Consider the following 288358-nt stretch of genomic DNA (forward strand, 5'->3'; position numbering starts at 1 on the left):
AGGATGATAGGTACGTCTTCTTCTTCTCCCATGTTAAGAATCATGAAGTCAGCAGGGACATAGTAATCTTGTATTTTTATCATGATGTCTTTTGCTATTCCCTTCGAAAATCAAATTGACTGGTCCGCCATCTGCAGTTGCATATATATAGGGAACAAAGGTTCATCACCAAACAAATAGTCATATGTTACCTTAGACATTATGTTGACACCCAATCCGATGTCGCATAAGGTGTTGTGGAAGATTCTTTGTCCTATTGTGCACTCGATCATCAGTACGCTAGGGTCTTCCTTCTTGGTAAGGAATGGTGAAGCGAGGAGGTGGTTGTACCCTGGTCAGAGTGTGTTGATCATCTTGATTGATTCTTCTCTTGGCTGCCTGGCCTTATTCTTCCTTCTTTGGTTATTTCTCTTCTTGGTCACTGTTGTCTCTTCGGGCAGGTATGCCTTTTGTGGGTGACTAGGAGAGTGATGTATATAATTCTAGAAAGTAAACTTCTCCTTTCTATCCTTTATTGTGAAACAGATGTTGGCACTGTCCACATAGATGATAATTTTGCAGTGCTTAGGAAAGGTCAGCCCAAGATAATGGGTGCCATTACATCTCCACCTATTTCAAAAAACACAAAGTCTACAGGTACATCTGACTGTCCAACTCATACACAGATGTCTTCATGAATTCCCTTGGGTAGCAGAGAGACTGATCTGCAAGCTACAAATGCATGTTTGTGTATAACAGAGTATCTCCATTGATTTTATCATAAATTACCTTTGGCATAATGTTCACACTTGCTCCAAAGTCACAAACAACTTCTTGGAATATGTGAGGTCCAATGGCTATGGGGATGACAAGTCTTCCTGGATCATCTATCTTGACAGGCATGGAATAATCCTCCCATCCTCTGCTAGAAGGTTCTATGTAGTATCCTGCAGCATTATGAATATCGACAAGATTTGTAGTTTTGAGATCTTTTGGTTGCCCTAGAATGTTACCTTTGTCGATCGAAGGAACAGCAGCCGCTAGCTGTGCTATTTGTGATTCTATCATTTTATTCAAGCTATGCTGGTTTTTAATAGCTGAGGAGAAACTATCCATTCTATTATTTATATTTTCTAAGATTTTGTCATTGGAAGCTAGTTTCCTAGATAAGCCCTCCATAAATTTAGCTTGCCCAGAAACTAAATCTCTCAAAGATGGTTGGTTATTAAAATTATTGTAATTATTACCTTGATAGTTACCTTGGTAATTATCTTGGTAGTTTGGCCTCTGTTGCCTATTCCAGCCTTGATTCTATTGAGGACAATAGTTGTTGTTGTTGATGAAGTTCACATCCTCTTGGGTTTTGGGATAGTTGTTCCCTAAATGTCCAGTGTTTCCACATTCTTCACAAGTCATGTGGGAATCATGAATGTGCATGACTTCTTACTTCTCGTTGGCTCAGTCTTCAAGTTTCTTCATGAGTAGATCCATCTTGGCAGACAGTATGTCTACCTCCTTGAGTTGATGCATACCTCCACCTCTCTTGTAGGTTTGAAGACGTTCTTCATTCCAACCTTGGTGGAGGCCATCTTCTTCATGAGAGCTGTTGCACCTGGGATTGTGAGTGATAAGAAAGCACCTCTAGCGGCAGCATCCATATTCTCATGGGTGTTGTTAGTCAACCCATGGTAGAAAGTCTACATGAGTAGCCAATTCTCCATCCCATGATAAGGACATTCTAAAATGTAATCTTGGAAGCGTTCCCATGCCTTTGGGGCAGATTCATCATGTTGTTGTTGGAAGCTTGAGATTCTACCACGCAGAGCATTGGTCTTGCCTGTGGGAAAGAACTTTGCTAGGAAGGCAGTGGAGCAGTTTCCCATGTAGTATTTTTATCTTTGTTGGTGTAGAACCAATGCTTCGCCTTCCCCAAAAGTGAAAATGGGAAGAGGTGAAGTAATATGGCGTCTCTAGTAACTCCTTTGATGGTGAAAGTGCTGCAAATCTCTAGGAAGTGTTGGAGATGAGCACTTGCATCTTCATGTGCCTTTCCGCAAAACTGGCTAGCTTGCACCATGTTGATGAGAGTTGGCTTGAGCTCAAAAGTATTGTCTCTAATGTTAATCACCGGTCCAGTATGGATGTTGGTCGTAGTTGGAGCAGAGAATTCATGGAGAGTCTTGTTAGCCATGGCTTTGAAAACTAGTGTTAAGCTACACCTTATCTGGCTGTCTTCCGATTCTAAAGCTAAAACTTTCTTGAGTTTAGCCTTAGTCCTCCTGAGTAGTGCTTCTGGATTTTCAATGTAGTTTGTCAGAAGGTCAAAACCAGTCATATATTACCCTGTATAAGATATAAAAGTAGATAGAACAAGGGTAAGCCTATTTGAGCAGAGGTATATGGTTTTCTCGATCACATCAATAAGTAAAAGTTTATCAATATTCCTTTTGATTGCCTCGCTACCTTCCTTGGCAACGATGCCAAAAATGCTTGTTGGTATTTATTAACATGTCACTTGTTTAAGTAGCCACCTAATGTTTGTTGACATTTCTTAACATCACTTTTGCTAAGTTGTCATCCCTAGCTATGATGCCAGAAATGCTTGTTGGCACTATCTAGCGTCACTTCTAGAATGACACTAAGAAGTATTTTAAGTATTTTATTATGACTAGAAAGAATGCAAATATGTATATGAAGGGATCTGCAAGCGCACAGATAATTTACCATTGTAACATTTCACCTAGGAGTATTGTAGGTATCGTCATTTATATTTTAACCACAGGGAAGGCCTGGCGGTTTGAATATATTGATAACTTATACATATGATGGACAGATAAGCCATAACCAAGCTTCCACTCATAATAGGGGTAAGTCACAAGGTATATGATAAATATATGATAAATGATCATTAGTAATTAATAATTGAACACTGTACTACTTTCTATGGCATTAGCATTACTAAGTAGATACAATAGATAAATAATTCCTAAGTCATTCTAAATTACAAGTCAAAGCATACTATGATTAGTGCAATTACACTTAATAATCATGGCTAAGATCACCTCCATATCTACACATAAGGGATATTACTAAGGAAGATCAAGAACAGAACATGACTTCCTTCATAACTAGATCCTACCTGACCTATATTTAGGGAGTGGACTACAAAGGACTCAATGAGAGTGTCACACTCGCGATCTACCACATGGCCTAGAAAATAAGGTGCATCCATAGGTAAACAACATATAAGCACCACGCTTACACAATGTCGACCACTCACCCCATGTACTTTAGAGCGAGCGCTATACGAACTTATGCTTGAACATAAAAGACAATCTAGCTATGCTAAGCATATAATAAAAGTAGACGATGAACATGATAACTAGGAACATGAATAATATGAAGAACAATGTTGAATCAATTGTAGCAAACATATGAATAATGAAAGATACAAGAGAGGATACAAGGGTTATACCAAGCCACGCTCTTAACAAGATTAGAAATCCAAGCGAAGCTTGCCTCCCTCCAGATCTAACCTAGCTAGCTATGCCCTTGAATATTGTGGAGCTCTGAGGTTCTTCTCTTCTGATTAGGGTTTCTAGAGGAGATAATGATCAGGGTTATCAATGATGCCTGGGGGTGGCAGGGGCTGGAATATATAAGGGGAACCATCAATCCTAAGCCCTCGGATCAAACTGACTTAAAGCAACAGCATAGATGCAATCCTTAAGGCAGTGGAGAACCAACGTAGCGAAGGGATGCTGACTAGTGGGCCCATATGGCCAACCGGCTTGTAGGTGGGCAAGGCCACCCCACCTGGCAGACACCTCCTCTCTACTTCGGTGGTTTGCCTTCTGGTGCCTTCTAGAGTCTTTTGGAGTTGTTTTTGTCACGGATAATTCGATTAATTCTAACATTTAGGTCCACTTTGATAGTCTTCTAGATAAACCCTGCTAGAAACACAGATTCACCAAAACTTGTGGAATTTGTTAGTTTAAACCCCTAAACCTATGTTGGTGATCATATTCATGCATTTATTCAAGTTATATTGATGGTTTATGATGGGTGTTAACTACCGTCAACAAACTCCAATCCATCTTCACTGTCATGGCATGAGTTGCTCACACAAGTGTACCTGTGGACTAATCACCTGTGTATCTCATATTTAAATGCATTAGTCCACCTATGTTGTCACTCAATTACCAAAACCAAACTAGGACGTTTCATCTCCCCTGTATCCTAGCCTTATCACTCAATCACAGAACAAGCAAGCAGATACAACTAAGCAGAGATATTCAACCATGCATCACCGATATCACAAATTCCCCAACATGGTTCATAACTAGCATATTAAGGTTCAATAAAGTTTATGGCCAATCCACCATGGCCAAAGTAGCAAACTATTACCTCAATGGGCGACCACATAGGCAACCGAGTATCAAGTGTATCTTAACCAAGTATCACGCCCGATGTGGCTAGGCAGCAACCAAAAGACCAACGCAAAGTATCTGACACAGCCATCGCAAGACGATCATCACTTCTATGGAGGCGGCAGTGGGAATGGCGGCTGCTGATGTGCGTTGTACGGTGGTGGGGGCATCTGCTAGAATGCCGAAGGGTAGAAGGCTAACTGAGGCAAGTTTGAAGGCACTCCTACAGTAAGAATGCAACCATGAGTTCAGGTTTGCTAAGTTGGAATGGACAAGGTTATAAGTAGAAATTTAATGGGAATCAAGTATATACCAGACGGGGTAGTGCTTGATGCAGCATGACCCTGGGGGTGCTGCACATGAGGAGGCATTGGAGCGGTACCTGCAAGTGAATATAGGTGTAAATTGATCGGTTATTAGGATAAAGTGCAGCAACTAAGAATATAGAAAACTTGGAATTTAAAATAAGGTTAGAAATACCTGGAGTCACTAGCTGGTAGAGGCGGTAGAAGTGAGTAGTGAAGTCATTATGGGATTGCTTAAACTGCGTCAAGTTCTGGATATGAGCCACTAAGTCATTGCAGACTCCCTACACCTCTTCCTTGGTGGCAAGCAACTCCATCCTCGCAGCCAAGTTTTGCATCAAGGTCTACACCAGGTTAATGAAGCACTACTACAATAAGTCCTACTGGTGCTCAAACCTCCTATCAAATTCTCTTTCCTATGGTGCCACCATCATCTGGAGTTGAAAAGCCCTCAAAGTATGGATCAAAGTAACCAACCGGAGGCGTCCATATACCTTGGCCGATAGCACCAGCACCCCTCCTACGGGCAACAACGCCTCCCTGAGCTAAAGACTGGCCTCTCTTTATAGCTTGAGAAGAAGATGAGCCACTCGTGAAGAAAGCTTTGTCATAATTGTGTGGGCGAAAGGACCTATGCACCACCTCCTTATTGCCCTGGAAAGATGCCTTTGACCTTATCAGCGCCATGATGTAGGGCTGATATGCTAAGGCATTCTTCACCAAATGCTTGCATAACACAATCTCCTCAATTATGAAGTCAACCCAATTCACTCTCACGCCATCCAAGATGGACCTAATGGCCACATAGTACTTCATGTGGATCTCATTAGCGTTGCCACCCTTGGGCAGCACTGTACAGCGTAGCAAGCTATTCAGCATGCTCGGCTCCATCTTCAGTCCCTTGCTATGAAGGTACTCAAAGTCGCCCGAATAAAACCAAGTAGCTTCTTTCTCCACCCTGGGAAGCGCATTCATCTACTCCCCGGCCTTCATGAAGTTGTTGTTGAGATAGCAAACCGTAGCAAACTCCTTGAAAGAGGCCTTGTACTTCCCCTTTCTAGTCATCCACTTGATCATCTCCTTCGCCATGTTCACCTCCAAAGTGGGGTAGAACTATTAGACCATAGCTTCATTCTAGTTGTGTTGCATAGTCATCATCTTCCTAAGTCATGTATCCTCAATCTAAGTCAGCAGAATGTGAAGACGCTCAAACCTCATCATAAAATCCCAATCAACCCACTTCTGATTCTGGCACATCTTGGCAAGCTAAAACATACCCTAGAAAAGGTCATATTGGTTCTAGTTATGAAAGAAGGAATTTGGAGAAGACCTCCTCTGACTAAACTGCTTGATGCCACAAATCTTGTGAAACTTCCTAAAATTATCCCTCCTCTAATCCACCCTTCTATCTGGTGGGCCGGACACATCAATAGGAAACACCCTTGTCTGTGGATTGTACTCCATGTCATCATCATTTGACTCCACATCCCCCTCACCCACCTCCTCATCCCCATCCTCTCCATCACCTTCTTCATCATCATCTCCCTCCTCATCATCCTCTTCCTCCCCACCATCATCAGATTGTTGCTCCTGTTCACCCTCCTCCTCTTCCTCATCATCATCCTCCTCCTCATCACTATCATCTTCTGAAGCTGGCGATGAAGGATCTCACCTCACATTGCTAGCCCACATGGACCTTGGCTTGTATGGGGGCTTCCTCTTGCTCCTACTCTCCTCCTCCATCTTGTAGTCATGGTCTGCCAGATCATCACCATCGGTGACCCGACGACCGCTGCGACTAGAATCCCTCCTTGGCTTCTTCTTTTCCTGGCCACCACCCCGAAGACACAACATAGCACGCCAGCAACCAAAGAACAAGCAATGATCAGTGAATTAGTTGACATAATTGAAAGAAAAATGAAGTACTAGAGTGAATGCAATTATGGACATAAGAATGATATGACAATATGGTCTATAGCATGTACAGTGGTTATGAGAAGCACATGAGAAACATCTACAAGGTTGGATGACATTTGGAATGAGTTAGAACTAAATCAGTACTGAATAGGCACTGACGGAGCATCCGCCAGAGTTTGTGGACCATTCGACGAATTATAGACACACATAATTAATTCAACCTGAGCGTAGTCAATCAATACTGGAATGTCCCGTCAGTACATCAGAACCTTCCGTTAGTCAACTGAATCTACACAGAGAACAATTCCAAGCTACATACTATACAGCGGACCATCCATGAAATTTCATGGACTGGCTACCAAATCAACAAACAACAGTCAAATACTGGAAACTTTACCAAGTCATTTGAGAGCTTGCGGAACATTCCGCCACAATGACAGACCATCCGTCAGATGTTCGACAGTGAAGAACAGTGAACAGTAACCGCCCTAGTTCCAATCTTCAAAATCTCGTGATTCAACCAATGCTAGTGCATTAAAACTTATACAAAGGTACACCTAAGTGTACTAGACAAGATTCCTAAGATGGATTTGAAGAAACCCTAGTCATTGAATAGATCAAGCAAACCCTAGCTTTTAACCATGGAGAATAACCCAAAAGGAAAAGGAAAAGAAAAAGATGCTTACTCGGCGCCCCACATCTTGTAGAAGCACGTGGATGGGCACGTGACCACATGAATCGATGGAGAAACATCCAAGGGCCGACGTCATGGTGTGGTCATTGGCATGGGCGCAAGTACGTGGGGGACTGGCAGGTGGAAGAAAAGAAAAGGACTTGTCTAGGCGTTGTTGGGCCTTCCATAGCTCGACATTTACTAGATAGTCTGCCACGAGCGGTAGAGCACCTGCCAAGTTGGTGGGCCTAGCGGTTACAGAGAATAGAATCCAATGTTGTACCAGATAGTCCGCCAATATAGTTGGATCATCCGTCAAAATTTAGAAAAGTCAGCAACTATCTCAGTCAGAACTAGTTCGAGCAAAAGGGAAGTGGAAAGGTTTTGGAAAAGATCCTGAGTATGCCACAGATGACTACTTCGCAAGCTCAAGGATGAGCTTGATTTCAAGTAGGGGAGGTTTTGTAATGACCCAAGTTCATTGCAATGTAGGCTATCATTTTTGGACACCATCGAAGCAACTTAACAAGCTCAAGCAAGAGATCCTAGCACCAGATCGAAAGAATGGAAACCCTTTTTGGTCAAAAACCTATGTCATTCTCTGGTCAACCAAAGTTTGAATAAGCAAATGTCGTCGGTGGCTATCTTATAAGAATCTGGCCATGAACTCTTTATCTCCTCTAAAGCAAGGCAAGACAAGTGTGAACTTAGAGAACACCCCTGAGGTTGAACACTCTAAACTTTGGATCATTTGTGCAAGGACAGAGAACACTAGACAGTCCAAAGGACTTATCGGACCATCCGATAAGATGGTAGAGACAGCAGGTTGAGTGGAAAGTGAGCTATTGTCCATTATGGGACATGGACCACATGTCAGCACAAAATGTATACTTATGACAACAGCCGGGCCTTAGGTCCACTCACTCCCCTCTCATTCCCTTCACTCACTCTCTCTCTAGAATGGAGAACAAGAAAGAGGAAAAGATGAACTAGAGTGAGAAAGTAAAGAAGAAGAAGATGAAGAAGAAAACCAAGTTTGCAAAGGGCAGCAAGATCAGCTCTAGATCAAGGCCTTGAGCTCCATCAATCTTTCATCCCATGGTTAGCTCAAGAACTCTCTTTTCTCATTGTTTTGAGATCAATCCTCAAACCCTAATCCAAGTTTATCCCTTTGCATGGATGGATCATGAAGGTTAGTTGGAGCCTATCATCTCAAGGGCAAGAATCAAGTATGTTGCAACTCAATCATCTCAAGAGTTATCCCAAAGATATTCTCTTATTTGGATTTCTTGGATATAATGTATAGGATGATGGAGTCTCTTTCTAGCTTGGAAACAAGGATGTCAAGAGTTGGATCTATAATCTTGGTGACAAGGAACTCACCACAATCCCATGCTAAGTTGCCATGCCCAATCTTAAGTTCCAAATCTTTTTGGGTTCTTGTTTAGTAAGCCTAAAGGATCACTAGTTGCACTTGCAAGATCAAGTCAAAACCCTAAGTATCCTAAGCCTAGCAAGCTACCCAGGTCATATAGGAATATCTTGCACATGCACAGAAGCCTAAACCCAGCATCTAAGCTTGAATCCCTAAGCCTTCCCCCAAGAACTCAAGAGCATAGGTTCTGTCTCCCATATAGCGGAGAGTCCTCCAAATAGTGTCGAAGCGTCCACCAACCCTTAAACCCAGTCACCAGAACCTTATAATCCTTTCGGTATGGTTCAACAGAATGTCTGCGGCTTGCATCAGAGTGTCCATTGAATTATATCACTACTACACTCACACCTTTCACAGCCACATCGTAACCCCCATCATAGCTGCATTTTGGCCTCGGTAGTAAGCTATTGGCAGTGATGGTCATAGCCCTCACTGTCGCTATTTGAGACCATCTGTGGTGTACACTCACACTGCCATATTGGCTTATGATCTATCCATGATAAGGTCCTTACTTCCATCGCCTTGGACCATGAACTGGCTGTGTGGGTATACACTAACACCGCCGCATGGCTTATAATCTGTCCATGATCAGATCCTTATTCTGTCGCATTGGAGTGCGACCCACCTGTGTCGAGGCGAACATCACCGTTGCTTCAGCATATGAACCATCTAGTCATAGGGCATGGTCACCGTCGCGTTGTAGTATGATCCACCCGTGTTGATCCTTTAGTCGGTGTCAGGTTACTAAATGATTTGGTGGTGATACATTATTGACCCCTGCCGCATCAAACGAATAGCAGCGGTGATGGCATTCAGTTTTCACAATGTATTTACTAATTCCGCTGGACCTTAATAACTTACTGAACACACACCATACAGATTTAATCATTACACATCATTCATCATGTCCACAATGAAGAGTACTTGTTATAATAACAATGCTCGACACTAACATAACAATTGTGTCAACTGATGAATTAACACAAGTGGTACATAGATAGCATAATAAAGGTTCTGCTCCCTATAGACTTACGTAACTAAAATGAGGTAGATGTGCTCCACTCCTTCATATTGGCACTCCTTGATCAGCTTGGTAGCTAATGCAACATGTAACCCCTCTTCTTCCTCCCATAGTCATTGTAGGAAAACTGTTCAAAAGCACTAACACTCCAAAACCTGCACAATGCAAAGCTTTACTGCTCTAAACAAAATTGGACTATATATAGAGACTCAAAACAACTCCCTACCCGAACGAAGACATGTCCTAACAACAAAATACAGCATATGCACCTTCACTGCTCTGCTAATGACTCCATGAACAAGGGAACATAAGGCAGATAGTTCATTCAAATAAACACTCTAGGTACTTCTAGGATAGCGGACGACCTGGGCAGGGAGGACATGAACTTTTCTATGGCTCATGTCATATGCCATCAGTGTTCTATCCTCCCCAATAAGGAAAAACAAATTCCATTCTAGGTGAACAGCAATCACTATGTAGTCTGCATTGGCAGCCTCCGAACTGAGTCGAATATTGTTCAGACCAACTAACAACAGCGTGTTCACCGTATGCTTCAATGTCCATTTACTAGTACCATAGTCTTCAAGGATCCAGATTGAAAGGTCTGACCTATTGAAAATATTAGCAATACATAGACACAGTTGACCTTGATCTCCATGGATGGACATTGTAGGACCTGGTGGCCTAAGAATTTTCCTCCATGTCTTTCCCTCCATATCAACAGCAACTATCTAGGACACCTCCAGCATGTGCATAAAACCATTAAGAAACACAGTTCCTAAAAATTTGCATACTAGAATATCCTCTCCCCATTTAGATTTGGATGAGTAGATGCTGACAACTACCACCCTAGACGACCTTAACAAGAGTTCTACCACATGGAAGTGCGAGGAGATTGTGGGATCGAACCCCAAGCGAGTTGAACCATAACAAAGGTTGCTATGTGGCAGTACCACTAATTTGCTAGTCACCGGATTGCAGACAACATAGCAAAGCCCAACTCACCAGCAGAGGAAGAGGCCTCTGTAGCAATCTAAGATGACTAAATCCTCAATGGGGAAGGACGAGAAGGAAAAGGAGGGGTATTCACCGGTGAAGCTGGCGAATTGATGTTTGCCTTTCCAGTTGCCATACATGAATCTAGCGACAAACTGGGGCAGCTCCTTATGGTACTTTGATTCAGAGATGAGGCAGTACTAGGAGCGACACACACACTTGCAGCTGCACAAGGTGCGAGCAGTGAGGTGGTAGAGGATAAGGACTAAGACTTCATCTGTCAGGATGTCTACTTTGTTCCTCTTGTTGGTGGCCTCCTCCATCTTGACTAGGATGTGGTGGAGCGGAGCCAGCAATGGAAGCAGTGGCGCTATTGCTTGAATCAGAGTAGGAGCACCTAGGGGGATGTGCTTGTGAGCTCCTTAATGATCAGATGGAAGCTTGATTCATACTCAGATGAGATAAGAGGGGAATAAAAAGCCAAGAAAGTAACATGGATAAGGGAAGTGTGAGAAAGCATTACCCTTGCCTTTGGATCTTGTGGTAGTGAGCTCGAGCGGCCATGGCAGTGATGAGTACCAGCCTGGTCACCAGTGGATCTGTACGGGCATGCCGATGAGGCGTACTAGCGTGGAGCACTACCATGTCGGCGATGAGTGCCGGCTTGCACGCCGATGAGTAGGTGAGGAATAGAAGCACTTGATGAGGAGACGATCTGGTTGGCTGGGTGGGTTGTGGTCTTTGTAAGCTAACTACAAAGTAGGACTTATGGGAACAGATAGTTCTGCCAAAATTTCTAAAAACGCACGGGGGTCTCGCGCTGGCCTGCAAATTTTGATGATATTGGCGGTGAAGGCTACTGACGGTGGTGATTAGGTATTAAACTAGATGGTACGTAGCACCTAACAATGGGTGTGTCATATGGAAATGGAATATTGGAAAGGAATAAAATATTATGAACATTAGTTTTGCAGGTTACAACAAGAAGATGTTAGCTCCTAAAGGCGAATAGCAGAGGTGATACAATTTTTTCAACGACGCTTATATCCGACGGTGACAGAATAAAGGTACATATCTCTATAATAACAATGGACACAATAACAAAGCCATAGCATCTCAGTGAGGAAACTGCATTCAAAATCAACAAAAGACACTCTTTTTTGATTAACTCTATTACACTTTTCATTCACCAGGCATACAATAACAAGGATCTATCAGCAACTATAGTATGATGACAAAAACTTTAGCTCTAGTCTTCAGCAATATTTTAGTAGTACTTTTTAGCGAATGAACAGTGTTTTTCTCTCACAACAAATTAGCATAAGCCAAATTTCAGCAATGAGCGTAGGTTTATCCCTGCACTTAGCGATGGACATCTCATGAAGCATAGAACCCGAACGAAGCCGTAACTAAACCTTCACCGTGCCTCCGAATCTTCACCACGAGTAGGGACAACACCTAGAAGAAGCCTATGGAAGAACCACCTCACGAAACTCCCTCTAACATCCTAGAGGATGAGGAGCCCCATGAGGAGCCTTGCACATGCCATCTTCTTCATCATCGGGGAGGAACGCATGGCACGGCGTCGAGAGATCCCAGGTCGAGATCTATGGGCTCAAAAGGTTTCTTAGCAACAGCAAGGCACCCTCTGCCCTCTAGGATTTCCTATAGATATTCTGACCTAGAAGTCTCCCACACACCGACCATCAATGAGCCTAGCCGCCGTGTCACCGGTGACCCAGACCACCGATGATGGTATTGTTCTTCCCCATTTGTTCTTGGAACTTCCTCTAACACCCAAGATGAATGGACACTAGCAGGCCGCTATAGAACTTGATCTTAAAAGCCTTCTCCCAGCAACAGCAGAGCCACCGAAGTATGCCATGAACCATGGTGGACGAAAGGAGTTGCCGCTCTCTCACTCAGTCTAATGCTAAGGGATTTGGAGGGAGGGTAGGAAAGGGGAGGGGCGAGAGACTCAGTGCACCTAGACCCAGCTTAAATTGGCCAACCATGAAGATTCAGCTAGACTCAATGCAGTTAAGATGCGTGATCTAGGGAGCACACATCAGGGAAGACGAGGTATATGATGGTTCCCGGCGTAACAAGTGGTGGGGACAGTGTTAGAAGTTGGGACATTCAACACTCACCTTAAAGATGCACCTAGACTCAGTGCAGTTAAGATGTGTGATCTAGGGAGCATGCATCAGGGAAGACGAGGTATATGATGGTTCCCAGCGTAACAAGTGCTAGGGACGGTGTTGGAAGTTGGGACAACATTCAACACTCATGCATGCTTCCCTGAGTTTTGGGCTTCCTGTGCATCTTACTACCTCCATCCCAAAAAAAGACTTATTATGAAAATATATTATGTCATTAATCTATTGATATTTGTTTTGGATTATAAATGTTAGTATTTTCTGTGTAATTTAGGTCAAAGTTCAAATCCCTTGACTTCTTGGGAAACAAGAATTGCATTCTTTTTCGGACAAAGGGAGTAACAAATTTTGGTGTGAACACATGCCCCCCAATCTCACACGTAACTCGATGAACCCACTATAGAGCTCCCCTAGGGCTATAAATTTGGACACAAGGCACAATAGAAGGAATACTACTTGTGTTTAGTTGTTGTGCTATGACACGTACCTTTTCTTCTTAGTTTTCTTCTCCTAGTCTTCTTCTAAACAATGGCTCACAGCAAGTGTTCAAGGAAGGAAACTCTAGAAGCCACAGATCCACCTCCACGCCTTCATGTCCCTCTTCGTCGCCAAGGGTGAAAGGGAATGATTTCTTAACTCTATGGCTGCCTTGCATTAATCCTTGCTGGGTACATTGGACAACTCCGATGAAGGTTGGACAACAATCGATTGTGCATGCTATCGAAGCACATCTTGCTGGGTCCATGGTATCTTCATCTTCATCTTCATCCTCCGAGTCAGGTTAGGATATCCAAAATCTTATCCGTGAAAGGAGGGAGGCTAGAAACTTGTATTCTAAAGCCACACTTGAGATAGGTCGGCTCAAGCAACGTCTTGATGCCATAAAAACAGCCCTCTCTGCATCTGAAGAAGAGATCGATGTTGCTCAGATGAGGGTTGATGAAGCTCATGCTAGGGCAGCAGGTAAAATTTCTTTGAAGAGTCTTTGCTTTTATATTCATGACTTTATCTGGTAACCCTTCATTTTCATTAGATCTTGAGGAACAACTGGCTGCTTCTCGTCACGAGATTGAGGAGGCTCATCACTGGGAGATCGACCTAGAGAATTGCCACGAGACCCTCCAACATGCAACATTTGGCGTAGTTAAAGCAGTCAATGCCAGGGGTGTTTCTCTTGAAGATCACCTGTAGGGTATCCTAGTTCATGCCAGAGAAGTGGCAACTCATGGGGTCCGCTATGGTGCCGGTGCCGCTCTGGCTGCAGTGCAACTGTGTTTAGGGCATGAGCTACGTCACCTAGAACCTAGTTTTTCGAACACTGATTAGGTGGAAGATTAAGAGCACCTGATTGGAGACTTCACTGATGCCGCCAAGGCTATCGCAGTTATCATCCATAAAGAAGATGTAAACAATCTTTTCCAGGACCATAGACTATATCTAGGGTCTTATAAGTAAAAGAATATACTGTTTGAATGTCACTTTTGATCCTATGTCTTTTATTGTTATTTTTTGTTCTAAAGGCGATACTCTAGGTGTTAGCTATTTTGAGCCGATGAGACTCAGCTATCAAGCATCACACAAATACTTGAGTAGTACTTCTTTACGTATTTTCCATTAAGATCTACGCGATAATAGATTCATATCATATGGCGGTTTGCACATACAAAGCAATAGATCTGCATCTCGATCCTCCGAGGTACAAAGATCTCATGGAATCTAAAGAACGCTGCAGCACATCGCAAAACTTCACCCTTAGTGCGGTGCTCTACCTTCCATCTTGCAACCCTCATGGTCAAGGGATGTGATCTGCTTCTTGACTGTGAGAGTTGCAAGATGGAATATAAGCACCCAATCTTGAAGAACGAGTACCTCACAAACTTGAAGCACCCCAGTCGAGTATGGAGCCCTTGAACAGGCGAGAACCAGATGATTGTAGATCTTCTGTTAACACAAGATCTGCAAGAAGATCTACAATCATCAAGGTCAAGCTCATGTTCAATGGTAGTACCTCGCAAAGGATGGAGAAGGAGCACCTCACAAAACTTGCACCAGCATCTCAGTGAGATGCTTTATATTCCATAATCTTGCTACCTCTGAGGATCGAGGGATGCAAATCTACATCTCGATCCTAAAAGGCAACAAGATTATGGAATCTAAAGCACCTAATCTTGAAGGCCTTCTTAGGATTAGGTGCTTTAGATTCCATATTCTTATTGAAGACAAAGCACTTCTTGGTGATAAGGAAAGATACAGTAGCTCACGAGTGTGTGAATTCAAGAGTGTGTGGATTGAGCCCAAGAGGTGCATCTAGACCCTGGTTAAATAGGCCAACCTTGAAGATGGAGAAGTGTAAGTAATGGTGATACAACTGTGTTGTGGGTAGTTGGGAAATAACTCATGCTGACTTTACCGCCGAAAGACCAAACAGTCATGGAGGGCCGGTGGCCATAACACGTATCCTAGTCGGCTCGGCTTTTTATACGACTGAGAAAATACCACTGTCACATTTATTGTTAACCCGTCGGTGGTAGAAGTTTTAACTGGCGGTTTTCTTTCTCAGGAGGCCTCACTATCGGTCCAACTAGTGGTGGAAGCATAACACAATCGCTTCTATCGCTACAGATGTGAAAGTGGCGACAGTGGTAAATCAATCTGTAGTAGTGTATAAATCAGCATCCAGGAACCCGAGAACACCCAGTTCCTACTAGAGCGTCCATGGAATCTCACGGAGCGTCTGATGATTTATTAGCACAAACCTCCAACAAACACTAGAGTACCCAACTCCTACCGGAGTGTTCATCAGTTTGCCCAGAGCGTCTATCAAACCCAATCAGAACCAAGTCACGTTGGAACCCAACCCAATGGAGAGTTCGACACTTATAGCAGAGTATCCATCAATCAACATCCAAAGTGAAGCTTGTTTAGGCAATCTATCCTAGAAACCTACAACCTAAGCCTGAGCTTAGATTCTATAAGTGCATGGTAGAGCCTCAGATGGATGTCTCTTCTTGAGTTTCTAATCATGTTCTCAATCCTTATCTCCTTATCGATCGCGTAGCTATCTTCAACCCTTGGACCTTTCTTTTAGGATCGTTGTCGTGTGAGGAACCTTGCGTCAGTCATTGTCGCTTTCCCTGATCTTTGGAATGGCAAAACTAGGTAGGCACCCTACTACTATGAACCCTATTTTGGATACTTATGGTGTCTCATTATGAGTTATGCATTTTCATGTAGATTTGGTTAATTAACTTAATGATTCTTCACTAAGTTAGAACTACTCATTAATTGATTAGGGCTTTCTTTTAATCAATGGGTTTGGTAATGTTTAATTGCTTACTTTCTTAGCAACGGTAGAAGTCGAGTATGAGAAGGGAACTCATGCTTGCGCGTGTAGGATGCTACACCGGGCTAATTAACTACTAAAATCAATAAGGGTTACAACTTGTGTATCTTCCCTAATCCTGATTAAGGACTCTACCTAATCTTCATACATGAACATGATGATCAATTTGATATATCTTGCTCAAGCGAGGGGTAGGTCACTGAGTGTGGATCTCAAGTGACATAGCTCGCAGAGCAGTTAAGGACATGACATTGGGATACATGAGTTCGAGTAACCGCTGTACAGACCACATGTCGCATATGGGGGTGGCAAGCCTAGTAACTATTTGTGACTGATCTATCCGTGAGACTAGCAAGAAGGTGGCGCTGGTAAGTGGGTGGAAGCACTAGCACTAACCAGGCACCAGTCGAACCTTTCATGAGATATTCGGGCTGACTTAGGGAAAGGTTGGAAATCATGAGGCAACCCTTACTCGATCACGGGTATGGTGGTTAGTCCCATATTTCCATGTGGATACCAGTTGTACACCTCTGCAGAGTTTTGAAAGCCTAAAGTCCCTCGGGATAGATCCCTTAGGTTGTTCCTACTCAATATACCATGGTAGCTTAATGATGGAACTTGATGATGATATGTTCTAATGATGTTGATCACTCTTTTGGACATCATACCTTTTAATCCTAATATCTCTAATAATGAAGTCATAGCTTGTCATTAAGAAACGCCATATCTTTTTCTGCAAATGTAAAAATTCCTGATTATATCCTTGCACCCACCAAATATTCATACGTTGGAATTAAGTCCTACGAGTATGAAAGGTATTCACGGCGCTGTCGTTAAGTTGTTTTGCAGGTAAAGCTAATGTGGTTGATTTGAGCTATGCTCTATTCTCCGCTGCATAGTAGACCATGGAGCGGGCAACTCCAAGCACTCTACAAGTTAACTCCAAAGTTCGCGTATGAGTGATTCTAAGACACCAACCTAGACGGGTTAATCGTTGTTTTGATGTCCTATAATTTACAATGGTTCTTGTAATGGTTTCTTAATTAAACACTTCATTGTATTATCCATTGGGTCAAATGTCAGTTTATTATTTGGATTGATGTATGTTACTCAACCGCTAAGATCCTGAAGAGGAGGAGCAGATGCTACCCTCCTATTGCGAGGGGACCGCGCCCATTCGACGTGGCTCAGGCTGGTCAAGAGGATGACGCCTACGCCGCCGCTGCACGCGCGTGGGGGAGGCCACCCCTCGCGATAGTTATGGCACCATCCATACTCTCTACCTATGCCTATGTGGAATTCATCCCCTGGTATGCATATTTATCCCTCAGCTCCTTATTTTGATCCTTGGTATGGATCTTTATGTTATGGAGGGTTATCAAATTATTTTGCTTACCAATGATTAAGTGCTGAAATATTTATTTTGGTTATGCATACTTTTGTGGATGAATTCATTTGGCCGATATTTTGATATCGCCCTTAGTGTAAAAATATAGCACATGAATGCTTGCAACCATCATGCTATTAGAAAGGCCCCCATGGAATTTACTTTGTTGGCTTTCAAGCCCGGGGGGCATGATATATGCATTCAGCTTGCAAATAAGGCCAAGGTGTTGGCATAATCATTATTTCTCACAATGGTGTTGTTTGAGACATAAAGCCGATTAAAATTATGTTTGCACCAACATTTGAGCTGAATTTGAAGTTTTCTTATTCGGCATGGCCATATTGCAATCCATGAGGTATGACATGTTGAAGCCTTGGTGATTCCTTGCTAGTGGCACAACAAGTAGTTGGTGAATTTCAATGTCTAGAAGGATCACTTAATGCTCATCTTGATATGTGCCTTGATATAATTGCTTCTTTTACTGAATTTCAAATTTGACATATTCCAAGGCATGAGAATTTTAAGGTCAACATGTTAGTTCAATAAGCATCTGGCTTTGACATTGGTGGGCGTAATTTTCACATCAAAGAAAGTCCAATGCAAGAAAACTTTGTTGTTTTGTGTGTAGGAGCAGCAGAGTCGGCTGAGCGGACTACCCAGTCGGCTGAGCCGACTCCCCAAGTCCGCCAAGCTGACTCTCCTTTGGCTCACTAGGTTGGCTCGCCGAGAAACTCCCAAATCATCCTGTTTTGGTTCCAATTGAGTTATGGCCGATTTGGATGATTGAAAAACTCGCAAGTTGCTGTATTTACATGATCCAAATACCGAAGTTGATAAAATGTTCAACAGAGTGTAGAGTTTGTTTTGCACCATGAGCTATACCAAAAATTGTCGAAGACTTGTTGCTGAGGTGTTTAGGGTCTGATCAAGCAATGATTGTTATGGGAGAAGTCTATGGACTTTGATTAAACTCATCAAGAAGAGAATTGGGATAATCCAAAGAGGTGGCCTAAAGTTTTGTCTGAAGCTCTATGGGCACATTGCATATTTAAGAATGGTGCTAGGTGCAGAAAACCATGCCACCAAGTGCATGAGGAGCAACAAGTTTGGCAAGAGGTCACCAAGTTGAGAAGGTCCTTATATAGTGATCAAAGTGATATTTGGCAATTCATATCTGCTAGAGACATTGCAACGTGATAGTCTCCCAAGAGCAATTAACGGGAGGTGCTTGAAAAGGTACTTTCCAAGTGTTTGGCAAGAATCCTAAAGTGCTCTCTAAAAATGGGCGATACATGTATCGCCCTTAGAACAAATATGGCCGATGTATACATCGCCCTTAGACACTAGATAGCCGATGAGTTGGGTATCGCTGCTATTCAGTGCTTTAATTATGCATATATGAGAAGATGATGGAAAAAGCTATGGATATTACTCTGGATAAGTTCAAGACAGCAAATAGAAAACATTGCTAAATTTCCTATAGAGAACAGCAACAATGGGATAGTTTTGGCTTTGAAGGTGCTTTTTAGTATGCAAGCTTTACTAAAAAGCAGGGGGCATATGTTGACACCCAAAATTGTCTAGAGTGCAAAATTGATATCACCATCATGTTTCTGTCATCAAGAAGACCTAAAAACATACTTCGATCATCGCATTTGGTGCTTAGGTGAAGAAAACAACTTTTTGGGTGCTGAACCAGATAGAGTCGGCTTAGCCGACTCCCTAAGTTGGCTAAGCCGACTTGACTAACTATCCAATTGACACAAATCAATCTACAAACTCCCTTTTACCTGCTTCTCAAAATAATATGCTATTCATCTCTTGATCCCATGACCAAGGATGACGCCCTAGGCTTGTTGACTGACCTAGGGCAACCCGCCGACATCCTTGCCCTGATGGGGTCCCTCCCGGGCGAGAGGTTCGACGGTTTCTTTGCTAGTTTGCCTAAAAACTAGCCGGTTCTTTGTCACTATTGACGGTAGTTAACACCCATTATAAACTGTCAATATAACTTGAATAAATGCATGAAAATGATCACCAACATAGGTTTAGGGGTTTAAACTAACAAATTCCACAAGTTTTGGTGAATCTATGTTTTCAGCAGGGTTTATCCAGAAAACCGTTAAGGTGGTCCTAAACGTCAGAATTAATCATAATTATCCATGACAAAAACAACTCTAGAAGACTCTAGAAGGCACCAGAAGGCATCCCACCAAAGCAGACCATAGTTGGATGACAGGTGGGGCCGACCACACTTGCAGGCCCGCCCACCACCTGGGCCCACATGGCAGCCCCCCTTCGCTACGTCGGTTTTCCACCACCTTAAGGAATGCATCTACTCTGTTGCTTTAAGTCGGTTTGATCCGAGGGCTCAGCATTGATGGTTCCCCCTATATATATCAGCCCCTAACACCCCCCTAGCAGAACCCTGATCATTATCTCCTCCAGAAATCCTGATCAGAAGAGAAGAACCTCAAGAGCTCCATAAATATTCTTGGGCATAGCTAGCTAGGTTAGATCTAGAGGGAGGCAAGCTTCGCTTGGATTCCTGATCTTGTCAAGAGCGTGGCTTGGTATAGCCCCTTGTATCCTCTTTTGTATCTTTCATATTCTATATGTTTTGTTCTTGATCTTCCTTAGTAATATCCTTCATGTGTAGATATGGAGTTGATCTTAGCCATGATTATTAAGTGTAATTGCACTAATCATAGTATGCTTTGACTTGTAATTAAGAATGACTTAGGAATTATTTCTCCATTGTATCTAATTAGTCATGCTAATGCCATACAAAGGAGTACTTTGAGTGTTCAACTATTAATTATCAATGATCATTTACCATATATTTATACTACCCTGTGACTTACCCCTATTATGAGTAGAAGGTTGGTTATGGTTTATCTCTCCATCATACGCATAAGTTATCAATATATTTCCTTGCACGTCCTTCCCTAGGGTAAAAATATAAATAATGATACCTAGAATACTCTCGGGTGAAGTGCTACAATGGTATATTATTTGTGCGCTTGCAGACCCCTTCATTCACATATAATCTTTCTAGTCACAACAAAATACCTAAGTACTTCTTAGTATCATTCTAGTAGTGATGCTAGGAAGTACCAACATGCATTTCTGGCATCATTGCTAGGGTTGCCAACCTGGTAAAAATGATGTTAAGAAATGCGAACAAACAATAAGTGGCTACTTGAACAAGTGACATGTTAATAAATACCAACAGTCACGCAAGCATGTTGGTTATCCTTTGGTGGTTTGGTTTGCTTGTAAACCTCTCCGTTCTTCACCACGAAAGTGTGACATCCTCGCTATGTTCTTCGGTCCATGGCAAATAGCACCCATGAGAATATGGATGCTGCTGCTAGAGGTGCATTTTTATCACTCACAATCGCACAAGCAACAGCTCTCGTGGAGAAGATGGCCTCCAACCAAGGTTGGAATGAAGAACGTCTTCAAACCCGCAAGAGAGGTGGAGGTATGCATCAACTCAAGGAGGTAGACATGCTGTCTGCCAAGATGGATCTGCTGATGAAAAGGCTCAAAGACTGAGCCAATGAAAAAAAGAAGTCATGCACATTCATGATTCCCGCATGACATGTGAAGAATGTGGAAACACCGGGCATTCAGGGAACAACTGTCCTGAAACCCATGAGGATGTAAACTTCATCAACAACAACTATCATCCAAAAGAAGAAAACAGAATCTAAAAACACGCTTTGGACCGCGGGTTAAGTCTTAGATAATTATAAGGGTGTTTTTGAAAAACCCACAGCGAAGGGGTATCAGCCATCCACGGCCGCTGGATTAGATCTGGACGGCCGTGGTTGACTCGAGCGGGAGTAGATGGCTGGCAGCGAGGTAGGTGATGGTGGCGCCATGGCCGGACATAAGAAGCTCGCCGGCGACATTAGTTAAGAGGCTACGCTGCATGGTTTGACGAATAGAAAAGTCTAGGAGAGAGAGAAGGTGACGGCGGTCTTACCTAGGGGTAACTCGGTGGCGGAGGGGAAGCAAGATGGGCATGGGACTCGACGGGCGATGGCTCTCACAACAGTGCTAGGGCGAGGTGGCTGCGAGCTTGCGTGGGGTGGAATCTTTGCTGCAAGATGGGATAGGGAGGCAGCGGGCGCGACTCCGGTATTTAAGAGGCGTGGAATCTTGGGAGGCACGCCACCCACGGCGTAGCAAGAGAGGACACGATGGTGGCGGTGTGGTGTTCGACTGGGACACAAGACGGAGGAGGAAGGAGGAGCACCTAACGACTAGGCCCAGCGCGTCAGCGGATGGAGGAAACAGACATGGCGTGGCGCAGACTTGGGCCAGGCGCACGCTGATGGGCCTTGCAGAGTGGTTGCGGAAGGGAGTGAGGTGGCTGGCGCAGGAACGGCTGCGAATGAGGCAGGCCGACAAGCTGGGCTATGGCCCAAGCGGGGAGGAGAGGAGAAGAAGGTCGTCGCTAGAAGCAGGCCGAAGGAATGGGTCGGTGGGAGAAAATGGGCCACGGTAGAAGCAGGCCAACCAGGCCAAAAGGAAGGGGAGAAAGGAGAATTTGTTTTCCAATTTTTCCAAAACAATTACAAAATCAATTTGGAATGCAAATTCAATTCAACTTAGAATCTGATTTCAAATTAAGCAATACGAAAAGATATGTAGCAGCATGAATGCACACACATGATTATGAACCTACATTTGATTTTAATTTAATAAAATTTATTATTCTTCCCTAACTCAAATTCCCACAAAATGCATAATTACTCATTTTCTCCTATTTCAAAAATATGCAAATTTTAGGGTGTTACAATCGCACAAGCAACAGCTCTTGTGGAGAAGATGGCCTCCAACCAAGGTTGGAATGAAGAACGTCTTCAAACCCGCAAGAGAGGTGGAGGTATGCATCAACTCAAGGAGGTAGACATGCTGTCTGCCAAGATGGATCTGCTGATGAAAAGGCTCGAAGACTGAGCCAATGAAAAAAAGAAGTCATGCACATTCATGATTCCCGCATGACGTGTGAAGAATGTGGAAACACTGGGCATTTAGGGAACAACTATCCTAAAACCCACGAGGATGTAAACTTCATCAACAACAACAACTATCGTCCTCAACAGAATCAAGCATGGAATCAGCAACAGAGATCGAACTACCAAGGTAACTATCAAGGTAATAATTACAATAATTTCAATAACCAGCCATCTTTGAGAGATTTAGTCTCTGGTCAAGCTAAAATTATGGAGGGATTATCTAGACAACTAGTTTCCAATGACAAAATCTTAGAAAATATAAATAATAGAATGGATAGCTTCTCCTCATCAATTAAAAACCAGCATAGCTTTAATAAAATGATAAAATCACAAATAGCTCACTTGGCGGCTGTTGTTCCTTCGACCGACAAAGGTAAGATTCTGAGGCAGCCGGAAGATCCCAAAACTATAAATCTTGTCGATATTCACAATGTAGGATTCTATATAGAACCATCAACAGGAGCTTGGAAAGATGAGTCTCTACCCATCAAGAAAGGTGATCCAGGAAGATCTGTCATCCCCAAAGCCATTGGACCTCACATATTCCAAGAAGCTATCTGTGATTTTGGAGCAAGTGTGAACATCATGCCAATGGTAATTTATGATAAAATTAATGAAGATAATCTGTTGTTCACAAATATGCATTTGCAGCTTGCAGATCAGTTACTCTGCTATCCCAAGGGAATTCTTGAAGACATCTATGTATGTGTTGGACAGTTGTATGTACCCGTAGACTTTATGGTTTTGGAAATAGGTGGAGATGTAAGGGCACCCATTATCTTAGGTCGACCTTACCTAAGCACCGCAAAAGCCATCCTCTACACGGATAGTGCCAAGATTTGTTTCACAATAAAGGATAGAAAGGAGAAGTTCACTTTCAAGAATCATATACACCACTCTCCTAGTCATCCATAGATGGCATATCTGCCCGAAGAGACAACAGTGACCAAGAAGAGAAACAACCGAAGAAGGAAGAACAGGGCCAGGCAGCCAAGAGAAGAATTAGTCAAGATGATCAATACACTCTAATCAGAGTATGACCACCTCCTCGCTTCACCATTCCTTACCAAGAAAGAAGATCCAGGCGTACCGACGATCGAGTGTACAATTGGACAAAGAATCTTCCACAACACCTTCTGCGATATTGGATCGGGTGTCAATATAATGTCCAAGGTAACATATGACTATTTGTTTGGTGATGAACATTTGTTTTCTACATATATGCAATTGTAGATGGCAGACCAAACAATCCAATTTCCGGAGGGAATAGCAAAAGACATCATAGTAAAAATACAAGACTATTATGTCCCTGCCGACTTCATGATTCTTGACATGGGAGAAGAAGTAGAAGATGTACCTATCATCCTTGGAAGACCGTTCCTCAACACTACCAATGCTATCATCTACATCGGATCAGGACAAATCCACTTCCAATTCCCAGGACAAAAGGTACGATGCTATTTCAATAGTTATACAACTTATGAACAACCGAAGAAGATCCACTCTAAGAGGAGACGTCGATCATCCCAACATCGGAGGAATCAACTCCCCAAGAATGAGGAAGGAGAAGCTATGTAGGATCAATCTACTTCGCCAAAATCAAGTCCACAAACCAAGCAGGTCTGGAAGGAAAAGGTGACATCATCATTGGAGTCACCGTCACAAGAGGTGCAACCATCAAGGTCTCCATCTCCGGGACCAACATATGCACCCGAAGAATGAACAAAACAGAAGTTCTGTTTGAAGGACTCAAAACACCGAACCCTCGTTGGGAGGTAAAATTAGTAGTTATCCATATTTACTCTTTCGCATTGCATAAATTATTTTTACTTTAGCATATTTACTCTTTCTGCACTTAGCATTACATTTAGAAAAGAAAATAAAAATCTCATTACTGCATTATAAAATCCTAAGCTCCATGTGAATACTTTTATGTTGTGTAAAAACCCGCAAGAATATTCATCGTGTGGCATAAAAAAATTAAAAATACCATTCATACATATAGTTATATTCCATTATATTATAAAATTCAAAAATATTAGAAAGACATCCTGCTAAAATCCTGCCAATTCAAAAATATTTCTAACACCAAGAACGAATAACCCCTGGACGGCTGAATGCTAACCCTTTTATTCTAATCCGTTCTACAAGTTTTGTTATTCTTGTTGACATTTTGCAGGATGATGCACAAGATCAAGAGCAAAGTTCACCTGCTCGTCTTCATCTCGCCCCACCAGGAGTGCATCCTGCAAGAAGAACCAAGTTCCTGATGGATGAGAAGGACATCTACTAGTAAAACCGCTCTGAGAAACACAACTTCAATATTCGACCACGACAACAACCAGCTTTGGGGAAGGGCATCCCCGTGTATTTATATAAGTATTTCTTTCCCTTTAGTTTCTAAAGTTTGCTATATAGTTTGCTTTATAAAAAAGATGCATAACTAAAAAATAAAATAAAATTTTATCTTTATGTTAGATATATATATATATATATTAGTAATGTGTGATCTAAAAATGAAAACAAAATAAAAAGTGTGTCTACTTTTCTGTTTTTAAGAGCTAAATAAATAAAAAGACTCTGAGGATAATCTCTTGAATGGAAATGATAAATAGTTGCTCTGCTATAATTACTTTCAAGTACCTAGTTTTCAGCCTTGAATTCTCCCGAGTTTTGGATAAGATTGTTTTAATATAAGAATTTACTTTGAACTAGAAACTCATAGGTAGCATATGCTTGATCTAAGTCTAGGTAATTGACGGATATGATATGAGAAGGTCTGAGCTGTTGTTTATCTTGTTCCAAGTGATACTAAAATTTTGGAGATTTATCTTTTGAAAAACATAAAAATGCTACATGATAAGTTCCTGTATGACAAAGCTTGAATTCCTACCAGAGTCATACATATTATTTAGATTAGAAAAACTTCCACTTATATGCTGCTCGTTTTGCATTGAGTTTGGTCATGCTTTGTTGACCCTTATGAGAGGTTTGTCATGCTCTTAAAATCAAGATCACGTACACACCACCCACATATGCACTACTCCTACACTAGGGGTAGGCGCAAAAACATGACATACCATTTAGATCCACCCAAAAATGTTTTACTCCTACACTGGGAGTGAACACCAAAAAAAATATGCTTGATAGGTTTTTCATCCACCAAATAAATGCTCCAAAGTTTTTGTTGCTATCTCTTAAAAGTTTGTTGCAGAAAAGAAACATAGGCCATGCAAAAGTTATTCATGTTAAAAAAAGAAAAAAAAAAGTTGAAAAAATGGACAAGTGTCCGAGATATCTAAAACAATGGGTACTTAGATGCCCGCCTAAAAAAAGAGAAGAAAAGGATAAATAAGATAGCCCATGTTTTGTTGCAAAGATATTTTTAAATTTCAAAAGAGAGATATGTTTTCATGGAGCACAGTAGAATTAGGATATATATATATATATATATATATATATATATATATATATATATCCACCATATATTCCACACACATGCACATCTTGATTTGATTATATGACTCAACTCTCTGTGAATCCGAGGTTTGACTTTACAATATATGTATTGCAAGTATGCTCTTTCATGTTATTTTCACTCCTATGAGCTCCACATAAACCTTAGTTGTAGAAAGAGAAAGGCATAACATCACTATTGCCTTGGTGAGGATCCACAAATACCATATATATTGAGAGACTTGAGAGTGTCATACAATGAAAACTCTAAGTTTTATTTTGAAAACCTATAAAAACTCAAAAATAATGGTTGTGTAAAGAACTTAAGACATAGTGCTTGACTTGATCTTTTTGTCTTTCAATTGCTTAAGACCCAAGAGAAGGCTAAGAAGCCCCATGATTGAAGGTAATATGGGTAAGTTTGAAAGTTAGAATAGGTTGTTCTAATCCGGAGGAGAATTCTTGTTTGAACGCATGTGTACTTTTGAGGAGTGAAAACATTGTAGCAATTACTGATCCATTGCTGAGTTTAGCATTGCTCAGGGACGAGCAAAGGTTAAGCTTGGGAGAGTTTGTTGACGGTAGTTAACACCCATCATAAACCATCAATATAACTTGAATAAATGCATGAAAATCATCACCAACATAGGGTTAGGGGTTTAGACTAACAAATTCCACAATTTTTGGTCAATCTGTATTTTCAGCAGGGTTTATCTAGAAATCCGTCAAGGTGGACCTAAATGTCAGAATTAATCATAATTATTCGCGACGAAAACAACTCCAGAAGGCACCAGAAGGCATCCCACCGAAGTAGATCGCAGTTGGATGATATGTGGGGCCAGCCCCACCTATAGGCCGACCGACCACCTGGGCCCTCATGATAGCCCCCCTTCGCTACGTCGGTTTTCCACCGCCTTATGGAATGCATCTACGCCGTTGCTTTAAGTCGGTTTAATCCGAGGGCTCAGGATTGATGGTTCCCCCTATATATATCAGCCCCTACCACCCCCTAGCAGAACCCTGATCATTATCTCCTCTAGAAACCCTGATCAGAAGAGAAGAACCTCAAGAGCTCCACAAATATTCTAGGGCATAGCTAGCTAGGTTAGATCTAGAGGGAGGCAAGCTTCGCTTGGATTCCTGACCTTGTCAAGAGTGTGGCTTGGTATAGCCCCTTGTATCCTCTTTTGTATCTTTCATATTCTATATGTTTGCTACAATTGTTATGCCATTATTCTCAATATTATTCATATTCCTAGTTATCATGTTCATCGTCTACTTTGATTATATGCTTAGTATAGCTAGATTGTCATTATGTTCAAGCATAAGTTCGTATAGCGCTCGCTCTAAAGTACATGGGGTGAGTGGTCGACATTGTGTAAGCATGGTGCTTATACGTTGTTTATCTGCGGATACACCCTATATTCTGGTCCATGTGGTAGATCGCGAGTGTGACACTCTCGTTGTGTCCTTTGTAGTCCACTCCCTAAATATAGGTCAAGTAGGATCTAGTTGCGAAGAAAGTCATGCTCTGTTCTTGATTTTCCTTAGTAATATCCCTTATGTGTAGATATGAGTTGATCTTAGCCATGATTATTAAGTGTAATTACACTAATAATAGTATGCTTTGACTTGTAATTAAGAATGACTTAGGAATTATTTCTCTATTGTATCTACTTAGTCATGCTAATGCCACAGAAAGGAGTACTCTGAGTGTTCAACTATTAATTATCAATGATCATTTACCATATATTTATCCTACCCTATGACTTACCCCTATTGTGAGTAGAAGCTTGGTTATGGTTTATCTCTCCATCATACGTATAAGTTATCAATATATTTCCTTGCCCGTTCTTCCCTGAGGTAAAAATATAAATGACGATACTTGGAGTACTCCCGGGTGAAGTGCTACAATGGTATATTATATGTGCCCTTATAGACCCCTTCATTCATATATAATCTTTCTAGTCATAATAAAATACCTAAGTACTTCTTACTATCATTCTAATAGTGATACTAGGAAGTACCAACAAGCATTTCTAGTATCATTGCTAGGGATGACAACCTGGTAAAAATAATGTTAAGAAATGCCAACAAACATTAAGTGGCTACTTGAACAAGTGACATGTTAATAAATACCAACAGTTACGCAAGCATGTTGGTTATCCTTTGGTGGTTTGGTTTGCTTGTAAACCTCTCCGTTCTTCACCACGAAAGTGTGACATCCTCGCTGTGTTCTTCGGTCCATGGCAGCCCGGGCGTCCAAGGCCCTACTGGTGTGTGATTCAGACCACCTCTGACATCAACGGCTCCTCTAGAACACCCACAACACCCCATATCTTTCGGCCCATTGCCTTCAAGTGCACGCACATCGTTTTCTTCCTATAATCATAATTGTTTCCATCAAAGTGTGGGGGGCTTGCTGACGTGATTTGTGGCCATCTTTCACACCGTAGGTTGTTATACCTTGGAAATCGACAGTGACTTGGCTCCGGTGCCACATGAAAGTAGGATCCAGATTTCTACAGGAGGGTGAATAGCCTATAAAAAATTATCAACAAAGGCACAAATACTAGAGCAAGGTGGTTAGTAAAATAACAAGTCCTAATAGCCACTACTTGCACTAGCTCTAATTCACCTAAAAATCCCCTACACAATTCTAGTAGCAAGAGATTTCTACACTAAGGCACATCACCAAACAAGAGCTACTAGCTATAGGCAAACTACGCTAGAGATCTATACAACTAAGCAACTACTACTAGTTACTACTACTCCAGTGAGCTACCTCTGCAAGCAACTACGACATAAGCAAGAAGTGAATGTAAATCAACAAGTGTGGAGCACAATACCAAACCGGGCAAGAGATGAACACAATGATTTATCCCTAAGGTTAGGTTGCTTGTTGACAACATATGTCCTCGTTGTGGCAAGTCTTAATTAATGTGATGATTCAGCACTAACTAGACACTCAAGATATACCCATAACTTGGGTGCCGCAAGAATCAAATACAAGAAGCATTCTAACTAGTCACGAGAATTCCACTAGAGTTGCTCTTCAAGATCTCCCACGGGGACGAGCACAAGAGCCCCTTATAATCAACCCTGATCGGAGGTGGCAAACAATCACCACAAGCCCCTCAACGATCCACCAATCCACCAGGCCATATATGTGGCGACATCCACTAAGAGTAACAAGAATAAAACTAAGGCTCAATCGATGAACTAGTGCCACTAGATGCAATGATGGGTTCAGTTGCTGAAGATGAACCTTTGGAAAGATCGATGACACCGAGTCTTTCTCAAAAGTGCTTTCGGGTTCTTGATGAAGTTTGTCGGCAAAGTGAAACCAGTTATACACTACCCTATTTTCACACAACAGAGAAAATAGACAAGGGTAAGCCTGCCAGAGTAGTCATGAAGAATTATCTATATAATCTCAAGTAGCAATGTATCAAAACTTTATAACCAGTGCCTTCCTCGGCAATGGCGCCAATGCTTGTTGGTATTCTTAATGTTTGCATATAAAATCCATAAGTGCAAGGATATCATTGTAACATTTTCTTGGTTGTATTCCAGGTATCGTTATTTGTTTTTCTGCAGGGCAGGTGTTGATATAAGGTAATGATAATTGACATCCTTAGGATTATAACATAACTAAACACCAAAGTCTAATCATGGGTAAATAATATGATCATTGTAGTGTGACACACACAAAGAATCTACTCACTACAAAGTATAACACTAGGCCTAGTGGCGAACATGCAACAACAAACTAAACTACTATGTCACATCTATGTAAAGGTTCTATATATAGCATATATATATGTACTTAGCAACTAGTATTAGAACTTAGATTGAACACCTCAGATATGTCAGGTATTGCCTACAACATAGTGGTAGCTAGGAAGCCCAATGTCTTACCAATAGCCTACGCCATACCCCGAACATGGGGAATTACAAAGGACGGACCGGGCTGTCACCACCTGCCACCTAACCTACAACCCATGGAGTAAGAAGCGCATCTGACGATGTCTACTAGCCCAAACACCATGTTTAAACTAGCAAACACTACTCTTATTACACTAGCAAACACTACTTTTATCCTCCCGGCAAGAACAAGAGTAAACCAAAGGCACGCTAGACCAATATCCAAGTATGAATCATTCGTTCTACTATCACATTGCAAAGTAGTAACATGTAAAGTATGTAACCAACATAATATCATGATCATACTAGTATGCAAACTCATAGCTAACATAATCATAACATTATACGAATGATGAACATAACAGAGCAAAGATGAATATGCCATTGATTTAGACCAAAGTCCTACAAGAATATGAACTAGAAGAGAGCCCTAGTACAACTCACCAAGACAACTCAGGAGTTATGAACTAGCTTGAAATGGCCTAACTCCACTAAGAACCTAGAGCTAGAATGGTTACAAGTGTATGTCTAGGCGGATATGCTATGGTTTTATAGGCACCAAGGACCATAGGAGGCGGTACAACAAATTGGGCGCCTTTATGAGCTAGCCAAACCGCCTTCTCCCAAGGGTTCGGCTTGGATCCATCGCCTGTGGATGGACGGCATGGATAGCTTGATGAAGGTGTTTGCATGGCCCAGGTGGAAGCTTGTCCCGAGGGGAGCCCAAGGTGGATCGACCGATCCCTTGGATGGCCCAGGTTTGGACGAACCTAGCCTGGCTCCTCATGGGCCCATCTTTGGTGGGCTAGTTGACAAGTAGATGTTGATTTTGTCCCTTGTTGTGTCAACTTAGTTTGGGCCTAATATGCATGAGTTCAGCCTTTTTTTCCTTTGTGTGTTTTGGCGATTTGTCGTGTTGATCAGAGACGAGCTTCTTCACCACTTGCACATATATCCTATGCGTTTTAGGTTAAAGTGTACTGGCAACCAAAGTGGAAATATAATATTTGAACCTAAATATGCATGCTAGTGATGTTTGTTCTCCATTATTTCCAAGATAATAGACGGTAAAATTTGGTACTTATTGACAATCATCAGGGACCAAAGAAATCAGGTACATAAAAACGAGATGAGAACGTACCCTCATGAGTAACATGACAAGATGTACCATCAGCTGTGTAGATAGTAGTACTGTCAACGATTTGGTTGCAGTCAATCAATTGAGTCATTTTTTATGCTACATGGAAAGAAGCCCATGAATCCAAAACCCAAGACTGAGGAGCAATGTTATGAGAGGCAGTGGCTATTGAGACAGATGCAGTGGTATCAGTGGACACTACTGATTCAGACACACCAATGAAAACACAGAGCACCGGAACAGCAGCAGAATAGCACCGCGGTAACAGTACCACGACATAACTGAGTGTCACACTAGTAGAGTAGCGGAACAGCACCACCACAGTAGCAGAATAGTGTCACCAAACTTCAGCACACCACATCAGCAGGACGAAGGCCACATGAGGCACAACAAACAAAGTGCAGATGGCAATCTGGTACTCCAATTAGATGACCTGAACAGGCCGATGGACGTACGGAACCTGGCACAGGTGAGTCACGATGTGCCGATGCAGCTGACGGCTTCACTGGTGGACGTCATATGAGCCACAGCAGTCACGAAGATAAGACGGGGCGGCAAGAGGCCGTACCGGTCGAAAGTCAAAACACAGGAAGGATCCCCAAAATAAAATGGATTAGATTAATCTAACCATAACCCCGATCCTTGGCTTTGATACTATGTTACTAACCTTCAATTCCAAAACAGACCAATTTCTGTCCAAGCCAAACAGCAAACGAGACAGATAAACTTGCCCTGCTCTTAACAAGGCCTACGGTCCTATCATCTGGAAAAAATGGGTACCATGAATCTCTTGGCATCTCGTAGTTTTGCTACACAGATGCTCCCTGCAAGATGCCATTTACAGTAACAGCTCGTACCAATGCCTTCCTTCGCAGAACATCAGCTGCGCAGAGCAAAATAAAAAGACTCATGTGAGCAGGTTAATTCTCAGATCCATCAGGAAGGTCGTCAAGGATGAACGGCCCAAGCTTCCCTGATCTGAAGAGAGTCAGCAGCTTCTTAGAGGTAGGGCCCTGCGTTTCATCGAACGGCTTATGAGGTATCCTGAACACCTTGCGGAGCGCCACAAGCTGCATGTCTATGAGGGTTTCCAGCTCACTTTCTTCCTCGGTGTTGCCGGTGAAGTTCAGGAATGTACGGCATAGTGTCCTCTGCACCTCCATCACTAAATCCTAGAACAAAAGGGCTGGGTTTGTTAGTATCGTTGGAAAAATGGGAAGTACAGTTAGGTAAAGAAACAGAGTGCTAACAGTACAACTTGTTTGGTTCAATAATTGAACTCCCACAGATCAGAACACCGTAAATGGCAAGCAGACTTTTTTTTACTAAACAGAATACCGGGTCAAGAAATGTACAGTGTGAATTCTTTCAACAATGCCTAAAAAGTAAATAGTCATAAACATGATCTGACCAGTGGACATGATCATGTCATGTGGGGCAAGCAGTACAAGCGCTGGGCCCGCGCTAGGGACACGGCCAGAAGTGCACCGAGCGCGATCACCGCGGCCAGAGCGGGACCGCGAGCATTCAGTTTGGCAAGTGCCTAGAATTTAGAAGATTTCCATCTCCAGTTTGTTAGTGGCCAAGGGCCTATTTACCTCTTGTATGACACTCGATTGAGATTAATCAATGATTACTTCTTAATCCGGTCTTCTTCTTCCTAATCTCCCTCCTTCACCATAGGGCGTCGAGGGGATAAATCCCACGCCATTACCGACTAAGACTACGAACTCCGTAGCCGAGTTCCTGCCTCCCTGAACCCCGACGCCCTTGACAGGTCACATGGAGCCTTGGCAGTTTAACTACCACAAGATGTGTCCTGTTGGACTCACAACACCAACTACACATGGCATGATCTGCCAGGTTGGATGCTGTCCATGGCCCATGTGACCAAACGCACCCCAAAAGTAGTATGACCAAACAAAGTTAAAATCATAATCCCACCCCCAATGTTTTGGTAACACACACCAACCGTGCACATGATACCAAGAGGTTCAATGTGACAAAAGAACCAAAAGACTACCATGCCCACATAAGTAGTTCAGCCTAATGCGCTGAGGCACAAGGGCGTGCTGCCCCTGGCAGACAAATTGAAGGACTAGGCATGAGTGGAAATGTCCCCACAGCAACGATGGCTCATGCATTATACTTTCAGATAAGAGGTAGAACCTGAACATATACGGCATCAGAGTTATTCAACCGTATCCTCCGTAATGAATTGTCTTTTTTATTGCTGCTGCATATCTCTTCACACAACTCTTCTTTTCTGTGCAACAACCGCTCCCAGTGTAGAGGTGTCTTTCTAATGTTAAGAAGAGATAATAAATATTTTGCTATACGTTCTTCACCGACTACCGAGTCTTTAACAGCTCCTGCATATGATTGAAAAGGATGCTATATTGATTTAGCAGTGGAAGAATGTAACAATAAAATTTTCTTTCAGAAAAAAGAATGTAACGAAGGGTAGGCCTGGTGCAGTGGTGAGAGCTGTCTCACTGAGTCACCAGGTCACAGGTTCAAAGCAGCCTCTCCGCAGATTTTGCGGGGGGAAGGCTTGCCTCACCAGGACACGGGTTCAAACCAGTTGACGGCGCCGCCGCCGGCGTTGAACGCCATCTCCCCAACGCGCTTCGCCGCGCGTGTCAACCCCTGCATCCTGTACCCCGGCCGGCGGCCGCTACCTCTATGCCAGTGGCACCTGCTCTGCTGGGGTTCGCTCGGCAAGAGAGGGGACCACTCCGCTGGCGGCCCGCCTGTGCTTGTGCTTGTGCTTAAAAGCGCAAAAACCTAGGTAAATTTGTCCAGGGGACATCGTTAAAATATGCCTCAGCCTAGAGACATAAAAAATCACGGGTAATATGCTACTGGCCACTCAACTCATTATTTTATTTGATTTTAATGGATAGTCACGTGAAATAACGGATATGTCCTTGCCTCTTTATCCCTTCAGTTCAGAATGGATCGGAACTTCAGGAGCCCATGCGTCGGTGTGTGCGGCTGCCCTCAACTGGCTCGCACGGAAAAGCAGCAGAAAGCGACCACACCATCTCCCCCATCGCCGGTGGCGCCCTGCGACGGTCGCGGTGGCAGCGCCCGTAGACGGCTGCACGACAACGGCGAGGCTCGCTTACCGCAACAGCAGCAGCGCCCGCTTTCTGTAGCAGCGGCGACGCCCAGTCCCAGAGGTAGCGACGGTGATGGAGTCCCCACGATTCTTGAGCAACATTTTCCTCGAGGAGCATGCTGATATCTCATGGGTTCCCGACGGGTAACTAATTTATGCTATTATCCCTACGCTAGGGTTCATTCAGATTATCTTCTATTACCCTAGCCTCAATTGAAATCATATGGCGTGTTCATTCAGAATATGTTTCTGTTCATATTTATATATGTAGGATGGATCCCAATTTGTCCTACAGGTTTGCCGCATGTGTAGGTGCTTTTGTTAAATTGACTGAAGATGGCAAGCGCGAGTATTGTGATGCTTCTAACATTGCTAAGATTTTAGACAAGGATACCACAAATTGGAATGATTTACTACTTGAAATTGGTACATAAATTCAGCTATACTCTAAACATAAGTTATGTGTCACCTATTGGGATAATACAAAGATGGTGCCAGAGATAATGAAATGTTAGATGAAGTTGAAGGTATTATAAGGGATCTAGTTCATTGGAGGCATACTGTTGATCTTCAAGAGAGGAAGTGCACATGTAGACGTTGGCAAGTTACTAGTCTGTCATGTACACATGCCTTGTGTGTTATCACCTCAATTCGAGGTTGTAATATTGACGGCTATGTTCACGAATACTACTCTGTCTTAAAGTTTAAGAAGGCATACCATAGGAACTACCATCATGTGTTGACCCATTGTAAGCCTTTTGAGCTTCTTTATGGATTTTTAATTTTCACCTAACTTACACATATCTTATATATTTAAACAACTTATAGTGCTACACCCACAAGACCCATCACTTGTTCTCATACACTAAGCCCTATTACAAGAAGGTATAATTGTAATTTGCACATTTGAGATATTTGTCCCCTTGTCAAATCTGTAAGACAAGCCGTGCTTCACAAATGGGAAGCTAGCCAATTATATATACTCGCTTGAGATATATATTTTTTCCCGCCACGGTAAAAACCGAATTTCATTACTGACGTAACGAAATTACACAGTTTAACAGTACTGCAAGAAACGTAAACAAAAGCTAACTTGACCTACCAGCAGAACTCCTCGCAAAAACACCTGCCCAATCGCGCCAAACGAACCAAAAGAGGGTCATTACAGGCCCAAGGAATAATACGCACTCACCTGGTGATCCTATCTATGGCAAGTATCGATCAAGCTGATTGGTTGGTGCTCATATATAAAAAGAACGAAGAAAACGATACAAAAGTTAACAAGGAAATAATATGAATATGGGTATTATTAATTAGGAAGCTGTAGGGTCATTAGCTGCATCGCCGTTGGCCTATAAAAGGAGAGCCGCTACACACACCAGGGAGCGAGGGTCCGCAGGCACACAGACTGTATCTCACACCAACACACGCTATATAGATCACACACTCCGACCAGACACGCACAGGCCAGTACATAATACAGAGCGAGAAGGCAAAGCTCCAGCTTCGTCGCCGGCCGGCCGGCCGGCCACGTACACACGGGAGACGGCATGAGATCAGCTAGTAGCTGCTGGATGGTGGAGATCATGGCCGGCACATACAGGTAATCGCACAAACTGATCTCTCTCTCTCTCTCTCTCTATTTCCTCAATTACTTGCACGCCGAGAAGATCTCGTTATCAGCCAGACTGTCACCGGATCGGATCGAGATGCCGCCGAGAAGATCCATAGCTGCGAGCCTGTGAAGATGCCGCCGAGAAGGTCGATCGCTACGAGCCTATGAAGATGCTGCCGAGAAGGTCGATAGCTACGAGCGAATCGGATCGGATCGATGCTGCCGACAAGATCGATAGCTACGAGTCCGTGATGATCGGATCCATCGCTTCTGCCGAGACCACCGTCGTCGCACTTGTGCATTGCCTATCGACATGGGTCACTGCACCATCCTTGTTATCTTCGGCGAGCTCAGTCCTCTAAACCTCAAATCAACCCCGCGCATGTCTAACGAAGAAGCCAGCGAAGCCGGCGCTGACGTACCACGCCGGCATGCTGCTGCTGCTGCTAGCTCATTAAAGCCGCCACAACGACGTCTGATGGCTAGCTGTACGTTGAGTTCTTCGCGCCATCGGGAGGTCCTTCCTAGGGAGCTGCTGCGTTTGAAGCCCATCAGTTACATCGACAAATAATAAAAGCGCCATCTAGCTGGTGCACGAATGTGTCTTCCATTCCAAAGCAATTTTTTTGGTGCATACACATGCAGAGGATGTGCTATCTCAGCCGTCCTCCACACTGCGCTTCGAGATACGTGTAATGCAAGACAGTAGTAGGTGCGCAGCACGAATCTCAAAGCAGTTTTGAACGGTGAAGATAGCACATGCGATGAAGCCGAGAGCACTGACTGTCATCTCGTTGACTGTCTGAGCCAGAGATTGGGTTATCTTAATTGTCGAGCAACTTTAATATTTATTCGTTAATATCAAGTCGACGCTTTCGTTTTTTTCTTCATGCATATTACCAACCAATGACGTTCACACGTACTCCCTCTGTCCTGTAATATAATGCATTCTAATATTCAAAATTTGTTCTTAAATATAATGCATTCTAGAGGATAAAAATCAATTTTATATTGAATACTTTTCATTTATCAACCAATCACAATTAATCACGTTGATGATAGCATCTGATTAGAAAATAAAATGAGGGTACATGTGTCTTTTATGTTCTCTTTTAATTTGTCTTAAAATTTCTATAATGCCCTATAATATAGGACAGGGGGAGTAGGCCATGGATCACGCCAACGCCTACACCTACATTATCATCCATCTACCACCACCATGCATGGAGAAGGCAAAAGCGAAGATGACGGCCACACGCAGCTTAATTTTGTTGATCAAAGAATTAATGAAATGCATGTTTTCCCTACCTATTTGCCTTTGTTCGTGTACTTAGTACACTGGCACCCCCGCAATTTGTATATTTTATTTTATCCCGCGTGTTTTGCTTTTTTGTCACAAATAGTTGGCCAATTTGTTTTTATTTTCTTCCATTTTTCCATGTTTTTTTATAGTTATCTAATTATGTTTTCCAAAGTAAATAATGAGAATTGAAATTTATATTCCGTAGTCTATGGCTCCATGGAAATATACACTGATGATAAATTTCACGTACATCGTGCTTTTTTGAACTAGAAGCATACCCCACGCGTTACTGCGAGTTTTTTCTAAAAATAAATCTGTTATATACATAGCATTACTATATGGTATTATGTATATTATATATATATATATATATATATATATATATATATATATATATATATTTGACTTGCATGTTATTTTATTATATCAAATATGGTAAAAAATCAGTAAGTTAATAGAAGAAAAACCAATAGAATATATATGTGATTACGTTATAGAGGATAGATGATGAAACAAATAGTGTATGTAGATGACTTGTATGTTAATAGATTAAAGGTTAAAAGTATTGCACATGATAGAGATGACGTGGATATTTTTTTATAATTAATAAGGGATGACATAGACTTAATGGGGAATGATATGGATATCTTGCATGAAGAGATAGAACATCCAGTGGGGTCACTTACACTACAAGAAATCCTTCTTTCTATGACAAAAATCCTCATGACGGGGCAAATTTTTGTCATATAATGTATCATAATACGACGCAAAAGTTTGTAGCGTCATAAAATCAGGAGAGCCACAACTATTTATGATGATACTCTTTGTTTTGTCACATAAAGGTACCAAGTGTCGTCGCAAAATGTAAGTCGCCAGGAGGCGGTTGATGGTGGCATTTTTATGACGATATGTGCTGTTTTTATGTGACGGCTATGGAGCATCACTATTTGTTATTTCAAACATGACAGCCCAACGCGGGAGAGGGATAAGGCGTGGGCAACGTTGGGCTCAGAGCTAGGCCTTGGTCCAGGGAGACAGGCCGTGCCCCAAAAGAGTAGGGCTGAGAGATGTTTTTTCTTTTCCTTTCTTTTTTTCTTTTTAATTTGTAAATCCATTTTGAGTTCAAATTCAAGAGCTTTAAATTGTTCAAACAAATTCGTATGAAGAAATGACCAACACCAAAGTTTTAGATCTCAATGAGTTGTACAACTTTGTTGTTGCTCACTTTTTAATTTGAAATCATTTTACTATGTCAAAATTCTATTCGAATTTATCAAATTTTGAAACTCAAATTTAAAATTACCCAAACGAATTTGGATGAAGAAATGACCAATATCAAAATTGTAGGTCTCAATGAGATCTACAACTTTATTGTTTATAACTTTTTCATTTGAAATCATTTACTCTCCCAAAATTCTGTTCGAAGTTCTTATATACCGAAGTTCTCATAAATCATATGAACAAGCGTAATTTTTCTTTTTAATCTCTGGTTAAAACTTGTAACTAGTCTTTCTCCCTCGTACTAACTTCAAATTTAATGATCTTTTTTCTAAAATTTTCTAAAATCATGCTCTATCAATTTATTGTGTTCTTACAGCTATTATTTTTATCATTTTTTCATGTGACTTTGTTCTATCAATTCAAATTTTGAATTTCAAAAAATAGCAACTTCAAACAACATTTTGAAGTGGTAAATCATTTCAGCTGGAAAGATGATGAACATAAAAGTTGTAGAACTCATCGAGATCTACAACTTTTATTTTGGTTATTTCTTCATCTGACAAAGTGATAGTAACATTGTTCACAAATTTCACATATCTCTATGAAATTTGTGAACAATGGTACTATCACTTTGTCGGATGAACAAATGACCAAAATAAAAGTTGTAGATCTTGATCAGTTCTACAACTTTGTTGTTGATGACTTTTTCATTTGAAATTACTTCGTACCCCAAAATTTTGTTCGAAGTTCTAATATTTTAAAATTCAAAATTTAAACTGTCCAAACAAAGTTATATGGAAAAATAACCAAAACAAAAGTGGTAGATCTTGATGCGTTATACAACTTTGTTATAGATATTTTTTCCATTTGAAAACATTTATTACCCCCAAATTATGTTCAAAGTTCTTGCCTTTTGAAATTTAAAATTTAAATTCTTTAAACAAAGTCGGATGGGGAAATGACCAAAATAGAAGTCATAGATCTCGATGATTTCTATAACTTTGCTAGTGATGACTTTTTCATTTAAATTCATTTAGTATCTAAAAATACTATCCCAAAAATTATTTATTATCAAAAGAAAAGAAAAAAAATACAACTTGGGCCAATACCTCCCACAGGCCCAGCTACGGCCTCAGTTGCCATCAGCCGTCCATCTCTCGATCCGACGATTGAGATCCATGGGTTTTCTCTCAAACCCTGGCTCTCTCTCTCCCAGTCCCTTCTCTCGTGACGTCACCCGCCTCCCCTGCTCCCGCCTGCTCTCTCCTCTGGCAGGGCCGCTACCGGCGTCGCCCCTTCCAGCCTCGTCGTCCATGCCTCAGCCTCCCATGTACGCTGTCGGCCCCCAAGCACCGCGCCACCCGACCCATGCTGCCGCCGCTGCCGGGCCATCCATGTCATGATGACTGGGGCCGGCGCCACCCCTCCTCTTCCTACTGAGCGGGACGCCGAGCATCACCAGAGGTCCATCACTCCCTTCGTCCTGTGTGAACATACCCAATCCCTTGTCTATTTCTATTCGGATCTGAGCTGCAATGGCCTGGATCTTGATGGCTTCGCCTGGTCAATGGGGACGCCAGATCCGTTAGGCGCCATGGTAGAGAGGCCAGATCCATGGTGTACCAGTTCAGCGACAGTGGCAGGGATGGCGCAGGAGGTCGGTGCCGCAGTAGGCGTCGTGTTTGTCCAGTGCACAGCTTGAGTCGTGTGCTTTTTGTTTGGATTTTCTCTAGTAGCTATTTCTGGTGGGCTTCTCTTTCAGCAGTGCAATTATCTTTCAACTTGCAGGTTTATTTTTGGAGCTCCATGAGGACGTGTGTTCAAAGTTAAACTGCAGCAGCTTGTTCAACTTTCAGGTTCAGAGAACTACTGTTATTTTTTCTTTGTTTGCCTAGTTTGGTCCCTGCGGCAGTTCATGTAGCTGTTATGTTCATCTACACAGTTCAGAGTACTATGTGACATGGTGAGGCAGTCCTCCAGCGCTCTAGTCAGTAGGGGATGGTCTGCATCAACCTCAAAGCCAAGCAGTGTCCCTCCAGCTCCAAGCACCACATCCCTTTGCCTGCCTGCGATTCTTGCTTAGGAGGTAACTTTCAGTAGTCTGCGTAATCGTTTTGTCTGTTGCCAAATGCATATTTTTTTTCTGACAAGATGCCAAATGCAGTTGAAGCCCCCCATGGCAGGAACGGTAGTATGGCACTATATGTTTGATTAAATGCGTCTGACACATGATGTTTCTATTTGCCAAAATATGAAATGTTTGGTCTCTAAAAAATTATGTTTTAGATCGTTATTACGTTGCTTGTCTTTAAAGGTTGATACATGTTTGACATGAGTATCTGAGTTTTTTGTTATCTAACGAGCCATGCATATTATGGTGAAACTTCATCACAGTATACAAATGTTTGCGAAGCAGCTATGATGTATTGATCTTGCTCCTCATCCTGTTTGCCCTATCTGATGCAAGTGTGAATGGATATCTGACAGACATCCCAGCAACTCTCCTAGGAGGCCACATAGGCACATGCAAGCTCTCCCTGATTAGATGAATGCTGCAAGCGACGTCTGCCAAGCAAGTTGCTTGTCGTTCTTAATTATTGCCATCTCTTGATAGATTGGTCTTGTTTTGTTAACTATTGCTAAACCTGAGTTTGGTGGTATAGTGTCGTTGATAGTGTTAGCCTTGCATTTCAGCAACCTGCAAGACCTTTTGTGGAGTAGTCGGTCCATACAATTATTTTGTAGCAGCTGAAGAGACCATTACTGCTAAAGACAGGAAGGATTGTAGTAGATGACAACTGCTACAAGGTTGTCAAGCTTATCTTGGTATTTTTTACTGCTCTAAATCAGTATACGTGACCCATATAACTTATAACCTAATTGTACTGAAGCGAAATGGACACTATGTAATTTTCTATCCAATAATACGGTTTATATTTTGTTGCTTTTGTTTTCAACTACATTTTCCAGTGGCACTATAAATGCTGTCAGCCTTGGAACTATGGGAAACTTTCTTAAAAACAATGCATTGTCTTTGTGCTGACCGAGATGCAAATATGTCATGTTCTTTATAAAAAAGAAATCAGAGGAGAATATGTTTGATTGAGTGGGCTGTGGTGTAGTGGTATGAACTTTAAAAATTGCATTTCATTATCTTATTATTACTAAGCTGGCATGATTATCATCCAGCAACCTGCTAACAGCACAAGCAGCCACATTTTTAGTGTCGATGGAGTACCTCAAAACAAATTAATTGTGACAACTCAAGGTCGACCTATTTTTAGTGAATGTAGTGTTGAACACGGAACCGTCATGCATTTTTAGTGAACTAGATAGTGCAAGCCATGATATATCTCTCATTAATCTGTTGCTTTACTCTGCCCTAGAATCAGTACTGATAACTCAATTTGCTACCTAAAAATGGTCCTAATTTTCTTGTCAGTAAACTTACAAAGTTCTCGTGCAGTAAACTTTCTTGTCAGTTTACTACTTACAATAAGTCCTCATGCTTGTCATATCTCTTTGATCATTGAGCAGGATGACTAATAAGTTATCAGGAAAGTTTCTTTGAGGGCATCATTAAAATCAAGCCTATGAAGAAAAGAAGGTAGACTATGAATCATATCCCCTTCCCTGTTGCAACTTTATGGTTACAATACAAGCTTTTTTATGAAACATGTCCTTACTTACTGTATTGAACCTAGACTTGCTTATTTTTATTTCTCTGAACTCCAAGTTATCTAAGTGCTTATGTGCATTGGCTGCTATTAACTATTCTCTAACTGAACCTGTACATGATAATTGATAAGTAATAGATGATTGGGTTTGTTGCTCTATAATACTTAGCCATTTTAAATTTGGACAATGAAATTGTTTTCCACCAGTTCATAAGTAATAGATGATTCAGTTTGTTGCTCTATAATACTTAGTGATTTTAAATTTGGTTGAGTAACAACTATGTCCACATCTAATAGGATTCACATTTTCCTTCATCTAAAGCAGGAACAGTTGGAAGCACAGATTCTTGCTCATCAGGCCTCACTTGAAGCAAACCAAGCAAGCATCTGTTTGTATGTTTGAACTTGTGTGATGAAACTTGGAACTAGTGTGATGTTTGAACTTGCAAGCAATTGTGTCTTCTGCTTATGCTCTGGAATGTGTGGATGATGGCTTGGCTGATATGTATGAGCTGTGATGAGAATGTTGGAAACATCTATGACATTTGTCATTGAATTAATACATATGGCAATGCCACATTCGTCACAATGTAAATGTCACAAAATATGTCCTATCATCACAATAAGTTGTCTAAATCAGGGTTCCTAGGATACAATTTGTGACGGTTGGCGTATTAGGTGACAAGTTGACCAACCAATATGTGACAGTTACAGTCGTCATTAAATGACAGTAATATATGACAACAAAACAAAACCGTCACAGAAGGTCATCACATTTTGTGATGTTTTTTCACATTATCATCACAAAGGTACAATTTGTGATGCATGACGCTGCTTTTTCGTCATAAGATTCTTTTTATGACAAATCCTATATTTACCATGACATTTTTAGTTTGTCATATAAACCTAGATTTTTTGTAGTGTTAGTAGAAAATGATGTGGACACTTGAATTAATAAGGGATGACATGGACTTAGTGGGGAATGATGTGGACACCTTACATTAAGAGATAGAACATTTAGTAGGGTCACTTAGTGGGAAATGATGTGGACACCTTGCATAAAGAGAAAAATCATTTAGTGGGGTTTAGCTTTACAAGAGTATATGGAGGTTACTTAGTGGAGAAAATAATGTGGACACCTTGTATGAAGAGAAAAATCATCTAGTGGGGTTTAACTTTATAAGAGTATATAGATTGTATGATCTTATATAGTTTTGTTGTGGCCACTTAAATCTTGAAGTCATCGTTATGTTGTTTGGTGTTCCTTAATCGATTCTAACCATTATCAACGTGGACCCAATCGAATTCTCCTATTTCTGATTCTCCGACATTTCCCTTACTATTTTCCCGACCAAGGTTCCTGATTCCATTTTCGTTTTGTGAAAAAGTGGCTAGAGACTTTTCCTGACCTTTTTGACTGTTTTCATCCCTAATCGAACTAAATGCCACTTCAGGGAACATTGGCCATATGAAGAACATGCAACATCCTTGTTATGTTGGGACGAGTATGTCCCTGTTGAGTCTAGTAAACTTGTTATGTCTAAATATGGAAACTTTGTTGGTGAAGGCCGTCAATGCATGCAAACGCCCTCCACCACCGCCTCCTATATATAAACGTTACTAATGGTTCTTCAATGCTTAATGCACATTATAACTCTAAAACCCTAATGGATCATAATCCATGCGAACATGTTCGTTGATCCAATATGGTTGGTCTCTAGGGCATATATCCATAATAGAGAAGTTGAACATGCCTCTCATGCGGCCTTTGCAAATCTACATTATCAACATACCCCATGCTTTTTCCAAAAAAAAAACATACCCCATGCTTTCCATAAGTGAGCTAAGGAGCGTCATTTCGTCAAAATAATAACGACAACTAGTTATGATTTCCGTGATAATGGAAATGGGGTTATCACAGTTCAAAAAAATTGACCTAGAAAAAGCTCTGAACTACTAGTACATATACTGTTTTAGAGCTTCTTCTTCAGATCGATAATCATGGAACCAGTTCTGCAATCAACATATGTCGCCGGAAACAAAACTAACTATGGTGGGCAATGTCATCCAAATAACACTGAAGTAATTTGGAGCAGAATATAGCTGCTATGGACCAATTTTGCTCACCTGTACATGCACAGATTGCACCAACAAACAATATAAACTATCAGCTATTTGTAAAGATAACTCATCCCACCCTCTGTCCCAAATTATAGGTCATTTTGGATTTTCTAGGTACATAAATTTTGTTATGTACCAAAACATATGATATGTCTAAATACATAGTAAAATTTGTGTATGTAAAAAAAAGTCAAAATGACCTATAAATTGGAACGGGAGTAGAAGAAAGAGCACCTGTAAACAAAATAAACCTCGTAGGAATAATAAGCACCTGTCTCTAGGCATGTCCAGATCTAGCTGAATCTAACTATAAGTCTACAAAAAGAATTTTATACTGAACAACAACAAAACTGGGTAACAACAATACCATCAGCGCCAATACAAAGTTGCAGCTAGTACTGCAATTGCTTCAATTATCGTGAAATTGGACAAATATCTGTAAGGTACCGATAGTGTGGTGACCTTGAAATGAACATGGGAGTGTCATGCGGTCATATCAACATACACAACAGCCAAGCAAGAAAAAAAAGGAACATGATACAATAATAATGTGCCATTTTTAATTAGGATTAAAGTATACATGTAACTATTCGAGCAAATACTCCTCGCATGCAGAACAACGTGTAATGTTTTTTTGACATTGAACACCCTCTCCATAACCATAATGTATCTTAGAGAACTAATTTCCATTCCATCATGATATTTCTACCAATCATAGAAAAAAAATAAAACTACAATACTAATTTGAAAGGATTTCCCCCCCTAGGAATATATAGTTCCCCTTCCAAAATCAAAGGTTAATAAGATTATAACTAACTAAACATAGATTGGGATATCACATATAACTAAATAAAGTTTAATAAGATTAACTAAACATACATAGCATATATCCGGAGCGGCACCTTTAATTTTGTGACTAACACACAGTAACAGGGAATGGACAACTGCATTTCGCATTGCTGCTGAAACTCCATCTATGTCATGTTGGATAGCATGTCCTTAATCTTGTTCAGTTGGAATGGGCAGCAACAAGTCTAGACATCAATTCCTTTATAATGTCCGGGCAGCTGTTGACTAGATGGTCAAATCTGAGGGTCATGCAAAGGAAGAGGGGAAATGAGGGTGCCTGAGGGAGACACGCTCCGACCAGCGGGCAACTGGGCCGCTGGCGGCCACAACCGTAGACCGGAGGAGAAAGGTCCCATCCCATTGGCTCCCACGACGCTGCCAGCAGGGGTGGGTACGGGAGAAGATGCAGGTCCGGAGCTCCTCGACTGGGGATCCATTCAAGACGAGGATGGCGCCTTTGGCCAGCTGTCAACGTGCAAGGTCCAAGTTCCAGATCCGGCGGGCTCAGAAGATATACAGATGGGCGCGTGGCAAATCTCGGTTGCTAAGGAGCTGCACGGTGATACAGAGGGGCTGAGAGGAGATGCAGGGGGTGCAGGCGCAGTTACTGCCGCCGTCCGGCTCGACTTGGACGGCACCGGTGGCACTGCTACGGCTGACCACCTAGTCCCAATGGGTACTCTTCAAGCAACCCATCGGCCTCCCTGGAGGTGCCGGAATCATCCATGCGGCAAGGCTACCTCATTAGCAAGCAGGCTATGGCTGCCGGTGGAACGGGAGGGGGTGGAGAGCGCGCTGAATCTAGCAATCTTCATGGCCCTGCCCCAAACTCTACTGGCGCAGGGTGCGATGCTGCGGGCCACATCATCAATGGCCCTCAGCCGGCTAGCGCCTCAAAATCAATGTGTGCCTCGAACTAGGGGGCACAGCTGGCACGCACGGAGGGAGCCTGGTTGGACACCGTAGGCAACGCGACGCACTACGGCGGTGCCGGACACATTAACCCCTCTACTACTGTGCCGGTGACGGAGGCGGGCATGGATGGCCACGGCAAGTGCGAGGTAATCGAGAAACTTTCACAAGTTTGTGTTGTTGCGTCTGAGCTTCACCGTCTTGAGGCGCCGAATGATCCAATTTGGGGTGCGCCGAGAGGGAAGCGGAATTACTGCGACGTTGTGCGCTCGTGCCCACCCCCTACTCGTGTTAATGCCCAGTAGAGCCGATTGCATAGCAGAGTGAAGACCCAAAGGAGGCCATTGCTCGTGACGAGGAAGTCCGGCCCACCAGCTGGCTATAAAACCTCCTTCGCTGGCAGGTGCTTCCGATACCTTAGGCAAGACCATAAACTTGTAGATTGTCGAGACCCTCTCCGCTGTCTGGCTTGTCGCCGCAGTGGCCACCTTGCCCGTCACTGCCCTAAAAAGCGGGCAGGTTTCCATCGCCCCCCGATCCAATCCAGACTAAAGTTCCCTAGATCCTCCATCCATTCCCGCCTATTCTTCCCTAAGCAAGCAGCGCCTAGCATCCAGAGTCGTCTGGTCTTCCCTCCGTTGATGTAGGGGGAAGGTGAGTGGGAGGCAGTGCAGGGGAGCGAGCAGGAAGCTATCAAGGAGCCGGCGATCCCGGTGGAGGAGGAGCTAATGGCCTGGTACCCGAGGAAGCCAGAGAACCGCCCTACTTTGGGTAGTGCGGCAGTGATTACTTCGCTGGACATGATGACGGAAGCCACCAGGCTCCGCACCAAGGTTGTGCTCTTGGTGGCGCAGGCCAGGCCACCACATGTCGACATCACCATTGCTGACGTGAGCAGAGTTGTGGCTGGCTGCGTTTGCATGCCGCCGAACGAGATGCGCACAACGCGCCACCGCCCGGAGGACTTCATGATCGTTTTCGAGAAGCCTCACCAGAGGACCCTAGCACTCTGGGTTGGTGTTGTGTGGGTGAAGGGCGCTCTCTTCAATGTCATCCCATGGCGTGAGCATGCTCATGGCGAGGAGGTCACCTGGTGGTACCACGTCAGGAAGGCCACCGAGAGCCTGCCCAGGCACGCCTGGAACCTCACAGCACTCGGGGAGATGCTAGGCGAGGTCTGGCTCTTTGACAAGATTGATTGTGCCATGTTCCGCCAGCAGGACTCGGACATGCTCTACTATTGGGCCTAGATGTGGTTCCTAGACCTACTGCCACATGCCAAGATAGTGACTTTCTTCGAGCATGGTGTGGGCCAGGCGCCGTTGGTGGCCGGGGGAGGGGCGCTGCCCAGGGAGGTGGCTCCACCTCCGCATGGCATGAGCCACAACCTGCTCATCCACCTCGACTTGGTGGAGGACTGGAGCCCCCCTAGGACCCGCACCCCCAGCTCGGGGCAGAGTGGGGCTCCATCCTCTGTCTCTTCCAAGTCGGATGAGTACCCCAAGATCTACAACTTTGATGACTAGACTCCTGGCGTGTTGGATAGCCTCCGCGCGAGTCCAAGGGCTGATGCTTGCCACCCCCTCCTAGGGGCGCACCTGCTAGAGGACACGACGACAACAACATAGATGGTGATGGTCAGCGGCGTCACTCTCAGGGCTTCCTTGATCGGGGCAAGTAGGCACTCAACCTGCTGCACCGCACTAGAGACTCCACCAGCAACGGGGGTGGGAGCAGATAGCGCACCAGCTCCCCACCACCAGCTAGGCAATGGAATGCTAATGTGTGCGATGAGGCATCGGAAGGTGGCGGTCATGGCAGGCCACGCATGCGTGATCCGCTGTGGTGCGAGGATGCCGACTGGGAGCACCATAGATCACGCTCCCCTATGGCCAAGGCACAGCATGGGGAGGTGGCCATGGTGGCTGATGCAGAGATGGACTTTGTCAAGGGGGACCTTGGCTCTACCCTGCTCTCGGGGACACTTCCCAGGGCGATTAGAGCGCCCCCACCACCACCAAGGCACCCAGACCCAATGCTGGACTTCTATAAGGAGATGTGCCCTAGTGACATTTGGTCTGCCCTCATCCGCCCCTTGGTGACTATGACCTAATGATCGGGGAGGCGCTGGCGGCGTGTGAGGCTATGATGACCAGGTCGCTATCTTTCTCCCTGTCTAGAAGCCCATCGATGGAGGAGTAATGATCTCCGGTGTATGTGCCCAACAATGGAGCCAACTGGGACAAGCTTGCAACGCTGAATGAGGAGGCGGCTGCCCTGGGATATGGTAATGTGATCCACTTCGAACCTAGGGTGCAGCAAGAGATTGAGGGCCAGGTGATCACCACTGGCATCACAGAGCAGGTTGCGGAGCTCATACTAGAGGAGCATAGGAATGCCATTGTTGAGAGCATATTTGTCCCCTGTGAGCAGCCTATCCTAGAGACATCGGCTCCACCAAAGCAGAAGAGCAAGGCTGCTGACCGGACAAAGGTGCTAAAGACTACAGTGGGGGGCCTAAGGAGGAGTACCAGGCAGCTGGCAAAAAGCTGCTCGGTGCCGATACACAAGCGTGCAACTCACAGACTGATAAAGGCCTTTGAGATAGTCGGGCCGAATGAGCCGATTGGGGATGAGGCGCTGGCATCCTTTGCCAAGCACTTTGCCGAACCGCTATCCCTAGAATAGATTGCAGCAGTGTGGAATCTTACCTCGCTGGACAGTGGGCCGGTGATTGCAGCCGTAGCATAGTTGGCGACGATTGAGGGAGCTAAGGCCATGGAGGATGGTGGAGCCTAAAGGGGTAAGCACTAGAGCCTATGCAAGACAAGACTGTGTTATGTTAATTAGTAGAGTGTTATGTGTAAGGGGCACTATAGAGCCATGTCAGCAGGGATGATGTCTTGCTTTTTATCGGGTCAATCTATTAAGGGAGCAGCCCTGTGTTGGTGTCCTGATTGGGAGAGAGCTATGGTCTGTTTGTAGTGTCTTGAGGCTAGGTCATAGTCAGAACCTGAGGTTGGGTCATGGTCAGAACTGGAATGTGGCTGGTGCCCTTGAAATGTTAGAGGAATGGGGCCAAGGAAGTATGTGTGTGTCGTTGTCTGTCACTTGTGTTTGCCTTCAAGAATTAATCCCAGTAGCCTCCTTATTTGTTTATGGATAACAGTGACCTTACTATATTGACGTGGAATGTAAGAGGCCTAAATGATGCTGCTCACCGAGAGCTTGTTAGAGAGACTGTTAATTGCTCACAGACGATGATAGTGTGTTTACAAGAAACCAAACTCAGTAGTTTCAACAACACCCTTGCCATGGAGACCTTGGGGCAGTATCTGGACTCCTACCTTGAGATGGGGGCCCAGGGGACTAGAGGTGGCATACTCTTGGCATGGAACAAGGATATGATCTCAGTGACAAATGCAGTGAATAAAGTTTTCACCATCTCAGCTATGATCAAAGTTGCCTTGTCTGATCCCAGTTTCTAATGACTATGTGTTATGGCCCAGCTATTGATGGCAGGAAAGAGGATTTCCTTGCTGAACTACATGATATCAAGCTAGCTGCTAGGGTGCCATGGATCATCCTAGGAGATTTTAACCTCATCTATCAAGCCAGTGACAAAAACAATTTGAACCTCAACAGAAGACTGATGGGAAAGTTTCGAAGAGCATTAGATGAATGCGAACTCATGGAGATTGCACTCCAGAATAGGAAGTACACATGGTCAAATGAAAGGGAGAACCCTACCTTGGTGCATTTAGACAGGGTGTTTTGCAACCCTAGGTGGGAGGCGGCCTTCCCAAATTTCGCCTCAAATGCTCTAGCAATGGGAGCCTCAGACCACTGTCCATTATTTCTCGCCCGTCAGGATCGAGTGGTCAGGAAAGTGGTGTTCAAATTTGAAAACCATTGGCTGAAGCTGGATGGGTTCTAAGATGTGGTCATGACTGCCTGGAGCAAACCACGAGTAGGCTCAGCACAAACTGTACCGAGCAAGAAGCTAGCAGAGACAGCACGAGCGCTATGAAGCTAGAGCAAACTGCTTTTCAGTAATGCACGCCTTTAGCTGTACATTGCAAATGAGGTCATCTTCAGGTTGGATGTTGCCCAAGAAAGCAGACGGCTATCAATTGAAGCGAGTTCTCTACGACAGGACCTCAAAATTAGGATTTTGGGCCTAGCGGCGCTTGAGAGGAGTAGGAGAAGATAGGCTTCTAGAATAAACTTTATCAAGGCAGGAGACACATGTATAAGATTTTTCCACCTGAAGATGGTAGCTAGGAAGAAAAGACAGTACATATCATCACTCAAAAAATAGGACGACTCCTTGGTGGGGGCTCACGATGACAAACAACGGGTCCTGTAGGACTATTTCCAAGATCTAATTGGAAAGAAGGTACGTAGGCTATAGACCTTCCAATGGCCACAACTATAGCTAAATGCCCTAGGGCAGTTGCCTAGCCTTGAACTTGGCAAGCCCTTCATAGAAAATGAGAGTCAGCAAGCAATAAAAGATCTACCCAGTGAAAAGGTGCCTGGACCGGACGGTTTTACCAGTGATTTTTACAAGCACTTCTAGGAAATCATCAAGCCAGATGTCCTTAGCACTTTCCATGCTTTCTACATACATCACAACAGGGCTCTGGAACATCTAAATTGAGCACAGGTGGTGCTGATTCCCAAGACAAAAATTGCAACAAAGCCAAAGGATTTCAGACCGATAAGTCTGATCCACTCCTTTGCAAAGTTACTGACAAAGGTGCTGGCGAACAGATTGGCAATATATATAGATAAGCTAATCTCCATCTCTCAGAGTGCATTCATTAGAAGGAGATGCATCCAGGAAAACTTCTTGTATGTCAGGGGGCTCGCATGTCACTACCACCGCACAAAAACACTAGCTTGCCTCATCAAACTCGACGTAACCAAAGTGTTCGACTCAGTATCTTGGGAATCACTAATTGAGCTGCTTGCTAGAAGAGGATTTCTGACAAGATGGCTTGACTGGCTAGTAGTGATCCTCAAAACATCGTCCTCAGCAATACTACTCAATGGTTGTCTAGGTGATAGCATCATGCATTGGAGAGGCCTCAGACAAGGTGATCCATTATCACCCTACCTATTCATACTGGCAATTGATGTCCTTAATAACATCTTCAACATCACCACGTAGCAGGGCTTCCTATCAAAACTAAAAGGTATACATGTAAGCCTCCGAATATCAATGTATGCTGATGACGCTGTAATCTTCAGCAACCCAAGATGACAAGACATTACCTACATCATGGAGATTATGAATGCTTTTGGTGCAGCCACAGGATTGTAGATAAATATGCAGAAGAGCACTGTGGCCCTAATCAGATGTATGGGCCTAGATATGGACGAGATACTACAAGATTTCCTAGGGCCAAGAGTAAACTTTCCTATGCAATACTTAGGACTATCTCTCACACTTGGAAGGTTAAGAATGGTGCACCTACAGTACATCCAAGATAAGGCTAAAGGGAGGGTGGCTAGCTAGCAAGGGCATCTGCTGAATGTTGTTGGCCGCAGGGAGTTGGTGCGCTCTATGCTTAGCTCCCTCCTAGTATACCTACTGATGGTGGTGAAGGCACCCAAAAACTTCTTGAAAGAACTTGACAAACTATGTAGAAGATTCTTGTCTGCTTGCGATAAGGAGCTTACTGGAGGGAAATGCAAGGTTGCATGGACCAAAGTATGCACGCCAATAGTCAATGGTGTCCTAGGCATCATCGAACTTGAAAAGTTTAGTCGTGCACTGCGGCTTCAGTGGCTCTGGTTTTCATGGGACGACACAGACAGACCCTGGAAAGGAATGGAGCTACCAGTTGACAATAATGACATTGCACTCTTCAATGCTGCTATAAGTGTGGTCTTAGGAAATGGGAACAAGGCTAGGTTGTGGTCCTCTCGCTGGCTAGATGGTCAAGCACCTGCAACCTTATACCTGGCCTTGTTCAAACATAGCAAGAGGAAGAACAGAACAGTTAGTGATGCCCTGGCTAATGATAAGTGGATCAGAGATGTCAATTATAGCATGACAGAGAGGGTGGTTGAGGAATTTATATCACTATGGACTTGCTTATAGGGAATCACTATCTAGCTAACACATGAGGATAAGATCACTTGGATCCACACAACTGATGGCCAATACATGGCAAGATCGGCATATAAAATACAATTCCTTGGAATGGCCTCATCCTTGATAGCTGAAATCACATGGAAAACAAAAGCGCCGCCAAAATGCCACTTCTTCACTTGGTTTATGCTGTAGAACCACATTTGGACAGCTGCAAGGCTAATGCTTAGGTAATGGCCAAATGACTACTTCTATCAACTCTATGTAAGGAACCTAGAAATGGTCTCACATCTTTTTCAGGAATGCGGCTAATCGAGGAATGTCTAGGACAAGGTGGGCTCTTGGATTTTGGTGGCTGCTCTAAGGCCAACACACTGGATGACAACTGAAGATCTAGGGTAATGGTACGCTGACATGGGCAATAGTGGGACAAGAGATGCAAGAGACGGGGTGCGCTCGATGATCATGTTGACAACCTAGGAACTATGGAGGGAGAGGAACAATTAGTTTTTTCATAGATCCTTGAGAACGCCGGAGCAGGTTTTCAGAGCAATATAGGAGGAAGCAAGGTTGTGGATACGGGCCAGAAATAGAGAGCTAGAAGCAGTGTTGCCTCTACTGAAGCAGCCTCTTGTAGATGTTGTAAATCCTACGTAAGATAGAACTCTAAAACGTAGGGGTGGCATGGCACTCACTAGGATGTGAAAGCCTGGCAAAACGGACGATCCTTGTGCCAAACCTTGTAAATATTGTGCTCTTCCCTTATCAATGAAAGCCGGTAATGGATCTTTTGAAAAAAATAGATGGTCAAATCCATCAGTTGCCATGACAGCATTTAGCGACCCAGGAGACTTCTTGAGGAACTGAAAGCATTCTTCCTTGAGCCCCTATCACCGGTGCTGCTCAGCAAGGGCCAGTGTGATGGCTACAGTGCTGACGTTGATGTGCCTGCATAGAATGTCCTCGTAGATGAGCTTGAGCCTCTCCATGCCATACTTGTCGGTGGCAACGAGCAGGTGCTAAGCCATGATGAGGGTCTCTTCCTGGTGCTTGGGCTTGGTGGGCAGCGTGTTAGTGTAGATGAAATGTAACAAACACTACTACAAAAATGATTTTTAGTAACATGTTTTTTTTTTGTAGGGGCGGCTCCACTACCAACCACCCCTATAGTGGGTGAGCTGGGTCCCATGATTCTAGCTACCCCTACACATCTAATAGTAGGGGCGGCTGGTGATATGAGCTGCCCCTACAAATAGGTAGATTTGTAGGGGCGGCTCACTCACCAGCCGCCCCTACAAATGTTCGCTGTATAAATGGCTGCAACCCTCTTCTTCCTCCTCGGGTCACTCACTCCAACCCATGAAAAAAAGGTAGGGAGGCATTGGGCACCTCCCAAAAATTGCTCTACTAAGGGGGAGGGTTTTGGTCTCAAATCCTTTAGTGGAGAGGTTGTAGAAGGTAAGAAAATGCTATTCCACACTTTTTTTTGAAGTTTTAATGATTGGTTAGTGAGTAATTAGAGTTTTGCTTTTCTTTCTCTCTTCTATGGTGCTTGAGCTACTTACGAAGCAAATTAGACCCAAGTTTTGAATGTACTAGGGTAAATTAGGTAGGGGAACAAGATCATACCCTTATTTGGTCCATATTTCTTAATTTTAGTGAACAATTAGTTAGTTTTATGGATGTTTCATGTGCATGTAGATCTAGATCTAGGGTTTGGTTTTTTTATTAATTTCATTTTTGTAAATTTATGTTTGATAAAATTGGAGTAGGGTTTGCATGAAAGATATTGGGTAAAATATAATTGTTGCTAATTATTATCTTTGAAATTGTTTATTGTAATCAACAAATATGTATTTTAATTATTTATGGATAAATGAGCCATTAATTAATTTTCCTCTACCATGGTGTGTTTGTATGCTTCATGTAATTATATTTGATTTATATTCATATATATCTAAAGTATATACAATTATTCTCAAGTAATTATTAATTTGATTCATTTATATATATATATATATGAATAAGTAGTCCTTTAATGTTTGTTTTGTTGTTGTTGTAAAAGATGGAGTACAGGAATTCTTGGATGTATGGTTTGTTAAGGTTCAAGGCAGGTTTCCATGAAGAGGTAGATAAATTTATTAAAGCCATAGAGAAGCATGCAACGACATTGATAGAGAATAAGGATACAATTATTTATCCCTATAAAGATTGCAAGAACCGTATAGCATGGACAGATATGACTATCATCATATCACATTTGATTATGCAAGGATTTGTTGAGGACTACACAATGTGGATTCATCATAGTGAAATGGTTATTGTTAACGACGAAGATGAGGAGGAATACGACAACGAAACCCTAGAATCCCAATCCCAATATTTAGCAGAGCTTGATGCACGAATGGATCCCGAGTTTGGCATGAACAAGGTGGCGATGTTGGTGATTGAGATGGTAACGACGAAGGTGGTGCCAATAATGATGGTGGAGCACGTGTCAGGGATGAAGATGATTTGGAGGACATGATTCGAGCCCTTGGACTAGAGATTTTACTAAAGAGCCTGAAAGGTCTAGAAAATTTGGAAAGGGTGACAAAAGCATCGAAGGAGACTGTGTATGGTGTTGAAAAGGGCTGTCTGACACATTGGACATTGCTACATTTTGTGCTTGAGCTACTCATCTTGAAGGCTAAGTATGGCTGGTCAGACTGGAGTTTCAATGATCTATTGCATCTCCTGTCATGGGTGCTGCCACAACTAAACTCAGTTCCCGCCAACACTTACCAAGTGAAGGAGGTCATAAGTCCATTGACAATGGGTGTTGAAAAAAAATCCATGCATGCCCCAACCACTGTACCCTTTTTCATGGCAAAACGTTTAAGTCACCAGATAAATGTCCTTGGTGTGGGGCCTTTATGGTGGGGACGAAGCCTCCATGGGGAAAAAGAGGAATAAGAAGGGTACAAAAAAGGTGGTACAAGAATCTCAGCCCCTAGAGGACACTCCATTAGGCAACGACGAAAGCAGAGAAGAATTCCTGCCTTGGTAATGTGGTACCTGCTAGTGACCGATCGCTTGAGACGTGTCTTCCTAAACCCTAAAGAAGCCACACTCATGACATGGTGGGATGATGAGCGCAAGGTGGATGATGATAAGATTGCACACCCGGCTGATTGTAGTCAGTGGCAAAGGATCGATGAGAAGCACAAAGAATTCAGCGATGACCCAAGGAATATACGGTTTAGCTTAAGCACAGATGGAATGAATCCCTTCAATGAGAGGATGAGCGACCACAACACTTGGCTAGTGATCTTGACCATGTACAACATCCCAACGTGGTTATGTCAGAAGAGAAAGTACCTTTTCCTCACTATTCTTATTTCTAGACCTAAACAACTAGGCATTGATATAGACGTGTTCCTCGAGCCTTTGATGTAAGAAATGGAGAGGCTATGGAGGCATGGGGAGCCGATGTATGATGCATTCCGAAAGGAGGACTTCATATGTAGAGCAATAATATTTGTTACTACCAATGATTATCCCGTGTTGTTTGCTTTGTCTGGACAGATCAAAGGGAAGACGGGATGCTTGGTTTGCTTGGATGGTACTACATGGGTGTTCCTGGATGCATCCAAGAAGATAGTTTACCTAAGGAACTAGCACTTCTTAAAGACAAGTCACAAGTTCCACAACAAATTGTTCTTTAGATTTTATGACAACACCCCAAAGATTCAACCCCCTCCGGAGAGACGTCATAACAAAGAACATGTGTATAGAATGGTGAAAAACATACGTGTCGTCTGTGGAAAGAAGAATCCAGATGGGACGAATAGAGATAGAAGCACACCTCCTGTCGAAGGTGTTCCTTTCAAGAAACAATTGATCTTCTTTCAGTATCTGCCTTACTGGCCAGACTTGGAGGTCCCCCATGCCATTGATGCTATGCACATGCAGAAGAATGTCTTTGAGAGTCTCATTGCTACCTTGATGGACACAAGCAAGTCAAAGGATGGTCTAAAATCACGAAAAGACATTGTCGGGTTCATAAACCCGGGGTCTCTCATGGACCTGCTTCCCAGCAAAAGCTCGGCCCAGTAGGCGACGTTGCGAACGATGCACAACTCCTGGGCCAGCCCAAAAACCTAACGACATGCCAGAAGGATGATCTAATCTCTGATCAGAAGGCCTGACCAAGAAGGAATGGTGGCCGCTTCTAACTCTGGCCCTCCTCTCCGACTGGAAGGCATCACTTTCAACTCTGGCCCACCTCTCCGACCGGAAGGCCTAGCCAACAACGCTTCTGACTCTGACCCATGTCTCCAACTGGGGATACATCGAACCTCTGCTTATAGCTCTTCTCTGACTGGCACAGTCGGAGCCGACTAGGACCAATCGACTGGGGATGCCCGCTCGGTGCAAACCAGGAAACAGGCAGAGCAAGTAAAATAGGACACTCAAGTCAAAACTGTAATACGAATCGCCATACCTTGTACACCTATGATACCGATAGGACATATTAGAAGGGTGCCCTACAACCTTCTAGGCATATCAGAACCCAAGCAGCGTTGTGGGCGCCGACATTTGCCCTACAGTGTTATAGGCGCCATCAACTCCCATACCATGACAAACATGGTAGGGCTCCCCCACATGCCTTTGGGCATCAACAGTGTTGTAGACACCATCATCTGCCCTACATGGAGAACATGGTAAAAACCTCCCACATGCGTCTAACTTCAATAGTGTTATGGACGCCTACCATCATCTTGTACCCAATGGCGTGGGCAACAAGACTTAGTAGCATACGTACTCTCTCTCTCTCTCTCTCACTTGTAAAGGCCATCCCCTTCATCTATAAAAGGGGATGCACTCTCTCCCAACAAGGAGATCGATCAGTTCACAACTAAAACACACTCTAATGATCTGAACGACCAAGGATTCCAATGAACAACAGATGCTTGAACACTTAGCACATAGCAGAGCTCCTATCGCTCTCAGCCCTTCAGACCAGAGTCCGACTGAACCTCTTACACCCCATTCTTACTCCCTTCTGTTTGTAACCCCACAGCAAACTTCGAGCACCTAGGCTCAGGAATAAAGTCACCGACCGACTCAAACTGGACATAGGGCACATTGCCTAAATTAGTATAAACCTTATGTCATTGAGTGTTAGGCCACATCTGATCACAACGTACGGCAAAACTATAAATATTTACGTGTTGGTCACTTTCTGCACCGATAGTTGGCGCTGTCCGTGCGGAAGACGCCATACGTTCACACTTTTGGTCATCAGATGGCCCATTTTTCTGCCTCCTTTGCCATGGCGGGCTCAAGCGATATGACTCACTTTAGATCGCTAGAGTTTCCCGTGCTCCCACCTATTGGGATGTGGGCTCCTCCTATCTTCGAGCCATCCTAGGCCTTCCTCTTTGGAAGCCTAGACTTCGTTGCCGACTGGCTCGGTGTGCTGCACCTCCACGAGGAGGCACTTGTTCTAGCGCCCGTCAGACGAGGCGTGTCCTCCTTCGGGTCTAGGACACCCGATGACTTCAACGGCGAGGCACCTGCACTTCGTTCCGAGCATACGCTCTGCTCAAACCCCACTGTGAGTATTGTACGCTTTGTTATTTACTCGTTGTTTACTGTCTTTCGCCGATTCTCTGAAGGGACCCCGTTGTCCCTACCGCGACTGCCATGCAACCGGTTCCCCTATGGCCTCGCATCCCCTACGGACGTGTACACTCGGGGGCACCGAAGGATGCTAGCGCTGCCCCTTCTCACATCTGAATTTGTGGAGATGGCAAGCTATGCTCCTACCTCTTTTCATGACCTCCTAGATAATGATGTTGAGAGTGATGACTCCAGCATCAGCGATGTCATGGCACCTAGCCACCCTCTATCCTAGGAGTGCACTATGGTGGATGCCTCAGGACAGCTACCTATGGTAGGGGAGTCTCTTCAGACCCACACTCCTTTGGACCCTCACACGGATGCCCTCGCATGTGCCCAGGCGCATGGTGAGGAGCTACGACAAAGGCGGTAGAACCAGCCACCTCCTATGCCAGCATGCTCGGCGCACCACGATTGTAACACCCTAGGTGTTAGCCTTGCATAAATTGACTTGCCTAGCATGAGCATGAGCATCAAGCATTCATATTTAAGCTTTTACATTTGAAACATGTGATTGAAACATATGAAACATGCTTGTTATTTTATGTTTCTTTGTATGTATGCATATGATCATGAGTGAATACATGTAAATGGTTTATGTGAGTCACTAAAACATATTAGCTACACTTAGGTTAACAAATGGAATGTTGTTCATGAAGATCACTTTTCATGATCAAGTACTTAAGTGATGCTGTGTGTTGACCTGAAAAGCTTTATGACCAACTAATGTATGAAATGATTGTGTGACCTTGCAAATAGCTTAAACATGTTTAGAGTATCATTATGAACAACTTTGGTATTCATGGCTAGGGCTAAATGGGTCACTAGGTCATAGTTCAGGTACAAGTCATCTTTTGAATGTAGCATGTTTGACCAAGTTTGAACTATGTGCTAGAGACCTTGCATGGAGGTGGTCACTGAAGCAAAGTTGTAGTATTTGGCTAGAGGAATAACTTTTATTTTTGGGTCATGAGATAATAAGGTGCATAGCTTAGTCTTTTTGAGCTCCCAAAAATCAACAAAACACTATTTTGCAACACTTAGAATTTTCTAAGTCTTTTTCTGGTTTTTAGTTGCACTGGCTCGACTTGGAGATGATATTACTGTGTATTGGTTGGGAATTAGAGATTGATTCTTTAATAGAAGTTGAATATGGTATATAGGTCTACGACTTTGATTTAGATTGTTTTCGATTTTGCTTCACGGTTTAGAAGAACAAACATCACCAAATCGCGCTGTCAGGCTGCTCGCTCGTGCTGATGAACGAACTGAATCAGCGTTCAGTGGCCGACCGGCATCAAGCTTGGGCCACCATGTGGAGCCATTGGCGAAGCCATGCGTCGCCGGCGCCCTGCCCAGCGCAGCCACTTCGGGCCAGAGCATGCCCATATCAGCCCCATCGCTCGCCCGTTACGCCCGCGCTCGCATTTCAGTTTTCTAGCCTCCTCCTTCGCCTTAGCTAATACAAACCAACAGACCATAGGAGTAGGGTATTATGTCATACTGATGGCCTAAACCTATCTAACTCATGTGTCTATGTTGCCTTCTTATTCTTGATCTCACGCTCCTCTACCGATCAATCTGCCTTCGTGGGATACCCCTCGAAGGACTGCTGATGATATTCTATCGATAGTTGGCGCACTAGGTAGGGGCTAGCATGCTGTTTCCTCATCGAACAAGATGGATTTTTCCACAAGCTCTTCGTCCCTCCCACAGCCTAGCCAAATCTTCACAGTCAGATCCATCTCGTGGGTCATCAACGCTGACGGAGTCCTCCTCGAGCCAGTGCAGATCCGCTCTATGCTGACCACCCTCGCACCTGCAACTGTAGATCCAATCTTGGATCCACTTCTAAGGTTGCCTTCATCAATGACTCGCCGTTCGCTTCCTCATTACAAGAGGAGGCACATCAATAATGATGATCTGATCGAATCCATCGATCGGGTCAGCATGAAGCTCGCCGATTGCCTCTCTATCGCCGAATTAGCTCTGGACACTTTCATTCAGCGCCGACTACTCTCTGATCTAGATCTATCAGAAGCTGCTCAGCAAACTCCGGGGGTTACGGCCCTACCCTTTGGGCTTGCCAACACCGCCGCCACGTACCAAGACGCCTTGAGGGCCAAATTCGCCGACCAGGTGGGGGATATCCATCCTCTCACCAACTAGATTGCCGACCAGCTCCTGCCGACGGTCAACATGCTACACGCCAGCCGATGCCCTGGAGCATCCCTCCAAACCATCTTGGAGGAAAGTCTAGACTCTGAATCTCCAGGCTCCACGGAGACCCTCGCTGAAACCTTCACCAAGCAACCTCCTCTCCTACCTTTTCGGGGTGGTGCCATCTTCAATGTCAGTATCGACAGCCCCCCTCAAAATGGCAAAACCGATGAGGAACACGCCGCTCGTGAAAATAGGAACGTCAACCGCGTGCAGTGCCATGAAAATAAGCGTGCCCTCACGATGGCTAAGGCCACTCGCAACAACCAATTCGACTCGGAAGGGAGGCCACTTCATCGCAACCTTGACGAAGATTTTCTCCGTGTCGACGGTCACGACATCTACAAAACTCCAAGCGCTAACCTAGATGTAGCTGCCAATGAGCTCGCCCAGCTCCCGCAAACTCTGGAGGTCGCCAAGGTCGCTGCCATGCTAAAGTGGCGCACTGTCAGGTCAACAATTTCCGCCAGGACCAAAGACCTTCGTGCTTGACAAGCACAATTCATCGATCAGTTGTGCCAAGATCTAATCGCTGCCCTAGCCAAAGCCATTTCACTGACCAATCACTGCCCCTCCATGGTGGAGTTGGGGGCCACCGTGCTGAGCACCATAGCCATCACAACTAGGAGGTCAAATAGGACGCTCGAGTGCACCTCAGCAATCTCCAGGATGCACGACGGTGTATTGAGCAGCGTCGCTTTGGTTGCCATGAAGATGAAGTACGCCGCCACTAGGAGTATGAGCGAGAGTATGGTAACCTGGACTCAGCTCTGGAGCTGATCACCACCGGCAACATCACAGATGATGGAGCCGGTAATCCTGAAGGACCTCTGGTGTTCACCAGGGCACTCTGAACACTCCAGTGGCCACATGGTTTTAAAATCACTGGGGTTGAGCCCTATGAAGGAAGGATGAACCCAACCCAGTGGCTGTAGGCTTACGCCACGGCCGTTCGTGCCGCCGGAGGCGACACCAACATCATGGCAAATTACCTCCCTGTCATGCTCATGCCAGCCGCCATGATTTGGTTCAGAAGCCTCGCCCCGGACTCCATCGCATCTTGGGAAGAGCTGAAGAAAGTTTTCACCGACAACAACATGGCTACATGTACACATCCGGGCACCATGCATGATCTCAACCACACCACCCAAAAGTCATCCGAGCTCCTCCGTAGCTATATCAGACGCTTCTCCAAGATGAGGAATTCTATTCCCAACATCACGGAAGCTGAGGTCATCACCGCCTTCGTCTGAGGACTTCATCACCACGAGCTCCTTTCCAAGTTCAACCGAAAGCCACCTACGGGCATTGGCGAGATGATCATGACTGCCAACCAGTATACTGACGCTGAGGAAGCCGAGGTGTGTTTTAATGAAGATACGGGCACTAATCGCCCGCCTTGCTGCTACGACGACCACACCGACGACCGACGGCGCAACGACTACCACTACGATGACCGCAGTTTCCACCAAGACAGCGGATGTGATCGGCCAGAAGGGTTCAAGCCTGGTCAAAATCGCCGCCGCCGACCAGACCACTTCATTGCCAACATCAATGAGCCGCGAGCCAAGCGTAACTATGACGAGCAGTACAAGAAGATCCTTGACGGCCCGTGCCCCCTACACAAGAACACCAAACACAAGATGAAAGACTGCCTTAGTTTGGCCTAGGAGTTCTAGGACAAGAAGCTGGATGACGACGCCAATAGGAACGGAGGCCACCGACCACCTAGGGGCAATAACAATGCCTTCCAGGATCATGATAAGGTGGTCGCCACCATCTTCGAAGGCCTTGCCTCCAATGAGAGCAGAAGAGAATGGAAGCTCGCCATCGCTTCAGAGGAAACCACAGCCAACCCCAGCTACTGCCCATGGTCCAAGGTCCCCATCACCTTCAGTAGGGCCAACCAGTGGGCAGACATACCCTACACAGGGCGTTTTCCCCTCATCCTTGACGTGACTATCCAGAAGGTACTCTTCAGAAAAGTCCTCATCGACGGTGGGAGTGCTTTGAACCTACTATTTGCCGAGGTGCTAAGAGAGTTGGGTCTCGGGACAACAGATCTCATGCCCTCAGATTCCTCCTTCTGGGGTGTGGTACCTAGAAGGGCATCCAGACCACTTGGAGAGATTACCCTACTAGTACAGTTCAGCACGGCAAGCAACTACCGTGTCGAGCATATCAACTTCTACGTCGCCGACTTTGACACCGCCTACCACGCCATACTTGGTCGGCCAGCTCTGGCCAAGTCCATGGCCGTACCACACTATGCGTATATGGTGTTAAAGATGCCTTCACCTATAGGAGTCCTATCTCTGTGCGCCAACCTCTCCGTCGCCTACGCTTGCGAGACAGAGAGTCTCACCCTCGCTGAAGCCACCGACCTCTCCATCCAAATGGCTAGCATAGTCACCGAAGCCAAGATGGTGCCCACCGATGACATGGAGATCCTAGAGCTGGAGCTTCCTCGTGCTTCTACCAAGTCCAAGGAAGTCAAGGAGGTCGGCCTCGGCCTCAATGACCCATCCAAGACTATGAGGATCGGGGCTCACCTTGACCCCAAATAGGAAAGCGTGCTAATCTCCTTCCTATGTGCCAATGTCGACGTGTTTGCTTGGAAACCTGCATACATGCCAGGGGTACCAAGGGAGAAGATCGAGCACTCCTTGAATGTCTCGCCGACCACCAAACCGATCAAGCAGAAACTCCACCGATTCACGCCAGACAAGAAGGAGGCTATTAGGGTAGAAATAAAATGGCTCTTAGCTGCCGGATTTATAAAAGAAGTGTATCATCCAGATTGGTTAGCTAATCCTGTTCTCGTTCGAAAAAAGAATAAAGAATGGAGAATGTGTGTTGATTATACTGATCTTAACAAACACTGCCCTAAAGACCCCTTCGGCCTGCCTCAGATAGATGAGGTTGTAGACTCCACCGCTGGCTATGAACTGCTCTCCTTTCTTGACTGTTACTCCGGCTATCATCAGATCTCCCTTAAGGAAGAAGACCAGGTCAAGACGTCGTTCATCAAACCTTTCGGTGCATACTGCTACACCACTATGTCCTTCGGACTCAAAAACACTGGGGCGACCTATCAAAGGGCTATCCAGATGTGCCTTGACCAATAGATCGGCCGCAACATCGAAGCCTACATTGACGATGTGGTCATCAAGACCAAAACCGCGGAAAATCTTATCGCCAACCTTGAAGAAACTTTCTCCAACTTGAACAAATACCGATGGAAGCTGAACCCTTCAAAGTGCATCTTTGGAGTTCCATCCGGTATACTACTGGGCTACATTGTTAGTGCTTGAGGCATCGAACCAAACCCTAACAAGGTCTCCGCCATCACCAACATGAAGCGGCCAAAATGCGTCAAGGATATATAGAAGCTTACAGGCTGCATGGCTACGTTAAGTCGCTTCATCTCGTGCCTCGGTGAAAAAGAGCTACCTTTGTTCAAGCTCCTTAAAGCCTCCGAGCATTTTTCCTGGTCGGAGGAGGCAGACACAGCTTTTGAGTAGCTCAAGTTGTTCTTAACAAAACCTCCAATCATGACAGCACCACGGCTAGATGAAACTCTACTGATTTACATCGCCGCCACTTCTTGCGTCATCAGCACGGCTATTGTATTCGAACGCGAAGAGTCTGGGCATGCCTACAAGGTGCAATGTCCGGTATACTTCATCAGCGAGGTGCTTAATGAGCCCAAAACTCATTATCCTCAGGTACAGAAGCTGTTATACGCAATTCTAATTCCATCGCGAAAGCTCCGACACTACTTCGAGTATTACAAGATCGCCGTGGTTACTGAGTTCCCTCTAGGGGACATTCTCCGCAACAAAGAGGCCAACGGCCGCATCATTAAGTGGGCTGTTGAGCTCGGCACTTACTCCATTGAATTTAGAAGCAGACCTACCATTAAGTCATAGGCGCTTGCTGATTTCATTGCTGAGTGGACCGAGATCCAAGAACCCATTGCCGCCACTTGCCCTGAGCACTGGGTGATGTATTTTGACGGCGCCCTTAACATCAGCGGTGCCGGCGTGGACATTCTGTTCATTACGCTGACCAAAGATAAGCTCCGCTATGTCCTCCGGATACACTTTCCGGCCTCCAACAACGTTGTGGAATACGAAGCATGTCTCCATGGTCTATGAATAGCTGTCGAGCTCGGCGTCAAACAACTTATGGTGTACGGGGACTCCGCATTGGTTATCAACCAGCTCAACAAAGACTGGTCCTGTTCCAGTGAGAAGATGGACGCATACTGCGCCAAAATCAGGAAGCTTGAAGGGAAGTTCTACGATATCGAGTACCACCACATGGTACGAGATCAAAATCAACCAGCCGACCAACTCTCAGAAATAGGTTCGTCTCGCGTCGCGGTTCCACCGGGGGTCTTCATGCAAGATCTCCTGGAGCCATCCATTAAAGAAGAAAAGGAAGTTGAGGAGGTTCCTCTTGCCAAGCAGTTGGTACTTACAGTGCCATCGCCGGTCACCGATTAGAGGGAGCAGTTCATCAAGTACCTCACCAGCGCCAAAGTACCCGCCGACAAGATCGAAATCGAACGTCTAATTCACCGAAGTAAGCATTAAGTGCTGGTAGACGGTAACCTGATGAGGAAGAGTGCCAAGGAAGGGATACTATAGAAATGCATCATCCAAGACGACGGTGTGAAGCTACTTTCTGAAATTCACTTTGGTTCCTATGGCAATCACATGGCTTCGAGAACCCTGGTCGACAAAGCTTTCTGAGCAGGTTTTTACTGGCCCACAACCATCTCCGATGCAGAAGACCTCGTTCGATGATGTGGGGGGTGTTAGTTTTTTGCCAAGCAAATACATGTACCGGCACAAGAACTATAGACCATCCCAGCTTCCTAGCCATTCGCATGCTGGGGACTAGATATGATTGGGCCTTTCAAGCCAGCGCCAGGAGGTTTCTGGTATGTCTACGTCGCCATTGATAAGTTCTCCAAGTGGATTGAGTACAAACCGCTCGTTTCAGCTACTACAAAGAAAGCAGTCGACCTCTTTGAAGATATCATACACAGGTTTGGTCTCCCGAACAGCATTATCACTGACCTTGGAACCATGTTTACCAGCCATCATTTTTGGGACTTCTGTGAAGACCGGTGCATCTCTGTTAAACATGTTTTTGTTGCTCATCCTAGAGCTAATGGCTAGGTTGAGCGGGCTAATGGAATGATCCTTGACGCCCTCAAAAAAGAGGCTATATCAGAAAGAAGAAAAGCATCCGGGCAGATGGCTTAAAGAGATACCAGCTGTGGTCTGGGGACTATGCACTCAAGCTAGTCACAGTACCGACGTGTCTCCATATTTTTTGGTCTATGGCTCAGAGGCCATACTACTAGCAGATGTTGCCTTCCGAGCACCTAGGGTGGAAAATTATGTTGAAGAGCAAGCCACTGTTGTTTGGATAGAGGACATTGACCGGGCCGAGGAAGAACGCCTGATCACCTGCGTTCACATAGCCAAGTATCTAGAAGATCTGCGAAGGTACTATAACCGCAACATAAAAGGTCATTCATTCACCATCGGCGACCTCGTTCTCCATAGAAAACAAAAGACCGAAGGGTTGCACAAGCTTTCTTCCCCTTGGGAAGGGCCCTATCTCGTCAAAGAGGTCACCCGACCAGGATCTTATCGCTTATGTGACTTAGATGGGATTGATGTTCCAAACTCATGGCACATCGAGCACCTTATACGTTTCTACCCTTGAAATGCTCTAGATATGTACTCTCCATTTTATGATGAATAAAGTTTTGGTCTCCATAATTTGTCTCCATTTTTTCCCCTTTAACTTTCGATCTCCGCGTACAGTCGCTAAGCATTATGATACTCCAAAATGATCTCCAAAATCGCCGAACGGTTTTCTCCAAAATCACCAAACGATCTCTCCAAATCGCCGACCACGATTTTGCCGAATAAAGTTCTCCAAATCTCCAAAATCTCTGAACGATTCTCTCCAAAAAACGCTGAACGTTTTCTCCAAAACGCCGACACATTTTTGCCAAAAAAGCGCCGAATAATTTTTCTCCAAACACGTCTCCTCCAAATCGCCAACGTGTCTCACCACATGTTTTTCTCCAAACCACCGAATAATTTGCTATAAACCTTTAAAGATTTTTCGCCAATCAGCGAGCAGCCTACTTTCTTTTCTGTTCTCTTCGGAGAAGACCCAGCCTCTGATCTCTCCCTACACGTGCCATGGGCTCCGCGCTCTGTGTTAAGGGTGGTCGGCTGTGGTTCCTTGGTCACGCCTATTTTTCCTTCACGTGCACGGGCTCTGCGCTCGATGTTATAGGTTATGGGCTATCCGAGGTCAGAGTAGAATTTATTGCTCGGTCGCCATTTATGCCATCTACAGTCATTTCGATAACTGCCGAGCAGCATACGTTTTGCTATTTTCTCTATGGAGAAGACCTAGTCTCTGATCTCTCCCTACATGTGCTACGGGCTCCGCGCTTTGCATTATGGGTGGTCAGCTGCGGTTCCTTGGTCACGCCTATTCCCCCTACATGTGCTCGGGCTCCGCGCTCGACGTCATGGACTATGGGCTAGCTAAGGCCATGGGAGTTAGTAGCAAACTAACTGCTCGGACTCTACTTATACTCCATATAAATATCTTATGGTCATAACTAGGAAGATTTTTTCGCCGAAATATAATCTAACTGCATACACATGCACTTTATAACATTTGTCGTATATATAAGTGTTCTTGCGCTTTCATGCGTTCTAATTGCATTGCGCAGAAATTACAGATGATATTAGCCAAGCAGATCATTGGGCTACGTCACTGCCATCCGTTTCACCAAATAGATCTATGTCGCTAGCCAATTTCTTCGCTGCGTCCTCCACCTCATCCTCCAGCTTCTGGGTCTCTGCATCGCTCAGTCCTTCGGTGAAACTACCCCCTATCGACTAAACGTCGATGGTTGGGTAGTGGGACCGAACAACCGCAAGGACATGAGTAGCAACGGTCATAATGGCATCGCGGTTGAAGATCCTAAAATTCTCCCACACTGCCTTGCACCTCTAGATGATGGTATCTAACCCTTGCCTCCTACCATGAAGTCGAGGTGCCGATTCTGGGTCGACGCAGTCAAGCACTAGTTTTATTGCGGTAACTACAGCATTGAAGTTGTCTTTTTGGACCTGGGCTTCCTGCACCAGCACATCGAATTGTGCCTTGGCTTTACAGCGATAACCTGCAAACGTTACAATGTTCCATCATACCAGAAAAATACTTCAGCAGTAATTCCGACCAGGAGGTATTCACCTTTCAGCTCTTTGGCCAGTTTGTTTGCTCGCTCCGACTCTTTTGCTTTCTCTTGTTGGATTTGCTCAACGGTTTTGCGAAGCTGGCCGAGCTTCGCATCTCGCTCTACAAGCAAAATAGTTGTCACCTAAAAGATGGTTGTTCAAACAAATACAAAGTCCATTCGCCGATAATCATACCTGTGTTCTGATCGGCTAGGCTTTTGAGCTGCTGGTTTTTCTTTTCCAACTGGTTGGAGGCATTTTTTAGTTGTTCCAATGCAACGGCCAGCTGCTCGAACTTCTTCTGCAGCTATTTGGATGCTGTTGTCAACTGATCGGATTTCCTCTGCAGTTGCTCGGTTGTAGCTGCCAACTACTCGGATAGAACCCCCTTCTGATGTTCTAGGTCCCACGAATTGGACTCTGCAAGGTCTCGCTCACATCGAGCCCTCTAGATGTTCTTCTCATATAGGTTCATTGCCTCCTGGAGTTTCTTGTTTTCTTCGACAAGGGGCTCCATCCTCTTTATCAGTTGATGCCGCTGCTCGGCTGTACGTGTTATACCCTGTGGATGTATAATGCCAGTGATGAACTTCGATCTCCAACACCATTTATTAATATTATAGTTGCAGTACTAACCTCAATTTGAGTCATTACTCCAGCTACCACGGATCTCAGCCTCTTCATCTCCTTGGTGGTGTCTTCATCCTTAATAACTAACACTTCTTCCCTGCGTTTTCAGATAATCTGGACGGATTGGGGTTGAGGTTTGGCTCGCTCGATTTCCTAAACCTCGTCCTCTTCCACCGTCGCTCGAGGCACCACTAGGGGGCTCTGTGGTCAGACAGCGGCTCTGACCATTCCTGGCGTTGCTACGGGCGGTACAATTTGCTCCTCGGCCATCGTCGGAGTTGCTTCCCTAGCCTCCGGTGCATCAATAGCAGCTGCAGCTTCCGCTCCCAAAGTATCGGCGGTTTCAGTCGTAGCCTCAGTCGCTGTCGCCGACACGCCTGTTGTTTGTGCCAATGGTTCACCATCGCTGGGACCATCGGTAGCGGCAGCTGACCTCTCTTCTGGTTGCCAAGCACTTGGGGACTCCAGGACGGGAGCAGTCGGTGTTGTTTCTACCGCGGGTGCGGTCCTTGGCGTTGCTCTGCATAATGTCAGCTTGTCAGTATTCAAAAGAGGTCAAGGAACAACATTACTACTACAAGAAAAATATACTCACGGTTTGGTCTTCCGGTTCAACTTCTTGAACCAGCGATATCTGCCTGATCCTCCTGGTGCAGCTGCGTGGTCCACCTCAGTGCTCTGCTGGGGAGGTTCCCGCTCTTCTATAGAAGACCACCGATCCATTTGGTGTTCTAGAGCCCTCTCCACATGCTGTTCCAAGGTTACTCCCATTTGTTGCTCAGGGACTCCAGTCGTCTGCACCACCGGGACTTCCATCATCGGTTGTGCATGAATTTCTTTCGCTCTCTGATTGGGGACTTCAGCATGGAGTGGTGGCTCCTTCATGCTTGGCGAACACGCTGTCAGGTCTTCATCATCGTCAGACCACTCCAACACTGTAGTCCTTCACGGTCGAGTGGCCTGGTCATCACCAAGCGAGATGCTACCTAGTTTGTAGGAAGTGGTGCCCGCCATCTTTCTCCTCTTTCGAGCCGGCTCGTCTACCACTGGCCTTTTCCCACGAATTTTCTCCGATACTGGGGACGCACTATCCGACGAGGCGCTCAACCCCTCCTCTTTAGGCTATGGTGGTCGTCGGCTGTCTACTCCCGTCGGCCATTCACTCCTCGGTACACCCGAGAAGTATACGGCTCTATCCTGCGAGTGGATCTTTTTACAGGTGAATGAGTCTAGATGTTTGGAAATGATGACAGATTAAAAGCATTAGGAACATAATACTGAGATGTTTACCTAGGGTGGCTGGTTTCTGCAGTTAAAGGGTTTTGAATACCGTGGCATGTTGAATGAGACATGTGAAGTGAACAGCTCTACAGCTCGCTCTTTGATAACCTCCTTCAATAGCATATCTGATTTCTCCCGGGTACCATCAGTTTTCCCTTTGAATTCAAAGGCAGGATGGGCTCTCTCCTTGTAGGGTTGAACACGACGCGATATAAAACTCACTGCTACCAATCCGTCATTGATATTCACACCCTAGATTAAGTCAAGAAGCTCTTTCACTTGGTCCATATTAGTGTTTCTTGGCATCTCTGACTAGCTCTTCTGGTTCTCCAGGATGTGATCAGGGTCATAGCGGATGGCTGGGTTAGTCTGCCTTATGTAGAACCACCTTGCGTTCTAGTTTTTCAATGATGTGTTTAGTGGCATAGTAAGATATTCACCTGCCATTCCATCACACAGTTGAAGGTATACTCTGCCGACCATCTTGGAACCACCTTCGCCTCTCTTCTTCAGCTAGAATAGATAATGGAAAAGGTTGAAGTGGGGAAGGATACCAAGGAATGCCTCATAGAAGTGGATAAAGATAGAGATGTGAAGAATGGTATTTGGGTGGATATTGCACAAACTGATACCAAGGAATGGATGAACAGGGAATCCCAACCCACGCTAAAAGTAATCTTCAAATACCACAACTTCGTCGATATGAGGTGTTGGAAAGGGCTCACCGAGGGCCAGGCACCATTCAGTGGTCGTGCGGTCAGGAAGAACGCCTGCCTCAACTAGTCTATTTAGCTTCGCCTCTCTAGTGCGCGATGGCACCCACTCTTCATCCCTCTAGGCCTCGGTGCCCACTTTCTTTGGGCTTGTCTTCTTCGATTTCACGGCTACCTTCTTTGGCGCCATCCTTCAAATTCCGATTAGGGTTTGGTGGTGGAGGTAGATGTGCCCGTGAATCTAGAAATGCGGGAGTATTGGAGAAAGACGAAGTGGCAATGTTGGGAGTGGGGATTGCGGCGGCGTAGTTATAAAGCACTTTCCCCACCTTTTTTGCATCCAAGGGTTTTTGGGAAACCGTTCCCGTGATCTGCTCTGCTCTGAATTCTCCAACGTGGTTTAATGGGCTGTGAACTGGGCTTTCACGCAACCGTAGCCCATGTCGCTCATTTATCACCACCTTTGTTGCTACTCGCTGAATAATCGCCGATTTCTCCGACATTTATTAAGGCTCAGTAACTGTTATTGTATAGCCGTCACTTCGATTTTTTTCACCATAGTTTGATTGCTCTGGTATCTCCACTTGCAGCTCAGGGACTAGCTGCTTGCTCGGCTAGTCTTTCATTATTCCTCTGGTTCTGACCCTGGCACCACATGACAACGTCATCTACTGTCAGGCTCGGGGACTAAGTGGGCACACTTCACCTTGCGGTGAGTGTGTGCTTTTCCTCATCTCGAGGCTTCGCCCGAGGACTGGCTGCCTGCTCGGCTGGTTTTCTACTTTCTGACCCTGGCACCACATGACTACATCATCTACTATCAGGCTCGGGGACTAAGTGGGCACACTTCACCTTGCAGTGAATATGCTTGATTTTTCTAGAAGACTCTGTGACTCTGAAAGCCGAAGAAGATTATCTCCTTTCGTCGTGGTCGGACTCTAAGTGGGCACACTTGGTCCACTAAGAGGAAATTTTCAATTCTAGACTTGAGCTCCTTACACCCTTATGGTAAGCCGTGCTTGGGGCATGCTGCTCGGCGATGGTCCACGCTGCTCAGCTATGATGCACGCTGCTCGACAACTGCTCACAGCTGCTCGATGACTCATCATGATGGTCAGACCGTGATTTGGACTGATCGGCTTTGGCTCGCACCTGCTCGGACAAGCTCAAGATGGCGTTGCACAATAGGTACAAGGCGCTCAGGGACTAGATGTGGGGGGTATGACCCTGGATACCCATGGCAGACCACATGGGCTACGCCCCTAGGGGTGGCCCAGCCCACAAGAAGAAGCCTTGCGAGGCACGACTTTGCTTGGCGCCTTCCGCAAGACATCAGAAAGATATCCTGAAGATACTATGAGACCTGTTAGGATATGTATGATCCCAAGATTCCTGTAATCAGTTATTACTTTCCGGTTATCTCTCAGATCTAACCGACTTGTAACCCTGCCTCCTGGACTATATAGGGCAGGCAAGGACCCCCTCTAAAATCACGGCATATCATACGATAGCTAATACAAACCAACAGACCATAGGAGTAGGGTATTACGTCATACTAACGGCCTGAACCAGTCTAACTTGTGTGTCTCTGTTGCCTTCTTGTTATTGATCTCGCGCTCCTCTACCGATCAATCTACCTTTGTGAGATACCCCTCGGAGGATTGTCGACGATATTCTGTCGACACCTGCTTTGTTTCACTGACATGTGGGGCCGACTGACAGCGGGTCCCACCTGTCAGCGACAGAAGTGAAGAAAGCTAGTCCATTTATTCCTATTTTTGTATGTTGAAATTTTATAAGTTGAGCTATAGAGATCCAAAATCTATGAACCAAATTTTGTAGTGTTCCTTGAGAAGTGTAGTATTTATGAAAAATATGATATTAGCAATGGTAGTAAAGTTTCTGGAAGATTTAAAATGAAACTTGAAATATGTTTTTAAATGTATGTAAACTTGTTTAATTTATATCTAGAGTTCCTGTGCTCCAAAAATTATGAAATTTATGTGGTGAGTTGTTCTTGACAAGTATAAGCTCTGATAAAAATTTGAGGGTCAGTGCATGTATGGATTTGTAGTTATAGATTTTCCTTTTATAATTAGATGATCCTTGTATGAATTTTTATAAATTATTTATGAATCCAATATCCATTAAATTTGTTAGAGGTTGTCCTAGTACCATATGGATGCTAAGAAAAATATAAAATCTGTTGCTTCACAATTTCACTAGGGTTTTCAATTTATGCTATTTTAAGCCTTTATGCCTTGTCATTTTTGTGTAGGGTGTTTTACTTGGTAAAATGGAATGAAACTTTTATAGTAGCCTATTGGTAGCACTTGTAAGCCACTGTAAATGTTTGAGAATTTATGATGCACCTTTGGTATATGTTTATTATTTACCCTAATTATTTAATTAAATTAAGAAAGGCAATTAAATAATTAGATTATGATTGAGCATAATGTTTTCTGTGGTTCTTATGTTGCATAGTAACTGTTGATATCAGTGGGAAGGCTTAGAAGCCATTGATTGTATACAAATGACTAATTATCGCTTTGTCATTCAAATACAAGACTGCATGTATAGTTTTGATCGCGTGGATGATTTCATATAGATAATGGTCTCTACTGTAAAACTTTTTAATAAGAAAGTTGTAGATAACTTGCTAATCTACCTAGTGTTAAATTTTCACAGTCATAGGACTTAGGGTTTTAGAATTCAAGCTGTTGCAAGTTTGCTGTCCGAAAGGTTTACTTTCTGGACAGATTTGATTGAATGAATTGTTTGCCCAATTTAACTCCTGAATCACAGTGAGTGTATTAAAGGAAAGTTGTAGATAATTTTATAGGATTTCCAGAAAGTCCAAGATCACCACATTTGGACAAGTAGAACTTCAGTTATGAGTAAAACGAGTAGTTGCTATTTTGTGATATAGTAAATGCATTGTTGAAGTAGTTGGTTAAATAAGCACGAAGAGATATGCACATACTCAGTAAATGTGATGCACTTATATTTCTTTAACACCATGTTGTTAAGAATGCTTGCAAGAATCCATTCATCATGTATCATCATACTATACTTGCCAACATGAATACATTCGCATTATCTCATGTCACACTCACGCATCTAGGATCGACGGAGGAGATAACATTGCTGGAGTTCGACGAAGGAGAGGAAGGGGACCAGCAGGAGATTCCTCAAGCCACAGTTCCTGAAGGCGAGGAGCAGACCCCTGAAGAGCTTCTGGAGTGCCCTGATCACCGCCCCACTTCCTTTCTGAAAGGCAAGCCCTGGAGCATTATAAGTCTCCTAGTATTTTACAAAATATTACTTAAGTCCTTATGATTGATGCATTAGGTTATAAGAGTTGATTTGAAACCACTGATGCATAAAAATTCCTTGTCTAGAAAAGTACCTTTAACCCTATATAGGTCTAGGATTGAATATATGCTTAGCCATGCTTAGACTAGTAGAAGTCGGGTGATTTCCTGTCACCTATGAGTTATAGGTGGATACCGAAGCATGGTTGGCTATATTTGCTATCGTGGAAAAGAACCATAGGGTAATGTAAATCGAGGCTGGACGGAGTCTATGGTAGGTTGACTCATGTGATTCTGTCTGTGCCGATTAAGGACCATACCGTTGTTGGACCTTTTGACAAGATTGAATGCATGCCTATCACTTAGCTAGCCTAATGACTCGTTTCGACCACGAAGCCGAGTAGCTCAACTTAGGCCAGGCCCCGCTCTATCAAAGTGCGCACTCTGGATGGTAGTAAGGATGTGCGGGGAGCCAAACTGAGCCCAAGGGCAGGCTAGGCCTGAATGTCCTGGCATTTGGTTGTCCCTGATTGTGCAGCGTTGGGCAAACCCATGAAATGTGTACTTGAGTTGTACCAAAGGTGACCTAAGGCTACCATAGCTAGTAGACCCGGGTTTGTGTTAGGAATAAATTCCCAGCTAGTTGAAATCGATTCGAATCACCGTCTCTCCCAGATAGTGAGAAACTTGGCTAGCTCCAACCTTGTAGTAACTGTACTAGGGAACATGATGGTTCAGATAAACATAGAATTACAATACCTACTATGGTTACTATTGTATGCTCTTAAAATGATATACCACATGTTTGGCATAGGATAGTTGCTAATTTAGAGATGGATAGTCATAATTAACTTGATAACAGAATTATAATTGTATCACTGAGTTAATCGCTTTTTATGCAAAATGTTATTAAGCTATATCCACTTATACAACCTTGCATGATCCTTGGAGTCATTTTTATTTCTAGTTTATGATGGGTAAGTCTAGCTGAGTACCTTCTCGTACTCAGGGTTTATTTCCCATTATTGCAGATGGCACTGTGTATCATGGTTATTACAAGAGTTGCTTCTATCCCGCTGTGGATGAGGATTAAGCCTTGGGCAGGATTCTTTATTAACCCCTCTACATGCTTTTGTGGACTATGATCGTATGTTGGCACTATATCAAACTATGTTGGCAATTGCTACTTTCAAACTTAATTTGCTTCCGCTTTTGTTTATCAAACATGGTTTGTAATAACTTATTTCATACTCTGATGATGGAAATGTATATGTGAACTTTATGTAATATGTGACATGTATGTTGAATCCTGTACGATCTTGGTTGTTGTAAATCATTTATCGAGACATGTCATGCTACTCTACGGACTACCGGGTTTATATGGGTTCAAATATGACAGTGCGACCGCTTGCGGGCTACCATTGTACTTGTACTCTTATAAATTAGTCAGTTCTGTGACAATAATGCGCCCCGTGCACATAGCCTGGTGAGCAGCGCCTAGGGTCGCACCTGCTAGGTCTAGCATGAGATCATCCACAGGGGGAACAATCCCCCATAGTTTGCTCGGGCAAGCCAGAACATCGTTGTGGCGGTGATGCATCTGCGTGGCCTCCCCGAGCCAGACAACCCCTAGGAACAGGCAATCCACCGGAACCTCTGGGCACTGGTGGTGACCGCTGCCGTTCAATAGGCAGAGAGCTCCGTGTTGCAACACTAACTCATGCCCTCTCTCCCTACTAGGGGGGCGGGGACGCACCAGATGCATCGCTCCATCTGCTCGCCACTACAGCCACTAGGCGTGAAACAGGAGGGCGCAACTGCGCCATAGCCTGACCTGGCACCCGCTCCACACTGACCGCCTATGCGCGAATGCCTTGGGCCAAACCAAGACGCTCGTAGTGTCATCAGCACCCGACATCGGGCCTGGCATGATGATGACGTCCATCGGGCGTTAGTGAGATTAGATGACACGGGCTTCGATCGGACCATCAAGGAGACTAGGGAGATGCACCCTAGGCATGGTCTCCAACTGAATGACCGGAGTCCCAGCCTGGATGGCCTAGGACTATGGGCCTTTGGCCGATGCATCCAGAGAGCGTTGTTCCCATTACGCTTTCGACCACCGACCATCATCGCCAAATATACCAGGGAGACAAATCCTGGTATATGGCTCAAAGACTTCAGCTCGCCTACCAAGCCAGGGGAGAGGATGATGATCACTTCATCATTTAGTACCTCCCCATCTGCATGGGGGAACATGTTCGAGTGTGGCTTGAATTCCTCCCACACGACAGCATCCGCGACTGGGCGGACCTCAAGAGGGTCTTCGTCGGGAACTTCCAGGGGACGTATGTTCACCCTAGGAACTCCTAGGACCTCAAGAGCTACTAGTAGGAGCCCAACAAGTCCCTATAGGATTACATCCGTAGGTTCTCAAAGTGGTACCTCTACAAGGACTATGAGCTCCTCAAGCGCTTCTTGCAATAGGTTAGTAGGCTGAAAGGAGGAAAGGGCAAGTAGGCAGTAGACAAGAAAGGAGGCACGATGGGCAAGGATGGGGATAGCTTCCCTGACCCCAAGGAATGCATCATGATCTTCGAGGGATCTGATGTCGTCTACTCCAAGCGCCAGCACAAAGTGCGCTACTAAGAGGCATGTGTCGCCGAAACGATGGTCCCCTCCTTCCTTCATTGGTCAGAATCTCTAATCACTTTTGATCGGAGGGACCATCCATCCCACATCACTAGACTAGGGTGCTACCTACTCGTTGTCGACCCCATCATCCTGCTGATGGATGGAGGCAGTGGCCTCAACATCCTCTATGTCAAGACCCTTGATGCCATGCGCATCCCCTGGTCAGAGCTCTGACCGGTGAGCTCTCCCTTCCACGGCGGGATCCCGAGAGCTCAAACATACCCGCTCGGGTAGATTGACCTGCCCGTCATGTTTGGTGACCAAGCCAACTTCCGCTCAAAGGTGCTTACCTTCGAGGTGGTGGACTTCCTAGAGTCTTACCACGCCATCTTGGGGCGGCCATGCTATGCCAAGTTCATGGTGGTCCCCAACTACACCTACCTAAAGCTCAAGGTGCCAGGACCAAATGACATCATCACTATGGGTAGCACCTTCTCGCACGCCTTCATGTGTGACCACGAGCATTATGAGCTTGCCACTACCATCATCAACTCATCTGAGCTCCTGTGGCTCAGGGAGTTGTCGACCCCAATAGTCCAAGACTACAACAAACCAACCGCCTCAACAGCCTTTCGCCCACTCGAGGAAACTAAGGTGGTGGGGATTGACCCCACTAACCCAACCAAGATGGTGTGGATCAGGACCTAGCTCCTAGCCAAATAGGAATGTGAGCTCGCCAACTTTCTATGCGCCAATCATGATGTCTTCGCATGGAAATCTTCTGACATGCTAGGCATACCATGGGAGGTCATCGAGCACGCACTACACCTCGTCCCAGGCTTGAAGCCCGCCAAGCAATGTCTATGTCGCTTTGACGATGAGAGGCATAGGGCCATAGGTGAGGAGGTCACCAAACTGCTGGTAGCCGGATTCATCAGAGAGGTATTCCACTCCGAGTGGCTTGCTAATCTTGTTCTTGTTAAAAAGAAAACTAGGAAATGGAGAATATGTGTTGATTATACTAGCCTCAACAAAGCATGCCCAAAGGATCACTTTCCTTTGCTGCGCATAGACTAGATAGTCGACTCTAGCTTGGGATGCAAGATCCTCTCCTTTCTGGATGCCTATTTAGGCTATCACCAGATTGCGATGAAAGAGTCTAATCAACTCGCAACCTCATTCATCACCTCGTATGGTTCGTATTGTTACGTAACCATGCCTTTTGGTCTGAAGAACACTGGTGCCATCTACCAAAGGTGCATGCAGCAATGCTTTGCTGACTAAATCAACCTGCTCGACCAACTTGATCAAACCGAGTAGCTGAAACTAACAATCACCATCTATGTTGATGACATAGTGGTCAAAATGGCTCAAGCTTGCGACCTGATCGCAAACTTGGCTGCAACGTTCACGAACCTTCGAAGGTTCAACATCAAATTGAATCCCGAGAAATGTGTTTTCGGGGTCCCAAAGGGGAAGCTGCTTGGATACATCGTGTCCAAATGAGGTATTGAGGCCAACCCTGAAAAGATCATGGCCATCTCCAACATGGGACCTATACGCAACGTCAAGGGCATATAGAGGCTCACCGGTTGTTTGGCCACCCTAAGACAGTTCATCTCTCGGCTCAGCGAGCAAGGAATACCTCTCTATAAGCTCCTCAAAAGGACAGACACCTTCGTCTAGACTAAGGAAGTGCAACAGGCTTTGGAGAGCCTCAAAACATCACTGACATTGGCCCCAATCCTTGTCGCTCCTAAATGGGGAGAACCCCTCCTCCTCTACATCATGGGGGGCAACCACGTGGTGAGCGCCGCCCTAGTTGTCAAAAGGGAGGAGCTAGGACACCACCTTAAGGTCCAGTGACCCATATACTTCATCGGGGAGGTACTCACCGACCCCAAGGTTCGGTACCCCTAGGTGCAAAAACTCCTATATGCCTTGCTAATGGTGACCTAGAAGCTCCTGCACTACTTCACCAACCATGAAGTCATGGTCGTCACTTCATACCCGCTTGGAGACATCGTCCACAACTGCGACACCATGGGACAGATCTCCAAGTGGGCACTCGAACTCATGGGCCACGACATCAGGTATATCCCTCGCACTGCTATTAAGTCTTAGGCTCTCATGGATTTTGTCGTCGAATGGACGGAGGTCTAGCTACCGACTCTAGATGTCACCCACGAGTACTGGACGATGTACTTCGATGGGTCCATCATGGCACCTGGCTTGGGGGCTAGAGTGGTTCTGATCTCTTAGATAGGAGTAGGCTCCGCTATGCCATCTGCCTCCACTTTTCAGCCTCAAACAATGCCGCAGAGTACAAGGCCCTGATCAACGGACTACGCATCACCATCGAGCTTGGAGCTACATGACTCTATGTTCGTGGCGACTCAGAGCTGGTCATCTACCAGGTCATGAAGGAGTCCTCTTGCAAAAGCCCCCTCATGGCAGCATATTGCCAAGAGGTGCGCAAGCTCAAGGACAAATTCTAGGGGATCGAGCTGCATCACATCCTCTGAAAGGACAACGATGCTGCCGATTTTCTCGCAAAATTGTCCGCCAGGCGAGATCCATCTCCGAGCAGGGTCTTCATGAATGACCTCCATGAGCCATCCACCCACATCCTAGAAGGTCCAATCTAAACACACCCTAATGCTAACCCAGTGCTCGGGCGCTCTGACCCCGATGCCAAGCCGGCGCTCGAAGGTTCCGACCCTAGTGCCTCTATGACGATGTCACCCATCGACGTCTCCGTATTGGCACTCGATCAAATAGACTAGCGAGCACTACTACTCTCCTAACTCCTCGAGGAAGTTCTCCCACCCAAAAGGACTAAAGCACGGTGGATTGCTTGATGCGCCAAGACGTTTGTCATGCTCGGGGATGAGCTTTACAAATGAAGTCCATCGGTGGTACTCATGAAGTGCATCCCTACCAATCAAGGGAAATAGGTCCTCCTTAAGGTCCATGTCAGGATGTGCGGACATCATGCGGCCCAAGGTCGCTGGTCAAAAAAGCCTTTTGCCAAGGTTTTTACTAGCTCACTACACTACCAGATGCAGAGGAGGTCGTCCATAGGTGCATGGGATGCCAATTCTACGCTCAGCAAACTCATTTGCCGGCGTAGGAGCTCCAAACCATTCCCATCACCTGGCCATTCATGGTATGGGGCCTCGACATGGTAGGACCCCTCAAAAAGGGCCCGAGTGGCTTCACTCACATGCTCATAGCGGTCGATAAGTTCACCAAGTGGATAGAGGCCAATCCCATCACCAACATCCGCTTAGAAGAGGCGGTCAAGTCTTCCTCGACATCGTCTACCGGTTTGGTGTTCCAAACTGTATCATCACTGACCACGGAACTAATTTCACCGAGAAGAAGTTCTTGGACTTCAGTGATGGATATGGTATCAAGATTGACTAGGCCTTTGTTGGACATCATGTACTAATGGCCAGGTCGAGCGTGCCAATGGCATGGTCCTCCAAGGACTTAGGCCACGCATCTTCGACCGACTCAACAAGTACACCAGGTGATGGGTTGTATAGGTCCCAGCAATACTCTAGAGCCTAAGAACGACCCCAAACCAATCCATAGGGTTCACACCCTTCTTCCTGGCCTATGGAGCTAAAGCAGTGCTGCCCGCCGACATCGACCACGGTGCCCCAAGAGTGAAGGCCTTCGACTACGACTAAGCCACGGAGGCTCAACAAGACACAGCCGACCTACTCGAGGAGGCCTATGGGACGACCATCATCTGCTCCACTTGCTACCTACAGACTCTCCGTAGGTACCATGAGTGGAAAATCAGAGGAAGGATCCTTGAGGTTGAAGACCTCGTGCTTCGAAGGACCCAATCGACCAAGGAGAAGCACGAACTCTCTCTGCCATGGGAAGGACCCTATACAGTGACCAAAGTGATCTGACCAGGCACCTACTAACTGAAGGATGACAATGACAACATTCTCTCCAACACTTGGAACATCGAACAATTACGTCGTTTCTTCCCTTAAAAATTTGGTCTTACCATTTTTTCATTCATTGTTCGCTCCTACAGAGCACCCCGGCTCGAACACTTTTGGCTTGGCTCGCTCAAGGGCTCCATGGAGGTGCGATACCACCTCTCTTTTTGTTTACTATCATATGGTAAATACATTTTTTACCTAAATGAAAGGGTAGTCCATTCCTTTAAATTATCTTACGTAACTTTGCCTCAACATTCTGATCGATCGCACCCCGCCTCTACCTATGGTTACGAGCAGCTAAGCCTCGCGGGCCACGCCCAGGTTCTTAAGGGTGCAACCTATGGGATGAACATGTAGGTGTGAAAAAGAAAGAATAAAAACAAAGCTATGCTAAGGTAAAAATAAGGAACAGACGGGATAAGCTTCCCCGAATGAAGTAATTCATCACAACATGAAAATTGATGTATTCATCAAAACAACTGTTCACACGGGGCTCCCCCACGAACTTAAACTATTACATCTGTTGGCTACTTCTACTATGGCCACCCGACGACATTGGCTGATGATATGACCAACGAAGATAAATGGTTGCTCGCCCTCTAACAGGGCAACGCTTAGCTCGGACAGAGCTTTCAACCCGACCTCCACTCCATCCGTAGGTTGGGTAACATCTTCTTGATGCACGCCTTTAGTCACGCTCATAAGGGCCCCACCCAGTTCTGCTCCGTCAACTTCAGCGAAGCGCAACAGGTACCTCAAAGGTGTAGCCCCCATAGATGCTCAGCATAAAAACATGGAGCTCCAGACTTTCCCATACAAACAGGGCAGCCCCTGGATAAGGGATGTTGCCTGCCATAGTATGGCCACCATGGCTAGAGGATGTCTCTCACATCTCATCAAACTTTATGAACTGGCCAACCTGAGCAGCTGTAGGGGCGAAACCCCCACTAGCACGGTCCTAGGCGGCTTCCCCTCCGACAAGGCTCGCCCTGGGAAGATCCACTGAAAAGAGTCCATGTATGGCTCCATCCCAAAGAAGACCTCGCAGACTATGATGAAGCCAGTGACACGCAGCACCCTAGTCAGATTGAGGTGCTGTAGCTCTAGGCCCCACTCATCAAGGAGCCCACGTAGGATCTAGTGCGCCACTTCCTTCGGTGAAAGCAGCCCCTTCTCGGTGAAGGCGGCCAGCACCACCTCAGGCGGCCTCCAACTCGAAATTGTGCTCTGGATTCACAAATAGATCTATGAGTTCTCCCCCTCGCTTACCCCCTCTCTCACTTAGGAACCACCACGGCACACAAGCACTCTTGGTGAGAAGGAAGAAGGAGGAGAGACAGTAGTTGGAGAATAGGTAAAGGATTGCGGCGAGAAGCCCTCTCCCTCCCCCTATTTAAAGAGGAGGCACAACAGTAGGGGAAACGCAAGGGATTGGGGTGAAAACGTGGATGGGATATGATGGGACGCGCCCTGACCAATGGGACACACCCTACCTGATGAGACGGCACCTGGTTAGATGGGACATTGCCTAGGTATGGCCCACCAGTACTATGGCAGAACCATCTAATCTAATGCCTCCCAGGAGTGCTTGTCTTTCATTAGACACTAAGCACTTAAGGAAGAACACCAAATTATGCAGTTCCGTCGAGCACACCCTAGGGGAGAACCCAAAAATCCACATTTTTCCATCAGGATCACAAATGAGAGAATAAAGCTTACATCATTCTTAACCATTTCTTACATAACTTTTAATACAACATTAGAGTATAATATTTATTATTATAATAATAGAATATAATCATATTATTAGAGTTATGAACAATTTAATTTAACAGCAAAATATAATCATGTGATCAGAATTACAGTGAAAATAATTATCTATTCATGACATGATGAAACATTGATATATAAATGATGACAACAAATTATAGACTTTCATTTATAAAAACATTTAGTGGGAGTTATAAATAAAAACTATGATCACAGTTTAAAGGAAATCCTCTCTGAGCCCACCAGGAGGAATCCACACATAAAGGTCAGCTCTAGAATCCACCTGTCACCTACAATGGGGGGAAATAAAACCCTGAGTACTCAATTATACTCAGCAAGACTTACCCGATAGGAGGAAAGAAAAGACTCCAAGGATATGTAAGGCTATCTGGCTTGTGGGTTTATTGCATCTGCGGGAGCATTACTAAAAGTGCGTCCTTATATTCGATTTTTATTAGCAGTGCATTAGTTCATTAACTAACCATTCTATGTAAGCACCTGTGCTACTTTCAAGTAGGTGGTAAGCAATTAGATTTCCTTTTGCCATCTTTCATCTTCTAGTTCTTAGTATGGTGCTAGATTTAAGACAAGTCATACCAACATGGCGGCGATTCGTGAATCAATGTCCCCAGCTGGGTACCCCAAAAACACAAGCCTAGCTTGTACCCCAGGCACAAGCTAGACCAACCCACTACCCTCCTGTCATGGGGTGTAGGTCCCTGTCCAAACTAGGACTCCAAGCCCCCGCCCCTGAGTCTCGGACTCAGTGCGGTGCAAGGACCTCCTAACCCAAAAACCACCATGACAGTTAGTCTAGAAAGAGCCAGAACCCATGACAAGAGAGTAACAAGTCTTCCCTACACCCAAACCCAAGTATGTGCTCAGGATAATAAATCTATGACTTGCCTAGCGTCCAATGCAATGGCCGATCCTTAACCAACACAGATAGGGAAAATAGTGTAACCAAGCCATGCCCCGTTGGCCACAGGACACAACCTCTTTCGCCCACCAACACCCAAACCATATCCCTACCCGGTCACCATTTTTTCTTTCCACCATTTATATTTTCCAAGTGATAATAATATAGTAATATATTTCCTATCTCTCGCGAGTGACAGGCAATCACTCTATTTCTACTGGAGTCCTGTAGCATAGCAAACTACATGATCCTATCATACTAGTAAGACTCATGGGATAAGGATATATATGCAAGTGGGTTTCATTCAACTCCTTAAAACTTAATGCACAAATATAATTTAAAGTGCAGAAAAGTAGGGGTTTTGCCCCGGGGCTTGCTTGGGAAAGATATATATTAAAAAGTTAGTATTTGCATCTTTAGATCATCCACCATCAACTGAATGGAAAGCCCATTGCATCATCTCCTAGGGAGAATACCATTATACCATCTTCAGATTCCCACTCATCCTTCACTTGATCCGTTGATCCATCATCGTACCTATACGATATGCATTGATGCAAATGCATAGATGTAAATAATCAATGACAGCAGAAATGCTTAGAAATCCGATCCCTCCTCACAAGCTAACGAGATAGCTCTAACGCTGATCTACATATCAACATCATTAAGAAAGGTGTCATTTCCCCCACAAGTGTTTTAGTTACACAATTCCACAGAGTTACTTTATCCTGTTCTATCGATTTAATCTTTATTCGAATTAGGGCATCATTATCTATCTAGCAAACTAATTATTCCAGAGCTACAAAAATTATAGTGTGCAGCTAATAATATTAGTAATTTACTGCCAATATTTTAGAGTCTACACTATCATCATTTTACCACAAAAATTCCTACAAGTTTATATTTTTACAATATTAAGTATCTCAAATTAATTATATAGCTTCCAAGAACATTATCAAACTATGTGAACAAAATATACTAGCATATAGATCATGATTTTAGGAACCTAAGAAAATTGGTTTCATAATTTTTGGATTCCTCTACTATTTTATATTGATTTTACCAGTTATCTAGAAACCTATATTAGAAAAGCATTTAGAAAATAGAAAGGGCCGGCGCGCGGGAGTCAAGCCCGTGAGAGCAGACCGGCCAGAGGCCTAGGTGGGGCGCGCGGTGAGCGACCTAGGCGGGCGGCACAAGCTGGCCCAGCACACGGACGACGGTGACCGGCCGGCCCAACACGCGGACACAAGCAGCCCAGCAATCCGGCTATGGTATTTAAGCGATGAGGCCCCTATACTTTCCTTAAATCAACCCATAGTACCTTAGTCACTATTCATGTGAGTCATTGATTTCGCATCGAGAACCCTAGAAAGATTCTATTCTCACCATCTCACCCTTTTCTCCTTCCTCAAAACAGAGCACGGGTAGGGAAGGTCCTTCGCCGGCTGTGGGGGTATTAACCCCTATACCCTTACGGTTAAGCTTGGGCTGGCCCGGATCAATGGGTTCAGTCCACCTGAAAGACGACGTGCGGCCCAGTTAACCTGATCGGAGACCCGCACAAGGAATCAAGACGGATTTGGCGACCAAGCAGGATCTTGGTCGGTTAGAATAGGAATCCTTATCCGGCCACATATGGCAATTGTAACTGACTAGGATTAGTTTCTAGATCTATAACCCTGCCCCCTAGACTATATAAGGTGGGCAGGGGACCCCTCTAAAAAACATCTCTCATTGACATACAGCAATACAAATCAGACGTAGGACGTAGGTATTACGCCTTCTTGGCGGCCGAACCTGGATAAAACCTCGTGTCTGTCTTGCGTCACCATCTTGTTTGGGGCTTGCGCATCTGTCTGCCGATAATCTACTACCTTGGGCATACCCCTAGGTAGACTGCCGACCATATTTCGTCGATAGTGGCGCGCCAGGTAGGGGGTGTGCGTACTGCTCTCCAAGCAAACAAGATGGTCATCATCTCCGGCTCCATGGCTACGCCCAACGGCCTCACGTTCACCGTCAGCCAGATCACCTGGACCACCAGCTCCGACGACTCCATCGCCATGACCACGGAGGAGGCGTGGACTCAGCCTGCGCCGATGACTACTTCACCTGCATCGGCTACGGCTCTGACCACGGTGAACACAGCTCCGACCACGGTGAACACGGCTCCGACCACGGTGAACACGGCTCCAACTACGATGGACCTGGCTCCGACCACGAGACATCTGGCTCCGACCACGCCTACAGCCACACCGACAACCCGTCATCCGCTTCCCCGCTACAGAGGAAAGCAGATCGACAACACCGACCTGCTCGACTCCGTTGATCGGGTCGACATCCAACTCGCTGAAACCCTAGCTCTGGTAAGTACGATTCAAATCCAACCTAACGAGCAGGTAACAGCTCCCCGCAATAGATCTATCCGACCAGCTCGGACCAGTCGTCCTGCGCGACTTGGAACAGATCTTGTGGTCGTATCGACTCCTGAGGGGCGTTTCGCTCATCGCTGGCCAGCCGTCGCGATGGGTCTCCGACTCTGCGAGTACGAAGCCCCGATGGAGAACCACCAGGTCCAGCCCTACGGCCTGCAAAACACTGCCTCCAGTTACGCGTACAACCTGCGACGCCGCTCGGATCTGTGTCCTATACACCGATCTCGCCCGAAGCCATGCAACATCGTCAACATGGTCCGGATTGAAGATTATCAGGAAGGATCCGTCCACACAATCCGAGAGGGTGACTCTAGCTCCTCATCCGGCATCGCATCCAATGCATCTGTCCACACCGAGCTTTAGCGTCACGAAGATGAAGGCGTCGAATACGATCTGGATCTACCAGACCACGCCCCGGGTTTTCCCCAATTTCTGTCTTTCCCGCCAAGATGAGGGGATTTGATCCATGTTGTCAGCAACGATGAGCCACCAGCAGTTGGCGAAACAGAACAAGAAAAGACCGCACGCGAAGCACGCAATATTGACCGGTTTAATTGCCGGCAAATCGAAGCTGAAGCAGACCAGGAGGCACGACGCATAAGGGTCCAACCACGTGACCTCAATAATGCTTTCGACAGGGTGGGGGACAAACAAGTCTTCAAGACCCCAAGCGCCAATGTAGCCGTCGCCATGGCGACAATGCAGCGGCTGCCCAACACTCCCGAGACTCAAGCAATCCGTGATGACATACAAGCTTATCTGATGGCTGCTATGGCTCAGACCGCAGAGATGAATCAAGCCCAGGCTCCATCCGTTTCTATCGAATCAAGCCACAGCCGCCAATACTCAAGTCGCTCGCAGCCACTCAACCAACGTGGCTCGCGCAATAACGACCCATTAGACAACCGTCAAGGCAGAAATAGTGGCCATGATGGTGGTCGGGACGACAACCGCTGCCGGGAGGATAACCGCCACGATGTTCGAGGCGACAACCGCTGAGATAACCGTGACAACCGCCGTGATAACCACGGTCGCAGGGCTAATCTAGATGGCAATCGAGATCGCCACGATGGCAATAACGATCTTCGCCATTACCTCGGCGGGCATGATCTGCGTGCTCGCATCAACCAGAGAGCCGACGATCGTGCATCCCATGAAAGCTATCGCCGTATGGAGTATGACACCGCCCACGGTCTGCCGGGTCTGAAGCAGTTCACTCCACACCTGCGCCAAGTCATATGGCCCAAGAATTTCAAGCTCGAGAAGCTTCAGAAGTACGACGGCAAGGAAAACCCCGAATTATGGGTCATGCTCTACGAAACTGCGTGTCGCTCAGCCATGGCTAACGAGCACGTCATGTCTAACTACTTCCCAGTCGCTGTTGGTCATGCAGGTCACCAATGGCTGGTTAGCTTGCCAGTGAATTGTTTTGACTCTTGGCAGGAGCTCAGGCAGGACTTCATCGACAATTTCATCGCTACTTGTGAACAACCCGGCAACAAGTACGATCTGCAACGGATCCGAGATTGAAAGGATGAACCACTACGCGAGTACGTTCGGCGTTTCTCGGAGATGCGCATCAAGGTGCCATCAATCTCCGACAATGAAGCAATCGAGGCTTTCGTCACTGGCCTCCGCTTCCACGACGCCCTAAGAGACAAGCTCCTCCAGAAGAGACCCGAATCGGTCACAGCGCTTTTGGCCACCGCTAAGAAATATGCGGACGCTGACGACGCTAAAAAGATAATCGTTGAAGAAGCAGCAAGGGTTCCACGCTCCGACCACCCCTCACACCGCGACGATTACCGTGGCAATCGTGGTCGGAACGACAATTTTGACCGCCGCAACCAGCGCAACGACTCCCGCGACCACCGTGATCAACGTAATCAGCGGCGCAATCGCCGTGACGATTACAGGAGCAAGCGCGCTCGGGAAGACGACGGCGAGGTCAATACTGTGAAAAAGGGCAGCGGACGTCGCAACTACGAGGATGACTACGCCAAAGCATTGAAGGGGCCCTACCAGCTCCATCCTAAGTCGAACCACACCATGGAGAATTGCTGCGTCCTCAAGACTATATACACGCGTCAACAGGCTCCGGGTACATCCGACAAGCCTAATGACATGGGGGAACAGCGCAACGAGGACAACGACGACGATGATGTAGATCCTCATCATAAATACGTCAAGCCGACTGATCGCATGCACACCATCATTGGCGGCAAGGTGTCCATTGAGACCAAACGAGAACGCAAACTGCTTGCCCGCGCTTGCTTGAACGTGGCAAACACCAACAACCTTCTCACCGATCCGCGGCTTCCTCCGTGGTCTCACCGTGAAATCTACTTCAGCAGGAAGGACCAATGGGCCGCCATACCCGAGCCAGGGCGTTTTCCCCTGGTCCTCGATCCTTGTATCAACAAGGTTCAATTCGACAGGGTACTGATCGACGGCGGTAGCTCCATTGATATACTGTTCAAAAACAGCCTGCCTGCTCTGAAAATAGCCTAGGCGGACCTGAAGCCGTACGAGGCACAGTTCTGGGGCGTTCTCCCCGGACAGAGCTCCACACCTCTCGGGCAGATCACGCTACCTGTGCAGTTTGGGACTCCGAACCACTTCCGCACCGACTACGTCAACTTCATGGTCGCTGATTTCGATGGCACCTACCATGCTATTCTTGGTCGACCGTCGCTCACCAAGTTCATGGCCATACCTCATTACAGGTATCTGGTGCTCAAGATGCCTACTGAGAAAGGAGTTTTAACCCTTAGGGGCAACGTATACGCAGCTTATACCTGCGAGGACGACAGCTTCAAAATAGCAGAGGCCCACGACCTCTCTATTCGCATGGCCGAGACCATGCTCGACGCTAAGAAGACCCCAGCCGACCACCTAGAGATCCTAGAGCTCGAGGCTCCGCGCAAGAACATCAGGTCCAAGGAGCACAAGACGATCCAGCTGGTCGAGGGCGATCCCAGCAAAACGACCCTTATTAGGGCCGACCTGGATCCCAAATAGGAAGACGCGCTCGTCAGGTTCTTGAGGGGCAACGTGGATGTGTTTGCATGGAAACCTTCCGACATGCCCGGTGTACCTCGGGACTTGATTGAGCACTCCTTAAATGTCAACAGCAAAGCCAAACCAATCAAGTAGAAGCTACGACGGTTCGCTCGCGACAAAAAGGAGGCGATTAGGGTAGAAGTTACACGGCTTTTGGCAGCCGGATTTATCAAAGAAGTGTATCATCCGGAATGGTTAGCCAACCCGGTTCTTGTACGCAAAAAGAATAATGAATGGAGAATGTGCGTTGATTACACTGATCTCAACAAACACTGCCCTAAGGACCCCTTCGGCTTACCTCGCATAGACGAGGTCGTAGATTCAACCGCCGGTTGCAAGTTTCTTTCCTTCCTCGATTGCTACTCTGGTTATCACCAGATCGCTCTCAAAAAGGACGACCAGATCAAGACATCTTTCATCACGCCTTTCGGCGCCTACTGCTACACGACTATGTCGTTCGGGCTCAAAAACGCCGGGGCTACCTACCAACGCGCTATACATGCCTGCCTCAATGACGAGATAAGAGATGGCCTCGTCGAGGCTTATGTCGACGATGTAGTTGTCAAAACCAAGGAAGCACATACCCTTGTTGACAATCTGGAACGCACCTTCACAGCCCTTAAAACGTTCCAATGGAAATTAAACCCAAAGAAGTGCATCTTTGGTGTTCCTTCTGGCATATTGCTCGGCAACGTAGTCAGTTATGACGGCATACGCCCTAACCCGGAGAAAGTCAAAGCTGTCTTAGACATGAAGCCCCCAAAAAAGGTGAAGGATGTCCAGAAGCTTACCGGTTGCATGGCTGCTCTGAGCCGTTTCATATCAAGATTAGGAGAAAAAGGACTACCGTTCTTCAAACTCCTCAAAGCGTCCGAGAAGTTTGAGTGGTCGGAGGAAGCGGACGCCGCCTTCACGCAGCTAAAACAATACCTCACATCACCTCCGGTACTCACTGCTCCCAGAGAAGACAAAACTCTTCTACTTTACATTGCGGCAACCGATCGGGTGGTTTCCACTACAATGGTGGTCGAGCGCGACAAGCCGGGCCACGCCTACAAGGTACAGCGGCCAATTTATTTCATTAGTGAGGTACTCAATGAATCCAAGACCAGGTACCCACAGATTCAGAAACTGCTCTACGCCATACTGATAACATCCCGAAAGTTGAGACATTACTTCGACGGATATCGTGTGGTGGTGATGACCGAGTATCCTTTGGCGGACATCATTCGCAATAAGGATGCGAACGGGCGCATCGTCAAATGGGCAATGGAGCTATGCCCCCTTTCCTTGGAATTTGCAAGCTGTACTACAATCAAGTCTCAGGCACTCGTCGATTTCATCGTCGAGTGGACAGACTTAAGCACGCCTGCCTCTTCGGGATCTGACGAATATTGGACGATGTACTTCGACGGTTCTCTCAACATTGATGGTGCGGGAGCAGGAGTTCTTTTCGTGTCACCATCCAAGGAGCAGCTCCGGTACATCCTCAGGATTTATTTCCCAGCATCTAATAATGTCGCCGAGTATGAAGCATGCCTGCATGGTCTACGCATTGCGGTTGAGCTTGGAGTTAAACGTCTCTATGTCTACGGAGATTCGGCTCTGGTCATCAACCAACTCAACAAGGACTAGGACATGACCAGTGAAAAGATGGACGCATATTGCAAATCGATAAGAAAGCTGGAAGGCAGGTTCTATGGCATCGAGTACATACACGTGGTCTGAGACAAGAACCAGGCAGTGGATGCGTTGTCAAAGTTAGGATCATCCCGAGCCAAAATCCCACATGGCGTATTCGTCCAAGACTTGCTCACGCCTTCCATTGAAGACGAAGATTCAACAACCGACAAAGTTTCAGACCAGCAATTAGTGGCTACGGTTCCGGCGCCGAGCACAACCGAGCCGCTTCCGACCACTCATGAGCCGGACTGGAGAACGCCTTTCATCAAGTACTTAATAGATGGTAGCGGTTATATCGATCGAACAGAAAATGAGCGCCTGATGTGTCGTAGTAAGCAGTATCTGCTCGTCGATGGCAAGTTATGGCGCAAAAACGCTAAGGAGGAAATCTTGATGAAGTGTATAACCCAGGAGGAAGGCGAGCATCTCCTAGACCAAATCCACTCTGGCTCCTGTGGCAACCATGCGGCCTTAAGAACACTGGTCAGTAAGGCTTTCTGAGCAGGGTTCTATTGGCCGTCAGCAGTGGCCGACGCAGAGAAGCTAGTCCGCCACTGTGAGGGTTGTCAGTTCTTCTCCAAGAGAATCCATGTACCAGCACATGAGATCCAGACGATCCTAGCCTCTTGGCCCTTCGCTTGCTGGGGACTGGACATGATCGGGCCTTTCAAACCAGCTCCTAGGAAATTTACATTCGTCTTCGTGCTAATTGATAAGTTTTCTAAGTGGATAGAATACATGCCTCTGGTACAGGCATCCTCGGAGAAAGCTATCACATTCCTCGACCAGGTCATCCACTGTTTCGGCGTGCCCAATAGCATCATTACTGATCTGGGTACTCAGTTCACCGGGAACGCTTTTTGGGACTTCTGCGATGAAAGGAGCATAGTTGTAAAATACGTCTCGGTGGCGCATCCTAGAGCTAATGGACAAGTCGAGCGGGCAAATGGCATGATCTTGGATGCATGAAGAAGAGGATGTACAGAGAAAATGATAAAGCTCCTGGAAGATGGCTCAAGGAGTTACCAGCCATTGTCTGGGGCCTTCGAACTCAGCCCAGTTGTAACACCGGCGTCTCACCATACTTTTTGGTTTACGGCGCTGAGGTAGTCCTCCCACCGGATATAACGTTCAGATCAGCATGGGTAGAGAACTTTGACGAAGGCAAGGTCAACGAAGTACGGGAGCTAGAAGTCAACAGCGCAGAAGAGAAAAGGCTTGATTCTTGCGTACGCACGGCCAAATACCTTGCTGTTTTGCGCAGGTACTACAACAAGAACGTTAAAGAGCATTTCTTCGTGGTCTCGGAGTTCCGACTGGCTGCGTGCCAGTTTCTCGTTGTCCTCCTTCAGGCGACCACATTCTGCAAGCACACGGCTTTTCTCCCCCTGGAGGCGGGTCACTTCAGCTTCTAAACCTGCATTACAGCTATTACTTCCAAGAACAAAATAACACAAGTCCCGCACTTGCTATGATACGGTGAAAACTTACCTGTTTTCTCCCGCTCTTTGTTTTTGAGCTGGCCGACCAGTTTTTGGTTCTGTGCTTCTTGTTCTGTCCTCTCCTGGTCGGCGGCTTCAAGTTGGTGCCATAGGCGTTCCACTTCAGCCGTCAGCTCCTTATTGGTCGTCGTGATTCCTTCTATCTGGTCGAAGCACCTTTTTCGGTATCTTGCAGTTTTCATCAAGTCCTGCATACAGACAAGCTACGTCAGACAGTTCGACCACACAACAGGGTCAAGGACTCAAGCCAAATATACCTGGACTTCCGTCACCAGGCGCTTGGCCGCCCGTTCGACTCTTAAGGTCTCTTCGACCTCTGGGATTTCCTCGTGCATGACCCATTCGTCGTTCCGATAGCACGATACATATACATGTTGTCGCCTATCTTGGGGACGGCCCAGGATTTCTTCCACTTCATCCTCTTCAGCCTCCGGTTTGGGAGGCGGCATCGGTCTAGAGTTCGTAGACTCCACGACCACCAGGGCTTTCCCATGAGCCGTCACGTCGGCAACCATGTTCTGGGCAACTTCTGGCTGCTGCCCCTTGGCTAGATCCAGCTCCCTTGGCGCTGTGGTATCCGCCTCAGCAGGGTTCGTGCTTGGAGCACTTGCATTCTGCTCGGTTGTCTTCTTGACCAGCTGCTCGGGGACTGGCGTCTGGTCGTCTGCCTACTGAGGCCTAGGCAGAGTCCCTGCCATGGGCTCCTCCATGGCTGGTTGCTGAGCAGTTTGTCCCACCGTTGTTGGTGAGGACATTCCACACCCAGCTAACTGGTCGAGGCTTTCGGTGGACGCCGATCTAATGCATTCAGAGACAAATTCAGAAGATAATAGCATCCAATGCAAAATGCAAAGATTACATCAAAAATATAGATACTAACAGTTTTGACTTGCAGAAGGATGTGGCGAAGGAACATCTCCTCGACCGCCTCTGCTCCGCTTGCTCGGTAGTTTCCACCGGGACTTGTTCAACTTCCGGTATGGGCGTCGGAGTATGATGCAGCATGTTCCCTTCGTTTATCCTCTGTGTTGCAGTGGTCGGTGCTGTGACCACTACTGGCGTAGAGGAGCCACCCTGCTCCGTCGGTCCCACCTGCCTTCTCCTTTTTTGGGGGACAAGCCGGGAGATGTCCGCATCCTCTGCTTCGTCGTCTGACAGGGGGAAGATGGCTTGACATCGTTTGCTGGCAGCCGGACGCTTGCTAGCGGCTCTGGTCGAGGCATCCTCTACGGTCTCGAGTACCGCCCAGTGAACGTCGTCGGTCCTGGCGCTGGTCTGGGCGGCTAGGCCGGTAGCTTGCGGCCATTCTACACCAGGGGGAGGCGACACGAACACTCCTGCCCGGTCACAGCCATTACACTGAGACACAAAATGAAGGAAAAGACAGTTATTTTCTTGATACAACATGACTCTATAGTTAAAAGGAGCCGTCATTTACCTTTGGGGAGGTCGAGCCAGCTTGAAGGCGTGCTCGATGGCGTTCAGTGCAACATAATTGGGATCGGCCAGATTGAACAGCTCTCCAATCCTGGCCTTGATCTCTGTCTTGTCGAGTGGCTCTTTCCTGGTCCTTGTCGGATCTGCGCCCCCTTGGTACTTGAAGCTAGGATGAATCCTTTTCTGGCATGGCTGAATTCGTCGGCTAATGAAGTTGCCGACCACGCTCGGGCCATCAAGCCTTGCCCATGGGATCATCCCGAGCAGTTCGGCGATCTGTTCCAAGTTCTCAGGCTTCTCCGACCAGCTATTTTTCTTCTCTGGAATTAGCCCCACGTCGCACAAAGTGATGGTGTTCGGCTCTTCACGGATGTAGAACCATTTCTTGTACCACTCATCTAATGAGGTGTTCTAGGGACAGTGCAGGTATTGGGCCTTCATGCCATCACGCAGGTTCAGGTAGACGCCTCCGGCGATCTTTGAGCCGCCGCTCCCTTTTTTCCGAAGACAGAACAGGTGGCAAAAGAGGTCAAAATGGGGCTAGAAGCCACCATACGCCTCGCAGAGATGGATGAAGGTAGAGACGAGAAGAATTGAGTTGGGATGCAGATTGCAAATCCCAATCTCGTAGTACAAGCAGAGACCCTGAAGGAAAGGGTGCACTGGAATCCCAAAACCCCATTTGAAGAAATCTTCGAAAACCATGATCTCACCTGGTTGTGGATCGGGGAAGCTTTCTCCTTCCGATGCGCGCCATCCAGCGAGGGCTTTGTTGTGGAGCACCCCCATGGCGACGAGGTCTTCGATGGTTGCTCGTTGCTACGAGACCTCCACCATTCCTTTGCCATGATTCCGCCTTTCTTCTGGGCGTCTCTCCTCGCCATTACTCTGTCCTTTCTAGGAGGGTGGATGCGGTGGCAAGGGGATTTTGGCGATGTTTCTCGGAGGAATAGGGTTTGGCAAGAGGAAGACAAAGGTGGTGGCGGCGAATGACGATGGGGAACGGTGACAGTAACTTGCTAGATCTATATTATAAATAACAAAGAGTACCATCGTTTCGTCCGCCCGAGTTTCTTGGGAGATGTGCGCACGCGCGGTGGACGGATGTTCACACCACCTCGAGATCTGTGCCAATAAATGCACTCCTTCGTTAACAGTGTACGTGCCTCTTCGTTGATGGTGTAAGAGGGCCCACACTGACACACCTCAATACAGGTGTCAACCGACTGTTTGCCAAAAAAAAGGAAGACAGAATGATGAACTATACTTATTTGCTTTTTTGACCAGGCGTGTCAGATTGGACTTGGTAGAGAATAGAGAAAAATAAGTATACCAAATCATAGTACAAGCAGCGCAAGTGATCGGGGACTGCCCAGACCACTACTATGCTCGGACACTGCCCAGACCACTACTGTGCTCGGGGACTGCCCAGACCACTACTGTGCTCGGGCACTGCCCAGACCACTACTGTGCTCGGGGACTGCCCAGACCACTTTTGTGTTCGGGGACTGCTCCGACCACGGCCGTGCCCGGGGACTGCACCGACCATTGCCATATTAAGGAACTGCTGTGACCACCGCTGTGCTCGGTTGAGAGACATTTATTTGGATCTTGCTACAAGGTTCATGCTTCGCCTTCCAGCAAGCTCGGGACTACAGAGACCCTGCCACCACGTGCCTGTGTCACCTACCACCAGGCTCGGGGACTAAGTGGGCACACTTCACCTTGCGGTGAATGTGTTTGTTTAAATTGACCCCTGTATTTTGAATGATTATAAGGATGCTCGGGGACTACCCCGACCACTGCTTGAATAATGGTTCTCCTTGGCTACATGTGATTTGTACTCACATACAGTTAAGAGACATTTCTTTAGACCTTGCTACAAGGCTCGTACTTCACCTTCCAGCAAGCTCGGGGACTGCGTCGGTACGATGCACCTGCCGGTGCATCATGTTTTGCCTGTACGGCAATTTGGTTTTCAGCTAAACTATGAATTCTTTTTAGACCCTGGCACCACGTGCCTACATCACCTACTACCAGGCTCGGGGACTAAGTGGGCACACTTCACCTTGCGGTGAATGTTTTTGTTCTTCGACCCCTATGCTTCTGATGATCAAGGACGCCATGCTTCAAGACAACTTACATTTCTTTTCAGAAATACAAGTGGGCACACTTCTCAGGGCAGAAGTCTTTTTCTTTTTTAAGAGCACCATACATTCTTCGGACAACCTACTTCTCCGGTGATGATGGTGGTCGGAGGCATCAAGGATTCAAGCCTCGCTTGTCGGAGAAGGTTAAAATGGCGTGTCGCAACATAATACATTATGCTCGGGGACTAGCTATGGGGGTATTAACCCCTATACCCTTACGGCTAAGCTTGGGCTGGCCCGGATCAATGGGTTCAGTCCACCTGAAAGACGACGTGCGGCCCAGTTAACCTGATCGGAGACCCGCACAAGGAATCAAGACGGATTTGGCGACTAAGCAGGATCTTGGTCGGTTAGAATAGGAATCCTTATCCGACCACATATGGCAATTGTAACTGACTAGGATTAGTTTCTAGATCTGTAACCCTGCCCCCTAGACTATATAAGGCGGGCAGGGGACCCCTCTAAAAACATCTCTCATTGACATACAGCAATACAAATCAGACGCAGGACGTAGGTATTACGCCTTCTTGGCGGCCGAACCTAGATAAAACCTCATGTCTGTCTTGCGTCACCGTCTTGTTTGGGGCTTGCGCATCTGTCTGCCGATAATCTACTACCTTGGGCATACCCCTAGGTAGACTGCCGACCATATTTCATCGACACCGGCCGGTGCTGTCACGGTGGGTGCGTGGGGAGGTGCGTGGCCATGACCAAGCTCGCCTGGCCATGGCACAGATGAACTGGCTAGCGAGGTAGGGCCCTCGGCACCGACGGACAAGGCGCGCACCTGACCGGGGCGGGGCCGTGAATGCAAAGACGGCAGAACGACGCGGGGCATTGGCGGCTCTGGCGCAGATGGCATGAGAGGGGTAGCTAGGTGCTGCGGGCACATAGGGAGGAGGACGCGGGCCAGGACAATGGTATCCATGGCTAGGCGATGGCCACGGTGACATCGGTGACGTCCAGCAGGGATTGCACCGGCAGGAGAGCATGGCGGGACTCCGACCATGGTAGGCCCGGTGAAGAGACGCACAGAGGTGAGGGGGAAATAGCAGTTGGTGGAGATACTAGCCCATCACGAGGTGGATGTGAGCAGTGGAACATTGGTGGTAGCTGCTTGTAGGGGAAGGCAAGGACGGGCACGTTGTGGGCTTGCGCGCGCTTGCTGTACGCCGTGGCGGCGACAGGGGTGTCAGCGCACGGGCACAGGGGGGAGCGGTGCTAAAAGTTGCAGTACAGCATGAGACCGAGGGCGTGTGTGCGTACGATGGCCAGGCGCTGTGGGTGCTCGCCATGGTGGGTGCTGGCATAGCACGATGACAGTGGGGATGCTACGGTGCATGGCAGTGTGGTGGCTGAGCACAGAGGTGGAGTGGCGCCGGTGCTATGCGGAGGAATGGGAACAACCATGGAGTGCGAGGAGGTGCACGCACATGAGGGAAACTAGGCGACGGCATTGGCGGTCTCGGCCCTAGGCTTGTGCTCGCATGAGGTAGGGAGCAGGGAGTAGGGAGCACCGAGAGGGAGAGACTGAGAGAGGGGTGAACAAGGTGAGCAGCGGCTTGGCATCCTCAAGAAGCAGAGGATAGGAGGTGGCAGCAGTAGCTTGGAGTGGACTGGCCTGCATGGCATGGTCATGTCGACATAATGGCACTGCACTGGGCGGGAGTAGGACCATGTGCGGCAGCATGAAAAATGGAAGCAAATGATGAGACAAGCAGGGAGGGAGGGAAAGCAAGGAGCGACTCGGCAATCTTCCCAAGAAAGGCCATGAGAAAGCAAGTGCACATGGCCACTACGCTCGTCCAGTATAGCAGCAGTATCCAATAGAGAAAGGACAAGCAGATGCAGGCAAGCAAATAAAAGAAAGAGCAAACGACTGACTCGACAACACGGTGGGACATAAATAAATTGGGTGACTGACTCCAAGGACGCACCATGTCACCTAGTGAGAGAGAGGCAATGGCACAGGCAAACAGACATGCTGAGGTGCAAAGCCACGATGGAAGACGGGGCGGTGCATAATTGCAAAGCATGGCGAGTACGTTGCACGCTGTGCCAGGAAAAGTAATTGAAGCTGCTGCGCTATCTCACGTCGTTACGTGCTTTCACATCAATCACGATAAATTTATGAGGTGGCCAGACGGGCAGCTGTCGTGGGTATGTTACCAACTTATCATAGGGATTAAAATGAGTCTATACATAAAAACATGTCACTAGACCAAGGCTTTTAAACTGAGCGTGCTTATCAAAATAAACACATGAGTATATATATATATATATATATATATATATATATATATATATATATATATATATATATATATATATCGGTTAATTTAGACAATTAGCAACATCTAGGCACAAGGAGATTTTCAACAAATCTCGAATTTAAATTAGATTAAAAAGCTATACATATATATCGTTCTAGTTATTAATGGATTTTATTTTATATATAAAAGTTGCTTTTCATGCTTAATCTAATAGAGCAAACTGTTCGCTATCTATCGGCTAGAATTGTTGTCAGACATTCCTAAATAGTTTTACACACTGAATAATTTAATTTGGACATTGATTCGAGTCCACGAAACTGAGTCACACTAGATTCACTTATCGCCTCAAATATGTTTTACATCAAAAATCCAAGAAACTTGTTTTCAAAAAAATTTCTTAGGCCTAAATCTTGGTGCTAAACGGGCTCGTAACACCAGGGGTGTTACAACCAACCCCCCTTAAAAAGAATCTCATCCCAAGATTTGAAGCAAGATCTAGATGAGGGGAAACATGATTACATTTCGTAGGTCAGGGATTACACGAAAGATTACATGACTTCGAATACTAAACCATACAGGGGTTTAGAGATACATGGTGAGGAGCAACCTCATACAACCGAGACTTAATCTAGAAATCGAGATAGATGAGGACAATGGAGAAACAACAAGATAATAATTATCCAAAACATGGCGTATGACCAATAGATCCAAAAATATTCGACTGAGAAGTCAAACATCGTGAACCCTAAAACCGAACTATCTAAAGGAAACTTGAACTTTTTCGAAAACCAGATCCTTTCTTCTTCTCGGATTACACCATCACCTTAGACTGATGGACCTAGTTCCACAATGTCGACTAGATCTCGTAGTTTGATGTTGGGTTCGAAGGGACAGGGATGAGGAAGAAGAGCAAGGATCAAGGGTATCTTATAGTGGTGAATGGAGGTGGGGTGCAACATACTAGAAGTGGAGATGGTGTGGATGGAGTACATAGATGGTTCATGCAGTGGGGATAGAGCCAGCCATGGTGCGCTCCCTATGTGAGCGGGCAGAGGATTAGGGGAGGAAGGGAGAGAGGGTCCGCTCAATGAGGTAGGCGTGCAGGCGGTTGTGTCCCTAAGAGAAGAAAGAAGGGAGGGGAAAAGGGGGGGTCTAGTATGGGGGATGAGGCATGAGAGTCGAGAGCCGACCGGATGCCAGAGAAAAGGTAAAGTGCACAGTACACAAGGATGGCGAGTGCGGCACGATGCCGCAGCCACATGAAAATAGGGCTAATGGGCCTGACGCAGACGACGTCCACATGGCACGCAACAAAATAACCTAGCATGCATAGCATGGTCAAACTAACACAGGGCTTGGGACATGATGTCCACTCAGGCTTTTCCAATCACTCCCAACTACCCGAGGCTAACTTTCCTTACTACTCTTCTTTTTCTTTCCCTTCCTTGTCCACCATGTGTACCGTGAGAGCATGACATACACGCTTCCTCCAAAACCATGTCCTCTTTGCTTACTCTGGAAGAACACTATTTCATCAACCCATTGTGGATTTCCCATTTGAACACCTGAATATTTCTAAGGAGAATATTTTGTAGCAAAAGCAGTACGGCGGGGTAACTTGGTCAACAACCTTGATACCAGCACGTGCCGAGCAGCATCACCATGTGGTAGTTGTTCCACAAGGAGCCCTCGATTTTGTCGTGGCACCATAAGCTTTTAACTAGGCAACTATTACTAACTTACACACCGTGAAGGCAGTGGGGTCACAGACCACTGAATAACAGGAGTATTACAAGGGAAGATTCAAACAACAAGGGTTCCCTTTACAACAAGGGACAAGGAATTCAAATCCAATGGCGGATTTGATTTAAAGAGATTCAAGTGTTCTGCTGGGACATCCACAATTAGTCGATACAGTGTCCTATGTTCTCCAATCCCAACTGGTTTGCCGGTATCTGAATGGCAACTTCTCTTGTAACCCGCTTAATACTGCCCTTGAAAACTTTAAGCATGTCTAACAAAACTTAAGATAGATGAACGCAATAAACATAGCGAAATAAACAAAATGTATATTCTGAACGGTCTTATATGAGTACAACATACAAGCATTAAATCTCCCATTCTCAACAACTACGGACGAAAACAACGGCAAGAGTACAATACCAGAGGACAGCGACGAAAGGCACTACTACTATGGGTATAGCATCCCAAGATAACTAATCTACTTAGGACCACGCATCTTCATTCCCGAGCTTAGCGGATTCTTCTACCGTCCTGGCTACGGATCTGCCTCCTCTCTAAGCAGTGGCTGAGTGAGAGGAATCAAGGGTTCTACTTCTGACGCTTCAAAGGGTGGGGGTGCTGGCGGCGCTGCAACACTGGTTCTCCTTCTTTCCGGTGGGTGGATAGGGATCCCCTCCTAGATTGAGGAATCCTACCATTCAGCAACCAGCATCCTTCGCTTGGCCCTGGTGACAAAATAGGCCTCACCCAGCTGATGAACATGCCAGTCTTTGGCCTCCTTCAGCGCTTCTGACATGGCAGTCTATTGGCTCTCAGTAGCTGCCATACTGGCATGCGTTTCTATGAGCTGCACCTAGAGCATCCTAGAGAAGATCTCGGCTTCCTTGGCTCAATGGAGGCATGTCCTCAACTCCAAGGCTTGCCAGTCATTGTCGCAGAACCGACCAATTTATAAGAGTACAAGTACAATGGTAGCTCGCAAGCGGTTGCACTGTCATACTTGAACCCATATAAACCCGGTAGTCCATCGAGTACCACGATGAGTCTCGATAAACGATTTACAACAACCAAGATCGTACAAGATTCAACATACATGTCACATATTACATAAAGTTCATAGATACATTTCCATCATCAGAGTATGAAACAAGTAATTACAAACCAAGTTTGATAAACAAAAGTGGAAGCAAATTAAGTTTGAAAGTAGCAATTGCTAACATAGTTTGATATAGTGCAACATACGATCATAGTCCACAAAAGCATGTAGAGGGGTTAATAAAGAAGCCTGCCCAAGGCTTACTCCTCATCCACAACGTGATAGAAGCAACTCTTGCAATAACCATGATACACAGTGGCATCTGCAACAATGGGAAATAAACCTTGAGTACGAGAAGGTACTTAGCTAGACTTACCCGTCACAAACCAGAAATAAAAATGACTCCAAGGATCATGCAAGGATATATAAGTGGATATAGCTTAATAACATTTTGCATAAAAAGCGATTAACTTAGTGATACAGTTATAATTCTGTTATCAAGTTAATTATGACTATCCATCTCTAAATTAGCAACTATCCTATGCCAAACATGTGGTATATCATTTTAAGAGCATACAATAGTAAACATAGTAGGTATTGTAATTATGTGTTTATCCGAACGATCATTTCCCTAGTATAGTTACTACGAGGTTGGAGCTAGCCAAGTTTCTCACTATCCGAGAGAGATAGTGATTCGAATCAATTTCAACCAGCTAGGAATTTATTCCTAACACAAACCCAAGTCTACCAGCCACGGTAGCCTTAGGTCACCTTTGGTACAACTCAAGTACACATTTCGCGGGTTCGCCCAGCACCGCATAATCAGGGACAACCAAATGGCAGGACGTTCAGGCCCAGCCTACCCTTGGGCTTAGTCTGGCTCCCTGCACATCCTTACTACCATCTAGAGTGCACACTTTGATAGAGCAGGGCCCAGCCTAAGTTGAGCTACTTGGCTTCGCAGTAAGAACGAGTTATCTGGCTAGCTAAGTGATAGGTATGCGTTCAATCTTGTCAAAAGGTCCAACAATGGTACAGTCCTTAAGCGGCATAGATGGAATCACATGAGTCAACCTACCATAGACTCTGTCTAACCTCGATTTACATTACCCCATGGTTCTTTTCCATGATAGCAAATATAGCCAACAGTGCTTCGATATCCATCTATAACTCGCAGGTGATAGGAAATCACCCGACTTCTACCGGTCTAAGCATGGCTAAGCATATATTCGATCCTAGACCTATATAGGGTTAAAGGTACTTTTCTAGACAAGGATTTTTTTTATGCATCAGTGGTTTCAAATCAACTCTTATAACCTAATGCATCAATCATAAGGACTTAAGTAATATTTTGTAAAATACTGGGAGACATAGAATTCTCTAGGGCTTGCCTTTCAGAAAGGAAGTGGGCCGGTGATCAGGGCACTCTGGAAGCTCTTCTAGGGTCTGCTCCTCGCCTTCAGGAACTGTGGCTTGAGGAATCTCCTGCTGGTCCCCTTCCTCTCCTACGTCGAACTCCAGCAACGTTATCTCCTCCGTCGATCCTAGATGCATGAGTGTGACATGAGATAATGCGAATGTATTCATGTTGGCAAGTATAGTATGATGATACATAATGAATGGATTCTTGCGAGCATTCTTAACAACATGGTGTTAAAGAAATATAAGTGCATCACATTTACTGAGTATGTGCATATCTCTTCTTGCTTATTTAACCAACTACTTCAACAATACATTTACTATATCACAAAACAGCAGCTACTTGTTTTACTCATAACTGAAGTTCTACTTGTCCAAATGTGGTGATATTGGACGTTATGGAAAGGTTATAAAATGATCTACAACTTTTCTTTAATAGTCTCACTGTGATTCAGGAGTTAAATTGGGCAAACAATTCATTCAATCAAATCTGTCCAGAAAGTAAACCTTTCGGACAGCAAACTTGCAACAGCTCAAACTCGAAAACCCTAAGTCCTATGACTGTGAAAATTTAACACCAGGTAGATTAGCAAGTTATCTACAACTTTCTTATTAAAAAGTTTTATAGGAGAGACCATTATCTATATGAAATCATCCACGCGATCAAAACTATACATGCAGTCTTGTATTTGAATGATAAAGCGATAATTAGTCATTTATATACAATCAATGGCTTCTAAGCCTTACCACTGATATCAACAGTTACTATGCAACATGAGAACCATAGAAAACATTATGCTCGATCATAATCTAATTATTTAATTGCCTTTCTTAATTTAATTAAATAATTAGGGTAAATAATAAACATATACCAAACATGCATCATAAATTCTCAAACATTTACAGTGGCTTACAAGTGCTACCAATAGGCTACTGTAAAAGTTTCATTCCATTTTACCAAGTAAAACACCCTACACAAAAATGACAAGGCATAAAGGCTTAAAATAGCATAAATAGAAAACCCTAGTGAAAAGTGTCAAGCAATAGATTTTATATTTTTCTTAGCATCCATATGGTACTAGGACAACCTCCAACAAATTTCATGAGTACTAGATTTATAAATAATTTATAAAAATTCATACAAGGATCATCTAATTATAAAATGAAAATCTATAACTACAAATCCATACATGCACTAACCCTCAAATTTTTACCAGAGCTTATACTTGTCCAGAACAGCTCACCACATAAATTTCATAATTTTTAGAGTACAGGAACTCTAGATATAAATTAAACAAATTTACATACATTTAAAAACATATTTCAAATTTCATTTTAAATCTTCCAAAAACTTTACTTCCATTGCTAATATCATATTTTTCATAAATACTACACTTCTCAAGGAACACCACAAAATTTGTTTCACAGATTTTGGATCTCTATAGCTCAACTTATAAATTTTCAAAGTTTCATAAAAAACAAGAATAAATGGACTAGCTTTCTTCACTTATGTCGCTGACAGGCGGGACCCGCTGTCAGTCGGCCCCACACGTCAGTGAAACAAAGCAGGGCAGCGGCGCTAAAACGATGTTGTTCGGCCACGGCTCATCGCCGGCGAGCTTTTCGGTGAAGGCAAGTGGACCACCGTGATCTATAGAGCAAGGTGAGTCTAGTGACCTAAGTGGTGGCGGTGCAGGTGTGGCAGAGTAGGCTTGTCGCCGGCCATGGCGGCACGGCGGCGCAGCTCTACGATGTGCCGGCCATCACCAGCCACGGCAAAGCCAAGCGAAGCGCTCTACAGAACCACGACGACCATGCGACTATGTCTAGGCGACCTAGGCGGCTGGAGGTGCTCCGATGGAGCATGGCCACGGCAGCGGTCATGGCTGAGCTCCGGCAAAGGTGTACCCACGACGGCGCAAGGTGAAAAGCGGCTTACTAATGATGCGACTGTGGGAGCGGCAAGGTGGGAAAGGTGGAGAGGGGTGAGGCGGAGCTGTGAGCACAACCGATTGGAGACTAGGGCAGCGATGAGCGCAGGCGAGCTCGGCTGAGCAGCTATGATGGCAATGGCGATGGCGGCTATTGTGGTGGCTATGCTGAGGCGAAGGAGGAGGCTAGAAAACTAAAATGTGAGCGCGGGCGTAATGGGTGAGCGATGGGGCTGATATGGGCATGCTCTGGCCCGATGTGGCCGCGCTGGGTAGGGCATCGACGACGCACGGCTTTGCCAGCGGCTCCATGCGGTAGCCCAATCCTGATGCCGGTCAGCCACTGAACGCTGATTTAGTTCGTTCATCAGCGCAAGCAAGCAGCCTCACAGCGCGATTTGGTGACGCTCGTTCTTCTAAACCGTGAAGGAAAATCGAAAACAATCTAAATCAAAGGCGTAGACCTATATACCATCTTCAACTTCTATTAAAGAATCAACCTCTAATTCCCAACCAATACACAGTAATATCATCTCCAAGTCGAGCCAGTGCAACTGAAAACCAAAAAAAGACTTAGAAAATTCAAAGTGTTGCAAAACAGTGTTTTGTTGATTTTTGGGAGCTCAAAAAGACTAAGCTATGCACCTTATTATCTCATGACCCAAAAATAAAAGTTGTTCCTCTAGCCAAATACTACAACTTTGCTTTAGTGACCACCTCCATGCAAGGTCTCTAGCATATAGTTCAAACTTGGTCAAACATGCTACATTCAAAAGATGACTTGTACCTGAACTATGACCTAGTGACCCATTTAGCCCTAGCCATGAATACCAAAGTTGTTCATAATGATACTCTAAACATGTTTAAGCTATTTGCAAGGTCACACAATCATTTCATACATTAGTTGTTCATAAAGCTTTTCAGGTCAACACACATCATCACTTAAGTACTTGATCATGAAAAGTGATCTTCATGGACAATGTTCCATTTGTTAACCTAAGTGTAGCTAATATGTTTTAGTGACTCACATCAACCATTTACATGTATTCACTCATGATCATATGCATACATACAAAGAAACATAAAATAACAAGCATGTTTCATATGTTTCAATCACATGTTTCAAATGTAAAAGCTTAAATATGAATGCTTGATTCTCATGCTCATGCTAGGCAAGTCAATTTATGCAAGGCTAACACCTAGGGTGTTATAGCCCCTCCCCTTATAAAAATCTCATCTCAAGATTTGCAAGTCCTACCATTCTTGGAAAAAGACAGGATAAACCTCTCATAAATAATCCTCTCGTTCCCACATGGCATCTTGTTCACTGTGATTGTTCCACACCACCTTATAGAACTTAATGATCTTACTCCGGGTTACTCTTTCCATCTCTTCTAACACTCAGATTGGCTTTTCTTCATAGGTCAAATCCAATTAAAGCTGTATGTTGGTGGGTGCAATAGCTTCTTCAGGTATATGAAGACATTTCTTTAACTGGGAAACATGGAAGACATCGAATATTGCACTCATCTCTGGTGGAAGTTGTAACTTATAAGCAACATTCTCTTTTCATTCTAGAATCTTGTATGATCCTACATATCTAGGCGCAAGCTTCTTTTTCATTCCAAATCTCTTCACCCCTTTCATGGGTGATACTTTCAAGTATACATAGTCACCCACTTTGAAAGTCAGCGGTCTTCTCCTTTTATCAGCATAACTCCTTTGTCTAGATTGAGCTGCCTTTATATGCTATTGGATAATATGCACTTGCTCTTCGGCTTCATTGACGAAGTCAATACCAAAGTATCTCCTCTCACCGGGCTCAATCCAATTCAACGGGGTTCTACATTTTCTGCCGTATAGGGCTTCAAACGGAGCCATCCTGATGCTTGCTTGATAACTATTGTTGTATGAGAATTCAGCTAAAGGTAACCATTTCTCCCATGAACCTTTGGAAGATATAACACAAGCTCTCAGCAAATCTTCTAAGATTTGGTTTACTCGCTCTGTCTATCCTAAAGTTTGCGGATGGTATGCCGAACTTCTGATTAGCTTAGTTCCCAAAGCCTGGTGCAAGTGTTCCCAGAAACGAGCTATGAACTATGGTCCTCGATCTAAGATTATGGTCCTGGGCACTCCATGTAGACTCACGATCTAAGAAACATATAGTTTGGTGTATTTCACTACACGATCCGTTGTGTTCACCGGTATAAAATGTGCTGACTTGGTGAGATGATCCATAATGACCCATATTGAATCATGACTTTGTTGTGTCATTGGAAGGCCTATGATAAAGTCCATACTGATTTCTTCCTATTTCCAACCTAGAATAGGCAATGGCCGAAGTAAGCCGACAGATTTCATATGAATAGCTTTTACTCTACTGCAGTTATCGCACCTAGCGACATAGGCTGCGATCTCCTTCTTCATCTTAGTCCACCAAAAACGGGTTTTCAAATCTTGATACATCTTACTACTACCTGGATGGATAGACAATTTGGATAAATGAGCTTCCGCTAGAATTTGATTTCTAAGCTCACAGTCTTTTGGTACCACAAGTCGGTCCTCAAACCATAGTACACCCTTTTCATCTAATCTAAAATGCTTGGTTTCTTATTCTTACATTTTTCTCTTGATGTGACTTATACCTACATCTGTCTGCTACAGCTCTATGATTTTGCTCTCAAGTGAACAATTGATAGTGATGTTGTGCAGTACAACAGGATGTAACAAATTGAAACCATCTTCCAACAATGCTTCCTCAGTGTGGCAATGAGATTTCCGACTGAGTGCATCGGCTACAACATTGGCTTTCCCTGGATGGTAATGTACTTCCAAATTGTAGTCCTTAATCAATTCTAGCCATCTTTGTTGCCTCATGTTCAGCTCTAGTTGGGTAAAGATATATTTGAGACTTTTGTGGTCAGTATATATATGACATATATTGCCCAACAAATAATGTCTCCAAATCTTTAATGCATGAACAATTGCTGCAAGTTCTAAATCATGCGTGGCGTAGTTGACTTCATGTTTTCTCAATTGTCGAGAAGCATATGCAATAACTCTTCCTTCTTGCATAAGCACACACCCCAAACCTATACCTGATGCATCCCTGATGCATCACAAAATACATCGAAAGGCTTCTCAATGTCAGGTTGTGCTAAGTCAGGAGCTGTAGTTAATAGAGTCCTAAGGGTGTGAAAAGTTGCTTCACACTCTAGTGTCCATTTGAACTTTTCATCTTTCTGAAGTAGCCTAGTCATGGGCTTAGCTATTTTGGAGAAATCTAGAATGAAACGATGATAATATCCTGCTAATCCTAGAAAACTCCGAACTTCATGAACCGAAGTCGAGGCCTTCCAATCCATGACCTCTTTTACTTTTGATGGGTCTACAGAGATTCCATCTCTCGATAAGATATGACCTAGGAAAGGTACTTTGCTCAACCAAAATTCACACTTGCTAAATTTTGCATATAGCTTATGCTCCTTCAATCTGGATAGAATAATCCTCAGATGCTCTTCATGATCTACCTCATTTTCTGAATAAATCAATATATCATCAATAAACACGACCATGAACTTGTTGAGTTCGGGCATGAATACCGAATTCATTAGGTACATGAAGTAGGTGGGAGCATTCATTAGTCCGAAAGACAACCAAATACTCATATAAGCCGTACCTAGTGGAGAAAGCAGTCTTAGGTATATCCTCTGGCCTAATCTTTATCTGATGATATCCTGATCTCAAGTCAATCTTGGAGAATACCTTTGCCTTTGCCAACTGATCGAACAAGATGTCGATGCGAGGCAATGGGTACTTGTTCTTGATGGTCACAGCATTGAGTGGTCTGTAATCTACACACATTCTCAGGGACTTATCCTTCTTCTTTACAAACAATGTTGGACATCCCCACAGAGATGAACTAGATTGAATGAGACCCTTGTCCAACAGATCCTGTAACTGAATCTTAAGTTCTGCTAACTCATTTGGTGGCATCCTATAAGGCCTTCTTGAGATAGGTGCCGTACCTGGCACTAACTCAATCTTAAATTCCACATCCCTATTAGGTGGTAAACCTGGTAACTCCCCTAGAAATACATCTAGAAACTCACAAACCACTGGGATATCACAAAGGGTAGTGGTTTGGATAGCACAAGCTAAGTGTTGGAGTTCAAAATTTTGGGAGAGTGGTATTAGAAAAGCATTCCCTCCCTTGGGTTCTCTCAACATAATAGTACAAGTGCTAGTGTCAATGAGAACACCATGATCGCTCATCCATTTCATGCCTAAGATTACACTTATGGATAACCCAGGTAATACTATCAAATCCATGGTATACTCCTTCTCTTGGATAGAGATGAGCACATTTCTGACTATCTTATTTGTAGAAATAGTAGCCCCCGCTGAACTTATATTATAACCACCCTTGCTTACTTCAATTATTTTCTAATCATGTCTAGATGCAAATGCTTGGCTCATAAATGAATGAGAAGCTCCAGAATCAAATAAAACAACAGCAGGATGCTTGTTGACAAGAAACATACCAGTCGTGACAACTTCTCCAGCGGGCACTTCCTTAATAGTGGTATAGTGCATGTATCCCGGACGTGCCCTTTTGTTCGCCTGCCTCTGATTGTTCTAATTCTGATTGCCATTCTTCTTTGGGTGGGGGCATTCCTTGGCCCAATGCCCCACTTGATTGTAGTTAAAATAGGGTTGATTACTCCTAGGGCCTGTGGAGCTTCCTTGACCGCCATTTCCTTTAGGTAAGGCAATAGTGAATGCCTTACGGAACATTTTCTGAGACCTACTGTTCTGAGCTTTTGGTGGTGGAGGTCTGAACTTAGGTGCAGGTGGATAGAACTGTGGCCTAGCTGTGATAGGAGCTCTGGACTATGAAGATCCAGAGGCACCTGCCTCAAATGCCCTTTTGTGACCCTTAGCTGTCGCATGCATGTTGTTATGGTTTTCCTGGGTCAGAGCATCACTAATAAACTCATTGTAAGTGGTGCACTTGGAATTGGCCATGTTCTTCATCAGCTTCGTGCCAAGACCCCTCTTGAAGCTCTCTATCTTCTTCTCCTTGGTATCAACAAAACCTAGAGCATACCTAGACAAGTTATTGAATGCATGCATATATTCTGTAAGGGTCTTTGTCCCTTGAGTGAGCCTCATAAATTTAGCTGCTTTCATGCGCATTAGGCCTGGGGGAATGTGATGTCCCCAAAAAGCTAACTTGAACTGCTCCCATGTTACTCACGCATTAGCAGGTAGAGAGGACAAGAAATGTGTCCACCAAATCCCTACTAATCCCTACAACTGGTGGGACACATACTCAGCCTTCAGGTGCTCAGTGACTCTTAGCAGACAAAACTTCTGCTCAATGGTGTTGAGCCACTCATTCGCCTGTAGTGGTTCCTCTACCACCTTGAAGATAGGAGGCTTTGTATCCAAAAATTCCTTGAAGGTACTGTGCTGATTTGGCTCGGGCCCTTATTGCTGCGGGTGGCCACAAGCGGTGTTCTGCGCGATGAGGCACAGAGCTTCCTCCATTGTCCTTTGGCTTCCCAAGAATTGGGCAAAGAACTCCTGAGCAGACGGCGGTGGCGGTGGGGGTAAGTCACCATCGTTGCCATCATGGCTGCTACTAGCTCCTGCACGGGTGCGAGTCATCTATGAAGTTGCAACAATAAGCGATTATTGGTTGATGTCAAAAGATTGCAGATGAATTTATAATCATGCCAAACTGAAATTACTGGAGACAATCTCAAATTCATACAATAAAAATAGAGGCATAATAATTCATTCTCGCAACATGACACCACCAATTCGATCACTTACCAGACTCATAGCACGTTAATATTCAAATCATGATCACTGATAAATCAACTGGAATTTGCATTAGCATTAACCAAACATGTGATAGTCATGCAAATAACAATATTACATGATAGTCCAATCACCAACGCCAAATTTGAACTACATGTCCATTACATAAACAGCAAAGATACGTTAAGCACTTCTACTAAGTATTAAGCGATCTAATCCTCATCATGATCACTATCGAGATCAGAGATAGGATCATCTCCTTCAGGCTCCACTTCTTCCTCTTCCTCATCCTCATCATCATCTTCCTCCATATTCGGACCATCTTCTTCCCCATCAAGGATTGGGTTCAGCTGGTTATTCAGATAGTGCACCTTATGCTGAAGGTTCATCACCTGAAGTTGAGCCTGTGCAAGCTGCTGATGTAAGCCCCTTTTAGCATGGTCCAGGGCGTTACTCATGTCACGGTGCCTATCCTGTTCTATCCTTACTACAGCGACATGGTTCTCTACTGCATCTCGCTGGCGTCTAGCTATGGACACCTCAGCACGGGCGGCCTCCAACTGCTCCCATAATCCTACAAGCAATGCTTGGTCATTAGCTCTTGCTTCTTGGGATGTTGCTCTCTGTTGATCCACTTGCTCCATTTGGGCATGGAGAGAGCCCAAAGCTGCATAGGCTTGGTCGGATTCCCATCGGGCTTTACTTGCGACTTTCTTTTGCTTGCGCACACATTTCTTGAGCTTATGCTATGCGGCTTTAGCTCTCATGAGCTTGTCCATGCAAGTGGTGTATGATTCCTGCCAGAAATCCCTAGTGTCCTGGCGTGTCAAAAACATCTTCATCACGCAAACATTACACTCATAGCAGGACTAGAGCTATTTGCCCATTCATCCCGATCTCTGATCAATACATTTTGGTTGCGTTGTTCCCATATTATTGTGGATGGGTCCAACCAAGGAAACATACTCGCTGCACTGCTGGTAAGTGCATCCCCATGCTGTTGGCAGATTTGACCCAAAACCACAAAGGCTACAACTTGGGCAGCCTCCTAAGGAGTTTTCCCTTCTGATTCTCCCTTCCACTCCTGCTAGAAGGGTGCTTGGGTGCGGGCTGGTATAGTTAGCCGCACCTCATACCATGGCTATCCCTCTAGGTACTCTTCATTCCAAAGATAAAGGGGCGGTTCATGGTACCCCGCAAAGTGCAAAACCCTCCATAGTAGGGTAGGCGTTCCGAAAACCATTAGGAAATTCTTACATCCAGCTGGTGCTGCCATCTATACCATCAACATGTAAAACTTTGGTGAGACAAGGCCATAATGGATAAGAGTTACATAACCGAGTAAGAAGTTTATAAGGGGAGGAACAATGTAATTATTTGAATGATAATTATCATGACGCATGCTCGTTCTGTATGTCCTCACAAACTTAGGAAGAATTATTTCTAACGACATATACGGTGGCATACATACGTTCTCTCATATATAGCGTAACTAGTTGAGCTACATGTTTCATTATTAGTGTACCTGCATAAGAGTTCCATTTCAGCCCATCCCATAACTAAATATGCAGAATGTAAATCTAAATACTTCCATATATGTATACCCATATATATACTTACGTATCAAATCTACCCAATAACAGTTTTTACCCACAATTAAATACGCACCACATACACATGCAAGCATGCATACATAGTCGTACCAAAGCTAACTCTCCCCGACCGCATGCTCACATCTTGCGGTCATGCCACTCATCATCTTACCTTGGCATAGAGGCATTTGATCCATACATTACCATTCAAGTGAATGGCATCCATACAATAGCACGTCGTATGGACGACGAAATTAAAACCCCCAAGTTCGTACTTAAATAGCCACCTAATAGTCCTTAACTTGGGCATAAGGAAAGTGATCACTGGCACACTTTAGATTTCAAATACCTAATTATATAGCTATTAGTTGCTAGAGAAGGGTTTTGGAAAACAAAAACTTTTGTTTTAAATACACATGTGGCAATTAACATTGAATCTTGCTCTGATGCCAGCTGTCGCAGAACCGACCAATTTATAAGAGTACAAGTACAATGGCAGCCCGCAAGCGGTCGCACTGTCATACTTGAACCCATATAAACCCGGTAGTCCGTCAAGTACCACGACGGGTCTCGATAAATGATTTACAACAACCAAGATCGTACAAGATTCAACATACATGTCACATATTACATAAAGTTCACAGAAACATTTCCATCATCAGAGTATGAAACAAGTTATTACAAACCAAGTTTGATAAACAAAAGCGGAAGCAAATTAAGTTTGAAAGTAGCAATTGCCAACATAGTTTGATACAGTGCCAACATACGATTACAATCCACAAAAGCATGTAGAGGGGTTAATAAGGAAGCCTGCCCAAGGCTTACTCCTCATCCACAGTGGGATAGAAGCAATTCTTGCAATAACCATGATACATAGTGCCATCTGCAATAATGGGAAATAAACCCTAAGTACGAGAAGGTACTCAGCTAGACTTACCTGTCATAAACCAGAAATAAAAATGACTCCAAGGATCATGCAAGGCTGTATAAGTGGATATAGCTTAATAACATTTTGCATAGAAATCAATTAACTCAGTGATACAATTATAATTCTGTTATCAAGTTAATTATGACTATCCATCTCTAAATTAGCAACTATCCTATGCCAAACATGTGGTATATCATTTTAAGAGCATACAATAGTAACCATAGCAGGTATTATAATTCTGTGTTTATCCAAACCATCATGTTCCCTAGTACAGTTACTATGAGGTTGGAGCTAGCCAAGTTTCTTACTATCTGGGAGAGACGGTGATTCAAATCGATTTCAACCAGCTGTGAATTTATTCCTAACACAAACTCGGGTCTACCAGCCATGGTAGCCTTAGGTCACCTTTGGTACAACTCAAGTACACTTTTCGCGGGTTCGCCCAGCGCCGCACAATCAGGGACAACCAAATGCCAAGACGTTCAGGCCCAGCCTACCCTTGGGCTCAGTCTGGCTCCCCGCACATCCTTACTACCATCTAGAGTGTGCATTTTGATAGAGTGGGGCCCGGCCTGAGTTGAGCTACTTGGCTTCGCGTTCGGAACGAGTCATTCGGCCGGCTAAGTGATAGGCATGCGTTCAATCTTGTCAAAAGGTCCAACAACGGTATGGTCCTTAATCAGTACAGACGGAATCACATGAGTCAACCTACCATAGACTCCGTCCGGCCTCGATTTACATTACCCCATGGTTCTTTTCTATGATAGCAAATATAGCCAACCGTGCTTCGGTATCCACCTATAACTCATAGGTGACAGGAAATCACCGGACTTCAACCGGTCTAAGCATGGCTAAGCATATATTCAATCCTGGACCTATACATGGTTAAAGGTACTTTTCTAGACAAGGAATTTTTTATGCATCAGTGGTTTCAAATCAACTCTTATAACCTAATGCATCAATCATAAGGACTTAAGTAATATTTTGTAAAATACTAGGAGACTTAGAATGCTCTGGGGCTTGCCTTTCAGAAAGGAAGTGGGCAGTGATCAGGGCACTTCGGAAGCTCTTCTAGGGTCTGCTCCTCACCTTCAGGAACTGCGGCTTGAGGAATCTCCTTCTGGTCCCCTTCCTCTCCTTTGTCGAACTCTAGCAACGTTATCTCCTCCGTCGATCCTAGATGCATGAGTGTGACATGAGATAATGCGAATGTATTCATGTTGGCAAGTATAGTATGATGATACATGATGAATGGATTCTTGCGAGCATTCTTAACAACATGGTGTTAAAGAAATATAAGTGCATCACATTTACTGAGTATGTGCATATCTCTTCTTGCTTATTTAACCAACTACTTCAACAATGCATTTACTATATCACAAAATAGCAGCTACTTGTTTTACTCATAACTGAAGTTCTACCTGTCCAAATGTGGTGATATTGGACTTTATGGAAAGATTATAAAATGATCTACAACTTTGCTTTAATACTCTCACTGTGATTTAGGAGCTAAATTGGGCAAACAATTCATTCAATCAAATCTGTCTAGAAAGTAAACCTTTCAGACAGCAAACTTGCAACAGCTCGACCTCGAAACCCCTAAGTCCTATGACTGTGAAAATTTAACACTAGGTAGATTAGCAAGTTATCTACAACTTTCTTATTAAAAAGTTTTACAGTAGAGACAATTATCTATATGAAATCATCCACGTGATCAAAACTATACATGCAATCTTGTATTTGAATGATAAAGCGATAATTAGTCATTTGTATACAATCAATGGCTTCTAAGCCTTACCACTGATATCAATAGTTACTATGCAACATAAGAACCATAGAAAACATTATGCTCGATCATAATCTAATTATTTAATTGCTTTTCTTAATTTAATTAAATAATTAGGGTAAATATTAAACATATACCATAGTTGCATCATAAATTCTCAAAAATTTATAGTGGCTTACAAGTGCTACCAATAGGCTACTGTAAAAGTTTCATTCCATTTTACCAAGTAAAACACCCTACACAAAAATGACAAGGCATAAAGGCTTAAAATTGCATAAATTGAAAACCCTAGTGAAAGTGTGAAGCAACAGATTTTATATTTTTCTTAGCATCCATATGGTACTAGGACAACCTCCAACAAATTTTATGAATATTGGATTCATAAATAATTTATAAAAATCCATACAAGGATCATCTAATTATAAAAAAAATCTATAACTACAAATCCATACATGCACTAACCCTCAAATTTTTACCAGAGCTTATACTTGTCCAGAACAGCTCACCACATAAATTTCATAATTTTTGGCGCACAGGAACTCTAGATATAAATTAAACAAGTTTACATACATTTAAAAAGATATTTCAAGTTTCATTTTAAATCTTCCAGAAACTTTACTACCATTGCTAATATCATATTTTTCATAAATACTACACTTCTCAAGGAACACTACAAAATTTGGTTCACAGATTTTGGATCTCTATAGCTCAACTTATAAATTTTTAAAGTTGCATACAAAAACAGGAATAAATGGACTAGTTTTCTTCGCTTCTATCGCTGACAGGCGGGACCCGCTGTCAGTCGGCCCCACACGATAGTGAAACAAAGCAGGGCAGCGGCGCTGAAACGATGCTGTTCGGCCATGGCTCATCGCCGGTGGGCTTTCTGGTGAAGGCAAGTGGACCACCGTGATCTACAAAGCAAAGCGAGTCTAGTGACCTAAGTGGTGGCGGTGTAGGTGTGGCGGAGTGGGCTCGTCGTCGGCCATGGCGGCACGCCGGAACTGCTCTACGGTGTGCCGGCCATCATCAGCCACGGCGAAGCTAGGCGAAGCGCTCTACAGAACCACGACGACCATGCGACTATGTCTAGGCGACCTAGGCGGCTGGAGGTGCTCCGACGGAGCATGGCCACGGCAACGGCCATGGCTGAGCTCCGGTGAAGGCATACCCATGACGGCGCAAGGTGAAAAGCGTCTTACCAAGGACGCGACTGTGGGCGCTGTAAGGTGGGAAAGGTGGAGAGGGGTGAGGCGGAGCTGTGAGCGCAATCGATTGGAGACTAGGGCGGCGGTGAGTGCAGGCGAGCTCGGCGGAGTAGCTACGATAGCAATGGCCATGGCAGCTGCTGTGGTGGCTGCGCTAAGGTGAAGGAGGAGGCCAGAAAACTAAAATGCGAGCATGGGCGTAATGGGTGAGCGATGGGGCTGATATGAGCGTGGTCTGGCCCGACGTGGCCACGCTGGCCAGGGCGCTGGCGATGCACGGCTTCGCCAGTGGCTCCACATGGTGGCCCAATCCCGATGCCGGTCGGCCACTGAACGCTGATTTAGTTCATTCATCAGCGCGAGCGAGCAGCCTGATAGCACAATTTGGTGACGCTTGTTCTTCTAAACCATGAAGCAAAATCGAAAACAATCTAAATCAAAGTCATAGACCTATATACCATCTTCAACTTCTATTAAAGAATCAATCTCTAATTCCCAACCAATACACAGTAATGTCATCTCCAAGTCGAGCCAGTGCAACTGAAAACTAGAAAAAGACTTAGAAAATTCTAAGTGTTGCAAAACAGTGTTGTTCCCAAAAATAATAGTTGTTCCTCTAGCCAAATACTACAACTTTGCTTTAGTGACCACCTCCATGCAAGGTTTCTAGAACATAGTTCAAACTTGGTCAAACATGCTACATTCAAAAGATGACTTGTACCTGAACTATGACCTAGTGACCCATTTAGCCCTAGCCATTGTAACACCCTAGGTGTTTGGCTTCCACTAATTGCATTTCATTTCATAAACATGTGCATCATCTATCTCATCATGCCATTGTTGCTGAAACATGCATATGCAACATTTTCAACTGTGTGTGTTTCATACTAGATTGTTGTAAATAGTAATGGTGTAACCTGTGAATGCAACATGAATTTCTCATACCTTGAAACATGGCAATATGGTAGTAATGTGACAAGTGTAAAATAACAACCAAGTCATGAAACATGTGAAACATGGAATTGAAACATATGAGTGAATTGCTTGTTTTATCTGCTTTATCACATGTGATCATTAGAAGTTAGTATAACAATTGTGTAAGGTGGTTGATCATGGTCTAATACACCTTAACTACACTTAGGGTAATTGTTTGGACATTGTTCATATAGATCAAAATGACAAAATTGCCCTCAAGTGGAAGTTTGACTGGAATTGACCCCTAGAGTGCCACAGTTTGACCGATTCAAAAGACCAACTTAGAAACTTTGCATGGCTGTGCACTCTTTACCAAAGTTGTAGCTAATTTATCAAGGAACAAAAGTTGTAAATGTGTGGAACAACCTCAAACATGGCCCACAAGTCTAAATTGAAGGCTGATTCAAACACTTGAAAATTTTCTAAGTGTTATAACTGGATTTAGTTTCGTGTACACAATTTTTTCACCTTGTATCTCCCTAACAAAGCCAAACCAGCTCGAGCTCCAATAGTAAGAGTTGTAGTTCACATATAGATGTTCAACTTTGTTAACTATGGCATAACATAGATCTTCATAGATTAGGAGCTAATCACCGTCAAACTTTCTCTGTCAGTCGGGTCAATGGATGACTGAATCATGTTTTAGACCAGCTACAGTGCTTGTACGCCATGCGTCGCCAGTCGCCTGCTCATGCTGCCATGCGCCACGGATGCCCTGGCACGGCCGGCCATGACTTGAGCTCGCCCAATGCGCCTGTCAACCAGCTCATCAGTCCCATTTCCATTTCCTCCGCTCGCCCGTAGCTCCATAGCAACAGAGCAACAGCCATCCGCCATTCCCAACTGAGCGTCGCTGTCATCGTGTACGCTCATCGCTGCAAAAACGCGCTGGCCGTCTCGCTCCTAGCCTCGCCGTGATCCCCTCTACCTCCTCCACCCCACCATCGATCCAATTAGGCCTTGGTAAGGGCGAATCGCTGTTTTCTTCCACCGCCGTCGTGGCTGACCTCACCAGCGTTGTTGCTCCATGTGGACAACCACCACCGTGACCCTCCCATCCTCTTCTCTCCCTCGCGCTAGGTCCTAGGAGCGCTGCTGAAGCCTATAGGGTCACCATATAGGGCTGCGACGCCGTCGTCTCACCGGAGCCGGCCATGCCGCGGTCGTGCGCCGCCATGCTCGTCGCCAACCCCGGTAGCCACGACAATAGCATCTATTGAGGACACCGCTAGATGCGCATGGGCAAGGCGAACGTCGTAGCATCGCTGACCTCGCTAGAGGAGCCACCGGCGACGAGCTACGCCGCCGTCTCCTTCTCCTCCCCTACATGTCTCTCTATCACGTGGGACCCGCACGTCAGTCGCTGACGCACGCAGGCGGGAGCCTGGTTGGGCCGCGCCATTGCTGGGCTGCGCTTGCGCACGCGTCATGGGCCACCGTTTCTTCGGGCCGGCCCAGCAGTAGAGTAGGATTCAAATTCATTTTTGGTTTTTATTCTTTTCACAGATTTGTATATAGATTCAAAAATAGGTATCTCTTAGATGATAGATCCAAATGATGTGGTTCCAATTTTGTTGAGTTCAAGATAATGTCTAGTTTCTATTAAAAATATAATCCACGCATTGTTCTGTTATGAAAATGGGAGTTTCTATTTATCTCTTTTAATCATGCAAGAAATAGGGGTAATTATATCTTTTTCTAGGTAGCTCCAAATGGCATGAAATTTTTATGGTGTACTGCTCATATCATGAATAGCTTGTAGTTAAATTTTCATAAATTTTGGACACTGTTTGTAGGAGATACAAAATTATCTTGTTTGCATGGGTGGATCTTGTGTGAATTTTCATAATTTTTCTATAGATCCAGTAAAGGTATAAATTGGTGAGTGCTGTTCTTATGCTAGAATGAGGCTAGTAAAAATGAGAAATCTGTTGCTTGACACTTTTCAATAGGGTTTCCTAATTATGCTAAAAATAGACATGCCACCTATTATTTTGGATACAGCAAGTTCTGCTTGCTCAATGGCTTTGAAATTTTTATGATAGTCTATGTGAAGCATGAGATAGCTACTGTAATTTTTATAGATTTTTATGAATAGATTTACTATATATTGCTTTAATCACCTAATTAACTAAATAAATTTGAAAAGGATATTAAATAATTTATTTAGAAGTTAGCACTATACTTTCTAGTGTTCCTCTAGTATGTGCAACAAGTTGGTAAACTTGGTTTGGTCAGATTAGGCTTTTGCATCATCATTAAATAATTAAGTTAGTAGCCCTGCCATTTCTGGACAGATTCTAGATTTACTGGAATTCGATTTGGTTAACGTAAGAATCATGCTATGATGTTTACAATTATTTTGTAGAGAATTTCATAAGCTTTCCAGAATGTCCGCACGCAAGTCATTTGGATTTGTAGAACTCTTGTTGTGATTGAATTAAGGGACTACTTGTGTGCATATGAAACTTTAAATGGTAATTTATGTATGCCTTTACTATTTCTAAGTTTGTGGTAATGTTCCTAGGTGTTAGGCCTTTAACTGAAGATGAGCATCTTTATCTTAGGTTATGCAAGTTAGGTAAGTTGATCTTGTTCTTTAAGTTAAGTTAGATACATGCTTAAAGTGATTTGAATAGAGCTATTTTACTCGGTAAACGGGTGTCCAGTGATGTTTTCGTTAAACATTTACTGTGATTCATTCATCATGAGAATAATGTCATTCCTTATGCATCCATGATATTTATCTCGTGCATTGGCATGCAATAGGTGTACCGGAGGGAGCAACACTGCTGAAATTCGAGGAACCGAGCGAGCAGAAGCAGCCGACACCAGAGGTTCAGGAGGTGCAGCCTTCAGGAGAAGTGACAGACGAGGTCATCGTTGAGTGCCCGAATCACCGTTCGTGCAACTTTGTGAATGGCAAGCCCCGGAGCATATTAAGCCTCCTAATTTCTGAAATGCAGTTACAGTATTATTGTTACATATATATATTGTTGCATTAAGTTTAGGTGTTGGATGCAAACACTTGCTGCATTGGTTATCCGATCCTTGTCTAGATATTGATACCCTGAATCCTATGTAGCTCAGGCTCGTGCAGTGCTTAGCCCTACTTAAATGCGGTAGAAGTCAGGTGATTTCCTGTCACCTATGAGATATAGGAAGATACATATGGCACGGTTGGCTATATTTGCTATCGTGGAAAAGAACCAGTCTTAATTTGAAATGGAGACCGGACGGAGGCTTGCCGGTTTGCAGTGACTCCGTCTGTGTCGATTAAGGACTGAATCTTGGAGCCTTTCCTATTCATGTTGAACGCATGCCTCTCTCTTAGTTGGCCGGGTCTAGAGACTGACCATGAAGCCGAGTAGCTCACCTCAGGCCAGGAGTCGATAAGTATAAAGCGCGCCTCGGAAGGGAGCCGTAGGCGTGAGTCCAAGGGCAGGTGATTTAAAAGTCCTGATCGTCCTGGCAGAAGGGTAATCCCAGAGAGTGCTGGCGCTGATCGAACCCACGAATTTGGTTCCTGAGTTGTCCCAAAGGTGACCCACGGCTACCCTTGCTAAGTATGCCAGGGTGAGAGTTAGGAATACCCCCTCAGCTGAGTTGTAATTCGATTCGAGTCGCCGTCTCTCCCGGTTAGTGAGAACTTGACGGGCTTATCTCCAAAGTAGATACACTAAATAACTTAATGGTTCAGAAATGATGATATGATGATGACAGCCTTATTATACCTGCTATGGTTAATATTGTTTGCTCCTAATAAGTGAGTGCTCTAGTACAGGTGCTAATCTAGTGGACAGGTAAATGATGATAAGCTTGATGCTAAGTTTAAATTGGTTACTATAATCATAAGCTCTTTTATGCAACTGTGTCAAGCTAGCCCACCTAAAAAGCCTTGCATGATCCTTGGTGTCTTTGATTTCTGGTTTTGATGGGTAAGTCTAGCTGAGTACCTTCTCGTACTCAGGGTTTATCTCCCACCTGTTGTAGATGACCAGTTCTACTTTAGTTGCTACAAGTACTGCCTTCTCCCAGCTGGGGATGAAGACTAGACCATTGGGCGTGGTCTCTACTAGTTCTCATACCTGATAATGCTTTTGTGGGACATGACTCAGACTTGGCAATGTATTTGAAAACTATGATGTTTTGTACTAAACTATGTTGCTTCCGCACATTCAAACTTGGTTTGTAATATGTTATTTGAAATCTGATGGATGTAATTCAAATGCTACTTGTGAAATGTTGTAACAAATGATGTGTTGTGTTGAATCACTATGATCTTGGTTTGTATGTTGAGAGTTGGTTGAAATCCTTCGTGATTTCTGGACTACAGGGATTATGGGAGCTTAAGTACAGGAATTTGATCGCTTCGGTGATTGTTTTTGTACTTACGTTCTTATGATTTGGTTGGTTCTGTTATAGCCATGAATACCAAAGTTGTTCATAATGATACTCTAAACATGTTTAAGCTATTTGCAAGGTCACACAATCATTTCATACATTAGTTGCTCATAAAGCTTTTTAGGTCAACACACATAGCATCACTTAAGTACTTGATCATGAAAAGTGATCTTCATGAACAATGTTCCATTTGTTAACCTAAGTGTAGCTAATATGTTTTAGTGACTCACATCAACCATTTACATGTATTCACTCATGATCATATGCACATGTTTCAAATGTAAAAGCTTAAACATGAATGCTTGATGCTCATGCTCATGCTAGGCAAGTCAATTTATGCAAGGCTAACACCTAGGGTGTTACAGTCATACTGCTCATCCAGAGCAAGCAGGTATGTGGTCAAGTGCACCATGGTAGGACTGTCTTCTTGTGCATCCCATCCTTGCAAGGCCTCCATGCCCGCCAATTCTTGTCCAATGGTGGAAAGAACCTCATGGGGGTATGGGCAATGGGCTCTTCATAGATCTAGCATAGATACCGGAAGGCTTTGCGGGCGACAACCTGGTAGGTGTCGACAAAGCGAAACCTGGTTGTGGTCACATTCCAGGCTTCAGTGATGTCAGGGAACTCTTCACTCTTCCCGATGTAAATGGTAACCTCACACCGCTCGGCGCCATGTTCCTCATACTCATGACCCTCATACTCGAGACAATCTTTGACTTTGAGCTTTTGTAGGGTGGCATACAGGATTCTGGGAAAACCCTCAACATTCAGGTAGTAACTACTAACCCAGGCTCCCGCCATTCCTAGCGATGGTTATGAGGAAGGACTAAGCAAAAAGCTTGCTCAAAGGAAAAGCTAGACTAGCTAAAGTGCGCTGAGTGGTGGTACCAAGGGCTAAGTCAGGCTCTGCTTATAAAGGCAGAGCATTTAGTGGTCTTGGCGTGGTCCACCAGGGTTCCTATGTGGGATCACTATGAATGAATCGACCAAAATTCCATGCGTTTGAGGCGAGCAATGTCCGAGGCCATTACTGACTAGTATGTCTGTAGGGCAAGGGTTTGATAAGAGTGCAGAAAAGGGATATGGGGAGACGTGGGTCACGACATGCGTGGACCACGGGCAAACACAGAGCATGAGGCCATAGTGCAGAAATAACTCTAGAATAGGGATGAGTCAGTCGTGCACAATACGACACACATGGCACCTATGGAGGGCGTATCTACAAATAATACGGGCGCAACAATGCACAAAGAGGCTATGCATGGATGCACGTCCTATATGTCCTTTCACTATTGCCAACATATAGGACAACTGTTCTTAGATTTTTGGCACATCGTTCTCTCCCTGTAGCTAGTCGATACTATCGGACTATGCTCAGGGTCAGTGTACCTATAGAAAAATTGATTAAGCCTACCTAAGTCAGCAGAGTGCCATCTATCCTAGATACATAACCATAGTAATAGGGCTCCTTATATAACTTCGCAGTTGAACACACTAACTTTTTGCAAAAATAGGTTGTCAAATTTTATTTTAGAAAAGGTTTATCAAGCTTTATTTCCTCATTTATGCTCTGATACCACTTGTGGTAGAACCACCTAATCTAATGCCTCCTAGGAGTGCTTGTCTTTCATTAGACACTAAGGACTTGAGGGACAACACCAAATTACATAGTTTCATCGAGCACACCCCAGAGGAGAACCCAAAAATCCATATTTTTCCATCAGGATCACAAATAAGAAAATAAAGCTATCGGTGTTTCGAACAAACACCAACTAGTAAATTTATAATTGTTGCACATTAGGCTCGGATGGTGTACTAAAGGACACAAGGTTTATACTGGTTCAGGTAGAACATCCCTACGTCCAGTCTGCTGCTGCTCGTGTTATTAGCACCGAAAAAGGTTCGTAGTAGGGGGTACAAACGGTCAAGGGAGGGATGGGTCCCAAGTCTCTAATGGAAAGGTCGAAAGGATGCCAAGAGCTCAGTTGATGCTTGACTATGTCTTGTGTGTCAAAATGATCGGTCCCTTTAGTGGGGTGCCCTGCCCTCCCTTTTATAGACCACGGGGGAGCAGGGGTTATAGATGGGAGAAAGAGGAAAAACCAAAGGGCGCTAAGCCATGACTCTGTGGGTGTAGATGGGGAAATGACTATACGCCTATCACTATAGATGATGTGAGTTCTTCCTTGGATTGTAGCGGTTGTCGTATGCCTATCTTAGTATCCATGCCTGAGGGCTGATGGCGGCACCTACAACACTGTGGGACAAAAGTCGGTGCCTACAACACTATTCAAGCACTGTTAGGTCGGAAAGGGCTTAAAGCGCTCGTCCCATTGTATCCTGATGGTACCTTCTTGTAGGTGTGCAAGGCATGGTCCTTAGTACTGTGGTTTGACTCGAATGTTCTATCATACCTGTGCTATCATCATGAAGGAGCAGAGTGCAATCGTTTGGGCAAGAAGTGTAGTAGCGTTCTTGTCTGACCAGAAGCATCAATGTTCGATGGTTATTAGTTCCACCTCATTAGGTACCCTGGTATTAGGTCCCCGACAATAGACCCTGAGCCCTAGGTGATTCGGATAGAATCGCTTGGGGTGATTTGACTTACCAGAGGGTGCGCACGAGCGCACCCGATGGCTGTAGCCCCCAAGCCCCCTGGTGATTCGGATAGAATCGATGGGGGGTAATTTTGGACCCTTCGTGGTTAAGGCTGTGAGATTTGGTTTTTATCAACTGGATAGTTTTAAGGGAACCCTGGTATCCCATTTGTGGGGATTTCATCCAGGATCAGCCTGGCTAGGACTCGATTGCAGATAGAGGCTCCCCTAATGCTTGTGTACCTGAGTTCTGGCCGTTTGTGGGCCCATCCCTCATTGGGATGGCTGCTGAAACTGCTAGGCCATTCCTCAAACTTGTAACACCCCAGGTGTTTGGCTTCCACATTTGCACTTGCATTTCATGAACATGAGCATCATTCATTCATTCATTCATTCATAAGCTTATATCACATGAAACATGATTTCAAAACATTGCAACATGTTGTATATTTCATGTGTGTTGTTTCTTTTATGAAATGAATAGTGTGCAACACTTAAGTGCAACATGTGCAACTCACTTTAGTGAAACATGGTTAGTTAGTACCATGCAACAAGATCATGAAACATGTGAAACATGACTATGAAACAATTGTAACATTTCATGTGTTTTTCATTGTTTTAGTACATACAATGCTTGATTCTTGTGTGACCAATGTGTGGTGTGGCTAAAAATTCTTTTAAATAACTTAGTGACACCTAGAATGTCATTTGGAACATTATTCATATTGATCATGTTGCCTAAATATGATTTCAAAAAGTGGTTTGACTTGTTTTAACTTCTGAACCCTTTTGTTTGACTGTTTAAAAGTGTAGCTTAGAGTGTTTGCATGTTTGAGCAACCTGAAGCAAAGTTGTAGAAAATTTTATAAGGAACAAACTTTGTTTAGAAGCCAAGTCATGAAAATGTGCGCAACATGTTCAAAAAGGACCCACAAGTCAGTATTGAAGGCTGATTCAACACTTGAAAATATTTCTAAGTCCTAAATGCAATTTCAGTTTGATCGAGCTGACTTTGGCTTCATATAACTCGTGATCCATTGAGAATTAGCTATTGATTTTGAAAGAAAAGTTGTAGCCCTATCATAGCTCTACAACTTTCATGTATAATGTTTGCACTGATTCTTCCTAGTTGAGGAGATCAAATGCTGTCAATCCTTGCTATCAAGCTGATCAGTTAACTGAATGGCGAGCTATAGTACCTGACCGAATTCAGAAAACGAGCGCCGCGTGGGTGACCCTCGTCGCCGGCAGCCTGACCGCGCTGCCACACGCCGTGGATGTCCTGGCGCTGCTGGCCACGACATGAACCCCCCACGCGCCTGCCCGACCAGCTCGCAGTCCGTTTTTCATTTCCTTCGCCTTCCACCGTGAGCAGCAACAGAGCAGCGCCGCTCTGCCATTGCCGAGCAAGCCGCACCATCGCCTAGCTTGCTCGCCGCCACAAAAACACGAACCACAGCTCATCAACAGCTCCGCCGTGTCCTCCTCTATCTCCACCTCTTAGCTGAGCCGATTGAGTCTTGATAAGGGCACATTGGCCATTCCTGCCACCACTGCCATGAGCGTGACCTCGCTAGAGCAGAGCTCGCCATGGCCAACCACCATCGAGACCTCCTTGTCCTCCTCTCTTTGCTTGGGTAGCATCATAGTGACCTCGTGGAGCTCATACCGAGCTTAGATGAGGCAGCCAAGGCTTACCGTCACCGGCACCTCGCGCTAGAGCTCTGCCATGCCGCCCTCACCAGCGATGAGCCACCTCCGATGGACCTTAGGTCTTGCCACTAGCACCAATCGACTCACCGCATCACGTAGAGCACGTAGGTGTCCTCGGGGTCGCCGGAGTCCTCGCTGTCGGAGAGCTAGACCACCGCCGTGCCGTCGCACGCCGTCTCTCCTATTCTATGTCATTGATGAGTGGGGTCGGCTGACACACGGGTCCCACGCGTCAGTGACTGCTGATTCAAAAGCCAGTTCATTTAATTCCTGTTTGGATGCTATTTTATGAATTTTGTAACTCCAAATGTGTAGATCCACATGGTGTGATTCAAATTTTGGTAGACTCACAGTGAAGTCTAGTATTTAAGAAAAATATGACATGAGCACATTATGTAGAAATTTTGGATGAATTAAATAGGAACTTGAAATGTGTTTTTAAATGCATGCAAATTTGTTTAAATTATATCTTGAGTTTCTATGATCCAAAAATTATGAAATTTTGTGGGTAGTCTATTCTTGCTTAGTAGAAGCTCTGGTAAAAATTTGAGAGTCATTGCATGCATGGTTTTTGAGTTATAGATTTTCCTTTTATCATTGAATGATATTTGTGTGAATTTTTGTAAATTATCTAGGAATCCTATGATGCTGAAACTTTGTGGGCAGTATCCTAGTACCTTAAGGATGCTAGGAAAAATATGAAATCTGTTGCTTGACACTTTTCACTAAGGTTTCCTAATTATGTCGTTTTAAGCCATTATGTCTTATCATTTTTATGTAGGCAGTTATCCTTGCTCAAATGGTGTGAAATTTTTATAGTGGTCTACTTAGAGCATGTAGTATCTACTATAATTTTTGTAGATTTAATGGTATAGTTTTCATATATGTTTACCATTTCCTCTAATTAATTAAATAAATTAAGAAATGTATTAAAAGAAATGTTTTGGTGATGAACACCCTACTTTCTGGTGTTCTTGTGATATGTGTAATAAGTGAGTAGAGTTAGTTTTGTCCAATTATGTGTTTACATCATAAGTTAATAATTATTTCGTTTGCATTTTGTCCCTCTGGACAGATCTGGGGACTTTAGAAAGTTCCCTATGATATTTTGGTTTGCTATGAATGTGATGAATATAAAAGTTATAGATAATTTATGTATCTAGCTCCTATCAAAATTTGATGGCATTTGACCTAGTAGTTTAGGAACTATAGCTATTTAAATTTAGGTTCTAGTTTTGCTTACTCTCTGTCTTGTGAGGATAGAGTTCTGTTGATTAAAGAATTCAACCTGGTAAAGGTTGGAATCATGCTTAGAGGTCTAAAAATGAATTTTAGACAATTTCATAAGCTTTCAAAATTGTCTTGTTGCATGTCATTTGGATTTCTAAATCTCCAGTTATGGCCAGTTTACTATACCGCTATATAGTCTCCATTTTGCTGAAGTACAAATGCTTGAGTGTATGCTTGTTGCAATGTTCTCGTTGATTGTTTAGGGGTTAGCCTAACTTGAGAATATGCTTAGGTGCAGGTGCTAGGTCATTAACTGAAGATGAGCAATTATACATTAGGTTGTATAAACTTGGTAAGTAAAGTGATTTGAATAGGGCTTAAGTTGGAATATGCAGACTACAGCGAACATGTGCATTCCCCGAGCATCCCTAACATTCGTTCATTTGCATCCATGATATTTATCTTGTGCATTCATGCAATAGGTGTGCCGGAGGGAGTGACGTTGCTGGAGTTCGAGGGAGCCAACTAGGAGGAGGAGCCTGAGGTACAGGAAGCCGACGAAGCAGGCGCCGCAGAGGAGTTGCCCGGGTGCCCTGACCACCAGCCTTCCTCTTTCCTAAAAGGCAAGCCCCGGAGCATATTAAGCCTCCCATGTTTTTACAAAATACATTGAGTATCTTTTATTCGTTGATGATGCTTTAAGTATAGGAATTGGTTGGAACCAATTGTTGTATTATATATCCCTCCTTGTCCAGATATCGCACTGGAATCCTATTTAAGTTTAGGAACGGGTTAAATGCTTAGCCATGCTTAGTGCGGTAGAAGTCAGGTGATTTCCTATCACCTGCGAGCTTTAGGATGAGGTGAATCACGGTTGGCTATATTTGCTATCGTGGAAAAGAACCATGTTAATAATGAATTAAGACCGGGCAGAGTCTTGTGTAGGTTCGGACATAGTGACTCCATCTGAGTTGTTTAAGGACCAATACGCTATACGTCCTCATGTCATGTTGAACGCAGCCTAACACTTAGCTGGCTGGATAAGTCATTCTGACCGCGAAGCCTAGTAGCTCGGTTTAGGCCGGGGACGCGAGCAGGGGTCCACAATCTGGATGGAAGTAAGGATGTGTAGGGAACCATTGGCGTAAGCCCAAGGGCGGGTTAAGTCACCGAGCACTCAAGGTAGAGTGGTTCTCTAATTTTACGGCACTGTTCGGACTCACGACTTCTGAATTGTACCAACGGTGACTTGTTTGCGACCCTGACGGGGGAAGTAGGGTTTGTGTTTAGGAATACCCCTCCAGCTGGATAGGAATCAATTCGAATCGCCGTCTCTCTCGGATAGTGAGAACTTGACTGAGCAGCGGCAACGTAGATTCAATTAATTTAACGATATGGTTAAATGGATGATGATGATAAGGTTGCCACAATGGATACCTGATATGGTTATTAATGTTTGCACCCTAATAAAATGATTGCTTAGTACAGGTGCTAATATAGATGACAGGTTAATGGCTAAAAGTCACTGCTAGTTCAGGTTAAGAGTTGATCATTATTACTTATGCTTTTCCACAAAAAGAAAGTGTCAGCCAGATCCACTAAATTAAGCTATGCATAATCCTTGGTGTCATTTGTTTTGGTTTTCAATGGGTAAGTCTAGCTGAGTACATTCTCGTACTTAGGGTTTATTCCCTCTTGTTGCAGATGACCTCCTATATCAGGGATTCTGTAAGTATTGTCTCCACCCGGTGGGTGATGAAGACTAGATCATGGACATAATCTCTGTTCTCTTATCTAAATACTTTTGCGGGTTGTGATCAGCGAACTAGTATTTGTATTTGAACTCAGGTGTGTAAGTTAAACTATTTGCTTCCGCGTACTTTACAAGACTTGTTTTGTAATAATGATGACTCTGTGATGATGTAATCTATTTGCAAACGTCTGCGAAATGTTGTAACATATGATATGTTATGTTGAATTACTATGATCTTGGTTGTATGCAAGTTGGTTTGAAATCCTTTGAGATTTCAGTTGACTACCGGGTTTATATGGGCTCAAGTTCGAGAATTTGATCATTTCGACGATTGTTTTTGTACTTGTGCTCTTATAAATTGGTCGGTTCTGTGACAGCTGGCATCAGAGCTAGATTCAACATTAAACATGTCTTACGGCTATTTAAAACAAAAGTTTTTGTTGTGAAAACGGTTTTCCAACTTATAGTTATATATAAGTGTTCAAAAATCAAAATTTGTATGGTGTACTAGTGATCACATCCCTTGTAGCCCACTTAAGGACTTCTAGGTGGCTTATATATAATTACCAACTTGGGGGAAATTGATTGTTTCTATTTCGTCGTCCATGCGGTGTGATATTGCATGGGTGCCATTCGTTTGAATGGTAATGTATGGATCAATTGCCTCTACACTAAGGTAAGTGTGAGTTCTGAGAGCATGACTGTCCAACCGTCGGTCTAGGGGAGAGCTAGTTGTGGTTACTAGAGTATTACATGTTGTATACATGTATATATGAAGGTACTTAATTGTGGGTACATTTGTCGGGTAGTTTGGATACCGAAGTATATATATCTGGGGATGTATATATGAAGAGTATCTTAGTTACTACTTGTGTAATTAGCATTATATCTTGTTGGGTTGGGCTGCAATGAAGTTTTCTATAGGTACTCTAACAACGCACCGTGTAGATTGACTAGTTACCGCTAATTGAGAGAATGTATGTATGCCACCGTATATTCCGCTAAAGCTTAAATTTTCTTAGGTTTGTGAGGACGTACGGAACGAGCGTGCATCATATTCACTCATGTCATTTATATTGCATTACTCCCTCCCTTATAATTGCTTATCCCAAGTATAAAGTGCAAACTCTCAGCAAAATAATCCTCTCACGAGAATTGTACCCCTTCTTGATATAGATGGCCACGCCCGTGTTTCCTACTGGTAGCAGCACCTTTTTGGACCAATTCGGTACTCCCACCCTGCTCTGGAGGGTGCTCAGTTCAGTTGGGTACCCAGAGGCACCCAGCTACATGTGGAGGTAGGCGGTACCATTGGGAGATGTACCATGGTACGTCGTGACCTTTATAGTGCCGCAAAACCCCACAAGACCATTGTGGCATGGGTGGAGCATTGAGACTAATGGTCAAAGCCCATGGGAAGCCGCTCAGGTTGCTACCCTTGATGTGCTGATGGATATAGCATAGAGCTTCAGGGATGAGTTAGTGGGTGGACCAGCTTCATCCATTCCTCAAGTGTCTCCTACTAAGGCTGAGTGGACTCAGGACGTTGGCCAGGCCTTAGTTCGAGGCCGTGGCGAATGTGTGTAGAGTGACAATGCTGGAATGAGTGCTATGATGGCAGTCTTGAAGCTTTGTCGAGTCAGGCAAAACACCCTTTCTAGTGCACTAGATGAAGCTGGCAAGGCAATGGCAGCCCAGCACAAGTTCAGGTTGCGTGCCCGCAAGTATCACCGTAGGGCGGATGCATGTGGGAGAGCTCAGCAAGAAGTTGAGGAGATTCGTAGTATTGCAAATTATCGTCTACAGCAGTGGGGTCAAACCGCACGCGAGAGAGACAAGCTTCATAACCAGCTGATGAACCTCACTATTGAGAGAGATGAGGTAGCACAAGAGTTGGATCGTGTGACCCATCACAGAGATGTAGCTTTAGAGTTAGCAGAAGAAAGACATTGGGGTTGGATCTTGGCTAACCACAACGCCTTTCAAAGGGAGCAAGCACTACAAGAACAGCTTGAAGAGCTCCAGGTTGAGCACCATCAACTGCACAACCGTCTATTTCCTATTCCTCTCCCCATACCAAGGTATCCAAATGTGGGTGGACCTTAAGTGATTGAGGCCGATGATGAAGAAAAGGACATGCAGATGGATGGCAATGCAGCTGAGCCTGCAGATGAAGAAGAAGAGGAAGACCCCAAAGAAGTCCAAGGTGTCTCCGATGTGGACATCGATCACTTCGACGAGTAGTTCGTTAGCAAGTCTCACTAGTTTAAGCTTTTGTAGTCATTGATGTTATGGACTTAAGTGCGATGACTGATGTTGGATGTACCTTTTTAATTCGAACTTGGCATGTAATGTACTTTAATTCGCTCCCTTCAGGATGCGTACCTTGATGGTTAAGTTTAAAACTTATCATGTTGGAATGCACTGCGTATGGTGCTAGTAATCTAATTGATGATGTGGTGATTGGAGAATGAATTATTGCCTCTATTTATTGTATGAAGTTTTCATTCTCGTTAGTAAATTCAGTTTGGCACAATTACATTGTTCCTCTCCAATATGCTAACATCATCAATAATTACTGATTGTGCATTGTTGCAGATGCCTCGTGCTTGTTCCACTGGTGCAGGTGATGATGATGATCTTCCACCACCACCACCACCGACACCCATAGAATTGATGGCAATTCTTGTGGAAGGACAGCGCACTATGGCTGAGGCTCTCTATACGATTGCGAATCATGATGGCCATGGTCCACGCCAAGGACCGGAACCAAATCAATACAGTGACTTCAAGGATATCCTTGACACGAAACCCCCGATCTTCAAGGAGGCTGAGGAGCCTCTACAAGCTAATGAGTGGTTGAATACTCTCGAGCAGAAGTTCTGTCTACTCCACTTGACTGAGGTGCTGAAGACTGAGTACGCATCTCACCAACTGCATGGGCCAGCTAGCATTTGGTGGAGTCATCATCGGTCCACTATGCCCGCTAATGCCCAAATCACTTGGGATCAGTTCAAGTCTGCTTTCAGGGGAAATTACATTCCTCCTGGTCTCATGGCGATCAAACATACAGAGTTCATGAAGCTGACCCAGGGGAACAAGAGCTTGAATGAAAACCTGCAGGCTTTCAACAACCTTGCAAGATATGCTACCGAGTTTGTGGACATCGATGCCAAAAAGATTGCTAGTTTCAAGCGGGGACTTAGCCCCAAATTGATGAAGACCATGGGAAATTGCAAGTGTGTTCTTTTTAATGAATTTGTGAGTGATGCCTTATCGCAAGAGAACAGCAATGTTGTGTATGCTACTTTGAAAAGTCATAAGCGGGCCTATGAGGCGGGTGCCTCACAATCCAAGGCTCCTGTTGTTCCAAGGGCTCCATTCCATCCTCCAGCGTCAGCCGCTAAGTTCTGCCCACCGCCGAAGAAGAATCCTGCCAAGACTGGGTTTCGCAAGGCATTTATAGTTGCTCTTCCCAAGGGCACTACCAGTCAGGGTAGTTCCAATGTGCCACCAAGCAACATGCCATGCTAGAATTGCAACAAGCCAGGCCACTGGTCGAGGAAGTGTCCTTACCCTAAGAAGAATAACTACCAAGGTGGTCATCAGGGGCAGGTGAACCACACTAATATTACTGAGATTCCTTCAGGAGAGGTAGTGACTGCTGGTAAGTTTCTGATTGATCAACACCCCACAGTTGTACTATTTGATTTAGGTGCTTCGCATTCCTTTATTAGTCTAGCATTTGCATCCAAGTTTTTGTAGAAAAGGTACACTGTTGAGGGTGAGGGTTATTGCATTAGGGCTACTAGTGGTATTATCCTAACCAAGCTAGTAGTTGGGGACATATAATTTGAGATAGAGGGGCGAAGTTATCAGGTTGATCTGGTAGTTTTACTAGGATTAGGTATCGATGTGATATTGGGAATGAACTGGATGAGCTGTCATGGAGTGCTTATTGATACATCGACTAGAGTAGTCATGTTCAGAGATCCAAGTAATTAGGAGGGTTTTCTAGTACAGTTACCCAGGGACATCAATCTTTCTTGCACAACTAATGTGGTGCAAGCAAAGTCTCTGGCAGATATCCCCATTGTGGGTGACTTTCTGGATGTTTTTCCTGATGATTTGCCTGGATTGCCCCCAGATCGAGAAGTGGAGTTCAAGATAGAGTTGCTTCCTGGTACAACGCCCATCTCTAGAAGGCTGTATAGGATGCCTACCAATGAACTAGCCAAACTTAAGACCCAGTTGAATGAACTTCTAAAGAAAGGCCTTATCCATCCTAGTTCATCTCCGTGGGGGTGCCCAGCTATCTTTGTAAAGAAGAAGGATCCATCCCTATGCATGTGTGTAGATTATAGACCTTTGAATGCAGTTACAATAAAAAATAAGTACCCTCTGCCACGCATAGATATCTTATTTGACCAGTTGTCTAAAGCAAAAGTCTTTTCCAAGATTGATTTGAGATCTGGGTATCATCAAATAAAAATTTGGCCTGAGGATGTCCCAAAAACTGCATTCTCTACAAGATATGGTCTGTATGAGTACCTGGTTATGTCTTTTGGATTGACCAATGCCCCCGCACATTTTATGTATCTGATGAATTCGGTGTTTATGCCCGAGTTGGACAAATTTGTGGTGGTATTTATAGATGATATCTTGGTCTATTCTGAGAATGAAGAAGATCATGTTGAACATTTGCGAGTTGTTCTCACTAGATTGCGGGAACACCAGCTGTATGCAAAGTTTAGCAAATGTGAATTCTAGCTTCGTGAGGTACCTTTTCTTGGACACGTGTTGTTCGATGGTGGAATTATGGTTGATCCCACCAAGGTGCAAGAAGTGTTGAACTGGAAGGCTCCAATCTCAGTGCACGAGGTTCGGAGTTTTCTGGGATTGGCTGGCTATTATCGTCGCTTCATCCCAGATTTCTCTAAAATAGCCAAGCCTATGACTCAGTTGCTGCAAAAAGACATGAAGTTTGTCTAGACTCTCGAGTGTGATGTGGCTTTCCATACCCTATGAACTCTTCTAACTTCAGCTCCGGTTTTGGCACAACTAGATATCGAGAAACCTTTTGATGTGTTCTGTGATGCATCAGGTATTGGGTTAGGAGGTGTTCTTATGCAAGAGGGTAGAGTCATAGCTTATACCTCTCACCAACTTCGGAAGCATGAAGTGAATTATCCAACGCATGACTTGGAACTCGTTGCTGTTGTTCATGCTTTGAAGGCCTAGAGACATTATTTACTCGGCAATGTGTGCAACATCTACACTGATCATAAAAGTCTCAAGTACATCTTCACTCAACCAGAGTTGAATATGCGCCAGAGAAGATGGCTTGAGTTGATCAAGGATTATAACCTCCAAGTGCACTATCACCCTGGCAAGGCAAACGTCGTAGCGGATGCCTTAAGTAGGAAATCTCATTGCCACTCATTGATTGAAAGTGATGTCCATTTGTCAAAACTCCTTCATCATGTAGTCCTTTACAACATCACTATCAGTTGTACTCTACAGAGTCGAATTATCGAGTTACAGAAGATAGATGCAGGTGTGTTCCACATCAAGTGCAAGATGAAAGAGCAAGAAACCAAACATTTTTTAGTAGATGAGGATGGCGTGTTATGGTTCAAGGATAGGTTGGTAGTTCTAAAGGATAGAGAACTTAGAGATCAAATCATATCCGAAGCCCATTCCTCTAAATTATCTATTCATCCTGGTAGTAGCAAAATGTATCACGATTTGAAGCCTCAATTTTGGTGGACCAAAATGAAGAAAGAGATAGCTGCTTATGTGGCTAGGTGTGACACTTGTTGTCGAGTCAAGGCTGTGCACATGAAAGCTGGATTACTTCAGCCACTCTCTATTCCAGGTTGGAAATGGGAGGAGATATATATGGATTTTATTGTTGGACTCCCTACTACTCAGAGGAATTTTAACTCCATTTGGGTGATTGTAGACTGTCTAACCAAGTCTGCACACTTTATTCCTGTCCGCATAGACTTTCGTCCAACTGACTATGTGGAGTTGTATTTTAATCAGATAGTCTGACTTCATGGGATCCCTCGTACTATTGTCTTTGATAGAGGACCACAGTTCACTGCTCGCTTTTGGGAGCACTTACATAGATATTAGGAACTAAGCTAGTAAGAAGTTCTGCCTATCATCTGCAAACCAATGGGCAAACTAAATGAGTGAATCAAATCTTAGAAGATATGTTGAGAGCTTGTGTCATATCGGCTAAGGGCTCATGGGAAAAATGGTTGCCCCAAGCTGAATTCTCGTACAATAATAGTTATCAAGAGAGCATCAAGATGGCACCGTTTGAAGCTTTGTATGGCCGAAAGTGTAGAACCCCATTGAATTGGGTAGAAGCTGGTGAAAGGAGATATTATGGAATTGATTTTGTTCAAGAAGCCAAAGAACAAGTCCATACTATCCAAACCCACATGGCCGTAGCTCAAGCTAGGCAGAAAAGTTATGCTGATCGACGTAGAAAACCTATTGAGTTCGAAGTTGGAGACTTTGTTTATCTGAAAGTCTCACCTATGAAGAGTGTCCAATGCTTTGGTGTGAAGCGAAAGCTTGCGCCAAGATATGTTGGTCCGTTTGAAATCATTGGACAAAGTGGTAAGGTGGCATACAAGATTCAATTACCTCCTGAGATGAGTGCCATCTTCAATGTCTTTCATGTATCCCAATTGAAGAAATGTCTTCGTATCCCTGAAGAGAGAGTTCCATTGGGGGATATCGAGTTAAAATTGGATTTGACCTTTGAAGAAAAGCCGGTCCGAGTGATTGACACTCATGAGCGAGTGACTCGTAGTCGGGTGGTCAAGTTTTACAAAGTCATGTCGAGTAATCAGGGTAGTGAACATGATGCAACATGGGAAACAGAAGATTATTTGAGGGATGGTTATAAGGAATTCTATCAACAATGGTACTCTTTTCAAATCTCAGGACAAGATTTTTATAAGGGGGGAGGGCTGTAATACCCTAGGTGTTTTGCTTCCACATTTGCACTTGTATTTCATGAACATGAGCATCATTCATTCATTCATAAGCTTATATCACATGAAACATGATTTTGAAACATTGCAACATGTTGTATATTTCATGTGTGTTGTTTTTTTTATGAAATGAATAGTGTGCAACACTTAAGTGCAACATGTGCAACTCACTTTAGTGAAACATTGTTAGTTAGTACCATGCAACAAGATCATGAAACATGTGAAACATGACTATGAAACAATTGTAACATTTCATGTGTTTTTCATTGTTTTAGTACATACAATGCTTGATTCTTGTGTGACCAATGTGTGGTGTGGCTAAAAATTCTTTTAAATAACTTAGTGACACCTATAATGTCATTTGGAACATTGTTCATATTGATCATGTTGCCTAAACATGATTTCAAAAAGTGGTTTGACTTGTTTTGACTCCTGAACCCTTTTGTTTGACTGTTTAAAAAGTATAGCTTAGAGTGTTTGCATGTCTGAGCAATCAGAAGCAAAGTTGTAGCAAATTTTATAAGGAACAAACTTTGTTTAGAAGTGAAGTCATGAAAATGTGCACAACATGTTCAAAGAGGACCCACAAGTCAGTATTGAAGGCTGATTCAACACTTGAAAATATTTCTAAGTCCTAAATGCAATTTTAGTTTGATCGAGCTAACTTTGGCTTGATAAAACTCGTGATCCATTGAGAATTAGTTGTTGATTTCTAAAGCAAAGTTGTAGCCCTATCATAGCTCTACAACTTTCATGTATAATGTTTGCACTGATTCTTCCCGGTTGAGGAGATCAAATGCTGTCAAGCCTTGCTGTCAGGCTAATCAGTTAACTGAATGGCGAGCTATAGTACCTGACCGGATTTAGAAAACGAGCGCCGCGTGGGTGACACTCGTCGCCGGCTACCTGACCACGCTGCCACATGCCGCGGCCATCTTGGCACTGCTGGCCACAACATGAATCCCCCACGCACCTGCCTGACAGGCTCGCAGTCCATTTTTCATTTCCTTCGCCTTCCACCACGAGCAGCAACAGAGCAGTGCTGCTTCGCCATTGCCGAGCAAGCCGCGCCATCACCTAGCTTGCTCACCGCCGCAAAAATGTGAACCACAGCTCGTCAACAGCTCCGTCGTGTCCTCCTCTACCTCCTCCACCTCTTAGCTAAGCCGATTGAGTCTTGGTAAGGGCACATTAGCCATTCCCGCCACCACTGCCATGAACGTGACCTCGCCGGAGCGGAGCTCGCCGTGGCCAACCACCACCGAGACCTCCTTGTCCTCCTCTCTTTGCTTGGGTAGCATCATAGTGACCTCATGGTGCTCATACCGAGCTCAGATGAGGTAGCCAAGGCTTGCCGTCACTGGCACCTCGTGCCAGAGCTCTATCGTGCCGCCCTCACCGGCGACGAGCCACCTCCGATGGACCTTAGGTATTGCCACTAGCACCAATCGACTCACTGCATCACATAGAGCACGTAGGTGTCCTTGGTGTCGCTGGAGTCCTCGCCGTCGGCGAGCTAGACCACTGCCGCACCGTTGCACGCTGTCTCCCCTGTTCTGTGTCGCTGACGAGTGGGGTCGGCTGACACACGGGTCCCATGCGTCAGTGACTCTTGATTCAAAAGCCAGTTCATTTAATTCCTGTTTGGCTGTTGTTTTGTGAATTTTGTAACTCCAAATGTGTAGCTCCAAATGGTGTGATTCAAATTTTGGTAGACTCACAGTGAAGTCTAGTATTTAAGAAAAATATGACATGAGCACATTATGTAGAAATTTTGGATGAATTAAATAGGAACTTGAAATGTGTTTTTAAATGCATGCAAACTTGTTTAAATTATATCTTGAGTTTCTCTGATCCAAAAATTATGAAATTTTGTGGGTAATCTATTCTTGCTTAGTAGAAGCTCTGGTAAAAATTTGAGAGTCATTGCATGTATGGTTTTTGAGTTATAGATTTTCCTTTTATCATTGAATCATACTTGTGTGAATTTTTGTAAATTATCTAGGAATCCTATGACCCTGAAACTTTGTGGGTAGTATCCTAGTACCTTAAGGATGCTAGGAAAAATATGAAATCTGTTGCTTGACACTTTTCACTAAGGTTTCCTAATTATGTCGTTTTAAGCCATTATGTCTTATCATTTTTGTGTAGGCTGTTATCCTTGCTCAAATGGTGTGAAATTTTTATAGTGGTCTACTTAGAGCATGTAGTATCTACTGTAATGTTTGTAGATTTAATGGTATAGTTTTCATATATGTTTACCATTTCCTCTAATTAATTAAATAAATTAAGAAATGTATTAAAAGAAATGTTTTGGTGATGAACACCCTACTTTCTGGTGTTCTTGTGATATGTGTAATAAGTGAGTAGAGTTAGTTTTGTCCAATTATGTGTTTACATCATAAGTTAATAATTATTTCGGTTACATTTTGTCCCTCTGGACAGATCTAGGGACTTTAGAACGTTCACCATGATATTTTGGTTTGCTATGAATGTGATGAATACAAAAGTTGTAGATAATTTATGTATCTAGCTCCTGTCAAAATTTGATGGCATTTGACCTAGTAGTTTAGGAACTACAGCTGTTTAAAGTTAGGTTCCAGTTTTGCTTACTCTCTGTCTTGTGAGGACAGAGTTCTGTTGACTAAAGAATTCAACCTGGTAAAGGTTGGAATGATGCTTAGAGGTCTAAAAATGAATTGTAGACAATTTCATAAGCTTTCTAAATTGTCTTGTTGCATGTCATTTGGATTTCTAAATCTCCAGTTATGGCCAGTTTACTGTACCACTATATAGTCTCCATTTTGCTGAAGTACAAATGCTTGAGTGTATGCTTGTTGCAATGTTCTCGTTGATTGTTTAGGGGTTAGCCTAACTTGAGAATATGCTTAGGTGCAGGTGCTAGGTCATTAACTGAAGATGAGCAATTATACATTAGGTTGTATAAACTTGGTAAGTAAAGTGATTTGAATAGGGCTTAAGTTGGAATATGCAGACTACAGCGAACATATGCATTCCCCGTGCATCCTTGACATTCGTTCATGCGCATCCATGATATTTATCTTGCGCATTCATGCAATAGGTGTGCCGGAGGGAGTGACATTGCCGGAGTTCGAGGGAGCCAACCAGGAGGAGGAGCCCGAGGTGCAGGAAGCCGACGGAGCAGCCGCCGTGGAGGAGTTGCCTGAGTGCCCTGACCACCATTCTTCCTCTTTCCTAAAAGGCAAGCCCCAGAGCATATTAAGCCTCCCATGTTTTTACAAATACATTGAGTATCTTTTATTGGTTGATGATACATTAAGTATAGGAATTGGTTGGAACCAATTGTTGCATTATATATCCCTCCTTGTCCAGATATCGCACTGGAATCCTATTTAAGTTCAGGAACTGGTTAAATGCTTAGCCATGCTTAGTGCGGTAGAAGTCAGGTGATTTCCTGTCACCTGCGAGCTTTAGGATGAGGTGGATCACGGTTGGCTATATTTGCTATCATGGAAAAGAACCATGTTAATAATGAATTAAGACCGGGCGGAGTCTTGTGTAGGTTCGGACATAGTGACTCCGTCTGAGTCATTTAAGGACCGATACGCTATACGTCCTCATGTCATGTTGAACGCAGCCTAACACTTAGCTGGCCAGATAAGTCGTTCCGACCGCGAAGCCTAGTAGCTCGGTTCAGGCCAGGGACGCGAGTAGGGGTCCGCAATCTGGATGGAAGTAAGGATGTGCAGGGAACCATTGGCGTAAGCCCAAGGGTGGGTTAAGTCACCAAGCACTCATGGCAGAGTGGTTCTCTGGTTTTGCGGCACTGTTTGGACTTGTAACTTCTGAATTGTACCAACGGTGACTTGTTTGCGACCCTGACGGGGGAAGCAAGGTTTGTGTTTAGGAATACCCCTCCAGCTGGATAGGAATCGATTCGAATCACCGTCTCTCTCGGATAGTGAGAACTTGACTGAGCAGCGGCAACATAGATTCAATTAATTTAACGATATGGTTAAATGGATGATGATGATAAGGTTGCCACAATGTATACCTGATATGGTTATTAATGTTTGCACCCTAATAAAATGATTGCTTAGTACAGGTGCTAATATAGATGACAGGTTAATGGCTAAAAGTCACTGCTAGTTCAGGTTAAGAGTTGATCATTATTACTTATGCTTTTCCACAAAAAGAAAGTGTCAACCAGATCCACTAAATTAAGCTACGCATAATCCTTGGTGTCATTTGTTTTGGTTTTCGATGGGTAAGTCTAGCTGAGTATATTCTCGTACTTAGGGTTTATTCCCTCTTGTTGCAGATGACCTCCTATATCAGGGATTCTGTAAGTATTGTCTCCACCCAGCGGGTGATGAAGACTAGATCATGGGCATGATCTTTGTTCTCTTATCTAAATGCTTTTGCGGGTTGTGATCAGTGAACCAGTATTTGTATTTGAACTCGGGTGTGTAAGTTAAACTATTTGCTTCCGCGTACTTTACAAGACTTGTTTTGTAATAACGATAACTCTGTGATGATGTAATCTATTTGCAAACGTCTACGAAATGTTGTAATGTATGATTTGTTATGTTGAATTACTATGATCTTGGTTGTATGCAAGTTGGTTTGAAATCCTTTGAGATTTCAGTTGACTATCGGGTTTATATGGGCTCAAGTTCGAGAATTTGATCGTTTCGGCGATTGTTTTTGTACTTGTGCTCTTATAAATTGGTCGGTTCTGTGACAAAACTCCTAGGCCCTAGTGGGCCAGAGAAATGCTTTTTGACTCTTATCCCCTCTGTGGGAAAATAGTCCTAGTCTGCTTTGGAAGGTGAAACGTCCGGCGCGATTTTGGTGGGAAAGGATAGGGATCACGGGCGCATATCCTACGGTGGTGTATCATGGTAGGCTCAGAGACCTAGGTGGGTGGTTGCTCTTCTCGCATCTGTTGCCCCTATAAAACCAAGGGGTTCGCCCCTAGGGTTCTATACTTTGCCTCCTCACCTTCGCATCGACAACCACCACCGCCAATCGCCTGAGCCTCCCACACTCACATCGTAGCCGCCATCGAGCTCGCATCCGCATCATAGCCGCCGTTAAACTCGCATCCACCCCCATCCCCATCATTTCAATGGAGCCATGGTGTAGATCCAACATCACCCCTCAGCACCTAGAGGGCCTCGTTCACCATGGCCTACTTTGCCTGTTGACCATCATCAAGGAGTGGCGGCTGCCCGGTGATGAGGATGAGCCATTGCCGCCTGAAGGATATGTCATGTCCTTTGCTCACTTCCATGAGCGGGGATTCACCGTACCTGCTCATAAGTTCCTTCGGGGGCTATTGGATTACTACTAGGTGGAGTTGCAGCACCTTACTCCCAATGGGGTCCAGCACATTGCGGCGTTCATCGCCCTATGTGAGGGGTTCCTAGGGATTAGTCCCCATTTCAACCTGTGGCGATATCTCTTCACCGTCAACCTGTCGAAGAAGCGGGTTGGGAAGCAAGAGCTGAGCATGCCGATGGGATGCGCTAGCATTCATCTCTGAAACAATTGGGTGAACAAATACCCGTTGATGCGTCTGTCGACCTCCAATAAGTGGTCGCATTCGCATTAGTTTTATGTGAAGGACGATGTTGTTGCCCCCTTGCCGGTGTTCTTCGGGCACATCATTGAAGAGGTCCAGGGGTCATGGAAGTGGGGTGTCCTGGACAAAGACAAGAAGGGGATCAAGGACCATCTCGCCGCCCTCCAAATTCTAAAGGAGAGGGGTGTGAAGGGATCGGAGATCATCGGTGCCTACCATACGTGGAGGGTGGCACCATTGATCAGCCGCGCGCTCCCCCTGTACCTAATGGGGATCGAAGTGTCGCTTGAAGGGATGGCACTTGTCGACGAAGCACTCCCCCCCCCCATCGAAGTGGCACAGTGGATCAAGGAGGTGATGGAGCCTTAGAAGGATAGCATCGGCGTTGTCCTTGATTTTGTGTATCCGGTGCCGGGGCATCCCCCAATGTGGCCAAAATAGGGGTTCATCGATTTTGTAAGTTCCCTTTTCTCGTGCCTCCTCTTCACTTGAACTTCTAACCCCTTGTAGCTGACCTCGAGGTAGCGAGACCAGCCAAAGAGACTCATCCTCGAGGATAGCCTGGCTCCACTGCTGAAGGACCAGATCCTAGCGACAGTGAATCACACCATGGCCAAGTGTGATAGGAGGATGATGGAGCTCAAGAAGAGGAAGATGCTATGGAAGCAGCAAGCATGGGATCGAGGAGAGGAGATAGGCAGTGATGACGACGATGACAATGATGATGAGGATTTTGATGAGGTAGTTGCTGATATGGATTGGGATGTCATGGAGGGCGAGGATTCGCCGACAGGCACCCGCTTGCCCACGCAGGGACCTTTCCCATTCCATGTAGGGGGAAGTGAGTCCGTGAGGCCAACAGAGATGGGCCAAACTATTAGCCCATCCTCTAGACTGATAGGAGCAGGTGGATCAGCCACCGCACTCAGGGTGCCAGCGGAAGGCCGGTGGATGGGGGGAGCTGGATCTGCCACCATGCCCCATAAGATGATAGGGGTAGGCGGATCCACCGCCATGCCTGAGGTGCCGATAGAGGGGGGTCGCTCCCCTACCTGGGAGTAGGGGGTAGGCTCAAAGCAGTCCCACTCGGAGAAGTTGGAGCAGGAAACTGGGGGTTCGTCCCCAAAATGTTCCTACCGCCCAATGGCGCCAGAGTAATCACCAATTCCTCTGTTTTTGTGTTTTTCTATTTTTCTATTTGGCCTTATGCCTTTTACCTCTTGCAGACTCTTGTGATGGGGCTATTCTTTGGAGCTGGCGCCCAAGAAGAGCGTTGCTCTTCAAGCGGGAGGGACGCCATCGCCCAATGTCGCTCCTATTTTAGGCTGGAGCGGCGCTGATGTTGCGGTCTCATCAACAGGTCAGGCACCGCTAGTGGTGGTGCCCATGCCCTCAGCAGGTTAAGTGGGCATCGAGGCTAAAGAAGCGCCCTCAGGGGTCATTGAGCAGACGGCGGAGGTGACTCTGCCGCCTATGTTGGAGCGGATGGAGCTACCGCCCGCGCTTGTGGTGCCTCCTGTGGTGGGTGTGGTGCTACAAGTCAAGGCCCCGGCATTGCAATTGGAGGTGTCCGTGACCGCACCATGCTAGGAGCAGCCAGACATAGCCACAGTGGTGTTCGAGGGGGCGGCACAATCCACGCCTCCGGTGGCCCAGGCGACGGAGCCTGAGGTGGGCTAGACGGAAGGGGACATGGCTGGAGGGTCCTCGGGCGCCATGGTGGTGGTGGAGGGGACCAACAGGAGGTCGCCCTTGACCCTAGTGTTGGGGGGTAGCCGCTCACCCCCGTGGGGTGAGTCGCTGCTCTAGTGGATGGATCCCCAACACCCAACTTCGACTCTCTTCTCGCTAGACAATGCTACCAAGAGCATAGAGCGGGGGAGTCTCAACGAAGGGATCTCGACAATGATGGATGTCCTAGATGAGGCCAGGGTCATCTTGCATGACATCATCATTCCCAATGGCTAGGTATCCGCTTGATCTTTCCTTCCACGCCCTTCTGTCTTCATGTATTTTTGTACTTTTGACACTGGTCTTCTTTTCAGTCCCTTGTTGCTCATAGTCGAGAGAAGTCCCAGTTCCTCTGCGAACAAATGGTGGAATGGGACCACCTCACTGAGGAGGCCCAACTATGCAGAGATGTAGGTGCCCAGCTTGCTGTCGCCCAATAGTGGGAAGCCGAGGTGCATCGGGACGTAGAGGAGATTCATGGGATGTTCTAGGACCAGTCGACAGGGGTGCAGCAGGACAAGGAGGTGGCTGCTTGGATCCAAAAGGAGTGGAATGACTTGCTCCAAAAGGATGGTGAGGCCAGCCAGTGGGCCATCGAACTCTTGGATGAGCTGGAGATGAAGCAAAATCTCAAGCTAAAAGCCGAGGATAGGTCCGCGGCGCTACAACAGAGGGCAGATCAGGATGTCGAGGTGATTGCCCGGCTATGCAGGGAGCGAGACAAGTTGTGCCAGACTATAGAAAAGCTCTGCTCGAAGCATGGCATGGTCCACGAGGAGCACAACCGGGCCATCCGATAGCGCGATGAGGCACGTCAGGTGGTCAACTCTCTTTGAGCGAATCTTGGAGTCATGGTGACCCGAAGGTTGGAGGCCGAGGGCATCTCTACCAGGCTGGGCACGGAGCTCGCCGAGGTGCGGGGGACTCTTCAAGTCGAGAGTGACAAGCATGATCTTCTATGCACCACCATTGGGTTGGTCTTCGATGACTTAGGGGTGGCGCGACCGGAGGAAACTAGCTAACTTGTGGCCCGTGCCGTGGGTATCACGGCGTGGGTGGGCTAGCTTGAGGAGGACGCCTTTCACGCTAGGATCACCCAAGACTTTACTGTTGCCCACTCTCATTATGATCAGGAAATCAACTTTGAGGTAATGAGCCTCGACTTCATGCCTGGCTATGAAAACTCTGAGCTGGATGAGATTGAGAAGGCGTTGACTCCCATTGTGCGGAACTTGGCAAACAGGCTGAAAGACATGGTTCTCCCTTCGAGGAAGTAGTTAGTTGAATAAGTTTGATAAACATTTATCTATAATATGTGGACAAGTGTTGGTACTTTCATGTCCGAAAACAGATTCGTAATTTCGTTTAACAATTTTGTTTCGTTCGTTTGAGCTTACTTTCTTCCCTTTTGCATTCGAAAAAAGGTTTATGCGATCCGATCTTTCCGTTCATTAAGACTATAGGGCCCGAGGTGTATAAGGCGAAATTTGGATTATGCTAGTGAGCAAAATTACCATAGCCATCTGGGCATGGGCTTTTTGTAGTCTTACCAGGCGTGCTCGCTTATCTGTTCCACCGAACCTTGCCGCCAGTCTTGATGCAAGGAAAAGCTCTGATGCAATGACTGTTTCAAAAAAATAAAGGAGGTATTCGTTCCTTTATCAGCCCCTGAGGGAGATCCGACCCCTTGCGGTCGCTGGGGCCAGATGTTATTGGAGACAGAAGCAAGGGTAGCAAACTTACTTTTGTATTCACACGTACCCCCTGCTTAGGATTTTGACGATCATTCCATGACTGTGCGTTTGGTCCCATTGCTCGCCCGGCCTTCCCCGAGCCCCCGCGCATGGTGGGGATTTGGTCAAGGGTTGGCTCATTTTGTGACTGTCACCCCATCCATAGTTTTTCACAACTAGAGGGGTTAAGGTAGTGTCACTTGCCTTGACGGCTTGAGTGACATGCCTGATGAGCTCGCTAACAAGGATGTTTGGATGGAATCCGATCCTGTTGCTTTGCGACAGGGTCAGCAAAGTCCTCAGGTGGCGTTCTATTGCTCCTTAACCTACCTTCCAATAGATTCCCCTTCAATGGGTATTATATGGGCTTGGGAAGAGGCTAGATTGAACTTAGAAGGTTGAGATGACCCTATCTGCCTCAATGTGGGTTGGGCAAAGGTCACTGAGGCTCCTTTGTATTTTCTCCCCTGACTTTTGTTTGACGCGAGGTGGCCTTCAACCCTTCATGGGTCAGCCTTCAAACTTTAGTCTCTCGATCTCGGATCGAGTGGCTTGAGCCCCTAAGCCCCTCGGGGTCTGATAGGGGTCGGCCATGTTTCACGCGACACCCCATCCTCGGTTTTTGTGACCGAAGGGGTTTAGTTGACGACACTTGCCTCGACGACTCGAGTGTCGCGCTCAATGAGCTCGCTAATGGGTATGTTCATGTGGAATCTAGGTCCATCATTCGCTGATGGGTTGGCAGAGCCCTCGTGTGGCATTCCACTACTTCTTAACCCGCCTCCCAATAGATGCCCGAGCCATTCGGTAGGCTTAGGTGGCCTGTTGGCCTCTCCTCAATGGAGATTCTATGGGTTTGGCTAGGGGTTAGAATCAAATGAAAAAGGTCGAGATGTCCCTGTCTGCTTCTGAGCGGAGTCGAGCAAGTCCACTGGGACTCATTATGGTTTTTCTCCTCTATCTCTGTTTGATGTGAGGTAGCCTCCAGCCCTTTGCAGGCTAGCCTTCAAACCTCGATCAGCTACCACACATTTCGAATGAGGCGGGCACCGCTTTGTGGCACGACACGAAGCGTTGAGATGCGACGATCGCATATGCAACATTTGGATGTATGGGTTCAATGTACAATTTAATTGAAACAAAAGCAGGGGTCAGTAATGTTACCTTGGTGGCATGAGTGATGTGAAGCTCTTACCTAACATGCTCATGTGGGGTTCGAGTCCGATGTTTGCGATGGGGTCGGCGTGACCTGCACGAGCACCGCAATTTTTCGTTTCCATCTCCCGGTGGTGATTTGAGCTGTTCGATTGACTTTAAGTGACCTGACAGCTTCTCCTTGAAGGAGATTCTATAGGCAGGCCCCTCCTAACCCTTCTCGAGAAGGCAGATGCAGAAGCTTGGGGTACGGGGAACTATGAATTCAATTATGCTGGTGAACAAAAACACTGTAGCTGTGGGGGCGTAGGGTCTAGCGGTTCATCCAGTTTTACTCAAAGCTTTACACCCACACCATGTGTCTTTGGTTTTTAAACGTAAGGAGGGGTCAGGCGATGAGGATGTCTAAACAAGTAGACACTCTTGGCAGCCCTCGAGCGATGTCCGTGCCCCTACCGTTGTTGGGGTTAGAAGCTCGGTAATGAAATTAACACGCAAAGTAAGTAAACAGAGGTGCTTATCTTTCAGCGGTCGTTCGTTTGTCGTTTTTCCTAGGCCATCCGATTGACCTAGGAGGCCTGTTGGGCCCCCTAGATGGGGGTTCCGTCATCAGGTCATTCCATGGTCCTACCTGGGGAAGAGGGGAGTCGCCTGCATGCAGGTCTGCCCTGATTCTCACGCTCGGTGCGTGGAAGTGGTGGGCCATGCCCAGGCAACATCCTGTTTGACCAGGCAACATCTTGTTGACCAGAGCGCGTCCCGTCGGTTTAGGCGTGTCCCCTTGGATTCCTATCAGCATCAATTTCCCATCTACATTGAATAGGGCAAGGAAGAGAGTTTTTCATCCCAACCTTTCACCTTTCCAAAGCTGCTGCGCTTCTTCCTTAAATAGGGAGGGGGAGGGGAGTTCTCGTCCCATTCCTTTGCCTGCTTCTAAGCCGCTACCTCTTCTCCTTCCTTTTCACCGAATGCATTCATGCATCGCAGCGGTTCCTAAGTGAGAGAGGGTAATGCATGGGAGAGAAAAACTCATAGATCTGCTCATGAATCCGGAGCATGATGTCAAGCTAGAGGTCCTCCAATGTAGATGAGATGGTGCTGGTCGCCTTCGCTGAGAAGGGACCGCTTCCACCGAAGGAGGAGGTACACTGGAGGGTGCTGAGCGTTGTTGGTTTTGCTATTTCTTTGGCAGGAAACGCCCCCCTGTCCAGACGCCGTTGTGAGGGTTGCGGTTGATCATGATGGCATAGTCCCTAGATGCCCCGGCGGAGGTACCATTGTCAGGGTTGCGGCTGATCACGATGGCGTAGTCCCTGGATGCCCCGGTGAGGGTGCCGTTGTTAGGGTTGCGGCTGATGATGATGGCGTAGTCCTTAGGCACCCCGGTGAGGGCACCATGGTCGCCGATGTGGTACTCGATGTTGTAGATGATGGCGCCCTCGAGGATCCCATAGAGCGATAGGACGTTGCTGATGGAGAGCGTGGCGCAGCGACCATAGTAGTGCTCATAGTAGAACTGATCAGAAACTGTAATCGAATAAGTTTGTGGGGGAGCCACCGAGTGAATAGTCTTCTGTATTTATGAATACATTAGTCTTTTTCGTGATGAAATTACTTTGTAAGTGATGAATTTGTGCAAAAAATGAAGAAGTTCTTAAATTTTGTTACGACAAACAGCTTTTCAGCTCTTCTCCCTCTTTTTGGCAAAGAGGTCTGGTGCCTTCTGACCCTTCCCATAGTTAAGGTCAGAAAAAAAACTTGGAATGTGGGTGAGCCAATCCTGATCACGCTGGTGAGCAAGGAGGCCATAGCCACTGGGGCATAGGTTTCCCATAGTCCTACCAGTTATACTCAGATTTTGTTCCCAAAATCCTAGTCCTTAGGACTTGTCATGAGAAAAAAAGGGCGGAAACTCAAAGAATGTTTGCAAAGATAACACAGAGAGTGTTTGCAAGATAAACATACTTATATCAGCCCCCGAGTGAGGTCCGACCCCTCGCACTTTGTAGAGGTCAGATGTCACAAAAGATCGAGGATTTTTTTAAGACAAGAACTAATAAGAAAAAGTATTCATTTATTTAAGGGTAAAACGACGTAGCTTCTCAATGTTCCAGACGTTTGTGAAGACCTCGTCGTCGATGGTTTTCAACTTGTAGGCACCTAGACGGAGTACTTCCACGATGACGTATGGCCCTTCCTAGGGCGGGGAGAGCTTGTGACGGTCCTTGTTGCTCTACACAAGGTGGAGAACAGGTCCCCGATGTTGAAGGCTCAGTCCCGCAACCATCGCTTGTGGTACCATCATAGCGCCTGCTGGTACTTGGTCGAATGGAGGAGGGCAATGTTGCGAGCTTCATCTAGCTAGTCTATGGTGTCTTGGTGGGATGCCTCAACTCCCTGTTCATCATATGCTCTGATTCTTAGCGCTCCATAGTCGAGGTCGGTTGGGTGAAAGGCCTTAGAACCGTAGACCATGAAGAAAGGCGTGTAGCCAGTGGCCCGGCTAGGAGTTGTCCTTAGGCTCTAGAGCACCATAGGGAGCTCAGCGACCTAGCATGTGCCAAACTTTTTCAACCGGTTGAAGATCCTAGGCTTGAGGCCTTGTAGGAGCATGCCTTTTGCTTGCTTGACCTGCCCGTTCGTTCGGGGGTACGCGATGGCAGCCCAATCGACCTGGATGTGTTGTTCATCATAGAATCGAATGAATTTCTTGTAACACCTCGGGTGTTAGCCTTGCATAAATTGACATGCATAACATGAGCATGAGCATCAAGCATTCATAAACACGCATTTACAATTGAAACATTGGATTGAAACATCTGCAACATTTGCTTGTTATCGCATGTTTCCTTGAACATATGCAACTTTTCTCATTATTTCATGTCTCCATGTGTATATGCATATGATCATGAGTGTGCACATGTACTTGGTGGATGTGAGTCACACAAACATGTAGCAACACCTAGGTTAGCAAATAGGACTTTGTTCATGGTCACCTTTCATGAACCAACACTTAAGCTTTCGTGTGATTACACTAAATAGCTCTATGAGAGACTAATACATGAAATGATTGAATGACCTTGCAAATTGCTTAAACATGTTTAGAGTATCATTATGAATAACTTTGATATTCATGGTTAGGGGTAATTAGGTCATTTAGCCATGATTTGAAGTGTATCATCATTTAAATGTGACATGTTTGACCAAGTTTGAACTAGGTGTTAGTTACCTTGCATGGAGGTGGTCACTAAAGCAAAGTTGTAGTATTTGACATAAGGAGCAACTTTTATTTTTGGGTCATTGAATGATTCAGCTCCTAACATGTTTGAATTTGGATCACAAGAATCATCAAAACAAACATTTCAACACTTATGAAATTTTTCTAAGTCATTGTTCATTGACAGACTGACAGGCTGACATTGGGGATGACATTACTCAGTGTTGGTTGCTAATTAGAGCCTGATTCCTTAATGAAAGTTGTAGCTGGTACATAGGACTACACAAGTCATGTAGATCGTTTGCACTTTGGAGCTTCGGTTTAGCAGATAATTCACCGTCAAAACACGTCGTCAGGCACTGCATTGCGTCACTGATGAGCTGAACCGGCTGGTCTAGTGGCCGACTATCACCAGGACATGGCCACCGCGTGGAAGCCACAATGGCCGCACGTCGCCATTGCCCTGACCATGCAAGCCACGACGCGCCTGAGCATGGCATTACCACCCCAGCTACCGCCCGCTCCTGTCCGCGCCCTCATTTTCACATTCCTGGCTCCTCCTTCGCCGTCCACTCACCCGCAGCAGCGGCAGCCTCGGCGTTGAGAGCCCGCCATCACCGTTGAAGGTGCCAGCTCGTGCCTAGCTCCTCCATCACCACCGCAGCCCTCCACCGCCACCCCAGTAGCTCACTGCATCCACCCGTGCTCGCTGCCGGTGCTCGGTAAGCTCCAACCCCGCACATAGCCTCGCCGGAGCTCTGCCACCACCCCCGTCGCCGTGGTCAGACCCAACCTGACCACTGAAGTCCACACCAGAGCGCTAGATAGGTTCAACATAGCTCAGTTATGCTCGTCCGAGCTCTAGGTCGAGTCGCCGTGGCTTCCACCCGCGTAACGCCGTCGACCCGCACCTTCGCCTCGCCATTGGCGCCGCCGTAGTCGCTAGCCCCGACGAGAGGTCCCACCAAGTAGTGCAACGTGTGCGTGAGGTTCAGTAGATCAACTCGTGATGATGTCACTGCCGGCAAGTTCGCTGTCGGCAAGCTCCGGCTGTGCCACTAGCGTAGCGCCGCCTTCTCTGTTCTTGTCCCAATGACGTGTGGGGTCCCCTGTCAGCGGATCCCACTGGTCAGCGACAGCAGTATTGAAAGCTAGTTTATTTTGAATTTAGATTTCATGTGTTTTGTGAATTTTAGATCTCTAGTTTGGTAGCTTCAAAAATTGTACAATAAATTTGGTAGTGTTCCTTAGGAAGTGTAGAATTTAATAAAAATATGATCTTGACACTTACAGTAGAAATTTTGGCAGATTTAAATGGAGATTTGAAATGTGTTTTTGAATGCATGCAAATTTGTTTATTTTATATCTAAAGTTCCTGTGCTCCAAAAATTATAAAATTTTTGTGGTAAGCTATTCTTAACATGTATGAGCTCTGGTAAAAATTTGAGGATCAGTGCATGTGTAGATTTGTAGTTATAGATTTTTCTTTTATAAATAGTTAATCCTTGTATGAATTTTTATAAATTATTTATGAATCCAAAATTAATGAAATTTGTTGGGGGTAATCCTAGTACCATATGGACGCTAAGAAAAATAGGAAATCTATTGCTTGACACTTTTCACTAGGGTTTTCTATTTATGATATTTTAAGCCTTTATGCTTTGTCTTTATTGTATAGAGTGTTTTACTGAATAAAATGGCATGAAAATTTTATAGTAGTCCTTTGATAGCATTAGTAAAGCACTATAAATTTTTAAGAATTTATGACGCACATTTGATATGTATTTATTATTTAACCTATGTATCTAAATAAAATAATAAAGGCATATAAAGAAATAGTTTGGGCTTCACCATTAGGTTTTCTTGAGTGTATTTGGTATGCTTAAACTGTTGGTAGACTTTGTGTTGTTAAACTTTGAATGATTACATGAAGTAGAAGTATTGTTACTTTGTAATGCAAATTGGAAGGATTCCGGACAGATTCTGGAGTTTGATAAGTGGCATGATAAAAATGATGTTTACTGTAAAAATAGTTAATAACAAAGTTGTAGGTAATTTTATAAGCTTTCCAGAAAGTCCAGGATCACTGCATTTGGATAATTAGAACTCCAGTTATGAGTAAAATAAGTAGCTGCTATTTGTGAAGTAGTATTGTCGAAGTAATTAGTTACATAATCAAGAAGAGATATGCACCTACTCAGTAGAACATGATGCACTTGTTAACATATATGCATTCATGATATCTTATGCCATATTCATGCATCTGGGATTGGAGGAAGAAATAACGTTGCTGGAATTCGACGAGGTAGAGGAAGGAGACCAGCAGGAGAATCCTCAAGTCGCAGCTCCCGAAGGCGAGGAGCAGAATCCTGAAGAGCTTTCGAGGTGTCCTGACCACCGCCCCACTTCCTTTCTATGAGGCAAGCCCTGGAGCATTCTAAGTCTCCTAGTATTTTACAAATGATTACTTAAAGTACTTATGATTGATGCATTAGGTTATAAGAGTTGGATGGAACCACTTGATGCATATAAATTCCTTGTCCAGATAATACACCTTTAACCGGTATAGGTCTAGGATCGAATATATGCTTAGCCATACTTAGACCGGTAGAAGTCGGGTGATGTCTTGTCACCTGCGAGATATAGGTAGATACCGGAGCATGGTTGGCTATATTTGCTATCGTGGAACAGAACCATGGGGTAAAGGAAAATTGAGACTAGGCGGGATGTCGATAGAGAAGCAACAAGACATGGAGGTCTTGGGTGTGGATCTATCCCCGTCTATGTCAATTAAGGACCATACCATTGTTGGTGCTTCTGACATGATTGAACGCATGCCTATCACTTAGCTGGCCGGATAACTCGTTCCGACCGCGAAGCCGAGTAGTTCGACTCAGACCGGGACCCGTTCTGTTGTGCACTCCTTCTGGGGGATGATTAGACTGAGCCCAAGGGCAGGCTAGGCCTAAACATCCTAGCATCTGGTGTCCCAGATTGTGCGGCGCAGTACGGACCCGTGAAATATGGACCTGAGTTGTACCAAAGGTGACCTAAGGCTGCCTTCACGCGGTATGCCTAGGTTTGTGTTAGGAATAAATTCCTAGCTGGTTGAAATCGATTCGAATCGCCGTCTCTCCCGGATAGTGAGAAACTTGGCTAGTCCCAACATCGTAGTAACTATGTTATGGAACATGAAGGTTTGAATGAATATGAAAGTACAATACCTGCTATGGTTACTATTGTATGCTTTTAAATTGATATACCATATGTTTGGCACAGGATAGTTGCTAATCTAGAGATGGATAGTTAAAATTAATTGATAAAGGAATCCTAACTGTACAACTAAGTCAATTGCCCTTATGCAAAATGTTGTCAAGCTATCTCCACTTATACAGCCTTGCATAATCCTTGGAGTCATTTTATTTCTAGTTTATGGCGGGTAAGTCTAGCTGAGTACCTTCTCATACTCAGGGTTTTATTTCCCATTATTGCAGATGGCACTGTGTATCATGGTTATTGCAAGAGTTGCTTCTATCCCGCCATGGATGAGCAGTAAGTCTTGGGCAGGCTTCTTTATTAATCCCTATCTTTGGTTTTGTGGACCGTGATCCTACTTGGCACTGTATCAAACTATGTTGGAAACTTTATTTTCGAACTTAATTGCTTTCGCTTTATCTATCAAACTCGGTTTGTAATAACTTTTATTCGTACTCTGATGATGAAATGTATCTGTGAACTTTATGTAATATGTGGCATGTATGTTGAATCATGTACGATCTTGGCTGTTGTAAATTGTTTATCAAGACCCGGCATGGTACTCAACGGACTACCGGGTTTATATGGGTTCAAGTATGATAGTGCGACCGCTTACGGGCTGCCATTGTACTTGTACTCTTATAAATTGGTCAGTTCTGCGACAGCTGGCATCAGAGCAAGATTCAACGTTAATTGTCACATGTGTATTTAAAACAAAAGTTTTTGTTTTCCAAACACCCTTCTCTAGCAACTAATAGTTATATTGATAGGTATTCAAAATTTAAACTGTGCCAATGATCACTTTCCTTATGCCCAAATTAAGGACTATTAGGTGGCTATTAAGTACTAACATGGGGGTTTTTTATTCATCGTCCATATGGCGTGCTATTGTATGGATGCCATTCACTTGAATGGTAATGTATTTATCAACTGCCTCTACGCCAAGGTAAGATGATGAGAGTATGACCACAAGACGTGCACATGCGGTCGGGGAGAGTTAGCTTTGGTATGGCTATGTATGCATGCTTGCATGTGTATATGGTACGTATTTAATTATGGGTTTAAATTGTTATCGGGTAGCTTGATACGGAAGTATATGTATGGGTATACATATATGGAAGTATTTAAATTACATTCTGCATATTTCATTATGGGTTGGGGCTAAAATGAAATTTTATGCAGGTACACTAACAACAAAACATGTAGCTCGACTAGATAGGCTATATATGAGAGAACGTATGTATGCCACCATGTCTACCGTTAGAAACAAATTTTTCCTAAGTTTGTGAGGACGTACGGAACGAGCATGCATCATGATAATTACCATTCACATAATTCAATTGTTCATCCCCTTATAAAATTCTTACTCGGTTATGTAACTCTTATCCATTATGGCCTTGTCTCACCAAGTGTACATGTTGATGGTACAGATGGCAACACCCGTCGGATGTGAGAATTTCCTGAATGTTTTTGGAACACCTACCCTCTTGTGGAGAGTTCTGCACTTTGCGGGGTACTATGAACTACCCTAGTATCATTGGATCGAAGAGTACGTGGAAGGACAGCCCTGGTACGAGGTGTGGCTCACTATACCAGCCTGCACACAACCACCCTTCTGGCAGGAGTGGAAGGTAGAATCGGAAGGGATGACTCCTTGGGAGGCTACCCAAGTAGTGGCCTTCGAGATGTTAAGTCAAATCTGTCAGCAACATGGAGATGCACTTACCGGCAGTGCAGCGAGTGTGTTTCCTTGGGTGGACCCATCCACCACAAATTGGGAACAACATAGCCAAAATGCTTTGATTAGAGATCAGGATGAGCGTGTGACTAGCTCTAGTCCTTCCATGAGTGCAATGTTTGCCATGATGAAGATGTTTTGTGCACGCCAGGACACTAGGGATTTTTGGCAGGAATCATACGCCACCTGCATGGACAAACTCATGAGAGCTGAAGCCATGCAAAACAAGCTCAAGAAGTGTGTGCGCAAGCAAAAGAAAGCCGCAAGTAAAGCCCAAAGGGAATCTGACCAAGCTTATGAAGCTTTGGGCGCTCTTTATGGCCAAATGGAACAAGAGGATCAGCAAAGAGCAGCAGCTCAAGAAGCTAGAGCTAATGATCAAGCTGTACTTGCAGGACTACGGGAGCAGTTAGAGACCACCCGTGCGGAGGTGTCCATAGCTAGACATCAGCGTGATGCAGCAGAAAACTATGTCGCTAACCTAAGGATAGAGCAAGACAGGCACCGCAACATGAGCCACGCACAGGATCGTGCTGAAAGGAGCCTACGTCAATAGCTTGCACAAGCTCAACTGCAAGTAATGAATCTTCAGCATGAAGTGCACTATTTGAACAACCAGCTGAACCCTATCCTTGATGGGGAAGAGGATGATCTAGATATGGAAGAGGATGATGATGAGGAGCCTAAGGAAGGAGATGATCCTATCTCTGACCTCGATAGTGATCATGACAAGGATTAGATCGCGTAGTACTTAGTATAAGTACTTAATGTATCATCGTTGGTTATGTAATGGACCTGTAGTTTAGATTTGATGTTGGTGATTTGAACTATCATGTAATGTGGTTATTTGCATGACTATTGCATGTTCGGTTAAAACTCTAATTCCAGTTGATCTATCTGAGCTCCTAATTTGGATATTAATGTGCTATGAGTCCGATGAGCGATCTAATTGGTGATGTCATGTTGTGAGAATGAATTGTTATGCCTCTGTTTTTATTGTGAATTTGAGAATTTTCTCCAGTAATTTTAGTTTGGCATGATTATGATTCATCTGCAATCTTGTGGCATCAACCAATAATCGCTTATTGTTGCAACCTCGCAGATGACGCGCACCCGTGCTGAAGCTGGTGGCAGCCAGGATGGCAATAATGATGACTTGCCACCCCCACCGCCACCGTCCGCTCAGGAGTTCTTTACCCAGTTCTTGGGGAGCCAAAGGACAATGGAAGAAGCTCTGCGTCTCATCGCGCAAAACACCGCTCATGGCCACCCACATCAACCAGGGCCCGAGCCAAATCAGCACAGTACATTTAAGGAATTTCTAGATACAAAGCCTCCAATCTTCAAGGTGGCTGAGGAACCACTATAGGCTAATGAGTGGCTCAACACCATTGAGCAAAAATTTCGTCTACTGAGGGTCATAGAGCATCTGAAAGCTGAGTATGCTTCTCATTCGCTGCAAGGACCAGCAGGAATCTGGTGGACACATTTCTTGTCATCTCTGCCTGCTAATGCGCGAGTGACCTAGGAATAGTTCAAGCTGGCTTTTAGGGGACATCATATTCCCCTAGGCCTAATGCGTATGAAAGCGATTGAATTTATGAGGCTCACTCAAGAAACGAAGACCCTCACAGAATATATGCATGCATTCAACAACCTGTCCAGATATGCTCTAGGTTTTGTGGATACTGAAGAGAAAAAGATAGAGAGTTTCAAGCGGGGTCTGGGTACCAAACTGATGAAGACCATGGCCAATTCTAGGTGTGCCACGTACAATGAGTTTATTAGTGATGCCTTGACCCAAGAAAACCACAATAACATGCATGCCGTTGCTAAGGGTCGCAAGAGGGCATATGAGGCAGGTGCCTCTAGATCTTCATAGTCAAAAGCGCCTATCACAGCTAGGCCATAATTCCATCCACCTGCACCCAAGTTTAGGCCTCCACCACCTAAAGCTCAGAATAACAGGCCATAGAAACCATTTCATAAGGCATTCACTATTGCCTTACCAAAAGGGACTAGCAGTCAGGGAAGCTCCACAGGACCTAGGAATAATCAGCCATGTTTCAACTGCAACCAAATAGGTCATTGGGCCAAGGAATGCCCCCACCCCAAGAAGAATGGCAATCCAAATCAGAACAATCAGAGGCAGGCGAACGCAAGGGCACGTCTGAGATACATGCATTATACCGCTGTTGAGGAAGTGCCCACGGGAGAAGTTGTCACAGCTGGTATGTTTCTCGTCAACAAGCATCCTGCTGTTGTTTTATTTGATTTGGGAGCTTCTCATTCATTTATGAGTCAAGCATTTGCATCTAGACATGATCAAGAAATAATTGAAGTAAGCAAAGGGGGTTATAATATAAGTTCAGTAGGGGGTACTATTTCTACCAAAAAGATAGCCAAGAATGTGCTCATCTCTATACAAGGGAGGGAGTACACAACGGATTTGATAATATTGCCCGGGTTATCGATAAGTGTAATCTTAGGCATGAATTGGATGAAGGATCATGCTGTTCTTATTGACACTAGCACCCGTACTATTATGTTGAGGGAGCCCACGGGAGGGAATGCTTTTCTAGTACCACTCTCCCACAATTTTGAACTCCAACATTTAGCTTGTGCTATCCAAACCACCACACTTTGTGATATCCCAGTGGTTTGTGAGTTTCTAGATGTATTTCCAGAAGAATTACCAGGCTTACCACCTGATAGGGAGGTGGAATTTAAGATTGAGTTGGTGCCAGATACGGCACCCATGTCAAGAAGGCCCTATAGAATGCCACCCAATGAGTTAGCGGAACTTAAGGTTCAATTGCAAAATCTATTGGACAAGGGTCTTATTCAACCTAGCTCATCTCCATGGGGATGTCCAGCCTTGTTTGTGAAAAAGAAGGACAAGTCACTGAGAATGTGTGTAGATTATAGACCACTCAATGCTGTGACCATCAAGAACAAATATCCATTGCCTCGCATCGACATCTTGTTCGATCAGCTCGCAAAGGCAAAGGTATTCTCCAAAATTGATTTGAGATCAGGCTACCATCAGATAAAGATTAGACTGGAGGACATACCTAAAACTGCTTTCTCTACTAGGTATGGCTTATACGAGTATTTGGTTATGTCTTTTGGACTAACAAATGCTCCAGCCTACTTCATGTACCTGATGAACTCGGTATTCATGCTCGAGCTCGACAAGTTCATGGTCATGTTTATCGATGATATATTGATTTATTCAGAAAATGAGTCAGATCATGAAGAACATCTAAGGATTGTTTTATCTAGATTGAGGGAGCATAAGCTATATGCGAAATTTAGCAAGTGTGAATTTTGGTTGAGCAAGGTACCTTTCTTAGGTCACATCTTATCAAGTGATGGAATCTTTGTAGACCCATCAAAAGTACAAGAGGTCATGGATTGGAAAGCCCCAACTTCGGTTCATAAAGTTCAGAGTTTTCTAGGGTTAGCAGGATATTATCATCGGTTCATTCCAGATTTCTCAAAGATAGCTAAGCCTATGACCAGACTACTTCAGAAAGATGAGAAGTACAAATGGACACCAGAATGTGAAGCGGCTTTTCACACCCTCAGAACTTTGTTGACTACCGCCCCTGTGCTAGCACAACCAGACATTGAAAAGCCATTTGATGTATTTTGCGATGCATCGGGAATAGGTTTGGGATGTGTGCTTATGCAAGAAGGAAGAGTTATTGCATATGCTTCTTGGCAATTGAGAAAGCATGAAGTCAACTACCCTACACATGATTTAGAACTTGCAGCAGTTGTTCATGCATTAAAGATATGGAGACATTATTTGTTGGGCAATGTATGTCATATATATACTGACCACAAAAGTCTCAAGTATATCTTTACCCAACCAGAGCTGAACATGAGACAAAGAAGATGGTTAGAGCTAATTAAGGACTACAATTTAGAAGTGCATTACCATCTGGGTAAAGCTAATGTAGTAGCAGATGCACCCAGTCGAAAGTCTCATTGCAACACTACAGAAGCATTACTGGAAGATGGATTCAACTTATTACACCCTGCTGTACTCCACAATGTCACGATTAGTTGTTCACTTGAGAGCAAAATCATAGAGCTACAGCAGATGGATGTAGGAATAAGTCACATCAGGAGAAAAATGCAAGAGAAAGAAACCAAGCATTTTAGATTGGACGAAAGAGGTGTATTATGGTTCGAGGACCGACTTGTGGTACCAAAACACCGTGAGCTGAGGAATCAAATTTTCAATGAAGCTCACTCGTCCAAATTGTCTATCCATCTGGGTAGTAGTAGGATGTACCAAGATTTGAAAACCTGTTTTTGGTGGACTAAGATGAAGAAAGAGATCACAGCCTATGTTGCTAGGTGTGATAACTGCAGTAGAGTAAAAGTTGTTCATATGAAATCCACCGGATTACTTCAGCCATTGCCTATTCCAGGTTGGAAATGGGAGGAAATTAGTATGGACTTTATCACCAGCCTTCCAATGATGCCACAAGGTCACGATTCAATATGGGTTATTGTTGATCGTCTCACCAAGTCAGCACACTTTATACCCGTGAACACATGGTATATAGTTGGGAAATACACTGAGATATATGTTTCCCAGATCATGAGACTGCATGGAGTACCTAGGACTATAATCTTAGATCGAGGACCACAGTTCATAGCTCATTTCTGGGAGCACTTACACCAGGCTTTGGGGACCAAGCTAATTAGAAGTTCGGCATACCATCCGCAAACTTTAGGACAGACAGAGCGAGTGAACCAAATCCTAGAAGATTTGCTTAGAGCTTGTGTAATATCTTCAAAAGGTTCATGGGAGAAATGGTTACCTTTAGCTGAGTTCTCCTATAACAATAGTTAACGAGCGAGTATCAAAATGGCTCCATTTGAAGCATTGTATGGCAGAAAATGTAGAACTCCATTGAACTAGATTGAGCCCGGTGAAAGGAGATACTTTGGTATTGACTTTGTCAATGAAGCTAAAGAGCAAGTACGTATCATCCAACTGCATATGAAGGCAGCTCAATCAAGACAAAAGAGTTATGCCGATAGAAGAAGAAGACCACTAACTTTTGAAGTAGGTGACTTTGTATACTCGAAAGTATCGCCCATGAAAGGTGTGAAGAGATTTGGGATGAAAAAGAAGCTTTCACCAAGATATGTAGGGCCATACAAGATTTTGGAACGAAAAAGAAATGTTGCATATAAGTTACAACTTCCACCAGAGATGAGTGCAATATTTGATGTCTTCCATGTTTCTCAGTTGAAGAAATGTCTTCGAGTACCTGAAGAAGCCATTGCACCCACCAACGTGCAGCTTCAATTGGATTTGACCTATGAAGAAAAGCCAATTCGAGTGTTAGAGGAGTTGGAAAGAGTAACATGAAGTAAGATTATTAAGTTCTATAAGGTGGTGTGGAACAATCATAGTGAACAAGATGCTATATGGGAAAGAGAAGATTATTTATGAGAAGTTTATCCCGCCTTTTTCCAAGAATGGTAGGTCTTGCAAATCTCAAGACGAGATTTTTATAAGGGGGAGGGGCTATAACACCTCGGGTGTTAGCCTTGCATAAATTGACGTGCATAACATGAGCATGAGCATCAAGCATTCATAAACACGCATTTACAATTGAAACATTGGATTGAAACATCTGCAACATTTGCTTGTTATCGCATGTTTCCTTGAACATATGCAACTTTTCTCATTATTTCATGTCTCCATGTGTATATGCATATGATCATGAGTGTGCACATGTACTTGGTGGATGTGAGTCACACAAACATGTAGGAACACCTAGGTTAGCAAATAGGACTTTGTTCATGGTCACCTTTCATGAACCAACACTTAAGCTTTCGTGTGATTACACTAAATAGCTCTATGAGAGACTAATACATGAAATGATTGAATGACCTTGCAAATTGCTTAAACATGTTTAGAGTATCATTATGAACAACTTTGATATTCATGGTTAGGGGTAATTAGGTCATTAAGCCATGATTTGAAGTGTATCATCATTTAAATGTGACATGTTTGACCAAGTTTGAACTAGGTGTTAGAGACCTTGCATGGAGGTGGTCACTAAAGCAAAGTTGTAGTATTTGACATAAGGAGCAACTTTTATTTTTGGGTCATTGAATGATTCAGCTCCTAACATGTTTGAAATTAGATCACAAGAATCATCAAAACAAACATTTCAACACTTATGAAATTTTTCTAAGTCATTGTTCATTGACAGACTGACAGGCTGACATTGGGGATGACATTACTCAGTGTTGATTGCGAATTAGAGCCTGATTCCTTAACGAAAGTTGTAGCTAGTACATAGGACTACACAAGTCGTGTAGATCGTTTGCACTTTGGAGCTTTGGTTTAGCAGATAATTCACCGTCAAAACACGTCGTCAGGCACTGCATCGCGTCACTGATGAACTGAATCGGCTGGTCCAGTGGCCGACCATCGCCAAGACATGGCCACCGTGGGGAAGCTGCAATGGACGTGCATCGCTGTTGCCTTGACCACGCAGGCCACGACGCGCCTAAGCACGGCATTACCACCCCAGCTACCGCCCGCTCCTATCCGTGCCCTCATTTTCACATTCCTGGCTCCTCCTTCGCCATCCACTCACCCACAGCTACGGCAGCCTCAGCGCTGAGAGCCCGCCATCACCGTTGAAGGTGCCAGCTCACGCCTAGCTCCTCCATCACCACCGCAGCCCTCCACCGCCACCCCAGCAGCTCATCGCATCCACCCGTGCTCGCTGCTGATGCTCGGTAAGCTCCAGCCTCACACATAGCCTTGCCGGAGCTCCACCGCCACCCCTGTCGCCGTGGTCAGACCCAACCCGACCACTGCAGTCCCCGCTAGAGCGCTAGATAGGTTCACCGTAGCTCAGTTATGCTCATCCGAGCTCTAGGTCGAGTCGCCGTGGCTTCCACCGATGTAACGCCGTTGACCCGCACCTCCGCCCCACCATTGGTACCGCCGTAGTCGCTAGCCCCGACGAGAGGTCCCACCAAGTAGTGCAATGTGTGCGCGAGGTTGAGTAGATCACCTCGTGATGATGCCACCGTCGGCAAGTTCGCTGTCGGCGAGCTCTGGCCACGCCAATAGCGTAGCACCGCCTGCTCTGTTCTTATCTCAATGACGTGTGGGGCCCCTGTCAGCGGGTCCCACCGGTCAGCGACAACAGTATTGAAAGCTAGTTTATTTTGAATTCAGATTTCATGTGTTTTGTGAATTTTAGATCTCTAGTTTGGTAGCTACAAAAATTGTACAATAAATTTGGTAGTGTTCCTTAGAAAGTGTAGTATTTAAGAAAAATATGATCTTGACACTTACAGTAGAAATTTTGGTAGATTTAAATGGAGATTTGAAATGTGTTTTTGAATGCATGCAAATTTGTTTATTTTATATCTAAAGTTCCTCTGCTCCAAAAATTATGAAATTTTTGTGGTAAGCTATTCTTAACATGTATGAGCTCTGGTAAAAATTTGAGGATCACTGCAGGTGTATATTTGTAGTTATAGATTTTTCTTTTATAAATAGTTAATCCTTATATGAATTTTTATAAATTATTTATGAATCCAAAATTTATGAAATTTGTTGGGGATAATCCTAGTACCATATGGATGCTAAGAAAAATAGGAAATCTGTTGCTTGACACTTTTCACTAGGGTTTTCTATTTATGATATTTTAAGCCTTTATGCTTTGTCTTTATTGTATAGAGTGTTTTACTAAATAAAATGGCATGAAACTTTTACAGTAGTCCTTTGATAGCTTTAGTAAGGCACTGTAAATTTTTAAGAATTTATGATGCACATTTGATATGTATTTATTATTTAACCTATGTATCTAAATAAAATAATAAAGGCGTATAAAGAAATAGTTTGGGCTTCACCATTAGGTTTTCTTGAGTGTATTTGGTATGCTTAAACTGTTGGTAGACTTTGTGTTGTCAAACTTTGAATGATTACATGAAGTAGAAGTATTGTTACTTTGTAATGCAAATTGGAAGGATTCCGGATAGATTCTGGAGTTTGATAAGTGGCATGATAAAAATGATGTTTACTGTAAAAATAGTTAATAACAAAGTTGTAGGTAATTTTATAAGCTTTCCAAAAAGTCTAGGATCACTGCATTTGGATAATTAGAACTCCAGTTATGAGTAAAATAAATAGCTACTGTTTGTGAAGTAGTAGATGCATTGTCGAAGTAATTAGTTACATAATCAAGAAGAGATATGCACCTACTCAGTAGAACATGATGCACTTGTAAACATATATGCATTCATGATATCTTATGCCATATTCATGCATCTGGGATCAGAGGAAGAAATAACGTTGCTGGAATTCGATGAGGTAGAGGAAGGAGACCAGCGGGAGAATCCTCAAGTTGCAGCTCCCGAAGGCGAGGAGCAGAATCCTGAAGAGCTTTCGAAGTGTCCAGACCACCGCCCCACTTCCTTTCTACGAGGCAAGCCCTGGAGCATTCTAAGTCTCCTAGTATTTTAAAAATGATTACTTAAAGTACTTATGATTGATGCATTAGGTTATAAGAGTTGGATGGAACCACTTGATACATATAAATTCCTTGTCCAGATATTACACCTTTAACCGGTATAGGTCTAGGATCGAATATATGCTTAGCCATGCTTAGACCGGTAGAAGTCGGGTGATGTCCTGTCACCTACGAGATATAGGTAGATACCGAAGCACGGTTGGCTATATTTGCTATCGTGGAACAGAACCATGGGGTAAAAGAAAATTGAGACTGGGCAGGATGTCGATAGAGAAGCAACAAGACAGGGAGGTCTTGGGTGTGGATCTATCCCCGTCTGTGTCGATTAAGGACCGTACCATTGTTGGCGCTTTTGACAAGATTGAACGCATGCCTATCACTTAGCTGGCCGGATAACTCGTTCCGACCGTGAAGCCGAGTAGTTCGACTCAGGCCAGGACCCGTTCTGTTGTGTGCTCCTTCCAGGGGACGATCAGACTGAGCCCAAGGGCAGGCTAGGCCTAAACGTCCTAGCATCTAGTGTCCTAGATTGTGCGGTGCAGTACAGACCCGCAAAATGTGGACCTGAGTTGTACCAAAGGTGACCTAAGGCTACCTTCGCACAGTATGCCTGGGTTTGTGTTAGGAATAAATTCCTAGCTGGTTGAAATTGATTCGAATCGCCATCTCTCCCGGATAGTGAGAAACTTGGCTAGTCCCAACATCGTAGTAACTGTGTTATGGAACATGATGGTTCGAATGAATATGGAAGTACAATACCTGCTATGGTTACTATTGTATGCTTTTAAATTGATATACCACATGTTTGGCACAGGATAGTTGCTAATCTAGAGATGGATAGTTAAAATTAATTGATAAAGGAATCCTAATTGTACAACTAAGTCAATTGCCCTTATGCAAAATGTTGTCAAGCTATCTCCACTTATATAGCCTTGCATAATCCTTGGAGTCATTTTATTTCTAGTTTATGGCGGGTAAGTCTAGCTGAGTACCTTCTCGTACTCAGGGTTTTATTTCCCATTGTTGCAGATGGCACTATGTATCATGGTTATTGCAAGAGTTGCTTCTATCCCGCCATGGATGAGGAGTAAGCCTTGGGCAGCCTTCTTTATTAATCCCTATCTTTGCTTTTGTGGACCGTGATCCTACTTGGCACTGTATCAAACTATGTTGGAAACTTTATTTTTGAACTTAATTGCTTCCGCTTTATCTATCAAACTTGGTTTGTAATAACTTTTATTCGTACTCTGATGATGAAATGTATCTATGAACTTTATGTAATATGTGGCATGTATGTTGAATCATGTACGATCTTGGTTGTTGTAAATCATTTATCGAGACCCAGCATGGTACTCAATGGACTACTGGGTTTATATGGTTCAAGTATGACAGTGCGACCGCTTGTGGGCTGCCATTGTACTTGTACTCTTATAAATTGGTCGGTTCTGTGACATTTCTTGCCGGTGAACTATGTGCCATTGTTCGTGATGATGGATTTCGGTACTCCAAAGCAATGGATGATGTCAAAGAAGAATAGCATAGCCTGCTCAAACTTGATTACGGAGATCGGCTGAGCTTGGATCCATTTTGTGAACTTGTCTATGGTGACAAGTAAGTGGGTGTAGCCCCCGAGTGCCTTCTTGAGAGGCCCAACTAGATCAAGCCCCCAAACCACAAAGGGCCATGTGATGGGGATCATCTAGAGTGCCTAGGCCAGGAGGTGAGTTTGCCGAGCGTAAAACTGGCACCCTTTGTAGGTGCGTATGATCTGCTCAGCATTGGCTACTATAGTGGGCTAGTAGAAGCCCTGTCGGAATGTGTTCCCAACCAAGGTTCTAGGTGTGGCGTGGTGACCACAGACCCCACCATGGATATCGCTCAGTAGAAGCTTCCCCTATTCAATGGGGATATAGAGCTATAGGATCCTGGTGTGGCTCCATTTGTAAAGTTCGCCCTCTACAAGAATGAAGGTCTTGGCATGATGTGCAATCCATCGAGCTTCTGTCTTGTCCGTTGGCAGCGTGTCATGGAGGAGGTAGTCGAGGTGGAGTGTTCTCTAGTCGTCCAAAGGGTCGGGCTCTATTGCTGGATCCTCTTCAAGCTCCATGACCTCAGGGCCGGAGGGAGCCATTAGTTGGTTAGCCCCTAGGGCTAGATCAGACGGGCCATCGTCAGCCCATTTTGACCCTTCGTAGTGTACCGAGGGCTTATGTTGGTCACTGGCAAAGACACCCATTCGCACTAGCTCTTGACCGGACACCGCTTTTGTGAGTGCGTCGGCCGCCTCGTTGAGGTGCCTTGGAATTTGTCCTCCAACCATCGGACCTCTTGGCAGTACGCAGCCATCTTGGCGTCATGGCAGCTCGACTCCTTCATGACTTGGTTGACGACTAGCTAGGAGTCACCTCAGATGTTGAGAAGTTAGATGCCCAACTCGATGGTGATTCATAGGCCGTTGACAAGCGCTTCATACTCATCCACATTATTTGATGAGGGGAAATGGAGCCAAACCATGTACCTCCTATGGACCCCGAGGGGTGATACAAAGACTAGCCCTGCACCAGTGCCCTTCTTCATCAACGATCCATCAAAGTCCATCATCTAGTACTCTTGATCAATGACCGTCGGTGGTGTCTGGACCTCGGTCCATTATGCGATGAAGTCAGCCAACACCTGGGACTTGATCGCCGTTCAGGAGGCATATGGGATGCCTTGATCCATCAACTCGAGTGCCCACTTTGCAGTTCTTCCCATGGCATCCTGGCTCTGGATGACCTCGCTGAGGGGAATGACGTCACAACCGTCATGGTGTCTGATTGGAAGTAGTGACGTAGCTTTCTCTTGGTGATGAGGATGGCATACAGGAGCTTCTAGATTTGGGAGTAGTGGGTCTTGGAGTCAGATAGTACCTCGCTGATGAAGTACACAGGGTGCTGAACCTTGAGGGCATGCCCTTCTTCCTCTTGCTCTACTACCAGGGTGGCGTTGACCACTTGTGTGGTGGCCGCTATGTATAGTAGGAGGGATTCTCTGTCGCTCGGAGGAACTAGGATCGGGGGCCTGGTCAGAAGTAGTTTGACCATGTCAAGTACCTCTTGGGCCATGAACGTCCACGTGAAGCGGTCAAATTTTTTCAAGAGTCAATAAAGGGGGAGACCTCGTTTGCTGAGGCATGAGATGAAGCAGCTAAGGGCAGCAAGGCACCCTATGATTCGCTAAACCCCCTTCACATTCTGGATTGGGCCCATCCTTGTGATGGCTAAAATCTTTTTTAGGTTGGCTTCAATGCCACGCTCGAAGATGATGAAGCCGAGTAGCATGCCCCTCGGGAACTCAAAAACACACTTCTTGGGATTGAGTTTGATGCCATTCACCTAGAGTTTCGCAAAGGTTTGCTCAAGATCAGCAATGAGGTGGTCAGCCCAATTGGACTTAACTATGATGTCGTCAACGTAGGCCTCAATGGTCTGCCTGATGAGCTCCCCGAAGCATCTAAGCATATAGTGCTGGTACGTAGCCCTAGTGTTCTTCAGTCTGAATGGCATTGAAACATAGCAAAACAATCCAAAGGGGGTGATGAAAGACGTCGCGAGCTGGTCGGACTCTTTCATCATGATTTGATGGTAGCTGGAGTACGCATCAAGGAAGAAGAGGGTTTCGCACCCTGAGGTAGAGTCAACTATTTGGTCTATGCACGGCAAAGGAAATAGATCCTTTGGGCATGCTTTGTTGAGCCCCATATAGTCAACACACATCCTCCATTTCCCGCTCTTCTTTCATACAAGAATCAGATTAGCTAACCACTCTAGGTGGTGTATTTCCCTGATGAATCTGGTGGCCGATAGTTTTGCTATCTCTTCATCAATGGCCCTGCGCTTTTCCTCATCGAAGCAACATAGGTGTTGCTTCACTGGCTTGGAGCCTAGATGGATTTTCAAGGTATGTTCGACGACCTCCCTTGGAATGCCTAGCATATCTGAGGGTTTCCATGCAAAGATGTCTTTGTTGCCGCGGAGGAAGTCAAAAAGCGCGCTTTCCTATTTGGAGGAAAGCGTGGTACCGATATGTACCATTTTACCCTCGGAGCTGCTGGGATCTATGAGGACCTCCTTGGAGCCCTCTGCCGATTCAAATGACCTAGTCAACTTCTTTGCGTTGGGCACTTCTTCGGCGACCTCCTCCCTAAGGGTGGTGAGCTCCCTAGAGGCGATGATTATCGTGGCGTGGCCACAGCACTCGACCTCACACTCGTAGGCACACTGGAAGGAGGTACTGATGGTGATGACCCCCTTAGGGCCTGACATATTTAGCTTGAGGTATGTATAGTTGGGGATGTCCATGAACTTCATGTAGCATGGTCATCCTAGGATCGTGTGGAAGGTTCCGGGGAACCCAACCACCTCGAAGGTGAGGGTCTCAGTCCGGTAATTGAACTGATCCCCAAAGGTAACAGGCATATCGATCTGCCTGAGTGGCATGGCCTTCTTCCTAGGCATGATGTCTTGGAAAGGCACTCAGGTTGGGCGGAGGCGTGTTCAGTCGACGCCCATCACGTCGAGCGTGTTAGCGTACATGATGTTGAGGCTGCTGCCTCCGTCCATCAGTACTTTGGCGAGTCGCTTTGGGCCAATGATTGGGTCAACCACAAGCAGATATCTTCTCGAGTGTGGGACGGTATCCGGATGGTCAGTCCGATCGAAGGTTATGGCGGACTCCGACCACCGGAGGAAGGGAGGTGTGGCCAGTTGGGCCGTGTAGACTTGGCGGCGTGTGACCTTCTGACAACGTTTGGAGTTGTAGGCTGCTGATCCTCCAAAGATCATGAGGCAGCTGTCCGGCATTGGAAAGTCATCGTCCTTCTCCTCGGCATCATCCGTAGTGGGGGTAGGTTCCTTCCCCTGCTCCCCTTTGTTGGAGCCTCTAGACAAGAACCACCACATGAGGCTGCAGTCCTTGAGCAGATGCTTAATTGGAAAGGCATGGTTCAGAGGGTGCGTGTGAGCGTACCTGACGGGTGTAGCCCCTGAGGCCCTGGGTAATTCGGATAGAATTGCTTGGGGGGTAATTTTGGACCCTTCGCGGGTAAGGCAGTGAGATTTGGTTGATAGTTTTAAGGGAACCCTGGTATCTCGTTCATGGGGATTTCATCCAGGGTCAGCCTGGCTAGGACTCGATTGTGGATCGAGGCTCCCCTGATGCTCGTGTACTTGAGTTCTAGCCGTTTGCCAGCCCATCCATCATTGGGACAACCGCTGAAACTGTTGGGCCATCCCTTAAACTCCTGGGCCTAGGTGGGTTAGAGAAATGCTTTTTGACTCGTATCCCCTCTGTAGGAAAAGAGTCCTGGTCTGCTTGGGAAGGCAAAATGTCCGGCGTGATTTTTGTGGGAAAGGATAGGGATTGCGGGTGCATATCCTACGATGTGACACGGTGGTGTATCATGGTAGGCTTAGAGACCTAGGCGGGCGGTTGTTCTTCTTGCATTCGTCGCCCCTATAAAACCAAGGGGTTTGCCCCTAGGGTTTCGTACTTTGCCTCCTCACCTTCACATCGACAACCTCCACCGTCAATCACCTGAGCCTCCCGCACTCGCATCATAGCCATCGTCGAGCTTGCATCCGCATCATAGCCGCCATTAAACTCACATCCACCCCCTTCCCCATCGTTTTAATGGAGTCATGGTGTAGATCCAACATCACCCCTTAGCGCCTGGAGGGCCTCGTTCGCTGTGGCCTCCTTTGCCTATTGACCCCCGTCGAGGAGTGGTGGCTGCCTAGTGATGAGGATGAGCCATCACCGCCCAAAGGATATGTCATGTCCTTTGCTCACTTCCATGAGCGGGGATTTGCCATACCTACTCATAAGTTCCTTCAGGGGCTATTGGATTACTTCTAGGTGGAGTTGCATCACCTTACTCCCAATGGGGTCCAACACATTGCGATGTTTGTCGACCTGTGTGAGGGGTTCCTGGGGATTAGTCCCCATTTTGACCTATGGTAGTATCTCTTTGCTGTCAACCTATCAAAGAAGCGGGTTGGGAAGCAAGAGCTGAGCATGGCGATGGGATGCGCCAGCATTCATCTCCAAAACAACCAGGTGAACGAATACCCGTCGATGCGTCTGTCGACCTCCAACAAGGGGTGGCATTCGCATTGGTTTTATGTGAAAGACGACGTTGCCGCCCCCTTGCCAGTGTTCTCTAGGCGCATCATCGAAGAGGTCCTAGGGTCATGGAAGTGGGGTATCTCGGACAAAGACAAGAAGAGGATCAAGGACCATCTCACTGCCCTCCAAATTCTAAAGGAGTGGGGTGTGAAGGGATCAGGGATCATCGGCACCTACCATACATGGAGGGTGGTGCCATTGATCAGCCGCGCGCTCCCCCTGTACCTGATGGGGCTCGAAGCATCGCTTGAAGGGACGATGCTTGTCGACGAAGCGCTCCCCCACTGAAGTGGCATAGCAGATCAAGGAGGCAATGGGGCCTTCGAAGGATAGCACCAGCGTTGTCCTTGATTTTGTGTATCTGGTGCTGGGGCATCCCCCAATGTGGTCAGAATCGAGGTTCATCAATTTTGTAAGTTCCCTTTTCTTGTGCCTCCTCTTCACTTGAATTTCTGACCCCTTGAAGCTGACCTCGAGGTAGCGGGACTAGCCAAAAAGACTCATCCTCAGGGATAGCCTGGCTCTGCTATCGAAGGACCAGATCCTGGCGATAGTGAATTGCACCATGGCCGAGTAGGATAGGAGGACAAGGGACCTCAAGAAGAAAAAGATGCTATGGAAGCAGCAAGCATAGGATCGAGGAGAGGAGACAGGCAGTGATGATGATGACGAGGAGAAGGATTTTGATCAGGTAGTTGCCGATGTGAATTAGGATGTCCTAGAGGGCAAGAATTCATTGACAGGCACCCACTTGCCCACGCAGGGACCCTTACTGTTCCATGCGGGGGGGAGTGAGTCCGTGAGGCTAGCAGAGATGGGCCAAACCATCGACCCGTCCTCCGGACCGGTGGGAGCGGGTGGATCAGCCACTGCACCAAGAGTGACGACAAAGGACTAGTGGATGGGGGGAGGAGGATCTGCCGCTGCACCCCATGAGCTGATAGGGGTGGGCAGATCCGCTACCGCGCCCGAGGTGCCGATAGAGGGGGGTGGCTACACTGCCGCACCCTCGGAGACAAGGAAGGCAAGACCCCCCTACCCGAGAGCAGGGGGGCAGGCTCGAAGCGGTCCTACCTAGACAAGTTGCAGCAAGAAACTAGGGGTTCATCCCCAAAACATTCCTACTGCTCAACGGCGCCAGAGTAAGTCACCAATTCCTCAGCCGTCGGGCAAGGCGGAGCTAGCTCTCAGTTGTCGGGCGAGGCGAAGCCCACCCTCAGACATCGAGCGGGGTGGAACCAACCCTTGGACGTCGGGCGAGGTGGAGCTAGTCCTCAGTCGTTGGGTGAGGCGGAGCCCACCCTTGGATGTTGGGCGGGGCAGAACTAGCCCTCAGACGTCGGGTGAGGTGAAGCCTGCCCTCAGCCATTAGGAGGGGCGAAGCCTATCCTCAGATGTCATGTGAGACAGAGCCCACCCTCGAACGTCGGGCGAGGTGGAGCTAGCCCTTAGCCATTGAGTGAGGTGGAGTCTAGCCCTCAGGGGTCGAGCAAAGCGGAACCAATCTTCTGTCATTCGGGCAAGAAGTGTAGTAGCATTCTTGTCTGACTGGAAGCATCAACATTCGATGGTTATTAGTTCCACCTCATTGGGTACCCCAGTATTAGGTCCCCGACAAAAACTTACATCATTATTAACCATTTCTTACATCACTTTTAATACAACATCAGAGTATAATATTTATTATTATAACAATGTAATGTAATCATATTATCAGAGTTATGAACAATTTAATTTAACAGCGGAATATAATCATGTGATCAGAATTACAGCAGAAATAATTATCTATTCATGACATGATGAAACATTGATATATAAATGATGACAACAGATTATAAACTTTCATTTATAAAAACATTTAGTGAGAGTTATAAATAAAAACTATGATCGTAGCGTAAAGGAAATCCTCTCTGAGCCCACCAGGAGGAATCCACACACAAAGGTTAGCTCTAGCATCCACCTGTCACCTGCAATAGGGGGGAAATAAAACCCTGAGTACTCAATTGAACTTAGCAAGACTTACCCGACCGGAGGAAAGAAAAGACTCCTAAGAATATGTAAGGCTATCTGGCTTGTGGGTTTATTGCATCTGCAAGAGCATTACTAAAAGTGCGTCCTTATATTTGATTTTTATTTGCAGTGCATTAGTTCATTAACTAACCATTCTATGTAAGCACCTATGTTACTTTCAAGCAGGTGGTAAGCAATTAGATTTCCTTTTGCCATCTTTCATCTTCCAGTTCTTACTATGATGCTAGAGTTAAGACAAGTCATACCGACACGGCGGCAATTCGTGAATCAATGTCCCTAGCTGGGTATCCCAAAAACACACACCCCGCTTGTACCCCAAGCACAAGCAGGACAAACCCACTACCCTCCTATCATGGGGTCTAGGTCCCCATCCAAACTGGGACTCCAACCCCCACCCCTTAGTCCCAGACTCAGTGCGGTGCAAGGACCTCCTAACCCAAAAACCACCATGACAGTTGGTCTAGAAAGAGCCAGAACCCATGACAAGAGAGTAACAAGTCTTCCCTGCACCCATAACCAAGTATGATTCTTTTACTATTTTATATTGATTTTACAAGTTAACTAGAAACCTATATTAGAAAAGCAATTAGAAAATAGAAAGAGCCAGCGACAAAATGGCCCAGCAGCCGCGCACGTGGCCTGCTAGCCAGGCGCGGCCTAGCGGCGCGATAAAGGATGCGGCGGCCCAGGCGGGGGAGTCTAGCCTATGAGAGCAGACCGGCCAGAGGCCCAGGCGGGTGCGTGGCCGATGGCCTAGGCGAGCGGCACAAGCCGGCCCAGCACGCGAACGACGGCGACCGGCCAACCCAACGCATAGACACAAGAAACCCAGCAAGCCAGTGGTGGTATTTAAGTGATGAGGCCCCTATACTTTCCTTAAATCAACCTACAGTACATTAGTCACTATTCATGCGAGTCACTAATTTTGCATCGAGAACCCTGGAAAGATTCTATTCTCACCATCTCACCCTTTTCTCCTTCCTCAAAATAGAGCACGGGTAGGGAAGGTCCTCCGCTAGCTGGTGCTATCAGGGTGGGGGCGTGGGGAGGTGTGCGGCCATGACCGAGCTTGCCTGGCCATGGCACGAACGAAACTGACTAGCAAGGCGTGCCCCTCGGCACCGGTGGACAAGGCACGCACCCGGCCAAGGCGGTGCCGTGAAGGCGGAGACGGCGGAACGGCGTGGGCATTGGCAGCTCTGGCATAGATGGCGTAGGAGGGGCGGCAAGGTGCTGCGGGCACACGGGAGGAGAATGTGGGCCAGGACAGTGGTGTCCATGGCTAGGCGATGGCCACGACGACGTCGGTGACATCTGGCCGGGGCTGTGCCGGCAGGAGAGTGTGGCGGGGCTCTGACTACGACAGGCCTAGTGAAGAGACGCGCAGTGGCGAGGGGGAAACAGTGGCTGGTGGAGATACTGGCCCATCATGAGGTGGTTGCGAGCAGCGGAACATCGACGGTGGCTGCTCGCAGGGGAAGGTGAGGACAGGCGCGTTGTGGGCTTACGCGCGCTCACGGTATGCCATGGCGGTAGTGGGGGCACCGACGAATGAGCATGGGGGAGTGGTGCTAAAAGCTATGGTCCAGTGTGAGCCCAAGGGCCCACACGTGTGTGGTGGCTGGGCGCTATGGATGCTCGCCATGGCAGGTGCTGGCATGGCGCGACAACGGCAGGGATGCTATGGTGCATGGCAGTGCGGTGGCCGAGCACAGAGGTGGAGCAACGCCAGTGCTACACAGAGGAACGGGAGCAGCCACGGAGTGTGAGGAGGTGCGCGCACATGAGGGAAACTAGGCAATGGTGTCGATGGTCTCAACCTTGGGTGGGTGCTCGCGTGATGCAGGGAGCACCGAGGGGGAGAGACCGAGAGAGGGGTGAGCAAGGTGAGCAGCGGCTTGGCATCCTCAAGAAGCAAAGGATAGGACGCAGTAGCAGCAGCTTGGAGTGGACTAGCCTACATGGCATGGTCATGTCAATGTAATGGCACTGCACTGGGTGAGAGCAGGACCACGTGCGACAGCATGAAAAACGGCAGCAAACGATGAGACAAGCAGGGAGGGGGGAAGCAAGGAGTGACTCGGCAATCTTCCCAAGCAAGGCCACGAGAAAGCAAGCACACATAGCCACTGTGCTTGTCTAGTACAGCAGCAGTATCCAGCAGAGAAAGGACAAGCAGATGCAGGCAAGCAGAGAAAACAAAGAGCAAACGATCAACTCGACAACGTGGTGCGATGTAAATAAATGGGGGAATTATTTATTTGGCACTAAAACAAATCAGTGTTTCGTATTTAGCATTTGAAAATTTGAACTTTCTTATCTGGCATCAAGTTAAAATTTCCTTTCGTAAATGGCACTGCCGTCCATTTAGGACAGTAATGGTGTCAAGTGACCGGTAAAAAGACATAAATACCCTTGTTTTGCAGTAGAAATACACGGTGCCAAATATGGAAGTTCAAGTATGTTCATATGGACGATATTGCCGGAGCTCTTGTGTAGCCCCGTGCCATCGCCCTGGCTGAACGAGTAGCTGGCGGCTCTGGGGAAGAGCGCCTACTGCGCGGATCCATTGCCGCCGTGGCCTTGTTGCGACCGGTCCTGGTGCTGGTGGTGGAACATGGGGTCTAGGAGGGACTGTAGGGACAGCCGGAGCTCCTGGCTGTGGCTACCAGTGCACGACTAGAGGTCAGGTGGGTAGCTTTGGAAGCCCATGGCGGACGACTGTGCCGCCGCCATGGACGAAGACGCCTTGCCGCCTCCCGTGCCAGCCATGGGAAAGAAAGACTTGATCGTGTCCACGATGGAGTCCGAGTCGAGCGACGCCAGAAGGAAGCCCGCGCCGCTGCCACCACCGCTGGCTCCACCAGCACCTAGGAAGTCGAAGGCCGTGTGTGCGATGGTGATGGCTTGCGCCTAGTTGTTGGAGTTCTCGGCGGAGTCGGGGTGCGTGGAGGAGGACGGCGGCGTGGTGGCATTGGCTGCGGTGCCCGTGGGCTACCATGCGGGCAGCGTCTCGAGCTTGTCGATGGAGTCCTTGGTGTTCTTGATGAGCCAGTCCATGGCCTTGCTGGGGTGGTCATAGCCCAGGCGGTCCTGCACATCGTAGAACTAGATGGCGGTGTGCACCGATAGGCGGATGCGTCAGTCCCGTAGCCCATGCGCCGTGCACACCTTGCTGTGGCGGTCCTTGCGCCCTGTGGAGTGGGACGCCGCGGGCGCTGCCTATGCCTGCGCTGTGAACTGGTGCATGTGGTGCTGGCCGACTCCCCCGAAGGACAGGAGCTACGGCTAGAAGCTACATGTAGGGGCCAGGGCGCTGCTATCATGCAGATGGTGGTCGGCCTCGCCCTCGGCTGGCCATGGCAACAGCGAGCGCGTGCGCCCGGAGCTCCGCTCCGCCATGGCCACGCGAAGGTGAGCATGCCTCAGAGCGCGCCGACGCTGGCCCCAGCATGGGTCTGTGGCTTGTCGAGCAAGGTCGGGGGCGGCCTCCCGCGGGGTGGCCTGCTCGCATCCCGTGGTGGTAGGAGAGTCGGGGCTGCTGCGTGGTGGTGAGCTCAGACATGCCATGGAGGTCGGCGATGGACTGCGCCGCGGACCTCATGGAGACCGGCGCCACTGTCATTAGGCTAGGATCGGCGTTCCATGCGGACATGAGCGGGCCCAACCTCACCATGCGGCCAATGCCGGATCCGGATGCCAGGGCGGAGCTGACGGAGTCAGACTTCCTAGCGAGCATCATGCCGGTGACCGAGGCACTGGTGTTCATGTCCATCTCCTCAGGGCCACTAGGGTTGATGGGGACAGAGGTGTACCCAGGCCAGCGCCTGGACACAGAGTAGTGGACGAGCGAGCGGAGCGCGGAAGCGCTGGCAGAGTTCTGGATGAGGTTGGAGGCGGCAGAGATGGAGACGGGCACGCCTCGGTTGAACTCGAGGGCAAAGTACACCATATCCACGGCGGTGTTGATGGAGACGAGCATGTCCTGGTCAAACTCGTGGGCAGCCTCATACAGTGGCCCGGATCTAGGATTCTAGGGCTCGATTTTGGTTAAATTTCAGTCTTACGTAAACAGAGGGGTACATTGGACAAAGGGAGAAAAAACTGATAGTTAACTAACAGATAAGCATTGAAAATGGATGGCAGTGCCAGTTAAGAAAGGAAATTTTAACTTCATGCCAAATAGAAAAGTTCAAATTTTTGAGTGCCAAATACGAAACACTAATTTGTTTCGATGCCAAATAAATAATTCTCTCTAAATAAATTGGAAGACTGACTCCGAGCGGGGGACGCACCACATCACCTAGCGATAGAGAAAGACAATGGCGCAGGCAAACAGACACGCTGAGTTGCAGAGCCATGAAAGAAGATGGGGCGGTGCATAATTGTAAAGCAAGGCGAGTACGCTGCACACCGCACCAGGAAAAGTAATTGAAGCTGCTGCGCTATCTCATGTTGTTACATGCTTTCACACCAATCACGTTAAATTTATGAGGCGGCCAGGCGGCAGCTGTCGTGGGTACGTTACCAACTAATCATAGGGACTAAAAGGAGTCTATACGTAAAAACATGTCACTAGACCAAGGCTTTTCAACTAGGCGTGCTTATCAAAATAATCACGTGAGTATATATACCAATAGATATTTCTATCAGTTTACCAATTTAGACAACTAGCAATATCTAGGCACAAGGAGATTTTCAACAAAGCTCGAATTTAAATTAGATTCAAAAGCTATACATATATATATCGTTCTATTTATTAATGGATTTTATTTTTTTATAAAAGTGGCTTTTCATGCTTAATCTAATAGAACAAACCGTTCACTATCTATTGGCTAGAATTGTTGTCAGACATTCCTAAATATTTTTACGCACTGAATAATTTAACTTAGATGTTGATTCGAGTCCACAAAACTGAGTCACACCGGATTCACTTATCGCTTCAAATATGTTTTACATCAAAAATACGAGAAACTTATTTTCAAAAAATTTTCTTTGGCCTAAATCTTGATGCTAAACAAGCTCATAACACCAGGCCATCGGGCCAAAGAAATAAGGTGCCACTGTGCGTAGGCGACCCTCTGCCTTCCAAGGTGGGACTTGGAAAGACCCAACAATGGGATCTCCACCTAGGAGAGACCAACGGGCTTCCTGAGTCGATCAGACGGCTCAGGCGAATGCCAAGAGACAGGTAAGGAGCAGAGGGATGCCCCATGTGGGTCATGCCGACTTCGTCACGAACGACGAGCGCAGATGCTGGTCGAACATATCTGATAGGAGCTCCTCAAACCCAATCACTCGAGTCATCAAGGTAATATTATCAAACCCCCACTATTTCTTTATATGATCATTCATTCATCCGCTGTCATTCATACATTCATGCACGCATTCACATTAATTCATTCCATACATCTGAGGCATCGCATATGCAGTTAAATGCATCACACCGCTCCATGTTGCATCACAAAGTGGTAGTTGCCTCATTCAACAAGAGCAACAACCGACCGGGGTTCAAAGGCCGGCCCATGAAGGGCTCGAGGCCGCCCCACGTCAAACAGAGCCAGGGCAGAAAACCTAGATCAGCCTCGAGCGTCCCTCGCCCAGTCTGCCCCAAAGTAGACAGGGTCATCTCAACCTTCTCATTCGATCCTAACCTCAAGCCATGCCCATAGAATCTCCATCGAGGGGAGGCCAGCGGGCTACCCGGGTCGGTCTCCGAAATGACCCAAGCATCTGTTGGGATGCGGGTTAAGGAGCAGTGGAATGCCACATGAGGGCTATGCAGATCCTGTCACAAATGATGGACCTAGATTTCACTCGAACGTGCCCACTCAAGCCATCGAGGCAAGCGACGTTAGCTCAGCACCTCCCATTGCAAAAACCACAGACGGGGTAACGCACAAAACTCAAAACATACCCCTACTGAGCCCAACTGGGCTCAGGGGCTCAAGACACCCAAAATGCCTCCAAAACACCTCAGCATGACTGATGCCTGGATCCATGACTCTGACTCACTTGATCCCTTGTTGCGCTCAGTTCCTAGATCCACAACTCCGACTCGCCTGATCCCTTAGCACATCCAGTGCCTAGATCCGTGACTTTGACTCGCTCGATCCCTCATTGTGCTCAGCGCCTGAATCCACTACTCTGACTCGCTCGATCCCTCAGCACGTCCAATGCCTGGATGCGCGACTTCGACTCACCTGATCCCTCAAAAACACCTCGGCCCATCTGATGCTTGGATTCATGACTCTGACTCGCTCGATCCCTCATTGCGCCTAGCACCTGGATCCATGACTCTGACTCACCTCATCCCTCAAAAACACCTCAGCCCATCCGACGCTTGGATCCGTGACTCCGCCCGACACCGGGGATCACGCTCCTAGAAATGATGGGTTAGAAACTAGAAAAAGAGGTTGCACCCACCAAGATGCAAGCACACATGCCCACTGACAAAACCCCCTAGGCAATTCTACCTGAATCACCTAGGGGCTCGGGGGCTACACCTGCGGGTGCGCTCACGTGCACCTGCTGCGAGTGCACTCGCTGTTGAAACAAAAATTCCCCCACTGGCAAACATGGAAAACCCCTTACATGATTCTACCTGAATCACCCGGGGGCTTGGGGGCTCAGGGGCTACACCTGCGGGTGCGCTCGCACGCACCCGCTGTCAAAGACAAAAAATCCCTAGACGATTCTACCTAAATCGCCCGGAGGCTTGGGGGCTCCTGTTGGGTTCATAAATCCGGGGTCCCTCATGGACCTACTTCCCATCAAAAACTCAGCCCAGTAGGCGATGTTGCGAACGATGCACAACTCCTAGGCAGGCCCAAAAACCTAACGATAGGCCAGAAGGATGATCCAATCTCTGACCGAAAGGCCTAGATAAGAAGGAACGGCGCCCGCTTCTAACTCTGGCCCGCCTCTCTGACCAGAAAGCCTCGCTTCTGACTCCAGCCCACCTCTCCAACTAGAAGGCCTAGCAAACAATGCTTCTAACTTCGTCCCACGTCTCCGACCGAGGATACACCGAACCTCTGCTTATAGCTCTTCTCCGACTAGCACAGTCGAAGTTGATTGGGACCAACCGATCAGGGATGCCTGCTCAGTGTGGACCAGGAAATGGGCAGAGCAAGTAAAATAGGAGACTCAATGTCGTAGAACCGACCAATTTATAAGAGTACAAGTATAATGGCAGCCCACAAGCAGTCACACTGTCATACTTGAACCCATATAAACCCGGTAGTTCGTCAAGTACCGCGACAGGTCTCGATAAACGATTTACAACAACCAAGATCGCACATGATTCAACATACATGCCACATATTACATAAAGTTCACAGATACATTTCATCATTAGAGTACGAATAAAAGTTATCACAAACCGAGTTTGATAGATAAAGCAGAAGCAATTAAGTTTGAAGATAAAGTTTCCAACATAGTTTGATACAGTGCCAAATAGGATCATGGTCCACAAAAGCAAAGATAGGGATTAATAAAGAAGCCTGCCCAAGGCTTACTCCTCATCCATGGCGGGATAGAAGCAACTCTTGCAATAACCATAATACACAGTGCCATCTGCAACAATGGGAAAATAAACTCTGAGTACGAGAAGGTACTTAGCTAGACTTACCCATCATGAATCAGAAATAAAATGACTCCAAGGGTTATGCAAGGCTGTATAAGTGGACGTAACTCGACAACATTTTGCATAAAAGCAATTGACTTATTGTATAGTTACAATTTCTTTATCAAGTTAATTATAACCATCCATTTCAAGATTAGCAACTATCCTATGCCAAACATGTGGTATATCAATTTAAAAGCATACAATAGTAACCATAGCAGGTATTGTAATTCCATATTCATCCGAACCATCATGTTTCATAACACAGTTACTATGATGTTGGGACTAGCCAAGTTTCTCACTATCCGGGAGAGACGGCGATTCGAATCGATTTCAACCAGCTGGGAATTTATTCCTAACACAAACCCAGGTCTACCAGCCACGATAGCCTCAGGTCACCTTTGGTACAACTCAGGTACACATTTCACGGGTCTGTACCGCGCCGCACAATCTAGAACACTAGATGGCAGGACGTTTAGGCCTAGCCTGCCCTTGGGCTCAGTCTAATCGTTCCCCGGAAGGAGCGCACAACAGAACAGTTCCCGGTCTGAGTTGAATTACTCAGCTTCGCGGTCGAAACAAGTTATCCGGCCAGCTAAGTGAGAGGCATGCGTTCAATCTTGTTAGAAGCGCCAACAACGTTATGGTCCTTAATCGACACAGATGGGGATAGATCCACACCCAAGACCTCCATGTCTTGTTGCTTCTCTATCGACCTCCCGCCCGGTCTCAATTTTCTTTTACCCCATGGTTCTGTTCCACGATAGCAAATATAGCCAACCGTGCTCCGGTATCCACCTATATCTCGCAGGTGATAGGACATCACCCGACTTCTACCGGTCTAAGCATGGCTAAGCATATATTCGATCCTGGACCTATACCGGTTAAAGGTGTAATATCTGGACAAGGAATCTATATGCATCAAGTGGTTCCATTCAACTCTTATAACCTAATGCATCAATCATAAGTACTTAAGTAAACATTTGTAAAATACTAGGAGACTTAGAATGCTCCGGGGCTTGCCTTTCAGAAAAGAAGTAGGGCGGTGGTCAGGACACTCCGGAAGCTCTTCAGGATTCTGCTCCACGCCTTCGGGAGCTACGGCTTGCGGATTCTCCTGCGGGTCCCCTTCCTCTGCTTCTTCGAAGTCCAGCAACATTATCTCTTCCTCCGATCCTAGATGCATGAATATGGCATAAGTATTACAAATGCATATATGTTAACAAGTGCCTCATGTTTATTGAGTAGGTGCATATCTCTTCTCGATTATTTAATTAACTACTTCCACAATGCATCGACTATATCACAAAACAGCAGCTACTTGTTTCACTCATAACTGGAGTTCTTCTAATCCAAATGCAGTGATCCTGGACTTTCTGGAAAGCTTATCAAATTATCTACAACTTTGTTATTAACCATTTTTACAGCAAACATCATCCCTATCACACAACTTATCAAACTACAGAATCTTTCCGGAATCCTTTTAAATTTGCATTTTAAAGCAACGATACTTCTACTTCATGTAATCACTCAAAATTTGACAACATAAAGTCTACCAACAGTTTAAGCATACCAAATACATTTAAGATAATATAATGGTGAAGCTCAAACTATTTATTTAAATGCCTTTATTATTTTATTTAGATATCTAGGTTAAATACTAAACATATATCAAATGTTCATCATAAATTCTTAAAATTTACAGTGCCTTACTAAAAGTTTCATGCCATTTTGCCAAGTAGAACATCCTATACAAAAATGACAAAGCAGCAAGGCTTGAAATAGCATAAATAGAAAACCCTATAGAAAAGTGTCAAGCAATAGATTTCCTATTTTTCTTAGCATCCATATACTACTAGGATAACCTCCAACAAATTTATGAGTATTGGATTCCTAAATAATTTATAAAAAATTACACAAGGATCTCCTAATTATAAAACAAAAATCTATAACTACAAATCTACACATGCACTGGTCCTCAAATTTTTACCAGAGTTCATACCAAACAAGAATAGCTTACCACAAAAATTTCATAATTTTTGGAGTAAAGGAACTCTAGATATAAATTAAACAAGTTTGCATGCATTCAAAAACACATTTCAAATCTCTATTAAATCTCCCAAAATTTCTACTGTAATTGTCAATAACATATTTTTCCTAAATACTACACTTCCTAAGGAACACTACCAAATTTATTTCACAATTTTTGAAGCTACCAAACTGAAGATATAAAAATCACAAAACAAATCAAAATCTGGAATATTTGAACTAGCTTTAGAATAAAGGGTCGCTGACAGCAGGGACCCACGCGTCAGTTGGACCCACGTGCCAGCGACGCGAAAACAGAGCAACGGCGCTTGCGCAAGCTTGTGTGGCCACGGCTCATCGACGGCGAGTTCGCCAGCGGTGAGGTCTTCACCGAGTGACCTACGTGACCTAGCGCACCGGTTGAGCTACCCTCTCGTCGAGGCTATGCACGGCGGCGGCACTCATGGCGGAGCGGTGGCGCTGAACGACGGTGAGGCGCCGGTGGAAGCTACGGCGGCTCCAACTAAGGCTTGGACGAGTATCTCTAGACCACGGCGATCCTATACCACAAGCTATCACAGCCAATGGTGGACGGAGGCGACGTGGCCACGGTGATGGGGCTAGCGGCGGAGCTGCGGCGAGCTCGTGCGCGTTGTTGTGGCTTACCAAGCACCGACAGCGAGTACTGGTGGATGCGGTGAGCTGCTGGGGTGACGGTGGTGCCGCTGTGGTGACGAATGGGCGGCTCAGTGAGGCTTGGCGTGGCTATGGCGACGGCAGAGGTGGGGAAAAGCTTGGCTGCTGCTGCGGCGAGGAAATGAGGCCGAGGTGAGGCGACTGGAGAGCTTGGCTGAGTGCAGGTGCGTGCGGGCGATGTTAAGACGTGCACAGGCCTGCCTTGGCCACACACGGTGAGGCTCCTGCGATGCGCGGTGCTTGCTAGCCACCACGTGGCGTGCAACGACTGACGCTGATCGGCCACAACGCTGATGGTTCAGTTCGTCAGTTAAGCCAAAACCGAGCCTGACAGCACGTATTGCAACGATTAAAACTTCATGACTATGGGCTTTCAGCGAAAACTTAGTACATCAAAGTTGAAGTCTAATGTACCAGCTACAACTTTTGTTCAAGGATCATACTCTAATTCTCAACCAATTACGAGTAATGTCATCACCAAGATGGGTTTGTTAGGCTGTCAGTGAACCAGGACTTAGAAAAAAAATTCATAAGTGTTGAAATGTAGTTTTGATGATTCTTGGGATCCAATTTCAACCATGTTAGGAGCTGAATCATTCAATGACCCAAAAATAAAAGTTGTTCCTTATGTCAAATACTACAACTTTGCTTTAGTGACCTCCTCCATGCAAGGTCTCTAACACCTAGTTCAAACTTGGTCAAACATGTCACTTTTAAATGATGATACACATCAAAGCATGGCTTAATGACCTATTTACCCCTAACCATGAATATCAAAGTTGTTCATAATGATACTCTAAACATGTTTAAGCAATTTTCAAGGTCATTCAATCATTTCATGTAGTAGTCACTCATAGGGCTAGTTAGTGTAATCACATGAAGCTTAAGTGTTGGTTCAAGAAATGTGACCATGAACAAAGTCCTATTTGCTAACTTAGGTGTTGCTACATGTTTGTGTGACTCCCATCCACCAAGTACATGTGTCCACTCATGATCATATGCATAGATATATGGAGACATGAAATAAAAAGAAAAGTTGCATATGTTTAAGAAACATGCGATAACAAGCAATGTTGTAGATGTTTCAATCCAATGTTTCAATGGTAAATGCTTGTTTATGAATGCTTGATGATCATGCTCATGTTATGCAAGTCAAGTTATGCAAGGCTAACACCCGAGGTGTTATAGCCCCTCCCCCATATAAAAATCTCGTCCCGAGATTTGCAAGACCTACCATTTTTGGAAAAAGGAGGGATAAACTTCTCGTAGATAATCTTCTCTTTCCCACATAGTATCTTGTTCACTATGATTGTTCCACACCACCTTATAGAACTTAATAATCTTACTCCGTGTTACTCTCTCCATCTCCTCTAATACTCGAATTGGCTTTTCTTCATAGGTCAAATCCGATTGAAGCTGCACGTTGGTGGGTGCAATAGCTTCTTCAGGTACTCGAAGACATTTCTTCAACTGAGAAACATGGAACACATCAAATATTGCACTCATCTCTAGTGGAAGTTGTAACTTATATGCAACATTTTCTTTTCATTCCAAAATGTTGTATGGCCCTACATATCTTGGTGAAAGCTTCTTTTTCATCCCAAATCTTTTCACACCTTTCATGGGTGATACTCTCAAGTATACATAGTCACCCACTTCAAAAGTCAGTGGTCTTCTTCTTCTGTCGGCATAACTCTTCTGCCTCGATTGAGCTACCTTCATATGTTGTTGGATAATACATACTTGCTCTTCGGCTTCATTGACAAAGTCAATACCAAAGTATCTCCTTTCACCGGGCTCAATCCAATTCAATGGAGTTCTACATTTTCTGCCATACAAGGCTTCAAATGGAGCCATCTGGATACTCGCTTGATAACTATTGTTATAGGAGAATTTAGCTAAAGGTAACCATTTCTCCTATGAACCTTTTGAAGATATAACGCAAGCTCTAAGTAAATCTTCTAGGATTTGGTTCACTCGCTCTGTCTGTCCTGAAGTTTGCGGATGGTATGCGAACTTCTGATTAGCTTGGTCCATAAAGCCTGGTGTAAGTGCTCCCAGAAACAAGCTATGAACTATGGTCCTCGATCTGAGATTATAGTCCTGGGTACTCCATGCAGTCTCATGATCTGGAAAACATATATCTCAGCGTATTTCCCAACTATATACCGGGTGTTCACGAGTATAAAGTGTGCTGACTTGGTGAGACGATCAACAATAACCCATATTGAATCGTGACCTTGTGGCGTCATTGAAAGGCCTATGATAAAGTCCATGCTGATTTCCTCCCATTTCCATCCTAGAATAGGCAATGGTTGAAGTAGTCTGGTAGATTTCATATGGACAGCTTTTACTCTACTGCAGTTATCACACCTAGCAACATAGGCTGCGATCTCTTTCTTCATCTTAGTCCACCAAACACGGGTTTTCAAATCTTGATACTTCTTACTACTTCCCAGATGGATAGACAATGAAGGGACTATGACGCCTAAGAGGGGGGGTGAATTAGGCAACTTAAAATTATCTAACTCCAAACTATGGCCTCTTTTTCTATCTCTAGCAAAATCTATGCAAAAGATAATCTATCTAGATGTGCAACTACGGTTTTGCTAGTGTGTTGCTATCTCTACCGCAAATGATAATAAAAAGATCAATGTAAATGCGAAAGCTTAAAGAGCAAGGTAGAGATATGCAAACTCCCATCGATGACTCCGGTATTTTTACCGAGGTATCGAGAAGCGCGCAAGCTTCCCCCTAGTCCTCGTTTGAGCCCCTCGCAAGGAATCCCTCGCAAGGGCCAAGCTCCTGGTCGGGTAACTCCGTGGATAGCCTCAGGCCTTCCCCATGCGCAAGTGGGCCTCTGACGTGCCTCTTGGCAAGCCTCTCCCAGATGCTCCCCGCCGTCTTCACTATCAAGCTTCCGGCTGAAACGCCGCAGGCCTTGTTCCCTCTAGTACACGGTGGCAGCCACACCACAAACGCGGTTGGTGTGATCTCACAAGACTTCAAGCCCCTCCGATGTACAACACTTGTGCTCGCAAGCACGGGGTGGCAAGAGGTATGCAAACCTCACTTAAACACTAGGCAAACACCTAGAGCAAGCGCATAAGCGGTGGTCTAATCAACCTAAGCACTTAGCAAAGCACTTATGCTAATCACCTAATAAAACACTAAGCACTATGCATGTGGAGATCACTCAAATGGTGTATCAACACTCTTGGTATGTTTCCTCAGCTCCACACTACTCAAATGGCCGGTTGGGGGTTGTATTTATAAGCCCCATTGAGAAAGTGGCTGTTGGGGTCAAATTCCCGTGAAACTGCTACTGACCGGATGCTGAATCATCCTGACCGGACGCATCCAGTCGTCCCGACCGTTGCAGCCACGAACTACCAATCGGACGCTACCAACGTCCGGTCGCCTGCCACCGGACGCGTCTGGTCGCAGTTTCGCGCGCCTAGAACCTCTCTGTACTCGATTGGATGCTGATGCTCTGCGTCCGGTCGGTTGCCGCTAGCGTTTGGTCCTTGCATCCGGTTGCCTGTCTGTCGAGCCACCGGTCCAGCGTCCGGTCATGCTTCTAGCGTCTGGTCCAGCGTCCGGTTGCCTCTGCGAGCTTGTTTCTTCATGATCTTGCGTATGGCTTGGTTCCTTTCTTCATGCTTGGACTTTGCTTGATATCTTGGGTCTTTTCTTGTGCTCCTAAGGTCTTTCTTAAGGTGTTGATCATCGGATCAACACGTCGCCTTCGTCCAAGTCATGTCTTGCACCCTATTGGACTACAAAACAAACACTTTCAAATTCATTAGTCCAATTTGGTTGTGTTGGTCATCAAACACCAAAATCCAAAGTAAATGGGCCAAGGGTCCATTTTCCTTACAATCTCCCCCTTTTTGGTGATTGATGACAACACGACCAAAGCAAGCAAATAATAAAAATTTTGAATTTAAAAACTATCTGCTTGCTAGGATGCAATGCAAGGGGCAAGGTTATATGATTCTAAGAGATACTACTTGAAAGACTATGATACCAATTGAAGACCTAACTTGCCCTTGCAAATGTCCCCATATGGCATTATGGATTACAGTCTTGCTTCCTATAAATTCTCCTCATTACTTAGACTAATCCACTATCCTCCCTTTCTCGGACCATTTCCATTTGTAGACATTAACTTAATGCTTGCCTTTGGTCCTCCAAATTCTCCCCCTTTGGCATCAAACACCGAAAAGGAAGACATTAGTAGCACAAGGGAGGGTCAAATTCCATGATCCTTTGTGTATAGAGTGAAATGGATCACAAAATTTGACTCTCACATTATATAGACTAAGCTCCCCCTAAAAGTATGCATACATATGGTAGAAAGCAAAGCATATGCATAATTAGCAATTTATTGCACAAGAGAGTTTAATCTATATAATGCATGGAGAAAGCATATAAAAAGAAATGTAATCAACATGATGATGCCAATTGAAGAATGATGCTTAACTCCGGGGACACCAATTTCCTTACAATGAGACTACTACACAAGTGATAGGTTTGAAAATTGATACCATTTGAAAAAGTGTTAGTCTCAAGGCATCCAAGTTGTAGATTGAGCTCCCCCTAAATTTGTGCACACAAGTGTTGAATACTTGTAAAATTTGTGCATATTGATTTAAGTATCAAAATACCACTTGAAAGATGATATTTGGGAGAGATTATCTACAATTTGGACTATGGCACATATTAGATAATTAATTGTAAAACAAGCTATGTGTCGTGCTTTTAAGCAATTTTAACACCATGTAGGTTTGCTCCGAGGATTAAGGATGTAACCGAGCAAGCCTACCATATGATATACCTATTGGATGCATGACAAAAAAAATTTAAGCATGTAAATGCAAACATTAGGCATAAAAAATAACTACATGCTTTAAGACTATACCAATTTAAAGACAATACCAATTGAAATAAATGCTAATTGAAAGTAATGACATCTAGTTACCTAACATGGGAAGGGGAATTTGGGTCCATAGTATTCACTAACCTACTTGGCAATGACTTTGTCCATCATGATGCACCCCATGAAATGCACCCAAACTTTGCCAAGTCTCCAAATTCCCCTAGCTCTGATGGACTTCTCACTTCCCCTTCGGGATCCAAACCTTCTTGGTGCTCTTCATGTTGGAGATGATTTCCTTTGGCACCCAAATGCATTTGACCCCATTGTTGGCTTGTTTGTTCACCTTGATGGCCACCACCTTGTCATTTTTCTTCTTCTTCAAGAGATAAGGTGTGGAGACCTCCTTGTCCACCTTGTTGGTGTAGGTGTTGGAGAGCTTGCTTGTTTGCTTTTTCTCCTTCTTCTTTGCTCCTCCCCCATTCGTCACCTTGCACTCATAGGACTTGTGACCTTTCTTGTGGCACACGTAACAAACCATGGTTTGTCCTTCATCAAGCTTCTTCACTCCCTTGATGGTGTTATCTTGATGAAGTTGGGTTTGCTTCGCCTTGCCTTTCACTTGAGTCAAGTCCTTGGTGAGGTGAGCTACTTCTTGCTTGAGTTGCTCATTTTCCTTTGTAGCCTCTTGTGTGCATGTATCTACAACAACTTTCTCAACACAAACTTGGTTGCACAAAGGTGAGTCTAAGCATAAATCATTACAAGAAGTAGAGGCATCATTTTTAGACATGTTAAAGATAGAACTTTTCTTTTTAGATGCCTTGGTGGGAGTTGTGCTAATGGCTTCAAGATTAGCAACTTTATTAGTTAGCTCATCACAATGTTTGCACATGATTTCCATTTTAGCAAGCAAACTATTATAAGCTTCTTGTGAGCTAGCTAACTTTTCCTTTAATTTTTCATTTTTCTTTAAAAGTTGCTCATCATTGAATGTGCATGCATTTGTTGTTGCACTAGTCTCAAGTTTCTCAATTTTAGTAGATAGTTCAACATTAAGATTTGCAAAGTTTTCATATTGTTCAAGCAAATTTTTGTATGCTTCTTGTGAACTACCTAGCTCTTCTTTTAAATTTTTTATCTTCTTTTGTTGACTAGTGCAAACTTTAGCATATTTAAGATTTTGTTGCACAATTGTATTATAAGAAGACAAATCATCATCACTATCGCTCTCACTAGAGGATGAGCTTTCATTACCTCGTGCCATAAGGCACACACGAGAAGAGCTTGATGATGAGTGCTTGCGCCCTTGCCTCTTGTGATGATCTTCTTCACTTGAAGAATCATCCCATGACCTTATTGATGTGAGGGCTTTGTTCTTGCACGCCTTCTTCTTTGCCTTGGGTGTGGACTTGTTTGGACAAACTTCCACAAAGTGCCCCAACTCGCCGCATCCATAGCATCCTCTCTTTCTTTGCTCGTTTCTTTGATTAGTGAAAACAAGGTCTTGAATTTGGATGGGCACACCCTTGACATTGAGCCTTACGATCATCTTCTCCACCTTTTTGATAAGTTTGATTGATTCTTTATCAAGGTCGGAGGTGGAGGAGGAAGATTGATCATCATCACTTGATTCTTGTTCATCATCATCATCATCATCTTCTTCTTCTTCACTTGAGGAGCTTGAGCTTGACTCAACTTTCTTGCCCTTCATTTTTTTCTTCTCGCTACAAGCAAGAGCTTTGCTTTTGCTTGATGAAGATGCTTCTCCTTGACCCATCTTACGCGACATTTCAAATGCCACTAGCTTGCCAATGACAATGCCCGGGGTCATGGTGCTCAAGTTCTCTATGTTGTGAAGGATGGTGATGATGCTTGCATATTTCTTTTGTGGTAGAATGGAGATGATCTTCCTCACGATGTCCACATCATCTAGCTTTAATAATCCTATTGAATGGAGCTCATTGATAATTAGATTCAATTGAGAATACATATCATGAACAAGCTCATCATCATTCATAGCAAAGGAATCATAATTTTGCTTAGCTAGACAATGTTTTTGCTCACGGACATTACTTGTGCCATCATGGAGCTCTTGGAGTTTTAACCAAATTTCATGTGCCGTATTTAAGGTGAACACTTGGTTAAACACATCCATGCTAAATGATTCAAACAAGCAATTCTTAGCTCTAGCATTAAAATGCATTTCTTTTTCGTCACTCTTTGTGGGCTTTTCGGGATTCTTAATGGGTTTCATCCCATCATGAGTGACTCTCCATACACCTAAATCAACCGCCTCAAGGTGGCAAGCCATTCTAGCCTTATAGTAGAGGAAGTTAGTGCCATCAAATTGTGGAGGCCTAGCGGTATCCATCCCAACCACTCTACAATAGCGTCGGCTCAACGGCGGTTAAGCTAAGGGTCCAAAAATGAGCCAACCGGCTCTGATACCAATTGAAGGGACCGTGACGCCTAAGAGGGGGGGTGAATTAGGCAACTTAAAATTATCTAACTCCAAACTATGGCCTCTTTTTCTATCTCTAGCAAAACCTATGCAAAAGATAATCTATCTAGATGTGCAACTACAGTTTTGCTAGTGTGTTGCTATCTCTACCACAAATGATAATAAAAAGATCAATGTAAATGCGGAAGCTTAAAGAGAAAGGTAGAGATATGCAAACTCCCATCGATGACTCCGGTATTTTTACCGAGGTATCGAGAAGTGCGCAAGCTTCCCCCTAGTCCTCGTTGGAGCCCCTCGCAAGGAATCTCTTGCAAGGGCCAAGCTCCCGGTCAGGTAACTCTGTGGATAGCCTTGGGCCTTCCCCACGCGCAAGTGGGTCTCCGACGTGCCTCTCAGCAAGCCTCTCCCGGATGCTCCCCGCCATCTTCACTATCAAGCTTCTGGCCGAAACGCCGCGGGCCTTGTTCCCTCTAGTACACGGTGGCGGCCACACCACAAACGCGGTTGGTGTGATCTCGCAAGACTTCAAGCCCCTCCGATGTACAACACTTGTGCTCGCAAGCATGGGGTCGCAAGAGGTATGCAAACCTCACTTAAACACTAGGCAAACACCTAGAGCAAGCGCATAAGCGGTGGTCTAATCAACCTAAGCACTTAGCAAAGCACTTATGCTAATCACCTAATAAAACACTAAGCACTATGCACGTGGAGATCACTCAAATGGTGTATCAACACTCTTGGTATGTTTCCTCAGCTCCACACTACTCAAATGGCCGGTTGGGGGTTTATTTATAAGCCCCATTGAGAAAGTAGCCGTTGGGGTCGAATTCCCGCGAAACTGCTACTGACCGGATGCTGAATCGTCCTGACCGGACGCATCCGGTTGTCCCGACAGTTGCAGCCGCGAACTGCCGATCGGACGCTGCCAGCGTCCGGTCGCCTGCCACTGGACGTGTCTGGTCATAGTTTCGCGCGCCTAGAACCTCTCTGTACTCGATCGGATGCTGATGCTCTGCATCTGGTCGGTTGCCGCTAGTGTCCGGTCCTTACGTCCGGTCACCTGTCTGCCGAGCCACCGGTCCAGTGTCCGGTCGCGCTTCTAGCATCCGGTCCAGCGTCCGGTCGCCTCTGCAAGCTCGTTTCTTCGCGATGTTGCGTATGGCTTGGTTCCTTTCTTCATGCTTGGACTTTGCTTGATATCTTGGGTCTTTTTTTGTGCTCCTAAGGTCTTTCTTAAGGTGTTGATCATCGGATCAACACGTCGCCTTCGTCCAAGTCATGTCTTGCACCCTATTGGACTACAAAACAAACACTTTCAAATTCATTAGTCTAATTTGGTTGTGTTGGTCATCAAACACCAAAATCCAAAGTAAATGGGCCAAGGGTCCATTTTCCTTACAGACAATTTCGACGAGTGAGCTTCATCTAAAATTTGATTCCTTAGCTCATGGTCTTTTGGTACCACAAGTCGGTCCTCAAACCATAATACACCTCTTTCGTCCAATCTAAAATGTTTGGTTTCCTGCTCTTGCATTTTTCTCTTGATGTGACTTATTCCTACATCTGTCTGCTGTAACTCTATGATTTTGCTCTCAAGTGAACAACTAATCATGATATTGTGTAGTACAACAGGATGTAACAAGTTGAATCCATCTTCCAATAATGCTTCCACAGTGTTGCAATGAGACTTTTGACTAAGTGCATCGGCTACTACATTTGCTTTACCCGGATGGTAATGCACTTCTAAATTGTAGTTCTTAATTAGCTCTAACCATCTTCTTTGTCTCATGTTCAGCTCTAGTTGGGTAAAGATATATTTGAGACTTTTGTGGTCAGCATATATATGACATACATTGCCCAACAAATAGTGTCTCCATATCTTTAATGCATGAACAACTGCTGTAAGTTCTAAATCATGTGTAGGGTAGTTGACTTCATGTTTTCTCAATTTTCGAGAAGCATATGCAATAACTCTTCCTTCTTGCATAAGCACACATCCCAAACCTATTCCTGATGCGTCACAAAATACATCAAAAGGCTTTTCAATGTCTGGTTGTGCTAGCATAGGTGCCATAGTCAACAAAGTTCTAAGGGTGTGAAAAGCTACTTCACATTCTGGTGTCCAATTGTACTTCTCATCTTTCTGAAGTAGTCTGGTCATAGGCTTAGCTATCTTTGAGAAATCTGGAATGAAACGACGATAATATCCTGCTAACCCTAGAAAACTCCAAACTTTATGAACCGAAGTTGGGGCTTTCCAATCCATGACCTCTTGTACTTTTGATGGGTCTATAGAGATTCCATCTCTTGATAAAATGTGACCTAAGAAAGGTACTTTGCTCAACCAAAATTCACATTTGCTAAACTTGGCATATAGCTTATGCTCCCTCAATCTGGATAGGACAATCCTCAGATGCTCTTCATGATCTGACTCATTTTCTGAATAAACCAATATATCATCGATAAACATGACCACGAACTTGTCAAGTTCAGGCATGAATACCGAGTTCATCAGGTACATGAAGTAGGCTGGAGCATTTGTTAGTCCAAAAGACATAACCAAATACTCGTATAAGCCGTACCTAGTAGAGAAAGTAGTTTTAGGTATATCCTCCAGTCTGATCTTTATCTGATGGTAGCCTGATCTCAAGTCATTTTTGGAGAATACCTTTGCCTTCGCTAGCTGATCGAACAAAATGTCGATGCGGGGCAATGGATATTTGTTCTTGATGGTCACAGCATTGAGTGGCCTGTAATCTACACACATTCTTAGGGACTTGTCCTTCTTTTTCACAAACAAGGCTGGACATCCCCATGAAGATGAGCTAGGTTGGATAAGACCCTTGTCCAATAGATCTTGCAATTGAACCTTAAGTTCCACTAACTCATTGGGTGGCATTCTATAGGGCCTTCTTGATATGGGTGCCGTACCTGGCACTAACTCGATCTTAAATTCCACGTCCCTATCAGGTGGTAAGCCTGGTAATTCTTCTAGAAATACATCTAGAAACTCACAAACCACTGGGATATCACAAAGTGTGGTGGTTTGGATAGCACAAGCTAAATGTTGGAGTTCGAAATTGCGAGAGAGTGGTACTAGAAAAGCATTCCCTCCGGTGGGTTCCCTCAACAATATAGTACGGGTGCTAGTGTCAATAAGAACTACATGATCCTTCATCCAATTCATGCCTAAGATTACACTTATCGATAACCCGGGCAATATTATCAAATCTGTTGTGTACTCCCTCCCTTGTATAGAGATGAGTACATTTTTTACTATCTTTTTGGTAGTAACAGTACCCCCTGCTGAACTTATGTTATAACCCCCTTTACTTACTTCAATTATTTCTTGATCATGTCTAGATGCAAATGCTTGACTCATAAATGAATGAGAAGCTCCCGAATCAAATAAAACAACAGCGGGATGCTTGTTGACGAGAAACATACCAGCCGTGACAACTTCTCCGGCGGGCACTTCTTCAACAGCGGTATAATGCACGTGTCCCTGACTGCCCTGGCATTCGCCTGCCTCTAATTGTTCTGATTCTGGTTGCCATTCTTCTTAGGGTGGGGGCATTCCTTGGACCAATGACCCAATTGGTTGCAGTTGAAACATGGTTGATTATTTCTAAATCCTGTGGAGCTGTCCTGACTGCCATTTCCTTTTGGTAAGGCAATAGTGAACGCCTTACGAAATGGTTTTTGTGGCCTGTTATTCTGAGCTTTAGGTGGTGGAGGCCTAAACTTGGGTGTAGGTGGATGGAATTGTGGCCTAGCTGTGATAGGCGCTTTTGACTGGAAAGATCCGGAGGCACCGGCCTCATATGCCCTCTTGCGACCCTTAGCAACTGCATGCATGTTGTTGTGGTTTTCTTGGGTCAAGGCATCACTAATAAACTCATTGTACGTGGCACACCTAGAATTGGCCATGGTCTTCATCAGTTTGGTATCCAGACCTCTCTTGAAACTCTCTATCTTTTTCTCTTCAGTATCCACAAAACCTAGAGCATATCTAGACAGGTTGTTGAATGCGTGCATATATTCTGTGAGAGTCTTTGTTCCTTGAGTGAGCCTCATAAATTCGGCGGCTTTCATGCGCATCAGGCCCGGGGGAATATGATGTCCCCTAAAAGCCAGCTTGAACTGTTCCCAGGTCACTCGCGCGTTAGCAGGCAAAGATGACAGGAAATGTGTCCACCAGATCCCTGCTGGTCCTTGCAGCTGATGAGAAGCATACTCAGCTTTCAGATGCTCGGTGACCCTCAGCAGATGAAATTTCTGCTCAATGGTATTTAGCCACTCATTAGCCTACAGTGGTTCCTCAGCCACCTTGAAGATTGGAGGCTTCGTATCTAGAAACTCCTTGAATGTACTATGCTGATTTGGCTCGGCCCCTGGTTGATGTGGGTGGCCACGAGCGGTGTTTTGCGCGATGAGGCGCAAAGCTTCCTCCATTGTCCTTTGGCTCCCTAGGAACTGGGTAAAGAACTCCTAAGCAGACAACGGCGGTGGGGGTGGCAAGTCATCATGGTTGCCATCCTAGCTGCCACCAACTCCAGCATGGGTGCGCGTCATCTGCGAAGTTGCAACAATAAGCGATTATTGGTTGATGCCAAGAGATTGTAGATGAATCATAATCATGCCAAACTGAAATTACTGGAGAAAATTCTCAAATTCACAACAACAACAGAGGCATAACAATTCATTCTCACAACATGACATCACCAATTTGACCACTTATCGCGCTCATAACGCATGCAAATTTAAATCGTGATTACCAACAAGGACTGGAATTGCATTGATGTTCAACCAAACATGCGATAGTTGTGCGATTAACAACATTACATGATAGTCAGATTACTATTACCAAATTCGAGCTACAGGTCCATTACATGAATAAAGGTGATACATTGGCCCTTCCACTAAGTACTAAGCGATCTAATCCTCATCATGATCACTATCAAGGTCAGACGTAGGATCATCTCCTTCCTTAGGCTCCACTTCTTACTCTTCCTTGTCCTCCTCTGGATCCATCTCTGTGGCTCTAGGCGGAACATAAGGGTGGACCTAGTTATTCAGCTGATGAACCTCTTCATGTAGGTTATCGTTGTATTCTTCCGCATTGGCCAGCTGCTGCTCTAGCTCAAACTGTCGAGCTCTCAGAACATCTTCCCTGGACCAGGCTGCATTCCTCTGGTGAGTTAACTAAGCCATCTCTACATTGAGCCTCTCAATCTCGGCGTCGTGCTCCCTCTGAAGCTGATGTCGGTCCTCGCGGGCATGACCAAGAGCACCAGACACACGTCTGAGGCTACCTTCTACTCCGTCTAACACCTTCATCATTGTGAACATGGCGCTCATGGTAGAGTTATCACTGTTCTGCCCTTCTGCTGCACCAATCTCCAAAGATCTTCCTCTTGCCTGCTGCCATGAGTTAGTGGAGCGGTTGCCCCTCAAGAAGACTCCAACCAAAGCGGCTGCCAGCTCCTGAGGAAAACGATCCATGATATCCCTCAAGATCCCAAAGGCTACCCTACCAGCTGCTTCTTCAGCAGTCCTGCCAGTTAACTCATAACACCAACCGATCCACTCAGAATCGTCACCTCGGGGACGAACAACGGCCTCCACAGTAACCAAGAGACCTTCTCCCAACTGCTCATTCACCCAGAAGTAGCGGGGTTCCATTCCATCAGGATAGCCTACATAGCTGAGCACTCTCCACAAGAGTGTAGGCATCCCAAACTCTCCAAGAAACGTGTGACATTGACAGGTACGTGGAGCAAGCTGACGGCTAGGATCTTTGTCTCCGGTGGACTTGCGAGCGGTCTGCTTTGTGCGTGCCATCTGCACCATTAACATGTACCACTAGGTGAGACAATGCCATAATGGATAAGAGTTACTTAACCGAGTAAGAGTTTTATAAGGGGAGGAACAATGTAGTGACGTGAATGGTAATTATCATGATGCATGCTCGTTTCGTACGTCCTCACAAACTTAGGAAAAATTGTTTCTAACGGTAGACATGGTGGCATACATACGTTCTCTCATAAATAGCATAACTAGTTGAGCTACATGCTTCGTTGTTAGTGTACCTGCATAAGAATTTCATTTCAGCCCTAAACCCAGAATGAAATATGCAGAATGTAATTGTAAATACTTCCATATATGTATACCCATACATATACTTCCGTATCAATCTACCCGTCAATAATTTAAACCCACAATTAAATACGTACCATATACATATGCAAGCATGTATACATAGCCGTACCAAAGCTAACTCTTCCTGACCGCACGCTCACATCTTGCGGTCATACACTCGTCATCTTACCTTGGCGTAGAGGCATTTGATCCATACATTACCACTCAAGTGAATGGCATCCATACAATAGCACGCCGTATGGATAACAAAGTAAAAACCCCCATGTTAGCACTTAAATAGCCACCTAATAGTCCTTAATTTGGGCATAAGGAAAGTGATCATTGGCACACTTTAGATTTCAAATACCTATTAATATAACTATTAGTTGCTAGAGAAGGGTTTTTTGGAAAACAAAACTTTTGTTTTAATTACACATGTGACAATTAACGTTGAATCTTGCTCCGATACCAGCTGTCGCAGAACCGACCAATTTATAAGAGTACAAGTACAATGGCAGCCCACAAGCGGTCGCACTGCCATACTTGAACCCATATAAACCCGGTAGTCCGTCGAGTACCACGACGGGTCTCGATAAATGATTTACAACAACCAAGATCGCACATGATTCAACGTACATGCCACATATTACATAAAGTTCACAGATACATTTCATCATCAGAGTATGAATAAAAGTAATTACAAACCGAGTTTGATAGATAAAGCGGAAGCAATTAAGTTTGAAAATAAAGTTTCCAACATAGTTTGATACAGTGCCAAATAGGATCATGGTCCACAAAAGCAAAGATAGGGATTAATAAACCCTGAGTATGAGAAGGTACTCAGCTAGACTTACCCATCATGAATCAGAAATAAAATGACTCCAAGGGTTATGCAAGGCTGTATAAGTGGACGTAACTCGACAACATTTTGCATAAAAGCAATTGACTTATTGTACAGTTACAATTTCTTTATCAAGTTAATTATAACTATCCATTTCTAGATTAGCAACTATCCTATGCCAAACATGTAGTATATCAATTTAAAAGCATACAATAGTAACCATAGCAGGTATTGTAATTCTATATTCATCCGAACCATCATGTTTCATAACACAGTTACTACGATGTTGGGACTAGACAAGTTTCTCACTATCCGGGAGAGACGGCGATTCGAATCGATTTCAACCAGCTGGGAATTTATTCCTAACACAAACCCAGGTCTACCAGCCACGATAGCCTTAGGTCACCTTTGGTACAACTCAGGTACACATTTTGTGGGTCCATACCGCGCCGCACAATGTGGAACACTAGATGCTAGGACGTTCAAGCCTAGCCTATCCTTGGGTTCAGTCTGATCGTTCCCCGAAAGGAGTGCACAACAGAACAGTTCCCGGTCTGAGTTGAATTACTCGGCTTTGTGATCGGAACGAGTTATCCGGCCAGCTAAGTGAGAGGCATGCATTCAATCTTGTCACAAGCGCCAACAACGGTACGGTCCTTAATCAACACAGATGGGGATAGATCCACACCCAAGACCTCCATGTCTTGTTGCTTCTCTATCGACCTCCTGCCTGGTCTCGATTTTCTTTTACCCCATGGTTCTGTTCCACGATAGCAAATATAGCCAACCGTGCTCCGGTATCCACCTATATCTCGCAGGTGATAGGACATCATCCGACTTCTACCGGTCTAAGCATGGCTAAGCATATATTCGATCCTGGACCTATACTGGTTAAAGGTGTAATATCTAGACAAGGAATCTATATGCATCAAGTGGTTCCATTCAACTCTTATAACCTAATGCATCAATCATAAGTACTTAAGTAAACATTTGTAAAATACTATGAGACTTAGAATGCTCCGGGGCTTGCCTTTTAGAAAAGAAGTAGGGCGGTGGTCAGGACACTCCGGAAGCTCTTCAGGATTCTGCTCCACGCCTTCGGGAGCTGCGGCTTGCGGATTCTCCTACGGGTCCCCTTCCTCTGCTTCTTCGAAGTCCAGCAACGTTATCTCTTCCTCCGATCCTAGATGCATGAATATGGCATAAGTATTATGAATGCATATATGTTAACAAGTGCCTCATGTTTATTGAGTTGGTGCATATCTCTTCTCGATTATTTAATTAACTACTTCCACAATGCATCGACTATATCACAAAACAGCAGCTACTTGTTTCACTCATAACTGGAGTTCTACTAATCCAAATGCAGTGATCCTAGACTTTCTGGAAAGCTTATCAAATTATCTACAACTTTGTTATTAACCATTTTTACAGCAAACATCATCCCTATCATGCAACTTATCAAACTACAGAATCTGTCCGGAATCCTTTTAAATTTGCATTTTAAAGCAACGATACTTCTACTTCATGTAATCACTCAAAATTTGACAACATAAAGTCTACCAACAGTTTAAGCATACCAAATACATTTAAGATAATATAATGGTGAAGCTCAAACTATTTATTTAAATGCCTTTATTATTTTATTTAGATATCTAGGTTAAATAATAAACATATATCAAATATTCATCATAAATTCTTAAAAATTTATAGTGCCTTACTAATGCTATCAAAGAACTACTGTAAAAGTTTCATGCCATTTTGCCAAGTAGAACATCCTATACAAAAATGACAAGGCAGTAAGGCTTGAAATAGCATAAATAGAAAACCCTATTGAAAAGTGTCAAGCAACAGATTTCCTATTTTTCTTAGCATCCATATACTACTAGGATAACCTCCAACAAATTTCATGAGTATTGGATTCCTAAAAAAATTATAAAAATTTACACAAAAATCTCCTAATTATAAAAGAAAAATCTATAACTACAAATCTACACATGCACTGATCCTCAAATTTTTATCAGAGTTCATACCTGACAAGAATAGCTTACCACAAAAATTTCATAATTTTTGGAGCACAGTAACTCTAGATATAAATTAAACAAGTTTCCATGCATTCAAAAACACATTTCAAATCTCTATTTAAATCTCCCAACATTTCTACTGTAATTGTCAAGAACATATTTTTCCTAAATACTACACTTCCTAAGGAACACTACCAAATTTATTTCACAATTTTTGAAGCTACCAAACTAAAGATATAAAAATCACAAAACAAATCAAAATCTAGAATATTTGAACTAGCTTTAGAATAAAGGGTCGCTGACAGCAGGGACCCACGCGTTAGTTGGACCCATGCGTCAGCGACGCGAAAATAGAGCAGCGGCGCTTGCGCAAGCTTGCGCGGCCACGGCTCATCGACGGCGAGTTCGCCGGCGGTGAGGTCTTCACCGAGTGACCTACGTGACCTAGCGCACCAGTTGAGCTACCCTCTCGTCGGGGCTATGCACGGTGGCGGCGCTCATGGCGGAGCAGTGGCGCTGAACGACGGCGAGGCACCGGTGGAAGCTACGGCGGCTCCAACTAAGGCTTGGATGAGTATCTCTAGACCACGGCGATCCTATACCACAAGCTATCACAGCCAATGGTGGACGAAGGCGACGCGGCCACGGTGACGGGGCTAGCGATGGAGCTCCGGCGAGCTTGTGCGCATTGCTATGGCTTACCAAGCACTGGCAGCAGGTACTGGTGGATGCGGTGAGCTGCTGGGGTGACGGTGGTGCCACTGTGGTGACGAATGGGCGGCTTAGTGAGGCTTGGCGCGGCTATGGCGACGGCAGAGGTGGGGAAAAGCTTGGCTGCTGCTGCGGCGAGGAAATGAGGCCGAGGCAAGGCGACTGGAGAGCTTGGCTAAGTGCGGGTGGGTGCGGGCGATGTTAAGACGTGCACGAGCCTGCCTTGGCCACACGCGGCGAGGCTCCTGCGACACGCGGCGCTTGCCAGCCACCACGCGGCGTGCGACGACTGACGCCGGTCGGCCACAACGCTGATGGTTCAGTTCGTCAGTTAAGCCAAAACCGAGCCTGACAGCACGTATTCCAATGATTAAAACTTCGTGACTATGGGCTTTCAGTGAAAACTTAGTACATCAAAGTTAAAGTCTAATGTACCAGCTACAACTTTCGTTCAAGGATCATGCTCTAATTCTCAACCAATTACGAGTAATGTCATCACCAAGATGGGTTTGTCAGGCTGTCAGTGAACCAGGACTTAGAAAAAAAAATTCAGAAGTGTTGAAATGTAGTTTTGATGATTCTTGGGATCCAATTTCAACCATGTTAGGAGCTGAATCATTCAATGACCCAAAAATAAAAGTTGTTCCTTATGTCAAATACTACAACTTTGCTTTAGTGACCTCCTCCATGCAAGGTCTCTAACACCTAGTTCAAACTTGGTCAAACATGTCACTTTTAAATGATGATACACATCAAAGCATGGCTTAATGACCTATTTACCCCTAACCATGAATATCAAAGTTGTTCATAATGATACTCTAAACATGTTTAAGCAATTTGCAAGGTCATTCAATCATTTCATGTAGTAGTCACTCATAGGGCTAGTTATTGTAATCACATGAAGCTTAAGTGTTGGTTCATGAAATGTGACCATGAACAAAGTCCTATTTGCTAACCTAGGTGTTGCTACATGTTTGTGTGACTCCCATCCACCAAGTACATGTGTCCACTCATGATCATATGCATAGATACATGGAGACATGAAATAACGAGAAAAGTTGCATATGTTTAAGAAACATGCGATAACAAGCAACGTTGCAGATGTTTCAATCCAATGTTTCAATGGTAAATGCTTGTTTATGAATGCTTGATGATCATGCTCATGTTATGCTTGTTCAAATTTAGTCAAATGAAAAGATGATCAAAATAAAAGTTATAGATAGTAATGTGTTCAATAACTTTTATGTTCATGACTTTCTTATTTGAAATCATTTAAGGTTTCAAAATCTTTTTTGAAGTTGCCATCTATTGAAATTCAAAATTTGAACTTTTCAAATTTTGTCAAATGAAAAGATGACCAAAGTATAAGTTGTACATCTTGATGAGTTCTACAACTTTAATATTTACAAAATTTTCATTTGAGGTCATTTAGTGTCCTAAAATTCTATTAGTTGTTTTGAAATTCAAATTTTAAATTTTTAAAATATTATTTTTGTAAAGAAGAAAATATAAAATTATATCTATATATATAATAAAATTGTTTACATATACATATATTTATATATATATAGAATAATAAAAAAACTAATATATAAATTTACACTGTGTTCTTTATATATGAATGAATTATAGAATTAGTAATTAAAATAAATTGAAAAATATTTGTAGGGGCGGCTAACTGACGAGCCACCCCTATAAATGCCCTCCAGTATATAAGCCAGAGCCCATGGGAGGCCCAAAATATTCAAAGTCAGGGCGCGATTCTTCCTTTCAGATGCCGTCAGGCTACCGAACCCACCGTCGCTGCCACCGTGCACACTTCCTCTAACCTACGCTGGCCCATGCGCACCGGGCCATGCGCTCTGGCAGTCCTCCCCTGAGCTTCCTTGGCTCCGTTCACCGTTGGGACCTACTGTGAAACCCTAGCCATGGGCGACGTCGTTCTCCCTGACAGCTAGGGTTTCCGCCGCCGTGTGCTTTGGTGTTCGTGCTCCATCCGTCGACGGCCATAGTGCTGTGTGGCAGAACCGCTTAATCTAATACCTTCTAGGAGTACTTGTCTTTCATTAGACACTAAGTACTCAAGGGGAAACACTAAATTACGTAGTTCCGTCGGGCACACCCTAGGGGAGAACCCAAAAATCCACATTTTTCCATCAGGATCACAAATGAGAGAATAAAGCTTACAACATTTTAGTCATTTCTTACATCACTTTTCATGCAACATCAGAGTATAATATTTATTGTTATAACAGTGGAATGTAATCATGTTATCAGAGTTATGAACAATTTAATTTAACAACGGAATATAAACATGTGATCAGAATTACAGCAGCAATAAATATCCATTCACGACATGATGAAGCATTGGTATATAAGCTATGACAATAGATTATAGAACTTCTATTTATAAAAATATTTAGTCAGTGTTATAAATAAAACTATGATCGTAGCGCAAAGGAATCTCCTCTGAGCCCACTAGGAGGAATCCACACACAAGAGTTAGCTCTAGCATCCGCCTGTCACTTGCAACAGGGGGGAATAAAACCCTAAGTACTCAATTATACTCAGCAAGACTTACCCCACAGGAGAAAAGAAAAGACTCCAAGGATATGCAAGGCTATCTGGCTATGGGTTTATTGCATCTGTAAGAAGCATTACTAAGCGTGCATCCTTATATTCAATTTTGTTAGCGGCCATCATTAGTTCATTAACTAACCATTCTATGTAAGCACATGTGCTACTTTCAAGCATGTGGTAAGCAATCATATTTCCTTTTACCATCTTTCATCTTCTAGTTCTTACTATGGTGCTAGATTGTAAACAAGCCGTACCGAATTTTCTAGCGATGCGCGAATCAATGTGCCCAGCTGGGTACCGCAAAACACATGCCCCACTTATACCCTAGGCACAGGCAAGACCAACCCACTACCCTCCTGTCATGGGGCCCAGGTCCCCGTTCAAACTGGGACTCCAAGCCCTCGCCCCTGAGTCCCGGACTTAGTGCGGTGCAAGGACCTCCACCCAAAAATCACCCTGACAGTTGGTCCGGAAAGAGCCAGAACCCATGACAAGAGAGTAGCAAGTCTTCCCTGTGCCCATACATAAGTATGTGTTCAGGATAATAAGTCTGTGACCTGCCTAGAACCCAATGCAACGGTTGGTCCTTAACCGACACAGACAGGGAAAACAGTGTAACCAAGCTATGCCCCGTTGGTCGCAGGACACAACCTCTTACACCCACCAATACCCAAACCATATCACTGCCTGGTCTCCATTTTACTTTTCACCATTCTTATCATGGGTGATAATAATATAGTAACGACAATAATATATTTCCTATCTCTCGCTAGTGACAAGCAATCACTCGACTTCTACTGGAATCCTGTAGCATAGCAATCTACACGATCCTGTCATACTAGGAAGACTCATAGGATAAACATATATATGCAAGTGGGTTTTATTCAACTCCTTAAAACTTAATGCACAAATATAATTTAAAGTGCAGAAAAGTAGGGGTTATACACCGGGGCTTGCCTAGGTAAAATATAACCAAAAGTTAGCATTCCATCTCCGTGACATGATCATCGGCACCATCTTTTTAGCTACTCCGGTTGATACCATCGATCCACCGTCGTTTCTATTAAGATAGGTATTGATGCAAATGCATAGATGATGCAACAGTTAATTAACAAGGCAACAACAACTCTTAAAATAGAGTACATACTACGAACTAACAAGCTAGCTCTAACGTACTAATCTACGTATTAACATCATCAAGAAAGGTGTCATTTCCCAACAGGTGTTTTAGTTATACAAATTTTAAGGTGTTTCTTTATTTGAAATAGGGCATCATTATCTACTATAGTAAACTAATTATTATTATGCTACAAAAATTACACCGAGCAGCTAATAATATTAGTAATTTACTGTAAAATTTTTAGAGTCAACACTATCACCGATTTATTACGGAAATTCCTATAAGTTTACATTTTAACAATATTAAATATTTTAAAATAATTAGAGCAACCCTAAAAACATATGGAACCTATGTGAATGAAATACCCTATCAGATAAATCATGATTTTAGAAACTCAACAAAACTAGTTTGGCATTTTTATGATTTTTCTATGATTTACTATGAATTTCCAAGCATTCAGCCGATTATTAAAATTACAAAACACCAAAAAAGAAAACAAAAGATCCTTGGGCCCTAAGCAGCCCAGCTTGGGCTAGTACAGCGGCCAAGGCAGCCCAGACATGCAGGGCACGTGCACTGGCGTGAGCGGCCCAGCGCGGCGGTGATAGGCCAGAACAGCGGGGTGCACGGTCACGGGCGCAGGTGGCCCAGACACGCAGGTAGTGGCCTAGCAACCGGAAACGGCCATCCCACGTGCGGCCTAACGCGAACAAGCCCAAGCGCGACGGTAGTTTTACCAAAGCATCCCTACGCTTCTATCTATTTAGTATGCTACTGTTCATGTGAGTCACTGTTTTCACACCAAACCCCCCAAAAAAACTTCTAATTACACGTTCTCACCTTCTCCTTCCTACGGTGAAGCAGAGGAGCAGAGGACGGTGGCTCCGACCGACCAAATCCTGGCCATCCTACGCACCCGCCGGTGGTGGGGAGACGGCACGGGGCAGCGGTGGACCTGGACACGCATGGTGTGGCCCAAGCTCTCCCCGCCATGGCCCGCAGAGACACGACCGTGCGAAGCGGCGGGCGCGATAGCCGGCAGCTAGCGACGATGGTGCTGCGGGGAGCAGTGGCTGATGAGGCTGGGCTCCCAGGCATCGACGGACATGGTGAACCCTCGGCTAGACCCTGCTCATGCCAGGGCAGGGTGCAGCAGCCTGGCCGCATGCGTGCAGCACGGCGAAGGGCCGAGCAGGGGCCACGGAGGCTCTCGGTGATGCGGTGGCTCGGGCGACGGTGACAACGCGATGGTGAGGCTGCGGCATCCATAACGCGAAGATGAGGCGGCAGCTGCACAATAGCTAGAGCTCGCACAACAGCCGGGCAGTGAGGCAGTGTGGAGCTCGGCATGGTCCGAGCGGTGGCGCGGCCACGATGGGGATGCGGTGCGCGGCAGCACGTGGCTCAGGTGCGCGTGCGGTGGGGGCGTCGGTGCATGGGGCATGGGAGGAGCCATGGGGTGCGAGGAGGAGCAGTGCTGCAGGACCGTGGGGATTCACGTGCGTTCGCGAGGGGGGCTGACGAACGGTGGAAGGCGCAGCGAGAGCGCGACCGCGCCGGTGTGCAGGGCGCGCGCGGCAGCATGAAAAGTGGCAGTGGCAGTAGTAGCTCGGCCTCGGCGTGCACAAGAAGGAGCACTGGGAGATGCGCGGCCACGACTGGGCTCGCCTGGCCATGGCACGGACCGAGGCAGAGCTCAGCATGGTGGCCACACATAGGAGGCAAGCAGAGAGAAAAGCTACGGTGGCTGCGTTTTTATGTGAGTAGCAAGAACGGTGCCTTGCCCAACTGTCCGAAGGGAGTGCGCGCGCACCGGCAGCATAGCACCGGCACCGGGCACAGGCATGGCACACCTGGCATGCTCACCATAGTGACCGGCGCAGGAGCATACATGGCTGAGCGCTGTAGTGGCATGGACGATCACTCCCAAGCATAGGCGCCGTGCCGCAGCAACAATGTCATTAATCCATGTCTTCAAGCCTGGTGGGAATGGGGAAATTTCCTACTCAACATGCATGTGTTGCTCAGGGAAAGCCGAAGCCTGGAAAGTCGTATTCTACGATGTACTGTGTGTAGCTGAGCTGCCTTGTTCCCTGTCGATGCTCCATTTAATTTGCCTGCATGCAAGCATGCACCAGACGAGAAAGAGACTACAGGGACACGGCAGGGGTGGTGCACATGTGCGAGCGACTCGGCCTTGGCCAACCTCCTTTAATGCATTCCCGAGCAAGGACGCGAGGGAGCACGCTACAGCTGAATACATGGGCGTCCCATGGCTCTACTACGGCGTGCCTGTACGTGACGCGGATGTGAACAGCGATACGCTGCCGGCAACTCCAAAAGATCTAAATTCTACCAATAAACATTTCAATAGCTCATACTCCATATCAAGCCATGGAACAAAATATTTGGGTGTTATGTAATTATTTTGCGCAAAACAAATCGCCACAAACAACATTTTAAAATATAATTTCTAATTTTCGCGTTGACGCGAGAAGATGTTTTTTAAATTTTAAATTTGATTTTTGAGCCATCAGGAATACCATGGAACAACATCTATTCACCGGTCAACGGTTGCCTTTTTATCTACTAAACTTGCACTTCAATTTTTTATTTATGTACCAATTACAAGTTATATTTTATTTTTGTTTATAAAAATTGCCTTCATGCTCAACCAAATAAACAAGCCATTTGCTATTTATTTGCTATCAGACATTGTTAAGCGCTTTCTTTATACTTTTCCAAAACAAGCCCTAAACAACTTTTGTCCGCAAGATTATTTACAAGTTGCTAAGCACCGAGACAAGTTGACTCGCGACACTTATTTGCTCGTTTTATTTACGAAAGCGAGTCACACAAGATTCATTGATAATTCCATGTGTGCTTCAAACTTTTAAATCTGAAAATTTGTTTTATTAATTACTCTTAGGCATTAACCTAGGTGCTAAGTAAGCTCGTAACACCAGAGGTGTTACATGCTGGTGCGCCCCGGCGTCCCTGCTCCCTCCCCCGGCGGCCCTGGTGCCCGTGTGCTCTCCCTCCGCCGGCGGCCTCGGTGCCGGTGCGCCCCAGCGTCCCTACAGGTAAGCTCCAACCCCTTATCCTCCATTCTTGCTCCAAGTTTCTTCAATCGTCTATCAATCGGACAAATACTTTCAATCACTGATGCAAGTTAGACTTCTGTTTAGCTACTAGCCTAGTGTTATATTCAGTGATGCCTGTTCTAGTCACCTAAGGTGCTAGCCTAGCCTACTACCACTATAATTGTACATCATACTTTGCTCCTATAATTTGCCAGTGATTTTTTTCTAGCAAGCTTTTGTTCTGGAATTGTAGATTAGCTTTTGGTTGTTGTCTATGACTTGTAACTTGCTTGGTGGTCTTATGAAGAATATCTGAATTGAATATGTATGTATGTCAAAACCTTACTTTGAGTTATTCCTGACAAGAAACATGAGATTATTCTCAGTGTACAAGTAATTATATTCAATGTGATATGGATGTGTGTAAAATTAACGGTATTTATGGGATCAGTCACTCGAATTTAGTTATATTGAACGTGAGGTTATTACAACCTGATATCAGGACAGTGCAACAGTTCAGGCATCACATTTTGTAATACATTGGGCCCTTATAGAATCAATGTATTGTATTTCCGTTAGTTCATAGCATGCATTGTGATTGTTTCTTCTTCAAATATCTTACATGTCTATATTCCCATATTTGGTCAGGGTCATCACCACAATTTGAAATCAGTTTTCCATTCAAAACTCGATGATAATTGAGGTTTTTTTTGGAATTGTTGCAAAATAAACATTATAAGATATGCTCTTGGGGCTCTGATATGGTTTTCTTCCAATACTATGACATTAGATTCAATGAGATTGTATTGTTAAATGTTGCTTGGTGGATTTGGAAACTCAAATCCTTTGTGTCAACCTTGTTACATTCATTTGCATGTCAGGATGTGTTTGGATAAGATGTGGCTGGATTTTTCTAAGTTTTATACATGATAGGAATTGCATTTCAAAGGATTTAATTTGTGCTTGGATTTTTTTTGTACATGATAGAAATAGTGCTGCAGCTAGAGCATGATTTTTATAGGATTGAAACATCGTTTGCAGTTTAGTTTTTAGTTCTGGAGGGCAACAATTGCAAGCAGCCTAACCCAGCATGTACAATCAGTCATTGATTTGTCACTGTAGCAATTGCAAGCAGCACGGAACGCTTAAATGTTTCCTGAAGCACATACAAGCACAGCCAGCCAGCGGACTGGTTTCAAACCATTGAAACCGTACAGCAACCCAGCCCAACCCAACCCAACCCGATGAGCAACCCTCCGCACAACACAAAAACCCAACCACGGAACGCCTGGGGTCTACTTTTATTTTAGTTAAGTTTTTTCAGTTAGAGTTGAGGTTTCAGAGTATCTAGACTTAGTTTCAGGTTCATTACTGTTATTAGTTCAGATTTTAATTAACTCTAATTGTTTTGGTTAAGTCTTTAAGTTGCAGTTCAGTTTGTTTTATTGTCATCTTAATTGTATATTCAGTATAAGGTTGTATTTTCTCTCAATCTACAGTATAAGTTTCTTAAAAGTAGCTTCAATATATATTCAGTAGAAGTTTCTCTCAATCTAATTTCAATATATATTTTGCACCTGCAGTTCTAGATTCTATATACTCTACTATTCTTCACTCTATGTTTGTTAACAGTGAGCATATATATGTTTGTTAAGCAGTTGTTATTTGGTGGATCTGCAGGGGTCTTCCAACCATGTGGCAGCAGTCAGCTATTTTTTAGCTATTTTTGCAATCAACTGCTGCTCTATGTTTGCTAAGTAGTTGTTACTTTTTTTTTGCCAAATCTCCCATCTCCTCTCCTCTCCTTTGTTTTGCCGATGATAAAATTGTCCAAGTCCATACATTATATGGAATATGAGCTGATGATCAAGAACTTGTGAGGAACTTTGCATCGTTAGCAGCCGCCCCTACATTATCTTCTCCTCTCTTCTCTGTTATGATGCCTTGATGCTTCAAGTTCATGATCAAATGATGATTGACATGTTTCTGAGGCCTCTACAACTTCTACTACTGGTTTTTTTAATATATTGTTGTTTTATAGGACTACTTTGATTTATAGACCTTTTTTATTTCTTATACCTTCTCGCGTACCTAAAGTACATTTTCTTGCATCTGTTAGAACAAAGCACTGTCTTTGATTGGTGAGCTGGTGTGAGCAGTAAGCTATAAGTTATTACTTCACAGTGTAAATATATAAATAATGGATTGTTGTGTCTTCCTGTCAAGAACTAGCTCCTTAGCATTTTCTTATCTATTGTAGAACTGCTAAGCAAGTTAGAGAACCTTTTGTCCTTTTCTTTTTTCAGTTCATCATTATGAAGCGAACTTTCTATTAAAAACGAAATTTAGGGATGAACTAAAAATGGCGATCATCTTGTTTGTGCCGGAGTCAAACAGAAAATTAGGCAAATGGTGTTTGTCTCTCTTCAGAGAATTGATAGTTTGATACTGTCACCTGGTTAGATATTTTAGTAGAAAAATTATTAATCTGTTGGTGATGGTGTTTGGACTTTAGATGAGACTTTCCATGAGCTGCCAATGCTGATGTTGCTTTGTAGACCTTCCTCTCTTAGTCCTACTACTTCTACTTTTCTCCTCTCCTGTCCTCAATTTCTACTTCTTCTACTCCTCTTCTCTCATGTTCCTCTACTATAACTGTTTTCCTTGACATAAATTAGGGAGAAGATATTGTCGAACTCTCTTCGCCGGATCTACCAAATAATTATGTGTATGATCTGGGCTTCCAACCACCATTGGGGAGGGCAAACCACCCATATCCAAGAATAGTAAGTAACATGTTTAAAGACACCTCTATAAATATTTTATTCTGATATATATAATTCTTAAATGTAGATAATTCATCCTATACCATGGTTCAGAGAGACACTCTCAAAATTTGGGGTTGATTTCCTCAATGTTGATACATTTCCTATAGATGGTCGAATCAAGCAATGTCGAATTGGCTTTTCTATTCTCGCTAGGGCGGGTAGCCAATAAGGTATGGTTTTATACATCGATAGGACGAGCAGCGGTCAACCTCATGACATTACTGCACAAAAATATGTTGTGCAAGCATGTTTAAGGGCGCTTTAAAATATTGGGTACAATATTCCTACATACTCCTCATGAGGATTGTTGCTTTGAATATGGGCCTCCAACACGATATTGGACTGTTTTGTGCAAAGCTTACTGAGGACAACATGAATGATGTGGTCAGTCTCATAACTTATATCCAGATTAATTGTTATGTTTATATATATATGCATGGTTCTGATAACCACATTTTTCCCAACACTTGCAGATTCAGGAGAACGACGTAACATACGCAAGTTGTAGCTTTGAAGCTATTTTAAACCAGGCCATGTATCACTTGGGTCGTTATAAATGGGAATATGATGGTCCTGTTCTCACTTCAGAGGAATCCAGGTAAAAATTCTTGTGACTAGGAGTGAAGGTTCTCGACCAATGCTGATCGTCATCAGTAAACCTTGTGAACGATCTTATGAAGCAAGGGAGAGTGCACTAGTAAATACATTGCCTACATCAGTGATATTTTGGCATATGAAATGAATGATCTACACTTCTCCGAGTACGTGGTACGACGTTAGAAAATTCTAGAAAGTTAAATTACTGTTAGTGGTAATAATAAACTGATCTAAATTATTATGGTTTGTAATGAATAAATTTAAATTATTATGTGTTTGTAATGAAGTAATTTAAATTATTATGGGTTTATAATACATATATCTTCTTGTCAATTAGTTGTTGATATAATGTCCTTGTGAATTATATTATATATATACATATATATGTGTATATATGTTCTGGTCATATTTAAATTTTCAAATTTTAATTTTTTTGGTGTGAAAATATACTGTAGGGGCGGTTATAGAGTGAACCGCCCCTACAAATAGGATTTATAGGGGTGGCTGGTGTTACAACCGACCCTACAAATTATTTTTGTAGAGGCGGCTGGTGTTACCAACCACACCTACAAATACTGTTGTAGGGGCAGCTGGTGACACCAGCCGTCCCTATAAATTAATTTATAGGGGTGGTCTGGGAACCGTCCCCACAAATCGGCGATTTGTAGCCACGCTTTGATAGAGGCGGCTGGCTAAACTGCCCCTACAAATGCCCATGAGCCGCCCCTACAAAGCCTATCTATAGTAGCGAAATTCCTGAACACGTCTGCCCTCATGTCATCAATCTCCACCCAACAGTGCTCCCCAGCGGAAAGCGAGGCCTCCTTCATGGCACCGAATAGCTAGGCCTGGAACACCGGTGATCTTACCGCGAGCATGCAACGATGTGCGGTGAAGTCCTCCCTGTCGACCCGGAAGCGCATGTCGGCACCTAGCTCGCTCCGTAGGAGTTCGCCAATGTTCTACGATAGGTCTGGCAGCGGGACGCGGACGCACGGGGTGGCGGCGGCTTTGGCAGCGGCGGAGGCAGCGTCCTCAGCGTGGAACCTAGTGACGACATTGACCTCACAGCAGACGCAGAAGGAGTCGTCCTTGAGGTTGAGGTACCTCAACTTCTTGAATCACTTCCCTCTGGATGAAGGTGTTGAAGCCCTAGTACGTGGCGTGGGCGGCGAAACGGGTCATGGGGCGGGCCTGGGTATGGGACGGCACTGGATTGCCGGCGCGGTCGAGCAGGGCTATGCAGAACTGCGCAAGCACCGGGGTGCCGTTGGCAGGGGGTCCTCGAGGACGAGGTAGAACGAGATGAAGTCGGCATTCCACACGGTGTCCTCGTTGGGGAGGTAGGCGAGGTGCCAGGTGTGGCCGCCAACGCTGAAGGAGCAGGACCTGAGGTGGATGCCGGTGGCGAGTCCCTTGGTGCGCGTGTAGCCGTCGATCTTGAGCATGTGCGAGCCGAAAGCGGAGTTGGCGATGATGGAAGAGGACGTGGTGGACGACGACTCCCGGGCCATGGATGAGGACGACGACATTGTGGCCGGGCCGGCGATGGGAAGGGATGAGATGGATGGAATGGAATAGCTAAGGAGCGAGGGTTTGGGGTGCATCAAGCTTTTTCCCTAAAAAAGGGGTAAGGATTGTGATTCTTGTGTGCTTGGTTGCCCACCGGTGCTGCATGGTGTTTTATAGCTACTCTATCGGGTGTCGTGCCGGGTGTGGAGCGAAATGTATGGTGAAAGAGAGGGAGAGAAGTCAAAGGTCTCTCACCCTTACTCGTAAGCCGTGTGCCGGCTGGCTGCATGCGTTGCGTTCACACCATGCGTATGCCATAGCCCAAGGAAGGAACCACCAGGGAAAAGGAGGAACCACCACGGAAAAGGAGTAGGGGCTTTAGATTGGAAAGCATTTAAGAGGCGCCAATCAAAAGCTGCTTCTTTTGTCAGATTTGCTCTGTATATCAATGCCATCCCAATACAAGGTTTATTTTGGGAGACCATTAAGGGCTGCTAGTAGTATACCATGTTAAACATGCTAGCTAGTATTGCGATCCATCCTACCTAGGATCCATATCGAACCAATATCCATGGGATTGGAATGTGTCACGCGAGTTTTCATATCTACAAGGATCATCATATCACGGAAGAATCGTTGCAGATACATATGATAGAATTAGATTTTTCTCATATTACAAGAGATTTTTTTCTTATATATCTATTAGTCTAAGATCACTGGAAAATACTGTTAATTGGTAAAAGATCTTCAGATCTGAGATAATTTAAACCTAATATACTTAGTTGTATTTATTAGGCTCTGTCTCCCCCCCCCCCCCCCTCTATCTCTCTATCTCTTCCTCTCTCTCTCTCTCCCACCCTCCCTCTCTCTCTCTCTATCTATCTATCCATCTATCTATTTATATATATACTCACAAAAAAAGATTTATACTGTCATAGTGTCATATATCTTGTTAAATTATTGTTTTAGTCATAGGCATTAAAGGAAATGACAACAATAATGAGCAAGAAAAAAACATGATCCAAATGTCTAAACAATTGATGTAGGTTGTATGTCACTACGATTATATTTTGCATACTCCCAAGACCCTTTTCTCAAGCATCACTAGGGTTTACATTATCGATATTTCAAAAATATCAATGATCACTGATAATAAATAGGAAATATCAAAAATCTAACTATGGCAGTTTTTTTCTTTCATCCAAAATTCTAAAAACAAACACTTGATTTGCACACAAAATCATATATAGAATGGGTGCCAACCTTTTGACATCACAAAACAATACAAAATAGTATAGAAATATGAGGATACAACACTCTCATAGTGGCACACAAGACGAGAGCAGGAGCAGAGAGTGGAGGTGGCTACAAAGAGGAAGGTGAAAAACTAGACAAGTTTTTACGGTTAGGGTTGCACTGGGAGTTTATCCACTTGTTTTGGGCTCACATGTTCTTGTGGGATGAAATTCTAACAATCCAAATTCAATCCCATGAAATGTTTTGCTGATAAATGCTTGTATAGGGTGAAATTCTAACATTCCAAATGCAAACTCATGAAATGTTTTGCCGATAAATGCTTTCTATTGGCCCGCACGAATAATTCTGAAATATCAGGATTTGTATCGGTGAGAAATTTAAACCTAGGCCACGTCACAAATGCAATTATGGATACCACTTGTGGATTAGTGTGCACATGTGTACGCAGAGTAAACCTTTTCTTATGTGTACAATTATGGATACTACTCATGGATCGGTCCACGCGTGTGTGCACGGAGTAACTGGAGTCATCTAGCAAATTTGGATGCATGCACATCACTCTCTGCCTTTGTAGCTTCCCTAAAAAGCTTTGCTTTATTTGCTAATCGCTTTCACTAAAATTTCCTTTCCCCTACATGCAGTCACATCTTATATCATAGGGAGGGAAAGCTGAAATTAGCACCATGCCATTTGACTCTTGATACCACAACAATGTCAAAACCAACCAAATTAACATGTAGGCCTTCCTAGATAAACTAGTGAAACAAACATAAATATAATTAGAGTTTGTGATTGTGTCGATATACTATTGAATCAATCATTAAATGAAGGTGTTTGTTTTTAGGAGTGATTAGTTTAAAGTGTTGACAAATGGTTTGTAGTATTTGAGTTCTTTTGTTGTGTCATGGAACCTTTATATCTTGAGGCACAAGGATGTGGCAATTTGGCTCTCATCATCTGCAGTGGGTGGAGGACAAACAAGGGTCCCTTCCACAGGCAAGGGTGAAAAACATAACGCTTAAGAAGATGAATTGAGGCGCAAGGGTGAAAACTTAATTGCTGATAGTTCCATAGCATACCTCAATGTCAAGAAAAATGATTGGATATTTCATGTCTACTTATCTAAAGCTAGTTGTATTGTTTACATTGTGGGATTTGAATTGCTTATGCTATTTGTAGCAACTCATTTATCTAGAAAGTTGTAGTATCTGAATAATTTATGTTGTTTGTAGTAGCCCATGGTTGCGACTCACGGGTGGATACTATGGAATGCTTTCCCATAAGTGGTCTAGGTAGACAAGGCCTCGTTAGGCCATCTCAGTCTGCGACTATGGTGCGAGTTTTGTATATGTGAGTACATTTGTGCATGCCTGTAGGGCATCAGTATGTTTAAATAGCCATGGTTCGGCTTGGTCATGAACCCGATAAGGTATTCCTCAATGATTAGTCGTGGTAAGGCCTGTCATAGAACCGTCCAATTAATAAGAGCACAAGTACAATAGCAATCACCGAAGCGATCAAACCGTCATACTTGCACTACGTGAAAAACGGTTTGTAGCAACGGGATAAATTTTTTATAGGGGCGGCTGGTGATGGAGCCGCCCCTACAGTGACGTGCTCGGGAGCCACTAGACTAGCCGCCCCTACAAATGGCACAGTAGGGGCGGCTAATAATATGAGCCACCCCTACAAATGGGGTCGATTTATAGGGACGGCTCACTCACCAGCCATCCCCGGTGTTACGATTTGTAGGGGCGGCTGCCGCCCCTACAAATCACTTGTACAACAAATATCTCCCAGTCCCCGGTCTCGTGACAACAGTAGGTTCTGATCCTTCCCCCCCCCCCTCTCTCTCTCTCATCCCCGCCGTCTCTTCCTCCCCTACACCTACGCTGCCACTGCACCTCCCCTCTTCCTCCTCCGCCGCCACCATCCCTCCCCATCCCCCAACCACGACGGCTCCACGGAGGCCGAGATCTAGGCATGGTGGCTCGTGAGTCCAGCGGCCGCCAGATCCGGTAAGGGGGCTCCCACGAAGCCTGGTTGATTCAGAGAGGCCCTCCATGGCCTCACCTTCGTTGGCGTCGCCATGGAGGCTAGGCGACCTCGGTGGCAAGCCCCCAGATCCGGCGAGGCCGCCTCCTACAAACCTTCTGCTCCCACTGGCCCTCCTCCTACTCGCTCTCCCCTGTCCGTTCCTCCCTGCTTCCGCCTCCTCCCCCGCCGCCCCCTCCGTGTCTCTCCGGTCCCCGCCATATCTGCCGAGGAACCCGCTACCCATCCCGCTGCCGCTTCTCACCCTCGCTGCCTTCGCCGCCGCCGCGGCGAGCGCGCACGCAGGGTTCTTCGGTCGCCCCGTCCGGCTCCTCGCCTCGCTCCGCTCTGTGCCAGCCTCCCTCCTCCGCCTCGTCCTCACCGCCATCCCGGCCTCCCCGCTCGCACTCCTTCCGCTCCTCCCGCTCCCCACTGCGCTCGGCGCCGCGCTGCCCGTCCTCGGCTTCATCCTTTTATCCCCGTTCTGGTCCCTCGCTGGCACCGCTGCCATGGTCGAATCGGCCACAGGCCTCACGCCGCTCCGCCGGAGCTGCCGGCTCCTCTCTGGCTCCCGCCTCGCAGGCCTCTCCTTGTTCCTTGTCTTCGCCACTGGGATTGGGGTCACGCTCTAGGGCTTCGGTGGTGTGGCTGCCGAGACGTACGACGCTGGGGCTGGGTGGGCTGGGATGGCGCCCGTGGTGGTCAAGGCGGTGGCTGGCACAGCGCTACTGGAGGGACTATTTAACCCCATCCATGTGATATTCTTTTTGTGTCATGAATGGTTTATTGTTACCTTATCATTTTTTTTGTTATGTCCAGTCTAGTCTATAGATTCTTCTTCACTGACTATTGTTTATCTATACACAGATTGGTTCAATTTGTGGATTCTTATGATCCACCTATCAAGGGGTTGCATGAAGATCTTAATTTTGTGAGCCCAAGAATTGGAGAGGTGGTACTCATGTCATTCTCCATTGCAGTAGTAATAACTAGGAATTAAGCTTCGTATGCTATTTGAGTGTTCAACTCCTAAATGTGTTACATGCTAGGCTACTTCCTCCCGTCATTCAGTACTATGATCATGAAATAGGCTGCAGAAAAAGCTTCTTAGGGTCAGTTTTGCATACTTGCATTAGCATTGAGTATATTTGGAGGGCCAATTATTTTTCTTACAATCTGTTGCTTGACTAGTTTTGTGATTTTTTCCCATTTGTTTTACTTGTCGTTCTTATTGCCAAGCTTTTTTTCCTTCTGTATCCGATACCTTATCTCTGCTGTTATATTTAATATAAAGGATGGGATTCGAGTATGTTTATGGATTTTGTGAGCACTTGATGTGGCATTGAGCATCTTCTGTAGCAGAGATTGTCTACACATCTTTATTCACAGGGTGTATGATATTAAGATCAATGCTTTGTGCTATGAATTTATAAATTGAAATACAATATAGATCAGCAGTTAAATACTTTTGAAAAGCACATGCATTTTGTTAGTATCTTTACAGCATCTGACTTAGATTTTCTATCTAAATTGTTTTTTGGTGCTTTGACTGTAATGTTTTGTTCCTTAGGTCCTGGAAGCTGTTGGCCCAATTATCTTTCTTTCAACTGATACAACGAAGTTAAGGAACGAAGGTTTCCTCAGTCCATTTCATCCACGTTATCCAGACATCCTAACAAATTTACTTTGATACAGCATGAAAAATGTATTGTATTATGATTGGACATTTTTCTATAATTGCAACTTAATTCTTTTAAGAATTTTAGAAATGGATATCCATATTCTAGTCAGGATGGCAATGCTAAGAAAATCATTGAATATTTTTAGAAAACATCTTTTATCGAGTCATCATCAGATCTTATCTGTTAATCATTTGCTTTATCTTCTGTTTTTTGTGGCAATATTCTTTGCTCTGACCTCTGAGTACTCTTTCCCCAACAAGCCAGACCTAAATGCATGAATACATGTGAATGATGTGAGCTTTACTTTTGTTTGTCGGATGGCATAGAATGAACAGCCTCCTCCATTATGTGTTGCTGCTGTAGCTTAAATGATTTCTGCAGTCATCTTTACTCCTTATGTTATTTATAGGAAGAAACATGAGAATATCCTATTAGAAAGTTGGGGTATCATATCAGTCCGTGTCAGAATCTTAGGACCCTTAATTATCAGAATCTTCCCTGTCTCATTTTCTTGTGAAGGGCCATATGCACCTTGTCACTGTCAGTCCCATGGTACCGTCTTGTGCTTTGCCGTTCACTGGACTACAGTTCCAGTTTTGTACAAATCTATTCTTTTGGCTACTTGTGGGATATTTATTGATGTTTTGTCGGTCCACCTTTCTCTCATTTTGGACCACAGCTCTACTTTGTTTTATTTGTCTCTGACCATACATTCGAATTGTTTAGGAAACTAGTCAGCATGGGGCAACCTGAATTTGTCATTTAGCTGAGAACAGAATGTTGGTTGCACCATTCTTATCGCTGCTAGAATTGTTTTCCGTGATGAAGTTAGAATTCTATCTTCTGTTACTCTGACCTTGACATATTTTTTAATCCTTTATTTCACATCCAGGGATTGCTGAGGGTTCCATCGACGACACAGTAGTTGTGGCAAGTGAGCAAGATTCTGAGATCGTGGTCGGAAAGGAGCAAGCTCGAGCTAAAGTAACACAAAGCATTGTCTTTGTAACTGGCGAAGCTTCTCCTTATGCAAAGTCTGGGGGTCTAGGAGATGTTTGTGGTTCATTGCCAGTTGCTCTTGCTGCTCGTGGTCACCGTGTGATGGTTGTAATGCCCAAATATTTAAACGGTACCTCTGATAAGAATTACGCAAATGCATTTTACACAGAAAAGCACATTCGGATTCCATGCTTTGGTGGTGAACATGAAGTTACCTTTTTCCATGAGTACAGAGATTCAGTTGACTGGGTAGGTATCCAATCACCTTATTGTTTCTGATCAAATTAATAACTGCCTACCATTTAGTCCTATGTGCTTCTTGACATGTACACGTTCTGATGTTACTTCTGTATTTCCATGTTGTTTGCCCGGTAGTCTTTAGCATCCAAACAGCATATAGTATTTTCCAGATTAAAATGAAGAGATATATTTGATATGATGTATTGATGAAAGTAGCACACTTGTGTCTATGGTGCTAAAGTCTTATGCATCTATGGTTGCACATTTGTATTTGCAACAATGGTTGTGAGTGAAGATGATACTAGATGACATTACTGTTGGCAGTTCCAAGGAGCTTATCAGTTCTTTAACACTTGGTCAACTTATTCTGGTGATTCTAGTTCTTAGTAGTTAGTCCATCAGCTGCATACTCTGAACCATCATTTTATTCCAAAACAGAAACTCATGTGAATCAGCCGATGGCTTTTATTGTTCTTAGGCATGTCTTAGACTTTTGATTATCTTCCAAGTGAATTCCATTCCATGCTTGTGTATTGTCATTGAGTTTCAGTACAATCGTAGAAGAAGATAAGTCATGATGGAGTTGTGCATGAAAAATATATGTTCTGGTCGAATTTGAATTGTAAATTAAAAAAAATTTTGCGGAAAAATGATTTGTAGGGGCGGTTGGTACTGTAGCCGCCCCTACAAATCAATTTGTAAGGGCGGCTGGTGTTCCCAGACCGCCCCTACAAATCGATTTGTAGGGGCGGCTACAGTACTAACGGCCCCTACAAATCATCGATTTGTAACCACCCTTTCATAGGGGTAGCTGGCAAAACCGCCCATATAGATGTTTACCAGCCGCCCCTAGAAATGGTTTTTCTACGTAGTGTTGGGCCCATATAAACCTGGTAGTCCAATAAAATCGCGAAGGATATCAAACAACCAACATACAAACTAAGATCGTAGAGATTCAACATAACCAGCCATATGTTACATCACAGTTCACAAATATTTCTCATACATCAGAGTTCGAATAATTATTACAAACCAAGTTTGAAAGTAGCGGAAGCAAAGTAGTTTAACATCGATATCACACATAGTTTAATACAATGCCAGTTTCATAGTCATCTCCAACCAAAATCACAAGGGTCAGATGATAAACAGAATGACCATTGCCCATTGTCCTAGTCCTCATTTACTGCAGAAGCAAACCAGTTCTTGCAGTAGCCGTGATACATAACATTATCTGCAACAATGGGAATAAAACCCTGAGTACGAGAATGTACTTAGCTAGACTTACCTGTCCAACTAAATTACTAAGACACCAAGGAGTATACAAGGCTTTATAAGTAGAGCTGGTAGACATTATTTTGCATAAAAAACATAAGTTATCCAACATCTCTTTAAATGTGAATCGCCAGTTATTAATCCTATCTCATACTAGATTAGCAATTATCCTATGCCAAACATGTTGGTACCATTATGTCATCACAATAATAACCATATCCAGTTGAGTTCTTGCATAATCTCATAACCATACTTCCATCAATTACTACGATGAAGTGAACTCAAGTCAAGTTCTCACTATCTAGGAGAGACGGTGATCCGAATCGATTCCTACCCAGCTGGGGAATTATTCCTAACACACACCCATACTTCCCCCGTTGGGGTCGCATTAGGTCACCTTTGGGACAACTCAAGTACAATCGCGGGTAGGACCAGCGCCGCACCCTCAAAGATACAACCAATCTGCCAAGGGAGCTCAGGACTCTAACCCGCCCTTGGGCTTACGCCATTGGCTCTCCGCACATCCTTACTATCTCCAGGGTGCGCACTTGAACTGCTCATGTCCCCGGCTTGAGTTGAGCTACTCAGCTTCGCGATCAGAATGACTTATCCGACCAACTATGTGAGAGGCATACGTTCAACATGACAAGATGACCTCCAACGGTCGGTCCTTCAATGACACAGATGGAATCACTATGATACCACAACATAAGACTCCGTCCGATCTCCATTTATTCAACAGTACCAGGTTATGTTCCACGATAGCACAATATAGCCAACCGTGATCAAGTTATCACCTATAGCTCATAGGTGACAGGAAATAACCCGACTTCTACCGATCTAAGCATAGCTAAGCATGATAAGCGTTCCTGGACTTAAATAGGATTCATGGTAGATATTTCTATTCAAGGAAGGGTAATATGCAGCAAGTGTTTCCAAACAACTCTTGTCACGTAATGCATCAATACAAATAACTTTAGGTGATATTAATAAAGTAGGAAGACTTATAATGCTTCGGTGCTTGTCTTTCACGAACGTTGCTGGCTGATGATCCGAGCACTCGGGAAGGTGATCAACCTTAGGCTCTCCTTCTCCGGGAACCTCCCGGTGCTGCACCTCTTGGTTCTCCTCCTGTGGATCGACGTCGAGCTCCACCAACGTGATCTCCTCGGTGGCACCTATTGCATGCATATGCATAAGTAAGTCTCATGAATGCATAAGAAGGATCATAGATGATGTGATAGGGGAATGTACATGCTGCGACAATGAGGTTAAGTAGCACAATGATAACGATTGCTAACTCCATGCTAACTGAGTAGGTGCATATCTCTTCTCTATCTACTTACAAATTTCACACAAAGCAATGTCTAAGCTACACATGGCAGTTACAAGTTTACATCATAACTGAAGTTCTACTTATCCAAATGCTGTGATCTTGGACTTTCTGGAAAGCTTATAAAATTGTCTACAACGCTTATTTAATCACAAAAAGCTAATTCACACTCTATCCAAACCAAAATAGGTAATTTATCCAGTGCTGTCCAGACATTTCATAGAACAAGCATTTCGGAAAACTAACTTTAAATAGCTATAACTCCTAAACCCTTTGGACTATTGCCCTAAAATTTTAACACAAGATAGATGAAGAAGTTCCCTACAACTTTGATATTAACCATTTCTACAGCAAACATCATTTTGACTATGCAACATACCAAATCACAAAATCTATCCAAAAACACTTTTAAATCGAATTATAGAGCAACAATATTTTTATTACATGTAAGCATTCAAAATTTGACATCACCAAGTATACCAACAGTTCAGGAACGTCAAATACACTCAAGAAAACATAATGATAAAGCCCAAACTATTCATTTGAATGCCTTTATGAATTTAATTAGATAATTAGGAAAAATAACAAACATATACCAAATGTGCCCAATAAATTCTTAGAAAATTATAGTGGCTTCCAAGTGCTACCAATAGACTACTGTAAAATTTTAATGCCATTTGACCAAGTATAACATCCTTTACAAAAATGACAAGCTAGCAAGGCCTATTTTAGTGAAAATAGTAAACCCGGAAAAGTGTCGAACAACAGATTATATATTTTTTTTAGTTTCATCTTAGTGCCATACTATTGTACAAAAATTTGCATATCAATATGTTACATATTTTTATCCCTACATTTTTCCTCAAAATGCCATTTATTAATAGATAAATAGAAGGACCCTACTTCAATCAAGTTTACAGAAAGTTTAATATTTTTTCTAGCTAGATCATGTCCGCACAAGACCAACAAAATTGGAATCACAATTTTATGAGTTTTCTAGCTCAAGATATCTATTTTACAAGATTACTAACATTCAAAAAGCATTTATCTGAATACATTTTAATCACCATGAAAAATACCAGAAATGTACATTTCATATTTTTACAAAATACTACACTTCATGAGGATTACAATAAAATTTGTGTCACAAGAATTGGACCTCTAGAATTCCACTTATGATTTTTCAAAGTTGCATACAAATCTGAAATAAATGAACTAGCTTTTCACTCAACAGCGGCCGATAGCTGGGACCCTCAAGTTAGTCGGGCCCGCGTGTTAGCGACACCAAAATAGAGCAACGGCGTGGGATGGCCGGAGTTCATCGACGGCGACCTTCTCCAGCGATGGCACCGGTACTACAATGATCCATGAGACCTTGCGCACACGCTAGAGCAACTAGTTGGACGGATTAGCAAGGCTAAGGATGACGGTGGCGGTCATGGCGGCACGGCGGAGCGGGTCGACGGCGAGGCGCTGGCGCTGGCCAAGATAGCTCGATCTAGGGTTACGACAAGCTTCAACATAAGACGGTGGTTCTAGCGCACACCCTATCATGATTAGTGAGGGTCGGAGATGGCCCAGCCACGGAGACGTGACACGGCGGCGAAACGCCGACGAGGGCCATGCGTTGCGAGAAGACCTTACCGTGCGTGACTAGCGAGCAAAGTGAGTGCGTGATGTGGTGGGAGTACAATGGAGCAATGCTAGCGTGAAGGAGCGACATGGTGTGAGCTGGGGCTGGCAATGGTGACAGCGGCGCTGCACTGAGCTGCTGCGGGTAGAGGCGTGAGAGAAGGAGGAAGTCAGGAGAGAAATGGGAGCATGTGGAGTCATGGGCGAGCGTTGGGGCGTGAAGTGGCGCGCTGAGGCTAGACGTGGCCTGACTGGGCGGGCCGGTGGCGACGCGCGGCTTCCACGCGGCGGCCAGATCCTGACGGCTGTTGGCCACTGATGGCCAGCCGATTCGGCCATCAGAGGCGACGTCCAAGCCTGATAGTGCATTTAGGCGACGATCAAGCTCCTAATCTGTAGCTTTTTAGCATAAACAATCTTAACAAAAGTTGTAGCCCTATGTACCACCTCCAATTCCTATTAAAAAGATCAAGGTCTAATTCTCAACAAACGAAGAGTAAAATCATCCCAAAGTTGGGCCAATCAAACTGAAAACTAACTGGGACTTAGAAAAATTTCTAAGTGTTGAAGAATAGTGAAATGTTGATTTTTGTGAGCTCAAAATAACCAAGCTATGCACTAAATTAGCTCATGACCCAAAAATAACAGTTGTTGCTCTACTCAAATACTACAACTTTGCTTAAGGGTGCTTTGCCATGCAAAGACTCTATGACATAATTCAAACTAGGTCAAACATACCACTTAAAATGATGACATACACCATAACTAGGACTTAGAGACCAAACTAGGCATTGTCATGAATCCAAAGTTGTTCCTTATGCTATTCTTAACATGTTTAAGGTATTCCCAAGGTTCCACACACATTTCATACATTGGTTACATGTAAACCCTAACTTAAGTAAGGCAATTAAGTAACAATACATGCAATATAAGCCAACATAGATAGAATACATGATATGCTTATGCTCATGAATGCTCAATGATGATTGTGATCATGCAATATCAAGGTTAGATGCATGCTTAACACCTAGGGTGTTACAAGGCCTTGTTTGGATGTTGTAGTATTAAGAAATCATGGTGTATCAAGAAACTACGGTTATAAAACTTATTGATATGCAAAACCATGGTCTAGAAAAAATAGGTATAGAGCGGAGTTTTTAAAACTCTAAAAAGACTACAGTTTTAGCAATACCATGGTACTCGACACCATAAAGTTTGTTGCATCCAAACACTTAATGTTACTCTAAAACCAAAGTATTTCAAAAAAACATTGTATTTTTCTAAAACTCCAAACAGGGCCTAAAACTTGTAAAAGGTGTGAGTTCTTTTTTTAGAGTGTTGGCATGAGATTTGTAAGAGGATTTCTAGTATTTAAAATGTGAGGACTGGTAGGGATGTGATACTCTCTCTAGGACCAAAGAACCTTTATAATTATCACATGTGAAAATGTTGTAGGCATAGGTATAACCTATAAACCTAACTTTGTTACTCAACCCATGTCATGTAACAACTTTGTAAAGGTTACGAGTTACTGAGGTCCTCAGGTACTCAACCTTGACTAATGACCATTGCAGTGATGAAGTGTGTACCTTTGAATGCAAAGTTCAAGATCGCTTCAGAAAAATCTCAAATTGCATGTAGGTTGGATACCACATTGTAGCCAATTGTTATGCTAAAGGCTTTTGGCCACTTCAAGTTCATACAGTTGTTTGACACCAAGTAAAACTCTTTTCATATAAAACTCGTGCATGGTTTTGATGCCATTTTTGTAATTATGCTCATATTAGCCGCTGATCCAGGGACTAGTACCATGGGCCTAATAGATTTCCAAAAGAGGGTCACCAGACTGATGGCTCCCTATGTCCATGTAACCCTGATGCCAAAGATGTCACAGAAAATGTTGTGGTAGCCATGAGGAATCTTCTCATGGGTATTTTTAAGACAACAAGGAGAACAATGAGGAGTTGATCCAGGTAGAAATAGAGCACCCCAATCGCACACGACAGATATACGCGTTACTCCTTGGGAAACTTTCATCCCTAGATGACAAATACATTTACATAAGTTGTAAGAGGATCAATGACAAGTGGGATTGTCTTCTTCAAACTATCAGTTAATTTCTCAAGCATAGAATAGAAGAAACTATCAATGTTCGCATAGAAGAAACTAGCAAGCATCACTTGGTCAAAGAGAACTCACACATACATCAAGAGTTGTATCAAGCATTTGGCAAAGTTGGATAGGCAAAAGATGTTAATCTTGTGATATTCCTCAGCCTAGGGTTGAATCCATACAAAATCTGGTCCAATTTTAATTTGGCCTATGTGTGTGTTGATATATTCTGCGCGTGTAGTCTCACCTTGTTTGTTGAGAGTGTGTTAGACCATCATATAAGGCATATATAGTATTTATCTCCAACCATGATGGTACCTTCAGAGCATCGGACACTATTAATTGCCCACATAGAAAGGATGGTTCAATGCTTAGAGAATTCAAAACACTGGACTATTGCACAATACTCAATCCTAATGAAAAAACATAGAGTGGATGGTCCAATCGGTTAAGAAATGAAGGGACAGGACTGTTGAATAGTATAGCGGAAGAAGAGGCAGAGGGCTCTAGTGTTGCGAGGTAAACACGCAAACCATCAATAAGACAGGAGCTGTCCCATTTGGTTGGAGCCTTGAACCGGCAGTGAAACAGGGGCTCCCATTGTGTTGTTACTAATCAGCAGTGAGAAACGTGTTGTCACTGCCCATTGGGGCCTCAACCTGACAACTGGTTGGTACCCTCAAATTAAACCAATATTAGAAAAGGCATTTATATGTTGATATTAAAAGGCATTTTGGAAAAGTGCCTCAAAAGACCTTTTACTAACATGTTATAGCCAGTGTTTTAAAAAATGCCTTGAAAGGTCTTTGAGGGCGTTTTGACCACTTTTAAAGGCATTTCTAAATGCTTTGTACAAAGAGCAATGCTGTAGTGAATATCAAGACACATGTTGGCATTTTTGGTAAACGAATATTAGAAAAGGCATTTATATGTTGATATTAAAAGGCATTTTGGAAAAGTGCCTCAAAAGACCTTTTACTAACATGTTATAGCCGGCATTTTAAAAAATGCCTTGAAAGGTCTTTGAGGGCGTTTTGACCACTTTTAAAGGTATTTCTAAACGCCTTGTACAAAGAGCAATGTTGTAGTGAATATCAAGACACATGTTAGCATTTTTTGTTGGCGTCTTGAACTGGCAGTGACAAATGGGCTATTGTTACTAGTTGTACCTTCAACCGATAGTGGTATGTAGCTCATAACATTATTGGTTCAAAACTTGGCATTGTTAGCAAAGGCTATCAGATAGAATTTATTCTAGTAGTGCTAGGTAATCTGGACCTGATAGTACTGGTCGGATCTGAAATAGTGGTATGGCTCTGCACGTGTCAAGCACTTGTGAATTATATTCATCTATCTATCTATTTAAAAGAGAAAAGAAAGGCGTACGGCTACAAAGTCGGACCAAATCTTCATCCATGCGAAGCTTGCGATTTTTTTTTATTTCTAACACTTTTTTAAAACTATTTTTAAATCTGACACTATTTATTTTTTATTTTTAAATCTAATACTTTTGGTCACGGCTAAACAACACTGACGCGCCATGCATGGCGGCGCGGCAAAGCTGCTGACGTGGTAGCGACTGGGCCGCTGACCGGTGATGTGGCAGGCGCTGCCGCGCCACAGATCTTGGCGCAGCAGTGTTGCGCCATGGCGCATGGCGCGGCAGCGCCGACTACATGTCGCGCCGCAAGCCTCCCTCCCTCTCTCTGCTTACTTCGAATAGAGATGGAGGGCGACCGCGCCGCCCCCTCCCTCCTATCCCAAGCACTGGTGCAGCAAGGGTTTTTGCTCCCGGTTGGGAAACCCCTTTAGTCCCGGTTTTCCAACCGGGAGCACCAATCCGGGACTAAAGGTACCCTCCTTTAGTCTCGGGTTGGCGCCCGGGACTAAAGGGGGACCTTTAGTCCCGGTTGAAAACAACAACCGGGACTAAAGGGGGGTCTCCAGGGTTGGCGTTCAACGCCACGCGGCAGGACTTTTAGTCCCGGTTGGTGTTATCAACCGGGACTAAAGGTCCCTCTTTTTTTTATTCCTTTTTCTAGTTTCTATTTTTGGTTTCTTTTTTCATTTAATGATTAGTTAGTTTTGATATTAAAATATATTTTCGAATACGCTGCTAATAGTAATATATAATAGTAATATATGTGTACTTCGCACACATAAGTTTTCGTTCGAACTTTGTACATAAATAACAAACGAATATACGCGTCCTTACTTTGTACACCATACTCTATATATATTACAAATGTTTGATATATAAATTGTTTAGGTCCTTAGGAATTCACTCCTCCAGATTTGGATTCCACGTTTCGTTCAGGTCATTGTAGAACTCGCCGTTGGGGTTGATGACCTGGTCATTGAAAAATCCTGCTATAGTCTCTCGAATTGCTTTAAGTTGGTCAAGTCGTATGACTCTTTTCCTCAACCATTCAGTCTTCAATAAAAGTTAAAGGAAAAAGTATTAATATATATATATATATATATGTATGTATGTATGTGTATTGCTCATGTAATTACTTATACAAATGAGAGCAATAAAGAAATTGTAAATATACGATCGAAATAATATGAAGGAAAAAGTATTTATATACGTACTTTGAGATGCTCTTCAGGAGTTCTCTTTGAGTACGCCATGATGAACTCGCAAACATAGTATCCGCAGTAGTTGTTACCCTGCTCCTGCCTTAGAACCCACTTTTACGAAAAAAAATCAATTAGGGTGAATTGAAATCATCATATGGTGTTAATTGAATATAAATGTGTAGTTATAGTACTTACTTTGTGTGCGATTACATCCAGTGGCTCTTTGCAATGTTTCATTTTTTGTTCCTCAATTAACCTTTTCCAAACCCTGCTCCCAATAAAATAAAAAAATAATTTAACCTTTAATAATTGTTGAGAGATCGGCGCCATTATATATATATATATATATATATATATATATATATATATATATATATATATATATATATATATATATATTGTTATAGAGAAACTAAATTAATTACCCTTGTATAATATCTATCATGTCTTGATACTCCGTTTGTGATTTTCTCAACGAGTCTAAGATTTTCAATCTACTATTGGCCATATCGATGACCATCAATATCCAGTGATTGCTGCATAAACATATATATATATATATATGTGTGTGTGTGTGAGAGAGGTAACTAGCTAGTAAGGAAATATTGATGTCTCATATATATGATCGACATTAATTACTTATAATAACACTCACTTGAAGTTGTAGGGGAAGAGTATCTCCTTCTTGTCGCGTTGGTTCACTAAGAAATTCATGAGATTTCTCTCAAGTTCTGGCTTATAATCCTTCGGGGGGTTAGGGTGTTTGAATACGACATACGGATCAATGAACCCAACATCATTATCCTTTCTCTTTCTAAGTTTTGTCATCTCATATCTGCATATATGAAAATAGTGAATATATATTGTGAATATATAATAAAGAAATTGTGAATATAGTAGAAAATAATCACACTTACAGACAATAGCAGCTAACGAGACTTTTGTCGAGAGAGTCCAGGTGGCATAGTTGGTGTAATTCTGGAAGCTCGACATAGATAATGTCATTGCCATGGAAGTAATGGTGGTTTCTAATTCTGACAGAAATATAGATTTGTCCCGCAGCAGACGCCGACATGTACCACTCGTTTAGCAGGTACATTTACGTACCTAGTTCATCTAATTTCTCTGGGTTGTATAGACTCTGGCCTGCTACAAACTTCTTGTAAGGATCCACTTCCAGAGCAGATGGTCCTTCAGCGAGCACTTGGGCAAGGTTCAAACCAGTGTCGTGATAAAACTGAAGCAACGACTCATAGCCGCCTACCTCCTCCATTAAGTTTAAGTTTGAACCATATTCGTTAGGAACGACAAGGGGGGGGGATTGATTGTTGCGATTGTTGTCCGAGTTGTGCAACAACTTTCCCTACTGTCTTGTTTTTTTGCGCCACCTCATATGACTTGGTGAGAGAGCGGTCATAGTCCGATATCGGTTGTTTCACAACGCTCTTAAGAGAATCCCGTTTTTTTTGTTCCACCTTCTTTCTTAGCTGATCCGGAGGTAGGTAGAAGTATGATTTCTCTGGGTTGTCCCTTGCTCGTTGCGCCTGTTTTACACCTTCAAAGAAATCATGCACATCTTTTTTGTACTGCATCCTTTAATTCCTGATCACTTTTCTCATAAGATAGTTTTTAGGGAACTGGATGAGTACTTGCTTTCTGCTTCTTTGCCGACGGGCGGGGCAACGGCTTCGTTTGCGGGGCGGACCTCTTAGGGGCTGGCTTCTTTGGAGGCGGGGGAGGCGTTGGAGACCGCCTTGGAGGCAGTGCAGACTTTGGAGGTGGCGGAGGCGTTGGAGACCTCGGCGGAGGAGTTGTGGACTTCCTTGGAGGCGGCGGAGGAGTTGGAGATGGTGGGGATGCAGCAGTGCCTTCGAAGGCATCATCATTGCCCTAAGCACTATGATGGTCGGGAGAAGCAACAACTGGACTTAGGTTGGCAGAGGCCCTGCTTTGTGAGTACAAAAAATAATGAGATATAAGTAAATGCTTATTATTAGTCATGCCCATAGAAAATTATCAAAAAAATGTTTTGTTAACTTTTGTCCGCACCTAATGTCTGCTGGCGGTGGAGCAGACGCCCCAGGGATAATGATGTAGCGCTTGCGCCATAGTATATATGCCTTCTCTGCTTCTCCTAGAGTCTTCTCTCCATCACCTCTAGGAATATCAAGAACTAGATCCTCATAACCTTTGCTCACTTGGTCCACTGCAACCCTAGCATATCCAGGTTGTATTGGTGCCCCATGGATTCTTGGTGTCTTGGTAGGGTCTGGAGGAGTAAAAACACCGACAGCGACCTTGATTGTGTCATTCCCCCTTGGAACATGTAGCTCAATTGATGTCATTGGAATAGTGACATCATCCACGGGGAAGCGCAGCGCTGCGTCATCTTGCTTTGGCAGCTCAGTGGAAGCACAGCTGCTTTTCAACTGACCAGGAGGGCTAATATTAACATTCATTCCTGGCTCTGATGCCTGCCTCTGAGCACTCATTGCTATCTGCACTTGCTTTCTGATTTCTTCCTGCATTCTTGCTTCCATTGCTTTTTCTCGCTCCTTTGCTTCAAGCACCATTTCCTCCAACACTGCCACCCACGCTGCTTGCTCCTCCTTGCTTCTCTAGCGGCTTCGGTAGGTTTCCCTGTCATCAAGAAAACCATGAACCCATGGAGTGTTGCGTCCTAAGCCTCTGGTTCGGCCAGTGTGTTCAGCAGTCCCGTTGGCATACGTCAGCTCATCCTTCTCTCTATTGGGCTTGAACGCACCAATCTCTTTGGCTTCTATAGCAAAAGCCAATCGGCGTGCTGCTGTTTCGAGTTTTGGCCCATACACTGCTCGACCGGTCTGTGGGTCGAGTCTTCCCCCATGACCGAAAAACCAATTCTTCGAGCGTAGGGGCCACTTGGCTGATTCTGGTTTGATCCCCTTGGCAATAATGTCCGCTTCCATTTTTTGCCACTTCAAAGTGGCAGTATCGTAGCCACCTGATCCCATGTCATGGTGGTATACCTTTTTTCGGGCATTCTCTTGGTTCCTTCTCACCCGTGCCTCACCCTCTTCTGATGTCTTGTACTGTACGAAAGCATTCCAATAGGCCCTCTGTTTCGAGATCGGGCCCTTAGCAGTAACCCAATTCGGCGTTTCGTTCTTCTTAATGTATGTGTTGTATAGGTATTTCTTCCAAGTCTGGAATTGTGTGGCCATCTTCTTCATAGCCCATGATCGAACTAGCTCCTTTAATTCATCATCGTTGATATCATCATAATCATCCGCTTGCAACGTGAAATGGGCAAGGATATCATTCCAGAGCAAATTCTTGTCAACATCAGGGACAAAACTAACATCAGGCTCGTTGATCTTTTCTTCCATTCACGGATACTGATCGGAATTCTATCCCTTACAAGGTACCCACAGTGTTCCACGAATTTCCTTTTATGTGGACCAAGTGGTTCGCCTGTCTCGATCTTGAATTCCGATATTATGTACCGGCCCTCCAGTGGTTTCTTCGGTCCTCGAACATTTTTGCTCTTCGCCATTGTGGTCACCGATCCAGAGGGCTACATATAAAAAAATAATAAATAAATATCTTTTGTACACAGAAATATATACAATATTCCACATATAATATATATTTAGTATATATACCTCGCATGTATTTTCTTGCAAAACATTTTCTTGCTCATTTTCAAGAGCTAGATATTGACTTCCGTCATCAACATCCTGCGCATCACCTCCAGCAATAATATTCATCATTTCTTCATCCATGTTGTCTCCCGGGGCAGCCATTTCTAACAAATTTAACAAAATCTAAGTCACATATATAAACAAGTCATATATATAAACAATTCATATATGTAAACAAGTCATATATGTACAATTCGCCCTAGCGAGAACGGCAATTCGCCCTAGCGAGAACGACGATTCGCCGTAGCTAGAACGACAATTCGCCCTAGCGAGAAGGAAAAATCGCCCTAGCGAGAACGACGAATTCGCCCTAGCGAGAACGACGATTCGCCCTAGCGAGAAGGGCGAATCGTCGTTCTCGCTGGGCGAATTCGTCGTTCTCGCTAGGGCGAATTCGCCCTTCTCGCTAGGGCGAATCGTCGTTCTCGCTAGGGCGAATTCACCCTTCTCGCTAGGGCAAATCGTCGTTCTCGCTAGGGCGAATCGCCGTTCTCGCTAGGACGAATCGCGGCGTACGTTGCTATGCATATACAACACAATGGGGCGGCGTTGCTCCGCATATACAACAACAGGGCGGCGTTGCTCCGCATATACAACAACGGGGCGGCGTTGCTCCGCATATACAACAACGGGGCGGCGTTGCTTCGCAGTTACAACATACACGGCATACACACAAGTCATATACCGTACACACAATGCAAGTCATATACCGTGTGCTCGGCGGTGAGCTTCGGTGGGCGTCGGGGCGGTGATGGCCGGCGTCGAGGGTCGGCATAGGGTCGGTGGCGTAGTGGCAATGGGGGCGGCGTAGGGTCGGCGTAGGGCCGTCGATCCGGGGCGGCGTGTTGGTGTGGCGTGCGGCCGTCGATCCGGGGCGGCGTGTCGGTGTGGCGTAGGGTCGGGGCGCCGGTGGGCCGAACTGGTGGGGGTTGGGGGTCGGCGCGAGGTGGAGGAGGGGCGCCGGTGGGCGCAAGGTCGAGGAGGGGCGCCGGGGGCGCCGATGGCCGAGCGGTGGGGGTCGGGGGCCGACGTCGGGGCACCGGTGGGCTGAGCCGGTGGGGGTCGAGGGCCGGCGCGAGGTGGAGGAGGGGCGCCGGTGGGCGCGAGGTCGAGGAGGGGCGCCGGGGCGCCGACGGCCGAGCGGTGGGGGTCGAGGGCCGGCGCGAGGTCAAGGAGGGGCGCCGGTGTCGTCAAGGTGGGCCGCGTCGGCGAGGTGGCGTGCGGGCGAGGTGCGGCGTCGGTGTCGACGTCGGCGGCGGTAGACTTAGGGCAGTGGGGAGGAGGAAGAAGAGGGGCCGGGCGGGCGCTTATATAGGTGGAGAACCTTTAGTCCTGGGCTCAACCACTAGCCGGGACTAAAGGTCCTTTAGTCCCGGGCGTTTACAGGGCCCGGGACTAAAGGTGGAGAACCTTTAGTCCCGGGCTCAACCACCAGCCGGGACTAAAGGTCCTTTAGTCCCGGGCGTTCACAGGACCCAGGACTAAAGGTGTTTTGGTGGGCAACAAACATGCAGTTTCACTGCCCGTTAATTCATTAGGATTTTATTTTGCTTTATTAAATACAATTGATAAAATGTTTGTTAAATGCACAGAAAATTAAATACAAGGCATAAAAATGTTTTAAAAAAATATAGATTCTATTTTGCTTTATTGTACACAGCAAAATTCTGTGACCTAAAGTTTTAATTTTTTTAACAAGTTTTAAAACATAATATTGTGTTTAAATTACTATTTCGATAATGCAAAAATATAATGTTTAATTAAATTTAGAAAAACTCTTGTGTTTCGACTGGAAATTTGTTTTCACATCATTTGAACGTGACATTATCCCACCATCAAACATAAATTTGTTTTCACATCATTTCAACGCGACATAATCCCAACATCAAACATTAATTTGTTTTCACATCATTTCAACGTGACATAACCCCACATTCAAACATAAATTCACAATTATTACATAATATCTCAAATACACACTATTGAACATCAATATATATATCAAGCGGGCACAGTAGTGAACTTCTTGACGTATGTCCCTTGGTTATGATCGCGCCGTAACCATGGAGTGTCCTCATCGTTTAGCTGGATGCTAGGGTCTTTGTTCACTGTGAAGGGTGAAATTCAGTCATCATTTTCATAATCTTCTGACATGTCTGACTTGTCTTCGATTCCGACGATGTTTCTTTTTCCTAAAAGAACTATGTGGCGCTTTGGCTCATCATTGATTGGGTGGTTGTCGTTTTTCCCTCTCTTCGGTTTTGTAGACATATCCTTGACATAGAACACCTGAGTCACATCCTTCGCAAGGACAAACGGTTCGCCTTTGTACCCAATATTGTTGAGGTCCACTGTTGTCATTCCATACTGGTTGTCGACTACTACGCCGCCTCCAGTCGTCTTTACCCACTGACACTTGAACAAAGGTACCTTAAAATGAGATGCATAGTCCAGTTCCCATATCTCCTCTATGCGGCCATAATATGTTTGCTTGTTCCCACTAGGGTCGGTGGCATCTATGCGGACACCACTGTTCTGGTTGGTGCTCCTTTTATCTTGTGCTACTATGTAAAATGTATTCCCATTTATCTCGTACCCTTTATATGTGAGGATATGCCACGATGGCTGTCTAGCCAACAAATACAACTCCTCATCAATACTCTCATCACCCTGACATTCTTTTCGCAACCAGTCGCTGAAAGTTTCCATGTGCTGACACGTAATCCATGCTTCAGACTTCCCTGAGAACTCAGATCGGAGGAGGTTCTTGTGTGTCTCGATATACGGATCTACCAAGGCGGAGTTCTGTAGAACTGTGTAGTGTGCTTTATTAAAATAATCATCACCCTTACCAATATATGTTTTCTTCCCTAGTGTCCCCTTTCCACTTAGTCTCCCCTCATGTTGCGATTCAGGAACACCAATCGGGTTAATATCGGGAATGAAGTCAACATAGAACTCAATGACCTCCTCTGTTCCGTAGCCCTTGACGATGCTTTCTTCTAGCCGAGCACGGTTATGAACATATTTTTTCAGGACTCCCATAAACCTCTCAAAGGGGAACATGTTGTGTAGGAACACAAGACCGAGAATAGTAATCTCCTTGACCAGATGAACTAGGAGGTGTGTCATGATATCAAAGAAGGAAGGAGGGAACACCAACTCAAAGCTGACAAGACATTGAACCACATCATTCTGTAGTTTCGCTAGATCCGTTGGATCGATTGCCTTCTGAGAAATTGCATTGAGGAATGCACATAGCTTCACGGTGGCTAGACGTACATTTGGCGGTAGAATTCCTCTTAATGCAACTAAAAGCAATTGAGTCATGAGCACGTGGCAGTCATGGGACTTTAAGTGTCCAAATTTCTTCTCTGGCACATTTATTATACCCTTTATATTCGAGGAGAATCCAGACGGTACCTTAATGCTATCTAGGCATTCAAACAAGCTGTCCTTCTCTTCTTTGCTAAGAGTGTAGCTGGCAGGACTTAAGTACTGGCGTCCATCATCTGTCTTCTTTGGATGTAGGTTGTCTCGTTCTTTCAAACACCGCAGGTCCTGTCATGCTTCAATTGTGTCCTTAGGCTTCCCATACACGCCCATGAAGCCTAGCAGGTTCACACAAAGATTCTTCATCAGGTGCATCACGTCGATCACGCTGCGGACCTCTAGGACTTGCCAATAGGGTAGCTCCCAAAATATGAACTTCTTCTTCCACATGGGTGCATGACCGTTGGCGTCCTTCGAAACAAGTTGGCTGCCAGGTCCCTTTCCAAATATTACTTTCACATCATTGACCATATCGAGGACGTCCTCACCAGTTCGGTTGCGAGGCTTGGTCTGGTGGTCTGCCTTACCTTTAAAATGCTTGCCTTTCTTTCTTACGGGGTGATTTGCAGGAAGAAATCGTCGATGCCCAAGGTACACGACCTTGCGACACTTTTTCAAGAATATACCTTTCATGTCACCGAAACAGTGCGTGCATGCATTATATCCCTTGTTTGATTGTCCTGAAAGATTACTTAGACCTAGCCAATCATTGATTGTTACGAACAACAATGCTTGCAGGTCAAAGTGCTCCTGCTTGTGCTCATCCCACACGCGTACACTTGGCTTGTTCCACAAAAGTAGAAGTTCTTCAACTAGTGGCCTCAGGTACACATCGATGTCGTTGCTAGGTTGCTTTGGGCCTTGGATGAGCACCGGCATCATAATAAACTTACGCTTCATGCATAACCAGGGAGGAAGGTTGTAGATACATAGAGTAACAGGCCAAGTGCTGTGACTACTGCTCTGCTCCCCGAAAGGATTCATACCATCCGTACTTAAAGCAAACCTTAAGTTTCTTGCGTCACTTGCAAACTCGGGGAATTCTCTATCGATTGCTCTCCACTGGGACCCATCAGCAGGGTGTCTCAACATATTGTCTACCTTACGGTCTTCTTTGTGCCATCGCAACAACTTTGCATGGTCTCTGTTTCTAAAAAGCCATTTCAAGCATGGTATTATAGGAGCATACCACATAACCTTGGCAGGGATTTTCTTCTTGGGACGTTCGCCCTCAACATCACCAGGGTCATCTCGCCTGATCTTATACCACAACGCGTGACATACAGGGCATGCATCCAAATTCTCGTACTCCGTGCCACAGTAGAGGATGCAGTCATTAGGGCATGCATGTATCTTCTGGATTTCTAGTCCTAAAGGGCAGACTACCTGTTTTGCTTCGTACGTAGTGCTAGGCAATTCGTTATCCTTCGGAAGCATCTTCTTTTGGATTTTTAGCAACTCCGCGAATCTCTTGTCAGATACACCATTCTTTGCCTTCCATTGCAGCAATTCCAATGTGGTACCTAACTTTTTCTGCCCCGCATCACAAGTTGGGTATAGCAATTTCTTGTGATCCTCTAGCATGCGGTCGAACTTGATCTTCTCCTTTTCACTTTCGCATTCTCTTTGTGCGTCACGAATGGCCTGACCAAGATCGTCAGCGGGCTCCTCCTCTGCCCCCGCCTCTTCTTCAGCGGGTTTCTCCTTTGCCCCCACCTCTTCTTCAGCTGCCCCCATTGCAGTATCATTGAAGGCACCATATTCAGCAAAAATGTCATCATCGCCCCATTGTTCTTCTTCACCTTCTTCCATTAAAACTCCGGTTTCTCCGTGCTTCGTCCAACAAATATAGTTTGCCATGAAACCCGACTTGAACAAGTGTGAATGAAGAGTCTTTGAGTTAGCATATTCCATCGTATTCTTACATACGGCACATGGGCAGCACATGAAACCATCGCGTTTGTTTACCTCGGCCGAACATAACAAAGAATGCACGCCGTCCATGAACTCTTGTGAGCGACGATCAGCATTGTACATCCAATGCCGACTCATCTGCATTACATGACATAAATACCGTATTAAAACCTAGAACATAATTAGTTAACTATACAACATGCATACCACCACAAAAGCTATAAATTTAAGAAAGCCTCGCTACAATGTAGACAATCCCAACTACCACTATAAACACTAAAGCTAAAATGCACTTCAGCAGAACAAGGATTTCGCGACCAATCTCAACTAAAACAAATAGATCTCCCGTTTGTTCAACATCTTTGGGCTTCTTTGGCTGGATCACTGCATCATTAGCCACCATATCTGCCTGTTGTGCAAGATATTTTTGCACGAGTTCAACATATTCTTCCTCCCAATAGAAGCCTGAACATCCAGTGCCATCCCACTGAAATTAAAACATAAATTAGAACTTTAATCACAACCATCATGAAAATAGGTATAAACTAACCATAGTCATTAAATACGATAAAATAACTCACATTGCGATCCGGACACTTGTAGAAAATGCGACCCTTGTTCGGACCCTCCTTCTTCACTCGGTACTCCATCACAATCTTCGTCTCATCACAACACTTGCCGCATGCAATGAGTGGGAGGCCCGGCCTAAGTCGCTTTGGGAACCCATGAGAGGCCGAGGACCTGGAAGCAGTTGCCATCTACTCTCTATACTCATTTTTTAATACACTATAAATTTCTCATTTTATAATCAAATAAAATTAAAAAAAAACTCTAAAATTCTCTATATCTCTAAACAATGAAGTGTGCTATGCATGCTACAAATGAACGGTGAATACTAGTTTTTAATAGCTACTTTAACCTTCCTTAATGTAAATATGCAAACTTTAAGTGATTTTGAGCTCAAATTGCTTACAAATGAAAAAAAACACAATAAAGAACCATATATATATAATTATATATAGTGAACAAAATGAGATAAGACAATGATGAAATATGAGAGTTTGAAGTTGGTAACCTTTAGAACCGAAGAATCGATGGAGGAATCGAAGAAATCGACGGAGAATCAAAGAAGAATGGATGGAAGAGCGAGAACACTGAGCTCTCGGGGGCTCAGGGAGGAAGAAGCCGGCCGGTATATATAGGGTGGACCTTTAGTCCCGGTTGGTGGACCCGACCGGGACTAAAGGTATGTTTTCAGCCACAGGCCACGCCACCAGCCGGGACAAGAGATTTACTCCCGGTTGGATCCACCAACCGGGAGTAAAGGTCGACCTTTAGTCCCAGTTGGTGTATCCAACCGGGACTAAAGGTCCCCTGCCACAACGACCTAGCGTAGGAGAAGTTGAGCAGGGACCTTTAGTCCCGGTTGGATCCACCAACCGGGACTAAAGGTCTCTCTAGTCCTGGGCGCAAAAAATGCTGGGACTAGAGCCTGATTTGGCCCTTGGATCAAAGGTCTGTTCTCTACTAGTGAAGGGCTGTCGCCGCCCATCCCTCCCTGCCCGCCTCCCTCCCACCCTTCCCCCAAGCTTCTCCTCGACCTCGGTCACGGTGATGATGCTCTTATTTGTCATTTGAATGGTGGATTCAAAGATTATGAATGGTAGTTAGGGTTTGGAGGAAAATTATATTTGGAAACTATGGGCTAGGGTTTGGAGGAAGATATTAGTTCGATTTTGTCAATGTTAAGGTTAATTAGTTAGTTAGAAGTATTGTCGATAGAATATCATCGGTAGTCCTCAGAGGGGTATCCCACGAAAGTAGATTGATCGGCAGAGGTGCGCGTAATCAAGAACAAGAAGGCAACAGAGACACAAGAGTTAGATAGGTTCGGGCCATCTGCACGATGTAATACCCTACTCCTATGGTCTGTTGGTTTGTATTTGTTGTCGTATGATATTGTGTGTGTTTTGAAGGGGTCCCTTACCCGCACCGGGGGTAGGGTTACAAGTCGGTTAGATTTAAGAGATAACCGGTAAGTAATAACAAGTTACAAGAATCACATGATCGAGCATATCCTAACAGATCTCGTAGCATCTTCAGGATATCGCCTTTGATGTCTTGCGGTACACGCTGAGTAGTACCATGCATCGTAAGTCTTCGTCTTGTGGGCTGGACCACCCCTGGTGGCACAGCCCATGTAGTCTGTCGTGGGTATCCGGAGTCGTACCCCCACAGCTAGTCTCCAAGCACCTTGTATTCACTGTACAACACCATCTTGAGCTTATCCGAGTAGGTGCAAACAAAGCCGAGAAGTCAGACTCATAGTCTGACCATCCTAATGAGTCGTCGAGCAGTTATGGACCGTAACCGACTAGCTTAACTGTCCGGCCAAGCCCAGGCTTACCCAAGTAAGGCTTGCCAGAAGGATGTAAGGAGCTCAAGTTCAAAATCAAAAATTTCCTCGCTATGAACGAAGTGTGCCCACTTAGGGTCCAATCACGAGAAAGGGAGATAATCTTCTTCAACTTTGGGAGGCACAGAGTCTTCTAATGAACAGATTAAAGAAAACACACTCATCGCAAGGTGAAGTGTGCCCACTTAGTCCCCGAGCCTAATAGTAGGTGATGTGGTCATGTGGTGCCAGGGTCCAGAAAGTAGAAGAAAGATAGAAGACCAGCCGAACAGGCAACCAGTCCACGAGTTGAACCCTGAAATGATAAGCGCACATTCACCGCAAGGTGAAGTGTGCCCACTTAGTCACCGAGCCTGATAGTAGGTGACGTGGTCACGTGGTGCTAGGGTCAGAAACAATAGTAACTAGAAAAAAAGTCCCCAGTATGGTGAGAAACTGAATCATAATGATGACGTAGTCCCTGAGCCATAAGTGAAAATATTGGATAAATCAAGAAGTGTCGAATACTCAAATCGTGGAGGAAAAACCAGAGTAATGACTATATAGTAGAAATTACTGAGCCTTGATGGTATTGCAGAGAGGTCAGCGAATATTCGGTGTACAGTACCAAGTTGCGTCAAAAAATGGGCGATATGGGCCGTTGTTGCGCGGAAGCCTAGATAATGGCCCAGCACGCCGCTTTGGAGAATTCGGAAGGGCGCAAATCAGCATGGTGCGGTTTCCCAAAAACCCTTGAATGCAAAGAGTTAGGAGGGTGTCTTTATAACTACGTCGCCACACTCCACGCTCCCACCTTTGCCACTCTGTCACTTCGTCTTCCTCCTCGCCCTTGCGCTCCCCCATTCGCATTCACACGCGCTTCGCCGCTAGGGCTAAAAAGCTTGCGTAAAAAGACTAGTTCCGATCCAGATCTGAGGGATGGCACCGAAGAGGGGAGGTGGTAACACAAAGAAGGCGGCCATCGGGGTGAGCCATGACAAGGAATGGGTACCGTCACTTATGGGGGAGACAGAGCTCAACGAGATGGTGGAGGCGGGCGTTCTTCCTGATTGTGTCACCATCGGATGGCATCCGACCGACGATGAGCCCTATCCGATGCCACACACCGACGAACTCGTTGTATTCGAAGATTACTTCTAGCGTGGATTAGGGCTTTCGGTATATCCTTTCTTGTGAGATATGTTGGAGTATTGGGGAGTGAGCTTATGTAATCTTCATCCGAACACTATTTTGCACATTTATGTGTTTATCCACTTCTGTGAGGTTTATCTTGTCATTCTTTCCCATTTCAATCTCTTTCGACACTTTTTCTGGCTCAAGAAGAAAGGAGGGGGCGGTTCCAACGTTGTTGGTGGTGTGTATCTATAGCTCCATGACGGGATGGTGAGCGAATACATTCCTGTGTCGCTGAATACCTCACTAAAGGGGTGGAATGCTAGGTGGTTCTATATGAAGCAAATTGATTCTGTCGTTCGATGTGACATCGACCAGATTTTGGAGAATCAAAGGAGCTAGTCGGAGAAACCAACTAGTGCCGATATGGAACAGGTGAAGGAGCTCCTCAAGCTAATGAAGGGCATGAAGATGAGCAGAGTGGTGGTGGCGGTGAACTTCATACTGCATTGCATCTAGCCCTGCAAGGAGAGGGCTCATGCGGGTTTTGACTTCAAAGGAAATACTGATGGCACCTGGGAGAGGACGAAGAACCTAACGAAGGAGGCTGTGCTACACCGGGCCACTGAACTATTCGCTCCAAACATGTCATACACCATGCCGAGGAAGCCGAAACCCTTCAACTGCACAAACTCACCTCCTTAGGTAAAATCTCGACTGTTATTCCTGGTGCTTTTTATCTCGTGCCAGCACTGAGCAGTGGAATAATTCGCTTGTGGAAAAATCAATTGGCAGGAACGGGCGGCGTACTTCTCGGGCGTGCCAAGGAGCGAATGGCCAGAAGCAGTGTATGCTAGGCCAACCACTCAGCTAGAGGAAAGTGTCGTCAGCACCTCGTCCGAATACGAAGGCGAAGGTGCTGGTCAAAAGCAGAGTCCCCCCCAGTATCGGAGAAAGCTCGAGGGAAAAGGGCAGCAAAAAATGAGCTGGCTCGAAAGAAAAGGAGAACAACAGATGTAGCTCCCCATAAGTTGGTCGGCATCTCATTTGGTGGCAGTCAGACTGCTCAGACGTAGAGTGCGGTGATATCCGTGTGGTCAGACGATGACGAGGCTCCAGTAGCTCCCCCTCCAAGCACCAAAGCATCGTCACACAGAATGCGTGTGGAGGTACAATCGAAGGGAGGAGCAGACGCCCAGCATCGAGTCCCTAAGAAACAGCCGGCGGAGAAGACACTGATGGTGGGGGCCATAAGACCACCAGCCTAGGACGCGTAGGTCGACCCTAGAGCAGGGCTTGGGAGCTTGGGGAGGCAGCGCTGATTCAGAACCATTCATCAAGAAGCTAATGTGTAAGTATCTTTGCTTTGGGATCGGTGGCTATCCAATCTTTATAGTGGCGGTGATCCATGGGCTAATCTGGTGCAGAACGGGGTGCATGGAGGATCTAAATCCTTCAGGCCAGACTAGTGAGCAGTCAAGGGCTAGTCACAGCATGGAGACATTATGGATAGACTCCATCCCAGAGTCCCTGGGTGCTCATCGGTTTATGGAGGATTCAACCACCGCTGCTGATGGAGGTGGAGGTGGAGAACGGTCGGTGACAATGATGAGCGATTCGATAGCGATGCCAGGAGCAACAGTGAGAGCCGCTAAGTCTTTGAAGGTAGAAGCGGGAGCTGTCGGAGCTATGCTGGAATCAGGGGCACAGAGGCCGATAGCGTCGGAGGAGCAAGCGGTGCACCTTGAGATGCCATAGGGCATGGTCGGTTGTTCCATGTAGCCACCAAGACCCCAAGGAGCGCCACCGGCTATGGAGGAAGAGGATGAGGTCGAGGAGATTGAGCATGAAGGATCACGACTTCAGATAGTCCGCATCTTCCACAAACGACGTGAGGAAGTTGTGGTCGTAGAAGAGGAGGACACCACCAGGGAGGTGAAGAGGCTACGATCCACCCTTTGCACAGCTATGAAGCAAATTGAGGTTAGTGTTGCGTCAGCGGTGTCCGTCTTTGGCGTTGGAGACTATGGTCTTTTATAATCTTGGTGCTTTGTAGGGCATAGCACGGACTACCATACAATGGCAGCAGTTCATCAAAAGGATGGAGCCCCTCACTGAGGAGAACAAGAAACTACGGGAGGCGATGAAACTGATGGAGAAGAACGTCCAGAGGGCCCAGCACGAAAGGGATCTTGCTGAATCAAACACCAAGGACCTAGAGTACCAAAAGGGCACCTTATCCGAGTAGCTAGAGCACACCTCTGAGCAGCTAAAAAGCGACTCTGAATAGAAGAAAGGTATTGCAGATCGGTCAATTTGTTCTGCATTGCTGAATAGTCTTGATGTTGCCGTCGACCGTTATGTTTGTAGAGCAAGATGTAGAGCTTGGCCGATTGTGTCAAGTCGTCGATCAACTCCAAGAGAAGGAAAAATCATCTGGGTGAATGGAGAAATTGGTCGATGATCTTGATGGTGAGTTGTTCATGGTTGGGGGAGTTGCTAATATGATTTCTTCGTTTGACAAATCCTTTTGGTGTCTACATAATACCATCAAAAAACCAAGGCACGGTTCAATGCTCTAGAGTTGGAGGTAAAAATCCAAAGGGGAAAATTTGATGATGTGGTGGCCGGAGTCAAGCCGGTGCTCGACTGTATCTATATGGAGGTAGCTCCTTAGCCCGATGATAGGCCGCCCTGTCTGGATGCCATCATTAATAGGTGCACGAAAGCATGGGAGAACTTCAAAGGCTTCAACCAAGACGCCGCTATCTCCATCATGACGCATGCCCTGGCGGTGGTCCGGTCTCACTACCTTGTAATCAATCTTTGAGTGATAGGGGCTAGATTCGCCAGAGGAACGAGTGTGATGATGGAGGAGCAGCTAAAAGATGAGGTGGAGGACACGACGAAGAGGCTGGCCAGTGATGTTGATCTATTCAGCGAGGTTGGCGGTGACGGCCAAGCTCAATAGCCTAAGTGGGGAGGAACCTGTATGGAACTGTAATAGAACCGACCAATTATACGAAATTAAGTAAGAAAATAATCCACCAGAGCAGACGATTTAGCAAACTTAAGCCCGTATAACCCGGTAGTCCATGAAATCACGAAGGATTTCAAACCAACTTCCATTCCAGCCAAGATCGTAATAAGTTTAGTGGTCACCATCACATATTACATAAAAGTTCGCATCTCAGATACATCAGAGTTTAAACATAGTTATTACAAAACGAGTTCGAATAAAAGTAGCGGAAGCTATTTGTTCAAAACCACACACACTCACATGGAGTTCAAATACAGTGCCAGCTAATGATCATCTCCAACAAAAGCATCAGACGAGACGTAAGGAATCACCATGCCCATGGTCCTAAGCATCACCCATCGCAGGATAAAGGTAGATGATATAGTAGCCGTAATACATCTGCCCATCTACAACAAGTGGGAATAAAACCCTGAGTACGAGAAGGTACTCAGCTAGACTTACCCGACATAACCGAAAATAAGTGACACCAAGGATTATGAAGGGCTTTATAGTAGGATAGCTGACTCATTTGCAAAAAGAAGCATTTTTAGCATTTCAAGACCCTTTTCAAAAGCATTATTGTCAAGTTAATTGTTATTAACCCGTCGACTAGATTTGCACCTATACTAGAGCAAACATGTGATTAAGCAGATAATGATAACCAATGATCATTAAACCACTTCCATAATGTCATATTCATTATAACTGTCCAAGTGTTCCATCAACATTACTATGATGAAGTCACTCAAGTCAAGTGCTCACTATCCAGGAGCGATGGCGATTCGAATCGATTCCTAACCAGCTGGTGATTTATTCCTTACACAAACCTCACTCACCCGCTAAAGTGAGATATTGATCACCGAGTCAACTATCCAGGAATCTCAAGTTTGCTAGGAACCACATGTACCCGGGGGCCGACCGACTGCACTTTGGTCTTATCATCTCGCCCCCATGTCCTACCACACCTGCTCCGGCACAGTGCGCTGCGGGCAATCTACTCGGCCCGAATAATCTTCCAGCTTCGCGGTCGGAAGGTACTTTATCCGGCTAGCTAAATGTAAGGCATGCATTCAACATGACTCGAGGCCCAACAACGGTCGGTCCTTAATTGACACAGACGGAAAGCACTACAGTTCAAAACTCTATAAGTCTCCGTTCGGTCTCAACTTCATTTAACACTTAGTTATACCATGACTACATAGTTATCCAAGCAGATCTAGGTAACCACCTATAGCTCGCAGGTGATAGGAAATCACCCGACTTCTACCGGTCTAAGCCAGCTAAGCATTGACTTAACTGCGGATACCAGGGTAACAAGGATATAGTATAACAAAGGTAGACAAGGTATAATGCAGCAACGGTTGCAAACAACTCCTGAACGTAATGCATTAATTAAAGTAAAGCATTTAATTAATAATTGCAAACCGGGAGAAAAATGCTCCGGGGCTTGCCTCTCTCGAAGGAGCTCGGGCGGTGATCGGGGCACTCCGAAAGTTCCTCAACGTCCTCCTCGTCGGCTTCAGGCACTTCCTGCGGCTGCACCTCGAGCTGCTCATCGGGCTCCTCGGGTATGACGACTGGGTTCTCGGTTTGTGATCCTGTATGATGCAATGTGCGTAAGCGCTTATGCAATCGGTGCATCGAATGAGATGAATACAATGGATATGTTTGAATGCAAGGTAGTCAACATCATCCAAGAACATACACTACAAGCACATGTCATCTACTGCATTCTCTTCTACTACTAATATGCTAAATCAACACATCTTATTAAATAATTCAAAGATACACCAAAGCTTCACTAATTTCTTAATCACACATAAAGCAACACTTGATTAAACCCTAATTAATAATAGGTTTGAATAGTAACATCTATTTTTATTGCTTAGAAAAATCTTATAAAATTACCATAGCACAGTACTACTCTAAGTAGTCTACTATCAGATTTTCATGGTATTTGAATGAGTGGATTAGCCTACAGAAAAATAACAAGCTATAGCATGATTATGAACATGAAAATACTTTGTACTGTGAAAAGTGTCAAACAACAGAGTTAGCATTTTTCCTATGATCTTCATAGCATACAATCACTGTGCAAAAATTATCACATGCATGTTTTATACAAAGTTTGCTCTCTAGCAAAAATAACAAAAATCAGCCATTAAAGGCACTTGAACTACACCTCATAATTTTTCTATAGCACATGCATGACAGATATTTTTTCTAGGAAGTACCTTACATAAGAAGATTAACAAACTCAGAAATCATAATTTTCTGAAGCTTATAGGTTTTTCTACACATTTTTCAAGTTATCAGCAATATCCATGATTAAATAAAGTTCTACAGAAAAGTATCTCAAAAATGACATGCAATAATTTTCCCAAGTAGATCTAGTGATAAGGAACCTAGCAAAATTTATTTCAATAGATTTGGAGCAAATTTGAGTATCCAAACATTTTCCAAATCATTTCTCTTTTCAAATAATAAAGAAAACTAAAAACGAAAACCTCCTATTGCTACTGGGCCGGCCCGTGGGAACCAGCTGGCCCACGGCCACACTCGGCCTGCTCAGACCGAGCGAAGGGGAGTGCGGCGGCCTGGCAGGGGCTTTGGCCCACGGCCACTTGGCCTAGCTCGGCCGAGGTAAGGAAGCCACGCCGACGTCGAGACACCACGGCGACGCGGCTCTGCCAATGGGCCGGCGGCCATTGCCGGCCAGGTCAGGGCAAGCGGGCAAGTGCATGGGGTTCGCAAGGAGTTAGCGAATGCGAGCAGGCAGCTAGGAAGGGTGGAGGAGGGGAAGAAGGGTGAGTTCCACGGTGGCCGAGCACGATGGCGCCATGGCTGACGGCGGCGAAGCTTGGAAAATGCGCTACCTTGGCTCAAAAGACGTCACAACCATGAGCACTAGGTGTCGGAGATTGAGGTAGACCTGCTGGCGCTTGATTGCTGGCCATGGTGGAGCACTGTCGGCGAATTCGGCCGGCGAGGCTACGGTGGCGCTGTGCTCTGCCGTGGCGAGAGGAGGGGCGAGCACGGGAGAGTGAGAGAGCGGGCGGGAGTGAGCGGAGAGGAGCGCAGTGACTTCGGCAGATGAAGGCCCGCGCATGGAGCAGAGTCAGGCCGGCTGCAACGCGTGGCGGGCGTCGCCGACGCATGGCCGCCACGCGGCGGGCGTGCTCTGCCGTGGTCGGAACAGCGAGCGAGAATGGGCGCGGCGCAGCGCTGGGTAGGCCAGACGTGTGCGGGGCTGGGCTGGGCCGAGGCGAGGTGGGCTGGCATGGGCGCGGGGGTTCGCTGGGCTGGCTTCAGCCGTGGGCCTAGAAACGAGGCGGCGGCCCGCGAAAGGAGAAAAGCCTTTTTCAAATTATATTTTTAAGAAATTTTCAAATACCAGTTTTCAAATATCATTTTGAGCAAGAAGATGACATCTTTTGAAAATGTCCCAAAAATGAAAGTTGCTTAGAATTTAATTCTCTACAACTTTGCTTTTATGACCAAAGTCCAATTCTTGATAGATTTTGAATTATAAAATTAAAGTCAATTTTAACTCAAAACCCTAATTTTGGAGAATTATTTTTAAAGCAAAATTTGGCAATAATTTGAATACAAACTTTGCTCCAAAAATTATACTAAATAATTCTAGATGATTTACAATCATTGTCAAACAAGTTCTACTAACCTAGCAAGCATAATCAGGGCAAAACAACTCTAAACAAGTGTATGCAACATTTACGTTTCACGAGCATGTTTCGTATGTTTCGAAGCAGTGTTTTAGTTGTTATTTACATGATTAGGTAGGTATGATTAGGATGCTTGATGATGCATGATATGCATGATTTGCAGTGCCTAAATGCTGGCATAACATCGGGGTGTTACAGGAACAACTAGAAAGGGGAGTTAGATGCACGAGGGCCTAAGCAAACATTTGTGTATTTGTATAAATGTAGTAAGTAGACGACATATGTGTGATCAGGCGGCTTGCTAGTGCTTGCAATGAAAAAGAGATGTGTTGTTAACCCTAACGCGTTTATACATGGTATAAGTAGCATCCGAGCAGTTAGTTCATTATTGAGCTCTTGGCCTTGGCTAGCCCGTATTCCATAACATCGAGTGCTAGAGCTTGTGCACATGTAGGAGAGATAGACGTGACTGAGGAACCACTGCCAACCACTCATAACGCAGAGCGCTGAAGCCCATAGCACGTGTAGGGAGAGATCAGAGACAGGGTTTGCTCCAAGGAACATAGAGCCGAACATTTGCTGCTCGATGGTTGGTGGAATATCTTAAAGATATTTTAGTATGGAGAAGCGGGGTGAAGCATTTATGGAGATCACGTATAATTGCTGGAGTTTATTGAGGTGTAGCTTGGAGCTGGTGATCATAAACGGAGATTAAACTGGAGTGGAGAAGTAATGGAGATAATTTATGGCGACAAAAACTTTATTCATTATGGAGTGGAGAGTACATATCTGGAGCATTTCAAGGATAGAAACATATAAGGTGCTCGATGTGCCATGAATTGGGGATATCGATTCCCTCCATGTCACATAGCCGGTAAGACCCTGGTCGGGTAACCTCTTTGACCACATAAGGCCCTTCCCACGGGGAGGAGAGCTTGTGTATCCCTTCGATTTTCTACTTTCTACAGAGAATGAGGTCACCGACCACAAACGAACGACCTTTGATGTTGTGATTGTAGTATCTTCGTAGGTCTTCTAGATATTTGGCTGTGCGGATGCAAGTGATCAGGCATTCCTCTTTGGCTCTGTCGACGTCCTCTAGGTGCTCGGAAGGCAATGTCTACAGGAAGTATGGCCTCTCAGCCATAGACCCAAAAATATGGAGATACACCGGTGTTGCGACTAGCTTGAGTGCACAGTCCCCAGACCACAACTGGGAGCTCTTTGAGCCATCTGCCCAGATACTTTTTCTCTTTATGGTATAGTCTCTTTTTGAGGGCATCGAGGATCATGCCATTCGCCCATTCAACCTGGCCATTGGCTCTAGGATGAGCAACAGAGACGTATTTGATGGAGATGCATCAGTCTTTACAGAAATCCCAAAAATGGTGACCAATGAATGTAGTTCCAAGGTCGGTGATAATGCTGCAATGGATGAGGCGTTCAGTTTTGGTCTTATCGATGGGTACGTCGGCGCTGGTGAGGTACTTGATGAACTGTTTCCTCCAATCTATGACCGGCGAAGGTACTGTAAGTACCAGCTGCTCGGTGGGGGGAACTTCTTGAACTTCCTTCTCTTCCTTAGTAGACGGCATAAAGAGGTCTTAGACGAAGACCCCAAGTGGAATCGTAGCATGAGAAGAGCCTATCTTAGATAGGTGGTCGGCAAGCTAATTTTGATCTCATACCACATGGTGGTACTCGATACCGTAGAACTTTCCTTCGAGTTTTCTGATCTTGGCACAGTATGCATCCATCTTCTCACTGGAACAGGACCAATCTTTGTTGACTTGGTTGATGACCAGGGCAGAGTCTCCATATACCATGAGGCATTTGACGCTGAGCTCAATGGCTATACAAAGTCCGTGGAGACATGCTTCATATTCCGTGGCATTGTTGGAAGCTGAAAAATGAATTTGGAGAATGTATCGGAGCTTGTCCTTAGTCGGAGTAATGAATAAAATGCTAGCACCAGCATCATTGATGTTGAGGGCATCATCGAAATACATTATCCAGTGCTTGGGGCAAGCAACGAGGATGGGCTCTTGGATCTCGGTCCACTCAGCGATGAAGTCAGCGAGCGCCTATGACTTAATGGTCGACCTACTTCTGAATTCTATGGAATAAGTGCCGAGCCCGACTACCCACTTGATGATGCGGCCATTGACCTCTTTGTTATGGAGGATGTCCCCTAAAGGGAACTCAATGACCACAGCAATCATGTAGTACTAAAAATAATGGCGGAGCTTGCGCAACGTGACCAGAATGGCGTATAACAGCTTTTGAACCTGAGGGCAATGAGTTTTGGATTCATTAAGAACCTCACTAATGAAGGAGACTGGACATTGTACCTTATTGGCATGTCCAACTTCCTCACACTCGATGACGATAGCTGTGCTAACGACGCAAGAAGTGGCGGCGATGTAGATCAATAGGGTTTCATCTGGTTAAGGCGCTGTCATGATTGGGGGCTTCATTAAAAACAACTTTAGCTACTCAAAGGCCGTATCAGCTTCCTTTGACTAGGAGAAACGCTCGAAGGCCTTGAGTAGTTTGAAGAACGGTAGTCCCTTTTCATCGAGGCATGATATAAAGCTACTGAGAGCAGCCATGCACCCTGTGAGCTTCTATATATCCTTTACGCAGGTCAACCGTTTCATATTGGTAATGGCAGAGACCTTGTCAGGGTTGGGTTCGATGTCATGGGCGCTGATGATGTAGCCCAAGAGTATGCTGGATGGAACTCCAAAGATGCACTTTGAAGGGTTCAACTTCCATCAGTATCTTTTCAGGTCGGCGAACATTTCATCGAGGTCAGCGATGAGACTGTCGGTGGTTTTGGATTTGACAACCACATTGTCGATGTAAGCTTTGATGTTGCGGTCTATTTGTTGATCAAGGCACATCTGGATGGCCCTTTGGTAGGTTGCCCCAGCGTTTTTAGTACGAAAGACATGGTGGTATAGCAATACGCACCGAAAGGTGTGATGAACGATGTTTTGATCTGGTCATCCTCTTTGAGGGATATCTGGTGATAGCTAGAGTAACAGTCGAGGAAGGAGAGGAGTTCACAGCTGGCGGTGGAGTCTACAACCTTGTCTATTCGAGGCAGACCGAAGGGGTCTTTAGGGCAGTGTTTATTGAGATTTGTGTAATCAACGCATGTTCTCCATTCTTTATTCTTCTTTTGAACAAGAACTGGGTTTGCCAGCCACTCAGGATTATTCACTTCTTTAATAAATCCAGCTGCTAGGAGCCGTATTATTTCTACCCTAATAGCCTCCTTCTTATCTAGAGCAAATCGTTGAAGCTTCAGCTTCATTGGCTTGGCGGTCGACAAGACATTCAAGGAGTGCTTGATCTTCTCCCATGGTACCCCCGGTAGGTCTATAGGTTTCCAAGCAAACATATCGACGTTGGCACGTAGGAAGGAGACAAGGATGCTTTCCTATTTGGGGTCGAGATGGGCCCCAATCTTGGTGATCTTGGTGGGGTCATCATGGCCAAGGCCGGCCTCCTTCATTTCCTTAGACTTGGCAAGGCACGTGGAGGCTCCAGCATTGGGATCTCCACGTCGTCAGCGAGCACCGTCTTGGCATTGGTGACCATACTAGCCATTTGGATGGAGAGGTTGGCCCATAGGGCTAGAACTCCTATAGGTGTGGGCATCTTCAATACCAGATAGGTGTAGTGCGGTATGACCATGAACTTGGCCAGAGCTAGCCAACCAAGTATGATGTGGTAGGTGGTGTTGAAGTCGGCAACATAAAAGTTGATGTGCTCGACACGGAAGTTGCTAGCCATGCTAAATTATACCGAGAGGGTGATCTCTCCAAGCGGTCGGGATGCCCTGCTAGGTACCACACCCTAGAAGGAGGAGTCAGAGGGAGTGAGGTCTTCTACACCAAGGGCCAACTCCTTTAGGGCTCCGGCGAAGAGGAGGTTCAGGGCACTTCCGCCGTCGATGAGTACTTTCCTGAAGAGTACTTTCTTGATAATTGCATCGAGAACAAGGGGGAAACGCCCTATGTAAGGGATGTCTGCCCACTGGTCAGCCCCGCTGAAGGTGATGGGGACCTTAGAATAGGGGCGATAACTGGGGCCAATCCACACCAGGGGTGGAGACACGAACACTGCTGCCTGGTCACGACCATTGCTCTAGGAAACATAAAGGAGACAACAGTCAATTTATTGTTACAACATAATTCTATAGGTACAAGGAAACATCATTTACCTTTGGGGGAGGTCGGGCCAGCTTGAAGGCGTGCTCGATGTCGTTTAACCTGACATAAGTGGGATTGGCTAGGTTGAATAGCTCCCCAATCTTGGCCTTGATTTCTATCTTGTCGAGTGCCTCTTTTCTGGTCCTCGTTGGATCTGTGCTCCCCTGGTACTCGAAGCCAGGATGTACCCTCTTCTGGCAGGGCTGGATCCTTCGGCTGATGAAGTTCTCGACCACGCTTGGGCCATCCAGCTTTCCCCATGGGATCATCCCGAGCAGTTCTGTGATCTGCTCTAAGTGCTTGAGCCTCTCCAACTAGCTATTTTTCTTCTCCGGAATCAACCCCACATCACACAGGGTGATCGTGTTTGACTCTTTGTGGATGTAGAACCACTTCTTGTACCATTTGTCTAGTGAGGTGTTCTAGGGGCAGTGCAAATACTGGGCTTTCATACCGTCACATAGATTGAGGTATACACCTCCGGCTATCTTCAAGCCCCCGCTCCCTTTCTTCCGCAGACAGAACAGATGGCGAAAGAGGTCAAAATGGGGCTGGAAGCCACCATAAGCTTCGCAAAGATGGATGAAGGTGGAGACAAGAAGAATCGAGTTGGGATGCAGATTGCAAATCCCAATCTCGTAATACAAGCAGAGCCCCTAAAGGAAAGGGTGCACTGGAACCCCAAAACCTCGCTTGAAGAAATCCTTTTAAAACCACAATCTCACCTGGTTGTGGATCGGGGAAGCTATCTCCTTCCGGCGCACGCCATCCCATGAGTGCCTTGTTGTGCAGCACTCCCATGGCAACGAGGTCTTCGATGGTCTGCTCATTGCTCCTTGACTTCCACCACTCCTTCGCCATGACTCCGCCTTTCTTCTGGGCGTCTCTCTTCGCCATTAATCTACCCTTGCTAAAGGGGTAGATGCGGTAGAGGGGGGATTGGTGATGATTTTTGGAGGTTTAGGGTTCGACAAGAGGAAGAAGAAGGTTGCGGCGGTGAATGACAATGGGGATCGGTAAAAAAGTAACTTACCAGTTCTATATTATAAATAACCAAGAGCTCCATCATTTCGTCTGCCCGAGATTCTTGGGAGACATGTGCACATGTCGCAGACGGTTGTTTTCACAACCTCGAGATCTACATGAATAAACGTGCCCCTTCGTTACCAGTGTACGTGCCCCTTCGTTGATAATGTGAGAGGGCCCACACTGACGCACCTCCATACAGGTGCCAAGCGACTGTTTGCTAGAAAGAGCAAGAAGACAGTGTGACGTGTTATATCCGTCTGCTTTTTTGACCAGATGTGTTAGATTGGACTTGACAGAGTAAGGAGATTAAATAAATAAACCAAATAATAATACAAGCGGCGTTTATTTTTTCGCTGCACGTTCTGTGCTCAAGGATGGGCCAGACCACTGTCATGCTCGAGGACTGCCTAGACCACTGTCATGCTCGGGGACTGCCCAGACCACTGTCGTGCTCGGGGTATGCCTAGACCACTGTCATGCTCGGGGACTATCCCGACCACTGCTCGGAGATCATTCTCCTTGGCTACATGTGATTTGTACTCACATACAGTTGAGAGAATTTTATTTAGACCTTGCTACAAGGCTCATACTTCACCTTCCAGCAAGCTCGGGGACTACATCGGTATGATGCACCTACCGGTGCATCTCGTATCGCCTGCACGACGATTGGATTCTTAACTTCAGTAGAAATTCTTTCTTAGACCCTGGCACCACGTGCATGTGTCACCTACTACCAGGCTCGGGGACTAAGTGGGCACACTTCACCGTGCGGTGAATGTGTTTATTTAATCGACCCCTATGCTTTGACTAAATGTAAGGATTACTATCGTGCTCGGGGACTGTCCCGACCACTGCTCGAAGGTCATTCTCTTCGGCCACATGTGATTTGTACTCACATACAGTTGAGAGACTTTTATTTAGACCTTGCTACAAGGCTCATACTTCACCTTCCAGCAAGCTCGGGGACTACATCGGTACAATGCACCTGCCGGTGCATCTCGTATTGCTTAAACGGCAACTGGGTTCTCAACTTAACTGGGAATTCTTTTTAGACCCTGGTACCACGTGTCTACGTCACCTACTACCAGGCTCGGGGACTAAGTGGGCACACTTCACCTTGCGGTGAATGTGTTAGTTTTTCGACCCCTACGCTTCTGATGATCAAGGACGCTACGCTTCAAGACGCACTTACGTTTCTTTTCAGAAATACAAGTGGGCACACTTCCTAGGATAGAAATCTTTTTCTTTTTTCTTAAGAGCACCATACATTATTTGGACAACCTACTTCTCCAGCGACAACAGTGGTCAGAGATGTCAATGACTCAAGCCTTACTTGTCAGGGAAGGTTAAAATGGCATGTCGCAGCATAATACAAGGTGCTCGGGGACTAGCTATGGGGGTATTAACCCCTATACCCTTATGGCTAGGCTTGGGCCGGCCCGGATCAGTGGGTCCGGTCTACCAAAAGACGACGTGTGGCCCGGCCAACCTGATCAGAGTCCCGCGCAAGGAGTCAAGGCAGATTTGGCGATCAAGCAAGATCCTAGTCGGTTAGAATAGGAATCCTTATCCAGCCACATATGGCAATTGTAACTGGCTAGGATTAGTTTTCAGATCTATAACCCTGCCCCCTGGACTATATAAGGCGGGCAGAGGACCCCTCTAAAAAAGATCTCTCATTGACATACAGCAATACAAATTAGACGCAGGACGTAGGTATTACGCCTTCTTGGCGGCTGAACCTAGATAAAACCTCATGTCTGTCTTGCGTCACCGTCTTGTTTGTGGCTTGTGCATCTGTCTGCCGACAATCTACTACCTTGGGCATACCCCTAGGTAGACTGCCGACCATATTTCGTCGATAGTTACCTTTGCCTTGAACCATGCTTGAATGTAGTGAACAAATAAAAATTCATTATCAAACATGATAAAGAAACTATGCTAAAGTAATTCAAAAACCACCTTTTCATTAGCATAGATGAGAACCACACAAACTATGGATAACAACCCATATCTCAAATTTGTTGTATTCCCTTGGGTATGTGTCCATTAACATTTTGTAGGAAAGAAGCTATGCATATTCATGGTTTGGTATGAATCTATGAACTCAAGCCGAACCACCACTTCAGCAATGGAACAAAGGAGATGAGTGCCACAAAAAGAATCTACAATAAAAGTACTCACTCATAGGAAGTGGATGAACAAATCAACAAGCCACAAGTAACGTCGAAGGCAACCAAGCAATGTGCCTTTCTAGGACTCAAGCTAGGAGGCTGATGAGAAACAGGGTGCAACTCACCTCATATTAGCCAATCTGATGCCTGCTTTCATCACCTTTAATCACTACATCTTGGCATACATTCTCATGCCAACAGACGTTAGAAATCAATGGAGGCCTATCAATAGTGTCTCATGAAATCATGGGCACAAGAAGACATCCCTAAGCCATTGGAGATGAAGCTTTCATGCAAATACCAATGAGGCTCCTTCTTTGACCATCAAGATGGCCAGCGTATTGTTAACAAACAAAGAAGAAGAACTCTCTGCCACGCCATTAGACAATCAGGGAGAAACTTGAGTTGCATCTCTAATGAACCCCAATTCATCAACTAAGAATCAAGAAAGGTTGATGGAAGAAAAGCATGCAATTGTCTGTATCTTCATTTCTAGGATCGAGGCTTAATACAAGGAAAGGTCCTGCTTAATGGACTACGAGCTCTCGTCAATAGGTAAATCGGATAAGCCTCCTTCAGGTATGTTTGTCACTAACCATTTCAATAAAAAGAAGGAAAACATAAGGTATATCCAACCAAGCACTATGCAACATAGAATCACATTCATAGGAGAATTCTATCATCCAAACTTGATTCTGCATTTTGCAAAATTCAAGTATGGGGGATGGAGTTCTTCAAAACATCTCATGCCATGTTGCTAGGTTGTCTTGGTCATCCCTACCTTTATGATGTGCTCAACTTGTTAAATCTCTAACAAGTAAAAATTTAAATAATCATGCTCATTTGGTTCACCATACATATTCTTGTTTCTACTTAAATAAATCTCTTGAGCCTTTCAAGCTTCCATGTTCTATTATAAGTATGCTTTGGAATACTATTCGAACATAATCATTGGATCAAAACATACTTGTATAGAATTTGTTTGCACAGATAGGGAATGTTAGGAGATCATTTGTAGAAACAAACCAAGGTTTGAGGAATTCTTCAAAACAATTTCACACATCTTTGCCTTAACCTTGTTGGAAATTTGAAGTAGTGGTGAACAATAAAGGCACATTATTTAAAACATGGGATACAGATGACCTTTAGCTCTATTACAACACTATCCTTGTTTTGAATCATTTGTATACTCCTTCGGGTATGTGTTGTCCACTAATCCTTTGTAGAGAAGAAACAATGAGTAGAGCAGAAGGTCTAAACAGAATGACAAGATCCACAAAAGAAAGAACAAAAAGATGGCATGATAAATGAATGAGAAAGAAGGAGTGCGACATAGGAGACAAGATGCTCATGAACAGCTCAAGCAAGGAAAGCTTCAAGCAGGAAGAGAAGACCACCACAAGTCATCTACCCTTCATCACAAGGTGTCATTCTGCTCCAATAATGAAGATAACATCTTAAGGTAAGTGGTCATCATTTTCCTCTTGATTTTGGTATGCACATAAATGAAGACACAAACACGTTTGAGTTACAATTTTGCTTGATTCAACTGGATTAACTCAATATGTTTTGTTCCTTAACTTTGTTCATAGAACCGCTTTCTTGATCTCATAGTCTTAACCAAATGAGCTAAAATGTTGCATATCTTATCTTTGGAAGATGATAGACATAACCATGTAAAGTTGGATACATTATAAAGATGGATAATCCTTCCATAGGTTAAGCAACTCCACTCTTTTTGTCATCCTTCTGATCTTATCACCCATGTTACAAGAATAAATAATGCACATAACATTGACTATATCATGATTCAATGTGCCTAAGGCTAGAGAAGAGTAAATAAAGTTTTGGTTTTGTTGGTATTTTTCCACCAATAGAGCCCATGCACTTGATCTCTACCTTGTCTTTATGAGCAGAACACACTTCTAGTAAAGTGTGGGGGAGTCGAACCCAAAAATTCTACAAGTGGAAGTTCTGAATTCAACAACAGGCTCATAACTATTGATGAGAGGACAGTTGCCATCCAAGGTATGTTACATAATCACACACAATGGCAGGCTACTATGGGACACAAGGTCGCCAGCCTTCAGCAACAACACAACAGTAAAACCAGAACTGGAAGGCTCTATTCCAGCATCTCCACATTCGGCCATCGCATTGAGAACCACGACAACAACCAGCTTTAGGGAGAGGCACCCCATTGTATTGAGCTAATTATTTTCTTTCCCTTTTTATTTTATTATTTTTAGGTTTCCTTTATAAAAAAGATGAATAACTAAAAACAAAATAAATAGTTATCCCTATAATAAGTATATATAGTCATAGTTATAATGTGTGATCTAAAAATGAAAACAAAATAAAGAGAGTGTGTCCAGTTTGCTTTAATTTGTTTTAAGAGCTGAATAAAATAAAAAGGACTCTAAAGACAATCCCTTAAAATGGAAATAATGAATAGTTGCTCTGTTGTAATTCCTTTCAAGTACCTAGTTTTTAGCCTTGAATTCTCTCAAGTTTTGGATAAATTTGTTTTGATATAAGTATTTACTCTGAACTTGAAACTTGTGGGTAGCATATGCTTGATCTAAGTCTAGGTAATTGATGGATATGATATGAGAAGGTCTGAGCTGTTGTTTATCTTGTTCTAAGTGACACTAAAGTTCTGGAGATTTATCTTTTGAAAACATAAAAATGCTACATGATGAGTTCATGTATGACACCACAACTTGAATTCCCACCAGAGCCATACATGTTATTTAGGCTAGGAAAACTTCCACATATATGCTACTTGCTTTTGCATTGAGTTTTGTCAAGCTTTGTTGACCCTTATGAGAGGTTTTTCATGCTCTTAAAATCAAAATCACGTACGCACCACCCAAATATGCACTACTCCTACACTAGGGGTAGGCGCAAAAATATGCTTTCCATCTAGATCCACCCAAAAATGTTCTACTCCTACACTGGGAGTGAACACAAAAACATGCTTGATAGGTTTTTTCATCCACCAAATAAATGCTCTAAGTTCTTATTGCTATCTCTCAAAGTTTTGTTGCAGAAAAGAAACATGGGGCTATGCAAAAGTTATTCAAAAAAAGAGAAAGAAAAGAAAAAAGAGTTGAGAAAAATGGACAAGTGTCTGAGATATCTAAAACAATGGGTACTCAGATGCTCGCCTAAAAAAGAAGAAGAGATGAATAAGATAGCCCCTGCTCTCTAGCAAATGTTTTCAAATTTCAAAAGGGAGATATGCTTCCAAAGAGCATACTAGAATTAGGTTAGCACCATATACATCCACACACATGCACATCTTGATTTGATTGTATGACTTAACTCTCTTTGGATCCGAGGTTGGACTTTACAATATATGTATTGCAAGTATGATCTAGCTTTCTCCCTACCTATGAACCCCACATAAGCCTTAGTGGTAGGAAGAGAACAGGCATAACATCTTTATTGCCTTGGTGAGGATCCACAAATACCACATATATTGAGAGACTTGAGAGCGTCATACAATGGAATCTCTGAGTTTTATTTTAGAAACTTATACAAACTCTAGAACAGTGATGGAACAAAGACCTTGAGACATAGTGCTTGACTTGATCGTTCTGTCTTTCAATTGCTCAAGACCCAAGTGAAGGCTAAGAAGCCCCATGGTTGAAGGTAATATGGGTAAGTTTGAAAGTCATATTAGTTTATTCTAATCCAGAGGAGAATTTTTTATTGAACACCTGTGTACTTTTGAGGAGTGAAAGCATTATAGCAACTCCTGATCCATTGCTGAGTTTGGCTTTGCTCAGGGACTAGCAAAGGTTAAGTGTGGGGGAGCTTGTTGACGGTAGTTAACGTTCATCATAAATCGTCAATATAACTTATATAAATGCATAAAAAGGATCACCAACATAGGTCTAGGGGTTTAAACTAATAAATTCCATAAGTTTTGGTGAATCTGTGTTTGCAAGAGGATTTACTCAGAAAACCATCAAGGAGGGCCTATTCGTCAAAGCAAATCATGTTTATCCGCAGCGAAACCGACGTGGGAAGACTCTAGAAGACTCTAGAAGGCAAACCAGCAAAGCGGAGGGTAGGTGGCTATCATGTGGGGCTGGCTGGCCCCATCTGTAGGCTGTCCAGCCCCCTAGGCCCACCTGTCAGACCCTCCTTAGAATGTCAGTTCTCCACCGCCTCCTAGATTGCATCTACGCCGTTCTTTCAAGTTGGTTTGATCCGAGGGTCCAGAATTGATTCTCTGGCCTATATATAGCAGCCCCTATCCCCTCCCTAGAGAATCCCTAAAACCCTAATTCATACATCTCATTCAGAGATCAAGATACACTACGAGGATTAGGTCTAGACTCTCCAATGTAGTAGATTAGTAGCTTGAGAGTGAGGGTCGAGTTGGGTTCATGCTCAAGTTGCGGATCTAGTCTTGGAGGCTTGGCAAAGCCTTGTATCTTCACTTCCACATCTTATAAGAATTATTATAAATTCATTATATTCCTATCTACATGCTATGCTTACTTTTAATATGTATCTTGTTTAGTTGAGGTTATCATTACTTTTGTATGCGGGTTCATAGAGCGCTTAGCCTGCTAGTTTATCGATTGGGCTAAGTAGCCGAGCCTCGTGTAAGCATGGTGCTTATACGATGCTCTGCGTATGAGTACACCCTGTTCTCTGATTAGGTGGTAGCAGTGGGAGGTGACAGCCCTATCTATCCTTTGTAGTCCACTCTGAATTGAGCAGGTTCTTAAATTGTAGGACCGTAGTCGTGTTGGTAGAGTTATCTATTGTGGGTACTCTACCATATAAGTGGCATCTCGAAGTGCACATGAGTAGAGTTAGTCTTAACTATAGTTGGATATATATATATACTTTGACCATGTAATAAGAATGTCATAGGAATCCACCTCACTCATTGCTCTTCCGAGTTGACTAGTTTACGTTATCTTATAGATCTACCCCCTGAGTATCATTAACCTTAATTCCTATCATTACCTTCACCCCTGCTCTAGCCATGCTAGAATGTTGACTGATAGATACTCATTTGATATTCAATAAGTCTTTACTCCATTGTTTCCCTGTGGTAAAATATAAATAACGATAACTGGAATACTCCTGGTAAAATGCTACAATGGTATTATGTGCGCTTGTGGAATTCTTCATATTCTATTTGCACTTATAAATACCAACACTTACTATGAGTGGATCCTTACTTTCAATGTTTTAGCTGTGTATTGAGTCATTATCAGTATTTGATTTGCACCTAGTCTAAATCAATCACTTCATTAAGCATCTCATCTCATAGCATTTCCATAAGTTACCATATTTCATTGATTGACTACAATGTATGGTCAGAGGACCGAGTCTCCATAACTGAGGAGCAATGATGATTCGAACCAATTAAAACCCAGCTAGGGATTCCTAACCACACGACATATGCAAGTCCCGGACCTACATATATCAACCTTCACTTAGATCCTCCAAAACGTGAACCGATCGGCACTACCCGAGAGCACAGTACTCCACCGCCATGCTCTGTCCCAGACGGTATTCTTGCAGGGTGGGTACACGCTACTCCCACCATCTCCCATGCCCAGTGTGTGGTTGTCTTTTCACATAATAGAATAGCCGAGGTATCAGGCTTGCCGGAGTATGTGGTCGGTACTGCAAAGTCTCGACCACACGGTGACCTACAACGAACAGTCCTTAATCGACACAGATGGGACAAGCACGACTAGGCAACCCTGTCGGCTTAACCACCAAACTCATATCCCATGTCCCATCCAGTCTCCATATTCCTCAATTCATATTAGGTTTTTAAGGCATCTCAATAGTATAGAACCATTGCGAATGATGATCTCATCATTCAACTCTAATTAGCTAGGCATGGCTAAGCATAACTAACCTATCATCTTTACTGCAAGGTTGACAAGGATAAGGATTGAAATATCAAGACAGGCATGCAACAGTTGGTAATCAACTGAACCCTAATCACTTAATGCACAAAGCATAGGACTTAAAGTGTAATAACATTTGTAAAACACAAAGAAGGGGTTTAAATGCTCCAGGGCTTGCCTGTGTTGCAGAGAAGGTTAGATCCCACACAAAGATCCAGTAGTTAGAATTGGCATTAACACCACGGGTGGATGGACCTTCTCCAAAACTTGATCAACACGAGTCTTCTCACTCTCGTAAGCACTACACGTAATGAATGATGATTTGCTAAATATGATGGATTACATGCCATGATGCATGATGAGAGGCATAACAAGTGCATGAAAGAACTCTAACAAAGTTAAGAAAGTTGAGTATAACTTTCCTTCACCAAAGAACTAGGGTTATTATCATAAAAGCATTTTAGTTAATTAACTATCAAGTTAATTAGTTGTCTATCGTGAAAGTAATTAACTTAGCATGGATCAGCAGGTGATTAACATCTTTCCTAACTCATGATCATTATAAAGGACTTATAAAAACATTTAATTAAGGCATTTTAATTATTATATAAACAAATTGATTATAGCACATCAAGGAAGTATATAATTTGGCAAGGAACAGTTGAGGTTTAGGAGTCCCAAGGTCTTCATACAATGCCCAAAACACACTAAAGTCATTTAAGCATTTATAAAAATCATTTAAGCATTTATTAAATAAAGGAAAGGCATTTAAAAATACTTAAATTAACTAACCAATTTAAATTTATCAAAACAGTACCAAACTTTGTGGAGATATATATATTATCACATAACATTTACACAAAATGTTTCATGATTGAAAGATATTTATTTTAGCCTATAAAAATCATGGAAGGTTCATTTATTAATTAAAATAGGTAATTTTAAAGCATGCAAAAAATATTGATTTTCATCATTTCATATTTTTCCTACATAGAGAACATCATGATAGAGCTACACAAAAAATTTCAAAATTTTATCAAACTTCTAAAATTAATTAAGAATTAAACAAGAATCAGCACTTTTAGTCATTTTCTGAAAATAAAAAAAAACATTTTCCACGCATACACAGTCAGCCACTATGACTGACAGGCGGGACTCCCGGTCAGTGCACAGTGCCCCCGCATTGACCATGGCGGCTGACCGGTTTGACCAGCTGTTTCTCGCCGGTGGGGAGGTCGCCGGCAGCGGCAAGGGTACCAACGGACTCCCCTCAAGCTGGTGCACCTGCCTAGGCACGACGGCAAGCACGGCGGCGGCCATGGCAGCTTGACAGAACTCCGACGTGGCGAAGGCGGCCAACGGCGCGACAACCAGCGACGGGGACTACACCAATGGCTTCTCCATGCTCACGCGAACACGCCTACGGAGCTAATCGGTCAGTTTAAGGCCGGCAACGAGCTTGCCCACAGCCATGGAGGCATGCTGAGGCAGAGCACGGCGGCGCGATGTGTTCCGGTCACTACAGCTCGGTAGCGGCTAAACTAAGGGCGCGGTTAGCACCAGGAGCTCATCATGATCACACTCATCTGCTTGATTGAGGCGGGGACGCAACGGAGAGGGATGACCGGCGTCGATGGCGTGTGCGGCGGCGTGAACCGAGGATGACGATGACGTTCTAACGTGTCATGTGCAGTAGAGGTAAAACAAGTGAGTCGATCACGATCTAGGCACCAAGGCGAAGCTAGAGCAACAAACGGGGGGTCCAATGGCTCACCGTAGTGGCCTAGCCACGGCTAAGCTGCTCGCAGCGGCGCTCTTGGACGACCGCGGGGAAGATGACCGCCCACGGTCAGCTCCGATGAAGATAGGCTACGTGAGCGATCTCAGTGGGTGCGCAACGACGAGGCGAGGCTATGCGCGCGAGCTATTGGATGGAGACGCAGTGGCGGCGGTGAATTTTACCGGCAAAGCAAGGCTCGACGACAGCGGCGGGAAGAAGAAAATGGAGAACACGGTGGCCGGCTCGGGCTTTTATAGGTGAGGATGACATCACCGGCTTCGCTAGCGCCTTCGCGAGCCCGGCCACGCAGGCGCCCATGCGGGAAACGCTGTGAAGGTGCGGCTGAATCGTGCACGGCGGTGACGCGGCAGAAGGCAGTCCGTCGAGGTTACTGTAGCAGCTTGAATGTCCATCTTCTTCCTCCTTTTTCTCCGGATTTCATGTAGAAACTTGATCAGCTCCAAAAACGAAAGTTGTTCATCCTGATGTCCTTTCCAACATTTCTTAAAGAATCCTCCTCTAATTCTAGCTGGTTAGAGAGATCTAAGGTGAAGAACATGGGTACCTCGAAACTGAACCACTGATCTTCAGTTAAGGTTTGAAAAACAGTTTTGCTTAGCAACCTTTGAACAATTAATTAACAACTAATTACTGATCAAACATCACAACCAATCACTCATTATCAAAGCACAAACATCATACCAGACAATGGAACAACACTTGGACAACTGGCTTGTTCGGCTGGTATTAATGTCGGCTGATAAGCTGGCTAAAGCTGATTTTTTTTAGAGAAAAATATTGTAGATTCTAGCTGATAAGTCGGCTGATAAGTTCAAGCGAACAGGCCGTTTATTTATGAAAATTCAGTTATTAATTCACCAAAGTTTGAACTTAGCACTGATTTCCATGACAGCCAAAAATGCTGAGGGATGGAAAAACAACATTAAATTAAATCTTTGGATTCCAATTACAACATATTAAACTTAGAAACACCATCATATTTTGATTCTACATGAAAGCACTCACTTTGTACTAAAATGTTTATTTTAGCAAAAATTTATTTGTTTAAGCAATTTCACATATATAAATTCACAAAGAACCTTAAACATTAACATTGTTAACATTTCATGCAACATACGAAACATCATATATGCAACATATGAATGCTTTACTTGAAACATAAAATGCACTTATGTTACAATGCTTGATGATTATGCATGATGATCTTCATGATCAAGGTTTTATTAAGTTCGTAACACCTAGGGTGTTACAGCCACCCTTCTCCTGTACACTAAAGACATGCCGGCATGGTCCATATAGCTCGGCGGTATGCTGCTTGGCCAATTCTTCGGCCTCCTTCAAATGTTCTGTTCCGGCCTTTCTAAATCGCCCAAGCTCAGCTAGATTCCTCTGTGCAAGTTCCCACCTCTTGACAAAATATTCGTTGCACTTTTGAAATGAGAACTCAACAATTCCAGACACTAGCAACGATCGAACTCTGGTGAATACACAGTTGAAAGACTCTGACTAGTTGGTGGTCATGATGTCGTACCTGAAACCGCCCGCATCATATGCTAAAGCCCACTTAGTCTTCTGTTCCATCTGCGCCTCTAATCAGGCCTTGCCCGCTTCATTTAGCATCTTATCTAGTTCTCTCTTTGTCTCCTTGAATAGGTGCCTTCATCATATGCTAAGCCCACTAGAGCCTTTACCTTGTCACAAACCTCCTACTTCCTCTGACGCCGCCAAAAATTAGTGGCAAAATATTGCATGCACCATCTGTGCACTAGAGGTGAGAACCCATCGATATGTTCATCTACAGCATTAAAAAGCCCTACGTGACGGTTTGAGATCAAACATATAGTGCGAGATGGCCCAAGCACTTGTACACGTAGAAGCCGCATGAACCATGACCACGATTCATTGTTCTCTCCCTCTGCCAAAGCAAAAGCCATGTGTACTATCTGGTCCTCTGGATCAATAGCAGCAGCCATCATCAAGGTGCCCCTGTACTTTCCAGTCAGGAAAGTGCCATCAACAAGTATGACTGGCTGACAAAATTGGAATGCATGTTGTTGTCTACGTGAACGACCAGAAGACACGATGCAGGACATGCCTCAATGGGTCCTCGAAATACATCCCTTCGGTGTCTATAAACCATTTCAAGCTAGGATTGTAGTAATGCATTACACATAATATTCGGGGAACCCTGTTGTATGCTTCCTCCCAGCTACCCCAACGAATCGTTAGAGCAATTTGCTTAGCTCGCCAAGCCTTTTCATACTTCACATCATACTTAACGAATCTGGATATGAACTGTTGTAAGGAAGACACCGAAATATCATTATTGTTATCAACAAGCCCCAATATACGACGGGCAAGGTAACATGCAGTGAGCTCCTGATGATTTTCCTTCCCCAAATTTGATAGGTAAGTGTGGGGTTGGACCACTTTACTTATCCTCCACTTGCTATCACTCTGTCTATTTCGTGCATTTAACCTCCACATGCAACCATTTTTGCATATCACGTGGTACCTCAACTCCTGGTCTGAATGAGTGATGGTGTACGGCCTATGGTGATAGACAGCATAGTCCTGAAGGAACAGCTTCATCTCTGACATTGTATTGAATATCATCCCCTTGCTAAGGATTTTATTCTCATAGTCATACAATGATTTCCTACATATCTACAGACTGGTGTCATAAACTGCTATATACGTCATGCTGACATCCCTATAGTTTGGAACACCACTAAAAGGTATGTTCATCGACATCAGCTGCATAAGCTCTGAAAGGATCAAGATGCCCAAGAAAGGGGTGAATTGGGCTAATTCTAAAATTCTTTACAATAATTAAACCCTATGGTTAGCCCAATTAACCCCTTGTGCCTACAAAGTGTTTCTATTGATCTACCACACAAAAGTTTAGCAACCTATGTTCCAATCCTACTCTAGCATGGCAATTCTATGAATGTAAATGACAAGAATTGAATTGCTCAAAGTAAATGCTCAAAGTAAAGAGAGAAGGAGGAACGCGGTGATGTTTTGTCGAGGTTTCAGAGAGTCGCCACTCTCCACTAATCCTCGTTGGATCACCCGCGCAAGGGTGTAGCTCCCCCTTGATCCGTGCAAGGATCAAGTGCTCTCTATAGGTTGATTCTTTAACACTCCGTCATGGTGAATCACCCACAACCGCTCACAACTCGAGTTGGGTCATCCACAAGCTCCACCGGATGATCACCAAACTCCCAATCACCATCAAGCCATCTAGGTGATAGCAATCACCAAGAGTAACAAGAACAAACTCTCACTTGACCACGACAAGCCTAATGAGAAGGGTGGATGCACACTTTGCTACTCTTGCTTTCACTAATGAGGGCTCTCTTTGGGATTCTCAAATCTCAATCACCTCACTAGGACCTTGCTCTCTTCTTGGCACTCTCAAGGGTGTTTCTCAGCTGTTGGAATGAGAAAAAGTACCCCCTCACATGAATGGAGGAAGTATTTATAAGCTTGGTTGAAAAATGAACCGTTATGTGCCTCTGTGGGGTGACCGGACGCTCCGGTCATGTTGACTGGACACTCCGGTCAGTTCTCCCCGAACTCCAGTGATTAAGTTGTGACCGAACGTTGGACAGTGTCTGGTCAGCACTGACCGGACACGTTCGGTCACGATTTTCCCTCTCTAGAACCTTACTGGAGTCGACCGGATGCTGGGACTCAGCGTCCAGTCACTCACCTCTCAGCGTCCGGTCTCACTAGACGAAATCACCTTGATCAAATGAACTGAGTGAACTCTGCGCCAGTGTTCGGTCACTCCAAAACTAGCGTCCGGTTAGCATTTGACCCCTCATTCACTTCCAACTCTCAATCATACACGAATAAAGTTTGCTCCAACGGATCTAAGGGCTTTTTAGGAGCTACCTAGTGCTATATTTAGCAAGCATGCACCACACCTAACTCACTAGACTCACCTAGGTCAAGCTACCCATCCATACCCCCCTTAATAGTACAGCCAAAGGAAAAACAAAGTCCTAAACTACTCTAAGTGTCTCTTCAACTCCAATCAACACTTAGAACTAGTCCATCCTTAACCTTGTCCACCCTTTGAAAACTGAAATGATTTCCATCGTAGGGGCATGACCACCATGATTGCCCAATTGATCTCCATTACCATGACCTAACTTAATTGCCTCTGCAAAACACACGTTAGTCATAGTAATCATGTATTGTCATTAATCACCAAAACCCAACTAGGGGCCTAGATGCTTTCAATCTCCCCTGTTTTGGTGATTGATGACAATACCACCTCGAGTATGTGAAAGAGATGAGGTTTTTAACATTCTTGGTTCATATAAGCTTTTAGCAATAAGAACAAAAGAGTTAGACAAGCTTATATGACCCAAGCCAACATAATGTACTCCAAAGGTATGCAATAAGCATGAGTACAAGCAATAAAGCTCATTTGCATCGGAGTTAAAATGCGGAAGCAAAACAAATGAGCATAACACAAGTGATATGACAAATAATTAATTCAAAGTAGAGAGCACACATGTCACATATCACATAAATATCATGATCACATTAATATCATGATTACGATCACACTTAAGTAGTTCAATGCATAATGTATCACACATAAAACTCCAAATGTAATAGATAAGCTATAAGCTAATAGATAGACTCCCCCTAAGACTAACATACTCGATCCCTCTCTCCCTTTGGCATCAAACACCAAAACCTAAGGGTCGGTCGGTGGGGCTGCAGCGGACGAGTCAAACGCTGAGGTGCGAGGAGCGAGCTAGAACTATGTGCCATCATCATCTGATCCTGAGCTCTAAGCAGTCTGACCCTCTATAGCTAGAAGCGATGCTGAAGTGGTCTAGGTCGAATCTATAACTGGCGCTGCCTGCTCTGATGATGCAATAGATGAAGGGAGCATCTCTGTAGTCCCAGTAATAGGTGCAACTGTGCAAGGACCTAGGACATGTAGCTCTAGTAGAGTAGGTTGCCCTGTCAACTCACTAAATGAAGCACAAGGCTCCTAGAAACTAGGGTGAGCACTGACGAACTCTAAGGTGGAGTAAAGCCCGTATGAAGAGGAGTGAACTACGGGGCTAGCACTGGCGAAGCAAACCACTAGGACACATACTCTATAGGTGAAGGACACTATAGCGCTGGCTATCCCTAACTCTGGGCTAGAAAGCTAGAGTCATAGAAGTGGTGGCAGGCTAACCAAGCTAGGGTGAAGGTTGTGGCGGTGGATCCCCAATAGCTGTCACTACATGCTGCATAAACCCAAGTAGCTGCTTGAAAGCTCTAGTTTGGTTTTGGTGAATTGATGAAACCCTAAGTGCTAACCTAGTTTATCAAGTAATCATGAGATAGGTAGTACATTCCAAGTGGTGAAGCAAATGAAGATCATAGCATGATAATGATGATGCCATGATGATGATCAAGTGCTTGGACTTGGAAAGAAGAAAGAGAAAAACAAAAAGCTCAAGGCAAAGGTATAAACCATAGGAGCTATTTTGTTTTGGTGATCAAGACACTTAGAGAGTGTGATCACATTTAGATTTGATAGCCGTACTATTAAGAGGGGTGAAGCTTGTATCGAAATACAGTTATAAAAGTGCCACTAGATGCTCTAACTCTTTGCATATGCATTTAGGATCTAGTGGAATGCTAACACCCTTGAAAATGTTTGTGAAAATATGCTAACACATGTGCACAAGGTGATACACTTGGTGGTTGGCACATTTGAGCAAGGGTGAAGAAGTTAGAGGTGAAAAGGAGTTAGTCTTGCTGATAACAAGGTGACCGGACGCTGGTCCCAGAGGAACCGGCGCATCCGGTCAGTTATAACAGCGAAGACGCTGGCGTCGGTCAAATGACCGGACGCTAGGTCTTGGACTGACCGGACGCTGAGGTCTAGGGTCCGGTCCTATTGTCGAGCAGCGCAGAGAAATGTCACTGTGTGACCGGACGCTTGCAGGGTCCGGTCAAGCATGACCGAACGCGTCCGGTCGAAGAAATCCGTTTCTAGAACCTTACTAGAAACGACTGGACGCTGAAGGCTGAGCGTCCGGTCAGTTTGTGCGCTATGTCTAGTCAATAGATGACCGTTGAAATCTAACGAGCAGTATTTGAAGCAGGGGACACGTGGCGTGTATCAAGTGACCGGACGCTGAGTGCCAGCGTCCGGTCGATCGGACCGGAGCGTCCGGTCACCCCGCGTTGTGCCCAGTGAAGGGGTACAACGGCTCTATTTCATGGGGACTTCTATTTAAGCCCCATGGCCGGTTGAAGCTCACACCTTTGGCTATTTTCATTGACATAGCAACCTTGTGAGCTTAGCCAAAGCCCTCCCACTCATCTCCATCATTGATTCATCATCTTTGTGAGATTGGGAGTGAATCCAAGTGCATTGCTTGAGTGATTGCATCTAGAGGCACTTGGTGTTCGTGTTTCGCTGTGGATTTTGCTTGTTACTCTTTGTGGTTGCCACCACCTATATGGCTTGGAGCAGCGAGGATCATCGAGCGGAGGGTGGTGATTGTCTCCGGCTCCGATCGTGGTGATTGTGAGGGGTTCTTGACCTTTCCCCGGCGGAGAGCCAAAAGGTACTCTAGTTGATTTCTCATGGCTTGTGTGATCCTCATCTTGTGTTGGTTGTGTGGCACCCTATTGAGGGTTTGGCGTGTGAAGCCAATTAGCGCGTGAACCTCCAAGTGAGTGAATCGCCACAACAAGGACTAGCTTGCCGGCAAGCAAGTGAACCTCGGTAAAAATCATTGTGTTCATCATTGATTCCGAGGTGATTGGTCTTCACTGTTATTCATCCTTGTGATTGATTGGTTCCTTCACCTACACGGCAGGATAACCTTCTTGATCACTCTCTTTACATTACCGCAAACTAGTTGTCAAGCTCTTTAGTGTAGCTAGTTGTGAGAGCTTGCTTGTTTAGTTGGTGTGGCTCTTTAGTTAGCCTTTGAGAGCACACTAGCATAGGGTAGTGTCATAGCTATTGTGTGAATAGATACTGTCTAAACTAGAATTGTGGTAGGTGGCTTGCATTTTGAGTAGGCTGGCGCAACACTTGCTTTGCTTCATAATTGTCTAACCATTTTGTTAAGTGTTGTTGTAGAAATTTTTTATTAGGCTATTCACCCCCCCCCCTCTAGCCATTAGGACCTTTCAAGTGGTATCAAAGCCGAGGTCACCATGATTTAAGGCTTAACAACCTTCAGTGTAAAAATGGCTCAAATCAACAACACCAAAAAGCCACCCCAATTTGATGGCTCAAATTATCCTTATTGGAAGGCTAAGATGACAACATATATCAAGTCAATCAATAGGAAGATTTGGAAAGTTGTAGAAACAAAGATTGAGATAGAAGATGAAGAGAATCCCACTGCTGCCAAAGAAATACTTCTCCAAAATAATGAAATTGCTCTTAGTGCCATCCATGATGCTTTGGATGAGAGAACCTTTGAGCAAATCAAGAACATTGAGAGAGCTCATGAGGCATGGAAGAAGTTGGAAGAGTCATTTGAGGGCACTCAAGCCGTGAAGGGTGCAAAGGCATATATTCTCAAAGAAAAGTTTGCAAGCTTCAAGATGAAGGAAGATGAGAGTGTGCCGGACATGTTCCATCGGACGGAAGTGATTGTTAATGATCTCAAAGCACTTGGTGAGAAGATAGAGGACAAGGACTTCTCAAATAAGTTCTTGAGATGTTTACCCGCAAGATTTGGCATGTTGGTCACCTTGCTAGTAAGGACTGGCTTGAACACAATGACAACAAACCAAATCTTAGGAGATATTATGACCGATGATGCTTATAGAGATGAAAATGAGAAGGAAGAAAAGAAGGAGAAGAAAGATGAGAAGAAGGATGACAAGGAGAAGAGCATGGCATTCAAGGCCACATCATCCAAGGGCAAAGCTAAGCAAGAAACATCAAGTGAAGATGATGATTCATGGGATGATGATGATGATGATGAAAAGATGGCTCTCTTTGTCAAGAGATTTGGCAAGTTCATGGTGAAGAAGGGCTACCGTGCTAGGAGAAAGAAGTCTTCATCCAAGAACAAAGAAGAGTCAAGAAGATGCTTCAAGTGTGGAAGCAAAGATCATCTTGTTGCTCAATGTCCATACAATAGCGACAATGATGATGACAACAAGAAGAACAAGAAGAAGGACAAGAAGGAAAAGAAAGAGAAGAAGGACAAGATGGCCTTCAAGAAGAAGAAGGGTGGTTCATATGTAGTCACTTGGGATAGTGATGCTTCCTCAAGTGATGATGATGATGATAGTGATGATAACAAGATCACCAAGAAGAAGGTTCTTGCAAGCATTGCAATCAATGAGAAGCCTTCTCTCTTTGAATCTTCATCATGCTTCATGGCTAAGGCCACTAAGGTACAAACTAGTGATGATGAAAGCGATGAAGAACATGATGATTAAAATGAAAATAATCATGATAGTGATAGTGATGATGATGAACCCACCAAAGATGAATTATTTGACATGCTAGAGGATGCTAGAGAACACTTTGACATCAAGAGAAAGAAATGCAAAAGCTTGCATAAGGAACTAAAAGCCCTTAAGCAAGCCTTTGATGAGCTCAATGCATCTCATGAGAGGCTAGAGGAAGCCAATGAGAAGCTTGGTAAAGCTCATAAAAAGCTTGAAAAGGCTCATTCCTCTTTGCTTGATGAGCAAAATAAAAAGAAGCATGTTGAAAATTGCAATGTAGGTTTAACTTGTGATATAATTTATGAATCACTATCTATGCCTATCATTGTTCCTCCTACTAACCCTTCTTGTAGCATTTCCACTTCCACCTCATCTAGTAGTGACGGTCTCACTTGTGATACCTCACTAGTGGTTGAGAATGAGAACCTCAAGAAGGAGGTCAACAAGCTCACTCACGCCTTAGCTAAAGCTTATGGTGGTGAGGACCGCTTGCTTATGTGCTTGGGTAGCCAAAGAGCTTCTCTCTACAAAGAGGGATTGGGCTATACCCCCAAGAAAGGCAAGGTGGCCTTTGCTCCTCACAAGACTAGTTTTGTGAAGAACAATGGTCGGTTTTGCACTAGTTGCAAGCAAGTGGGTCATGTAGAGCAAAAATGCAACAACAAGAGCAAAAATGCTAATGTATCCTTCATAAAGCTTAATTCATGATATATGCTTACTAAGGGTACAAATGGTGTGAAGGCTAAGTTCATTGGTAAACCATGGATGGGCTCAAAGAAGAAAGCTATTTGGGTACCAAAGAGCTTAGTGACTAACCTTCAAGGACCCAAGCAAGTTTGGGTACCTAAAAAGAATTGATCTTCTTTTGTAGGTCAATTACAAAGCCAGAGGAAAGCATTGGGTTCTTGATAGTGGGTGCACTCAACACATGACCAGTGATGCAAGAATGTTCAACTCATTCAACACCAATGGCAATGATGGTTATGATAGTATCACATTTGGTGACAATGGCAAAGGCAAGGTCAAAGGACTTGGTAAGATTGCAATATCCAATGACATGAGCATATCCAATGACATGAGCATATCCAATGTGTTGCTAGTAGAGAGCTTGAACTTCAATTTGCTATCCATGGCTCAATTGTGTGATCTTGGATTCAAATGCATATTTGGGGTAGATGATGTAGAGATTATAAGTGTAGATGGCTCTAATTTGATCTTCAAAGGCTTTAGATATGAGAATCTATACTTGGTTGATTTCAATGCTAGTGAAGCTAAATTATCTACATGCTTGTTCACTAAGTCTAGCATGGGTTGGCTATGGCATAGAAGGCTTGGTCATGTTGGAATGAAACAATTGAATAGATTTGTTAAGCGTGACTTAGTTAAAGGCTTGAAAGATGTTGTGTTTGAAAAGGATAAGCTTTGTAGCTCTTGTCAAGCCGGCAAACAAGTTGGAAACACACATCCTAAGAAAAGCATGATGAGCACTAGCAAAGCATTTGAGTTATTGCACATGGATTTGTTTGGGCCAACACAATATACTAGCATTGGTGGTAACAAATATGACTTTGTGATAGTGGATGACTACACTAGAAACACATGGGTATTCTTTCTAGTAGACAAAAGTGATGTGTTTGCAACATTCAAATCATTTGTCAAGGGCATTCACAATGAGTTTGAAACAACCATCAAGAGAGTTAGAAGTGACAATGGTAGTGAGTTTGAGAACACTAGAATTGATGAGTTGTGTGATGAATTTAGAATTAGACATCAATTCTCAGCCAAGTACACTCCACAATCAAATAGCCTTGTTGAGAGGAAGAATAGAACACTTATTGATATGGCAAGGTCTATGCTTAGTGAATGCAATGTGAGTCAATCTTTTTGGGCCAAAGCTATCAACACGGCTTGCTATTGTAGCAACCGCCTCTATTGTCACCCATTGAAAGAGAAGACACCATTTGAGCTCTTGAATGGTAGAAAGCCCAACATTGCATATTTTTGGGTCTTTGGTTGCAAATGCTATATCTTGAAGAAAGGCACTAGATTGGGCAAGTTTGACAAGAAATGTGATAAAGGATTCCTACTTGGTTATTCCACTACAAGCAAAGCATATAGAGTTTGGAATTTGGATAGTGGTACTCTTGAGGAAGTTCATGATGTTGAATTTGATGAAACCAAGGGCTCACAAGTAGAGAATGAGAACTTGGAAGATGTAAGAGGCATTCAACTTTCAAATGCCATGAAGAACATGGATATTGATGAATTGAGGCCTAGGCAAGTAAATGATGATGAATATGATCAAGTGCAAGTGCTCTCTAACTCAAATGTGCAAGATGATACAAATCAAGCTAGTACAAGTGGATCTCATGATAATGAACAAGATCAAGTGGCTAGTACATCATCTCAATCTAATGATCAAGCAAGTGCAAGCAATCATGTTTCAATACTCCAACCAACCAATGTTACAAGGGATCATCCATTGGACACTATCATTGGTGATATTTCTAGAGGTGTACAAACAAGATCTAGATTGGCTTTATTTTGTGAGCACTTCTCATTTGTGTCATCTATTGAACCTAACAAGACAGATGAAGCATTGAAGGATGTTGATTGGGTGAATGCTATGCATGAAGAATTGAATAACTTCACAAGAAATCAAGTATGGGAGTTGGTAGAAAGACCAAAGGGACACAATGTGATTGGAACTAAATGGGTCTTTAGAAACAAGCAAGATCAAGATGGGATAGTAGTAAGGAACAAAGCAAGATTGGTAGCACAAGGCTATACACAAGTTGAAGGTCTTGACTTTGGAGAAACATATGCCCCGGTTGCTAGATTGGAAGCAATTAGAATCTTGCTAGCCTATGCTTGTGCCCACAACATCAAACTCTATCAAATTGATGTTAAGAGTGCATTTCTCAATGGCTACATCAATGAAGAAGTATATGTTGAGCAACCTCCCGGTTTTGAAGATGATAAGAAGCCCAACCATGTGTACAAGTTGAAGAAAGCATTGTATGGATTGAAGCAAGCACCTAGAGCATGGTATGAGAGATTGAGGGACTTCCTACTCTCTAAAGGGTTCACAATGGGCAAGGTTGACACCACTCTTTTCATCAAGATTGGAAAAGATCTATTTGTGTTGCAAATATATATTGATGACATCATATTTGGATCAACCAATCAATATTTTTGTGATGAGTTTGGAAAGATGATGGCTAATGAGTTTGAGATGTACATGATTGGAGAGTTGAGTTACTTCCTTGGTCTTCAAATCAAGCAATTGAAGAACGGTACCTTTGTAAGTCAAGGCATGTATATCAAGGACATGATCAAGAAGTTTGGCATGAATGATAGCAAAGTCATTAGCACACCAATGGGAACAAATGGTAACTTGGATAGTGATGCAAGTGGCAATATGGTGGATCAAAAATTGTATTGGTCTATGATTGAAAGCCTACTCTATGTGACCGCATCAAGGCCGGATGTCATGTTTAGTGTTTGCATGTGTGCAAGATTTCAAGCCTCACCAAGAGAAAGTCATTTGAAGGCTACAAAGAGAATATTGAGGTACTTGAAGCATACACCAAATGTTGGTTTGTGGTATCCCAAAGGAGCAAAGTTTGAGCTAGTTGGTTACTCTGACTCGGATTATGCGAGATGCAAGGTTGAAAGGAAGAGCACCTCGGGCACATGTCAATTGTTAGGAAGATCACTTGTTTCATGGTCATCAAAGAAGCAAAATAATGTTGCATTATCAACCGCCGAAGCCGAATACATATCCGTCGGTAGTTGTTGTGCATAAATTCTTTAGATGAAGGCCACCTTGCATAACTTTGGAATCAAGTTCAAGAAAGTGCCATTGCTATGTGACAATGAGAGTGCAATCAAGCTAACCAACAATCCGGTCCAACATGCAAGAACAAAGCATATTGATGTCCGCCACCATTTCATAAGAGATCACCAACAAAAAGGGGATATTTGCATTGAGAGTGTGGGCACTGAAGATCAACTTGCCGATATATTCACCAAGCCATTGGATGAGAAAAGGTTTTGCAAGCTAAGGAATGAGTTGAACATATTGGATTTCTCAAATATGTGTTGATGCACCCCCCTCACTTATATGACATGCCTCTCATTCAAGCTATTCAAGGTAAAAGTTGATTGGCATGACATACATCCTTGCTAAGGACATATTTAGTGCATCTAGTCACTTTTTCAAGTTTATTAGGACCTTTCAAGTGGTTCAATTTTATTAGGCTCATTCATGAAAATCAAATGAATTTGATGATTGTGTGGTACCACTGTTGCTTCTATGCTTGACTTGATCTAGTGGTAGCATATGACATGTTCATGGTGTAACACCCCAGGTGTTTGTCACCAGTTAAGCAATGGGTTTGAGCTCAAACATGACATGTTAAGTGGTGATGACGGTGTCAAGATCAATTCTACAAGAGCGGGCTCCAACTTAGACTTGGGCAACACACCTTTGCTTGCTTATTGGCCCTTTTCAGATATATACCTAAGTAATGTTGAAGGTGCTTCTTTCATGTGCCTCACATCAATTTCCACCCACATGGATGATTGGAAAAGTTTCATAAAGTTTGGAATCAAGAAATCACATGAAATGACAAGTTATGTCCTCGCCTGAATTACTTTATTAGGTGAATAAGAACATGTAATGACAAACAAACATTGCAACCTTGCTCAAACAACTCTACTTACACTTGTGAACCAAAGTCATGAAGGGTTCGTGTTGAGCGGAGGACAAGAAAATACCTCCATCGGTCTAAAACTTGGATTTAAGCTTTACCGCGATGCTACTTTGACCGACGTTGACCAATTGCTTATAGTGCTTGCATGGAGTTACACCTTAAATAAAAGTTGAAGTTTAAGTCGAATAGAACCAAATTTGTTTGATGCTCAAGAACTAGTTTGGTCCATAACCTAGTCAAACAGAGCTCACAAGATTCAATGAACTGCTGTTTTTGGAACCCTGAAATTTGGCTAAGTGTAGATGACGAACTTCCCGTTTTCAGTTTCAATGTACCCATATTTGGCGAATTTTAGTTTGCAAACCATTTCGAATTTGGGAAAACTCCTTTAAGGAAAGTTAGAGTACTCTTGTAGCCCTACACAATGGTATAATCGGTGGAGCAAATAATCGATCGGTTTAGGAGATATGATGGGAGGAAAATGGGATTTGAGCTTGTATTTTCACGGTGGAATTGAAATTTTGAATTTGATGAACAGTAATGTTCATGGCCGACCGCCTGCAGTGCTTCGTTGCCGCGTGGCCTCCAGTGCCCGTGCCGTTCGCCAGCTCGCCTTGTTGCCGTGCTTAAGTTCAGAACCGGCACCCTGCCCTCTCTCTGGCACTCTCTCTCACTCTCTGCCCTCTCCCTCTCGCTCTCCAGCGCGCGTGCATGAGCACGGTCACGCCATGGCTGCAGCAAGCACGACCAGCTGCGCCCTCCTCCTGCCGCTACCACCAGCCAAGCTAGGGCCAGGCACAGTACATGGCTTGCAGTGGCCCTCCCTCTCACCGCCGGAGCCGCCTGTGCCCGGCCGAACCCACCGTCCGCTGCCATGGATGCCGCCATGCTGGAGCTCGTGCATGAGCCGCCGGAGCTGCATCCGCCGCCGGCTCCCATACGGGCCGCCTCCCGCACAACCACGGCCACTAGCGGGTGCGCACGGACGCCTGGATGCTTCCCCGCCGCTTTCCCGCCACCGACGTGCCTCCTCCGGCGAGCTCCTGTGCATGCCCCTCTGTAAATCGCGACCGAGGACCTCAGGTAACAATTGAAACAAATCAAGGGGGTTTTCTGCAGAACCGTAGACTCAAGTGAATAGTGCTTCCGAGAACTTATTTGTTGTAAATCGGGTAAAACTTTGAAACTTCATAGTAAATCATAGGAAATTCGTAAATTAGCAAATGAGGACTTTTTGGAATCCTTGTGAAATTCTCTATGCACTAGATCTATAATATGTCAGGTTTTAGTTTAAAGTTGTAGCTGTAAAAATGGATTTGTGCAGTTAGGGTTTGAATGCTAGTCTTATTTGTTTTTTTTATAACTGCAGTTGTTGTGCTCAAATAATTGTGAAATTTTTGTGGAGTGCTACTAAGATGATTGTTGTTGTCTGGTAAAAATTTCATGAGTTTAGGATTTATAGTTTAAGAGTTATAAAAATAACAAATGCCCTGTTTTGAATTGCTCCTATTCTGAACAGTTCTGCATGTTTGAATTAATTGGCTCAGTTAAGTTATGAATCATGATTTGATGACAATACATGAGTTGTAGTACTTTTCTTAAGCTTTCCAAAAAGTTAAATATCATGATTTTTGGCTAAGTAGATCTTGAGTTATACTTGCTTAAATCTCTGTGGCTGTTTCTGCCTAAACCCAGACAGGGTTTCCTTGTTCTTACTGTGGGGCCTTCTTACTAGTAGAATTAGCTTTAGGTGTTTACAACAAAGTTGTTTACAATTTGCTAAGCTTTCTAAAAAGTCTAGAACCATATTTATTGGACATATATAACTCCATTTATAGCTGTTTAAAGTGGCATGTCAGTTTCTGTCTATGTTTTTGATAGAGCTGTAATTATTGGATTAATTGACCCTTCTAACTGTAGAATCATCTTAATATGAGAATAAGAAAGTTGTAGGTAACTTCCTAAGCTTTTCAAAAAGTTATGGTTCATGTTTGTGGGAGGTCTAGAACTCCAGTTATGCTTCTCTGAAGTTTCTATCCGTTTTCTATACCACTGCTGTTGGGCTGGATTTGCAGTTTTTCTTGTGCAATTATTTTCGTGGTGTAAATGATGTTTGCTATGGTTGTAGTGAATACAAAAGTTGTAGAAAATTTCATAATCTTGCTTGTGTTCAAATTGTAAGACCATAGGCCTGATAGTTTAGGAGTTACATGACTTTTAAGTCTTCGGTCAAGTTTTGATTTTATTCTGAGCAGATCTGAAAGATGCTAGTGTTTGATCTAGTTAGGATTTGAATGAGTTTTTGGTGATAATAACAAAGTTGTAGATAATTCATGTATCTAGATTTTGTTAAAATTTGGTGGTATTTGGCCAAGTAGTTTGTGAGTTATGCCTGTTTAAAGTTGGGTTACAGAATCGATTACTCTCTGTCTTGTTTAGACCAGTTTCTGTAAATGTGTATATTTGACTTAGTTAACTTGAGAATCATGCTAAGATGATTAAATATTAATTGTAGATAAATTCATAAGCTTTCCAGAATGTCTTCTTGCGAGTCATTTGGATTTGTGTAACTCCGGTTATAGCTAAATCTTGTAGCTGCTGTTTGCATGTCCCGAAATTGGCAGATTCCAATTATAGTGGTTGCTTGTATATTGCTATGTGTGGCTTATGCCCTTGTTGATGATCAAGTTATGATACTTGTGACCTTGTTAAACTTGTGTCATGCTTGATGTGCTTGCTCTCTATAGTTAGTTGTGTGATGTTAGTTAAAATAGCTATTGGTGTCTATGTCTTGCATAATCTTGTGTTTGTCTTGAAAGCTTATGTGATGCATGTTGTGTTATCCTTCATCACATTCATACACATGCATCTTGCATCTCATTTAGGTACGCTAGATAAACCACATGAAGGATGCGATGTTGGAGCCAAACCCAAAGACAGTGTTTGATGGATCTATCCCGAAGATGGAAGGACTAAGCAAGTGCTAGGACCGGAGATGTCACCAAGTCGGTACAAGCTAACTGAACTGACTTGTGTCGGATCCCAGGCAAGCCCCGGAGCATTTTAAGTCTCCTAGTATTTTACAAATGATTACTTAAGTACTTATGATTGATGCATTAGGTTATAAGAGTTGAATGGAACCACTTGATGCATATAAATTCCTTGTCCAGATATTACACCTTTAACCGGTATAGGTCCAGGATCGAATATATGCTTAGCCATGCTTAGACCGGTAGAAGTCGGGTGATATCCTGTCACCTGCGAGATATAGGTGGATACCGGAGCACGGTTGGATATATTTGCTATCGTGGAAAAGAACCATGGGGTAAAAGTAAATCGAGGCCGGGCGGAGTCTATGCGTAGGATGACTCATGTGATTCCGTCTGTGCCGATCAAGGACCGTACTGTTGTTGGAACTTCTGACAAGATTGAACGCATGCCTATCACTTAGCTGGCCGGATAACTCGTTTCGACCGCGAAGCCGAGTAGCTCAACTCAGGCCGGGACCCGTTCTGTTGTGCGCTCCTTGCGGGGGGCGATCAGACTGAGCCCAAGGGCAGGCTAGGCCTGAACGTCCTGGCATCTGGTGTCCCAGACTGTGCGGTGCAGTACGGACCCGCGAAATGTGTACCTGAGTTGTACCAAAGGTGACCTAAGGTGACCGTTGATCTGGTCTGCCTGGGTTTGTGTTAGGAATAAATTCCCAGCTGGTTGAAATCGATTCGAATCGCCGTCTCTCCCGGATAGTGAGAAACTTGGCTAGCTCCAACATCGTAGTAACTGTGTTATGAAACATGATGGTTCGGATAAAATTGGAATTTCAATACCGGCTATGGTTACTATTGTATGCTCTAAAAAGATATACCACATGTTTGGCATAGGATAGTTGCTAATCTAGAGATGGATAGTTCTAATTAACTTGATGACAGAATTATAATTGTATAATTGAGTTAATCGCTTTTTATGCAAAATGTTGTCAAGCTACCTCCACTTATAAAGCCTTGCATACTCCTTGGAGTCAATTTTATTTCTAGTTTATGACGGGTAAGTCTAGCTGAGTACATTCAAGTACTCAGGGTTTATCCCACCATGTTGCAGGTGAGGTTTGACCTGCTGAGGATGGTGGCTAACCACCGGTGGGCTCGGTGACTCTATATTCACTTCTCATCTACATGCTTTTGTCTGAGGATGTCACTTATGCTAGCAATATATTTGGAACTCATATTAATGATATCCTTCGAAAGCAATGTTGTTTTCACTAATCGGTTTTGAAATCCAAACTTGTATTATTATTTATGAACCTATTTGTAATATTATTTCCGCTGCAACTCTGCGTATGTGATGTGTATTTGCTTAATCACGCGATCTTGGTTGTGAAGTTGATTTACCGAGGTCCTGCGTGACACTCGGCGGACTACCGGGTTTGTATAAGTGAGAGTATGCGCGTGTCAACGTGTTAAGCGGGGACAGCCATACTTGATCTTGTATAAATTGGGCGGTTCTGTCACAGCTGGGCTTGTAAACCTAGTGTTTAATCTAGAAAATGAACTCTAAGTGTTTAACTCCACATGGTACAAGATAACCCTTATTTGGAGGTGTGAAGAAACTTGTCCTTGGATCAAACCGAGTTAAATATCTTTGGTAAATGATCTAGATTAGACCAAATTTGGGAAAATGATCCTCACCCCATTGATTGACATTGATAATCTCAACCCTACAAGTGGTACTATCTATATTTTAAGTCTTTGTGGTCATTGATGACAAAGGGGGAAAGAAACAAAGATATAAGTGATAGGGGGAGAAATAATGAAGATATTAGTACATGGGGAGAAAGAAGTGTACTAAGACGGTGAAAAGACAACAAAGGGGGAGAATTTGACATAGGGGGAAAATATGACAAAGAAAAGGGGATCAATTAAAACTTTGAGCACACAAGTAGGGGGAGCAAGCTCATGAACTTGTATGGTGCATTTGAATGTGCATTTCATATGTTTGCTTGCATGGCATAAGTTCTAAATTTTAAAATATCCATGCCTGTGTGATGAATGCTAGTTGTAAGATTGAATGATGAAATGAAATCGCTAGATAATTTTCGTTTCCAAGTAAGTTTTTACAAGTGGTATCTTTTCAAAGTATGTTTCCAAGTGGTATAAAGCTAACCATGGTGCTAAGGATGGTATAATGGTGCACTCCGATTGGTATCACGCTTCAAAGGTCCATCTTTTATACCTTAGCATCATTTGGTAGACATTGACTCCTATATTTCCTATCTAAGCATATGTGCAAGCTATAATCCAAACTCTTAGCACATATGTAGGGGGAGCAATTGCTACCATTTGGGGTTCATGAAACTTGTCCATATTCTTTTACACATGGTAAATATGCTTGGGCAAGCAACATGGATTCAATTGAATTTCAATTCATATCTTTGTGAAAGGGTTGTCATCAATTACCAAAAAGGGGGAGATTGAAAGCTCTAGTTTGGTTTTGGGGAATTGATGAAACCCTAAGTGCTAACCTAGTTTATCAAGTAATCATGAGATAGGTAGCACATTCCAAGTGGTGAAGTAAATGAAGATCATAGCATGATAATGATGATGCCAAGATGATGATCAAGTGCTTGGACTTGGAAAGAAGAAAGAGAAAAACAAAAAACTCAAGGCAAAGGTATAAACCATAGGAGCTATTTTGTTTTGGTGATCAAGACACTTAGAGAGTGTGATCACATTTAGATTTGATAGCCATACTATTAAGAGGGGTGAAGCTTGTATCGAAATATAGTTATCAAAGTGCCACTAGATGCTCTAACTCTTTGCATATGCATTTAGGATCTAGTGGAATGCTAACACCCTTGAAAATGTTTGTGAAAATATGCTAACACATGTGCACAAGGTGATACACTTGGTGGTTGGCACATTTGAGCAAGGGTGAAGAAGTTAGAGGTGAAAAGGAGTTAGTCTTGCTAATAACAAGGTGACCGGACGCTGGTCCCAGAGGAACCGGCGCATCCGGTCAGTTATAACAGCGAAGACGCTGGCGTCGGTCAAACGACCGGACGCTAGGTCTTGGACTGACCGGACGCTGAGGTCTAGGGTCCGGTCCTATTGTCGAGCAGCGCAGAGAAATGTCACTGTGTGACCGGACGCTTGCAGGGTCCGGTCAAGCATGACCGAACGCGTCCGGTCGAAGAAATCCGTTTCTAGAACCTTACTAGAAACGACTGGACGCTGAAGGCTGAGCGTTCGGTCAGTTTGTGCGCTATGTCTAGTCAATAGATGACCATTGAAATCTAACGAGCAGTATTTGAAGCAGGGGACACGTGGCGTGTATCAAGTGACCGGACGCTGAGTGCCAGTGTCCGGTCGATCGGACCGGAGCGTCCGGTCACCCCGCGTTGTGCCCAGTGAAGGGGTACAATGGCTCTATTTCATGGGGACTTCTATTTAAGTTCCATGGCCGGTTGAAGCTCACACCTTTGGCTATTTTCATTGACATAGCAACCTTGTGAGCTTAGCCAAAGCCCTCCCACTCATCTCCATCATTGATTCATCATCTTTGTGAGATTGGGAGTGAATCCAAGTGCATTGCTCGAGTGATTGCATCTAGAGGCACTTGGTGTTCGTGTTTTGCTGTGGATTTTGCTTGTTACTCTTTGTGGTTGCCACCACCTATATGGCTTGGAGCAGCGAGGATCATCGAGCGGAGGGTGGTGATTGTCTCCGGCTCCGATCGTGGTGATTGTGAGGGGTTCTTGACCTTTCCCCGGCGGAGAGCCAAAAGGTACTCTAGTTGATTTCTCGTGGCTTGTGTGATCCTCATCTTGTGTTGGTTGTGTGGCACCCTATTGAGGGTTTGGCGTGTGAAGCCAATTAGCGCGTGAACCTCCAAGTGAGTGAATCGCCACAACAAGGACTAGCTTGCCGGCAAGCAAGTGAACCTCGGTAAAAATCATTGTGTTCATCATTGATTCCGAGGTGATTGGTCTTCACTGTTATTCATCCTTGTGATTGATTGGTTCCTTCACCTACACGGCAGGATAACCTTCTTGATCACTCTCTTTACATTACCGCAAACTAGTTGTCAAGCTCTTTAGTGTAGCTAGTTGTGAGAGCTTGCTTGTTTGGTTGGTGTGGCTCTTTAGTTAGCCTTTGAGAGCACACTAGCATAGGGTAGTGTCATAGCTATTGTGTGAATAGATACTGTCTAAACTAGAATTGTGGTAGGTGGCTTGCATTTTGAGTAGGCTGGCGCAACACTTGCTTTGCTTCATAATTGTCTAACCATTTTGTTAAGTGTTGTTGTAGAAATTTTTTATTAGGCTATTCACCCCCCCCCCTCTAGCCATTAGGACCTTTCAAGTGGTATCAAAGCCGAGGTCACCATGATTTAAGGCTTAACAACCTTCAGTGTAAAAATGGCTCAAATCAACAACACCAAAAAGCCACCCCAATTTGATGGCTCAAATTATCCTTATTGGAAGGCTAAGATGACAACATATATCAAGTCAATCAATAGGAAGATTTGGAAAGTTGTAGAAACAAAGATTGAGATAGAAGATGAAGAGAATCCCACCGCCACCAAAGAAATACTTCTCCAAAACAATGACATTGCTCTTAGTGCCATCCATGATGCTTTGGATGAGAGAACCTTTGAGCAAATCAAGAACATTGAGAGAGCTCATGAGGCATGGAAGAAGTTGGAAGAGTCGTTTGAGGGCACTTAAGCCGTGAAGGGTGCAAAGGCATATATTCTCAAAGAAAAGTTTGCAAGCTTCAAGATGAAGGAAGATAAGAGTGTGACGGACATGTTCCATCGGATGGAAGTGATTGTCAATGATCTCAAAGCACTTGGTGAGAAGATAGAGGACAAGGACTTCTCAAATAAGTTCTTGAGATGTTTACCCGCAAGATTTGGCATGTTGGTCACCTTGCTAGTAAGGACCGGCTTGAACACAATGACAACAAACCAAATCTTGGGAGATATTATGACCGATGATGCTTATAGAGATGAAGATGAGAAGGAGAAATAACTGCCGCTGACAAAGATCAACTGCCAACTGTCACTTTCGAGGCTTGACCTCGATCTGTACTCACGAGCTTGGCCCTAAGTTGACTGACAACTGCCAATGAGACCTCAAAAACACCGACTCGCTGCACGTTAGAATAGATCGGATTTATAAATAATTACAACATATCTAGAGATACGAAACCCTAAGAAGCAAGCAATAGATATGAAATTGGAAACGAGGGCATGCTACCTGATGAACCGGCGAACTGAAGAACAAGGAATGGATCAGGGAACCACCGGATCAGCACTATGAAGCTAGGGTTCCAGCGAAGTGCTGTGATAGCCAAGAAGATGTAGGGCAGTGGATTAGGGCACAACATGGAGCAATGTGGCACTGGTGCTTGGCTGTGATGAGGGCGGCACAAGGGCACGAGCTCGACGGCGTTAGGGCAGGGGCTCGGTGGTGGCGGCGCTGCGGTTGAGGCACAGACTGGAGGCGGTGTGCTGGAGCGGCTGTGCATGGGCACGGCGGTGAGGCAATGTGGTGCGGCGAATGGCGGCAGATCAGGCATGGAAGCATGGTGGCTTGGGCGAGCAATGGTGATTTGGTGGCACAGGCAAAGTCGGTGGATTAGGGCAAACGGCACGCGCGATTATATGGTGGCTCCCACAGAATAGAAAAGGAAATGAATAAGAGTCTAGATCCCGCATGATTTCTGCTGACCGGACGCTCCAGTGGCAACGATCGGACGCTGCCACCCAGAGTTCGGTCGATTCTAGAGAGATCCAAAACCTCTGGAATCACAACTGGACGCATTCAGTGAACACCGACCGGACGCAGCCAGAGTCCGATCCACACTGCCTTGATTGCCTTCGCTTGATCGGACGTTGAACCACCATCGGACCAGACGATGAACAGCAAAGTCCGATCACTCCATCGTAGTAGGTTCACCTCCTGTGAACTGACCGGACGCTGGACTTCAGAGTTCGGTGCAGCGTCCGGTCACCCTTTTTCCAGCAAATCTTCAAAGTCCTTCGTGCTGCCTGTTCCCAATCAAGTCCCAACTTTAATAAGATCTAAATAAACACCAATTGGGACTGATGTGAGTGACCTCTCTCAAACCCTCAATTTTTTAAAAAATATTTTGCCTTAGGCTATAATTCTTTTTAAGAAAATAGGCAATAAGAGGGCAATTGAAGATAAACGACAAAGCAACATTCATGCATATGCAATGCAATACTTGAAAGTAAATCTAGTTGCTTATCAAGTTTGATCCAAGGTTAAGCTTCTTCACACGCTTTACGGCGGTTATCTTAACCATGTTAGACAAGCCCTATATGCATTACCAAAAATTAAACATGTTGTATATTACAATGCAATGCAAGGGCAACACAAGCTCATTTTTTAGTGAAGTTACTAAAATCAAGCACATTGAGCTCATTCTGCAATCGACAAAAAGTCGCCTCATCTAGCGGTTTAGTGAAGATATCCGCCAATTGATCCTCGGTCCTTACACCTTCTAATGATATATCATTCTTTGCAACATGATCTCTAAGAAAGTGATGATGGATATCTATGTGCTTGGTGTGAGAGTGTTGAACCAGATTATTTGCAAGTTTTACCGCACTTTCATTGTCGCACAAAAGAGATACTTTTTCTAGAACTACATCATAGTCTAGCAAAGTTTGTTTCATATAAAGTATTTGTGCATAACAAGCACCCGGATAATGTATTCTGCTTTGGCGGTGGACAAAGCCACACTATTTTGTTTCTTGGAGGACCAAGACATAAGTGATCTACCAAGCAAATGGCACCCTCCAGATGTGCTTTTTCTATCAACTTTGCAACTGACATAATCCAAATCGGAATAGCCAAATAATTCAAATATAGCTCCTTTGGGATACCAAAGGCCAATGCTTGGTGTGTGCTTAAGATACCTAAGGATTCTTTTAACGACAATCAAATGAGTTTCCCTAGGATTAGCTTGAAATCTAGCACACATACACACACTAAACATGATGTCGGGCCTAGATGCAGTAAAATATAACAAGCTACCAATCATAGAGCGGTAGAGAGTTTGATCAACCGTGTTACCTCCCTCATCTAGGTCGAGATGTCCATTAGTTGGCATTGGTGTTTTGATTGGCTTACATTCATCCATCTTGAATCTCTTGAGAAGATAATTTGTATATTTCTCTTGAGAGATAAAAATCCCCTCTCATTTGCTTGACTTGAAAACCAAGAAAGAATGTAAGCTCTCCAATCATTGACATCTCAAATTCCTTCGACATCAATTCACCAAACTCTTTGCAAGAATCTTCATTTGATGATCTAAAGATGATATCAATATACACTTGACAAATGAAGATATGTCCATCAAGCTTCTTGGTGAATAGTGTGGTGTCGACCTTCCCAATGGTGAAACCCTTCTCAATGAGGAAGTCCTGAAGGCGCTCATACCAAGCTCTTGGGGCTTGCTTAAGCCCATAAAACACCTTGGACAACCTATAAACATGATTACGATATCTAGGGTCTTCAAACCTAGGAGGTTGATCAACATAGACTAGTTCATTAATAAAGCCATTTAAAAATGCACTTTTCACATCCATTTGATATAGTTTCATTTCATGATGTGATGCATATGCAAGGAGGATACGGATGGCTTCTAGTCTTGCAACCGGTGCAAATGTCTCTCCAAAATCCAAACCTTCAACTTGAGAGAACCCCTTTGCAACTAGTCTTGCATTGTTCCTCACAATAATGCCTTGATCATCTTGCTTGTTGTGGAACACCCACTTTGTTCCAATGACTCTTGCACCTTGTGGTCGCTCTTCAAGAGTCCAGACTTCATTGCGGGTGAAGTTGTTCAACTCTTCATGCATGGCGTTTATCCAATCCAGATATTGAAGAGCTTCTTCTACCTTAGTAGGCTCAAAGCAAGAGATAAAAGAGTGATGTTCAATAAATGAAGCAAGCTTTTGTGAGCGTGTCATTACTCCCTTTGATGGACTCCCTACGATGAGATCTTGTGGATGAGCTTGAAGTAGAGGTGAATTTCTTCTATCAACCACTTGAGGGGGAGGTTGTGGAGCATCAACATCTTGTGCTTGTACCACCATTTGCTCATGGGAGACATGAGTGTTTTTATTTTCTACTCTCCCATCTTTTTCACCATATTGTGGCACATTTGATGAAAAAGGTGGATTCATCACTTGTACATCATCTTCATCATCATTAGGCTTGATATCTCCAACCAGAATATTCTTCATGGCCTCCCTCAATGGTTCATCACCTACATCATCAAGATTCTCATGTGCTCCTTGGGAGCCATTAGATTCATCAAATTCCACATCATATATTTCTTCAACCAAGCCAGTGGCATGATTAAATACTCTATATGCTTTGGACTTTGATGAATAACCAACAAGAAAACCAATATCACAATGTATTTGGAACTTCCCTAGGTGTTGTCGCTTCTTGTAGATGTAGCATTTGCATCCAAACACCCTAAAGAAGGAGACGTCCGGCTTTTTCCCAATGAGCAACTCATAAGGTGTCTTGCCAAGAAACTTTTGAAGGAATAGGCGGTTGGATGCATAGCAAGCGGTGTTGATAGTTTCTGCCCATAGAGCTTCGGGAGTGTTGTACTCATCAAGCATTGTTCTTGCAAGAGTTATCAGTGTCCAGTTCTTTCTCTCAACTACACCATTTTGTTGAGGAGAATATGTTGTGGAGACCTCATGCTTGATCCCATCTTCATCATAATAGGCTTCTATGTTTATGTTGTCATATTCTTTACCGATGTCACTTCTAATCTTTTTGAGCTTCACTTCAAACTCATTTTGTGCTCTCTTGGCAAACTTCTTGAAGCATGATGCAACTTCGGATTTGTCATGAAGGAAGAATACCCATTTATATCTTGAATAGTCATCAACAATCACAAGACAATAAAGATTTCCTCCAAAACTCTTGTATGTTGTTGATCCAAATAAGTCCATGTGAAGGAGTTCTAGCACTCTTGTGGTTGGCATGAAAGCTTTTGTTGGATGAGTATTTGCAACTTGCTTGCCGGCTTGACATGCACTACAAAGCTTGTCCTTCTGAAACTTTACATCCTTCAACCCTCTCACCAAATCATTCTTTATTAGCTTCTTGAGTGAGCTCATCCCAACATGAGCAAGTCTTCTATGCCATAGCCACCCAAGTGTTATTTTGGTGAATAGGCAAGTCTTCAAATCAGCATCTTTGGAGGTGAAGTCCACTAGATATAGGTTGTTGTATCTAAATCCTTTGAATATCACTTGATCATCATCCTTCTTAGATACAACAACTTCCTTCTCAGTAAACAAGCATTGAAAGCCAAGATCACACAATTGTCCAACGGATAACAAGTTGAAGCTCAATGAAGCAACATATAGCATATTTGAGATAGAATGATCATTTGATATTGCCACTTTACCCAATCCCTTAACCTTACCCTTTGAATTATCTCCAAATGTGATTCTTTCTTGTCCATCTACTTCTTCATCTAGTGAGGTGAACATATGAGGATCATCGGTCATATGTTGTGTGCAACCACTATCAATAACCCAATGACTTCCACCGGTCTTGTAGTTCACCTACACACAAGAGATCAAGCTTTAGGAACCCAAACTTGTTGAGGGCCCTTCACCTTCTCAACAAGTGACTTTGCTACCTAAATTTTCTTAGGCCTATTCTTGTTGGGAGGTCCTAAGAACATGACTTTCATCTTCCCACTAGAATCCTTTCTAAGCATGTAATGAGCATTGAAAGAAAAAGGTCTAGCATGCTTGGGCAAGGGTTGTGGTGGTGGAGTTTGGCACTCATGGGCAAAGTGGCCTTCTTGTCCACACTCAAAACATCTCTTTGGCTTTGGCTTTGACTTGTGTTGTTGTTGAGCTTGAGCCTTCTTCTCTTGGTTTGCCAAGTACCCAATGCCACTTCTATCCATCTTTATGATGGTGTTCATTAGTAGCTCACTTTGAAGATGCTTGCCTCTTGTGAACTTGCTCAATCCAATCTTAAGATGCTCTTTCTCCAACTTGAGCTTCTTGTTCTCTTCCTTGAGAGCATCATTATTTTTCTCTTCCTTGAGCTTCTTGTTCTCTTCTTTGAGCTTCTCATTCTCAAGAATCAAATCACTATCATGATCAAGAGTTTCTAGCACAATGGTGTTGTGGCTTTTGATCTCTTCAAGATCTTTCTTGAGCTTTTCATTGTCATCCTTGAGCTTGACAAACTCATCATAATCTTCGGTCTCAACCACTTGCTTGCCCTTGCTACTAGAACTTTGCTCAGTGCTCTCAATGATCAAATCATCACATGATGTAGCCATATCAATCTTAACAACATCGTCAGTAGCATCATATGGGTCATTGGATAAATATTCTTGAGCAATGACAAGATTCTCATGATTAATCTTAAGAGTAGTATATTCTTCTTTTAGCATGTTGTGGCTAGTGATGAGCTCATTGTGGATCCTCTCAAGTTTATCATGTTTATCTTTAAGCTCTTTCTTAGAAGATTTGAGCTCCTTGAGTTTGGATGTTATAGCATCATTTGCTTCTCTAAGCTCAACACTAGCCTTTTCCGCTACATCACATTTAGCTAAAAGAGAATCATTCTTAGCTTCTAGCTTGTCATTCTTAGCTCTAGTCTTTCTAATGATCTTAGTATATTGATTTAGCAATTTGACAAGATCATCATAAGAAGGTGATTCATATTCATCATCATCACTATCACTATCATCATTGCTAGCATTTTCATCACCACTACTATTATCATCATTTGGTACCTTGCGTTCACCTTTGGCCATAAGGCATAGGTGTGTAGAGGATGATGGAGGTGGTGTCGGTGAAGATGATGAAGAGTCAATCACAATGGCGGCCACTTTCTCATTATCACTATCATCATCGAATGAGCAACTAGATGAATCAATGTCAATAAGCCAATCACCGACGATGTAAGCCTTCCCATTCTTCTTTTTCTTGTGGAAGTCCTTCTTCTTGCCATCTTTCTTCTTGTATGGCTTATTCTTCTTCTTCTCATCTTCATTTTCATTGCAAGAATCATCTTTCTTGCCCTTGTACTTGTTCTTGAACTTGTCTTTCTTGGGCTTGGTGCATTGGTGTGCTAGATGACCAAGTTCTCCACAATTGTAGCAATCCATCTCCGAGATTGGCTTCCTTCTAGAGCTAGTGAAGAACTTCTTTTTCTTGCCATCAAACTTGATGCCACTCTTGTTAAGCTTCTTTAGCATCTTGGCGGTTCTTGTCACCATGAGAGCAAGACTTGCATCATCAATTTCATCATCACTTGAGCTCTCATACTCAAGCCTTGCTTTGCCCTTCTCTTGGCTAGCTTTGAATGCTAAGTCCTTGTCTTTCTTCTTAGTAGAGGATGAGCCATCTTGTGGTGTGATGTGCATGTACATCTCATGAGCATTGATCTTTCCCAAGATTTGTGTCGGTGTAGCGGTGGAAAGATCACCTTGATGAAGCACGGTCACAATATACCCATATTTATCAATGGGGAGGACACTCAAGATCTTTCTTACAACATCGAATGGTTGCATTTGAGTGAGTCTAAGCCCATTGACTTCCTCTACAAGAACATTCAAGCGTGAGTACATTTTATTAGCACTCTCTTTAGGAAGCATTTCAAATGAATTTAGCTTTTTCATGACAAGATGATAGTGTTCCTCACGCTAGCTCTTTGTTCCCTCATGGAGCACACAAATATCCGACCATAGTGCATGGGCGTCTTTGTGGTTTCTCACCCGGTTGAACACATCTTTGCAAAGGCTTCTAAAGATGGTGTTTCGAGCCTTTGCATTCCATTTCTCATAATTCACCTCATCGCCTTGTAGGTGTATGGCATCCCGAGGTTTTGGGAAACCTTGTGAGGCGGCTCTAAGTATTCCAACATCTAGAGCTTCTAGATACGCCTCCATGCGGATTTTCCAATATAGAAAATCATCCCCCTCAAAGATAGGAGGAGGTCCATCCCCGTGAGACACTTTCTCTAGGCGGTTAAGCCTAAAAACGTGAGCATGAGGCTCTAATACCAATTGAAAGGATCAAGATACCCAAGAGGGGGGGTGAATTGGGCTAATTCTAAAATTCTTTGCAATAATTAAACCCTACGGTTAGCCCAATTAACCCCCTGTGCCTAGAAAGTGTTTATATTGATCTACCGCACAAAAGTTTAGCAACCTATGTTCTAATCCTACTCTAGCATGGCAATTCTATGAATGTAAATGACAAGAATTGAATTGCTCAAAGTAAAGAGAGAAGGACGAACGCGGTGATGTTTTGCCGAGGTATCGGAGAGTCGCCACTCCCCACTAATCCTCGTTGGAGCACCCGCACAAGGCTGTAGCTCCCCCTTGATCCGTGCAAGGATCAAGTGCTCTCTACGGGTTGATTCTTTGACACTCCGTCGTGGTGAATCACCCACAACCGCTCACAACTTGAGTTGGGTCATCCACAAGCTCCGTCGAATGATCACCAAACTCCCAATCACCACCAAGCCGTCTAGGTGATGGCGATCACCAAGAGTAACAAGCACGAACTCTCACTTGACCACGACAAGCCTAATGAGAAGGGTGGATGCACACTTTGCTACTCTTGCTTTCACTAATGAGGGCTCTCTTTGGGATTCTCAAATCTCAATTACCTCACTAGGACCTTGCTCTTCTTGGCACTCTCAAGGGTGTTTCTCAGCTGTTGGAATGAGCAAAAGTACCCCTCACACGAATGGAGGAAGTATTTATAAGCTTGGTTGAAAAACAAACCGTTATGTGCCTCTACGGGGTGACCGGATGCTCCAGTCATGTTGACCGAATGCTCTGGTCAGTTCTCCTCGAACTCTAGTGATTAAGTTGTGATCGGACGCTGGACAGCGTTCGGTCAGCACTAACTAGACGCGTCCGGTCATGATTTTCCCTCTCTAAAACCTTACTGGAGTCGACCGAATGCTGGGACTCAGCGTCCGATCACTCACCTCTCAGCGTCCGGTCGCACCATATGAAATCACCTTGATCAAATGAACTGACCGGACTCTGCGCCAGCATCCGGTCACTCCGGAACCAGCGTTCGGTCAGCATTTGACCCCCCATTCACTTCCAACTCTCGATCATATGTGAATGAAGTTTGCTCCAATGGATCTAAGGGCTTTTTAGGAGCTACCTAGTGCTAGATTTAGCAAGTGTGCACCACACCTAACTCACTAGACTCACCTAGGTCAAGCTACCCGTCCATACCCCCTTAATAGTACGACCAAAGGAAAAATAAAGTCCTAAACTACTCTAAGTGTCTCTTCAACTCCAATCGACACTTAGAACTAGTCCATCCTTAACCTTGTCGTCCATCCTTTGAAAACCGAAACAATTTCCATCGTAGGGGCATGACCACCATGATTGCCCAATTGATCTCCATTACCATGACCTAACTTAATTGCCTCTGCAAAACACACGTTTGTCATAGTAATCACGTATTGTCATTAATCACCAAAACCCAACTAGGGGCCTAGATGCTTTCAAGCTCTATTGTTGTGTAAGGTGGTGGTAGAACGTACTGCTATGCTTCGCTAATTCTACCTATGAATCATAGGAGGTATCATCCTCTGACAAATCTATGACTACTCTACCCTGAGCCGGCATAGCATGAAGTACCTCAGTTGGTTCTAGAAATGGCATATCATGAACCGGTACTAGCATGGCATCAATCGGTGTTGGCATAGCATCTCTACCTCCTTGATCATCATCTGAATTATCTGAATCACTGCTAACTACATCACCGATCCTATCATCCTCCTCCTGCTCCTCTTCCCGTTCGAACTCATTCACATCGAAGTCATTGCTTTATATAGCCGACTGGAGTTGAATAAAACTGCTCCTGCGTCAACTGACCATCCAAATCCATATTACCCTGAGTTGCTTCCCCTTCGACCCCCAATTCTTGTTCATTGCCTCCAACACCGTCAATGGACAGCCCGTCCTGGAGACCCTGCATACTGTACCCATTCTCCACCACCACCTCAACCATGGGCATATTGGAACCTTGGATCACCCTATTGTAGCGGGACCAGTGAGCATGGTCGTGCAAGGGCATCAGCACATAGTGTGCCCTAGTCTTCCCACTATCAAACCTCCCCTTCAGTGTGAAATCACCGCTAAACTTTGTATTCAAACGGACATAAAGGTCGTTGAAGCTAAAAGGT

The 288358-nt window shown here is 44.5% G+C and overlaps 2 protein-coding genes, 1 long non-coding RNA gene, 1 other non-coding gene and 2 pseudogenes across 11 annotated transcripts; 3 read left to right on the forward strand and 3 right to left on the reverse strand.

The window, feature by feature from the left end:
- Positions 1-1698: 1698 nt before the first annotated feature.
- LOC136511894 (small nucleolar RNA R71) lies at positions 1699-1805 on the forward strand. The gene has a single exon (XR_010772899.1). It is a non-coding gene; the product is annotated as a small nucleolar RNA R71 (small nucleolar RNA).
- Positions 1806-6106: 4301 nt separating this feature from the next.
- On the reverse strand, positions 6107-6568 carry LOC136458770 (DNA polymerase II subunit B4-like). The gene is made up of 2 exons (XM_066458702.1): positions 6445-6568; positions 6107-6366 (listed from the first exon to the last, which is right to left on the reverse strand). The coding sequence occupies exons 1-2, from the start codon at positions 6566-6568 to the stop codon at positions 6107-6109; spliced, it is 384 nt and encodes a 127-aa protein (XP_066314799.1).
- Positions 6569-39664: 33096 nt separating this feature from the next.
- On the forward strand, positions 39665-42852 carry LOC136487187 (uncharacterized). Of its 8 annotated transcripts, none has more exons than XR_010767168.1 (5): positions 39665-40318; positions 40405-40548; positions 40950-41270; positions 42000-42069; positions 42465-42848. It is a non-coding gene; the product is annotated as an uncharacterized lncRNA (long non-coding RNA). The 8 variants fall into 8 exon arrangements; XR_010767171.1 differs by having other exon boundaries at positions 39665-39926; positions 40043-40318; positions 40405-41270; XR_010767167.1 differs by having other exon boundaries at positions 39665-40119; positions 40251-40318; positions 40405-41270; positions 42465-42847.
- A 2417-nt stretch (positions 42853-45269) lies between these two features.
- LOC136487210 (BTB/POZ and MATH domain-containing protein 1-like) lies at positions 45270-208523 on the reverse strand (annotated as a pseudogene).
- A 3108-nt stretch (positions 208524-211631) lies between these two features.
- On the forward strand, positions 211632-214720 carry LOC136487218 (uncharacterized). Its single transcript, XM_066484339.1, has 4 exons — positions 211632-212549; positions 212662-212746; positions 213365-213499; positions 214369-214720. Exon 1 carries the CDS (start codon positions 211824-211826, stop codon positions 212424-212426), a length of 603 nt encoding a protein of 200 aa, XP_066340436.1. The 5' UTR covers positions 211632-211823; the 3' UTR covers positions 212427-212549; positions 212662-212746; positions 213365-213499; positions 214369-214720.
- An 8625-nt stretch (positions 214721-223345) lies between these two features.
- On the reverse strand, positions 223346-231709 carry LOC136458781 (uncharacterized; annotated as a pseudogene).
- Positions 231710-288358: the final 56649 nt, after the last annotated feature.

The sequence above is a fragment of the Miscanthus floridulus genome, chromosome 1 (genome assembly GCF_019320115.1).
Source record: "Miscanthus floridulus cultivar M001 chromosome 1, ASM1932011v1, whole genome shotgun sequence".
Classification (NCBI taxonomy): Eukaryota; Viridiplantae; Streptophyta; class Magnoliopsida; order Poales; family Poaceae; genus Miscanthus; species Miscanthus floridulus.

Excerpts from the sequence above, each read along its gene's own strand:
- LOC136487218 (XM_066484339.1), top strand. The coding sequence starts at position 211,824 with ATGGCCTCACCTTCGTTGGCGTCGCCATGGAGGCTAGGCGACCTCGGT.
- LOC136458770 (XM_066458702.1), bottom strand. The coding sequence starts at position 6,568 with ATGTTGTGTCTTCGGGGTGGTGGCCAGGAAAAGAAGAAGCCAAGGAGG. Across the intron at positions 6,367-6,444 it reads CTACAAGATGGAGGAGGAGA|CTTCAGAAGATGATAGTGAT; the intron begins GTAGGAGCAAGA and ends CTTCATCGCCAG.